The 288,358-nt window shown below is 44.2% G+C and overlaps 3 protein-coding genes across 3 annotated transcripts in view; all 3 read left to right on the top strand.

The window, feature by feature from the left end:
• The window catches only part of LOC136619894 (speedy protein 1-A-like), a 4,273-nt gene extending 1,606 nt beyond the window's left edge, over positions 1 to 2,667 (top strand). The window contains exons 4-7 of the mRNA XM_066594620.1: positions 1,407 to 1,465; positions 1,902 to 1,984; positions 2,093 to 2,261; positions 2,348 to 2,667. Of these exons, the coding sequence (XP_066450717.1) occupies positions 1,407 to 1,465; positions 1,902 to 1,984; positions 2,093 to 2,261; positions 2,348 to 2,548 (512 nt within the window). The 3' untranslated portion in view covers positions 2,549 to 2,667. The remainder of the gene's footprint in view (positions 1 to 1,406; positions 1,466 to 1,901; positions 1,985 to 2,092; positions 2,262 to 2,347) is intronic.
• Positions 2,668 to 23,439: 20,772 nt separating this feature from the next.
• LOC136619893 (speedy protein 1-A-like) lies at positions 23,440 to 27,239 on the top strand. Its single transcript, XM_066594618.1, has 6 exons — positions 23,440 to 23,499; positions 24,167 to 24,315; positions 25,762 to 25,820; positions 26,257 to 26,339; positions 26,448 to 26,616; positions 26,703 to 27,239. Exons 1-6 carry the CDS (start codon positions 23,441 to 23,443, stop codon positions 26,901 to 26,903), a joined length of 720 nt encoding a protein of 239 aa, XP_066450715.1. The 5' UTR covers position 23,440; the 3' UTR covers positions 26,904 to 27,239.
• Positions 27,240 to 67,264: 40,025 nt separating this feature from the next.
• SUCLG2 (succinate-CoA ligase GDP-forming subunit beta) lies at positions 67,265 to 278,015 on the top strand. The gene is made up of 11 exons (XM_066596666.1): positions 67,265 to 67,397; positions 112,431 to 112,572; positions 133,138 to 133,237; positions 135,261 to 135,351; positions 141,189 to 141,341; positions 143,431 to 143,520; positions 150,571 to 150,667; positions 175,084 to 175,245; positions 182,554 to 182,696; positions 248,730 to 248,850; positions 277,560 to 278,015. The coding sequence occupies exons 1-11, from the start codon at positions 67,326 to 67,328 to the stop codon at positions 277,673 to 277,675; spliced, it is 1,287 nt and encodes a 428-aa protein (XP_066452763.1). The 5' UTR covers positions 67,265 to 67,325; the 3' UTR covers positions 277,676 to 278,015.
• Positions 278,016 to 288,358: the final 10,343 nt, after the last annotated feature.

The raw sequence follows: 288,358 nt of genomic DNA, 5'->3' as shown, positions 1-288,358 counted from the left end.
AAGGTCTACAGAACACCATCATATACAGTGGTGCCTTGACATACCAGTTTAATCCGTTCCAGGACGAAGCTCTTAAGCCTAAAAACACGTATGTCAAAGCACTTTTCCCCATTGAAATGATTTGAAGCGCCATTAATGGGTTCCGCATTGATGGCATTCCAATTCATTTCAATGGGGAAACTAACTACAAGTAAAAACAAATCAATACATACCTACCGCCGGCAATCCGCGATGGTCTGCGGCGCTGCTGCAGGCTGACGCGTCCTCTTCCACGCCAACAGAGCATTGCTTTCTGGATGTGGGGCTTCAATCCCCTTTCTCCAGCAAGCTAATGCTTTGATTGGTTAACTCAGCACTGCATCAGCCTATGAAATCTGGCGCTGTGTTAACCAATCACAGCCATTCAATGACATCATTATCTTGTAAATCAAGAACAGGTATTCAAACGAGAGGCATTCGGGATATTAATATTAAATACCAGATTTCCAAAGGGCTTAAATTATGAATCAGATCTCCTGTATACTTATTGAATATAGGGGGAATATAGAGAGAAAGGAAGGGAAACATATATATATACAGTATATATATATATTTTTTTTACTATTAGCTTTTATATATTCTTTTCCATATTGTGATAATTTTATTTTTCAGCTATATCATATAGATATTTTATTATGCTGATTTTTCAATGACATGAGATCATATATTCAATCTTATATCTAACCTTTTTATCCTGATTTAGTTATTAATTGTTGTCATTATGCATTCGTTTCTGATGGTGTTATATAATCATAAATTTATTACAATCTGAGTAACCATTATTACAGCTATTTATGTGTATTTCTGTATTTGATATCCCCTTTGTTCCTACCCCCCAGGTGATTTATACTGCACCATATTGTATAACATCTTAGTCATAATACATCGGCGCAGTGAGAGTTATATGTCAGCTGTTTTTCTATGTTTTTTATTGCACATGATTTTTAATGAAGTGATCCCTATTGTAAAAGTTAGCTGACCAAGGTCCATTTCGGGCCGAAATGCGTCCTTCAGTTTGGCTCTGACACACAGGCACTAAATTAATAAAGGTCTAGATTGTCTCACACAAGCAGCTTTTTTCTATTTTTGAATTTACCTTATGAGTATTAGACATCGTAACCCAAGTTTTCGCTCTTAAATCAGAGCAAAAATTCGGGAGAGAGCCTGCTCGCAAGTCAAAAAACTCGCAAGCTGAGGCACTCGCATCCCGAGGTAACACTGCATAGATATATTCTAGAGACAGACAGAAACTGAACAGACCCCATTATATTCAATGAGGTCCATTTGTTGGTTCTTTCATAAAACGGATCCGTTCAGCCAGTGGATTCCATTTTCCCATAATATTGATATTTGTCCTGTCTTCCTAGACGACCCAAACATCCGGACATTTCTTACCTTAGACAGCTGTATGAGGATTTCCGACAAGGTAATATGAGTTTGAGTACGTTTGTTTTCCGTCAATTCCCATTCCTGTTTTATGGTTTGCCCCTGTCCTTTCTGCATCTGCATGCATGTCTGTCTGCTGCCAGTCACTGCATTCAATACCCCATCGGGGATAGACCTGAGGTTCCAGTGCAGGGCTGCCCTTATAGGGGCGATCGCCTTGCTTGTAGGTAGGGGTCTTCCCATTCCCTTTGCAACCAAGGGTCAGACTCTCATTTCCTGGTAGCAGTCACTCTTACTGCAGGAGTCAGCTGCTAACCACACCAGGACAGGTCTAGGCCAGGCTGGTTGGTTCGTCCAATGGGTCCACAATCTGAATCAGTAACACATTTATGGAGGTAGACAGGATACAGAAAGGCTCTTCAATACGAAAAACAGGTGGCACTAAAAAGTTCTAACTGTCCTTCTCATCCCACTAGTATCTCCTGGCGATGGTCTTCGTTTATTTCATCAGAGCCGGACTGCAGACCGAGGAATATCATAAGAACTTCTTTGCAGCTCTGTGAGTTTCTTTTATAACAGTTTTGTATATACATGCTGATGAAAAGATATAAAATGAATAATGAAATAAGTAGCAGTTCGTCATTTTGTTTAACTTTTTTTTTACTAGATTCTTAGCCAACCAGATGGAAGAGGAAGTCGGCTTTCGTCACGAGATCTACCAGTGGGCCTTCGGATACACCTGGATGGAGAAGAGACAACAAATCCTTCATGATCGCAACCTGTTGCTCCTCCGGATTGGATTCAGAGCTTTGGTGGACCGGGACACTTGTGAGCAGGTTAGTACAAATGATACAAAGCACTTCAGTCTGTGATGAAGGTTCTGCGGTGATAATAATGTTATCCATGTATTGCTTGATTCTAGGTCATGGCAGTAGATCCTCTTCACTGGGCATGGAGAAGAGAGAGGCCCATCCATCACAGCCGCGCCTTTCCCATGTTGAGGAGGAATGTTCAGCAGGTCAACACCTACGGCCCATGGAGCAGCCTTCCACCATGCATGCTTTGTAGGACCATGCATCTCTCACTCCATGCAAGGGGTAAGTTTGAAGATCAAGATGAATGACCACTACGGAGCAGCAAGAAGATCCAGAAGGTGTGTCGGATGAAGACTATCTATATTCTCTTTATAGTCACACAGACCCCGTTTCACGCATTCATGGCACATACTCATATAGGTGCATATGCACACACAATCACTGTTATTGTGTCTTGCACACATCTTATAGTGTTACCTCCCTTAGCATGCCTGGAGGAAGGGCAGTACAGCAGCCATGGTTTCCCTACAGGTTTCCTCCACTGGGGGTTTTTCCTGTCCTGCGTGTTGCTGTACCCTCTCCGTGAGTGATGGGAGGTAACAACCAATACATATTTATAATAAATTTCATATTATTTAACTTACTATACTTGTCCGAGTCATTCTTATTGTGTGTGAAAGTAAAATGTCATTTTCCATGTAATAGAGACCAGTGTTAGCAACATGTGTGACTGCATTCCCATGCTGGGAAGCAGTCTGGGGGCTAGTAGGGACTGGTGAGGGCTAGGAAGATCAGTGCCCAGAGTCAGGTGGGTCCAAGTGAGATATAGAGGCCAGAATAGTTCAAGCTCAAAGGTCGGTGCAGCACCTGCTGCACAGGTGAAGGAGGAAGACCGGCCGTGGAGTCCACACTGTGCTGAGTGAGGGATGGCCGCTGATGGGCAGATGGTGTAAAACACCAGCATATGAGAGTAAGGGCCCCTGCAGACCAGTGTTTTTTCCTGTATGTTTTTTTTCATGTAATATCGCTGCGTTTTTTAAATGTGAATGTCAATGGGACTTTCTAATGTTAAAAACGCATCACAAGTTTGTTTTTGTGATTTTTGTGTGATGCGTTTTTAACATTAGAAGTCCCATTGACATTCGCGTTAAATAAGGCAGCAATATCGCGTGAAAAAAACGTGCAAGAAAAACACAAGTGTGCAGGAGCCCTGAATGTACCTGGAGATACAGTTGGAAGCGTAGTTAACGAATACAGGCTACATTACCGGAACCTGGCAGAAAAAGGAAGCGATTAGCAGCTACACCAGATTCCTGAGGAATATATTAAACACAACCCTAATCACAAATGAAGTCAATGTGTATAAATATAATATTCACCAAACCACTAAGTCCAACACACAAGACGCAGGAGCATAAGAAATAGAATTTTATTAGAACTAAAGATTTAAAAAAAAATAAAACATGTTTTTTAGCAAACATAGTCTGCAGTGTCCATATAAGTAGGTTCACGCGGTCTGGTAATATTACATTTAAACAAGCTAATACAAATATAGAAGTAGTTAGCCCATATATATGTAATAATTCAACCCAATATGCATGAAGAAAATAAGGGCTACAGATATACCAGTAGTGCGTTCCTGAGCCCCGACGCCTGGGGCACCACCTGCTTTCTCAAGGGGTCAATGAACATCAAACACAGGTGGGTTTAAAGGGGTTGTCCCGCGCCGAAACGGGTTTTTTTTTTTTCAATAGCCCCCCCATTCGGCGCGAGACAAACCCGATGCAGGGGTAAAAAAAAACCAAACTGATAGTACTTACCTGAATCCCCGCGCTCCGGCGACTTCTTACTTACCTTGGTAATATGGCCGCCGGGATCTTCACCCACGGTGTACCGCAGGTCTTCTCCCATGGTGCACCGTGGGCTCTGTGCGTTCCATTGCCGATTCCAGCCTCCTGATTGGCTGGAATCGGCACACATGACGGGGCGGAGCTACCTCCGGCACGAGCGGCCCCATTCAGAAGGGAGAAGACCGGACTGCGCAAGCGCGTCTAATCGGGCGATTAGACGCTGAAATTAGACGGCTCCATGGAAACGAGGACGCTAGCAACGGAACAGGTAAGTGAATAACTTCTGTATGGCTCATATTTAATGCACGATGTATATTACAAGGTGCATTAATATGGCCATACAGAAGAGTATACCCCCACTTGCTTTCGCGGGACAACCCCTTTAATGTTCATGGTGCAGTATATGATAAAAGCAATCAAACAATTGCAAATTCAAGTTTCCTATGGGGATTAAAAAAATGTGAAGTGAAAAATAGTCTGCTTATTATTGTAGAAAAAATAAAGAATATTTAAAGTTAAAACAAAACCTTTTCCAATATTTATAAGTAAATAAATGTAAAAAAAATACTATTTGGTATCACTATGTCTGTAAAAGTCTTATCTATAGAAGTAATGCATTATTTATCCGGCACGGTCAACGTCATCAGAAGAAAAAAATACACATTTTTGGTTACCCCCGTCTCCAAGAAATAATGTAACAAAAAGCTTTAAAAAACCAAATGTGTTTATGTGAATAAGCCCTTAGGATTTTTTTTGAAAGTGGAGAGGAGAAACCAAAAATGAAAAGGAAAAAAAAAGGTTGCATCACTAAGGGGTTAATAATCTCTTTTTAGATTCAGTATCTAAAAGTGTTAATAAATCGGTGGCAACAGTCTTCTCGGTTCCACCATCAAGAGATGGGTCTCAGGATAAAAAAACATAAAATTATGGCTGGGGTGAAGACATGGAAGCACAAACGAATGCTTAAGTAGGCATGAACAATGTGTAAACCAAACAGGCTGGGACTTCGCTTTATGTCAGAATAATAGATCAGACAGAATAACAACCAGGGGCGTAACTATAGAGGATGCAGGGGATGCGGTTGCACCCCGGCGCAGGAGCCTAAGGAGGCCCATAAGGCCTCTCTTCTCCATATAGGGAGCCCAGTACTATGAATAAAGCATTAGAGTTGGGGGCCCTATTACAGGTTTTGCATTGGGGCCCAGAAGCTTCAAGTTATGTCTCTATGCAGCATGGTTTAGGTATGGGTATGGCTACAGATACAGATAGAGGGGGGCCCAGCTCATGTTTTGCATCAGGGCCCCTGAGCCTTTAGTTACGCCCAGGATAACAACAATAAGGTCAGCTTCCACAGTCATTACGTCACCTGGTCCATAAGAACACAGTGAAATAATATGTCCTGATACTTAAAAGAAGATGCACTAAGTGTAGTCAATTAGGCCATTATTCTGCTATTTGCAAGCAAAGTAGAAATGTTATCACTCAGCTTTCCTGCAGGACATGTTGCAAATTTCAAAAGCTTGACAATAATGGCTTGAAAGAATAAATCAACATGACTCCATAATCTGGATGTTCCTCGAGGTATGAGGGTCTTTATGTATCATTACTGTGGTGCTCTTTAGGTTTCATAGCACTTGAAAGTTTTTGATTTGACAATACCATTCCACAGTTGTAGAAGTGGGAAGAGTTTTGCAATGTTGCCTGTACCTTGGCACACGTAGCCAGAATGTGGGTCCAGGGTGACGCTGCAGCATCGACTCTGGCCTATGTGACTGCGTTGTGACTTCCATACCTTTCCTCTTGGCTTGACATATCCCGAGATGAGTGACGTGAGAAAACCAGCTTTGATTTTGCGATCCTCTGATGGGTGATGCAAATGCTACTGTCACTTCCAACAAGGATGTTACACCACAGACCACCAGGAAAAGCATGGGACAGGGAAACAGGAAACATACCAGAGTAATTGACAAATAGGAGAATCAATCTATCCCTGATCTAAAAATGACTGCATCTGCCTAACAAGCAGAGCACCCGCCCCAAAAAGAGCAACCCCACAACAGGAACCTGAGGCTTCCCTAAAAGATCCTAGATGGAGTAAGGCAGGAAGACAAACCCCAAGAATAGATCAAGAGGGATATATCCAGGAACACACTGGAAACACCTGCTAGGACACACAAGAAAGGAGCAGACCAGAACAAATGGACAGAGAAACAAAAACTGAGCAGATGTATAACAAGAAGTATAACTGCCACCTTCTGCTCCAATGAGCCATTTTAACTAGCCAAACAGTTACTAACTGGCTGACTGGACTGCCAATTACCCCAGCCAACAAATTAAATAATTAGCAGCAAGAAGCTGTTAACTCCTTATTGTACAGCACCAAATAACATTAAGCATGTGCTGGCTTGGTGAATCACTTGGACCAGGGCTGATGCCATAACACCACCCTGGACCCATGCCCACCCGCCAGGCTCGCTGTGACAGCTACAGTATATGTTCTATGTTAGGTCGCCCAGTATTGTGATGTGAAATGCAGCCTGTCAAGAAGGGTTCTGCTAGCATGTTGGTACTGAGCTGGTTTATGCAAAGGTCAATGCCCATACTATTAGTCCTTCCTCCTATTGAAGGCCTGATAATGGACTTTCCCTATCGATGCGCACACCTAGGATTTTTCTTTCTGAGGCCAGCCTCACTTACGAGTTGTTGCAGATGAACTTTCTGATTTCCTCTCCCAATGTCCCTGATAATGTTGGTTGGCTTTTCTCTGATCAGAGCCAAAGAACCCTCCTCCAACAGTAGCCCAATGCTCAGATCAGCTTTACTCCATTTTGCCTTGCTTGGGTTCATTCTCCATGAACACCCTCATCTCTTAGTGTAAAGCTGTTTACATTGCCACTCTCTGAAATCTCCAGAAACCCTAAGGTTTCTAAGGGCTATCTGCCATTGGCTGAGCGCTCAGCCAATAGCTAAGCAGTAGCTGCTATTGGCTGAGCCCTCAGCCAATCTGCACAGCCCTTTCAGGAGGCGGGGATTTTTAAATCCCCGTCTGCTGAAGGAGCTCAGTAGCAGTGTCGGGGAGTCAGCCGGAGGACGCGGCTGACAGCAGGAGAGGTGAGTAACTTTTTTATTATTTTTTTAACCACTTTTTTATGATTATCTGGGAAGGGCTTATATTTCAAGCCCTTCTCCGATAATCATTCTGCAGGGCTTGTGGGAAACCACTGCTTTCAATGGGATCAGCAGCAGTGCCGATCCCATTGAAAGCAATGGGATAGCATGCCGCTGACTTCTGCCACAGCTGTGACAGAGGGTTCCTTCATCCCCGCGGGAAGGAAACTCCTGCCACAGCTGTGACAGCTGTCGCAGCTGTGGCAGAAGTCAGCGGCATTCTCCATATCTTTTCAATGGGGTTAGCACTGCTACTGCTGGCCCCATTGAAAAGACTGGCGATGTCGCAGCGATATTGCTGCGATTTTGGGATATCTGCCTGCGTTTGTCTCGCTCTGTGATGCGAGACTTTAACTTTAGAATCGCATCGCAGTGGAGAAAAATTAATTTCTTCCTCATTTCAACAAGCTATCAAAATTATATTTATTCGACTTCTAATGTGTTGTGTGAGCCTATCCACAAACCCCATACTTTTTCAAATTTATCAGGGCATTCTCTGTGTTGATAAATCACCTTTTCATAGGGGATTATATTATCAACTAACCTCACCCAGAATGAGACGGAGGGCGGTCTCGTAGCCGTCCATCCCATAGCTACCGTATTTCTAGCCAAAAATAATACCTCCCTGATGAATATCTTATCGTGATGGGTCCACGCCTCCTCATCCATCAGTCCAAATATTGCTATTTTGGGGTCTAGGACCAGAGGGATCGGCAGAAGCACAGATAGAAAAGTAAATACCTCTTCCCAAAAATTATTTACATAGGAACACTCCCACAATAAGTGCCAAAAATCGGCATTCAATTGGTGGCATCTATGGCAGGATGATGTATTAATTCTACCCGTTTTGCTCAGATGGACCTGTGTAAGGTACACTTGGTATATAATGTATAATTGTATCAGTTTGTTATTAGCTGCCTGTAATACTAGCAGGTGTGATCCCATTGCTTCCTGCCAATCCCCTGTTGTCAGAGTAGGAATTTTAATTTTCCATTTGTTATAAACTGATAATGGGTCGTGGTCCATTCTTGCCGACAGCAAATGTGTGTAGAGTATTGATATCAGTCCCCTAGGCCCCTGTGTAGAAATGAGCGAGCATACTCGCTAAGACAAACTACTTGAGTAAGTAGTGCCTTATTCGAGTGTAGATTCGGCTGCCGGCGGGGGGCGGGAAGCGGTGGGGGAGAGCGGGGAGGAACGGAGGGGAGATCTCTCTTCCCTCCCCCCCCCCCCTGCTCACCACGGCAACTCACCTCTCACCCACGCCGGCAGCCGAATCTTTAGAGACGAGCATGCAAGTACTCGAATAAGGCAATACTCGCTCGAGTAGTTTGCCTTAGCGAGTATGCTCGCTCATTTCTACCGCTGTGTTTTAAGGATTCCCACGGGTGCTCGTTGCTCAAGTCGAACTTTTCGTAATGCTCGAGAGCTTGTTTCGAGTAACGAACCCCATTGAAATCAATGGGCGACTCGAGCATTTTTGTATGGGACCGATGCTTCGCATAGGTGATGACTTGTCAAACACCAGAAAACATCAGAAAGTTATGGAAACACCACAGAAACGGATAGGGAAGGGCAGGGGCAGCATGCATGGCTGCATCTGAGGCTCCCAGATCCCACTATTAAGCCAAAATGGGGGCAAGAGTCTGGCGGTCACCCCCCAACAATTTACTTGGGACAAACCCTCATTAGCAAGGCACATGCGCTGGCACATCTTAGCTAAGCAACACACTACCTGCAACTAAGGACAATCACTGCCTATGGGTGACACCGCTGCCTCTTCTCCTGGGTTACATGCTGGCATTGCTGTCCAACCCCCCGCACGATCCTGCGCCCACAACGCACACAAAATTTTCCCTGTGAGCGGTAAGATGCCCTCATGCCACACGCTCGCTTCATAGCCACACCACCCTCATGTTGATTTATAAGTGTGTCTGCGATGAGGAGGAACCGGAGACACACACTGCAGAGGGTTGGCAGGGCCAGGCAGCAACTCTCTTTGAAAGTGTGGGTGATAGCCCACAATGCTGTTGAGAATTGATGATAAATTGACGTACGATCATCATTCCAATCCCGTGCCTCCTCCGTGACAAAATTGTCAGGAGCTGCAAACATGGGCATAAAGGGGACTCAGGTGCCAGCACTTCTACACATCTCCACAATGCAGCAATACTCTGTGTGGGAAACACGTGAGCAGGCCAAAGGTCAGGCTCGGTCCCAGCCTCCACCTTGTGTGACCCAAGGTGCCGTGAGTTACATAGCAATGGGAAATCCATATGTCCCAACACTATTAATTCTGTGTAGGTGTCAGATAGCTCAACACCGCAATGGGAAGTCTTTGAGTTCCTTGGGCTTGCCTATGCTGTCGGTGCACAAAGATGGTATTACACAGGAAGAAATCAGAGTGCCCAAACATGGCAAAGTTTCACCCCGCCAAGGACATCGGCCTGGGCCCACATTTCTGCCCTAGTCAATCAGTGTATTTGTGCCAGACAGGTAAAACACCGCGATGGGAAGTCTTTGTGCACCCACACCATAGGCGAGGCCAAGAAACTGAAAGATGGTATTACACATGAGGTAAACAGAGTGCCCAAACATGGCAGAGATTCACCCTGCCAAGTAGCTCGACCCACATTTCTACCCTAGTCAGTCAGTGTATTTGTGCCAGACAGGTAAAACACCGCGATGGAAAGTCTTTGTGCACCCACAGCATAGGCGAGGCCAAGGAACTCAAAGATGGTATTACACATGAGGAAACAGAGTGCCCAAACATGGCAGAGATTCACCCCGCCAAGTACCTCGGCCCACATTTCTACCCTAGTCAGTCAGTGTATTTGTGCCAGACAGGTAAAACACCGCAATGGAAAGTCTTTGCGCACCCACAGCATAGGTGGACCCCAATAATATTTCTGTAGCAATAGTATAGGCAGACCCTTGTAACACTTCTGTAGCAAAAGTATAGGCGAACTCCAGTAACATTTCTGTAGCAAAAGTATAAGCGGACCCCTGCAACATTTCTGTAGCAAGAGTATAGGCCGACCCCAGTAACATTTCTGCAGCAAAAGTATAGGCGGACCCCAGTAACATTTCTGTAGCAAAAGTATAAGCAGACCCCTGTAACATTTCTGTAGCAAGAGTATAGGCGGACCCCAGTAACATTTGTGCAGCAAAAGTATAGGCGAACACTAGTAACATTTCTGTAGCAAGAGTATAGGCGGACCCCAGTAACATTTCTGTAGCAAAAGTATAGGCGGACCCCAGTAACATTTCTGTAGCAAGAGTATAGGCGAACCCCAGTACCATTTCTGTAGCAAGAGTATAGGCGGATCCCAGTAATATTTCTGTAGCAAAAGTATAGTCGAACACCAGTAACATTTCTGTAGCAAGAGCATAGGCGGACCCCAGTAACATTTCTGTAGCAAAAGTATAGGCGGACCCCAGTAACATTTCTGTAGCAAGAGTATAGGCGAACCCCAGTAACATTTCTGTAGCAAGAGTATAGGCGGATCCCAGTAATATTTCTGTAGCAAAAGTATAGTCGAACACCAGTAACATTTCTGTAGCAAGAGCATAGGCGGACCCCAGTAACATTTCTGTAGCAAGAGTATAGGCGGATCCCAGTAATATTTCTGTAGCAAAAGTATAGTCGAACACCAGTAACATTTCTGTAGCAAGAGCATAGGCGGACCCCAGTAACATTTCTGTAGCAAAAGTATAGGCGGACCCCAGTAACATTTCTGTAGCAACAGTATAGGCGGACCCCTGTAACATTTCTGTAGCAATAGTATTGGCAATGGCCTGAAAAATTAGTGTACCAAGAGTACACATGTACCCGTGAAAAATTGCTGAACACCGAGGGCAGGTGAAACCCACAAACATATTTTGAAGAAGCAGCTCGTTATTGGTTCATTTGTAACAGAGCCGGGAGGCAGACCTCCACAAAAATTGGTTTAAGTTGAACTTTTAAAACTTTAAAAACTGATAAAACTTTTAAACAGAGCATTTTGAGCCGCATAGAAATTGGCAGTTCAGCGTGATGACATGCTGTTTTAGTAGTAGTAGGAGGAGTAATATCCGAGAGGGTTAGACAAAGCTAATTCTCCCCTTTTTTGGGGTAATAGAGGATGGATTTTTCTCCTGTTGCAGCGAAAAGATTCTTTAGGCTCCGCTTCTTTCCAGCGGTGGAGAAGAGAAGTCTGGAGAAATCCAGCCTTTGTTCATCTTTATGAGGGTAAGCATGTCGACGCTGTGAGTTGACAGGCTGGTACGCTTATCCGTCATGATCCCCCAAGCTGCACTAAACACCCTCTCTAACAAGAGGCTAGCGACAGGGCAGGCCAGCACCTCCTGGGCGTACAGCGCAGGTTCATGCTACGTGTGAAGCTTTGACACCCAATAGTTGTATGGAGCAGAGGCATCACGGAGGACGGTGGTACGGTCAGCTATGTACTCCCACACCATTTTTTTACAGTTCTCCCTCTGACTCAGTCTTGACTGTGGAGTGGCGACACAGTCTTGCTGGGGAGTCATAAAACTGGCAAAGGCCTTGGAGAGTATTCCCCTGCCTGCGCTGGACATGCTGCCTGATTCCCACACCTCCCCTGCTAGTTGGCCCTCTGAACTGCATCTTCTACCGCGAGCGCTGTCAGATGGGAACTTTAGCATCACTTTTTCCACCAGGGCCCTGTGGTATTGCATCACTCTCATACTCCTTTCCTCTTCGGGAATGAGAGTGGAAAGGTTCTCCTTATACCGTGGGTCTAGAAGGGTGTACACCCAGTAATCCGTGTTGGCTAGAATGCGTCTAACGCGTGGGTCATGGGAAAGGCAGCCTAACATGAAGTCAGCCATGTGTGCCAGAGTCCCAGTACGCAACACATCGCTGTCCTCACTAGGAGGAGGATGCTCCTCTTCAGCCCATACACGCTGAACAGATGAGACGCAAGCAGCATGGGTACTCTCTGCAGTGTGGCCAGCAGTCTCTTCCACCTCCTCCTCCCCCTCCTTCTCCTCGTCCTCCTCCAAAACCGGCTGAGATATAGACGTGAGGGTGGTCTGTCATCCCCCGTCTCCTCTTCTAACTGCAAAACGTCGGCCTTTATGCTAAGCAGCGAACTTCTCAGTAGGCAAAGCAGCAGGATGGTAACGCTAATGATGGCCGCATCGCTGCTCACCATTTGGGTAGTATCCTCAAAGTTTCTGAGGACCTGGCAGATGTCGGCCATCCATGCCCACTCCTCTGTAAAGAACTGCAGAGGCTGACTACCACTCCGCCGCCCATGTTGCAGCTGGTATTCCACAATTGCTCTACGCTGCTCATATAGCCTGGCCAACATGTGCAGTGTAGAATACCAGCTCATTGGCACATCGCAGAGCAGTCAGTGCTCTGGCAGCTGAAACCGACGTTGCAGTGTCTTGAGGGTGGCAGCATCCGTGGTCGACTTGCGGAAATGTGCGCACATGCAGTGCACCTTGCTGAGCAGGTCAGACAAGTGGGGGTATTTTATAAGAAACCGCTGAACCACCAGATTAAAGACGTGCACCAGGCAGGGCACGTGTGTGAGGCTGCCAAGCTGCAGAGCCACCACCAGGTTACGGCCGTTGTCACACACGACCATGCCCAGTTGGAGGCTCACTGGTGAAAGCCAGAGGTCGGAGGTCGTGTGCCACTTGTCACCTAAGCTGATTAGTTTAAACATGGCTTGCTGACGCTTGCCCACCCCTGTGCTGCCGCGCCACGTGCTACCGACTGCTGGCAACGTGCTCACACTTCGTAATTGAGAGGTGGAGGTGGCGGAGGAGGAGGAGGGGGGGTTTGGAGGAGGAGGCATAATACGCCGCAGATACCAGCACCAAGGTAGGACCCGCTATTCTTGGTGTGGGTAGCATGTGAGCGGTCCCAGGCTCTGACTCGGTCACAGCCTTCACCAAGTTCACCCAATGTGCCGTCATGGAGATATAGTGGTACTTGTCCACGTGTCCGTGGTTAAGTGGACCTTCCCAGTAACTGCATTGTTGAGGGCACGGGTAATGTTGCGGGAGACGTGCTGGTGTAGGGCAGGACGGAACACGGGGAAAAATAGTAGCAACTGGGGACTGAGTAGCATGGGACCGCTGCCGCCATCATGTTTTTGAAAGCCTCTATTTCCACAAGCCTGTACAGCAGCATCTTCAGGCTGATTAATTTGGCAATGTGCACGTTTAAAGCTTGTGCATGCGGGTGGGTGGCGGCATATTTGTGCTTTCGCTCCAATGCTTGTGTTAGCGACAGCTGAACGCTGCGCTGGGAGACATTGCTAGAGGCCGTGGAGGACTGTGGAGGTGAGGGTGTGGGTGCAGGCCGGGAGATGCTTGTGCCTGCGTCCTGGGAGGGGGATTGGATTTGTGGCACAGGTTGTGGCACAGAGGAAGAGGCAGTGGTGTGACCCGGAGGCAGTGAATGGCCTTCGCCCCACCTTGTGGGGTGCTTGGCCATCATATGCCTGCGCATGCTGGTGGTGGTCAGGCTGGTAGTGGTGGCTCCCCGGCTGATCTTGGTGCGGCACAGGTTGCACACCACTGTTCGTCGGTCATCCGCGCTCTCACTAAAAAACAAACACACCTTTGAACATCTAGCCCTCTGCACGGAGGCTTTCCGCAAGGGGGTGCTGTGGGAAACAGTTGAGGGATTCTTTGCTCTGGATCTGCCTCTCCCCCTTGCCACCGCACTGCCTTTTCCAGCCTGTCCTGCTACTGTATTTGCCTCCCCCTCTGAAGCCCTGTCTTCAGTAGGCTTAGCAAGCCAGGTGGGGTCAGTCACCTCATCGTCCAGCAGCTCTTCCTCCAAATCCTCTGTGCGCTCCTCCCTCGGACTTACAGCCCTTACTACTACCTCACTGAAAGACAACTGTGTCTCATCATCCTCATCCACAAAAAGCTCTTGAGACAGTTGCCTCATCACCCGGACTCTGGGAACTTTCCAAAGGTTGGGCATCGGTCACGACAAACTCCTCAGGTGAGAGAGAAACAGTTTTTTCCCACTCTGGGCAGGGACCTGAGAACAGTTTCTGGGCGTCTGACTGCTCAGAATCTGTCATTTTCTTGGAGTGACGAGGCTGGGAGGAAGGAGGAGCAGCCAGAGGATTCAGAGGTGCAACCCCTAGGCCGAGAGTAGTGGACTGTGTAGAAGACTGGGGGTTTGATACATTGCTGGACGCATTATCTGCCATCCATGACAGGACCTGCTTGCACTGTTCTTCTTGTAATAAATGTCTACCATGCGGACCCGCAAATTGTGATAGGAAGCTGGGGAGTGGAGGCACTTGGCGCTCTCCTAATCCCTCAGCAGCCGGCTGTGATGCACCCCGCCCAGGACCTCGGCCTGCGCCCACACCCTCACTTGGATGCCCGTGGCCACGTCCACGTCCTCGGCCCTTACCCCTACTCCTCATCATGTCAGATTAAGGATAGAGCAGGGCCAAAACAAATTACCCCACTGTATAGCACTGAGAACTGTGGCTGATTTACACAGAGACGTGTAGATATTGAAGGCTCTTTACTGTGAATGTCCCAACTCGATTGTTCAATTCTAAGCGCAAAAGAATTAGTGTCCATATTTTACGTACGGAATGTAATTCTCTCACTTTCCCTTGTCATAGAAACGTGAAATTTGGAACGGGTATTGATTATGTCATAACTGGAACAGCTAATGGGTCCCAACTCGATTGTTTAATTCTAAGCACAAAAGAATTAGCGTCCAAATTTTACGTACGGAATCTAATTCTCTCACTTCCCGGTGTCATAGAAACTCGAAATTTGGCACAAGCATTGATTATGTCATAAATAGGAAACGTTAATGGGTCCCAACTCGATTGTTTAATTCTAAGCGCAAAAGAATTAGCATCCAAATTTTACGTACGGAATGTAATTCTCTCACTTTCCCTTGTCATAGAAACGTGAAATTTGGAACGGGCATTGATTATGTCATAAATAGGAAACGTTAATGGGTCCCAACTCGATTGTTTAATTCTAAGCGCAAAAGAATTAGCATCCAAATTTTACGTATGGAATCTAATTCTCTCACTTCCCGATGTCATAGAAACTCGCAATTTGGCGCAAGCATTGATTATGTCATAAATAGAAAAAGTTAATGGGTCCCAACTCGATTATTCAATTCTATGCGCAAAAGAATTAGCGTCCAAATTTTACGTACGTCATCTAATTCTCTCACTTGAAATTTGGCACGAGCATTGATTATTATGTCATAAATAGGAAAATTAATGGGCCCTAACTCGATTATTCTATTCTATGCGCAAAAGAATTAGCGTTTAAATTTTACGTACATAATCTAATTCTCTCACTTCCCGATGTCATAAAAACTTTAAATTTCGCACAAGCAATAATTATATCATGAATAGGAAAAATTAATGTGTCCCAACTCGATTGTTCAATTCTAAGTGCAAAAGAATTAGCGTCCACATTTTACGTACAAAATCTAATTCTCTCACCTCTTGGTGTAATAGAAACTTGAGATTTGGCACGGGCATTGATTGTGTCATAAATATGAAAAGCTAATGGATCCCAACTCGATTGTTCAATTCTAACCGCAAAAGAATTTGCGTCCAAATTTTACGTACGGAATCTAATTCTCTCACTTCCCGGTGTCATAGAAGCGTGAAATTTTGCACAGGCATTGATTATGTCATAAATAGGAGAAGCTAATGGGTCCCAACTCGATTATTCAATTCTAAGTGCAAAACAATTAGCGTCCAAATTTTACGTACGGAATCTAATTCTCTCACTTCTTGGTGTAATAGAAACTTGAGATTTGGCACGGGCATTTATTATGTCATAAATTGGAAAAGTTAATGGGTCCCAATTCGATTATTCAATTCTAAGCGCAAAAAAATTATTGTCCAAATTTTACGTACGAAATCTAATTCTCTCACTTCTTGGTGTAATAGAAACTTGAGATTTGGCACGGGCATTGATTGTGTCATAAATATGAAAAGCTAATGGGTCCCAACTCGATTATTCAATTCTATGCGCAAAACAATTAGCGTCCAAATTTTACGTACGGAATGTAATTCTTTCACTTCCCATTGTCATAGAAACTTGAAATTTGGCGCAGGCATTGATTATGTCATAAATTGGAAAAGTTAATGGGTTCCAACTCAATTATTCAATTCTAAGCACCAAAGAATTAGCGTCCAAATTTTATGTACTTAATCTAATTCTCTCACTTCCTGATGTGATTTTATATAAAGGAAATGTCGCATGGTTACCTCCACATGGTGTTTCCTGGGTAACGCAAAGAACCATGCAAAATGGTGAACATATTTTTTTCCCGGTATCTCTAAAGTAACCACGACTTCATAAGATTTTTTGTGTGAACACCAGATAAACACCAGTACCAAATTAATTCGGGCGAAGCCGGGTATATCAGCTAGTAATAATAAACTTTTATATGTTCATTGCAATGCATGGCATCATTATTTCATTACACGACATGGATAGCCACAGAATTTGCAACTTTCCTGTTTTGGCTGTATCGTGGCAATTACGTTCCCAAGTTACTATACCTGTTCCGAGCCCCCTTATGCACCTTAAGGCTTCCTGTTCTCGTCCTCCTTATGGACCTTAAGGCTTCCTGTTCTGGTCCTCCTTATGGACCTTAAGACCATACAGGCTTCTTTTATCAGATTTATCTGCTCTGGCAAATGGCATAGAATTGTTGGGTCTGTCCGTTTGTCCAGTAAGGAAATGGGTGACTTGCAGTCCCTAATATCACATCCTAATAGGGATGTAAATAGAAAGCTATGGATAGCACCAGCATGTCCCAATTCTCTACTTTGATGGATGGGAATAGCTCACATCTACGTTCTAGTAGGAGTGGGAGCAACAGTTCTCCAAATTTCTTGCATATCTCCCCAGACAAACCAACAACACCTGGAGCGTTATTATTTTGTAGGGTGCCACTGCCTCCTGGAGTTCCTCCAGACTTAGCGGAGCGTCCAGAAATTCACAATGCTCTCGTGACACACAGGGTCCCGTTATAGTTGACAGGTGTTCCCGAGTCTGTTGTAGCGTGGAGGAGTACAGAGAGGCATCGAAGGGGTACAATGTCTCCCTGATTGAGTCCATTTTCAGAACTATAGAGCCCTGGGTATTTTTCAGGCCTGTGATATAAGTAGAGCTCCTCTACGATTGCTAGCATATGGCCAGCCCCCGCCCCCCTTCATAGTACACTTGCGCCATAAAGTTTAGATTATTGACTGCAGTTTCCAAAGTGTAATTATACAATGCCTCCTGGCCTTCCTTCCATTTAACTAATGTTGCGGGCATACTATGATCCATGAACATGGATTCTGTTTCAATTAATTTGTTTAAGCTCTTGGTCTATGTTACTCCAATTCTGTATGACTTGCATGATTTTTTGAATAAGGGTGCCTCTAAGATAGGCTTTCTCTCAGGGTGTGCATGCTGGGACCTGTGGTTCTACGGGTTTCCAGGAATACACCTTCACAGGTGTGGAATAATTGTACTGGCTGGGTGTGGTTTTCTCCAGCCAGCCAATCTCCACTGGTCTGCTGCATATATATATGAGTTCCTCTGCATAAGGAAGCTGGTATCCCTTCACTCAGAACTGGTTGTTATGTATGTTAGTCTGAAACAGGGGTGCCTAGGTGCAAAAGTTCAGCTCGGCTCCCCCTCCTTCCTCCCCCCGTACCCATATCTAGACTCATTTTTTCCTACACTACATGAATATTTGTTTGTAGCCCCTTAGGCCGCTCTCACACACCAGTCTTTACCGCTATTAGCGCAGCATCCCGAGCGCTGTACTAACCGCGGTACATCACTGCCATTGATTTTAATGGGGTTACTCAGACCTGCACTTCAACGTGGTGTCTTTAATGTTGCGTTTTTCGAGAGCTGTCGGTTTTATTTTTGCGTTTTCACATTTTAGTGTACCTCCTTACCCATTACAATGATGGGGTGCATTAAATAGCGCTGTCAAACGCTGTGCCATGTGTGCAAAAACTCAGCTTTAAAATGCGGTAAAAATGCCACAATTTCGAGCTGCGTCTTCTGAACACGTGTGAGAGTATACGTAGGGTGTGTTCATGTTTTAAGAAAAACACATGAAAAAACTGCATGCAGTATTCAAAGACCACGTATGTTTTTAAGAAACTGCATAAACTATTAAAAAAACGCATGTGTTTTTGATGCGTTTCTTAATTGTGCATAAAGTGTGCAATTATATACAGCATACAGGGAGATGTATAATTTATACCAGAGATAGTGTGCGCTGCTGCTTCACTCTCTGTGTGAGGGGAGCAGCAGGGCACGCAGACATGGCCACCATACACTGTGTCAGCAGGATGGTGACATCATCATTCGACTCCAATCCGTGCCATACATCTGCCTCCCTGCTCCTCCCTGTTCTGCTTTGGCTTCCTCTCCGACCGGAGAGGCTTAGTTACAGCGAATGAGGAGTGACATGTTGCAGTATACCATACAGAATCTGTATGCCTCCATGCCCAACCGTATCACTTCTTGTATCCAAGGTAAAGGTGGAACAACAGGGTACTAGAGCCTCCATGCCCTTCGTATCACATCTTGTATCCAAGCTAGAGGTGGTACAACAGGGTACTAGAGCATCCATGCCCCCCATATCACATCTTGTATCCAAGCTAGAAGTGGTACAATAGGGTACTAGAGCCTCCATGCCCACTGTATCACTTCTTGTGTCCAGGATAGAGGCACTACAACAGAGTACTAGAGCCTCCATGCCCCCCCCCCACCCCCGTATCACATCTTGTATCCAAGCTACAGGCGATACAACAGGGTACTAGAGCCTCCATGCCCACTGTATCATATCTTGTATCCAAGCCAGAGGTGGTGCAACAGGATACTAGAGCCTCCATGTGCGCCGTATCACATTTTGCATCCAAGCTACAGGGGGTACAACAGGGTACTTGAGCCTTTATGCCCACTGTATCACATCTTGTATTCAAGCTAGAGGTTATACAACAGGGTACTAGAGCCTTCATGCCCACTGTATCACATCTTATATCAAAGCTAGAGGTGGTACAACAGGGTACTAGAGCCTCCATGCCTGCCTGTATCACATCTTGTATCCAAGCTAGAGGTGGTACAACAGGGTACTTGAGCCTTTATGCCCACTGTATCACATCTTTTATTCAAGCTAGAGGTTATACAACAGGGTACTAGAGCCTTCATGCCCACTGTATCACATCTTGTATCAAAGCTAGAGGTGGTACAACAGGGTACTAGAGCCTCCATGCCTGCCTGTATCACATCTTGTATCCAAGCTAGAGGCGGTACAACAGGGTACTAGAGCCTCCATGCCCTTCGTATCACATCTTGTATCCAAGCTAGAGGTGGTACAGCAGGGTACTAGAGCCTCCATACCTGTCCGTATCGCAACTTGTATTAACCCCTTCCCGCTCCAGGACGTACTGGTACGTCCCGGGAGCCTGGTACTTCCCGCAACAGGACGTACCGTTACGTCCTGGGGATAGCGCGGGATCACATATGATCCCGCGATATCCCGCAGCGGGAGCCGGCTGTCAGTCACAGCCGGCGTCCCGCTCCAACAGCGGGGGGACATCGGAGATGCGCCCGCCGCTGTTAACCCCTTCCCTGCTGCGATCTAAGTAGATCGCGGCAGGGAAAGAGTTCACAGAGGGATCGCGATCCCTCTGTGTCTCCGGCCGGCTCTCGCGATGTCATCGCGAGAGCCCGGCCTGTCACCATGGCAACAGGACGCCAAACACTGGCGTCCTGTATTGCCTGTGCCTATAATTGCTGTACAAGCGATAAGGCGTGGGAGAGCAGTAGCTCTGCCATGCCTTATGACAGCGATCATAGGCACAGTGATGTAAGTCCCTCAGAGGGACTCAAATAGTATAAAAAAAAGAAAAGAAAAGTGTAAAAAAAAAGAAAAATGTTAAAAAAAAATGTAAAAAAAACCCCTTTTTTATGCTTTTTATAATATTAGCATAAAAAAAGGGGAAAAAAACTAAAACCCCACATATTGGATATTGACGCGTCCATAACGACGTGTACAAAAAGTTGAATACGCTTTTTATTTTGTACGACAAAAAGCGTAAAAAAAACGCTAAAAAACAGAGGCAAAATGCTAATTTTTAGCATTTTGCCTTACAAAAAATGCAATAAAAGTGATCAAAAAAGCCGTACATTTCCCAAAATGGTACCAATAAAAACTACAGCTCGTCTCACAAAAAATAAGCCCTTAAAGAGCTCCGTACATAGAAAAATAAAAAAGTTGCAGGACTTTGAATGCAGCTATAGAGAAAAAAAAAGATTTCCAAAAAAAAGGGGGTTTTATTGCAAAAAAGTGTAAAAACTAGAGATGAGCGAACACGTTCGGCTCCGCCCCTTTTTCGCCCGAACACCGAACTTTGCGAACACTTCAGTGTTCGGGCGAAAAAGTTCGGGGGCCGCCGTGGCAGCGCGGGGGGGTGCGGCGGGGAGTGGGGGGGAGAGGGAGAGAGAGAGGGCTCCCCCCTGTTCCCCGCTACTGCCGCCCGCGCCGCCGCGCATCTCCCCGCCCCCCGGCGGCACCCGGACACTTACGCGCGAACACTGCAGTGTTCGGCAAAGCCGGTGTCCGGGTGCGGATGTGTCCGTAACGGACACGTTCGCTCATCCCTAGTAAAAACCTAAAAAAAATATAACAATTTTGGTATCGTTGTAACCGTACCGACCCGCAGAAAAAATTGTGTGTGTCATTTATGCTGCATGATTAACGCTGTAAAAAAAAAAAAAATCTATGGCAGAATTGATGTGTTTTCTCTCCCTGTTATCATTAAAAAAAAAAAAATAAAAATTTTACGATATTGTCTATGTACCCAAAAGTGGCACCGATAAAACCTACAGATCGCCATGCAAAAAACAAGCCCTTATACGGCTGCGTCCACGGAAAAATAAAAAAGTTATGGCTTTTGAAAAATGGAGATGGAAAAATACCAAAAAATCGCTTGGTCCTCAACGCCAAAATAGGCCGTGTCATTAAGGGGTTAATGTACCTAATTGGACTTGTAGAATCCATCAGTCAGCATGTTTGGTACCAATATGTGTACTTTGCTGCATACTATATTGTCACTGTATGATTCATGTTTTTATGTTAGGGCATATATAAAATCAACAGATGGTTCTAAAAAAAAAGTTCAATTCATCCCGCAAAATAAAAACCCTTACTTAGCTTTGTTGCTAGAAAAAATTAAAATGCTAGGGGTCTGCAGCTTAAAAAAAAAACTATTTTTTTAAAGTGTAAAAAAGTAGCAAAAATGAAAAAAACTATTACGATTTGGTATGAGCATAATCCTACTGGCCTGTAGAATTGCTTTGATATATTATTTATACTGCTCAGAGAATGCAGTGAAAATTAAAAAAAACATGCCAGATTTACAGATTTTGTTAATCTTGCCCCTACAAAAAGTGATCAAAATTTTACATGTTCCCAAAAATTAGATAAATGAAGACTAGAGTTCATCCCGCAAAATACAAGGCCTTCTAGTGGTCTGACAATGGGAAAATAAAATTAGTACGGCTGAATGTGGCGACACAACACAAACCTTGAAGAAAAAAAAAGGTTTTAAATGTACAAAAATAGCAAAACATAAAACAACTGTATAAACTTGGTATCACCGGAATCGCTCTGACTCAGAGAATAATGTTATCACACTATTTATTCTGCACGCTGAACGCCTAAAAATGAAATCCAAAAAACAAATGGCAGAATTTCTGAATTTCTTTCTTTTTCCCCCAATCTCTCTACAAATTTTTTTTTAAGTTATGCAATACATGATATATACCCCAAAATGATGCCATTAAAAAAGACAACTTGTCCCGCAAAAAACAAGCCCTCATATGGCTGTGTCAATGGAAAAATGAAAAAGTTATGGCTCTTGGAACGCAACTGGAAAATTAGTTGAAATTAAATGATTGGCCCATTTAAAGAACCTGCCCTGGCGGGTCTGACAGGGTGGTAAGAAACCCGGCACTGAAGGGGTTAAAGCACCCTGACTGTAAGTATCACAAAGCCCCAAGGTACTTAGAAGTAACTGCATGGAGGGAGAGATGTTATATGAGAAAGTGAACCTGCCATGTCAGAGCCATCCCTTTAATACTGCTGGCCTGGCACCATCCATGGACACTTAGTGACAAATATGGACCATCCAAAAAACAAATTTGTGACCATGTAAGGTGAGATGGTAAGAGTGCAGCTTCCCCTTACATCACCTGTGGTCTGAACCATCATGGTACATGCCACCAGCAGCAGCCAATAGAATCGCAGGATTTGGATTCAAACCGCAAAGGAAAACGTCAGTTGGTGCCAGTCAGCGATTGCTCTTTATAGAGAATAGACCGGCTCCCTTTACTCTTATAGCGATTTGCAAAACTTGTGATTTCGATTGAGACGCGGATTATCATCAGCAAGAAGGAGGATTTACCATCAACAAGAAGGAGGATTTATCATCAACAAGAAGGAGGATTTATCACCAACCGACAACCAAGAAAGATAAGAGGTCAAAATGTGACCAATGTGATTATTGCTTTATGTATTTCTAGTAGTGAGAGTTTGTCCACCTGTGTTAGTGGGAAACTGTAAATGATCCATATGGTTAACCAGAAGATGGGGAAACTAAAATGTATAAATATGGGCAGTTTTAGGGGATTATGAATAATAATAGAGATTTGGGGCTGAATGATAAATATGAAGGTATTTAGGTAATAATGAATAAATATGGAGGTTTTTATATAGTTCTGAGTCAATCTGAAGATATTTGGGTGACTGTATGAATATAGCTGTGAAGTTTATTATGGTGGTCAGTTATTATACAGGGAGGGACAGGGCATATACTAATGCAACGACAGGGCCTATAGGGACCCACACTGTAGTTATGGTGGACATGTAGGGGCAGATTTAGGAAACTGTCTAGAAGAAAGACTGTCTTGGTTGCCCCTAGCAACCAATCACAGAGCAGCTTTCATTGTGTATTCTGCTATGGTAAGATGGAAGCTGATCTTTGGTTGGTTGCTAGGGGCAACTAAGACAGTTTTTTTCTCAGACAGTTTCATAAATCTGCCCTTTTATCTCTGAATAGTTGGTGCTAACAGAATAATTTATTTTCATTTCCGCTGTTAAGGATTATGGACGCCATCATCAAGTTTCTGCGATTCTTGTTTGGGAGAGACGACGTGGGATCCAGGTAAGCTAGGAAGTTTATTACAGTGTCAGGGCAGCAGGCGGCAGAGGTCCAGTGCCTATTTTTAATTTTTTAGTTTTTTTTTTGGGGGGGGGGGGGCACTCCAAGAGCAGAAAAATGTATTTCTGTGTTTTTCATTTTTTCCCACTCCCTCCCTTTGAAGTGTTTGTCCTTACAGAATATTCCCTTTCCTCTTCCCCCGGTAAGGATTAGGGACGCCATACAAGAGTCAGCATGATAGAATAGACACTAATTCATCATTATTTCAGTTTTAGCTCCGTAATGATCCCCATGTAGTGAAATGTATAATACATTTAGTGTAAGTTAGGGCGCCTTTCCACTTTCGGTTTTTAGCGCTGCGTTAACGCTGCATTTTTTTATGTGAATCTCAATGGGACTTTATAATGTTAAAAATGCATATAAATCACAAAGTACAAACTTGCGGTTTTTGTGCGATGCGTTTTTAACATAAAAAAATCCCATTGACATTCGTATTAAAAAAACACAGCGATATCGCAGCATTAAAAACACGTGGAAAGGCCCCCTTACCGGGCAGAGGAATGGGGATTCAGTACCATATAGTGTCCGCCTCTAGTATGATAAATGTATATAAATCTACAGGAGGAGCCGCAGCCCTACATCTTCATGATAATATTTCCTCCTCTTTCAGCTTCCCAGGAAGAGGAGAAGACAGCGGCCGGACGAGAAAGAGAGAGCGCAGTCCGTGCGACGAAGAGGTCCAAGAGCGCCCGCAGAAGAGGAGGAAGGAGGACCGTTCCCTACAGCAGGAGGAGATGGCCGTATTCTTCAGAGTGCTTGGTAAAACACATTACTCCTTCCAGTGCTTCTAGTGTTGGACAAGGTCTACAGAACACCGTCATATACAGTAGTGCCTTGACATACCAGTTTAATCCGCTCCAGGACGAAGCTCTTAAGCCTAAAAACACGTATGTCAAAGCACTTTTCCCCATTGAAATGATTTGAAGCGCCATTAATGGGTTCCGCATTGATGGCATTCCAATTCATTTCAATGGGGAAACTAACTACAAGTAAAAACAAATCAATACATACCTACCGCCGGCAATCCGCGATGGTCTGCGGCGCTGCTGCAGGCTGACGCGTCCTCTTCCACGCCAACAGAGCATTGCTTTCTGGATGTGGGGCTTCAATCCCCTTTCTCCAGCAAGCTAATGCTTTGATTGGTTAACTCAGCACTGCATCAGCCTATGAAATCTGGCGCTGTGTTAACCAATCACAGCCATTCAATGACATCATTATCTTGTAAATCAAGAACAGGTATTCAAACGAGAGGCATTCGGGATATTAATATTAAATACCAGATTTCCAAAGGGCTTAAATTATGAATCAGATCTCCTGTATACTTATTGAATATAGGGGGAATATAGAGAGAAAGGAAGGGAAACATATATATATACAGTATATATATATATTTTTTTTACTATTAGCTTTTATATATTCTTTTCCATATTGTGATAATTTTATTTTTCAGCTATATCATATAGATATTTTATTATGCTGATTTTTCAATGACATGAGATCATATATTCAATCTTATATCTAACCTTTTTATCCTGATTTAGTTATTAATTGTTGTCATTATGCATTCGTTTCTGATGGTGTTATATAATCATAAATTTATTACAATTTGAGTAACCATTATTACAGCTATTTATGTGTATTTCTGTATTTGATATCCCCTTTGTTCCTACCCCCCAGGTGATTTATACTGCACCATATTGTATTACATCTTAGTCATAATACATTGGCGCAGTGAGAGTTATATGTCAGCTGTTTTTCTATGTTTTTTATTGCACATGATTTTTAATGAAGTGATCCCTATTGTAAAAGTCAGCTGACCAAGGTCCACTTCGGTCTGAAACGCGTCCTGCAGTTTGGCTCTGACACACAGGCACTAAATTAATAAAGGTCTAGATTGTCTCACACAAGCAGCTTTTTTCTATTTTTGAATTTACCTTATGAGTATTAGACATCGTAACCCAAGTTTTCGCTCTTAAATCAGAGCAAAAATTCGGGAGAGAGCCTGCTCGCAAGTCAAAAAACTCGCAAGCTGAGGCACTCGCATCCCGAGGTAACACTGCATAGATATATTCTAGAGACAGACAGAAACTGAACAGACCCCATTATATTCAATGAGGTCCATTTGTTGGTTCTTTCATAAAACGGATCCGTTCAGCCAGTGGATTCCATTTTCCCATAATATTGATATTTGTCCTGTCTTCCTAGACGACCCAAACATCCGGACATTTCTTACCTTAGACAGCTGTATGAGGATTTCCGACAAGGTAATATGAGTTTGAGTACGTTTGTTTTCCGTCAATTCCCATTCCTGTTTTATGGTTTGCCCCTGTCCTTTCTGCATCTGCGTGCATGTCTGTCTGCTGCCAGTCACTGCATTCAATACCCCATCGGGGATAGACCTGAGGTTCCAGTGCAGGGCTGCCCTTATAGGGGCGATCGCCTTGCTTGTAGGTAGGGGTCTTCCCATTCCCTTTGCAACCAAGGGTCAGACTCTCATTTCCTGGTAGCAGTCACTCTTACTGCAGGAGTCAGCTGCTAACCACACCAGGACAGGTCTAGGCCAGGCTGGTTGGTTCGTCCAATGGGTCCACAATCTGAATCAGTAACACATTTATGGAGGTAGACAGGATACAGAAAGGCTCTTCAATACGAAAAACAGGTGGCACTAAAAAGTTCTAACTGTCCTTCTCATCCCACTAGTATCTCCTGGCGATGGTCTTCGTTTATTTCATCAGAGCCGGACTGCAGACCGAGGAATATCATAAGAACTTCTTTGCAGCTCTGTGAGTTTCTTTTATAACAGTTTTGTATATACATGCTGATGAAAAGATATAAAATGAATAATGAAATAAGTAGCAGTTCGTCATTTTGTTTACCTTTTTTTTTACTAGATTCTTAGCCAACCAGATGGAAGAGGAAGTCGGCTTTCGTCACGAGATCTACCAGTGGGCCTTCGGATACACCTGGATGCAGAAGAGACAACAAATACTCCACGATCGCAACCTGTTGCTCCTCCGGATTGGATTCAGAGCTTTGGTGGACCGGGACACTTGTGAGCAGGTTAGTACAAATGATACAAAGCACTTCAGTCTGTGATGAAGGTTCTGCGGTGATAATAATGTTATCCATGTATTGCTTGATTCTAGGTCATGGCAGTAGATCCTCTTCACTGGGCATGGAGAAGAGAGAGGCCCATCCATCACAGCCGCGCCTTTCCCATGTTGAGGAGGAATGTTCAGCAGGTCAACACCTACGGCCCATGGAGCAGCCTTCCACCATGCATGCTTTGTAGGACCATGCATCTCTCACTCCATGCAAGGGGTAAGTTTGAAGATCAAGATGAATGACCACTACGGAGCAGCAAGAAGATCCAGAAGGTGTGTCGGATGAAGACTATCTATATTCTCTTTATAGTCACACAGACCCCGTTTCACGCATTCATGGCACATACTCATATAGGTGCATATGCACACACAATCACTGTTATTGTGTCTTGCACACATCTTATAGTGTTACCCTCCCTTAGTATGCCCGGAGGAAGGGCAGTACAGCAGCCATGGTTTCCCTACAGGTTTCCTCCACTGGGGGTTTTTCCTGTCCTGCGTGTTGCTGTACCCTCTCCGTGAGTGATGGGAGGTAACAACCAGAATATATTTATAATAAATTTCATATTATTTAACTTACTATACTTGTCCGAGTCATTCTTATTGTGTGTGAAAGTAAAATGTCATTTTCCGTGTAATAGAGACCAGTGTTAGCAACATGTGTGACTGCATTCCCATGCTGGGAAGCAGTCTGGGGGCTAGTAGGGACTGGTGAGGGCTAGGAAGATCAGTGCCCAGAGTCAGGTGGGTCCAAGTGAGATATAGAGGCCAGAATAGTTCAAGCTCAAAGGTCGGTGCAGCACCTGCTGCACAGGTGAAGGAGGAAGACCGGCCGTGGAGTCCACACTGTGCTGAGTGAGGGATGGCCGCTGATGGGCAGATGGTGTAAAACACCAGCATATGAGAGTAAGGGCCCCTGCAGACCAGTGTTTTTTCCTGTATGTTTTTTTTCATGTAATATCGCTGCGTTTTTTTAATGTGAATGTCAATGGGACTTTCTAATGTTAAAAACGCATCACAAGTTTGTTTTTGTGATTTTTGTGTGATGCGTTTTCAACATTAGAAGTCCCACTGACATTCGCGTTAAATAAGGCAGCAATATCGCGTGAAAAAAACGTGCAATAAAAACACAAGTGTGCAGGAGCCCTGAAAGTACCTGGAGATACAGCTGGAAGCATAGTTAACGAATACAGGCTACATTACCCAAACCTGGCAGAAAGAGGAAGCGATTAGCAGCTACACCAGATTCCTGAGGAATATATTAAACACAACCCTAATCACAAATGAAGTCAATGTGTATAAATATAATCTTCACCAAACCACTAAGTCCAACACACAAGACACAGGAGCATAAGGAATAGAATTTTATTAGAGCTCAAGATTGCTAAAAAAAAATAAAACATGTTTTTTAGCAAACATAGTCTGCAGTGTCCATATAAGTAGGTTCACGCGGTCTGGTAATATTACATTTAAACAAGCTAATACAAATATAGAAGTAGTTAGCCCATATATATGTAATAATTCAACCCAATATGCATGAAGAAAATAAGGGCTACAGATATACCAGTAGTGCGTTCCTGAGCCCCGACGCCTGGGGCACCACCTGCTTTCTCAAGGGGTCAATGAACATCAAACACAGGTGGGTTTAAAGGGGTTGTCCCGCGCCGAAACGGGTTTTTTTTTTTTTCAATAGCCCCCCCCCATTCGGCGCGAGACAAACCCGATGCAGGGGTAAAAAAAAACCAAACTGATAGTACTTACCTGAATCCCCGCGCTCCGGCGACTTCTTACTTACCTTGGTAATATGGCCGCCGGGATCTTCACCCACGGTGTACCGCAGGTCTTCTCCCATGGTGCACCGTGGGCTCTGTGCGTTCCATTGCCGATTCCAGCCTCCTGATTGGCTGGAATCGGCACACGTGACGGGGCGGAGCTACCTCCGGCACGAGCGGCCCCATTCAGAAGGGAGAAGACCGGACTGCGCAAGCGCGTCTAATCGGGCGATTAGACGCTGAAATTAGACGGCTCCATGGAAACGAGGACGCTAGCAACGGAACAGGTAAGTGAATAACTTCTGTATGGCTCATATTTAATGCACGATGTATATTACAAGGTGCATTAATATGGCCATACAGAAGTGTATACCCCCACTTGCTTTCGCGGGACAACCCCTTTAATGTTCATGGTGCAGTATATGATATAAGCAATCAAACAATTGCAAATTCAAGTTTCCTATGGGGATTAAAAAAATGTGAAGTGAAAAATAGTCTGCTTATTATTGTAGAAAAAATAAAGAATGTTTAAAGTTAAAACAAAACCTTTTCCAATATTTATAAGTAAGAAAATGTAAAAAAAAATACTATTTGGTATCACTATGTCTGTAAAAGTCTTATCTATAGAAGTAATGCATTATTTATCCGGCACGGTCAACGTCATCAGAAGAAAAAAATACACATTTTTGGTTACCCCCGTCTCCAAGAAATAATGTAACAAAAAGCTTTAAAAAACCAAATGTGTTTATGTGAATAAGCCCTTAGGATTTTTTTTTTTAAATGGAGAGGAGAAACCAAAAATGAAAAGGAAAAAAAAAAGGTTGCATCACTAAGGGGTTAATAATCTCTTTTTAGATTCAGTATCTAAAAGTGTTAATAAATCGGTGGCAACAGTCTTCTCGGTTCCACCATCAAGAGATGGGTCTCAGGATAAAAAAACATAAAATTATGGCTGGGGTGAAGACATGGAAGCACAAACGAATGCTTAAGTAGGCATGAACAATGTGTAAACCAAACAGGCTGGGACTTCGCTTTATGTCAGAATAATAGATCAGACAGAATAACAACCAGGGGCGTAACTATAGAGGATGCAGGGGATGCGGTTGCACCCTGGCGCAGGAGCCTTAGGGGGCCCATAAGGCCTCTCTGCTCCATATAGGGAGCCCAGTACTATGAATAAAGCATAAGAGTTGGGGGCTCTGTTACAGGTTTTGCATTGGGGCCCAGAAGCTTCAAGTTATGTCTCTGTGCAGCATGGTTTAGGTATGGGTATGGCTACAGATACAGATAGAGGGGGGCCCAGCTCATGTTTTGCATCAGGGCCCCTGAGCCTTTAGTTACGCCCAGGATAACAACAATAAGGTCAGCTTCCACAGTCATTACGTCACCTGGTCCATAAGAACACAGTGAAGTAATATCTCCCGATACTTAAAAGAAGATGCACTAAGTGTAGTCAATTAGGCCATTATTCTGCTATTTGCAAGCAAAGTAGAAATGTTATCACTCAGCTTTCCTGCAGGACATGTTGCAAATTTCAAAAGCTTGACAATAATGGCTTCAAAGAATAAATCAACATGACTCCACAATCTGGATGTTCCTCGAGGTATGAGGGTTTTTATGCATCATTACTGTGGTGCTCCTTAGGTTTCATAGCACTTGAAAGTTTTTGATTTGACAATACCATTCCACATTTGTAGAAGTGGGAAGATTTTTACAATGTTGCCTGTACCTTGGTACACGCAGCCAGGATGTGGGTCCAGGGTGATGCTGCAGCATCGGCTCTGGCCTATGTGACTGCGTTGTGACTTCATACCTTTCCTCTTGGCTTGACATATCCCGAGATGAGTGACGTGAGAAAACCAGCTTTGATTTTGCGATCCTCTGATGGGTGATGCAAATGCTACTGTCACTTCCAACAAGGATGTTACACCACAGACCACCAGGATAAGGATGGGACCGGGAAACAGGAAACATACCAGAGTAATTGACAAATAGGAGAATCAATCTATCCCTGATCTAAAAATGACTGCATCTGCCTAACAAGCAGAGCACCCGCCCCAAAAAGAGCAACCCCACAACAGGAACCTGAGGCTTCCCTAAAAGACCCTAGATGGAGTAAGGCAGGAAGACAAACCCCAAGAATAGATCAAGAGGGATATATCCAGGAACACACTGGAAACACCTGCTAGGACACACAAGAAAGGAGCAGACCAGAACAAATGGACAGAGAAACAAAAACTGAGCAGATGTATAACAAGAAGTATAACTGCCACCTTCTGCCAAAATGAGCCATTTTATATAGCCAAACACAGTTACTAACTGGGCTGCCAATTACCCCAGCCAACCAATTAAATAATTAGCAGCAAGAAGCTGTTAACTCCTTATTGTACAGCGCCAAATAACATTAAGCATGTGCTGGCTTGGTGAATCACATGGACCAGGGCTGATGCCATAACACCACCCTGGACCCATGCCCGCCCGCCAGGCTCGCTGTGACAGCTACAGTATATGGTCTATGTTAGGTCGCCCAGTATTGTGAAATGCAGCCTGTCAAGAAGGGTTCTGCTAGCATGTTAGTACTGAGTTGGTTTATGCAAAGGTCAATGCCCATACTATTAGTCCTTCCTCCTATTGAAGGCCTGATAATGGACTTTCCCTATCGATGCGCACACCTAGGATTTTTCTTTCTGAGGCCAGCCTCACTTACGAGTTGTTGCAGATGAACTTTCTGATTTCCTCTCCCAATGTCCCTGATGATGTTGGTTGGCTTTTCTCTGATCAGAGCCAAAGAACCCCCCCCTCCAACAGTAGCCCAATACTCAGATCAGCTTTACTCCATTTTGCCTTGCTTGGGTTCATTCTCCATGAACAGCCTCGTCTCTTAGTGTAAAGCTGTTTACATTGCCACTTTCTGAAATCTCCAGAAACCCTAAGGCAGCACCTCAACTCATTCACTAGACCCCTTCATTTTGCCTTTGGCTCAGCAAAAATGCTCAGTTCCCACTGTGCCAAAATTTTGCGCAAATTTTGGCGCTCATGGTATTTTTGTGCAATTTCTGCACATCTCTGTCCATTGCCATAGCAACCTTTTTAACCCCTTGGGGGAGACCCTTACAAACCTACTATGTGTTCATCAAGCTGTGGAGAAACTGCCTGCCCTGACAGCCACTGAGTGATGTCACTACTCTGCTTAATAAATATACTTATATAGAATGTTCTGGTGTGCAGTAGAGAATATGGTAATCGCTGATTATTTTCTTGCTTACTTTCAGAGTTTGCCATGAGATTTAGATCATTTTTAGCTTCCGACGAGAACATTGAGTAGTTTCCTCACAAAGACAGCTTAAAACCTGACATTTATCATCTGCTAAGGCTACATTTCAGAATGTGAGATCTGTGTATTGCATGCGATCCCAGGTGATTCTTTGTCAGTTGTGTGCAATTTTCTATAGCCTAACAAATCTTTCCATCCATCTCCTGCCCCATCTAATGTCACTGATGGATTTACGCTGATGGATCTACATTTTTAAAAATAAATAATAATGATGGATACAATATAATCTTCCCGTAAAACAATACATTTTCCTCTTAGCTCATAAGCAGGGGTCATCAGAGACTGCTGAACCCCAGATCTAGATAGTCATTGGAGAGTCAATCATAACTTTTGTGTTAGTTGACTTTTAAAGGGAAATACCCTTTTTTTTTACGGAATATGTAGCTGTTTTTCTACACTGTATATATAGTACCCAACCAGGGGCGTAACTATAGGGGATGCAATGGATACGTTTGCACTCGGGCCCAGGAGCCTCGGGGGGCCCATAAGGCCTCTCTTCTCCATATAGAGAGCCCAGTACTATGAATAAAGTATTACAGTTGCGGGCCCTGTTACAGGTTTTGCATTGGGGCCCAGGAGCTTCAAGTTACGCCTTTGTTAACCCAATCACATGGTTTTGTTATCAACTAAACCCATCGATCGTAACAGTCCCAAGCCTGGAAAAATGGGAAGGAGTGGAGAAAGCCATGGTGTCATACTCCACTATATACCACCAAAATACCTCATGGATTCACTTGTAAACACGTTTGAAGATATGGTGCTGAAAGATGGGCCAAACGGGCTAGAAAGAACCTACAATATTACCGGGAAGAGCAACAGCATGTTTTGAGTAACTTCAGGAAGTTGTAATGCTGACAGGGAAAGCCCATCTGGGTGCTGCCTGCTGCTATTGCCTGTTTAATTAAAAAGCATAAAATTGGAACATGGAACTTGCGTAGAATGAACACTGGCAAATTAGATATTATAAAAAATTGAAATGCGACGAATAAATATTGACCATATGGGGATCAGTGAACTTCATTGGACAGGGAACGGATACTTTACCAGCAGCGATTTCACAGTTTACTACTTAGGAAATGGAAACCTCTGAATGCCTTCATGGTTTCTGTGACATAAGCGATAGAAGTATAACCCAATTCCAAAAAAGTTGGAATACTGTGTAAAATTATAAATGCAAAGCAAAATAGAATGCAAGGATTTGGAAAAATCGTATAACCATATTTTATTCACAGTGATACATAGAACATATCAGGAGGTAAAAGAGGAACTTTTTTATTATAAAAAATTAACTCATTAAGAAATTGATGGCAGCAACACATCTCACAAAAGTTGGGACAGGACCATGTCTACCATTGTGTAACATCCCCTCTTATATAATTTGTATACATCTGGGAAGTGAGGAGAGCAATTGCTGAAGTTTTGGGAGAGGAATGTTGTCCCATACCATCAAAGATGCAGGCTTTTGAACTATGCACTGATAACTAGCTCGATGGTCCCTCTGCTCTTGAGTCCACAGGACACATTCGTGGTTTCCAAAAAGAACTTTAATTCAACTGACCACAAAACAGTTTTCCATTTTTCCTCAGTCCATTTTAAGTGAGCTTTGGCCCAGAGAAGATGCTGGCATTCCTGGATTGTGTTGATATACAGCTTCTTCTTTACATGATGCAGCTTTAACTTGCATTTGTGGATTGCACAGTGAACTGTGTTCCCATACAATGATTTCTGGAATATTCCTGAGCCCATGCAGTGATTTGCATTACAGAATCATGCCTGTTTTAATACACTGACACCAAAGGCCACTCTCAAACAGGAGATAGTAAATACTGTGTTTTTACTATGACAGAGCTGCTTTGTACAGCTTTCAGTGTGAGCGTTTTTCTATATTGTTACTGCACTGAAAGCAAGACGATGACGTCACCATTTCACTTTCCCTACCAATGATATAGAACACCGTGTTCAAAAATGTTGTAAAATGCTGTACAAAGCGTTCTACTGTGTTTTTGACAGCATTGAAACTGCACTCCATTAAATTCAATGGGCAATGCATTGCATTTCAAAACGCTCAAGCGACCAAAAAAAGAACAGACAGCACTCAAAAACACACAGAGTTTGAACACTAGTCAGAAAGGCCCCATTGAAATCAAAAGCAGGCTGTGTGAAAGCAACCTAAGGTCTTGTAGATCTCAAGCATCCAATATTGACATCGGCCTTGTCCCTTGTACACATGCATTTCTCCAGATTCTCAGAATTTTTTGATGGTATTATGTACTGTATTGGTGAATATCCAACTTTACAATATGGTTATATGAGATCTCCAAATCATTACTTTCTTTTTTTTCTTTACATCTTACACAGAGTCCCAACTTTTTGGGAATTGGGGTTGTAAGTATGTCAAATAGTTAGCAATGGCAGTAAAAGGTACACTATCCTACCAACAGTTATTGAACACCCAAGCAAGAATTAACACTTTGCAATCCAATTTTGGATTCAGGGTTTCCTACAGGGCTTTCTCTTTCTGCCATTATACAATGGCGCCATCTGCTGGCTAGAGCCAGTACTGTGGTATGGGACATGCTGGAGAGGCCCCCGACAACAGAGCGGCCAGTAATATACAGTAAGAATATCCTGTCGGATGTCTTCCGACATCGGAGCTGTACAGCCTTCAATCAGAATGTCTTCAGATGTCAGACAGTGGATTGGAAAGGGTTAAAAGTAGTATTTATTTCCATGTGTTAATACTTTGTGGGGCTCCTTTGGTCCTAATGACATCTGATATTCTCTGTTGCATACTTTCTACTAACGTCTGATACACATCAGCTGGTATTTCCCTCCATTCATTCTGCAAATGAGTGGCAAGTTCTCCCAAAGGAGATGGATGATGTTCATATTTCCTGACCCGACATTCCTAACAAAGATGCTCAGTAGGGTTCAGGTGGGGATTCTGTGCAGCCAGTCCAATTGTGGAACATCCAAATTCTCAAACCAACATAAGGGTGCGGGCAGACGAGCGTAGGCGTATTTACGTTCGCACAAGCGCAACGTATAATCGCCCGAGCGATCGTTTTTCACCGATCACGACCAGAGCTAGAAAGCGTATTTTCGTTTGTTCCTACTTTGCAAACGGTCTTTTCGGCGATCGAATATGCGTTGGCGCGTATTTCGGTCGCATATGTTCCGTTTTTTTTCGAATTGCCGTTTTTACGCGCCATAAAATCGCCCATGTGAACGAATACATTCGAAACCATTGCCTCAGATGGTCACATATATACGTTTGGTCGCAAAAACGCACCGTTTATGCGCTCGTCTGCCCGCACCCTCAAACTGTCTTAGATTTGTGACAAGGCACATTGTCTTGTTGGAAGTGTAGTGGCCCAGTACATGCTTTCCTGGCCTCCTCCATAATGTCATACATGTAATGTCTTGTGATGATGCACTGTGCAAAGATGTCTTGTCATTCTGTTGTGTGTATTGCACAGCTGCAAGTGATGGGTTAATGTCTGCAAAATATGAGCTGTCTGTCTGTGAATGTATCTTGTCACGTGGTGTGAAAGAAGATATAAATGTGAGTGCTTGAGAGGTCTTTAATCTGTCTTCCACCTTGACCCCTGCTAGAGAGAGAAAGTACAGAGGCACGTGGGGGCACCTTCAGCTCTCCTGTGTTGAAGATGGAAGAAGAGGAGAGGTTTTCCCGGAATGCATGCCTTCAATTCAAATTGTAAGCGAGCCCCAAAGAGAGAGAGTGAGCAGAGGGCAAGAACAGTTAGTCAAGGCCTAGTGCAGAGGTACTGAATTGTGTTACACACTCAAGCATATTGAAATCTAAGTCCCGCTGAGTGCAGGTACTTGTCTGCCGGAAAGTCTGTGGAGTAAACCTACTCCTTTCCTCCTCTGGAGATTTCCCCTTACAGGAGCGGTTCCTGACAGATAACGTGGGCTTCAAGACGGGTATCATCCCGAGTTTCCTCTCTGACCTCCAAGTTCTTGTTTTACCTGCACTAGAGTATCTTGGGAATTTATGCGTTGTAATACTAATGTGAAGTTTCCAGTAAAGTTATTTCAAGGCCCTGACCGTTATCGGGGACCTAAGATACTTAAACTGTCTGTGGCTCACTTATTTTCCCCATCGATGGTCATGCGGGGGGATATCGGAACGGTGGCGTCACACATGACAAATCCTTCAACCTCTGTTCCCCAGTTTATTGGACATCCCCATTCCGTAGGTGTCCGAATGAGGCCCAGCGCTGCTCTGGCCTTGGCTACGTGTGTCCCTCAGTGAGGGAGCCTGGTAAGTGCCGCTGTGACAAGCCAACACTTTACCTTCCCAGCTCCTCAATGTATGTCATGTGTCCGGGTTACCCTACAGGACACTGCAGAAGTATGGCTGACCATTCCCAAAGTATTGTCACATTGTCAGCAGCACATTATCATCTAGAATATCATGGTTCTTGTCACTACAACCAACAGACCAAGACCATGCCAAGTAAAACATCCCCAGACCATAATGGAACCTCTCCCGTTACAATCTATGGCTGACATCTCCAAAGGTCTACATCTGATGTAGCATGGTTTAGGCCCATAATGGCGAACCTATGACACGCGTGTCAGCACTGACACGCGTGGCCATAGTCGATGACACGTGGCCGCTGTCGGACGTTCACCCCGTTGGTGAATACCAGCAGGGGCCGCCGCGGCTCCCCTGCTGGTATTCACTAACCAGCGCTGATCAGGCGTCCTGCAACACACTGACATCACAGTGTGACACCGGAGATCATTGCTGCTGGAAGGCGCGGAGGAGCAGAGCTTTCAGGATGTGGATGGGGTGAGTACGCGGGTCTCGGGGTCCGCTGTCACTGCTGGGGGGCCACTGCTGGGGGGCGCTGTCACCACTGGTGGCTGCTGTGGGGGGGCACTGTCACTGCTGGGGGTCATCATTACTAAGATGAGTGAGGGGGAGGCTGGGAGAGGCAAGGGCCTGTGCTATGGGTGTTTTAGGTTTACTAAATACAGTTATACATTCCAATGATCCTTTTTTGTTATTTAAACTATAAATATGGCGAATTTATGGTTTTTTTCTCGAAGTGACACACTACCTGAGTTATGCTCGGTTTTTTGGTGAATTTTGGCACACCGAGCTCAAAAAGTTGCCCATCACTGGTCTGAAGGAAGCATCTTATAATATGTAGTAAAAAATGTACAAGAAATGCATTAAAACAGAGCAATCTGATATTTCCCTTCAATAATCCATGAAAACTCGTCTATTGGGTCCTTTGTAAATATTTCATTGCATCTTAAAACATCAAGTACACTATTTTGCCAAAGGTATTTGCCCACCCATATCAGTAGAATTGATTGTGTTTTATTAGCATGTCACATAGCCTAAACCAGTGGACCCCCCCAGCAGCGACAGCAGAACCCTCAGCAGTGACAGCGGACCCCCCCAGCAGCGACAGTGGCCCCCCACAATGGACCCCCCAGCAGCGACAGTGGACCCCCCAGCAGCGGCCCCCCCAGCAGCACCCCCCCAGCAGCGACAGCAGACCCCCCAGCAGTGACAGCGGACCCCCCCCAGCAGCGACAGTGGACCCCCCAGCAGCGACAGCAGACCCCTCAGCAGCACCCCCCCCAGCAGCGACAGCAGACCCCCTAGCAGTGACAGCGGACCCCCCCAGCAGCAACACTGGCCCCCCACAGCGGACCCCCCAGTAGTGACAGCGGACCCCGAGACCCGTGTACTCACCCCATCCACGTCCTGAAAGCTCCGCTCCTCCACTGGCCTCTGCGCCCTCCAGCAGCGATGATCTCCAGCGCACACTGTGACGTCAGAGTGTTGCAGGACGCCTTCTCCCCCGGACGCTCCCGCGGACCCAACAGGTAGGAGACGTCGGGGGACAGGGGGAGGAGGATCCTAGCTGCACACTGACCTCACAGTGTGCGGCGGCATCAGCGCTGGTTAGTGAATACCAGCAGGGGAGCCGCGGCGGCCCCTGCTGGTATTCACCAACGGGGTGAACGGCCGACAGCGGCCGCGTGTCAGCGACTATGGCCACGTGTGTCAGTGCTGACACGCGTGTCATAGGTTCGCCATCACGGCTTCAGACACTATTAAAATGTTTCAGTTACTTGTGGTTCTTGCAGTACCACTTTTCACCACTTGTGACAGCAAATAAAATCATTTGACTCTAGTCATTAAAAATCACCTGTTCAAGACCAGATTTTTTTTTTCAACTTTTTATTTACATTTTTTCCATTTCTTCCCCCTTCCAAGAGCCATATGTTTTGTTTTTTTCCGTTAACATAGCTGTATGAGGGCTTAGTTTTTGTGGAACGAGTTATTTTTTTTTTATAAGTACCATTTTTGTGTACTATAAAACCTTTAAAAATCTCTAAGTGCAATTGTGCCTTTTTATGGTGGTTTAGTTTTTATTAGCATTTATGATGCAGTAAAAATAAAATATGATTAGTAAAATTACTGCAATACCAAATTTATATAGATTTGTATCTATATAAAAATTACTAAAAATTACTTTCCGTCACCTTTTTATGAGACCTGTTACTTTATTTTTTGTCGATTGGGCAGTGTGGGGCCCATTTTTTGGTAGATGAGCTCTAGTTTTGATTAGTTCCATTTTGGGGTATATATATCTTTTTTATGACTTTTTATTCAATTCTTTTGGGAGTCGGCATAACCAAAAGAAACACAATTCTGGCCTTCTGTACTTTTTATGGTGTTTGCCGTGCAGAATAAATAGTCTGATATTTTAATAGCTTAGACTTTTACATACACAGCTATTACAAATATCTGGATTTTCATAGTTTAGCCTTTTCTATGGGGAAAATGGTGTTGTTTTTTTTGTTAACTTTTAATAATTTTATTTTTGCTGTGGCTTTAAAATATGTATTGAACTTTTTTCTACATTTTGTTTATTCCGGATAGGGGACTTGAACTTACTATTACTTGACTGTTTTGTACTCTTCAGTGCTGCTTATTAAGCTCTGCCACATCCATGCATGGCATGTTTGGGAACCTTGCAGGATTGTGTCCAGGAGGGGGACAAGCTGGCTGTTTAGATGTCCAGAAATTTTTGGATGTAGCATCTTTATAGTTAACTACTGCGGTTAGAAGTAACTCCGATCACTGCAGTTGCCGGCGACTACTAGCTGTCAAAAACAACTGATAGCCAGTGTGTATTACAAACAAATTACAGAAAAAGGACATATAAATCTAAAAGTCACTGCCAGAGGTCATACTTAGGCCCCCATTACGCTAGGGTATTTGGGTCTGTGTGCTATCCGTGTTAAAGAAAATTCTGTCACCGGGTTTATGAAGTTTGACTCGGAGCTCAGCTCTGAGTCACAGAGGCGGGCCATGCCGGCTTCTCCCCACCTGTATCATGCAGACTGACAGCTCTTTCCCCTTTTGTATATAGTGAGAGAACAGTAGTTCTGCAGGCGGGGAGAGGCCGACATGGCCCGCTTCTGTGACTTGGAGCTCAGCTCCGAGTCAACATCATGAACCTGGTGACAGAATCCCTTTAATTCATGGGCAACGCTTGGACCCATTAGAGCCTACAGGGCTATGCACCCTGCCATTAGAGCCTACAGGGCAACGCTCCCCTCTATGTTGGCTGATGTTTTCATCTCCGGATGCTAGATACGTTATGCGTTCCACATACAATGCACCTGATCTGAGGATGGCGCATGTGTGTGACCTCATTCCTGCCAAGGACAAGTCACCACAATGCATGTGCCTGAAGTGCACGGACTCTGAGCCCTGCATTCTGAAGGAGGTTAGCATGTTGGCACAACCCCATTATAACATGACTTTACTCTTGTATGGAATCTGGATGCAAGCAGAATGGATATATAACTGCAGAGAGCTCCCAAAACTGGTACTTAAGCTGATGGACTGGTGGATATCTGTGAAGAAGAGCCATGTTGTGCTGAATTATATACTTTTACATTATTGTTAACAATTTATTGGAAAATGCAAAAACATCACAACTTCAGGAAATCCTAGCCCAGAGCTGTATTCACTATTCTGCAGGCTTTAATCTATAATGCAGCTGAAATCTAAATTCAGATTTCTGGACTATAATGAAAACCGTTTACTAAAGCCTGGAGTCTGGTACAAAGGATCACACTGAAAATGGGCCACGCTGACATAAGGCTTGTTAGTTGCACATGTTTCTGTGCTTCCGGACCAAGTGATGAACTACCTGAATTTCTGCACTATGGGATGCTGAAGATTTTGGCCCAAAGGACGTAATGATTTATGGGGGGATTTTCATCTCCACTTTTCAAAATAAAGTTAACTTCCATAACTTTTCTGATTTTTCTGTTGACACAGCCATATGAGGGCTTAGTTTGGTGTGGCAAACTGTAGTTTCTATTGGTATAATTTTTGGGTACATGTATTCTATGCAAAAAAGGGGTTTCATTGTTCCATGTTTTTTTTACACTTCTTGTGTTTTTCTTTATGTCCCTGTAGGGGACTTGAACCATAAAAACTATGATCAACTTGATACGTTGCAGAACTTCTGTACTGCAATCCATTATCGCTTACAATAGCAATCATAGGCCACATCAGTCTGGGAAACCGATGTTTGGCATCTGGTTGCCATGGCACCCATGCAATTACGGTGTGGGGGGGAAGTCTTGTGCCCAAGGAGCAGTGCAGCGCATGCTTAGCCATCGCTCCCTTCAGTCTCCTCCTCACTGCAGGCCTAGTGCCCCCCTGCAGTAAGGAGGAGACTGAATGAAGTGATGGCCAAGCATGTGCGGCACTGCTCCTTGGACACATGACTTCCCCCTGTTCCTGGGACCGACGGGGGGTCTTAGTAGTGCGACTCCCACCGAGCATACTTTTATCACTTGTTCCGGGGATAGCTGATAAAAGTTGACTTTGTTACAACTCGTTTAACATACTATTGCCCCTTTTTGCCCTGCCTGTAGTTGCTCCGCCGCTCTACGCTACCCTGCAGCAGTAAAGTGTCACAGTCAGAGCGCTCTGCTGAAAAGTGTGACCGTCCCGGCTTTAAGGAAATATATAAGCTGGTGTTTCCTTCTAACAATCTGCTAAGTAATTCCTCTCAGTAAAACACACCCCTGCGAGGACCCATGTGGAGAGCAATCAAGAGGTTATCAAAATAGCTTTAAGGAGGGAGAGACATGCTTGAATAATGTACGATAAAACATATGGGCTTACTCCTGTTTCCGCACAAGGATGATCTGGAGCAAAATTAAACTGGCAAATTCTCATCAATATTTAAATAATTCATATTGTGAACATAATGCAGAAGACGTTGTTTGTACTAAAATGTTTCGCTCCTATTGTTTGGGTGGAGGAAACAACTATTAACATAAGAAAATGTTCTGGCTCTACCATAAGATACTGAGGCTTATAGGCAGCAATCTGGCATTGTACTGCATGACATTCATCAGTGCTTTGCAACCCGTGGCGAAACTTAAACTCCTAGCATGCCCTGACCCCTCCATGCAGGGTTATTGGAGGAACACCCAGGAACTTCACCACCTGGAATAGGTATCAATGAACATGGTGCATATAGTGATTGCCGTGTTTTTCCAACAATTGCAGGGCTGCACCTGGAAGCACAGGTGCAGCCGGCAATTAGAGCTATTACACACTGTTGATGCAAATGTAATAGAACTAACTGCTAGGCTGCACCTGTGCTTCTAGGTGCATCCCAGCAGTCAGCGGAATGACGTGAGCGCTAGCGGCTGCCACTAACGCTCCTATGATAGCAGCCTGAGGCTGGATTCACATGGGCGTATTTGCGCATATACTATACAGAGAATAGAGTCCATGACACGAGTGAGAATATGTTTCAATAGGAAAAAAAAATTAAAATCGCATCACACTTGCATGAAACTTGTGAGTGCGATACGAATTTTAATTTGCCCATAGCAAATAATGGTCGCATTTTTTGCAATATCGCAGAAAAATAGCACATGCTGCAATTTATCCATCTCGCAACAGAATTAAAACATCACATGCATTCTGAGTGTTGTGCCAAAACACAGAACTTGTTTGATTTTTCTCGCCTGTGTAAATAAGGCTTCCTACACACGGCTGAGCGTGATAACGGGCCATGAAACCTCAGCCCAATATCGCTCACGTGCGATGTATCGGTGGATGCGAGGCCTTAAAAGAAAAGCCTCCCATCACTTCGGTGTGGCTTTCAGCCACATCGGGGGAGCGCCAAGTGTTTCCCATTCTTTTCAATGGGAAACCTCTCATCTGACTCGAGTGCACATTGTATGCTGTGTGATGTGTTTTTCTGTCCCATATAAAACAATAGGCGATGCGTTCCAAGGGAATGCCCAAAAATAGGATGCGATGCAGGAAAATAAATAAATCGCTCATGTATATAACCCCATTTAAAAGAATGGTGTTCATATTCATGCGTTTCACAGCGCACAAATCTCGCATAATTTTCCCAGCCGTGTGAAAACAGCCTAAGTGGTACAACCGCATTATCACACCCAGCTCTGTACACTCCTATGGAGGGACAGGAAAGGACACTGTCATCACCTTTGAGCCTCATAAACTACATTCTTGGGCTCAAAGCTGAGAGAATGGGGAGTCCGGGGAGCCGTGCTTCTTACCCACAGGATGCCCCCTTCCTGTATTCTGTCTCAGTAAAGTTGGCATGCATACACAGCTTGACTTTTCAGACAGCTCTATGCACATACTCTCCTATAGGCGCCTGCACAGAGCCATCTGAAAAGAGTCAAGCTGTGTGCCAACTTCAGGAGACACAGTGCAGGAATGGGGCACCTGGTGTGTATGATGCACAACATCCCAAACTCCCCGTTCCTTCACTTTTGAGGAGCTCAAAGTTGATGACAGGTTCCTTTTAAGTCCCTGGCTGCCATGACAAATTTTGGCACCAATTGATAGTGTCAGAAGGGTAGCAATGAGGTCAAAGACGGAGCTCTCTCTTTATCAACTCAATTTAGTACCGCAGTTGCTATTGACCTCAACATCTAAGGGGTTATATAGCCGGTATCTGCATTATCTCCATCCTTATCCCTTACTGAGGAAAGTGTTATGTCTGCCAGGTGCACTAATGCACCACAGTGCATCACACTCAAACAGGACATGCTGGTTGGAACATCAAAGGGACAGTGAACCACGCACTAGACTCATGGGCAGACATAACATAAGGACTGACAAATGACCAAAACACTCGCCTTCATACCTGCATGCATAACAAGATGGAATAGCGATCACATGTATGAGGTATTGGTTCATGAATTAGCCAAGTCACTTAAGCCCGCGAGCCCCCATCAAGGGTCTTGCTATCTTGCAGGACCCTACTTTAACGAGAAAACATCCACAAGAAACCTGCCTGCGAGCAGGGCAATCGTCCTGATAAGGACAGCCCCGCGCTGGAACCTAAGGACCTAACTCGCCCAGTGATAGCAAACGATCCACAACAGGAGTGGACTCAGTTCACACCAACACACTAGGGATAGCATTCAAGACAGAACAGGACTGCTCATACCTCATGTTTGGCCACCTGCGCAGACCCACAGAACACATCACTGTTGACACACAAATACACTGAACATGCCTGTTAACACCTGATGTCCGGCCACCTGCAGACACTGAACATGACACTGTTCACATCTATACATATGCAACAAATAATAGGAATGCAAGTAAACCAAACCCTAGAGTGAAGGGCTACCAGCCTCCTCTTGCATATATGTATATATATATATATATATATATATATATATATATATATATATATATATATATATATATATGTATATATATATACAACACTAGTGGAGATTGGCTGACTGGAGAACACCACGCCCAGCCAGCACCAACATGCCACACCTGTAGAAACCTGTAGTACTATAGGTCGCAGAAGCACAACCTAACAAGAAGTTTGCTATTAGTTATAGCCGACACACACTGGTGATAGAGAGAAAACAGCGCCTGTGTTGGAGGATGTCAAGACATGTTCGCAGTTATACACTGGACACTTTTTAGAGATCCCCATCTAGTAGCACATTAAACCTCCTTTTACCTTCAGAAAGGCGCAATTCACTGTGGCCTCCATCTGCAGGTATCAGAGGACCCCAAGAAACATTCCCAGAACCATTATTTCTCCTCCACCAGCCTTACATGAAGGGGTCATCGATTCATGCTGCTTGCACCGAATTCTGACCTCCCAACAGCACGGTGCAACAGAAATCTGTATTCATCTGACTGACCAGGTGATGTTTCTCAGCTGCTTAGTGATGCAATTTTTGCACTCTTTTACCCTCTAAAGTCTCTCCTTTCTATTTCTCCTAGAGCTCCTTCACACAAGCACATGCGCAATTGCATGTGATGTAGTGCAACGTATTTGCGTCATGAATTAGGTTTTTTGTGCGCGTCTCGGCATATTTTACTGTACTTTTATGTGCCCATAGGACATGTTCATTTGCATGCGGCAGACAAACACGCCTCGATTTAACTGGCTAGTTAGTCTAATGAGTTCCAGATGTGTTCTTCTTCCATCTAAATTGCACTGTTTTTCACGCATCAGCTCACATTAGCGCACCCTCATAGACTCCTATGGGCACCTTTGATGTGCAAATATGCACAAAAGTTGAGCATGTGCATGAAAAAAGGAAATGAGTACAAACCCACTGAAATCCATGTGTTCTATTGTCTGCACATTGCGCATGCAACTTTTAAAAACACACACGCAAATGTACCTGCAAGAAGAAGTCCTTAGAGAGCAAACGATTTGCAAGTTCGGACATGTTAGTTAAAGCAGCAGCAATATATTCAGCTGCAATTAGTTTCACTGTGCAGCACCTGTTCATTAGAATGATTCTTGACATCCTCCTATGACCCCTTTTGGTTAAGAGTTGTTTCTATCCACGAGATTTCCTTTTGCTGGGTATTTTTCCTCGATTACGCCATTCTTGGGAAAACTTGTCGAGTGATTTTATGCTTCACTCCGGGGTCACAGATCTGATTTCCATAACTGAAGCCAATTGTGAAAGGGCGGGGGCTTTAATAAAGTGTCACTTCACCATAGCTCAAGAGCTGCTGCTGCAGAGATGTGAAAAATGAGGTATCGTGGCTGTGATCGCAGTCCTATTCTGTTGTCACCCAACGTCCCCCGTTCCTTCTGCATAGAACTGTCAGGGACTGGAGCGAGGAGGACAACTTAAGGACTTCTATTTACTAGTGATATTTTGTTTTTGAACTTTCAAAAGAAAAACATAACATCTGCTTTATGCCGTCTTCCTGCTCAATAAAACAGGAGTACTCCCATGATGCACCATTTGGGCATTATTAATTCATCCCGCAGCTCTTCCGTTTTTAATAGGATGCGGTATCTTCTTGTCTGGAGGTACGAGTCTTCCATCTGGGAACTTCACAGAGACAGAAGTGAACAAACAGACAATACGACTTTCCGTGACTCCAGAACTTCTTGGACTGATGTGTTTGGGGAGATTACGTGTGCTGGTATGAAACGTATCGATCCCAAAGAGGACATGATGTCAATAGTCATGAAACGCATGGCTGACTTTCAGGCTAGAGCTCTGCTCCTTACAAGTGCGGCCGCACTACTTATTGTAGACTCTGCTGGCTCGCTTCACGCAACTAACATCCTACTTAAAGGGAATGTGGCATCGGAAAAAGGTTATTTTACACTTTTAATTTCAGCCATTTATAAAATATTACATGTTTACAATAATCTTTCATTATTTGTCATGTGACTTTCCATACAGGATTATTACAAACCGGCTTCCCAAGGTGAAATCGCCATAAGGCTGGCTTCATTCGTGCATGCAATATGCAGAGAATAGAATCCATTGATGGATTCGTTCACATGCGTGCATTCCAGTCGCGCAAAAAAAATGCAGTATGCTCTATTTTCCTTTGTATTTGCATAGCAAAAGTCCCCATAGAAGTCAATGGGATGCAGAAATGCACGCAAAATATGCTAGGAGATGCATGAAGCACTATGGAATTGAAAAAAGAACACTTCTGGAACTCATTGATTAGCAATTTCAATTGGTGCATATCTTTTTGGCCACGTGCAAATTCCCTTATGTGCGCAAAAAGTACAGGAAAATACGTGGAAGTGCACACAGAAAAGCACCAGTCATTCTGCGGAAACGCTGCGCTCATGTGCGTGTAAATACGCTTACGTTTGTGTGAATACAGCCTGGCTCACATTTAATGACACCTAGAAGTTTGATGAAGATCCACCCAGCGGGCGTACAACTCGTAAATGGTACTCGAGCCGTCCACCAGTAAGCGTGGAAACAGCGGAGTGCGACCGTACAAGCTTCACACAAAGTCCTTAGTTCTGCCACTGGCAGAACAAGAAGAGAATTGGGCGTCGACTTTGTGGAAGATTCTGCGCAAATGTTTTCTTTACCAACTGCGATTGTTACCGGCCCTGAAACCGGACGACAAAGCGCGGTGACGTTCTTTCTGTGAGAGGATGCAGAATGTGACAGAAAGCGATGGTGTCATGGAGTCTTTATTATTTAGTGATGAAGCCGCCTTCCACCTTTCGGGCTACAAACATAATGTCAGACTCTGGGGGAGAGAAACCCACCTATCTACACGGAGCGTATGAGCGATTTCCCAGGGTGAGTGTGTTTTGAGCTATAACCTGTACAAAAGTGTACGGCCCCTGCTTCTTCCATGAGGAGACATTCACAGGAATCGTATCCCTGGACACTACAGATATGGCTTCTGCCGCAGTGGGGACAGGATATCCCAGGTTCCATCTTCCAACATGACAGAGCACCCCCACCTCCACATTACCATAAATGAGCTGCGGCTACCAAACAGATGGATTGGTCGTGCAGGCAGTAAACTTCTCGCTTGGCCTTCATGTTCCCCCGACTTTACACTTTGTGATTAGTTTCTTTGGAGGAGTGTTAGAGTCTACATGCCACCCTTACCACCCACCATGTATGATCGGCAAGTATGCATACAGAAGCTATTGAATCAGTCAATCGGGATTCGCTATGTGTATGGCAGGATAGCAACACTATACATGTAGGGATGCAGCTCCCTTGTCTCTGGATGAGGGGCTGCACTCCATCTCTTCTTAAAAACTCTACAATTTTGTTGATGCTTCATTGACTCCAATTCGTGTCAATTGCTATAAAGTGCACACCCCCTGCTGCACCGTCTAAGGCCAATTTAGGAAGAAAATGTTTGCTTACAATATGGCTATCCAAGTCAAGGTATTTTCACTTAAATGCATATGTTTTAGCCTGACAATCCTTTTTGCAAAAAGGTTGAATTGAAAATGTTGCACTGTCTGCTACAGCTTCTACATATCACTGTATATAGACACTGCAGTCTAAGGGCTTATTCGGACAGGCGTATATTGGTCGGGTTTTCACGCCCGGCCAATATACGCTGCCCCTTTATGCAAGGGGAGGAGGCAGGCCGGGAGCTAGTGCACTGAGCTCCTGCCCCCTCTCCACTGTTTGCAATGCGAGGGGGCGGGGTGGAACTTAGCTCCGCCCTCTCGCATTAAAAACAGTGGAGAGGGGGCGGGAGCTGAGTGCACTAGCTCCTGGCCCGGCCCACCTCCTTCCCTTGCTGAGAGGGGCAGCGTATATCAGCCGGGCATGAAAACCTGGCTGATATACGCACATCTGAATAAGCCCTTAGGGTACATTTACATGGCCTGACAGTTGCCTGAGTAATTGCTCAAAAGGACAATTACAGGTGATTGTCATAATGTATAAATACAGGACCCGACAAAGCAAGTGAGTGAGAATAAAGGCTAAACACGAAGGCTAAACACCAAGGGACTGTCAGTCTGTATAAACAGGCAGGTGTTCATCTTTGAACCACTGCCTGTTCATTCTGAGTAGAGATGGGCGGCCAGAAGATATCTCTGGTGCACTCCGCCTCTATTCAATGATTGAGTGAAAGCTCAGCTGCAATAATCACTGGCACAGCACTTAAGAGCCCTACAGTCGTCCAATGTAAAAATACCCTAAGCCTCAGTAGGAGATCTGTTAGTGAGGCAGGACTGAATACTTAAAGCCCTTTTACACGCAACGATCATCGCTCAAAATTCGTCCAAACGGCCGAAAATGAGCGATAAATGTTACATGTAACCGCGGGCATCGTGCACTTTTTGTTTGGATGATGGATTTTAGTTTACTTAAAATTCATTGTTCAGCCGCTGAAATACTGAACAAATACATTCCATTTGAATGTATTTCTCTAATCTTTCAATAGACTGCAGGATGTTTACACAAGCTACGGGGAGAACAATGGAATATGCCTACAACTGTTTGCACAGCCAGGGTAGGAGAGTGTTTGAACACACACTGGGCTCTTCAAACAGCTCCTGGAGGTCTTTTTACATGCAAATGAAGATGATAAAGTGTTAATGGCCATTAACACTTTCTGCAAACACATCACTAAATCTTTCAATCTTTCAGTAGTTTGAAAGATTACTTTGCATGTAAAAGGGCCTTTAGTTTCCCTCTCCTGCTGCACCGTCTTATCAGCATATTTACGACCACAACAAAGTTTATCTTTGTTGTAGTCATAAATTAGCTGATAAAAAGTGCAGGAGAGGAGAGGTGAGGGCTGACAACTATTGATGGATCTACTATTAGACTACAGTGTCTATATACACAGATATGTAGAAACTGCAGAAGCAGAGGATGCAAAATATTTTTCATACTCTAATTCAATGCCCTACTTTTTCAGATTGTGTAGGCAAAAGCAAGCAAAATTCAAGTATTGTGGAACCATAAAATAATGCACGCCTACTGTACTTTGCCTGATTTTTGTCCCATAGCGAGGAAAAGAGGGCACGGTTAGTAGAAAATGGCTGTGTGTCATCTTCTTGAGACAGTGTGGACGGTATTGCAGCAGAGCACTAATAATCTGTGGGTTGACTATGGTTGCCAGTTCTGCAAACAGATTTGTGCATGGGGGAACTGCTGAAGAGTGCTTGGGTGTAAGTATAGAGGGTACTGGTGTTACTGAAACCTGACACAGTTCCATCCCAGTACAAGTGACCTAAATCTAGTTGTTGTGGCTGTTCTGTACAGGGGAGGAGCTACCATTGGTCATTATTCATTGTATCAGCCTTGTATTTCAAAGACTGTTGTGTTACTGCAGTGGCCATATTTTCAAGAATCCGCAACCAGAGTTAAGGGAGATGTCAGAAGAGGTCGTCATGGTGGTCTGGGCTGGATGGAGAAGAAATGGAAAGAGAATGTCTACAGTTACTTGTTATCACTGGATGCAATGGTTGTGTATTTTGCCTGTGATTTAGTGCTGGATGATTCTTTTGGATAGTATGCTAGTGCATCCATCTAGCCCTAGTATGTAAAATTTGCCTTTGGCAAGTGTGCTTGGGGGGTGTTAGTACATGTGCATTGGAGCTTGTGCCCCATATCTTTTAAAAACCCAGCAACGCCGATTATATGCCAAACCTATCCATTTCAAGACTTCCACAAGACCAAAACCAATGCCGCTCGCATGTTGACAGCGAGTAAATAAAGTATTAACTGAGAGAAATGATTTTCTGCTAGACAATACAATAAAATCTCACTAACCTTTCCTGGGAAACACATGCCAGGAGAATTTTAAATCATCTCATAACTGCTTGTTGTCTAAAAACATGTTTCCTCCAACCCAAATTCCTATATTGAAGACATTAAACATTTAGGACACCTGACAGTTATTTCTTTTCTAATTAGAAGTTTTAGTAGAGAGAAATAAGATACGTGGCTCTTGTGTAGCCTAAAGGGGATGCGGAGTACAGAACCTGCACTAATGGCGCTGCTCAAATCCCTTACCGTATAACTGCTTGACACATAAATTGGAGGTGAGTGGAGGAAAATACTTACAGGCATGTTCCTTCATCAGTCAGTAATGATCGCGCTGTTGTATGGGGGATGTAGAAGTGAGCTACTGTGCCGCCTGACAGGAAATTCATCTGGTCTTTTGCATCCCAAACCTGCATTTGGTGGGGGGTGCAGCCCCTCGAAGGACTAATTCTCTTCAGACAGATAAATGTTGTACGATTTCTTTGCAGTGTATAGTCATCCAGGAAACGTGTTAATCTTCAGTGATTATTAGTATTGCCTTAGTTGTTCATGTTGTTGCATTGTAACCTGCACTGTACTCTTTAAAGGCATACATGCCAACTTCTGAAAAGAGATGTCAAGAAGAATGTGAAGACAGGAACAAACCTCAGTCGTTTATATGAGATGCACCCCAACCTATGGCTCTTGAATCACAATACCTATGATTCCCATCAGTATCACGAAGAATACATAGAAAACCACCAACATTCACAGAATTCCAAGAGTCTATTTGGGTAGTCTTCACGCAACTTCTGTTATGGCTGCAGTTTATATGGATACCACTTGTGTGTCTTGAAGTTCCTTCCGACAGTTGGTTGCCTCACATCAATACTTTGGGATCAGAAACACTGCTCAGATGACCAGTTCTTGGTTTGTCTTGGACACTACCAGTTCTGAACTTCTGAATCAGTTAACAGGTAGTTCATGCAATCACTGGCTGTCTTCCTGGGTGATTTTGATTGAAAGCCTCAACCACCTCATGTGAACTTCTGTTATTGACTAGTGCTAAGTGAACTGAACCATTAGAACCCTGTTTTGGGTTGAACTTTGCTAAAAGTTCGGTTTGGCATGAATCCGAGCCAAGCTTTTACCAAAGTTCTATCTAGATAGGATTCTACTGGTTCAGTTCGCTCAATCCTAGTTCTGAAGACTGGTGTATAACACTAAGAGCCTGTAGGAGTGCAGTGTACAGGATGGCCTGCAGAGGGTATTAGACAGAGCTATTCTGCTAGCTGCACAGAGAGGAAACACTTATGGGTGTAGCAGGAACTAAGATAAAAAAAATCCATTCCTGCCACACTCAGGGGGAAGAAAGCCGGCTGTTAGCCAGAGTGAGAGATAGTTAGAGGAGCCGTGTGAGGAACTCAGAGCCTGAGATTTGGTGGGGACCAGTCTGGGCTGTCTCCAGTCTGACAGAGGAGGACGCCACTGAGATGCCCCGGGTGGAGTTGGTGATGTCCCCCTGGGTTGTAAACCCTGGATAATGGACTGTTTGCTATGTACATTTTGAAATTGCTATGCTGTGAAATAAATGCTGGCAGGCGCCAGATATAAAAGAACTACAAGTCTCCTGGAGTCTTTATACACGTGAGCTGCCCGTGTCCGGACCAAGAGGTCTGTGTCCTTAGGCGAGTAACCCCGGTTTGCCACAAAGCCATAAAGGCTCTGTATAATACTCTCAGAGTGTTATATGGGGCTTTTATGGCTCTTAAACAGTGTTATATACCAGATTTAGAGATTTGGTGAACTTATGCTTCAGTTTGAACTAATTCAAGTTTTGCCGAACTGAAATTTTCACAAGTTTGCTTATCGCTACTACTGACCATTATAACAATCTCAATACTGTTCTGGATAGTTAAAGGGGTTGTCTCGCGCCGAAGCGGGTTTTTTTTTTTTTTTGCATAGGCCCCCCGTTCGGCGCAGGACAAACCCAAGGGATGTGTTAAAATAAAATAAAAAATATTACTTACCCAAATCCCCGCTCTGTGACTTCTTCCTTCTTCCTACTTCTTCCTTCTCCAAGATGGCCGCCGGGATCTTCACCCACGATGCACCGCGGGTCTTCTCCCATGGTGCACCGTGGGCTCTGTGCGGTCCATTGCCGATTCCAGCCTTCTGATTGGCTGGAATCGGCACACGTGATGGGGCGGAGCTACGCGATGACGCGTAGAAGGGGGCGGAGCCAGAACGCCGCTCGTGCCCGGGCCGACCAGAAGGGAGAAGACCCTTCTGCGCAAGCGCATCTAAAAAAGCAAGAAGACCCCGAAATTAGACGGAGCCATGGAGACGGGGACGCCAGCCACGGAGCAGGTAAGTGAATAACTTCTGTATGGCTCATATTTAATGCACGATGTATATTACAAAGTGCATTAATATGGCCATACAGAAGTGCTGAACCCCACTTGCTTTCGCGAGACAACCCCTTTAACTGCATCTTCTGATACTTGAAAAGACATGTGATTATTGTTTTCTATTTCACATAATTCATCATCACTTTATTAATAGTCAACATGACATCATAGCTCGAAAATGGTTGCAGGTACTACAAAAATAGCTGCATCTATCAATTTCCAAAGAAATTCTACTCTTACATCATGTATCCGAGGACCCTCTTTGCATTGAAGTTTCTTGGACTGAATCAAAGATGGCCAGCAGGCACTACCATAGTGGCAAAAAGTTTTCTCCCACCCATCTAAGTGTTCTACAAAGTTTCTTATTGGGTGGCCCTGAATTTGAATAACACTGTACTAAATATGTTAATAACCACAATAATAAATGTATACATTGGTACAGGGCTAAACATAGAATACATAGATAGGAGATCTAGAACTAGAGGCATATGAGATACTTTGACGCTTAGAATACTCATAACCGGGCTGGAAATTTCCCTTCGAAAATGCCAGCTCACATCTCTATAAAATTGTGTTTTACAACTATCCTCTGCATAAGTTACCAAGCACTTTGCTTTGTTCCATGTGATGCAAATACTCTGTGAATAGCAGGAAATTGTAGGTTACAAAATCTTACTTTACTGCAAAGATTTCATCTCCCAGACGTGGCTGCAATCCTGATGATTCAATCTAGAAACATTATGGGCTCTGAGCTTAGAGGAAGCAACTGAGCGACAGAACAAGAAAAATGTTCTCATTCCTAGTTCTCTCACAGTCGCACACGCGAGCGCCCATACGCTCACACATACATAGGTAACACACAGACGTATATACCGTATATAGTCGGGTATAAGCCGACCGGAGGCACCTAATTTTACCACAAAAAAATGGGAAAACTAGGTGCCTTGAGTATAAGCCTAGCTAGACTAGGTAAAAAAAAAACGCAATACTCACCTCCCAGACAGCATCTGTGTGTCCCCGTGCGATGGTCTCCCTGGTGGTGCAGCAAGCTGCTCTGTAATCCTCCCCGCTGTCATTTCTCTGCTTGGCTTTGACTTCTCCCGCCGTCAGCAAGTAAGCACTGTGATTGGATGGAGCACCAGCCAATCGCAGCCGGTGCTCCATCCAATCACAGCGCTTACTTGCTGACGGCGGGAGAACTCAAAGCCAAACAGAGAGATAACAGCGGGGAGAATTACAGAGTAGCTTGCCGCACCACCGGGGAGATCATCACGCCGGGGATACAGACATCGGCTGGGAGGTGAGTATTGCGTTTTTTTGTTACCTAGTCCCTTACTCAAGTTTAAGCCAAGGGGGGCTTTTTCAGCATAAAAAATGTGCTGAAAAAGTCAGCTTATAATCGAGTATATACAGTACCTTCAGTGGGAGCTGGTACCCCTGGTTAATGACTTAGATGTTTCCCCGGTGTCTATAGGTGATCATATCCGCTGGTTCTGTTATTTTTGATTCATTTGCGAATGGACTGTGATTGACACTTTATGTCTGTGTACCATCAGCACAATTCTTGGACAAAGTCAAAAGGCTGGTTATAGATATGCAATCAGAAAAACAAGATTGTGACTATGAATGGAACCATTTAGGAGAACGCAGTGCATTATCTGGCAGCGCCGCACTGACGTTACAACATCATTACGGTATGACGCTTCTACATCACTATTTCGCGCCAACCCAGCATCACCACTGTGTGAATTAGTAAATTTATATAAAGACGAAAGCCCTCACTCACTGACTGACTCACTCACTGACTGATTCACTCACTCACTGACTGACTAGCCACTAATTCTCTCACTTCCCGATGTCATAGAAACATGAAATTTGGCATGAGCATTGAATATGTCATAAATAGGAAAAGCTAATGGGTCCCAACTAGAGATGAGCGAACACCAAAATGTTCGGGTGTTCGTTATTCGTAACGAACTTCCCGTGATGCTCGAGGGTTCGTTTCGAACAACGAACCCCATTGAAGTCAATGGGCGACCAGAACATTTTTGTATTTTGCCGATGCTCGCTAAGGTTTTCATGTGTGAAAATCTGGGCAATTCAGGAAAGTGATGGGAATGACACAGTGACGGATAGGGCAGGCGAGGGGCTACATGTTGGGCTGCATCCTAAGTTCACAGGTCCCACTATTAAGCCACAATAGCGGCAAGAGTGGGCCCCCCCCCCCTCCCAACAACTTTTACTTCTGAAAAGCGCTCATTAGCATGGCATACCTTTGCTAAGCACCACACTACCTCCAACAAAGCACAATCACTGCCTGCATGACACTCCACTGCCACTTCTCCTGAGTTACATGCTGCCCAACCGCACCCCCTCCCCCCCACAGCGCACACCAAAGTGTCCCTGCGCAGCCTTCAGCTGCCCTCATGCCACACCACGCTCATGTCTATTTAGAATTGCGTCTGCCATGACGAGGGACCGCAGGCATACACTGCAGAGGTTGGCACGGCTAGGCAGCGACCCTCTTTAAAAGTGGCGGAGCGATAGCCCACAATGCTGTACAGAAGCAATGAGAAATAGAATCCTGTGCCACCGCCATCTGGAGCTGCACACGTGGGCATAGCAATGGGGAACCTATGTGCCACACACTATTCATTCTGTCAAGGTGTCTGCATGCCCCAGTCAGACCGGGCTTTTTAATTCATAGACACAGGCAGGTACAACTCCCTATTGTGAAGTCCCTGTCGACCCACAGCATGGGTGGCTCCCTGGAACCCACCGGCGGTACACAAAAATATCCCATTGCATTGCCCAACACAGCTGAGGTAGTAATGTCGTGCGTAATACAGGTGGGCTTCGGCCCACACTGCATGCCCCAGTCAGACTGGGATTCTTTACAAGTGGACACATGTAGGTTTAACTCCCTGTGGACCCACTGCCTGGGTGGGTGCCAGGAAGCCACCGGCGGTACATAGAAATATCCCATTGCATTGCCCAACACAGCTGAGGTAGTAATGTCGTGCGTAATACAGGTGTGCTTCGGCCCACACTGCATGCCCCAGTCAGACTGGGATTCTTTACAAGTGGACACATGTAGGTTTAACTCCCTGTGGACCCACTGCCTGGGTGGGTGCCAGGAAGCCACCGGCGGTACATAGAAATATCCCATTGCATTGCCCAACACAGCTGAGGTAGTAATGTCGTGCGTAATACAGGTGGGCTTCGGCCCACACTGCATGCCCCGGTCAGACGGGTTCTTTAGAAGTGTACAGATGTATTAAAAACTCAGTGTGCACCTACAGCATGGGTGGCTCCCTGGAACCCACCGGCGGTACACAAAAATATCCCATTGCATTGCCCAACACAGCTGAGGTAACGTCAGCTGTAATGCAGGTGGGCTAAAAATTAATTTGATTACACTGTAGGCGAGGGCCCACACAAATTGCTGTATCAACAGTACTAATGTACATCCCAAAAATTGGCCATGGCCAGCCAAGAGGGCAGGTGAAACCCATTAATCGCTTTGGTTAATGTGGCTTAAGTGGTAACTAGGCCTGGAGGCAGCCCAGTGTAACGAAAAATTGGTTCAAGTTAAAGTTCCAATGCTTTTAAGCGCATTGAAACTTATAAAAATTGTTCTGAAAAATTATTTGAGTGAGCCTTGTGGCCCTAAGAAAAATTGCCCGTTCAGCGTGATTACGTGAGGTTTCAGGAGGTGGAGCAGGAGGAGGAGGAGGAGGAATATTAGACACAGATTGATGAAGCAGAAATGTCCCCGTTTTGGATGGTGAGAGAGAACGTAGCTTCCATCCGCGGGTGCAGCCTACGTATTGCTTACGTATCGCTGCTGTCCGCTGGTGGAGAACAGAAGTCTGGGGAAATCCAGCCTTTGTTCATCTTGATGAGTGTTAGCCTGTCGGCACTGTCGGTTGACAAGCGGCTACGCTTATCTGTGATGATTCCCCCAGCCGCACTAAACACCCTCTCCGACAACACGCTAGCCGCAGGACAAGCAAGCACCTCAAGGGCATACAGGGCTAGTTCAGGCCACGTGTCCAGCTTCGACACCCAGTAGTTGTAGGGGGCAGAGGCGTCACCAAGGATGGTCGTGCGATCCGCTACGTACTCCCTCACCATCCTTTTGCAGTGCTCCCGCCGACTCAGCCGTGACTGGGGAGCGGTGACACAGTCTTGGTGGGGAGCCATAAAGCTGGCCAGGCCCTTAAAGACTGTTGCACTGCCTGGGATGTACATGCTGCTCGATCTACGCACATCCCCTGCAACATGGCCCTCGGAACTGCGCCTTCTGCCACTAGCGCTGTCGGCTGGGAATTTTACCATCAGCTTGTCCGCAAGGGTCCTGTGGTATAGCAACACTCTCGAACCCCTTTCCTCTTCGGGAATCAGAGTGGGCAGGTTCTCCTTATACCGTGGATCGAGCAGTGTGTACACCCAGTAATCCGTCGTGGCCAGAATGCGTGCAACGCGAGGGTCACGAGAAAGGCATCCTAACATGAAGTCAGCCATGTGTGCCAGGGTACCTGTACGCAACACATGGCTGTCTTCACTAGGAAGATCACTTTCAGGATCCTCCTCCTCCTCCTCCTCCTCCTCAGGCCATACACGCTGAAAGGATGACAGGCAATCAGCCGGTGTACCGTCAGCAGCGGGCCAAGCTGTCTCTTCCCCCTCCTCCTCATCCTCCTCATGCTCCTCCTCCTCCTCCTGTACGCGCTGAGAAATAGACAGGAGGGTGCCCTGACTATCCAGCGGCATACTGTCTTCCCCCGCCCCCGTTTCCGAGCGCAAAGCAGCTGCCTTTATGGTTTGCAGGGAATTTCTCAAGATGCATAGCAGAGGAATGGTGACGCTAATGATTGTAGCATCGCCGCTCACCACCTGGGTAGACTCCTCAAAATTACCAAGGACATGGCAGATGTCTGCCAACCAGGCCCACTCTTCTGAAAGGAATTGAGGAGGCTGACTCCCACTGCGCCGCCCATGTTGGAGTTGGTATTCGACTATAGCTCTCCGTTGTTCATAGAGCCTGGCCAACATGTGGAGCGTAGAGTTCCACCGTGTGGGCACGTCGCACAGCAGTCGGTGCACTGGCAGCTTAAAGTGATGTTGCAGGGTGCGCAGGGTGGCAGCGTCCGTGTGGGACTTGCGGAAATGTGCGCAGAGCCGGCGCGCCTTTACGAGCAGGTCTGACAAGCGTGGGTAGCTTTTCAGAAACCGCTGAACCACCAAATTAAAGACGTGGGCCAGGCATGGCACGTGCGTGAGGCTGCCAAGCTGCAGAGCCGCCACCAGGTTACGGCCGTTGTCACACACGACCATGCCCGGTTGGAGGCTCAGCGGCGCAAGCCAGCGGTCGGTCTGCTGTGTCAGACCCTGCAGCAGTTCGTGGGCCGTGTGCCTCTTATCGCCTAAGCTGAGTAGTTTCAGCACGGCCTGCTGACGCTTGCCCACCGCTGTGCTGCCACACCGCGCGACACCGACTGCTGGCGACATGCTGCTGCTAACACATCTTGATTGTGAGACAGAGGAGGAGGAGGAGGAGGAGGGTGCTTTAGTGGAGGAAGCATACACCTCCGCAGATACCAGCACCGAGCTGGGGCCCGCAATTCTGGGGGTGGGTAGGACGTGAGCGGTCCCAGGCTCTGACTCTGTCCCAGCCTCCACTAAATTCACCCAATGTGCCGTCAGGGAGATGTAGTGGCCCTGCCCGCCTGTGCTTGTCCACGTGTCCGTAGTTAAGTGGACCGTGGCAGTAACCGCGTTGGTGAGGGCGCGCACAATGTTGCGGGAGACGTGGTCGTGCAGGGCTGGGACGGCACATCGGGAAAAGTAGTGGCGACTGGGAACTGAGTAGCGCGGGGCCGCCGCCTCCATGATACTTTTGAAGGACTCCGTTTCCACAACCCTATACGGCAGCATCTCAAGGCTGATGAATTTTGCGATGCGGACGGTTAACGTTTGAGCGTGCGGGTGCGTGGCGGCGTACTTGCGCTTGCGCTCGAACACTTGCGCAAGCGACGGCTGAACGGTGCGCTGAACTACACTGCTGGATGGGGCCGAGGACAGCGGAGATGAGGGTGTGGGTGCAGGCCATGAGGCGGTAGTGCCTGTGTCCTGAGAGGGGGGTTGCATCTCAGTGGCAGGTTGGGGCACAGGGGGAGAGGCAGGGGTGCAAACCGGAGACGGTGAACGGCCTTTGTCCCACCTTGCGGGGTGCTTGGCCATCATATGTCTGCGCATGGTGGTGGTGGTGAGGCTGTTGGTGTTGGCTCCCCGGCTGAGCTTTGCGCGACAAAGGTTGCACACCACTGTTCGTCGGTCGTCAGGCGTCTCTGTGAAAAACTGCCAGACCTTAGAGCACCTCGGCCTACGCAGGGTGGCATGGCGCGAGGGGGCGCTTTGGGAAACACTTGGTGGATTATTCGGTCTGGCCCTGCCTCTACCCCTGGCCACCGCACTGCCTCTTGCAACCTGCCCTGCTGATGCCCTTGACTCCCCCTCTGAAGACCTGTCCTCCTGAGTAAGCGTTGCACACCAGGTGGGGTCAGTCACCTCATCGTCCTGCTGCTCTTCCTCCGAATCCTCTGTGCGCTGCTCCCTGGGACTTACTGCCCTTACTACTACCTCACTGCAAGACAACTGTGTCTGATCGTCATCGTCCTCCTCACCCACAGAAAGTTGTTGAGACAGTTGGCGGAAGTCCCCAGCCTCTTCCCCCGGACCCCGGGAACTTTCGAATGGTTGGGCATCAGTGACGATAAACTCCTCTGGTGGGAGAGGAACCGCTGCTGCCCAATCTAAGCAGGGGCCCGAGAACAGTTCCTGGGAGTGTTCCCGCTCCTGAGCAGGTGTCATTGTAGTGGACTGAGGAGGCTGGGAGGAAGGAGGAGCAGCAGACAGAGGATTCGGATTGGCAGCAGTGGACGGCGCAGAACTGCGGGTAGACGATAGGTTGCTCGAAGCACTTTCTGCCATCCAGGACAGGACCTGCTCACACTGCTCATTTTCTAATAACCGTCTCCCGCGTGGACCCATTAATTGGGCGATGAATGTGGGGACGCCAGAAACGTGCCTCTCTCCTAATCGCGCAGCAGACAGCTGCGACACACCTGGATCAGGAGCTTGGCCTGTGCCCACACCCTCACTTGGCCCTCCGCGTCCTCGGCCACGTCCACGTCCACGTCCTCTAGGCTTACCCCTACCCCTCAGCATGCTGTATTACCAGTGATTAGATTTCCCAGGCAGGAAATAAATTGGCGCAAGACTGCAGGCCAAATATAATTTTTGCCCTTTTTGGAAAACGAAAGGCCCCACTGCCTCTAGTGAATGAATTATCTAAGTTTAATAACTGTGCTGTGTCCCTGCTTATGTGTCACAGAACGTGAGGGTAGCAGAGTTATTATAACTCTTGGAGAGCAGGTATTTTTTTTCCCAATTAAGGAAAGCAAATGGCGAACCCAGCAGTAAAGCGTAGCTGGGTGCGTATGATTTAGCAATGTTTTTCACGCAGCTCACACGTCTACACAGGCGTAAGGACGGACACAGGCTGGACAAATAGATTTGTTTTCAGTTTTTTCCCACCAACAGGCAGCACTGCGTATATTCAATGAACCTGCGAAGTTTAATAACTGCGCTGTGTCCCTGCTTATGTGTCACAGAACGTGAGGGTAGCAGAGTTATTATAACTCTTGGAGAGCAGGTATTTTTTTTTCCCAATTAAGGAAAGCAAATGGCGAACCCAGCAGTAAAGCGTAGCTGGCTGCGTATGATTTAGCAATGTTTTTCACGCAGCTCACACGTCTACACAGGCGTAAGGACGGACACAGGCTGGACAAATAGATTTGTTTTCAGTTTTTTCCCACCAACAGGCAGCACTGCGTATATTCAATGAACCTGCGAAGTTTAATAACTGCGCTGTGTCCCTGCTTATGTGTCACAGAACGTGAGGGTAGCAGAGTTATTATAACTCTTGGAGAGCAGGTATTTTTTTTCCCAATTAAGGAAAGCAAATGGCGAACCCAGCAGTAAAGCGTAGCTGGGTGCGTATGATTTAGCAATGTTTTTCACGCAGCTCACACGTCTACACAGGCGTAAGGACGGACACAGGCTGGACAAATAGATTTGTTTTCAGTTTTTTCCCACCAACAGGCAGCACTGCGTATATTCAATGAACCTGCGAAGTTTAATAACTGCGCTGTGTCCCTGCTTATGTGTCACAGAACGTGAGGGTAGCAGAGTTATTATAACTCTTGGAGAGCAGGTATTTTTTTCCCAATTAAGGAAAGCAAATGGCGAACCCAGCAGTAAAGCGTAGCTGGGTGCGTATGATTTAGCAATGTTTTTCACGCAGCTCACACGTCTACACAGGCGTAAGGACGGACACAGGCTGGACAAATAGATTTGTTTTCAGTTTTTTCCCACCAACAGGCAGCACTGCGTATATTCAATGAACCTGCGAAGTTTAATAACTGCGCTGTGTCCCTGCTTATGTGTCACAGAACGTGAGGGTAGCAGAGTTATTATAACTCTTGGAGAGCAGGTATTTTTTTTTCCCAATTAAGGAAAGCAAATGGCGAACCCAGCAGTAAAGCGTAGCTGGCTGCGTATGATTTAGCAATGTTTTTCACGCAGCTCACACGTCTACACAGGCGTAAGGACGGACACAGGCTGGACAAATAGATTTGTTTTCAGTTTTTTCCCACCAACAGGCAGCACTGCGTATATTCAATGAACCTGCGAAGTTTAATAACTGCGCTGTGTCCCTGCTTATGTGTCACAGAACGTGAGGGTAGCAGAGTTATTATAACTCTTGGAGAGCAGGTATTTTTTTTTCCCAATTAAGGAAAGCAAATGGCGAACCCAGCAGTAAAGCGTAGCTGGCTGCGTATGATTTAGCAATGTTTTTCACGCAGCTCACACGTCTACACAGGCGTAAGGACGGACACAGGCTGGACAAATAGATTTGTTTTCAGTTTTTTCCCACCAACAGGCAGCACTGCGTATATTCTATGAATAATAACTGTGTTGTGGCCCTGCCTATACAATTCTTTCCCTGCAGTATCAATGGAGGGTGCAATGCTCTGCAGAGGCGATTTTGAGAAGCCCAAAAAAAATGCAGCACAGCCAACAGCAGCCTGGACAGTACTGCACACGGATAAATATGGCCCTAGAAAGGACCGTTGAGGTTCTTGAAGGCTACACTCACTCCTAACACTCTCCCTGCCTATGCAGCACTTCTGTCCCTAATGCCAGGTGCAACGGTCTGCAGAGGCGATTTTGAGAAAAAAAAAAAAATCCCACTGCTAACAGCAGCCAACACACAGCTATCAGTGGCCCTAATAAGGACCTTTGGGGGGTCTTGAAGCCTACACTAACTACCAATTCTTTCCCTACAGCAGCTCCGGTATAAACAGCACTGTCCCTCATCTAACTCACACCGCATCTGAGGCGAGCCGCGGGAGGGGCCGACTTTTATATTAGGCGAACACCTGATCTCGCCAGCCACTCACAGCAGGGGGGTGGTATAGGGCTTAAACGTTGCAGGGGGAAGTTGTAATGCCTTCCCTGTCTTTCAATTGGCCAGAAAAGCGCGCTAACGTCTCAGGGAAGGAAGTGAAAGTAACCAGAACACCGCATGGTGTTCGTCACGAATAACGAACATCCCGAACACCCTAATATTCGCACGAATATCAAGCTCGGACGAACGCGTTCGCTCATCTCTAGTCCCAACTCGATTATTCTATTCTAGCGCAAAAGAACTAGCGTCCAAATTTTATGTACAGAATCTAATTCTCTCACTTCCCAATGTCATAGAAACTTGAAATTTGGAACGAGCATTGAATATGTCATAAATAGGAAAAGCTAATGGGTCCCAACTCGATTATTAAATTCTATGCGCAAAAGAATTAGCGTCCAAATTTTACGTACGTAATCTAATTCTCTTACTTCCCGACATCATAGAAACTTGAAATTTCGCACGAGCATACATTATGTCTAAAATAGGAAAAGTTAATGGGTCCCAACTCGATTATTCAATTCTAGCGCAAAAGAACTAGCGTCCAAATTTTATGTACGGAATCTAATTCTCTCACTTCCCGATGTCATAGAAACTTGAAATTTGGCACAAGCATTGATTATGTCATAAGTAGGAAAAGCTAATGGGTCCCAACTCGATTATTCTATTCTAGCGCAACAGAACTAGCGTCCAAATTTTATGTACAGAATCTAATTCTCTCACTTCCCGATGTCATAGAAACTTGAAATTTGGAACGAGCATTGAATATGTCATAAATAGGAAAAGCTAATGGGTCCCAACTCGATTATTCTATTCTAGCGCAAAAGAACTAGCGTCCAAATTTTATGTACAGAATCTAATTCTCTCACTTCCCGATGTCATAGAAACTTGAAATTTGGAACGAGCATTGAATATGTCATAAATAGGAAAAGCTAATGGGTCCCAACTCGATTATTAAATTCTATGCGCAAAAGAATTAGCGTCCAAATTTTACGTACGTAATCTAATTCTCTTACTTCCCGACATCATAGAAACTTGAAATTTCGCACGAGCATACATTATGTCTAAAATAGGAAAAGTTAATGGGTCCCAACTCGATTATTCAATTCTAGCGCAAAAGAACTAGCGTCCAAATTTTATGTACGGAATCTAATTCTCTCACTTCCCGATGTCATAGAAACTTGAAATTTGGCACAAGCATTGATTATGTCATAAGTAGGAAAAGCTAATGTGTCCCAACTCGATTATTCAATTCTAAGCGCAAAAGAATTAGCGTCCAAATTTTACGTACGGAATCTAATTCTCTCACTTCCTGATGTCGTTTTATATAAAGGAAACGTCGCATGGTTACCTCCTCATGGTGTTTCCTCGGTAACGCAAAGAACCATGCAAAATGGTGGACATATTTTTTTCCTCGGTATCTCTAAAGTAACCACGACTTCATAAGATTTTCCATGTGAACACCAGATAAGCACCAGTACCAAATTAACTCGGGTGAAGCCGGGTATATCAGCTGGTGTGTATATATATATATATATATATATATATGTATATCTTGTATGTGCAAGTGATTGTAAGCTTGAAAAAGGCCATTCCTACGGTAGGCCAAAACGCGTTGCTGTACACCTGATCTGTGACTATAATTTTATTGGATAAACCGGAACTTTGGACACATCTGTGGCTGATCAAGTTCCATTTCTAATCACTGTGGTACGCTGCAGAGGGGGGTCCATGGAGGAGTCCCCCAAACCAGTAAGTGACCTGTTCACATGTTCTGACATTATACACTGCACCCTCAGAGGATGCTGTGTTGTCAATGTGTACATTTCCATTGCACTTGCTCAGCGCAGCCTGCTTTTCTCTTTTCTTCTTTGCACACAGAAAATCAACTATGCATAGAGACACTGAACAAGACACTGTTCAAATCAACAAACAGACAGAAGGCAATCCACTCAGAAACTCATGCATGCAACTTACACCAAAACAGAAGATGCATGACTCCAAGCACCAGAGCTCTGAGAGCTAAATGACAAAATTACCAGCACCCCTAGTAAGAGGGGCTAGTATTTATGTGCACAAGACTGATGGTTATTGGCTGGCTGGAGAACTCCACACCATCAGCCAGCCAAATCACCCACAGTACTGTGCTGGAAACCCATAAAACTACGGGTCCCAGGAGCACAATGTGGCAGAGGAGGCATATAGCAAGCCTAGCATTCTGCCAGTAGTACACTGTCCTGACTTTATTCCCCTCACTTCCCATGCTGCATTGTACAATCTGCAGTCCAATTAGGAGGGAGGCAGTATCTGAATGCCCACCCCTCTGCTTTCCCAGAAAGATTCAGGCATTTAGAGACATTCTTGCCAAATGGTTAGTAAATTGATTATACACACACATACACCGACACACACAGACAGTATAACAGCAGAAGAGACAGAGATCATTATCACAGTGCCTGCAGATCTGTCAGCCTGTAGCCTCTGAGTGGACAGGAATGCCCCCTGTTAAGATAGTTACTGTCCCATTGATAAGGAAAAGTCCCCGTGTCCTTATTACTATAGAAGCTCTGTACCTAACCACAGACAGTGGATTGCAGAGAAGTTGAAAAGGAGACCCCTAGTAGCAGCCACATTTTAACTCATTTACAGTGGTAAAGCAACACAATTTTTAATTCAAGTTTATTACAGAAATGATACTAACATAAGCTAGTAGATGAGTAGACAGTGTCTCAAACATTAGTGCCCCTTTAAAATGGGCAATGCATATATATGTATATCTATAGCTGTAATTTATTTTACTCAACTATATAGTGCATAAATATCCTGCAGCAAAGTATAGAGACCGGCATCACTTACAGATGTAGCCAAGTTTAACTTGATTTCTGCAATAAGTTATCTTATCTTAACCTATTAAAACTATTGTTCTCTTATCTGTCTGTTGGCGGCGACAGGATCGTAGCACGGTGGTCTCGATAAGTAGACGGACTGGCTGCAATATTCCAGTCTGTCTGACAGATTGATATTTATGATTTTGTAGTTTGTTATTTGTTTAGGTGTTACTTTGCTCATTTGTTTGTATTCCCTTAGTGTTTCCCCTTTCACTGATTTTGTTCTCTTGTTTCATATGTGGATTTTACCCTGGAGTTTGTGGAGCTCTGTCTGTCCAATTGCATTACCTCCGGTCATTATTTAAGTCTGCTTCTAGATCTGGTTGTTGCTGATTATCTTCTCTATCTTTGTGTTCGTGGTGTTAGAGTTCTGCTGTGAATCTGAGTGGTGCTTTTGTTTGTTCATTAGTGTTTCCCTTCTTGTAGTTGCTAGAGTTAGTGGCTGAGGCATGAGATGTGGGTCTGCCTTTATCGAGGCGATAACCTCACTTTTAGACAGGGCAGTTCTTTTCCTAGTAGTCAGGGTGAGGCTGATTAGTTTAGATTATATGATATTTTATTCCCTTTCGCAGTCCGCTCCCTATGTAATCATTACTCGGGCGTGGTGCGTCTAACGCACAGGGCGAACATGACAAAAACCCATATAAAGCAATTAAAAGTGTAAATAAACTATGGCACAAAGGGTTATCATATGTGCCTAAAGTCATATTAGCCTCTGATACATTTGTACATAGGTCATTCATTTTCTGCATGAGAACACACGAGGTTGTCAGTGGCCCCTTCGGCACATACCCAATGACATAGTGCGGTATAAACTTTTAATTGTACTGACACAGACCGGTATAAACATTTTAGCTTCTATATAACTTGTTGTATTGTGGCTGCAAGTGACAATAAAGACCAATGACTATAAACATCCAGGATGTCCCCGGGGCGCTTTGTAGGGCTGCACTGCTGTGAAATATGGGAATAAACTCAACAAGAAGCACCGTACTCTCCAAAAATCAATGTTTTATATAGCTGCACCTCTATTAAGTAAACAGAAAAGCAATGCAAGAAGAACGGCCCGTTAATAAATACCTGCAATTACATCTAATAGACAGAAGAATGGAAACTTCTGCCTTTTTCCTATAACTTCCAGCTGAGCCAACAACCAGAGGACGGAGAGGAAGTCCGAAAATAATATTAAGTCAAAAACTCTAAATTAAAGGGCACCTTACAAAAATCAACATTCCCTCACAATTCTTCCTTAGGCAGCTGTCAATATACACTGAATGGCCACTTTATTAAAGACCCCGGCCCTTTTACGATTGAAGCTTCCCTGTAGGGAGATTACACCCATGACCCCAGAGTGCTGCTCCAACCCCTGTGTAGTAGCCAGCGCTTGTAATTTCATTCTCATTAAAATCAATGGGAGCTGCGCCTGCAATTGCAAACACTGGCCACTACACAGGGGTTGGAGCAGCAGCTTCCGCTCCATAATCCTGTGTGTAATGGTGCTGACAGTGGCCGCCCAATGTGCTGATTAGCCAGCGTCCCAAGTGGAAGCCCCAAGTAGTTTCCTGGAAAACCCCTTTAAAGAGGATCGTTCATCCTATCTATCAATAGAATCCTATAATAACACTATACCAGTACATGCACAGTCGGTGACCGACAGGTTGGATGGCAGCATAACCAACTCAGTGAACATTACCAGAAGCAAGCTCACAACATAAATACAGCACCAGAACCAAACTCATAGCATAAATACAACATGAACCACTCTCAATGCATAGATACAATACTAGAATCAAGCTCAAACATAAATGCAGCACCAGAACTAAGCTCATAGCATGAATGCAGTATCAGAACCAAGCTCATAACATAAATACAGCACCAGAACCAAGCTCATAACTTAAATACAGCACCAGAACGAAGCTCATAGCACAAATACAGCATGAACCACCCTAAATACATAGATACAATACTAGAATAAAGCTCATAACATAAATGCAGTAATAGAACCAAGTTCATAACATAAATACAGCCTAAAAACTAACTCTGGACATAAATATAGCACTAGAACTGAGTTTTGTACATAAATACAGCAGCAGCACCGAACTCATAACATAGATACAGCATAATAACCAAATTCAGCACATAAATGTGGCACCAGGACCCTACTCGGTACATAAATACAGCACCAGAACCAAGCTCAGGACATAAATATAGCATTAGAACGGAGTACATAAGTATGGCACTGGAACCAAGCTCATAACATAAATTCAGCATTAGAACCAAGCTCAGGACATAAATACAGCAGCAGCACCAAACTTGTAACATAAATACAGCACCAGAACCAAGTTCAGGACATAAATATAGCATTAAAACTTAGCTCAGTACATAAATATAGCGCCGTAACCAAACTCATAAGATAAATACAGTAACAGAACCAAGCTTGGTACATAAATACAGCAGCAGCACTAAACTCATAACATAAATACAGCATCAGAAACAAACTCTGCACATAAATGTGGCATCAGGACCCAACTTAGTACATAAATACAGCACCAGAACCAACCTCAACACATAAATACAGCAGCAGAACCAACCTCATAACATAAATACAGCAGCAGCACTAAACTCATAACATAAATACAGCATCAGAACCAAACTCAGCACATAAATGTGGCATCAGGACCCAACTTAGTACATAAATACAGCACCAGAACCATGCTTAGTTCATAAATACAGCACCAGAACCAAGTTCAGTACATAAATACAGAAGCAGCACCACTGCATTATTTTACATTGGCTAGAAGAGATCACCTGACCCGATCACAAGAGACGTTCACCACTATTTGAAAATACTAATGATCATTTGAATGTCATTTTCTAAACTCGGAAGAAATTATTATTTCTTCTAAGTAAATTTTAAAAATATTGAAAACCCCGATAACACCGCCCACGTGACCCGGAGAAGGGGGTAGTAACTAAAAAAAACACAACGGCTGCTCCTGAGTGACCACCGATCGCTGTCAGGAGGAAAGCTCAGTGGGCGCGTCAGACCGGATGGGAGACACCCAATCAGCAGCCAGGGGCGTGTCCCGCGGTGACGTCTCTGTTCGCCGGCTGTCCATGTGGAGCTCCTCTCTGCTTCCGGTCAGACATGGCGGCCTCCATGGCAGTGCGAGTGCTGAGACAGATCACCGCTAAATCCTCCCTCCTCCGCAGAAACCAGGTGAGAAGCGCCGGCGGAGGTTGCGGGGTGAGCGGCCGGTGCCGGGGAGGACGGCTCGGCTGCGAGGGCTGCCGCTGCCAGGATGACATCTGTGTCCCCGCTGCTGTCATGTGACGTGTCCTGCGCTGTAGTCTCAGGGTAGAGCCGGGGACTACAACTCCCAGCATGCCATGCTAGCCTGCAGAGTGCAGCCGTCCTGCAATAACTGATGGCTGTGTTGGTGGTCAACGCTAAGGTGGTGGTGATGATATTTGGGGGTCTCTGGTGCAAATATGGGGGCACCCTGCTGCGTTCTTGGTGTTTGTCCTATTTATGTGCCATTTGATGGCTGAGGAGTGAGAGCAGGAGAAGGGCTGATTGTGGAGCTATGTAGCACAGGAGGTTGGGGGGCTTGCGGTGCGCCTCCTGCCATTGTTTTGGCCGAGGGTGAAGGCCTGGAGTGCGCCCTCTGACGTTTTTGGGGTGAGGGCCTGGAGTGTGACACTTGCCTTCATCTGGGAAGGCCGGTTAGAGGGGCGTAGGGGGCCTGTTGTTGTTTGGGTGGGATGTAGGGGGCCCTCTTATCTTCCAGGGGGTGCGGGCCACAATGTGCCTCCTGCCATTGTTGGGGGTAAGGTTAGGGCCTTAGGGTGACTCCTGTCATCATCTAGCGGGGCTGTAGTGCACCCTTGCCGAAATGGGTTGGGGCCACAGTGTGCCTCCTATCGATTGGGGGGGGGGGGGTTGAAGGCTGTAGTTTGCCTCTCACCATTGTCCGACGGGGGCGTTTGAGGACCATAGAGCACCCGTTTACTTAGTTTAAGGTGGAGCCTGTAGTGCCCATTCTGCCATTTACCTGGGGGGTGGTGCGGGTCACAGTGCGCCTCCTGCCATCGGTTCGGGGGGCCGGTTTGAGGATCATAGTAGGCCTCTTGCTGGGGTTTGGGTGGGACTTAAAGTGCCTCATCAACCAGGGGGTGAGGGCCATATTGTGCCTCCTGCCATTATCAAGGGTGTGTGGGGGCAGTAGTGAGTCGTCGGGGGATGTGGAGGTAGTAGTGGGTCTATTGCCATCATCAGGGGGTTGGGTCTGTAGGGTGCCTCCTACTGTAGTACACTTCTTGTCACCGTTTGGGCAGCTGAGGGCTATATGGCATCTACTGCCATCATTGGAGGAGGGGGTTAATCATCCAAGGGGGCGCTGAATACACTAGCGGGTCTCCTACCATCATTGGGGGCTGTAGTGCATCTCCTGCCATAGTAGGGGGCGCTGTTTAAGAAAAGGGGAAAAAAAAACACAACAGATTTTCTTAAAGCGCTCACCCCGATCTTGGACCGCTCCTTGCACCAGCTTGGATGTCTTCACTGCGTGTGTCAACCCAAGCCAAAGACAGGAGGTGGGGGGGGGGGTTATAAACCCCCAGAACTGGAGAGCCAGTGTGCGCGTGTTGTATGTTATCCGCAGTAAGGGTTAATAGTCCCCGGTGACCTCTGGCGTCACACTTCCTGTATGGCGTGACCTTGGTGTAATCTCCGGTGCTGTGCTGACATATCGCTAATGTGGATGTCATGTGCGGGTTGACGGTGTCGTTGCTCAGCCTGTAAGATCTCGTCAGATGGCGATACGGAGTAATCCTTCGCGGGAAACTGATAACCACGTATGTGAGGGAAATATCAACCCTCGTCCGCCGCTGCTGAGCGCCACTAGCCACTGCCGGTCGCCCAGAAGAGACGGATGTGGTGCAGGAAAATATTAGAATTTCCTCAAATATCTTCCATTTAATAATTTGTATAATCAACTTATTGTTTTAATCGTAACAACTGCGAATAAATAATGCTAAGATCTAATATTCGTAGCGTGCAACTCATCCGGTTCTGAATACGTGATTACAGGGGATGCGTCACGTGTTCATCTGTCCCATAGATGACGCCTCGACATCATCTACATCGGAGGAGGGGGCTGGACGGCGACGGTAATTGCGTGATTTGCATGCGGTGCGCAAAACTCTTAAACTGTAAGGTATTTTCTCTTCTGTGACTTCTGACGTGGATTCGCACGCAGAATTCGCCCCGTCGGTGGACAAAATTCACGGGCCGAATTTTATCATTGTGTGTAGATCCAGTTTAAAGGGGTATTCCCATTTTGGCTTTTCGTGGCCAAGATGGTTAAACCTGGAAGCTCTTGGCACAGCACTGGTTTCCGCAGCTCAGAGTGCTGGGCTCTTGCCTTAGGATCCGGCCTCTTGGAGCTACATGAAATTCCTTTAATCCGGAATCCAGTAATACTCCTCCTCTTTATTAATGAAGAGGCGTCCGCTCTGTGGACCAAGCGCTGGCTTTGCAGGTGGACAGCAAGAAAACGGGAAGGCAGGTGAATATGGAAGTCACATCCGCGAACTTGGTGCCCCCTGTGCTTTAAGCCCCTAACACTAGTCTATGGGACTCGTGACATGTGCCAGGTTCCCTTTAAATGACTCTTCGTGACACACAAGGGAAGCGTTGAGAATGATGGCTTGGATTAGTGAGTCTTCTCCCCAGCGGTAGAGGAGGTAATTATTGGCTTCACATTGTTTATCCCATCAACAAACCAGGGAATTAGGAAGTCCTGAAAGTTTGTAGACTGTAAACAAACAGTGCTGATCCCAAGGGTGACACCTGTACTATAACATGGGGAACATCTCTTGTCCTCGTCTCACTGGTCACTGGTCACGCACTGCTGCTCCATTCACTTTTGATGGGACTGTTGGAGATCAGCAAGCACTTGGGTGTTTTCGTCAGCCCCATTAATGGTGCTTTGGTGTAGTCTTTACCCCATCCAAGCCCCTCCATGTGAACACCCCGAGAATTCCTTCAAAGTTCCCAGTAATGTCCCCCCACACTTTAGGAATATTTGCTAGCACACTTCCATAGGGGGATCGTTCCTCCTGCTTATACCACTTTCAGCAGAGACTTCCTGTACTTTGCTGTTTTTGCCCCGCCACCTTTTATGTGTTGGTTAATGGTTGTAAGAACCGCTGAGCCGGCTCGTTTATCGCTGGTGTCAAAGGGTATCTTATACCTGTAAAGATTAGTCCGGTTAATAATCAGCCCAGAGGTGATTACAACAGGCTTTCATCCCAGACGGACGTGGCACATAATCTCTACTTGGAAACACATTATATCTAAATCACTAGTTCCCATGCTACACCCCAAACTACACTCTACAAAAAGGAAGTGTGCTCCTATAAGAAGTGGTCATTTGGCTGAAAAACTCGGCATGCAGTTACATCTCAGGCAGATATGCTAATGATGAGAGTTGTGATTAGATGAACGGTCTTGTCACCTGAGGTCCTAAAAGTGGTTCCTCCCTTGGCCTATAAGAAGGCTCTGAGGCTCTTTGTTTGTAGTGACCTCTTCTTCCGCTTGTGTAGAGCTTGTTGATCACTAGACGCCTCTACGACGCAGAGAAGAGATGTAACCTGTTACCAAAAGGCTCAGAGGGGCGCATTATTGGGATGTGAGAAGCCGGATGGTCCTATTATCACATTGTCCCCCACCGGGCTGTTCTGACCAGACTGTTAGGAGGTGTTGGGACCAGTGGATGTGTGAGGGCACACAAGGTGACCGAGCTCAGGACGCCCTCAATAGACCACCAGTAGAGAGGATGATCTGATCGTCCGACAAGCATGAGCAGCACCAACTGTTTTGTTGTCCGCCACCCAGAGAAAGGTGGCACCATCATGGCAGGAAATGTGGACTGATATGCCACAAGATACTATACAGAACCTGTATACCTCCATGCCTGTCCATAGCACATCTTGTATCCAAGCTAGAGGCGGTACAACAGGGTACTAAAACCTCCATGCCTACTTGTGTCCAAGCTAGAGGCGCTACAACAGGGTACTAAAACCTCCATGCCTACTTGTGTCCAAGCTAGAGGCGCTACAACAGGGTACTAGAGCCTCCATGCCCATCCGTATCACATCTTCTATCCAAGCTAGAGGCAGTGCAACAGGGTACTAGAGCTTCCATGTCTGACTGTATCACATCTTGTATCCCAACTAGAGGCGGTACAACAGGGTACTAGAGCCTTCCCCGAAGGGAATAGTGTTTCCCAATTCTCCTTTTGCTCTGATGTTGTAAACTCTTACATCAACATTACAATCACAGTCTTATTTGACTCTGACAACTCCTTCTAGGGGAGGGATTTGTGCAATGAGTGCATCTGTTGTAGATTGTTGTCACTAAGACCTAGTTTACATTGGTAAAGTAAATGAAGTAGGCAGGCAAGTTGGTAAAGGCATGACCAGTGTAAACGGGCAAACACTGGGGAGAGTCGAGTGGTAGAGCGGACAGTATAGTTGTTCACCCACTCGCATTCTTCTGTGCACTTGCGCTCTCCCGATGTAAACAGACAGGATAGTGTACTGGACAGTGCAGAGGCGAGTGGATTAGCAGTAGAAAGAGGGGTTGTGCCTTTTTTTTTTTTTTCCTTCTGGTCCCAGTTACTTGGCTAAGGGTGTTTTTCATATGTGCGAGTTCTGTCCGATAGCAATATTAATATGTTAATACAAGTGTTTTATTCACATGAGCACTTTTTCTCTCGCAGCAATTAAAAGGGATTGGGAAATAGATGCCTGTCCTGTTTTTGGCCAATTTTGTGTAAGAAATCGCCCATTGTTTCCTAAAAAAAAAATAATTTAAAAGCGCATTGCATTTTACAAGTACGATGTTGTCCCGAGATTGCACTTGCCCATGTGAATGCACCCTGAAGTAACACCAGCATGAAAATCTGAGGGCAAGTAAAGTGCTGACCCCAGTTATTGGGCCTAGTTACTTGTCTACGGCTGACCATGCATCAACTTTTGGTCACTCCAAAATAGCCCATTGAAATTAATGGGAGCATTCGTGTTTTGTTTTTTTTTGTTTTTTTAATTTTTTAAAAAATTTTATTTATTTTTTAACACGTAAAAAAAGTGCATATTTCAGTTGTGTAAGCATCTTGGGTAGTCGCGCATCTGGAATACATATATACGTCCGTGTGAACAAGCCCTTAAATTGAGGACACTCGTTATATTTCCTATTCTAGCACGTTTTCCTCTTGCCGGTGTTCTGTGAATTAACACTGTATATAAAGAATTTCCGCAGTTTTCGCAGCGCCTTTTGTTTGGCATCACAGAAGTCGTACATGAATCATTATTTTCCTGACAGAGCAGCGTGGGACAGCCAACATCAAACCTTCACATCACACAGACTGTAAAATCAGGGAGGCACTAAATCCATAATTTATCATCTGCCAAGGCGAATAATGAACCGATCCTGAACCCTGCACTGTGATGTAGTAAGCGCCCCAATCACTTGGTGCAGAGGGCAGGGCCGGATGTCCGTGAGACCCTTGAGGAGCCGGAGTGACTGTTTGTACCCAGTTGTTGTTGGGAACTTTCACAAATACAAAAACGTCCGTTAACCAGTTACCGATGGGACTTCCTTGGTACCGACCCAATATCATTTGGTTTTTGTCAAGCAAGGCGCAATTCTTTAGAATATTCAACCGTCTAGCAAATGACCGCAATGGGCGAAATATTCCAGTAATCTTGAGGTGTGCATCAATTCTCAAGTCAACAAAAATGATGCAGATGTTTCAAAACGGGGCTCGTTGCGTGCTGAAACGGACACCCAGTACTGTGGGCCGGCATTGGATTTCTTTGCAAGACCCATTGTAAGGAGCAAAAAGACCGGACAGGCCACCCAGTGACCAGTCCCTTCTCTGTCCTCCCATGCTCCTGTTGTCTGTCCCCAAGCTATGGCCAGAAATAAAAAATGGGGGGGAAAAAAATAAAATTTTGTATTTATTTATTTTTTGCCAATTTCATCATGATTTCTGAACGGGGTGGCAGATCTGTTTCCAAACAGATCATGGCACGATCCATTGCCCTGTTACGGAGTCCATAAGGGTTTCTGTTGGGGTTCTGGTCATACGAGTCCGGCCTAAATGTCAAACTATTAGGCTTAGGCCTCATGTCCACTAGGAAATTCGGGCCCGCGTGGATTCTCCATGCAGAATCCCGAAGCGTGTCCCTCCTTTTCCGCAAACAGGAGGCCTCAAAATAGATTTTACTTACCTGTCCGGACTCTGTGGGTTCCTGTCCGTCGCGGACGGATCTTGTTTGCTTCCGCCCGGCGGATGTGCTCGGCGCGCCGGCAGTGTGCCGCCCGCATGCGCCTTGCACTCCCTTTTTTGAACTCCTGCTCTCCATCAACGGAGAGCAGAAATTCAGCTGCGGATGTGCCACGGATCTGGACAGCTTCAATGGAAGCCTGCGGGAGACCCACAGAAAATGGGGCATGCTGCGGGTTTTTTCCCGCACGTACGATCCCCTGCAGGGAAAATTGACATCTGCAGGTATTTACTTACCTCCGGGTGTCCCATGATTCACTGTGGGTGCGGATTACGTGTGCTGGACACCCGCGCGGATTTGTTAATTCTATTTGTCCAGTGGACATGAGGCCTTAGTGTGAGATCTGCAGGGATTTGTGTAATTTTTGTATTTTTTTTTTTAAAGATTTTAGAGATCCCGTCACCAGTATTTTGCCCATTAAACCGCCAGTGAATCGCTGAATTACAGACAAATCCCTGCAATTTGCTTTAGCCGAAAAGCTTACTTTGAAAATTGTGCGCCCAGTGTGTAAACTTTTACATCTCAAGTCCTCGCTGATCCCCGAGTCTCTGCTCTGTCTGCACCTAGTAGAGCGTGATAGACTCCTCCCACAGCGCCTCATCTCAGGTCTAGCTGCGCTGAAATCCTGCGCACTCCCATGCACCTCGCTCTCTGTGCATCACACTCGCGCATTGGTGAAGTTGAGGTGTATCCATCTCCATTCATTGTTTTACCGTAAAAACCTGATTTATGGAATGGGTCATTTTCCAATGAAACCTCCCCTTTTAAAGGGAACCGGTCACCTCCTTACAGCACTATAAACTAAGGATGCCGGGGGGGGGGGGATTTTTTTTATTTTTTGTTTTGTACCCACCCGCCCCCTGATTTTCATGCTGCTCCCTACTGAATATCGCACACGACACAAAAATGTGGCTCTTTTCAGACTGTTCTGCGTGAGCTCTCCCATAGAAGTCTATGGAAGAGCGCACAACACTCTGTTCGTGCCACGCGGGATCCTGACAGTAGGCGATTATATACAAAAATACCCCCACCGCCATAGGTTAGTTTATGGTGCTGCTGGCAGGTGACAAGTTTCCTTTAATTCAAAAACACTCGCTACTTCATCGGAAAATATATAGAAAAGCCGGCTGGAGAGGAGCGAGATCGTTCTTCCGCGATCCGCTGTGCGTTGCATACATCCGCTCAGAAAAACCATCATATCCACTATCTTCTGCGACCATTTGCAATCGCTCCCCCTAATATATCACATGCGGGATCCGACCCGTTGGTGTGAGCCGGCCTTACTATATCTCCTCCAACAGGCTTTGATTCGAGAACTGAAACTGCCCCATTCCAGTAATACGAATCTGCTATAAGTATATCGCGAAGCCCCTTTAATAAGCCCTAATGGCGTCCTAGCTACGCCAGCCAGCTCATAAGTCTTCCTTTATTTGAAGTGCTAAGTACTTCTATTAGAAGTCATTAAATTAGGATGAGAAAAGGTGCATTTTAATAACGGGCCGCACTTTCATCTCTGTTTTTTCTTCACCTGATAAGGCCGAATACATTGTTCGCTTCTCGCATGAAATACCAGGAAACTCTCTTGTTATTAGCCTTTGCCTAAAAATATCACTTTAATATCACTTAAAATTATGAGGTTAAAGTTTTCATAAATTGAAGGCCGAGGTATTACAACGCTCCCCGCAGATATTACTGCCGCCGAGTCTCTCTCTAAATTGCCTGTTGTATTTCCTCCTCTCTCGCTGTAGGTGCGCTCCTCCGGGGGCCGGGCTGCGATCCGCTGCCTCCTGTAGGGGAGTACCTGCATCTTTACTAGTGGACCTCGTCGGGTCACAGAAAATAAAGTTTTCTTGGGATTTTGACGATTTAAGACATTAATTTGTTTAGAAATATGATGCTTTAGTCCTTATCTACAGATACCTCATTCAATCGGTGTGGAAACCCGTATCTCAGTCATTTTTTGGTCTGTGCTTTTTTTTTTTTTTTTTTTCCCCTCTTCTCTCCTTCCAAGATCTATAACTTTCACTTTTCATTGACATAGCCGTACCTTTTTTGTGGCCATGCTGTATCTTAGATGATACGTTTTTAATTTGCCACATAACGTTCCATCGAACTTAAAAAATTTTTTTTTTTGAAGAGGGTTGTTTAATTTAAAAGAAAACCTTCTTACTCACTGTTGCTTTTTGTTATTTTATCACATGTTTAGTTTATACACTGCTCATGGTGCTGTAAGAACATGACTTCTTAGCCACTTCTGCAGCTCACTATGATTGTGAAGATACCTCCTCTATAGGGTTTGTTTTATTACTTTTAAAGAATGGGGGGAAAAAGCTGGTTTTTAAAATAAAAATATTAAAAATTTCTTTTGCCTATGGCCGGCTGTCCATGGGCAATGGATCCCGCCGCCGAATCTCCGCCGGTCAGCCCTACGTAATAGATAGGCTGACTGTGGAGAATCGGGGCAATTCGCAGCATGCTGCGAATTGCTAGCCACGAGCGGAGAATCGCAATGATTCTCCGCTCGTGGACAGGTGTCGGCGCTTTCCATAGCAATCACTGCCGTGGACAGGGGGCCTAATTCTGAAACCCATAACTTTTTTTTTTTTGTGTGTGTCTGTAGGGTTGTGTGGGTACTTGATTTTTGTCGGGTGAGCTATAGTTTCTATTGGTACCATTATGGGGTACATACAGCTTCTTGATGCATTGTTGTTTCTTTTCTTATGAGAGGCAGCAGAAAGAAAAAAAAAACCTTTTTGTATTCTCATATATTTTTTACCATTTTCACTGTCTGGGTTAAATGAGATGTTTTAACACTTTCCAATCCAGTGTTGGACCTCGTCCGACAGTAAAACTTTCCCTGCTTAGATTCCATATTGGGCGAGGTCCGAAACACATTTCTAACCCAGTGCAGACTATCCAGACTACACAAGGATGAAAAAACCCCCCACTATTTTGCTGGAGGTCCTAAGCAGACTTTACCCCGACGTATGCATAATTACGCACTCCTTAGCACAACACTTCTGCACTATGAACGAGGTGTTTTTGTGAACATATCGGAGTATTCCACTGTAATTTCTGCCCGTGGGGCATGACTTTTGCGTGTAAGACTCATATGGACACCAGTTGGAATGGCCAATTCCAGATGTGCTCTCTTTCCAGCTGAATTCTGCAGTGTTTCACGCATCTCCTTGCATATTGTGCACGCATTTGCGTAGGCCCGTTGACTTCCACGCGGAACTATGGTTAGTACGCAGAAATGGAACGTCAACTTTTTTTGCGTGACCCCAAAGTGCACCAAAATACAAAAAAGTGAGCAAACCCAGTGGGCTCTTTTCTCTGCATATTGCATACCCAAGTGTTGCATGCACAAATGCATCTAAGTGAGGTAGCATGAGGGGCGCAGCAGGTGGGGGCCATCTTACCGGTTCAGAGTAAACGGCCAAGAACTTATACCACACCAGGAATGGTCCACAAACTCTACAAGCATTGCTATGTACATTTACAGAAAATGGGAAGGAAAAGGGTCAGAATGGCCCAGTGGCGGCAATTCATCGATACTTCCATCCAGCTTCTCACATCCCAATAATGCCCCCCTCTCTGACTCTGGTAACGGGGTGACTTCTCTTCTCTGCATCGTAGAGGCGTCTAGTGGTCAACAAGCTCTACACAAGCGGAAGAAGAGGTCACTACACACAAGGACACTGAGAGCCTTCTTATAGGCCAAGGGGGAGGGGGGGGTACCACTTTTAGGGTCTCGGGTGGCAAGACCGTTCATCTAATCACACAACAACTCTAATCATTTGCATATTTGCCTGAGATGTAACCGCATACCGAGTTTTGGAGTAAAACGGCAACTTCTAGGGGTTGGATTATTTTTGACAAAGAGTATATTCCCCTGGATGATATGAAATAAGAAAAATGTTTCTTCTCGTTTTTGGTATGTTTCGACAATAAATACATAAATTTACCCCATTGTTAAGAAAATGTATATCTTTAGCGTTAGTCTTTTACCGCGGGATATAAAGCAGACTTGTAATTAAAGCAACAGGCAGTAAACATTAAATTGGTCATGTAGCGCGAGAGATGCTGGAAGCTATTTTTGATCCAATAATTGTGATTAAATAGACTTAACGTTCACAGGACAGTTTATAGCAAAAAATTGCAGCTTTTATTTAACAATCCCATTACAAGAATTGAATTAAAATCTAAAAAGGCTTGTATGGGCTTTTCGGTAGCAACATAACCAAGAAAGGCGACATTTCTGCTCAGTGGGTACTCTGGTAAGACCTAACATTAAAGGGGTTGTCTCATGAAAGCATGTGGGCTTATGCACTTCTGTATGGCCATATTAATGCAGTTTGTAATATACATCGTGCATTAAATATGAGCCATACAGAAGTTATTCACTTACCTGCTCCGTTGCTAGCGTCCCCGTTGCCATGGCTCCATCTAATTTCGGTGTCTTCTTGCTTTTTTAGACGCGCTTGCGCAGATGGGTCTTCTCCCTTCGGCTTGGCAGCAGCGGCGTTTTGGCTCCGCCCCTTATACACGGCATCGCGTAGTTCCGCCCCATCACATGTGCCGATTCCAGCCTCCTGATTGGCTGGAATCGGCACATGTGACGGGGCAGAGCTACGCGATGACGCGTACAAGGGGCGGAGCCAAAACGCAGCTGCTGCCGAGCCGAAGGGAGAAGACCCATCTGCGCAAGCGCGTCTAAAAAAGCAAGAAGACACCGAAATTAGATGGAGCCATGGAGACGGGGATGCCAGCAACGGAGGGGGTAAGTGAATAACTTCTGTATGGCTCATATTTAATGCACGGTGTATATTACAAAGTGCATTAATATGGCCATACAGAAATACTTAACCCCACTTGCTTTCGCGAGACAACCCCTTTAAAGGGGTTTTCCAGCGCTGCAGATTGCTACGGTCCCGGTGACTGGCTTAACGTATGATGTCATGGGAAATCACGTGACCACTTCAGCCAATGAGAGACTGTAGCATCATGTTCTTGCAGTCCTGACGACATGGCTCTCAGGATGTGAGCATTGAACCAAGGAATGGCTCAAGCAGTCAAGTGAGTTTCCGTGACGTCAGTGATTTACAATAACTATTTAGGACGGGGTTGCAGCGCTAGAGCCCAGCAGCCGCAAGAGGGGTAAATATTTCTGTATGTTAATTAATGCTGGCAGTGCTATTGAAAGAGTTGTCCAGTAACCAGACAACCCTTTTTACAACCACTTGCCTAACTGTGTAAGTCTCCTTGTGCTTCCAAAAGAGCTTATTTATCCCAGTGTAGGCACTTTCATTGGTGGACAGGAGCCCACAAGGGCACTTTAATCGGTACACAGCAAGCCAGGAGTGACTCTTTTTTTTTTTTTTTTTTTTTTTTTTTTTTAGCGATTTCTACTACAGTTGCTCTTCTGTTGGATCAGACCAGTTGGGCTAGTTTTTGGTCCCCATGAATGTTTAACATTGTGCACCCATGACCCTGTTGCTACCTGTAGTTCAGTGGTTGTGCCTCATTAGACGGCATCTTGTATGTACTAACCAATATATACCAGGAACACCCAGAAGAGACTTATTGATTCATAGAACCATTGGTCCCAACCCGCTACTCAATACAAGATTCACTAAATCATCCCGGACAGATGTCTGTCTAGCCTCTGTTTTGAAGACTTCCATTGAAGTAGAACTCACCACCTCCCATGGTAGCCGGTTCCACTCATTGATCACCCTCACTGTCAAAGTTTTTTTTCTAATATCTAATTTGTCTCTGCTCCCTTTCACTTTCATCCCATTGCTTCTAGTCTTTTCTTGTGTAGAGAAGAATAGGGCTTAACCCCCCCCCCCCCCCCCTGCACTGTGACAGCCCTTGAGATATTTGTAGACCACTAAGTCCCCTACAAGACTTTTTTTTGCAGGATAAACCTTCCCAGATAACCGTTCCTCATAGGACATGGTTTACAGACCACTCACCATCCTGGTAACTCTTCTATGAATTTGCTCCAGTTTTGTTGATGGTTTTTGGGGTGCCAAGAACTGGGCACAGTATTCCAGATGAGGTCTGGCCAAGGAAGAGTAGAGGGGGACAATTAAAACATCACAGAATTGTATTTGCCTTTTGGTGCTGAATCACACTATTGACTCGTGTTCAGTCTATAATCGATTACCATACCCAAGTCTTTTTCAAATGTGATTCTGTTTAGCCCAATTGCTCCTGTTCTGTATGTGCTTTGTTCCATTTTTATTGGCCAGATGTAGGACTTTGCATCTCACCCAGTTAAATGCCATTCTACTAGTCACCGTCCACTGTTCATTCTTGTCTAAATCTTTTTTTTTTTTTTTTTTTCTTTTTGAATCCTCCCTCACTTCTCTAATATTCGCTAACCCGCTTAGTTTGGAGTTGTTAGCAAATTTGATCAGTTTCTCCATAAAAGTGTTGAACAACACTGGGCCTAGGACAGCCTTGTGGTACCCTACTTGATACATTCTTCCAATTGGATGTGCCACCATTTCTTACTATTTTTGAGTACAATCAATCAGCCAGTTGTGAATCCACCTTACAGTTGCCTTGTCAAGCCCATATTTGGTCATTTTTTTCAGTTTGGTATGAGATACTTTGTCAAATGCTTAACTAAAGTCAAGTTATACTACACTGCATTTCCCTGAACAACCCAGTCAGTGATTCTGTCATAGAAGGAAGTTAGGTTTGTCTGGCATGACTTATTTGTTGCAAACCCATGCTGGCTCTGGTTAATTACTCCATCCTTATCCAAGTCCTTGCATACATGCTGTTTAATTTATTCAAAGATCTTTCCCGGTATAGAAGTCAGGCTGACAGACCTGTAGTTTCCTGAATCCACCTTCTTCCCTTTTTTAAAGATAGGGGCAACATTTGCCCTTTTCCAATCTTCTGGGACTTCTGTTCTCCAGGAATTTTCAAAGATTATGGCTAGTAGTTCAGCAATTACCTCTGCTGCTTCCTTTTGGTATCCTAGGATGTAATTCATGTGGACCTTGAGACTTGAATTCATGTAAGTAATCTAAGTGTTTCCTCGCCATCTCTCTGCTTATAGATAGCCTGCATTCTTTTATTCCCTCAGTAGCACAGGGAAGATCAGTCGATGTTCCATCTACTTTCTGAGAGAAAACTGATAAAAAAATAAATAAATAGAAATTTAAAAGTTTGGCCTTCTCAACATCATTTTTCACTATTTTCATCCTGTAAACATTCTATAGCATCTTTCGGCTTTTTTCCTTTGCTCCCAAACACAATTTTGGTCGTTGTCAAAATCGCTCACATTTTTTTTTTTCTTTTTCCTTAGAGAACGGACTTCACTTGTGTTGCAGAGCCACAGGGCTAAGCATGGTGTGCTGATATGAAATGTAACGTTTATGCGTTCTTGTTATTTCATTTTAGAAGTCGATGTTCCTGGACGCTTTTGTTCTTCCCGTTACAGATTAATAGTATCAACTTGGGGAGTCGGTGAAATGTTAGATTTAATGTAGCACTGTCTGCAGGATGTGAGATAGATGTTGGTGATATTTGTGGGAATGGATGTATGTTAACGGTGGCGTTGGCTGTTGATATATCTGCACAAGCCTGCAATTTGCAGTGACCTTTAGAATGAGCAACTGGGTAATGATATTAAATGTTACACTGACTCACCTGGGTCATCTAGAACTGAGCGCGTTTCAGAATTCGATGAAGCTCTCCTTTTTACAACTAATATATATTTATGGGGGCGATCACTATAAATTAGAATATTTTGATAGTTTAAGGAATTTTCCAATTTCCCCATGTATCCATTCTTCATCAACTTTTACTTTGGGTTTTCCCGTACCTCAGCCCATTGCGTTGGAGCCAGTTTGGTAATGGAGCAGTGAAGTGAATGCGACTTGGCTGCGTTACCAGAGACAACCCTGGGGGTGGGATTAATTTTTTTTTCCCCCTCCCCGGCAGTCGGCTGAAGCTGCAGCCAACTGGTTTTCCTGCAGAAGATGCTGCAGGAGAAATATAGTATTAAATGGGGACCATTTGAAGTGATTGACCATTTGTGTGTAATGAGGAGGTGCTGGAACCACTAGAACAGGGGCCACTAATAAGTAGCGGTTCTTCTCCTTGGGGGTTCTATGAGGTCACTTAACCCTGATGGGCAATATAGAAAAGGGTTTTCTTGGTGCGTCAACTTTTCTATATAAAGGAACTATTTTTACCTATATATTTTTTTTCTAGATAGTAAAACATTTTCTATTTCTTTAATCTATAGATGGTGATGGTATTTTATCTGTATATGACTATTGGGCGGCCACTTGCCTGAGCAGCATTTAGAGATATACTTTATGGCATGTTCACACAGCGCGCAGAAACTGACCCATTGTCTTCTATAGGATATTGTTATGGACATGCTTTAAGACCTGTGCAGGTAGGGGGAAGAGGTGAGCTGTGACATCACCTATTGTGAATGGTGGATCCTGTGTTATTTATAGACATGGATGTTATCTTTTTATTATGATCCCACCTGTGGTGATAATGAGATGACTGCTGAGAAGTTATCGCTATAGAACAGCATGTGTGAGACTATTATTAGGCTTAGTCGTCAGTGTGAATACTGCAGATACCGTGTGTGTGTGTGTGTGTGTGTGTGTGTGTGTGTGTGTGTTTTTATTAATATAATCATTCTGACATCAAATTTTTTTCCCTAAAGTTTTATGTAATGGGTACATTTTCTGATGCCTCATACCCTTCAGTCTCTAGACTTTAGGATGTGTTCACATGGATGAGTGCTGTGTAGGTCAGTGATAAACTGGCCACTTGATCTGCAATTTCACTGCGATTTCCATGTGTGTAGGATGCATTTTTGCAATAAAAATCTGCTATTTGCATCAGCATTACATTTGTTTTTCACGCACATGAGAAAAAATTACATGTCCCAATAGTAAAAGGCTTTAAAAATGCATCCCACTGACACGCAACTCTCATGGCATGCAAGTGCGGTCTGATTTTAGAACGTTTCCATAGAAAATAAGCTCAAAATTAGGACATGCAACAATTTTTCAAACTCTAAGTATTGATCTGAGTACAAAATTGCTTGTTTGAATGAAACCATTCAAATGATTGGGTTCTTTTTCCGCAGGAGTGCTGCCCATCTCAGAACGGGACAGAATTTGCATGGGAATGTTGGCCGTGTGAATACGGACTTAAGGCCCATTTACACGCAAAGATAATCGTTCAAAAGATAGTTTTTAAGCGATTGTTTTTCGTAAACTGTTAATGGACACTAATGTCCATCAGCAGCTTATCACCTTCATGGACTGTATGCAGAGAACAGCGGGTAATGTGTTCTCTGCATTCAGGTCCTTTGTTCTGCTGGGGGGCTGAAAGCTGAATACGATGTAATCGGCACTCCCATGGAGCATATAGCACCATGGACAGCAAACGCCTTATGCGGTCTGTTATCTACTCTCCGACCAAACAATGGATTTTATGCTCGCCTAAAAATAATTGTTCAGCCGAAGAGTGAAAAATGGGAGCATTTACACACGATTATTGCTCAAATGATGGCTTTCGAGCAAATTTTAAGTGTTAATCGTTGCATGTACGAGGGGCTGCTGATAGTCTTTGGCTTTGTGTTCTTTTTTTTTTTTTTTTGTTTCTATGGTAACGAATGTTACATCACATGAAAGCCTTATGTGTTTAATATGTTTTCAAAATGTTGTGTTTGTAGCTTATGGCAACAGTGATCTAGGCACGCAGGAAAACAAAATGGCAGAGTGTAAGGTGATATTCGCAGCAAATGAGAGCAGAGGAGTGATAAAGGACATTCATGGTGATATGTCGCAGACATTGGGGGATCAATGCCCTTCATATTCTACAGTTAAAGGGGTTGTCCCGCGAAACAAAGTGGGGGTATACACTTCTGTATGGCCATATTAATGCACTTTGTAATGTACATTGTGCATTAATTATGAGCCATGCAGAAGTTATTCACTTACCTGTTCCGTTGCTAGCGTCCCCGTCTCCATGGTGCCGTCTAATTTTCAGCGTCTAATCGCCGGATTAGACGCGCTTGCGCAGTCCGGTCTTCTTCTTTTCTGAATGGGGCCGCTCGTGCCGGAGAGCGGCTCCTCGTAGCTCCGCCCCGTCACGTGCCGATTCCAGCCAATCAGGAGGCTGGAATCGGCAATGGACCGCACAGAAGACCTGCGGTCCACCGAGGGAGAAGATCCCGGCGGCCATCTTCACCAGGTAAGTAAGAAGTCACCGGAGCGCGGGGATTCAGGTAAGCACTATCCGGTTTTCTTTTTTTAACCCCTGCATCGGGTTTGTCTCGCGCCGAACAGGGGGGGCTATTGGGAAAAAAAAAACGTTTCGGCGCGGGACAACCCCTTTAAGAACTAGGTTGCCAAATTTAAAACGGGCCACTTCAGCACCAATGATGAGGAACATCCTGGACGACTGAGAGAGGTGGTTGTTCCGGAGATCGTCGATGCTGGGCACAACCTCATACTGGAGAATCGGCTAAAGGAATAGCAGACTTCATGGGGATTTCTCCTGAACGTGTTTGTCATTATCCAAGAACATTTGAACATGAAGAAGCTATCTGTAAAGTGGGTCCCCAAATGTTTGACAACAGATCAGAAAAGCATGCGAGTGAAAACTTCCCGGTCCATTTGTCAGTGTTTCCAGACTGATAAGAACTTCCTGGATCGACTGGTCACTGGATGAGACCTGGATTTATTTGTATGACCCTGAGACCAAGGAGCAGTCAAGAGTGGAGGCACAGTGGTTCTCCTCGCCCAAAGAAGTTCAGGGTGCAAAAATCAGCCACTAAGGTGATGGCGTCTGTGTTCTGGGATAAGGAGGGCGTGCTGCTAGTGGACTATATTGAAACTGGTTCCATCATCAATGCAAGGTATTACATTGAACTTTTGGACCAATTGAAGGCAGCCCTGAAGGCCAAAAGGCGCGGCAAGCTGTCCAAAGAAATCTTGTTTCTGCAAGACAACGCCTCTGCTCACACTACACAAGAGACCATGGCAAAACTGGTGGAGCTAGGCTTCCAGCTGGTTGACCACCCACCTTATTCACCAGATCTAGCTCCCTCCGACTATCATCTGTTTCCAAACCTGAAGAAACACCTCAAGGGTACCAAATGTCCCACCATTTCTGATGCCATGGCTGCTACAGATGACTGATTTGACGCACAACCGAAACCCTTCTTTTTACAAAGGCTTACAGAACTTGGAATACCGATGTAAGAAGTGTGTTGACATCAGTGAGGCGTATGTGGAATAAATGTAAAGTTTCATCTTCCTATCTTGTTTCTTTCTGGGTAAAGCCAAAGACTTATCAGCAGCCCCTTGTTAATGGGCCTTTAAACGGACTGCACGGCATATGTTGAAAAAACGCACTTTGCAATGGGCACTTGGGCATTTAGGTGCTGTTCAAAGAGGTCTGCCTGATCAGATTGTCCAACCCTCCTTAAATAGTCCTATCTAATGGCACAAACTTCATACCTCACCTGCAAAACACAACAAAAAAAATTCTCTGCTGCATTTTTGTGCTCGGTGCAATTGCAATGTGGGCTGTATCCATTTTTTTCAGAATGGCTACATTTCCAGTTGCATGCTGACTGTTCACTTAAATGGCGGTCTGCTCGGAAAATTGGCCTCTTGAGTTGGACAATTAAATAATGGCTCCGGCTTGTCAATGACGCTCATATAGATAGGAGCAACCCCCTTTAATGGGTGGGGTGGATGGACCTACATAAGTCCTGAATTCTACATTTTTCTTGCGCAACCCACCCATAGAGGCATTTGGCCCATCACGTCCCCGACTGAAAGGGTCTTACTTAGCGAAACTGTACCCGGAAAAGATACAATGATCTGTAAAAGAAGTATTTACAGGATTTTATGTTTACCTTAAGGGGAGTAAGCCATTAGCTGCCAGAGAGGCAAGCGAGGCCATTTAACGGACACATTACATTTCAAGTAACCTTCACAAAGTGATCTCCAGGCTGATTGCTAATGCAGGCAGAAAACTATGCACAAACGTATCATAAAAAGTTAAAGAGGGAAGCGATATAGCCGTCTGCAGATGTTTGTCTGCTTTTCAAGACTCCTGGAACGTTCATTAAGTCATTTCGAGCAATGCTAGGATTTTCTGCCTTCATTCCAGCGAATAAGAAAAAAAGTAAATAAATAGAAAAAAAAATTATTTTATTCTATTTCATGTCATATTGTTTTTCCCTAGCTTTTTAGGCCAATGCATTATACATCTTGGCTCAGAGTGACATAGGATCCAAATTACAAAGCCTGTAAATTAATTACAAATTAATTTGTGCCGGGGAACATCTTGCGGCTGCTTGTAAAGCAGATTTTAATTTAGTGAAAACGGGCAAAATGTGGATTATAAATAAGGCAAGCGCGAGTGCAATGATTTTGCAGCTTGTAAAACATAATGTAACTTGTGGACCTGTAATTAGTGTATTTTACGCCAGCACAACATATGCAAAGAGAATATATAAAAACGGAAGCATGTGTGCAAAGGTTTAAAGGTAATCTGTCAGCCGCTTAATAAAGGGCTTCTGTAATACTGGGCTCATACGGCCGTAAGCATATAACGCTTCCAAGGTCCCGCAGCGGTTTACAGAGCTTTTGCTGCTGCAAAATTGTACTGAGCATGATGGCATACTCGTGCCCAGTACACCCATTCCGACGCGCCAATGTGAGCGGAACTGTGTAAGGCAATGTATTTGCTTGTGAGTTACCGCGTATCACACGGTCCTACTACGCGGTAAACATACGGTCATGTGATCTCGGCCTAAAGGTAGCCATTATTATCCAGCTATTGGCTGAACAGTAATTCGTCTGACAACTATTCGTCCCGAATGGAGGTGGAACACATTGGAGATCTCTTCCAGATGCTACTCACTGCAAACAGGCAGTCAATCAAAGATTAAGGGACTCCTGTTTATGTTGAGCGAGAAGCTATTCTGTTTCGGTGAGCTGAGCCGGAGCGACTACCAAGAGAATGCCCATTAAGTGCCTTGTCCATTGGATGTGTGTATATGGGCTGACGGTCGCTCATAATCGCTCGTTTGAGTGATTATTTGGGCAACTGTCAGCCAATGGAAAGCTACCTATTGTCATGTAGAAATCCAACGTGTTCAGTCCTCCTTTCCTTAAAATCTGCTGTTTGGGGGAGTCAAAACATATCTAAACACCTTAGATGATTTTAGTGGCAGTGGCTGACCAATAGGTTTGGCCAATGTTCGTATGCATCGGCTACTTTATTAGAGACCCCAACCCCATCACGAATGCGTCTTCCTTGTATGGAGAGCCGATTAGAGCTTTGCCCCCAGTTGTATGGAAAAATCCAGCGATCTGAGCGACCTCCAACGTAGTCTGGTCATCGGGGCTAGACTAGCTGGGCCAGGGTTTCACTACCAACCTTGTGGGGTTTTCTCATGCAGCGGTGTGGAGATTATACTGAGAATGGTGTGATTGGGGAAAACATCCAGAGAAGGGGATGTAAACTACTGGACCCGATGACCCTGGAGGTCCCTTACAACTCTACCATTCTGTGTGATTCTAGCAACATGATCATCAAGCCACCTCACTACCTGATTGCACCCAATAGTCCTGGTTTTAGATCCCTTTGGCACAAGTGCTGTGCGGCCTGATTGCCCAAACGATATATGTGATGTGCGTGCTAATATGCCATTTTACACAGCACCCTGGTCTCCGCCATTCAGTTCAGGAATTTAGTTCCTCAAAGAAGGATGATCTAGCAGCACAGGGGTTCCTATGGCCCTATAATCCAGTCCTGTAGGGCCTCTGCGTGCCTCTATGGGCTCTGTGTCTTGTAGCCTAGTTAAATATTTAAACATCTTATATGTTCTTCTCCGCCTTTAATTGGTGCTTAGGAAATTAAATGGTTAAGATGATTGAACGAGCTTACGGTAGGAAATATTATTGCATATATTTGTGGGGGGAAATAAAATTTCTGTTTCTGGAGGGATTGGTGCATTAAATGTTGAAAGGTGCAATCTAGGCAATATTAATTTTTAATCACCGCTCGCTGCATGTCTCCCTTCTCTTATGGTTCATTAAAGGGATTCTCCTCAGAAGTTCAATTAGAGACGTTTCGTACAATAAAGGATTTTACGATTAAAAATTTCAGCTCCGAGCCCTGCGGTAAAAGTTGGCGAATTTCCGTGTAGTGCGCCAGAGGGTGCTTGCTGGAATAACCTCTCCTGCAAAAAGAGAGCAGGCACTGTGTAATAACAGACCTGTTAACCTCTCTTGCCGAACATGTCACATACAAGACTTTATACCAATTACTTGGACTTTCTTCTAGCAGTTTTTATTTGAAGTACTCTCAAAGCAGTGGCTGGCTCCAAGAGCGTGCTTTATAAAGGAAATTGATAGACCTTAGTCTCTTTTATTTTTGCTTTAAGGCAAAGGAACAGAAGAGCAAAAAAAAAGTGAATTGATTTTGTAGTAAATATCACTTAAATGACTAGATTTTCTTCTACTGAAGCTCTTAAAGGGAATGGATCCTTATTGTAACCATGTTTTTATGAAAAATATTTTTCACGTTTTTTTGGTACTGTCCGTAGAGTAATCAAAGATTAGTATTCGCATATCATCCCAAATATACTATTGGCTGACATGTTTTAGCACCGTTTTACACATGCAATCTATACAAATATTATCTGGAGCCCGTCATACACATGGTTTTGGGCTAGCTAAAGTTGCAGTACCTGGGGAACCCTCGTTTTCACGCTTGACCCCTCCGAGTGGGATACAGACTTTGCTATGGGGTCCCCAAGCCATTACCTGGTAATGTGGCGGCTGACGCTGCACTATGCCAAGGTGCGGTACCCGAAATCTTGAATAGGAGCGTAGTAGAAAGACAATCTTGAGTCAGGGCTAGGCAGCACAGGTGTGTAAGTGAGGTCCAGGCAGAAGGTCAGGGCAGGTGGCAGACAAAAAGCCGAGTCCAAAATACAGAGCCGAGGTCGGGGAGCACAGGAGTTAGAATGGTCAGTAATCGCAAAAAGGTCCGAACCACGAATACACAAAAGCCTGAGGCTTCGTCACAATGGCTAATGGGGTGAGGGTGCCTAATATAGCAGAGGATAGCTAGTGATTGGTAGAACTAAGCCTCCATTTAGAGCCAACAGTACAAAATTTCCATCTAAATTGATAAAATGCCAGGCAGTAAGCCGAAAGTGCTACAGACCCCATTGTAGTCTGTGGGGGTCTGTCGTTTCAGTCTTAGGAGATGGATCTGTTCCCAGTGGGGATTCTGTTTTTCATGTTCCTATGACGGAACAAGATAGCAGCCCCTGAGCGTGGGTGTCAACATGGCCTTATTCATAAACTGAGGTCTGGTTCCATTTTACTGCCGCAATGACCACAAAGGTGCAGCAAAATGCCACAGTTGTTGGCAAAATGCTGCATTTTTCTGTAATAGTGGCCATTAAACACAATTTTACCACATGATCAATAGACCCCAAAGCCTCATGCATAGAAAAGTATATCCCATTGAGATCCCAAATTTGCAGTATGTCGGACAGTTTTTTTTGTTTTTTTTTGCACTAAATTTAGTCATCCTAGAGGAGCCCTTGATCCCTGATGCCGCATCCCACATTATGGTGCACAATATAGGACTGTTCTGTCTGCTATGTTATGGTTCAAATACTTCTGCAAGAATGTATGAGGGCTAAGCACACTTTCATGGGGTCCCCTTTTATGACATCCAGTAGTCCATTAGTAGCAAAATTTAGATTATCCCTTATCTGTAGGACAAGTAGCTGATTGTTGGGGGTACAATTGCTGAAATCCCCGCCGATCAGGAGATTGGGGTTCTGAAGTGTCCCTAATGAATGAAGTGATGGTTACACATGCACTACCTCTCCGTTCATTTCAATAGCACCATTGGATGTGACACTGCCATTGAAATGAAGTTATGGTGCACATGTGGGGTCTCTGACCAAATTAACTAGTTATTGCCAATCCTATCTTGTGGGTGGGACATAATTGTACTTGTAATTTTGGTACAAGTACTTTTTAAAGGGATTAAGTTATTTCATATCCAAAGGTGGGCAGAATATGGGTCCTGTGTCCCTAGTCATCCTCACTGTATTCTTACTACAGCCCCCCACCCCCACCACGAGAAGGAGACTGAAAGGAGTGACAGTTGTGCAGGCATGCTGCCGCTCTATTCCCTTTAAATGGGGCTGTGAAGAAAACTGAGCAATTTTTCCCCAGTCGTCTCCACGACAGCACCAATTGAGATTGCCTCCTCCTGATAGGACAGGAACACACTGAGAGGTTAAAAGCTCCCCTTCCCCACTTTCCTCAGTGTCTCTGAGAGGGGCTGGTGGAGAAGCCAGCCAGGATTTACTTACAGGCGGATCGGAGGGCAGTGGGTCAGCTTGTCCTCCCTTCCAAGCCAGACGACTCCCGGGACGCCACATGGGGTGGTAACCCCCGAGCCAGGTTTCTTCGGCGGCCCATGGGGGGTACAAAGCGGGAGCCTCAGTCCCCCTCCTCCCTGTAGAGTTACAGCGCGGCGCTCCAGGAAGCCCTTTGAACGGCGGGGGGCAAGGCACAGCGTCACGTGTCCAGCGCGATGACATCATCGCGCCTGCATCAGGAGCGGAGGGGGCGGGGCTTAGCACGAAAATTTAAAAATAAAGGAACCTGAGAGAAGCCAGAACAGACCAGCACTACAGGTCGCAGGGTGTCTGCAGCACCGGTATAGTAATGAGTGCTCCCGCCCCAGAGACAGCTGAAACTTCAGCCTCAGCGGCCGCAAGCAGCCAGTGCGGCAAAAAATACAATGCAAGTATCCAGTGTATTATGTATGGAAAAATTGCATATTTACCCGCAAAAATGCTTTATTTGTCAGGGGGATAGAAAAGACATCCCCCCCCCCAGAACAAAACTCAGAAAATGCGTGGAGTGCGGGACGAGAGTGACAGCTACGTACCAGAGGCCTCTATGCAAGGCATGCGTAGCTAGGCTAGTCAGAGAGAAATCGGGGGGATTCATGGAGGACGTTAGGAGGTTAGATCCGCCCTAACGTCACAGCTGGCGCCGCCAGCGAAACGCCAGAAAAAGGCGTATGTTCCCGATGAGCCTTCTGACTCAGAGTTCTATCGGGTCGGAGCAAGAGGAACAGGCGGCCGAGGAGTCCTCAGATGATGAGGACCACAAAAGATACTTATTCCATCAAGACGACTTAACGGAATTGATTAAGTCAGTCAGGGCTACACTAAAAATGGAAGATCCCAGAGAACCACATACCTTACAAGATGAGATATTCGGGGGACTAGGGGAGAGGCACAAGCATACCTTCCCTTTCCACAAGAATATCACCAAAATAATCCAGAAAGAGTGGAGGAAACCAGACGCAGGCTCCTTCTCCGCTAGAGGGGTAAAAAGAAGGTACCCATTCGAGGAGGAAGTTTGCGCAAGCTGGGAGGAGGTACCTAAGGTAGACGTCCCAGTGGCCAAGGTAGCTAGGAGGACGAGCCTGCCCTTTTGAGGACGCCGCACAGTTAAAAGATCCCAAGGATCGCAAAGCTGAGGGCCTTCTAAAGAAATCATGGGAGGCAGCGGCAAACATACTTAGGCCAGGGATCGCAGCCACTTGCGTGGCACGCACTCTGGGGGTATGGCTAGAAGAGCTGGAGCTACACCTAACCAATAAGCCGCCGAGGGAACAGATCCTAAATTCCCTTCCGATGCTGCGTATGGCAACAAATTTCCTAGCGGACGCCGCGGCCGAAACTGTCAAACTCTCGGCGAAAGCCACAGCCCGGTCTAACTCAGCCAGAAGAGTGTTATGGCTGAAATCGTGGTCAGGCAACCTAGCCTCAAAAAATAAGCTATGCGCCCTCCCGTTCTACGGCCAGTTTTTGTTCGCATCGGACTTGGACAAGATTCTAGAGAAGGCGGCCGACAAAAAGAAGGGATTCCCGGAAGAAAAGCCACAGAGAGGGAAGACCTTCCGGGCCCCAGTGCAACAGCCCGAGGCCTACCGAGGCAAGGGCAAGACAGACCGCTGGAGTTACCCCAAAGGGGGCAGAGGAAGGAACATCCTCTTTAACCCCCACCAGGGGGAGCCAAAGCAGAGACCCTGACGCCATCCCCATAGGGGCAAGGCTGGGGAGCTTTGTGGATCAATGGGCCGCGATTTGCGAAGGCCCATGGATCCCAAAGATCTTACAGCAGGGATACCGGATAGAGCTGTTGTCCCTCCCAAGGAGGAAATTCGTTATCACGGGAGGCTCCAAGCAAGTTACACCTACTAAGGCAAAGCGTTCGGGACCTGTAACAACTAAACACAATATCCCCCGTACCGCAAAACGAGGAAACCCAGGGCCATTATTCCAGGCTCTTCCTAGTAAGAAAACCCTGCGGGAAACAGCGGATGATAGTGAATCTGAAACCTCTGAACACCTGCGTCAGATACAGAAAATTCAAGATGGAGTCCATCTCCTCAACGATAAGGTTGATTCCCAAAGGAGCCTACATGGCATCCATCGATTTAAAGGATGCTTATTTCCACGTACCGATCCACGAGGGGTCCCAGAAATATCTAAGGTTCGCAGTGGATATGGGCAAAGGAATAGAGCACCATCAATTCAGATGCCTGCCTTTCGGGATCTCCTCAGCACCCAGAATCTTCACCAAAATTATGGCAGAGGTAGCCGCCTACCTGAGGAAGAAGTCGGTCCTAATAGTACCCTACCTGGACGATATTTTAATAATAGCAGAGTCCAGAGAACTCCTAACGAAACACCTGGGGATAGTGCTAGAACTTCTCCAATCCTTAGGATGGATCATAAACTGGGAAAAATCCAGCCTAGATCCCGACAAGAAGACGTTTCTGGGTATAACGCTCAACTCAGAATCGCAATGCTCCTGCCTACCCGAGGAAAAAAATACAAAAAATCCGACGGCTAGTCAAAACCTTCCTACGGAGACGATTATGCACAATTCGGGAAGCCATGTCTCTCCTGAGAAGCTTGACGTCATGCATTCCAGGAGTGGCATGGGCCCAGGCTCACACCAGAGCCCTGCAAGCCTCAGTCCTATCCACGTGGGACAAAAGGCAGTCCTCTCTAGGGACAAGAATGTACATCCCAAGCGCGGTGAAAACATCCCTGCGTTGGTGGACATCCCCAGAGAACCTGCGGAGAGGGGTTCATTGGCTACAAAACCCAGCCACTCGCATCACAACGGACGCAAGCGCCTGGGGATGGGAAGTGCATGTGGGGAACCAGTTCTTTCAGGGCCCATGGCCTCAAAGGACAAAACAGTCCTCAAATTGCAGGGAACTACAGGCCGTATGGCAGGTCCTACAGCAGTTAGGGAACTCGCTACGGAACCAACATATACTGTCAGACAATATCTCCGCGGTCGCCCATATATGACACCAAGGGGGCACAAAATCTCCCGCCCTGCAAAACATCGCACAGAAAATTTTCCACTGGGTGGAGGGCCGGATCCTCTCAATCACGGCAACCCACTTGAAGGGGACGCTAAACCAAAAAGCAGACTTTCTCAGCAGGAGGCAAATAGACCCAGGAGAATGGTCTCTCTCCCTGAAAGCATTCAGAATTCTGACCAACCGGTGGGGGACCCCACAATTGGACCTGTTTGCAACCAGGAAAAATGCCAAAGTAAGCAACTTCTTCTCCCTCCGGCCAGGAGATCGTCAGACAGCAGTAGACGCCCTAGGCCAAGACTGGGGAGAGAGGGGCTGGCGTACGCCTTTCCTCCTATACTGCTGATCCCCAGAGTCTTGCAACATTTCAGAACCCAGGTATGCACACTAATCCTGGTGACCCCCTTCTGGCCCAAGAGTAGCTGGTTCGGTCTTCTAGCAACATTGAGCGTCCAGGACCCAGTCACCTTTCCTACCTGGGCAGATCTATCACAGGGGCCACTGAACCATCCGAGCCTAGACAAGCTCCACTTAACAGCATGGCTCTTGAGGAATCCTCACTAAAAGAGAAGGGATTCTCAGAGAGTAGTAGAAATGTTAATGTCCAGCAGAAAAAAGACGACCCACCTTATCTACCAGAAAGTTTGGAGGAGGTTTTCCTCATGCAGACAGGGAAGGGATCGTGGGGATTCTATCCCGGACATCCCTCTAATCTTAGAGTTCTTGCAGGAGGGCCTAGAGATGGGCCTCTCTCCAAGCACCTTGAAGGTCCAGGTCGCAGCCCTTAGCGCCATATGTGACACAAAGTTCGCAGACAACAGATGGGTCAACAGGTTCCTAGCAGCAGCAACTAGATTACGGCCTAGGCCCATAAATCTTTTCCCAGACTGGAACCTTAATTGGGCTCTAAGAGCCATGACAGCGGTACCATTTGAGCCGCTTGAAGCACTACCCATAAAAATGCTTACTATCAAGGCCATTTTCTTAGTAGCCATCACCTCCGCAAGGCGGGTTAGCGAGCTGCAGGCCTTGTCCATTCGCCACCCGTTCCTGAAAATCTCGGACACCAAATTAGTATTTAAAACGGACCCGGCTTTTATGCCAAAAGTAGTATCACATTTTCATAGGTCCCAAGACCTAATAATCCCCTCATTTTTTAGTAAACCTAAAAACGAGGAAGAAAAAACCCTAAGCTGCCTGGACGTTAGAGCAGTCCTAGGCTACATAGATGCGACAAGCCACTGGAGGCGGGACGACAACTTTTGTTTGTCCAGTTCAGTGGCCCAAATAAAGGGAGCAAAGTAGCGAAAAGCTCCATAGCCAGGTGGATCCGCCTAGCCATCATAAAGTCCTATAAGGCCCTCAGGAAGTCCCTTTAGCTCTTAAAGCCCATTCTACAAGGGCAGTAGCATCCTCATGGGCCGAACATAGCTCAGCTTCGGTCGAGCAGATATGCAAAGCCACAGTCTGGAAGAAACCCCACACGTTCGTTAAACACTATAGGGTAAAAGTGCAGCATGACGAGGACATGGCCTTCAGCCGCAAAGTCCTCTCGGCAGCAATCCCACCCTAGGGAAACTTTAGTTGGTACGTCTCAATTGGTGCTGTCGTGGAGACTGGGGAAAAAATAGATTATACCTACTCGATATTTGGGTTTCCAGGAGTCTCCACGACAGCACCCGTACCTCCCCCCCCCCCCCCCCCTAAATTGATAGAAAAGAAACTATATAATATTAAAAAAAAACTAAGATATATATATATATTATAATTAAAAAAAAAAAAAAACCCGGTTAAGGGAAAAAATTAAAGTTGAGCTCCTACCCCAGCAATTCGTTAGAATCCACTGAGGAAAGTGGGGAAGGGGGGGAGCTTTTAACCTCTGTGTGTTCCTGTCCTATCAGGAGCAGGCAATCTCAATTGGTGCTGTCGTGGAGACTCCTGGAAACCCGATTGTCGGGTAGGTATAATCTATTTTTTCCATCAGTCCCATTGAAGTGAATAGAGCACCAACCGGGCATGGTTGGCCAGCGTCCCAATCACTGATGTCACTGCAGGGGGAGAAGCCTGCCTAATGTCACAAGAACAGGGGAACATGGGAGCCCTGTTCTTGCTATTGGCTGGGGTCTTTGCAGTGAGACTTTCACAGACTAGCAAGTTATCCTGTGGGTAGGGGATTACTTGCAATTCTGGTAAACCCCTTTAAGTAAGGGTGCAGTCACATGGGAAAGTGTGATATCTGTCTGAGAAACTGCGACATATATCGCACTCTGGGATGAAACTGAAAGCAGGGAGACAGATTGGATATTGGAAAAACTTCCTGACAGTGAGGGTGATCAATGAGTGGAACAGGTTACCACGGGAGGGGGGGAGTTCTCCTTCAATGGAAGTGTTCAAACAAAGGCTGGACAAATATCTGTCTGGGATGATTTAGTAAATCCTGCACTGAGCAGGGGGTTGGACCCGATGACCCTGGAGGTCCCTTCCAACTCTACCATACTATGACTCTTAAACCTGCAAATTCTGCTGTGAGTGTGATGCAAGAGCAATACATAGGAAAATTGCGAGTTTCAACAGGAAAAAAAATTGCATCACTCATACGATAAATGCATCTACATATGTGTGTGATACATTGTCTTTAAAAGTGGTTGTGTGTGTGTGTGTGTGTGTGTGTGTGTCGGAAATATTGTTTTTTTTTTTTAGTTTTTTTTAACCATTGTTTGGAAGTAGAAATTACTCATGTGCATAAGCACATTGAATGCAATATTTTCCTTTCATGTGTGATATCTGATCATATTGTAACTTGTCAGATATCGCATGTGAAAATCACCCATGTAAATGCAACCAACCATATGCGCAATTGTGCACAATTCTACGTATTTGCGCAGTGAACAAAGTTGATAAGTTAGATTTGCCAGCGTATCTGCATATATTACTGTACCTTTTGCGTATGCAGGGCCTGCATTTGTGCACATATTGAGTTGCTCACCTCCCATAGACTACTAAGGGGTGCTTGGTGCTCAAAAATAGAGCAGATCATTTTTTTTTTTTAAACACGTGCTAAAAATATGGAAATGAGAATGAATCTATTGAAATCAATGGGTTCAATTTCCTGCGTATTGTGTGGGCAAACTTTGCGCACATACAATCCTCTGCAGGAGCTGTTAGGTTTCGGGTCTAATGAGCTGCGGGAGACTAGATAGGCAAGATCATGCCACTATTCAACTGCGTGCAGAAGAGGGTTTTGTTCTTTTCTACTGGAAATTAGATTTAGTTTTGTGACGAATGACATTAAAATCACTTAGAATACTAGAATGGTAGAGTTGGAAGGGATCTCCAGGGTCATCTGGTCCAACCCCCTGCTCAGTGCAGTCACTGAGTCAAGAAGTTACCTAATAAAAGTAGTCTCCTAGCCCGAGCCTAGGGCTGCTGTGCGGAAATGTGATTCTCTGGTATAAACTGTATTCAGGCCCCTATATCTGCTTGAGCAGAGTCTTCAGAACTTGTTTAAAGACCATCCAGCGGCGTCTCTTGCCATCTGTGATGGGAGTAACCTCCAGGCTAATACCGCCCCGTAATGAAAGCCCTGCAGATGAAGTGCCGCTGCTTAATGGTCAAGTCATTTTTTCCCACTGTTTAACGATCATTCCAGGCTGCAGATCCCTGTACCTTCTAACTGGTCTGTTAACCGGCTGAGCTGCTGGGTCCATTACTGCACAGATTTATCAATTACAGGAAAATACAATAGTAGCTAAAGTAGTCCTGCATGACTTACTGCCTCCTTGTAGAAACTTGCTAGCACTCCATAATTTTTCTTGAAGGGTTATGTACATTATTGCTTGATTTGCAAAAGTTGCTTCACATTTCATTTTAGTTGCAAATAGTCTTAAATACCTAAAACGGCCTTTTACTTTTTTTTGCAAAAACGTTCCTTGACATGTGTGCGTTTCCCTAGGATCGGGAGGGGTATCCTCTCCTTAAGGTTGGTTGCACACTACCGGGTCGGATTTGGCATACAGGAGCTTGCAATGGAATCTGACCCTGTGCCCAGCTGGCATCTGCGCATACCTGACATTCTCTTCTTTTTGTACTGCGGATGGTCCACACGGCGAGTTGTCAGACGTGCAGTGTTTTTTTTTTACTCCCTGCTTTGCCTGTGTCATCGTTAGACGTAGTCATTGCGGAAGGGCCATGGGTTGGACGGCTTCCATTTACTTCAAATAGAAATAAAATTCCAAACCTGCTGCAGTTTTTTGTTTTTCCCCCCCCCCCCTCCGTGAGCAAAAAATCGTAATTGATTTCCGCTCATGAGGAGGAAAAAATGCTTTTCTACAGCATGCGATGGGCGGTAGTTGCTGCAGAATGCCCTTCCGTATTCCACAATGCTAATACGGCCGTGTGCAGTCGCCCTAGGGAGAGCACCTACAAGGTGTGTGGAGACCCCCTCCCAACCAACATCTTAGGCCTATCACTAGCCAAGCCAGGATCCCACTGCACACTGATAAGGGGCGAGAACCCCATGGATGATTACTCTGACTGCCAATATGGAGTCAGGAAGGAATTTTTTTTTTTTTTCCTCCATAGGAGCTAATTGACTTGTTTGTTTTTTGTTTTTGTTGCCTTCCTCTGGACCAACAAGGGGGGGGGGGGGGGGGGATTAAAACAGGCTGAACTAGATGGACATTGTCTTCATTCAGCCTAACATACTATGTTACTATCTATCCACAGAATATCCAAAGTAATAATCAGTAGCAACTGATCATGAGAACTGGGGTCCCATATCCTCCTCTCCTGCTCACTGCTGCAACTCCCCACCCCAGTGAGAAGTAGCTTGAATGGATTGGTGGTCGCGCATGCCTAATGCCATCCTATGGGACTGACAGGGCTATCTCTATCTTCAGCAGCCCTGTTTGAAGTGAATGGAGCCGCCACTGCCATTCAAGCTCTTCGACACTCCAGGGGGTGCAGTGAACAGGAGAGGGGGATTCAGAACCCCAGTTCTCATGATCCTTGATGAGCCTTAGGATAGGTGGTTAAAGGGTTCTCTCACAATCAATTTTTAAGGGGTCGTCAACTTGTAAACTATTGACTTGACAACCTTCTGAAGTAGTACAATATCAATGGGAGTAATGCCTTCTATTACACTTCTGGCTCTGGCACATCCCCCTTCAATGCGGATGTCCGACTCTGTTGCATACTGACTGTTGGGCATCCCAAGTGCCAGATCCATACCTGATCAGCTATTGACCACCTATCCTGAGAATAGGCGATCAATAATAAGTGCTTAGAAAACCCTGTTTAATACGGCCACTTGAACCTTAATTAACAAGATATAACATTACAAGCTATTTCCTTACGCCAAGACTCAAACTTTGGCCAACTGTCTTTTAAATTTTCCTATTGTTCCTTGATCATGAAAGTCATGTGTTTTTCATTACTTGGGAAAATAGACCACTTATAAAGTAACAAAAACCCTCCGGCATGAAATTTCAGCGTTGGAAATTGGACGTCAGTCTGGAGCCAGCATGCGCTACTTAACGTGGGGATGATTTGTAAAGCTGCCCTTGACATCCCGGTATAAAAGGACTCGGAAAGGTGTCGTACACCTACTATTTCCAATGATGAATGTGATCAGTCTTATTGTGAATAGCAGGTGTCAAACAAAGCGGCGCTCTGTCTCCTCCCCCCTCCCTCTCACACACACAGCGTACGAGCGCTCTTGTGAACCTGCTCATTTTAAAGCGGTTACCTGGGGTGTTCGGGAGCTGGGAGCATGCTTCTATAGTAAATGCATCACTGAATCCCTTGCAGAGATGTAATGCAAATTAGGGGCCTGCGATATTTTGCGCGGCAGGTAGTTATTGTAGGTGGTAGCTTCACGCTGAGCCCGTATTTAAGGTCACAAGAGGCGGTTTGTTCTTTAATGACGATCTTTGATTTACAGGCAGTTCACCTTTGTGCTTGAGGAGAAAGACTCAAACATGGGTTTTTTTCTATAAGGCTATAGAAATCCCTTTTTTTTTCCTTTTTGTTTCGGGCCTATGGGGATACATTGTCCAAGTCAGGTACAGGCTGAATGTAATCACCAGTAATCATGTAACAATGCGTGTAGGCAGACTTTGATTCATGCTTCAAGTATGAGAGCCGAACGCGCTTGTTTTATTGATCCACTCTACTCTGATGATTATAGTTCAGAATTATGCTGCTCGAGATTTGACACAATTCACTAATCAAGTGCCGCCGCTCTTAATGGACCCCGAGCCCACAAGAGACTTCTGGATTGCTCGAGGGCTGCTTGGGAATTGTAGCTATTGAATACAAGGATGTGGCTGGAAGTACTGCAAATGCCGTAGATAATTCTGATCTTCAGAACGTCGCCCGTTAGTGAGGTTTTTATTAGTGATGAGCGAGCATACTCACTAAGGGCAATTGCTCGAGCAAGCATTGCCCTTAGCGAGTACCTGCCCGCTCGAGAGAAAAGGTTCGGCGGCGGGCGGGGAGCGGCGGGTCAGAGCAGGGAGGAACGGAGGGGAGATCTCTTTCCCCCCCCACCCCCCCCCCCCTTGCTCACTGCCGCAACTCACCTGTCACCCGCGGCGAACCTTTTCTCTCGAGCGGGCATGTACTCGCTAAGGGCAATGCTCGCTCGAGCAATTGCCCTTAGCGAGTATGCTCGCTCATCTTTAGTTTTTATGTATCACATGTATATTTTTGTTCTGTCAAATGATTTATTTATTTATTTTTTCCTTCTAAAGAAAGAGGACCTCCATTCAACCACTATTAAAGGGGTTGTACTACAATTGCAGAAAGAGCTATACATATGTTTCATTGACTATTGCATTGACTATGACCAGCTCTGGGCCGTTCTGCATGACTTGGTGTCTCAGTTCACTTGATCAAGCTTGTCAGATCACTATATATCAAGAAGCAATAGTGCGAACACTCTGGTGGGATGGACTGGTTCAAGGTTGGCAAGGGTGTGAGACAGGGCTCTGTTTTGTCCCCATTTCTCTTTAACCTTTAGGCTGAGGTGATCATGACCTGGACTGGCCCAACATTGGAGTGAAGATTGGAGGAAGGACCATTAACAACTTGAGATATACAGATGATAACGACTCTGCCGGCTGAAAGAGAGGGGGATCTGTTTAACAGGGTTTTTTGAAACTTGAGGAAGAAAGTGAAAAAAAGGGACTGCCCCTTAACATCAGGAAAACAAAGATCATGACAGCAGCAGGTAATGGAAAACTGAAGCTTTAAATTAACAGCGAAATTGAATCCGTTCAGGATTTCTTCCTTGGATCAAAAATCGACCATGATGGCGAATCCACCCCAGAAGTCAAACGTAGGATCGCCTTGGTCCGCTCTGCAATGGTTGGCATGAATAACATCTGGAAGAGCAAACCCATCACACTACCAAAAGCAGACTAGCTGGAGCCATCATCTTTCCTATAATGTATGGGTCAGAAAGTTGGACACTAAGAAAGGTCGACAGAAAGATAATCTATGCATTCGAAATGTAGTGCTAGTGGAAAGTATTAAGAAGACCATGGTCAGCCGGGGAAACAAACAGAATTGTTGGACTGCATAAAACCAGGGTCTTCGCTAGAAGCTTAAAGGGGTTGTCCCGCGAAAGCAAGTGGGGTTATGCACTTCTGTATGGCCATATTAATGCACTTTGTAATATACATCGTGCATTAAATATTGGCCATACAGAAGTTATGCATTTACCCCCTCCGGTGTTGGCGTCCCCGTCTCCATGGCGCGACCGAAGCCTTCTTCTCCCTCGATTAGATGCGCTTGCGCAGTCTGTTCTTCTTCTGTTCTGTTGAATGGGGCCACTCTGGCGTGCTTGCGCCGCACAGGTCTTCTGTGCATGCTTAACACCGCTTGCTTTCACGGGACAACCGCTTTGTCACTAGACTGTGACTGACTGACTTTGGCCATTTCATGTGTGCAAACTCGCTAGAGAAGCCAATAGTGTTGGGAATAACCAGTGGGACCAGAAGAAAGGGCCGCAAAAGAACTCTCTGGCTCAACACCATCAAAATGGATACCAATATGTGCATCAAGCAGTTAAAAGAAGCCATGCTTAATAGGGAAGCTTGGAGAATGTTCACCTATAATGTCACTGAGTGTCGGATATGACTAAATGGTTAGATTGGTTGATGACAATTGCAAATTATTCTCTAGCCACAAGATAATCTCAAGAACAGTGGTCTTGTGTCCCCTGTTCTCCGTGTAGGGTTACTGCACCCCCTTCAGTGAGGAGGAGACTGAAGTGCTGGTCCTGCAAGTGCATCGGCACTCCATTCACTTTTAATGGGACTGCCAACGTATCTAAGAGGCACCTGCTTGGGTATTTTCACTAGCCCCAGAGAAATGAATAGAGAGCTGATTGCGCATGCTTGACCAGTGTTCCAATTACAGTGGTGTCACAGTAAGAATCTGGACTGGGGTGGGGGAAGCAAACCCCGCAGTAACAGGAGAGTTCGGCATGGAAGTCCCTTTTTTGAGATCGGTGGAGGTCTCAGTGATTGGCAAGTTATTCCCTATCCTATGGATTGTAGTGCAACTCCTCTGACCCCTTTTTTTCGTGAACCCCCAAAAATGGTCAAGTGGTACAGAGGTTATCCCACCAAAACCATCTGTCACCTATCCATATGATAGGTGATGGATATCTGATTGTTGAGGCTCTGACTGATGGGCCTCTATTATTCACCCAGGATGTGCAGTTCTCGTGATCAAAGTGCCGGTGTGCATCCGTGAACACCGCTCCATTCACTTCTATAGGGCTCATGGAGATGGGCAGGAGTATTGCTTGGATATTTTCAGAGACCGTGAATTGAGCTGTGGTCACACATGGTGCATCGCCGCCTTCCATTCCCCAGGGGGATTTGGGAATGCATCACACTCGTGATCCCTGGGGTCCCAGCAGTCAGACCTCCGGCAATCAAACACTTTTCACCTATCCTGTTTTCTAAATGTGTTTGGTGGGATAAAGTGTATTTCAGTAAAATATTGGTATTAAAATAGTGTTCCTATGTTGGACATATATAGCCAGGATGACTGTACCGAATATAGGGTGGCTAGGTTGACAGAAACGGAAATTCTTGTCTGAGCTATGATTTTTCTGTAACTCCCATATGTTATGCAGACAGTGTAGCACAGTGGGCTATACTGTTTCCACAGCTCCTGAGTTACAAAAACCGCATAGATTGCTGTGGTTCTGTTTGCTTAACTCCCAGTGACTTTTATGAGAGTAATGGAAATGGTGTAGCGCAGGGAGTTTGGCAATTTACGTTCTCGCAACCACCCCTGGCCACTGCAATTGGCATGGCTGGGAGTCCTGCTAAGTTGGTGGGACTTTTATGTCAGAGATGGAAATACCCCTATAATAGTTGCTAGAAGCCCATCCCTTTTCTCCAGGTTACTTGGCACTGATGTGATACACTAACAATGTTTTAGGACAGGGTTCCCCAACTCCAGTCCTCAGGGACCGCCAACAGGTCACGTTTTCAGGATTTCCTCAGTGTTGCACAGGTGATGTGATTATCGGTGCCTCAGACATTACCACAGGTGGTGTTAGCATAGGATATCCTGAAAACATGACCTGTTGGTGGTCCCTGAGGACTGGAGTTGGGGACCCCTGTTTTAGGAGACTACTTAAAGGGGCTGTCCAGTTAGAATTTAACTGTTTAAAACCTGAGCCAAAAAGGTTAAAACATTAAGATAAAGGTACTTACCTATGCTCAGCCCTAGCAGTGATCCACTACTGCAGCCTTGTGATTCCTCTGGTCTGTATTGACAGCATTAGTCAGGTGACTGCTGTTTGCCAATCAGAGGCCTCATTGTCACCGCCCATTCTCCTAGCATCAGCCCTCACATCCTGGGTGGCATGATGGCAGGAGTCTTGAACAGTAACGCTGTGGTCTGATTGGCAGATCAGTGATCCCTTGATTTCTGCTGTCAGTAGGGATTGGAAGAATCGCGAGGTTGCAACACTGGATCGCCAGGACTGGTAAGTACACTTTGTTATATTTTAACCATTTTGGCTCTGATTTTAAAATGCTAAATTCTAACTGGACAACCCTTTAAAGTGTTTGCCCCATCAGAAGCCTCTCTCGATCAGCTGTTTGCAACTGGGTGGCTGCTAGTGGACTCGTTTCCACTACAGTGGCCACTACAGGAGAAATTTGGTATCGCACACCACCAACATAAATGAATGGGTGACCTTGTAGGAAGCAGTGATTGTGTCGTCCACAGTCACATCTAGTCCTTGCAATGGTTCTCTACTCAAACTATTAACATCGCATATGATCAGGGATTTACATACTGGTATTACCCTGTGTATAATTGGATCAGATAACCGCCTTCTAGGTGAGTGCCCCCGTTAATGTGCGTAGAAGGATTGAAAGTACACTCTTATGTATTTGTGATGAGATTCTCAATAGCTGAATGCAGGAAACTTTTTTTCAAAGAGCAACTAGTTACAGAAGCCTATATATTTATATATGTAAAATCCGCCCGGGTTTATTACCTGCCGCGCCGTTGTGGAACAGGGGAGAAAGTTCACATTGCCTTGTTTTATAAGTGGGAAAACACTATTACAGCTTGCACATTCCTCCTTATACTCCTTACAAAGGCCAGAGATGGTGCAAATATAAAATGCCAGGACGAGAGGGAAAATATAACCATTACTGTGGGGGGAAAGGCAAACAAGGAATTGAATTTAAAAGGTTATGTAGGATTTCACGAATCTGTAGCTTCAGGGGACAGGAAAGCAGAAAATTGTGCCTGGTTCGGAAAGCAAGGCAAAGATTCTCCCCCCTATTGATCAACAGGATCTGTAATGAGAGGCCGCTCTGCTCTTCTTGGGGCCGCTTTCTCAATAGAAAAAGAGGTCCTTAGAAGTGTTTTTTTTGTTTGTTTGTTTTTTTAAATCATTGTCCTCTTTGTAACTCTACAAAAGAAAAAAATCTACCATTTAGTGTCTTGGCTCCTATGCGTCTCTAAGGTTGCCGAATACCGACAGGCCTGTGTGTAGGGAACATCTTCCAGTCCTACTACCCTCTATATGTTGCCTGTACTTCTTGCTAACAAGCTGAATGTTCATTGGGAAGAATTGGTGGAAGTGAGTAGGATTACAAGAGCAGACTACACTAGATTTATTTGTAGTCTGTAACCATGGAGACACACAGCTCTTCACAGGAACTGTGAACCTAAAACAGTAGAAGGTCTTTAGGCCGCCTGCAGACGGCCGGGTCAGATCCAGCTGCGAGAATTCTCGCAGCAGGACCTGACCCGAGCCCCTGCAGAGAGCAGCGCAGAACTCACTCTCTCTGGCTCTTTCAGACAAACCGCAGCCGTCCGCATAGGATTGCGTATTGTAATGCAATCCTATGCAGGTGTGTACGGGCGGAAATTCTGCAGGGAATCCCACGGTGGAATTTCTGCCCGTCTGTAGGAGGCCTTAATCAAACCTTTGCAATAAGTGTTTTTCTTAATTCTAGATGCATTGGAAAACCAAGTAAAATGTGTTCATGCCCTTTAAATGCCAGGTCCAATCCATAGCATAGCATAGAACTTTGGAAGTTCATCTAGTAGAAGACGCTGCAGAGGACTATGCTAGTACTGATCTCCCTGTAATGTAAAATTCGATGAACAGTTAGCGAACTTGTTGTAGAACGTCGGCTACAGAATGCAAACCAACCCCAGATTCTCATACATTACAATGCAGTAAGCAAAATCTGCATGAAGGCCACAAAGAACTCATGGAGATTTTGATGCCGATTTACTCTGTGATCATACCCTTTGGCACAGGAGAGGCTTCATGCTGCATCTAGCACAGCAGCATGCATCTCGGGGGCAGTGTGCAATTTTAGAAAAGTTTTTTTTTCTTTTTTTTTTTTTTTTTAAACACAAGTGATTTGGATTGCTATGCAAACCTATGATTGCGCCTGCAAAATCCATCTGCTGTGGAAATAAATCCTTGTGTGTGTTGACCTGCAGTGCAGATTTCAGATCTTCAGCACGTCCACTTACATTGTAGATCTTCACACAGGATGAAATCCACATCCAATCCTGCAGTTTGCTGTAGATTTTATACCTAGAGCTGCAGAAAACAGCGTCTGGAGTGTTGTGTGTTTGCTTAGTACTAGCTTTATTTGCTGTGCTAAGCCCCACGGTGCGGCGCCGCTGCATACGTTGATGTATGGACCTCCAGTAATAGAGTTGGACATCATGGTATTTATAATGATGGGAGACTATATGCTTTTTCGGAACAAATGAAATGTTGTCCAGATGAGAGCTGTAAGCCTGCAGAGCTGTGGGATCTGTGTGCTGCTGTACATATGGTGCAGCAGACGTGTGGAGCTCAGGACTTCCCACACGCATCTCTGCCTCCCCCAGAAGCAATCTGCACTTATTATCTTGTTACCGACTGCACAAACTAGTTCCTGCAGGAAAGTACTCAACTTTATTACATTATTTTGTTACCTTTTACCCTCTTCTTTAACTTTTAGGTTTATATAGCAGCTGGCACGTAACACGCCACTCATTTGTTGCAATGTGCGCCTCCTGATCGATCTGCAAATATACAGTTATGTACACACATGATAACTCTGTTGGTCTGTCCCCGCTAGCAAACTGTGTTCCCACGTAATTGGTAAGCACAATCTTGTCAATAAGATCAGCAAGATCTTGCGGCTATTGGCAGCTGCAGTCCACAACATTGCAAGCAACTCAATGGGAGGGAAATGTATCAGATGGAAGCTGGTATCTGTTACATTGGTACACACCCTCAAAGGGTTGTAAACTGTTAATGGCCTATCTGGAGGATAGATCATCAATAGTAGATAGGCAGGTGTCTATCAGCTGTTCCCTGGGTAAGTGTGCTTGTAAACTGAGAGGAGTTCTGCAGGAAGCAGACAGCTCTGTTCTCACTGCAGTGGTGAGGATCGGTATTGCCGGCAAAGTTCCCATTGAAGTGAATGGAATCTTTGCCTGTAATACCAAAGCTGGCGACTACAGTGAGAACAGAGCTGTCTGCTTCCTGCAGAAATCAGCTAGGTGCATGAACCAGGGCTGTGGAGTTGGTAACTTCTTAATTTTGCCTTCATATAGGAATCATGTTTAAGTGATAAATTTACTGAATTTAAAAAAATGGTACAATAGCGCTTTTCATCACCATTATGATAAAACAAGCTATTTAGATGGGTTGTGCATTGTCTTGTCAGGAGTAGAGATGAGCGAACGTGCTCGGCCCCGCCCCTTTTTCGCCCGAGTACCGCGATTTTCGAGTACTTCCGTACTCGGGCGAAAAAATTCGGGGGGCGCCGTGGCGGCGCGGGGGGTTGCAGCGGGGAGTGGGGGGGGAGAGGGAGAGAGGGCTCCCCGCTGCTACCCCCCGCACTGCCGCGCCTCTCCCCGCCCCCCGAATCTTTACGCGCGAGTACTGAAGTACTCGAAAATGGCGGTACTCGGGTGCGTAAGTACTCATTACGAGTACGTTCGCTCATCTCTAGTCAGGAGGTTAGATACATAATTGTATTTTTAAAGGGGTTGTCCAGGACTTTTACTATTAGTGACCTATACTCAGAATGGGTCAACAGTAGCCTGATGGCAGCATGACACTGGATCCCTGCCGGTCAACTAATCACCAAGCCAGCTGTCAGTGTAGATATCCCTAGAAGCGAATGGCATTTTGTGTTGCAATGACTCAGGTTAGTACTGCAGGCACAGCTCTCATTGAATTCAGTGGGAGGTGTGCCTTCAGTACCGAACCGGGCCACTGCAATGTTGACAGTACCGTTTGCTTCCAGTGATGTCTGAAATCATGACGATCAATTAGCAGCTGATCGGTGGGGATACTAAGCTGATAACTATTGGTGACCTATCCTGAGGTCATCTATAGTAAAAGTCCTGGACAACCCCATTTTAGTAATTTGCATTGTGCTTCATTCTAGGAGCTGGACAACCGTAAAAATGCTGGACCTGAACAGAGAGACAAACCTATTGACTTAAATGGACTCTGTCCAGCTTTGTATATGCTCTCCGGCATTTTTCTGGATGAAATAGAGCTGCATGTAGCGCCATTTTGTCTGGGATTTTAATGGAAATTTGCAACGGAGGCTCAGAAAGGAACCTCCAATATAGGTGTGAACGAGCCCTAAGGCATACTCCCCGGTCAGCTGTACCCTGGGTCCATTGCCACCTCTCCAGAACAGGTATATGCTGTTCATTGTGACCGCTCTGCCAATCGCTGGCTTCAGCGGGGATTCTTTTATGAATGGCATATAACCCACTGAAGCTTTTGATTGGCTGAGCAATCACGTGCACAATGAACGGCGCGTTACCGCTTTAATGGAGCAAGTTCCTACATACAGGGTAAGTGTATTCAAAGTTACAGCCACGGTAGAGATAGTCGCAATCATCAGCAATACTTTACAGCTGCAAGTTGTAGGTCGCTTGGCCGACCACTTTGCGTCCCACTCGGAGCCTTAGCATCCAGTTAACGCTGACAGAACCGTACTGAAGGAACGCCATCCTATTGGCCAAAAGAATGGTAACACCCAGTAGTTTATGCCTCGATTATTCCCCATGGCAATGTAATGGTGGAAGTCAGAGGCATGTCTAGTCCCTATCCTCAGCAAACTCTTAAGACGCTCTCCAATTTCTATTAATAACCATCAACAGAAGTGTGAATGCTGCTCTGAAGGCTATGACTCAGGAAATGTACAATATGAATAATGCAGCATATTTACAAGTTTCCTCAACCTTTCTTGTGAAATATAGTGACCGGTTTGTAATTTGCAAATGGTTTTACTATGTTTATTTTTTCCAATCCCCTCCCCAGCCGTAATACCTCTTCCTTGGTGACTTATGTTGGAGTTGGCCGGTAATATTTGGATGTTCTTCTGTGTTTGAATGTTCTTATTTCTGTAGAACATCCCAAGCTTTTGGAAGCCCCAGAGCCCCCTTTCTATCTTCCAATTACTGTGGGTGTTTGCTGAGTACATTACTGTTATTGCCAGTATCTGCTGGGTAGCGTCAGTAGTTGGTTGTGTTACTCTAGTTCTCTGTGGTCAGGCTTGATTATGTTTTCACAGTTTTGTGTATGTTCCATGATGGCACATGCTTTTTTTTTTCTGTTATGTTTTTCAAAGCGCAAACAACTTGTACAGCCTAGACTGAAACTTAAAGGGGTTATCTGGGGAGAAGAAAACTGCTCCGAGTACTGTGCAAACAAAAAAGCTCTACTCTCCTCATCAGATTTCCCGCTGCTACTGTTCTGTCAGTGCCCGCTCACCCGCTGGTCTTCATTTCCTGTTGTCCTAGCATTGGCATCCCGACACCTAGACATGTGATCACTGCAGTTAAGCCGGTGGTTGATTGGCTGCGGCGGCAACATTCCTACTGTTCGAGTGGCAAGACATCGGCACTCCGAGCTGTTTACATAAATTTTTATTTTTCTCCCCATACAACAATTTAAAGGTGTTTTCCAGGCCGATAAAAAAATAAATAAATAAATAAATGGTTAAAATAAAGAGAAACTAAGTACTTGCCTATCTGGGGGGCTTCTCATCTAGTGCTGCACAGAACCTGGAAGAAGTGTGCATGTGACCACCCAACAATGAGTTGCACTTGACAGTCCGCCAGGGAACCACCATGATGGGTGCGTGTTCAATTTTCTTCATTTTACCCCTTTATAGTTTTTATTTTTTAAATGTCCCAGGAAACCCCTTTTATAAGGGTTGCATATGTTACAGGAATTTCCGCTTTACAGAAAGTGATGACCCTCTGATCTGTGAGGCCCGACTGCTGAAAGTGAAGAATTCCGTATGGTCTCCTTGTTCAAGTGCTAACCAGTGCTGTTTGTTCCTTCAGACTTCTCCCTACATAGCACCTTTATTCACAGGATCTGCATTTTTCGCCACTTATCATAAAGTGATCTACCAAATCACTGTGATATGCTATTGGATTTTGGGATTGGGGGCAAGGGATCCTTTTTAAGGGGTTTTCTTGGGACTATTGATGACCTATCCTCAAACTAAGTCATCCATAGTTGATCAGCAAAGGTCCCCGCTTGGAATCCCCACCGATCAGACTGTGGTGCTCAGGTGAACGGTGTGGCCTTTTCTCAGGCATGTTCGTCGGTCACATGGCCGAAGAGCAACTCTTTCCAACTCAAATGAATAAGGCAGAGCTGCAGTACGAGGTACTGCCACTATACCATGTATTGTTCTGTACCAGGTATGGACAGAAGTGATAGCAGCGCTCACCGGAATGCCACTGTCTCTTTAATCTATTGATCTAATAGTTAAATGTTGAAAAATCCCTTTAAGCATATATAATATGCGTGTTTTCCACCTGTGGGACCTTCACCTATTGGGTGAACAGGTATCTTGAGCACCACCATCCCTATTGGGCTCTGTAGAGAACTGGCCGCCTTGAAGTCTATTGAAGATATGGAAAGGGCTAAACAAGTGTCGCTCTACTTTCTTCGGCTGCCATGCACCTTATTAGGGAGAATCGGGCGAGCAAAGCCACCTCTTCATTGTAAACTATCAAGACTGTGACACCACTAATTGGAAAATAGGACCTTTCTCTAGGGCAGGGGTCCCAAACTCTAGTCCTCGGGGACCACCAACAGCTCATGTTTTCAGGATATCCTATAGTAACAACACCTGTGGTAATGTATGAGGCATTGACAATAATTACATCACCTGTGCAAGACTGAGGAAATCCTGAAAATATGACCTGTTGGCGGTCCCTGAGGACTGGAGTTGGGGAACACTGCTCTAGGGAGCATATCCTATAATTCTCGACTGCAGTTCGCGGGTGTACTCAACAGACCGTGCTTTCAGGATTTCCTTGTTGATGGATTGATGTCATTTCGGGCTTCATTTACGCCTCTGTAATATGGATGAGTGTCCCAGCCCGACGGCTGGCATCCTCTGCGGGTCAGGAGACCCGTGGTTAGGCCAAGACAAAAGGATGGAATACACTGGTATATTACCAACCTTTTAGGATATCATGGCTTGTTTGGGGGTACTTGAGGACTAAAGTTGAGAAACTGGAAACTTAAGTTTTCCTGGAAGTTGTCAGTTTCTATAGATATGTTCTATGACGGATTTACGTCTACAATGTACAGTGAGAAGAACATTCTTTTGTCCTGGGTAAGAAATGTCATCTTTTGTTTTTTAGCCGTCTTTTAAGTGCTGTGGAATGGAAAATCGGAATAGATCAGAGGGTTGCCAGGGATTGACAGCTGCTCTGTTCGAGCCTCTACCCTTCCTTACCTGTCCTTTTTCCCGCAGGCTAAGAGTTAACGGTACTCGTTGGCAGCTGGGAGAGACCACGGCCGTCCATGTCTTCACAGATGTTCTGCTTTGCGCTCCAGGCTTTTGTGACAAGGAAGAGATGTACTTTTCAGATTTAACGTGTTCTAGCTGTGGAATTGCTTAAAGCGAGGTTTTATGATCAACCTTTCCTTACAAATAGAGTTGAAATGCTGAACATTTGCAATCATAAAACTTTAAGGCTCTTTTTTTTTATTTTTTTTTCCCCAGTTACTTTTTTTATTGTTTTGACGATGAAAGGGGTGCTTTATGGTTCGGTAGTAAAGAATTCCCCCCACCCCTCCATTCTTTTTGTTGTCTTCTTTTTGCAATTTGTTCTTTTTTTTTTAGGTTTCCCGCGACTGTTCTATTGAACTGAATCCCGGCTGGAATATCCGTTGCTGCAATTAATATAATGCAGTCTGTATCAATAAGGGAAGAATGGAATCGTCCTTTATTACAGTAGTTTCTCAAAAGAATTTCCTCGCTTCTACAGTCTTCAGTTAAGATGCGGCAAACGGATGAGAAAAATCTATTTCGCGGTTTGCTTAAAATTACTTAAAATCTATATTTGTAATAAAACTATATGCCCGCGGCTTTTATATATATTTTTGTTAAATCGTCTTGCTGGAATTACTATCGTTTGGTTTGGAAATCTAAGCAAACTGGGCGGTGCCGAGGCGAATTAAAAGACGTTTACTTGCGGAAAGGCGTTAAGATGTCGGTTCCACATGTACACTTTGCTGTGTTCATACCAGATGGTGCCCGCCATTAAATGCACACAGACATGCCCAGTTCTTCTTCTTAGTCAGCATCTATAGAAAGTTTGCATAGCAACTTTTTCTTTTAGTACTTAGTCCGACGGCCGTGTGCGTGCTGCGCCCGAGATATATGGACGCAACATGCATCGGACAACTCGCGGATACCGTTCGTGTGTGCGATCTGATTTGGACGGAAGATGCGCATTTCATGTCCTATTCTAGTTCTAAGACCTGTGGGAAAATGTGGCTTTCAGCTGTGTTTTTGCCCTAGATCTGCGCTCTGGTTTAGCCCTGTCGATGGGGGAAAAATTGTATATGGAATTCTACGGTGTGCTTGCTCTTCAGTTCTGTTGTGTGATAATACCTTTTAGGCTATGTTTACGCTTGTGCAGATTTTTGGCTTAATCCCCAACGTTTCTAACTTTTTTTTCCCATTAATTGGGTTCTCCAGAAGGAAAAAACATTTCTTTGTTAGGCCACTTTCGCCCATGTGCGTCTTACCACTATTACCATGGTATAACTCTTGATTTCAATGGGGCCTTGCAGACATGCCCTCGAACTCCGTAATGTTCAAGTGTGGTCTGCTCTATCTTTACCGGAATAAGTAGTTCTGCATGCTGTGCTATCTGTTGTGTTCAAGAAATGGAACCAGAAGCAAACGAAAACGTTTTCTATTTTCTTGACAACCCATTGAAATCATTGGGGGGGAGGGGGGGGGGGGCACAACTTTTTTTATTTACTTTTTGCTGTTCCAGAAATGGAGCAGAAAGATGGAAAGTCGTAACGCTGTAGTGTGAACAGAGCTTTAGTAAGAAGAAAACCGACAAGTGAAATAACCACAGTATCTGACTACACTCTTGTTTGTTTGTAGTCTGTAACCGTGGAGACGCACAGGTCTGCAGAATGCTTAAGTTTAACTGGCATCTAATGATCCAATACTTGTTTTGTGAACCACAGTGTAGTTTGTAATTTCACAAAATCAGAAACCTCTTTCTCTCTGTGCGACTGATGAAGATGGCAGAGTACAGTGTAATCTCCAGCAGTCCCTCAGAGATGAATGGAGAAGCGGCAGCGCACGCTCGACCTCCGCTGTAGTCATCCAACATTACGTGATCGATTTAATGATCCCAGCGGTCAGTCCCCACCAATCAGGCACTTATCCAGTATCCGGTGCAAACTAGAAAATCAAAATGACCATTACTCAGTCCAGCAATGACATGCCTGCAATGGCCATAAGTGTGCTGACATCATCAGATCGGTGACTGATTATCAAGGATTGGTAAAGGTGTGATTGTTAATTTCCTAATCTTGTTTTTCTAGGGTGCCCAAGTGACTTCACGAAGATGGCTCAATCTGCAGGAATACCAGAGCAAAAAACTGATGGCAGATAATGGCGTCACAGTACAGAGGTTCTTTGTCGCGGACAGCGCTAAAGAAGCCCTGGAGGCCGCGAAGAAACTAAGTAAGTGTGTGTGTATATAATGTGTATATGTATGTATATTTATAGACTATGCATTATATATAAAGTATATAACCTTTGCCTATTTAAGCAATGATGCGCAGCCAGGGATGTCTAATTTTCGTGCTGGCTGGGTGACAATCCTTGTGAAAGCCAAAATTGTAGCCATACAAGTTATCGCCCAACTTTCGATGAAACTTGAGTATGGGGAGAGAGCTGTCACTCTACCGGTATATGCCACGAGAGCGTCGCTGCCCCTGTGACTCGCAATGTTTCAGAATAAGGCTAAACCTCACACAAGTGAGAGCGATATCTGATTGAGAAACTTGACCCAATATCGTCCTCGCCAAGGTGCGTTGTTCTTTATTCACCGCTATGCAAAAGCATTTCTGATTACAATTGCATCACTCATGCACGTAAAGATTGCAAATGTTTCCTCTTGACTTCAATAGGAAACCTTGTATCACACGGCATGCGAATGCCATGTGATGTCTTTTAAAGTCCATTGGAAAACAATGGAGAGGCGCTTTGAGGGAACACCCAAAAACAGAACATGCTGATATATATATATATATATATATATATATATATATATATATATATATATATATATATATATATAATGGAGTACTGCAAGGACAAAAATCCTTTGTGTGAATGAATCCATTCAAAAGAATGGATTGCCTATTCATGCGAGTTTTGAGTGGATCACACACGACTCGGGCAAATATAATTTCTTGTGAATGCATCCTAAGGCTGGATTCACACGACCGTATATTGGCTGGGTTTTCACGCCAGCCGATATACGGTGTCCTCATCTGCAGGGGGGGGGAGGATGGAAGAGCCAGGAGCAGGAACTGAGCTCCCACCCCCTCTCTGCCTTCTATCCGCCCCTCTGCACTATTTGCAATGAGAGGCGGGACAGGGGCGGGGCTAATTCTCAGAACTTAGCCCCCCCCTGCCCCGCCTCCTTTCATTGCAAATGGTGCAGGGGGCGGAGAGGAGGCAGAGGGGGCGGGAGCTCAGTTCCTGCTCCTGGCTCTCCCCCCCCCCCCCCCCCCCCCCCTCCCTCCCCCCCCCCCCTTTCCTTCCTGCAGATGAGGACACCGTATATCGGCTCAGCGTGAAAGCCCAGTGGGAAGTCTAGTGGGGCCATATTGGTTTGTCACATTAAAACTCGGAGGAAAAAAATGGCAAAATTTGAAAATTTTCCAATTTTCATCAAAACCTGCTTTTCTAAGGTTTAATCACTGCCTCGTGTGGAAGCAAGTCAGGATGGCTGTCCCGCTTCCTGTTCAATGAGGTGACCTATTGCTTTCTCGCGCACTTCAGATGCAGATGGTATTGGATGTGAGTAGTGGGCACAGTAGGTATTCTAGGGAGTAAATCTGTCATTCGGGCCTCTGCGAGACTTGTACTGACTACTATCTTGGTTAGTTCCAAGCTCCTCCACTTACTCCATGGAGTAAAGTTATGGGACTGCTGGAGAGTTCAGGCATTCTCTTCTCCTGCCGTCCTATTAAAGAGACTGCCTGTAACTATCTTCACCAAATCTGCCACATAGATCCGGTGCTACCGAACGTTTTAGACCCTACATCAGGTCTTTAGGACTTAACATTCTGGACATATTTGCAGAATAATTAGTGAAACTCCCATCAGACTGAGGCACAGACAGGATCCTTCATTTGTAACCATGCACTCAGTGACATGACATAGACCCATACGAAGCAGGGTAATTCATTTGGGGAGCCTCAAGGTCGCCGGTCTCCTGATCGTGGGGAGAGGGTCCTGCTCTCAGACCCCACCTATTAGCTAGGGGATCTGTTCTTTTGATGGGAACCCTTTTGAAGTGGATCTAGATGTTATCCTGACAAGTAAATGCTTGTATTCTTCATGGAATAACAATTCTCTTAACTCTTCATTTGTGCTGTTCCTCTGTTGTTCTTCCTTGACATTTTTATTAATTGGCGGTTGGATGGTACTAGTTGTGTGCATCTCTTACACAGTTCAACGGTCTCCAATCAGTGCTTACCGTGTAGGAGCAAGGGGTAACACTTTGTTGTCAATTTAGACATCTATTTCCAGGAGGAATGACAGAGGAACAGCACAGAGTTCTAACAAAAGTTGCTCCAAAATTATTTCATTAGGAATGCAATTAGTTAATAAAATGGGCATGACAGAAAAAAATTTTTAAAAAAATCTCTGATCTAATTAAGAGTGGTCTCGACGAAGGCAGCCCCTTATATATAGGCACCAGCTGATAGTATTACATGACGGCCATCCAGGCAAACAGCTGTCTATGTAATATGTGAACGGCTCAAGTCCCCATAGCGAATAGAAGGGTGTTGTAGTAGGGGACCCTCCCTCTATGGTGGTCATGCACCCTATGAGGCATAAGCTTTATTAGGCTGGGTTCACACAGGGCGGAATTTTCGTGTGGACCTTCTGCACGGAAATTCCATATTCATTTTTAAACCTGACCCTAAACAGCAAAGTATATAATAATCTCATTCACTCGCTGCCAACAGTCCAATGCGGACATGCGGCATGGCATCCAAATCTGCGGTATGTCAGTTTAGGCGCAGTTTCCGCTGCGGACTCTATGGGGAGAGATTTCCGCAGCAGAATACAGGCTGAAAAGCCGCTTTGAAGCAGCCCTTCCACTGCGGAAATCTCACAGAATTTCTGTGCAATCCTGCTGCTGACCACCTTCCAGATTTCTGCTTCGTGTGAACCCAGCCTTAGTGGTTTTCCCTTGCGCTATTATTGACTTCCACCATTGGTGTCCCGTGACTTTATTTTTGTTCACTATAGAACATGCATGTACTGGTCAAATGGAGCCTGATGGGTTAACGGTTAAAGCTGTGGTGTTCTCGGCACTATAGAAGTTTACGTCTCCATTTTTTGTGTTATTGCTCACAGCGGTATCCTAGAGTTTTTTGTTTTTTTTTGGCCTAAACCCGTGTAATTTAATGATCACTATTTGTTTTTGGTTTTGCTACGTTTTTGTTTTAATCGAACACATTTTTATTACTATCGCTGTTGTGCGTTACAAGAACGATTCGCGCTAAGGCCGTGTTCACATGGATTCTGTTTGCTTTTCCGTCATGGGAGCTGGAAAACTAATCCCTGGCCGCAATGGTTGCATCCCATGAGGGACGTGAACGGCACCAAGTGGATTCCATTGGTTCAGAGTATATGAGGAGGCGAACAGACATCAGCGCATATGTGTCAGAAGCTAGAAGTGCACACCTGGAGACGTCAATCGGCAACTTGGAGGACATGTTGGGGAGTGGGAAGAGGAGCCGGGCGGGTGGAAGTGCCCTAAGAGGTTTTGTGGTAATTTACATACCACGCATGAAGCACGCAAAAGCAGATTTTGGGCAATTGAAACCAGTGACGATAATAAAACCATACCTATTTTACGCATTTAGAGGGAAATTCAGCGGAGGCTCAAAAGAGCATGTGAAGTTTCCAGATCTCTTGAAAAGCATTGTGGGAATGATTCTCCTAGGCCAACGGGTATGGTCTACTGTATGTAGCCATTGAGGAAGTAGGAGAGGAAGTTTGATTCCATTTAAAGGGCCTATCTGGGGATTTATTTAAATTTCTTACCGGCACCTCAGTCAGACCAGCCGTTTCCGGGCCGCATTCCAACAAGGCGTCGCTTGGTGTTACGGCCATCTGCTGCTGGTAAAATCATAGGGGAGGGTCGGATTGTCAGCTTGTTTAAGGCCTTTTTTACAGGGGCGACAGCTATATTGCAGCTGTATTCTGTGCAATATCGCTACTTCTTTTTCTCACAACGATATCGCGATTTTGGGATACTAAGTCATGCGATAAAATATAAGCCACACTCTGAAAATAAGCCCTAACTACATTTAAAAAAACAAACAAAAAAAAATACATTACCTAACAGGCGCAGTTTGCTCCGCCGTACTTCTCCTCCAGCAGTACTTTTATTTGTAGTCTTCAGCCAGTGCGTTCTGTTCAGGAGCTTCATAAATCCCGCCTTCAGGAAGCCGTGGCTCTGATTGGCTGAGCCGCAGTGCTCGAGAACCAATCACAGCCATTCAATGCCAATACTAAAGACTACAAGTACAGATTGACTGCTGGAGGAGAAGTGAGGTGGAGCGAACAGCGCCTGTTAGGTAATGTGTGTTTTTAATTTTAGCGACAAACAGTAGGACCTCCTACTGTAAAAGTTGCATCGCGATGCAACACACAAGCAAGGTTCCATAGGGAACATGGGCTGCAAATCATGGCTGTATGGAGCATGCTGTGTATTTTACATACTTTTTTTTTTTCTTGCAGTGTAGCCGCTTCACATACATTCGATCATGTAGCGCTGTCGCATCGCACATTTTATTTATTTTTTGCCCATGTAGAAGCGGCCTCTTTATTATCACTGCATAGGCTGATTATCGCTAATAAATTCTGCAAAGCTAGTTTGATTGAAAATTGGATTGTACTCCCATGGGAAAAAAACCCCTCTGCCAGCAGAACCGATGTATTGCTGCGAGTCAACTGTGCATGCTGACATATCACACGGACATGCGGAGTGTGACTGCTTGTTTTAAAAACTTTCCCGCTCTATTTCAGAACAGGGATGCATATAAAAGCTCTGTCCATATGCAATGTGTTGCGTACGGACAGCGTATCATACACAGCCTATACAAGCGTATAGGGCTCACACTGCATATCAACGCAGAGAAATATAGCATGGTGCAGTTTATTTTTTTTGCGTATCGATGCACATGTGCGTGTGGACACTGCGTAAGGATCAGTGAAAGTCCACCGACTGTCATTGACTCCATTCACCGCGTATCACACGTCCGTGTAACATGCTTAATACATGATGAAAACACGGCCGTGGACATGAGCCCTTAACGCCCTTCTACATGATCCAGTGATCAGCTTAACATCAAGCAGGTGATATACACATCGGGTTGGTGGAGGATCCCACCGGTTTTCAGCAGGGTCTTCCCACCATAATCTTTAGGCGAACCCCCTTCAGTCAGCCGGTCTCCTGCATGAGGATTGGTGACATTCGCTGTCCTTAGGGAGGCAACAATGGAGTATAGCTGCTTCTGTATATTAGACACAAGCTTGCTTAAAAGGGTATTCCTATCTCCTAAAGTGATTTGTATATTGATAGGGATATGCCCCTTTAGACCCCACCCATCTTGACAATGAAGAGGCTGCCATGCTGATTCAGCGCTGCAGTCTCTTTATGGGTCTTTAGCTGTGCATTGGCCACCCCGCAGTACAGGGAACTGCACCCAATCCCATCCACTTGAATAAGCCGTGCTGCAGTACCCATGCACTGCCGGTGGTCACTGAATCGGCGCTGTGGCGCCATCATTCTCAGGTTACGTAACCACCCCAACATTTGGTTTCTGAACTATCATAAAGTGATGACCTATCCTAGCAACGTGCTGTCACTTTGAGATGGGAATACCTCTGAAGCCTCCAATACTTGGCCGTCATTTCTGTAGGATTTGCGACACACTGTTTGTGCAGCAGCCTCTGCATGAGCAACTGTACACTATCCTAGCAAAAGTAATTGGACACCTGAGTAAGAATCAAAAGTAGTATTTATTTCCATTTGATAATACTCTGTGACATCAGATACTCTCCGTGGCACATTTTCTACTAACGTCTGATACATTTTAGCTGGTATTTCCCTCCATTCATCCTGCAAATGTCTGGCAAGCTCTCTCAAAGAAGTTGGACGCTGTTCATGTTTCCTGACCAAACTTTCTAGTTCGTCCCAAAGATGTTCAGTAGGGTTCAGACCGGGACTCTGTGCAGGCGAGTAGAGTTGTGGAACATCCATCTCCTCAAAACAACATAAAACAGTGGTGAATGTGTGACAAGCCGCGTTGTCTTGATGGAAGTATGGCTGACCATTCCCAGAGTATTGCCACATTGTCGGCAGCACATTATTGTCTAGAATGTCAGGGTACACCTCCGTGTCCATGGCTCTTGTCGCTACAACCAATGGGCCAAGACCATGCCACGTAAAACATCCCCAGACCATAATGTGGCACAACACACTCGGGCAGGTGGTGTTCCCCCGGCATCCTTCAAACCCAGGTACCTCTATCTTCACATTAGATGGAGTCGTGGGATTAATCACTCCATAGAATGTTCTCCCACTGCTTAGCTGTTCAATGACTGTGCTCCTTGCACCATTTCAGACAGGCCATTATATTTGCAAGAACTTGCCAGATATTTGCAGAATGAATGAAGTGAAATACCAGCTGAGTATCAGATGTTAGTAGAAAGTGTGCCATGGAGAGTATCCAATGTCATTATGGCCAAATGAGCCCCAGTAAGTAAGTATTAATATGAAAATAAATACTTTTTGTTATTGCTCAGGCATTGCTTTTGGTTGGATAGTGTATAATAGATGGTTGTAACGAGTCGGATAGATGGTTGTAACGAGTCCTTCGGAGCAGGAGCTGCTTTCTGTCCCAACAAGTGGGGAATTCTGTATGGCGCCAATATCCTCTAAGACGGTGTATGGATACAGGCTGGCCTAATGGACTTTACCCCTCGGTCCTTTTGGTGTGCTACAGAAAGTAGTCAGAGCGGACTATTACATCGGTGCATTGTGTCTCTTCTCTGTTTTTCGTTCCCCTTCCCATTTAGTGATTATATTGAATCATTAGCGTTTCGGCAGTCAACAGGCACGTCACCATTAAATGTGACAGAATGAGATCTGTATTGCCGTTATCCCGCGCACAGCGTTCGCTTTTTATGCAGCTACTTCATAACTGTTGGTACTTTTTTTCCAAAATGACCCCATACTGCCTAGATTTACAGTAATGAGTGTAATAGGCGGGAGAACCACAAATCAAAATCTCATTTCAGATGTGAGACACTAATGTTTCGCTGACTTATTGTTCTGCATCTTCCATTCCTTATAAAATTATAAACATACCTACCGGAGAGCGAAACAAGAAAAAAATAACATTGAGAACCCCGCAGCCGACATAATGTTTTCACAGTTTAGGAGATTAATAGATTTTGGTCTAAAGTAAAGAATTGATACTGGAGAAAGAGAAGTTTTGCATAATGGCTGAGATTAAACACTCTTCTCTCCGTAATTGGTATTTCGGTATAGAAATGGAGGCTTTTGTGAGAGTCGTTTTGAGGAATGGGCTCATTTTATTGCCGTCGGCTTCTCCATCTCAGATTTATTTTTTTTTCCTACCTTCAGTTATTTTAATTAATATTTTAAAGGGGGTTATCTGAGATTACGTTTATTGCAGCCTCGTGTCTTGTCCGTTGCATCTGTGTGTTGTAGCTCAGCTTCATTCAGGTGAAATGCCGTAGCGCCACTCTTGTCTTGTGGGTGGTATGTTGTGGGTCCACCTTGATCACCATGCTTGCTCTATGGGTCCTGCCCTAACTGTGGGCTGTACAGTAGTCGGCATGGCCCCAGATCCTTGAGATGACCTACCAGTCACTCCCAGCCCTTCTGGTTGCTGTCTGTGCGGTGCATGGTGTGACTCAACTTTGTATATTAAGTACAACACAAGCATGGGGTCGCAGCTCGGTAGTCCGTCTTCATAACCCATCGGGAGCCAGCTAGGATCCTAGTTAGTTATGTATGGGCGTAAATGTTCAGTACCCAACAGTGGGGCTTTTTGTAACCGACAGATGTTTATCTTGTTGGGTGAGTTGTTTCAAGGGCTGGTCAAGGTCTTTAACCATGGCACTCAGTGTGCCGATTTTTACCACTGCCGGTAAAATTGGCCCAGAGAACCTGCATTTTGACTATCATGTCTTTAGTATTTGGACATTTTCTGTCAGTTCATCGCCCCTGCCATCACCAATGTCAATGAGCTTAGAACCTTTTCTTTTCAATGATGGTCAAATCGGTTTCGTTATGGGCCAAGATTTTGTCTATATACGGAAATCCCGTAGTATTTTTATAGCTTCATTTTGAGCCACTTTTTGGGGCTTATGTTCCCACCTCTATAGTGGGCAGATGATGGGTTTTACAGAGGTTCCAAAGAATCCTCTTCGCCATGGAATTGTCTTCGTATCAATCTGTGCAATTGTTTGCAGCCTCTGAGGACCCGGTGGATTTGTTTCATCTATTATAGATTTTTTTTTTTTTTCCCCACCTTGCTTTTATCATACTACCAGCCCTGATTTGCTCCTTTTGTGGCTAAAATCAGTCCTTCTGTTCCTCCTTTTTAGAGTTCCGGATGTTAACCATAGCCGGGTCTTTTCCTTATCTACTTCACCAGAAACTGGCCATGTAATGCTCTGCTCTGCCAGTTGGGATGGTTTCACATCTGCATTGGGGATTCTGCTTTCCTGCTCCATGTGGGGGAGCAGGAAAGGGTATCCCCATGGCTTGTCAGAACTGAACGCTGGTCAAACCCCATTGACTATAATGGGGTCCATCCACTTTCTGCCCGACGGAATAAAAAACATTGCATGCAGCACTTTTTCTTGCAGTATTTTGAGGCGGATCAGCGACAGAACCTCCGACCGAAGGCTCCAACGCAGGTGTGAAAGCGGCATTAGCAATACAAGTTTTCACATTTTTATTATTGAAGAAAACCCCACATTTTTCTCTTTAAAGCTTGATTTAAGTACTAGGTCTTTTTTCTGCTTTCATATTTTCTTAATAGTTCCAGGTTTTTACATCAGCCAAATTATCTTGGTAGTTGAATTTCTTTTCATTAGCTATAGAAGCCCTAAAAAACAATACGTGTTTTGAGCACCCTTAATCCTCACATATTGCTTAGCAGACTAATGCAACAAAAGGCGCAATTATATAGAATACAATTTATAGCAGCAGGAAAGCAAAAGGCATTTTGCAAAACACATTATAGCAGGCACACATCGTTACACGGGAGCTTTTTGTCTTAATGGACTGGATTTCCATCAAAAACATTTCTCACAGCCGCGCAATGAATGTAGCAGGAAATGGGCAGACATCAGTAGGATATGTATGTATGTATATTTTTTTCTTTCTAGACCATATTAAGATTTGTGTGAGGGGAGGGGGGGAAGCTAGCAGGCGGTATGATAAGAATTGACGACTCAAAGGGGTTCAAATTGTGCCAAAGGGTCTTCTGAAGTAATTAATAATTAGAACATGTGATATTGTATCTCCTAAGAGAGGAGTCCAGGCCCCTCTAGTGCTCTTTAATGAGTTCTCCATCACCAAGTCCTGAGGTGGAGCGTTCCATAGTCTCACTGCTCTTACAGTAAAGAACCCCCTTCTATGTTGGTGTAGAATCCTTCTTTCCTCTAGACGTAGAGGGTGCCCCCTTGTTACAGTCCTGTGTATAAGTAGATTATGGGAGAGATCTCTGTATTGTCCCCTGATATATCTATACATAGTCATTAGGCCGCCCATCAGCCGTCTTTTTTTCTAAACGAAATAATCCCAATTTTGATAACCTCTCTGGGTATTGTAGTCCGCACATTTCATTTATTACTTTAGTTGCCCGTCTTTGTACCCGCTCAAGCTCTGTGTCCTTGAGTAACGGTGCCCAAAACTGTACACTATTCCATATGTGGTTTGACCAGTGACTTGTAAAGAGGAAGAACAATGTTCTCATCATGTGCCCCTAGACCTCTTTTGATGCATCCCATGATCCCATTTGCCTTGGCAGCAGCTGCCTGACACTGGTTGCTACAGTTAAGCTTACAGTTAATTAAAACCCCCAAGTCCTTCATGTCAGTGTTTCTCAGTGGTTTCCCATTTAGTGTGTAATGGTGACATGTATTTCCTCTGCCCATGTGCAGAACCTTACATTTATCAGTGTTAAAGGGGTTGTCCCGCGAAAGCAAGTGGGGTTATACACTTCTGAATGGCCATATTAATGCACTTTGTAATGTACATTGTGCATTAATTATGAGCCATACAGAAGTTATTCACTTACCTGTTCCGTTGCTAGCGTCCTCGTCTCCATGGTGCCGTCTAATTTTCAGCGTCTAATCGCCGGATTAGACGCGCTTGCGCAGTCCGGTCGTCGTCTTTTCTCAATGGGGCCGCTCATGCCGGAGAGCGGCTCCGTGTAGCTCCGCCCCGTCACGTGCCGATTCCAGCCAATCAGGAGGCTGGAATCGGCAATGGACCGCACAGAAGCCCTGCGGTCCACCGAGGGAGAAAATCCCGGCGGCCATCTTCACCGGGTAAGTAAGAAGTCACCGGAGCGTGGGGATTCAGGTAAGCGCTGTGCGTTTTTTTTTTTTTAAAGTCCCTGCATCGGGTTTGTCTCGCGCCGAACGGGGGGGGGGGGGCTGTTGAAAAAAAACAAAAAACGTTTCGGCGCGGGACAACCCCTTTAAACCTCATCTGCCACTTTTCTGCCCCCATCTTATGCAGATCCACTTGCAATCTTCTTGCATCCTCTTGTGTTAATTACTATTGTTTTGTATTGATATATTACTGCACAATCCTTCTAGCAGGTCATTGATATATTAAAAAGAATAGGGCCCATTACTGCCCCCTGTGGTACCCAGTAGTAATGGAGACCCAATCAGAGTATGTACCATTTATAACCACCCTCTGCTTTTGATCACTGACCAGTTACACACATTCTTACCCAGACCAAACATTCTCATTTTATATACCAACCTTTTATGTGGCACAGTATCAGACTCTTCTGCCATTTTTTACTTTTTCAGTTGTGGCCTTTCAACAACCGTTGCGAGAGCAATTAGCAGCCCTCTCTCCCAGACATCTTAGAACACAGAAGAGGTTTAAGTCATTAAGGCAATAAGTTGCCTTAAATTTCCCAAGGGACCTTCTTCCGCCACTCTCGGTACACTTGACTGTATCATGGAGACATTTTTTTTTTTTTTCTGGCCATTTCCATTAAACATGTAAAGATAGTTGTAACTATTGTATTTATATCTTGGTCATCGATCTGTCTCTATATCAGTTTTCTGTCGTCATATGCCACAATGGACTTAAATGGATAAATGTCGACTTTGTTAGAGCTGGCTTATTTTTGGCCAAAGGCTTATTCACATCTGCGATGCAACTTTTACAATAGGAAATCCTACTGTGAAAAGCCCTAAAATCAGTCATAGCTGCATTAAAAAAAAGAATTACCCAAGAGGCGCTGTCCAGCTTCGGCGCACTTCTCCTGAAGCTCCCTGGCATTTGTTTGAAGTTCTTCAGCATAGCTTCCTGGTTAGGAGTTTGAAAAACCCCGCCTCCAGTAACCGATACCCCTGATTTGGCTGAGCCACTGCGCTTGAGAACCAATCACAGCCATTCATTGAGGGGCTGTCCGGGGAGACTATATACTTGGACCTGCGATGTCAGAAACTCCACTTTCAACCCACTGTCAGAACTGTGGTATGGTTCCTTTCTCTGTGCTCATAATGTCATCACAGGGGGCTGACTGTACTAACTATCTTGGAAATTAAGCCAACACCTTTCTTTGTAATGGCCAATGCAGCGATACAGAAGGGAGCTGGCTAATTATTGAAATGAGTCAAACAGTCGGCCTGCTGCAGGGCACAGAAAGATATGGGTCATACCTAGTGACCAGTGTCGAAATTGGGCCAGGAGTACAAGTTCCAACACTTTAGGTCTTTGTAATCATCTAGCCTCCCTGGGCCATGGCTTTAAAAAAAAAAAAAAAGGTTGGAGAACTGGACGTGCCCTTTTAAGAAGGGGGGGGGGGGGGTGGAGAAGTCCACAAATTATAATTTTGTGATGCCAATGCAAAGACCTTTTTCCAGGAATGCTCTTTAAAACCTTGTGCACATGGCCTCTACATCGCTTTGAACAAGTTCAAAATCGCGAACCAAAAATGCAGAACCCAGAGGTGTCTGTGCATCCAAACTGGACCTCCAGTCTAATACAGAGGTTTACTTCTCTTGGACCCATATGGATTTGAAAAGAAAAGTTCTTCCATGTTCCTTGTGGATGTATGTTATGGAGCTATACCCTGGGTCTCACGGGAACACCATGTGGTGGCTCATGAAGCTCCTATATCAGTGGTGGCGAACCTATGGCACGCGTACCAGAGGCAACACTCGGAGCCTTCCCTGCTGGCACGTGCCGCTGTCGGCCGCTCACCACATTAGTGAAAACTGGCAGGGGTGCTGCAGCTCCCCTGCCGGTATTCACTCAGTAGCACTGCTAGAGGAGCTGATCCCAGAGCACACTGTGATGTCACTGTGCAGCCGGGATCCTCCTCCCCTGAATCTCCTACCTGGTTCCGCGAGAGCAGGGGAGGGAAGAGGCTGGGGAGTCACTGTAGGATGTCACTATTACCACTGGGACCACTGTACGGTGTCACTATTACTACTGGGGGGCCACTGTGGGATGTCACTATTACCGCTGGAGCAGCTGTGGGGGGGCACTATAACCGCTAAAGCCGCTCTGGGAGGGGGTCACTATTACTGCTGGGCCTCTCTGGGGGTCAATATTACTGCTGGGCCCCTCTGGGGGTCAATATTACTGCTGGGGCCGCTTTGGGGAGGTTACTATCACTGCTGGGATATGTTTACATGAGGGGGAAATGCTGCAGAATGTCCTCAGTGGAAATGTCTGTGGCAAATTCCACAGCATTTCCGCATCCAAAAGCAGTCAAAATCTGCACCCTGGTCTATTTTGAAACAGCCTTGTCCTTTTTAGAACGACGGAGGTAAAAATCATACATTGTGATAAGCCCCGCCCCCTTGCGTGTTGGCACTTTGCGATAAATAAGTGGGTTTTAGGTTGCAGTTTGGGCACTCAGTCTCTAAAAGGTTCGCCATCACTCTCCTATATACAGGCTTTGTGCAAACGGCTCTTTGCAGTAAAGTGCCTTGTAAATTTACTTCTCACATAAAAAAGAACAATTAGGTAAAATTTTAGCAGAAGAGTAACTTTTGTCTCTTTAAAATTTAGTGACCCTGAAAAGAGAACTTTTCCCATCTTTGTACAGTTTTTGTAAAAGTTGCCTGACATTCATGTTCTGTCTTTAGTTCAAAGCGCTTCTTTGAAATGCACTAGGTTTAGTTGCACACAAGGCAAATATGAGAGGTCCTTTAGGAGGTCAGTTCTCCGCCCCTTTCTGTGCAAACTCCAGTCCCCTAGTCATATTGTATGAAAATGTAATAGTTCTATATCTTCTACTCTATAGAGAAGTATTAAAAATGTGCTTTTTTTTTAAGGTATTAAGGCAAGAGGAAGGCAGAGCATGATAAATGTCTTGTGGTGGTTCAGCTTTAATTTGTATAAAATTACGAATTCTATTAAAAGTTGCAAGCCCCCAATTAAACTACTTGCCTCAAGACCAACTTCTTGATCTGGGGAACGTTTTTAAGGTACAAGTCAATAGCCATATAACAATAGCTCAACATTCATGACTATCACTATAGAAGGTGGGCTGAACCTGCCAGCAGTTGTCATCGGTGACACTTTTATCTTAAGGGGAACTAAAAACTTGGGCATGTTTAAAAAGCTAATTCCCCAGATGATCCAGTAGGACTGACTCCTGTACACATTGTGTTGGCATCAGGATTGCGTGATATAGGCTCCGTTCACACTTGCAAGTCAAATGTTCCTGTACTTTTGATAAGAATAGCACTGTGGTCTGTTCTGTTTTGCCATAAAAAAAAACCTACAACCCTTATGGAATTCATTAAATTGCTACTCCAGCAAAAACACATTTTTCTATCCCTGCACCCTTCATATTTGTTTGTCACGCTCTGGAGGTCAGCTAATATATATCTATATCTATCTATATATCAGTCACTTCCATGCAGTGCAGCCTTCTGTCTGAGATCCATCAAGCACCATCTTCATTAGATTTCTCTGCTTTATCTTGCTTTGTGTTCACATTTCCGTGATACATCAGCACGGCATCACATTACCAGCTAGAGCTAGTACCATCCCTGCCTGCTGGGGGGACACAGAGTTTTGGAATCTGAGAGTGACTTCTTGACAGAACATAAAGCCAAGTAATTCTCAGGTGGTGGTCACAATGAGATCACATAATCCACCTGAGGAGGAGAACTCCAGGAAGTTTCAGATAGAAGGAATACTTAAGGTAATACTGGCTGATTTATTTATACTAGGGGGCTGGTTACATAATTACAAAAAAAACCTCGCCTGAGTGACTCTTAAGATTCATTAGAATCCATTTTGAAACCAGAAGTCCAAAAGTGTTAGTTCTGTTATAAAACTGAGCCATGAGGCTTTTGTACCCAGAGCCCTAAAGCCCCATTTACATGCAAAGATGATTTCTCAAAATTCGTTCAAAAGATAGGATGATTGACAGTTTGAGCGATCATTTTACATAAGCTGCTAATGGGCACTAATGCCTATTAGCAGCGTATTGGCTTCATTTGCATGTAAATGAGCCTGCCTGCACTGTATGCAGATAACAGTAGGTAGTCTGTTATCTGCATACAGCCCCTTTGTTCTGCCTTGGGACTGCAGCTGAATACAATGTTATAAGCGCTCCCGTGGAGAAACGCAGCATGTGGTCCCTGTTATCAGCTCTCCGGTCAAACAATGGATTTTAAGCTGAACTAAAAATCATTGTTCGGCCAAAAAGCAAACAATAGTATTTACACGCAACGATTATCGCTCCATAGACATAGTTTAAGCGGCAATCGTTGGGTGTAAATGGGGCTTTAGGTTTATGGACAGTTTCAGACAAGTATAATACGGGAAAATCCTGACCCGTCCATCTGTCCAACTACACGCACAAACAGCATTTATAACTGCTCCAGTTTATGGGCCACGTGGTGACTCGCACTAATCTAATAGATTCCTTTGATGCTATTAGTTCTGTATTTGGATCCACTGTTGGGATTTGCGGCATCAAGTGTCCGTATTTTGCTCATTTGGTGAGGGGGAGGTTGAGGGTTCTGGATGCACATATCCGGTCTGGTATTATCTGCTTTTAAGCTGCAGTAAAAAGAATCAGTGTGTTTATGTCCAACGTGAGGAACTGTGAGGTTGTGTTAAATGAAGATATCCGTGTCTGGGAGCCGCTGTGCATTAATCAAGTGCTCTTAGGTTCTTGTGACTCTGGGGAATCTGTGTCTTTTTAATTCAAGACATGGAGGGTTTGGGAATCTTCTTCAAAGTAGACTTAATCCCTCGAGTTTCCTGAGAAACAAATGTTCCTTTTCAGACCTGTAACATTCTGGCTAAAAGCTCAACCAGTCAAAGTGCACAGAAAATGGCTCTCAAGTCTTCAAAATAACATATTCCAGGACGCCATGTCTAGATACTTTGATTTTAAGGCAGATTGATCAGTTCCTAATTTTTGCAAGTATTTGCATAAAACACAATAGGGGATTTCTTAAGTAGCACAAAGAAAAAGTGGACCAGTTACCAACAGAAGCCTGGTTACTTCTTTTCATAATGCAAAAAGGTATCTGGGTGATGGGCTGGAATGTAGTTGCAACTGATATACTTTTTTACTTTGCACCAGTTTTGACAAATCTCCACCATTGGGCCCCTTCTAGGGACATTGCATCAAGTTTATGGAAAGTGGAGCAAGAAAAAGTTGCTAAACCCTCACTACTCAACAAGTTGTCAACTATTCTGTGAAGGATACTTTATTTTGGTGGGATTGTTAAGACCCCCCAATGATCATGAAAACGAGGTTCCCAAAAGTTCCTAAATGGAGTGGCTGTCAAGCATGAACACCACAGTTCCATTAATTTCATTGGGACTACTGGAGGAGCTGAGTGCTTGACCTTCGTTATCTCCAGCAGTCCCACTGAAGTGAATGGAGGAAGCTTGACCGCTGCTACATTCGTATGGGGACCCTTGTTCTCTTGTACCAGGAAGTCAGACCCCCACCAACTAGCTAGTTATCCCTTGTTCTGTGGATAGGGGATAATTTTTCTTTGTGGAACGCCATCTTTAACACTTTCCAATTTCAATTTTGGATTCAGGGTTTCCTAAAAGACTTTCTCTTTTTGCTGTTCTACAATGGTGCCATCTGCTGGCTAAAGCCAGTGTGTGTGAGCGCGCCAGAGGGGCTCCTACAGTGGAGGGGCTGGCAATAGACTGTAAGAATACCCTGTCGGACGTCTTCTGACACTGGAGCTGTACAAGCTTCAATCAGAATGTAGGAAGACTTCAGTGGATTGAAAAGGGTTAACTGTTGCTCACGAAGCCAGTGACAATATGATTGATTGTGATAGGCACTCTCCATTGTGTTCACTTCCATTGTGATCTAATAGAATCTAATCCCACAGTGCCAGATCCGTCATACCACGGCTATCAGACTCGAGAGGCATATAATGGGGTGCATCAGTTTTCGCCAATTGAAAATTGCATTGTACCAGCTATTTTTTTTTCTGTCAAATATAAAGGTTTCTGGGTCCAAGTCTTGGTGTGTATGGAGATATTCTTCCCTAGAAGGTCAAACTTCTGTCCAACTTGTACAGAAAAAATCATTCCTGGAGGTACAGTGGAGGGTTCATCCCTTTCTATTGGAGCCCTATGACGGCTCTGAGCAAAATTTAACATTTTTAAAACAACTGGGTGCCTCAATCCTTAAACGCATGTACACATTTTTTACAATAGAAATCCATGTCTAAAGTCCGTTGACTTCTAGGGCACGTTCATATGGGCAGATGCAATGTCAGACAATTAAAAATAGCAATTTTCAATGTGTGCATGTGTGTGATGCATGTGTTTTTTTTTTTTTTTTTTTTGTTTGTTTTTTTGCCGTGTGTTTTACTTTTATACCGCAAGAAGGACAATGTGATGTCCGTTTTTTTCCTAACCCACAAAAAAAGTAGCGAACACGGAAGTTAATGCGCATTTGCTGCATTTTTTTACACACCCATAGACTCTAAAGGGTGATTTTTCTTTTATTTATTTTCTGTGGATACAGACCAAAATAGGACATGCTGCGATTCTACGTGCAACATCGGTCTGTGTATATAAAGAAAAAAAAAAAATAGCCCTGTCCTTTTTAAAACGATGGAGGTAAAAATCATGTTGTAATAAGCCAGGCCCCTGACCACACCATATCCACACCCCCTTTTGGTAGGGGCGTCGCGCGGTACATTTTTTTTTCTTTCCCAAGGGTTCCCCAAGGCTGAAAATGTTGGGAAACACTGACCTATGATGTCAATTACAGGCGCCTCTCCTCTTTTTAAGTGGGAGGACTTGTACAATTGGTATCTGACTAAATCCTTATTTTCCCCACTGTATGTGTTTGAATGAAGCAGATGCCAGAGCAGTTAAAGTAAACCTTTTGCATTCTTCACACAATGTAGATTTTATCTTTTTTTTAAAGGGCCACTCCAGCGAAAACTCATCTTTCCATTCCTACCTTCACCTGATTTGCCTGTCACTCTCTCTGGAGGTCTCCTCTGTCTATTCCAATAACTTTCTTGCAGTGGTGCCGCTTGTCTGATGCTTAGCAGGCACCATCCTGAGAGTGAAATTTTTTATTTCTTTCCCCCCTATCCCATGATGCATCAGCACAGCATTAGTTGAGGCTATACCATTCTTCCTGCTCAGTTTAATTATCATTACCTTCTTTCTTCACCTAAATACGCTATAGACCATAAGTATACAGTCAGGAGGATGAGCTGTGACCTGCTCTACTATAACTGTGTGACAGGAGCTGTGTGATCTTCAGTAACTAATAGAAGTGCCCCCTTACTGGGGTAGGGATCATGCTAGTTTCAGATAGCATAACCCCAAGTAAATCTTAGCTGGTCAGAATTTAGATCACACAATCATCTGAGGAGGAAGAAGCCAGATGCTGCACAAAGAAAGTAATAACTAACCAAAGTAACACTAGATCACTTATGTATATACTGGGGGCGCTGGCTACATAGTGAATGAATTTAAAAAAAATGTAAAAAAAAGTTAGGGGCATAATGCACCCACTCCAATAAGTCACATTTTGGATATGCTACCGTACAAGCTGTTCTATTTCCTAAAGCCTCTTTTTTTTCGTCTTTCCCCCCCGATTTGTATTCGAAGTGTTTATACTTGATGATGATATTCATGTTTTTGCTTTCTTCAACTCCTCTGTGTTGATAGATTTGACCAGAACACATGACTGTTGCTTTGTAAAATCTATAGGGACTGTGACAAGTATGGAATAGCTGTCGTGGCTTTGTTCATTTTTTTTTTTCCTTTTGAGCTACCGTCTGATTAGCGGTGCAATCTGTTCATATAATGTATAGTCAGCTGTGATTCTTGTGCCCGATTTTCTGTCTTCCATTGAACTGAAAAGCTTTGACGAGAATAAATTATCCAGTACACGTCTTTAGGCTTTTAATGGCTCAATGAACCAGTGTCTAATTTCTTTGTATGAAGAATTTGCTTCCAGTGAACGGGCCAAGGAATGTGTGATTGGAACATAATTTTATCCTGTGTTTTAAAGCAGTCGGATAGCTAACATTTGTCTGTAGTAACTCAATTTGTACCGTGGCTGGGAGATTTCCATAAAAAATCCATTATGCCCTTTGCAATTTTTGTAGACGGTACCTAAGAGAGTAGAGCCATATCATTGCAACTAAAATTACATTTTCTACTAAAGAACATTTTCTCCTAATCCCGTTAGGGAATTTGAACTGTGAAGGAATAAATAGAAGGAAAAAAATAAAATAACAAAAATGAAAATAATTTGTTCTCTTAAAATCAGATATTTAAGTAAATAAGAATTAGTGACAGAAGGGAGGAAAAACGGACCAATGCGAAAATCAAATTTAAGTTCCCACTTGCCCAAAAAGGTAAGAAGTGTTAGTTGGCGGTATGGATGTATCGATCGTGCCGGCAGGTCTAACGGCGATCTAATAAGGGTTTGGGCTTATTGGTAGAGTTTGTTTTATGCATGTCTTGGAATGCTACATCATGTTGTTCTCTGCTCTTCATTATCTTTATGTTGTACTAGACTGGGTATGATTTCTGCAATTGCAAGGTCGAAAAATGAACTGGGAATTGGATTAGTTTTTGGCAAAAACATTCAGAATATAAAATGCTTGGTGTATTTTTTTTCTTATGAATGGAGACTTCAGGACTTCAAATAAAACACAGCGGGTAAAGGTTTTTACAGAAAACAAATGGCTCTCTAGATGTTTTAAGAACTGGGAGTTTTTGGATTTTTTTTTTTTAAGGTGTGAATGCTGTGAATAATAATGCTGCTTATTATTCCTGTTCATTCCTGCTCGGCTCTTTTTGCTTGTTTATGGGTGAGGAGTAGAGATGAGCAAGTATACTCGCTAAGGCACATTACTCGAGCGAGTAGTGCCTTAGCCAAGTATCTCCCCGCTCGTCTCTAAAGATTCGGGGTCGGCGCCGGTGACAGGTGAGTTGCGGGGGGGAGGGGGGGGGGGGGGAGAGAGAGAGAGAGATCCTCCCCGCCCTGCGCCGCCCCCCCGAGTCTTCAGAGACGAGCTGGGAGATACTCGCTAAGGCACATTACTTGAGCGAGTAGTGACTTAGCCGAGTATACTCGCTCATCTCTAGTGAGGAACGAAGATTGTGTTTGATGGTAAAGGAAACTTGTCGGACAGTAAACTAAGTTAAAGGAGACCTGTCATCAGGTTCATACTGCCCGAACCATGGCCAGCATGGACCCAGCACAGGCATGCACAGTGCACTTTGTAGAAGATGTTCTTCAGAATATTACTTCAGAATAAACACATTTTGAAGGTTGACTCAGAACTTGGCCCCAAGTCACGGGGTTGATGCTTTGTCACGAGAGTTGTCGCTCTACGCCTGTGACTCCGAGCTGAGCTCCAAGTCAAACCTCAAAGTATGTTCTGGAACACTGCAGTGTTGCAGATTAAAACGTAAACCAGTGCGCTATGCATGCCAGTCCCGAGTTCATGCTGCCCTGAATCTAATGGTGGGTTCCCTTTTAATGGGCTCGTAGGACAAGGTAATTTGTTTTTGTAATACTTACTAGCCTCCCCGACCCTTCACTGTTGCTTGGTCAATGCATCGGACTTTTCTCTGCAGTCGGTCTGCGAACACACCCATTGAGAACATTGTGTGTGCATGTGCAGAAATGCAACTGATGTAAGGACCTTAGCGCCAGTGTACAGGGCTGACAGCAAGGGAATGGGGAGGCTGGTAAGTATAGGAGAAAATAACCCATACACCTGAACTTCACGTTCCCTGTCCAAGGAGCCCATAAGCTTAGTCTATGGTACTCGTATGACAAAGCCAGTCTTCAGGATATTGGTCATCAATAGTAGATCAGCAGGAAGCTCTTCTGATCAGGTGTTTTCCGGGCTGGTACACTAATGCGCTGAGCTGATTTCTCCAGAAATCTGACAGTTCCATTCCCACTGAAGTAGCCTGGCATCATGGTATTGCAGGACCAATTTCCATTCAATGATTCAGTCCATACCAACACCAATCGACTTAGTGCACAAGCACACTGGCCTAATGAACAATTGATTGGGTTCTGGACGATGGACCCCATATCTACTATTGATAACCAGTAGCTTACAAAATGGACAACCCCTTTAACTTTGATTTTATTATGATTGTATTTTGGAACCCTACACCAGTAAAAATCAGTGTGGGGTAGGGTTGTATTCATCATTAATGGGGGAATGTGGTTTATCTTTTCGCAGAGGCACGAGAAATAGTTTTAAAAGCCCAGATCTTGGCCGGAGGGAGAGGTAAAGGTGTTTTTGACAGTGGGCTTAAAGGTGGAGTCCATTTAACTACCGAGTAAGTCTTCTGTTTACATACATCCAACGTTATTCTGTCATTACCAGTACATAAATACATAAGTACCTCTTTATTCTAATTCCTTCTAAAAGATTTATATACAGATTACAAGTTATAAAAAGTATGTTGACAGATGGATGCCGATATTGTAACTTAACTAAGGATCCTAGGATAAAACCCGCTATCTGTTCACGCCACATTTTAGCCCTACATTTGAGATATACGCTAATGTATCCATAAGCCCTCATTCACCCAGCAGAGGCAAATAGTTTCCTTTCGGCATCCTTCAAGTTAGTATACGTACGCCTATACAGTGACTGATATCGGAGCCTTCAATCAAAGGGTACAAGTTGGGAAATTCTCCCGACATATAGCTCAAATGTTATGTGCATAGAGCATACTGATAGCCAGATCTATTCCCCCCCCCCCCCCCCCCCCCCCCCCGAATTGGGGTCAGTCTCCTACGTGGAAAAATCCTATGGTTTCTGTGATTCAAAAACATCAAGTTTTCTCTTCTGCATTATCTGAACCATACAACATAAGGGGCCACACAAAGTGGTATCATGGTCCATTAGGGATAGTCTGTATCGCCACATATGAGGTGCAATCCAGTGCTAAGGTCTTTTACCTTTTTTTTTTTTTTTTGGAATAGGAGCAGTTATAAAAAATGAATAGATTCGGGGATGAGTGTTTTTTTTTTGTTTTTTTTTTAACCGACGAGAGTCTTCTTTCATACCCCAGTCATAAAGCCCAGATTGGTGGAGGTCTGCAGTGATGGCTGACCTTCTGTAGGTTTCATCCATCTGCACACAGGATCTTTGGAGCTCATCCACAGTGACCATTGGGTCCTTGGTCACCTCTCTTACCAAGGCTCTTCTTCCCGATTTACTTATTTTGGTGGGTCAGCAGCTCTAGGAGGAGTCCTGGTTGTTCCAAACTTCTTTCATGTAAGAATTATGGAGGCCGCTGGGCTCTTAACAACTCTCATTGCAACAGAAATGTTTTTGTATTTTTTTAAGCCTTCAGATCTCTGCCTCCACACATTCCTACCTCTGAGCTCTACAGGCATCTTTCCTCCTCCTTGGCTTGGTTTTGTTATAGAAATGCATTGCGAGCTGCAAGACCTTATATCCTTATATATAGACGGGATGTCCAATCAACTGAATTTACCACAGATTGATTCTAATCAAGGTGCAAAAACATCTAAAACATGATCAAGAGAAATGAGAGGCCCCAGTGCTAAATTTCAAATGTCATTTCAAAGGGTGTGAATACTTATGTTAATGCAAAATGTTTTCTTTCATTTAAAAAAAAAAAAAAATTTACAAAGATTTCTAACATTCTGTTCTCACTTTGGTATTGAGTGCAGAATGATGGGGAAACCTGATAGACCCACCCCGATAATGAGCCTTACCCTGATTTTTGGAGCGGGGTGGGGGGTCTTGAAATAAGCCCTACCCTGAAAATGAGCCCTAGCTACACTACATAAAAAAAGAAAAAAAAAAAACTCGCCTGGAAGGGACCTGGATGGTGCCTGCTGCCGGCCTCCGGCGGGCTTCCATGTAGTCCTCGGTGTTGACAGAGCATCTCTTGCTGATAACTGGGCTTGAATACACACTTCCAGCAAGAGGTTGCTCTGATTGGTTCAGGCGGCGCTTATGTTTTGTGGTGGTCCTTGGGAGGGGTTCAGTCTGTGGCCCTCAAACCTGTAAAAGCTTTTGTACTCCTTGTTTAAACAGTCTTATACCCTTTGTAAAAATAAAAATCTCCTGTTCTCTACTAGAAAATTGTCTGCTATGCCCCCTATGTTGTCCCTACCTTTTTGACCTTAATCCCGCTGCATCTTTCTGCCTAGTACCTAGCGTCCTATAAGAGTCTGCACCTTGTCGCAGCTTATTCTCATGGGAATGTATAAATGTTGGCATGCGTAAATAAAATGAAGGGAGATCTGATGTTACCACAGCTTGCACTGAACCTATGGGCATCTGGAAGACTTCTCATATTAACTATTTTTGTGTTCCAGCCCTAACAAAGTAGAAGTTCTTACAAAGCAGATGATTGGATACAACCTTTCCACAAAACAAACTCCCCAGGGGGGTGTCAAAGTTCACAAGGTAAGTTATGGTAAAGTTTTTGTTAGGTATGCCAAGTGTCTGATTAGGGCTCATGCCCATAGCAAAGATATATTGTAGAGCTGCGGGCACTCTGACTTATCATACGGTGCTTTGATATACTGTGTCACAGAGAATATCTCCATAATACAGAATCCATTGCTCCAGGGCCAAATAGTTTGAACAGCGGTACAGTATGGCCCCATAGGCATGTATGCATGCTCCTGTACAACTTGGTGCTTGTATGGAGCTATAATACGGTTATGTGCTTGAGCGGTGAAAGAGCGTTTGCACTGAAATTAGTGTAACAAACGAAGTTCCAGTGTTCAGCCTGTGGCTCTCTAGCTCCTGCAGAATTACAACACTGAGTTTGCCCACACTGTTTTTTGCTTGGGGGTGTAGTTTTGCAATAGTAGAACTACTATAGGTTGGACGTCACCACTCCCACCCCACCCCTCCTTCACCCAAAACACCCCCATTTCCTAAAAGGGGTTGTCCGTAACTCATAAGTAGTATGTAGTCAACCAGTACTGTTACCGCCAAGTCCTGGTCTGCTGGATTATCATATGCCTGAGCTATCAAATTTCCCGAACGTCTGCTGTCGCCTTCACAACCCAGGCTCCTTTGAGGCTCAGTGTGTGTCAATATGTCAGCCGCTGCATCACTGGCAGTGAACGGCACAGGTGCCTGTTAAACCGTCCCTGCATGCAACTGCTGGCATATACATACGCACCAAGCCACAAAGGCTCCCAGGTTGTGCACATAGCGTCAGCGGACGTTTAAGAAGCTTGACCGCTCGGGCATGTGACCATCCAAAAGATTATGAAATGGGATTTTTTTTTTTAAATAGTAGTATGCAGATTACAGAAATAATGGAGGTAATGTTACTTGTTGAATAAATACCACTTATGGGTTTTGGACGCCAGCTTTTGTATCACTAGATTGACCCGAATGTTTGGAAAAATGGTTGTAACTATTTTAAGAACTCTTTATTTGGCAAGGACTTCAGGATAAACTACATTTTCAGTGTACCAACTTCCATCTGAGAGTACTCCTTAACTGTCTGCCAATGGCTTGGTCTTCCACATTTCAGAGACATGGCAATAGTCAAACTGGTAAGCACTGGATATGAATGCCGCTTAGCAATGCTTGACTCTCCCTAGTGGTGCTGTTGGCTGAAGCACTACAGCGCCGCCAGACTTAAAGGGGTTGTCCCGCGAAAGCAAGTGGGGTGATACACTTCTGTATGGCCATATTAATGCACTTTGTAATGTACATCGTGCATTAAATATGAGCCAAACAGAAGTTATTCACTTACCTGTTCCGTTGCTAGCGTCCTCGTCTCCATGGTGCCGTCTAATTTTCAGCGTCTAATCGCCCGATTAGACGCGCTTGCGGTCCACCGAGGGAGAAGATCCCGGCGGCCATCTTCACCAGGTAAGTAAGAAGTCACCGGAGCGCGGGGATTCAGGTAAGCACTGTCCGGTTTTTATTTTTAACCCCTGCATCGGGTTTGTCTCGCGCCGAACGGGGGGGCTATTGAAAAAAAAAAAAACCCGTTTCGGCGCGGGACAACCCCTTTAACATGGGAACTTTGACCTGGCCTGACAGGTCACTCAATGTATCAAACTCCAATTTTCAAATTTTTACAGCGGTGGTGAGGATGTCCCGAATCTAATGACACCAAAATCATCCACCAAAGATTACCCAATGGGGTCAAAGTGTGGTGCAAGAAAAAGCCTGCAGGCCTTTTTTATATTGGATGTGGGAAGTGAGTAACACATTACCGAATAGGGGGCAGAGTTTTTGCTGCCATGTTTGGGTCATGAGGCAGTTGGCAACAGCACAAATCATTCCGGATGTAGGCCCTATGAGATACTGGGATATGTGTAACTTTTTGATTTGCATTTATTTATTTATTTATTTTAATTGGAGCTGGTGTGACCAACCACAATTCTGGCGCTGCGTTTTTTTTTTTTTTCCCTGACACTGTTTGCCATGCAGAATTAATGTGATATTTTAGCACGTTTCACTATTTTCACATGCAACAACATCCATTTTTATATTTTAATGCATTGATGGGGAAAGTTTGTTTACTTTTTTTCGTTTTTTTTTGTAATAACCGAAAAGTGTTTTTTATTTTATTATTTTTTTGCTTTGTTTGCAGTCCCTATAGGGGACATAAGCTTGCGATCATTTGATCTTTCATGCAATATAATGTAATATGTATTGGCAACTTATTGAGATGTCTTAATAGGCAAACGTTCACAGCTGCCCTGGTGGCCTCGTGCCACCATGACACCTGGAGCATTCCTGCGATCTCATTGGGGTGGGGGTTTGGTATAGACTTTGGTATAGCCTATGACATGCTGTGTATGGAGTGGGATCGGTTACATAGCATGCTCCATACACAGTGTATAAAGCATGGGACATAGGCAGCTGGGACGTATATAGCCAGATGTGTGTTGGGAAGGGGTTAAATTGGAGGGGGTCAGGTGAGTGCAGTTCCTTAAATGTCTACTACCAGTCTTTTCTTTCTAGTCCAAACCTGCCACCCCCTGAGCTCTACTTACATTTAAATTCTGTGCTTTTTAGCTAGCAGACAAATTAAGAATATGTCTGCAATAGATGTATCATAATCCCAACAGAAAGAAATGGTCCTTTCCAGTGCAAGACTTCCTCTTAAGTTATCTCCTGTTGTTCTCATGTTTGATCTCAAATAATTAAGTTTTTTTTTTTGGAAGAAATGTAAAATACAGTGCGATGACTGGCGAACAGTTCACTGTTGCCCCCTTTGCTGTGCTTCAGTGAAAAAATACACCTCAGCGAATTGCAAGACCCGAGTAATTAATGAGCCGCTCTCTCGGCTTTTGGCAGGCGTCCACGTTCCTGCTACTGTAGGAAACACTTTTCTTTAAATGTGGAAAACAAAAGCCGTCAAGTGATGGTAAAACCGGCCTCATTATGCTCAGTGTTTAACTGCACCTCTGCGCCTTTATATAGAAGGCAGAGAAACTTGCTTCATTAGTCTAAAATTAGCATGTTTCATTGGCGAGGGATTTAACGCCTCAGTACTTGTGGCACAGCTATGGCGGGACAGTGGCTTACCGCTCAGTCCATCCAGAATGCAGGAATTATGTCTTATAAGGGGAATTAAATCTCAAACCCCTTAAGAGGAAATGGGTCTTCTCACTTGTAGGTTCCGCTGTCGCCCATCTTTCACAGCTTCCTGAATGATAGGAACTTTTTTGAAAAACAGCAGTCTGTGAACGATGAATGGAAAAGCGTATAAAAGAGCTGTAATGACAAGTGTTCTAGGAGAAGAGGAAAAAAAATGTCGGACGACCTATCGGGCCTTACAGTATGCTTGCTGGTGATTTGGGTGGAAATATTCTATTTCCGTGCATCATGTTATAGAGCAGGAAGAGCTGAGCAGATTGATTTATACGTTTGTGGGAAAAGACTCAGTATAACTTGTAATTTTTTGGTTTAAATCCCCCTGATTCTGGGCTGAGGAGTCCAGTGGGCAGAGTTACTCATGACTGAATCACTGATAGGACCGCCCACTGGACTCCTAAGCTTAGAAAAGGCAGGTATTAGTGTATCTTGACGCCACCGGAAGCTAGGGGTTTGACAAGAACGCCCCTCCCACACCCCCAGCTCCTGATAGGGTCAAGCCTCGAAGGTCCTAACAGCACAGTGTGCGCATTGCTTGTAGCCAGCAGAGGTGGATTAGGGTGAGGGTAATGTTTCTTTATAGCCTTACATTATGATCTATAATAAGAAAACCAACCCTCACCCTAACTCAGCAGGAACGGCAACAAGCAATGCACAGGCTTCCCCTCTGACTGGCTCGTCGCCGCCCAGCTGGTGTGGGGGTTTCCGCCCGGCCAGACGGAGGACGAGGGCTCCATGACCACTGCCGGGGTGTGGGGGGTGGCATCGTGTCACTCGGTAAGCCCCTTGCACCAGGGGCTGCAGTAGGGGACGCTGTAAGGCTTTTACCACATGTACACTGATCTTCCAAGACCTACAGCCTTGGCAGCTAGGCAGCCAATCAGATACAGGGGGCATCGCCACCCTGTCAATCTCGACTCAGTCTTGAATACTGGTGGCGTCAAGATACACTAATACTGAAAGGGCAGTAATATAAATCAATAAATTAAGTTATACTGAATCTTTTACCACAAAGTTTTATATAACAATGTACTCGGCTCCTCCTGCTCTATAACATGTAGCCGGTGGGTGGAACGGTGTACTTAACATGACAGTCACTTTGTGTCGAACCCTAATTAACCATTGACTAAAAGTAAATAATACTGGGTGAATAGAAAAGAATGGTGCAAAAGTAAAACTTGTTTTTTTCATCGATTAACTGACATACAACATCCGGAATGGCATGAAGTGATGGAACTCTTCACGTTTTAAATGCACCTTACAGATGTATGATGTGTGCGCCGGGGGCACCCAACGCCAAAAAACAACGCATCTCTGTTGTAATGGAATCAATAAGTGGATATGATGGTTTGCGTTTGTGTGGACCAAGTCATCTGCCGTATCACTAACTGTGCCCACACCGCACATTTGTAAACTTGAAGAGTTCTATCTCTTCATTTTATCAAAATAGCGCATTATTTATCCCTCACGATGAATGTCGTCAGAAAAAAATACACAATGCCAGAATTGTACTTTTTTGGTCACTCTGTCTCCAATTAAAAAAAAAAGTTGTATTTACCCCAACATGGTACCAATAGAACCACAGGTCATCCTGCAAAAAACGACCCTTCACACAAACCCATTTGCAGAAAGATAAAGTTATGGTGATGACAAACATAAACGTGTATATATAATATATAGTTTTAAGATTTTATTAATTTTTTTAAGTAGAAAGGGTAAAAAAAAAACATGGTATCTTCATAATCTTACTGCCTCATAGAATAACATTATGCCATTGTTTGCCGCAGTGCGTACACTGTAAACCCTCCCCCTCCTCCCAACCAAAGATGGCAAACTTGTTTTTTTTTTTCCCATTTCACTCCACTTGAAAACTTTTGAAAGCTTGTCAGTACATTTATATTGTACCATTGAAAATACAAAAATACACAAACTAGAAGCCCGCAGACAATTGCATGGATATAAAAATAAGTGTTCTGATTTTTTGAAAGTCGGGAAGAGAAACCAAAAATTGAGAGCGGAAAAAAAGCTGCGTTTTTCAGAGATTAAATATAATCAATCTGAAATCGGTGGCTTATTTTTCTTGTAATAGCTCAGATCACGCTGCTCCTCTGTGCAACACTAGTAGGGGTATACACCTGTATATAGGTAGCTGACACGTAGAGCTCCACCCCAGATTTGTATCGTCTGACTTCTCGAGAGAGACCCAGAATATACGACCTCTCCCGATATCGCGAGTTCTTCATCCATAACGGCCGCACCTCCATCACCGTCCTTATAGTTGTTATTGTAAGTCAATGAGGCGTTCTCCACCCGTGGGACTTCAGTCTAAATTATGTTTTGGCGTTATCCAACCCTTGGAACCACCTGGGATATATGTGCATTACCATCCCCTCAGCTGCCAAGACATTGAAGGAGATCATGATAAAGGCATCATTTTTTTTTTTTTTTTTTGAAGCTGCTTGGACAGGGAGAAATAAGAAATAAAGTCCAAAGGAATTGTCAAAAAGTTCATCTGCATCTTCTTTTTTTTTTTTTTTTTTTTTTTTTTGCGATGAGCTGCTGACATCAGCAAAGCTCTATGTCATTATAGTAATTACTGCTGAAGTAGTGATTATTGCTGACTCATGACTGCTGGGTTTTAATTGACACAATTAATATTTTAGGTGATGGTGGCAGAGGCCTTGGACATCTCCAGAGAAACTTATTTAGCAATTTTAATGGACCGTGCGTGCAATGGCCCCGTGCTCGTCGGCAGCCCTCAAGGTGGTGTTGACATTGAAGAAGTAGCTGAGAAAACGCCAGAACTTATTTTTAAGGTGAGCATCATTTATATTGTACTCCTGTCCATATCTTCTCACGTTCCCATAGGAAATAATGGGCAATTCTTGTAGCAGAAATGCTCAAAAATAATAGGACATGCTGTAATTTTTTGGATCTTGCATGATCGGTGCGAATAAAAAAAAATAATCGTTTATGTAAATGAACCCATTGAAATTGATGGGTTCTTTTCATGCATAATGTCTGTGTCTCACAATTGCACAGAGCCTGTATGTGAATATCACCCATGTAGATACTTTACTTTTTCTTACAGCGCAGAACAGATTTCCAATTAATTGTTTTTCTCCAGACTACCCATATAAGGAATAATTAATTATAAGGAATAGGATCCATTATAAGCTGGAGTAATTAGATATTTGGGTGGAGGTGTTATTCCCTACAGTTGCCTGTCATTTAATAGAGATTAGGTCAACCTGTACCTACTGCTACATAGGCATACTGTATAAAATTTAATATAGGGTTTGATTTCACCCTCAAGAAGCCATTCTGGTTACTTGTTAAATCGTCTCACACCAGTCTATGCTTTTAAAGGGGATATCCAGGTGTAAAAAAAAGGTTAAAAAAAAGTTTGAAACCTGCCCAGGAGGGGGGCAAAAACAATACAAAAAAGTCATACTCTCCTCACCTGATTCCCCCCCCCCCCCCCACTGGTCTGCCAGCCCCCAGTTCTGCATTACGCCAGACATGTGGTCACTGCAGCGAATCATTGGCTCACTTCGCCTAGTGATTAGTTGCAGTGCTCACATGTCCTCTGTAATGAGATGTTGCTGATGCAGAAAGTGAAGACCAAGGAGGAACTGAGCTGGATGGGAGGATGGGGGTGGGGGAGGGAGAGGTAAGTTGAGCAGGTTTCAAAACTTTTATTTTTTTTTGGCTTTTTTGGGTAACCTCTTTAAAGATTATGTCCACTGCTACGTATCTAATTAAAAAAATACAACGTTGCATATAGTTTTCTGATTAAAAAAAAAACAAAAACACCTAACGTTTAGTGTCAGGAACTTCTATGCAGTGCTATGTGTCTCCATGGTAACAGACTACAAGTAAACCCAGTGTCGTCTGCACCTGTGGTCATATTCCCTTCTAGCTGCCTCCTATTTCTTTACCTAATGAATAAATATTTAGTAGGATTGGACTACACAGTCTTTTTTTGTGTTTACGTAACCATGAAGACATTTTTCTGCATAGGAGCTGAAAACAAAAGTAGTTGCTTGATTTGGTTGTCCAGGTTAGAAAGATTCATGACCTGCCTCATAAGTAGTTTATCTGTGGGGGTTTGGTAACTGGCCAATCAGCAGTTCATTAAGCCTCTGTTTCTGTATAAGGTACAGGAAGTGGACAGCTCCATACATTGTGTAGTGGCTCGATGTGGTATTGCAGGCACAGCGCCCATTTACTTTAATAGGAGCAGTGCTTGCAAAACCTTCCTAGGCCACTGAAAAGTGTATGGAGCTATCTGCTTCCTGAACTATACACTGAATCAGAGGCCTGACAAACAGCAGATTGATGGGGACCCTGTGTGGCATACCTCCAGTGATCAGGTATTGATGACCTACCCTGAGAATAAGCCATCGTCTTTTAAAGCGACCCCTTTAGGTTTTTCATTTGAGATGCGGTTTCATAGCTGTTCATTCATAGTTTGATCCTTATTTTACATTTCCTTGAAGCTGAGTGTAAGAATGATGATCAGCACCCAAACGAGACCCCCCCCCCCTCCACCCCCACCTTGCCTAAAACATATTTTGTAATAACGTTGTTGGGTCATGGCATGAACACTGATAAGAATCCGCAGCCTGTCATAAAAATTAGATGCATAATGTTTGTCAAAGCCATCTGCCCAGTAATTAGATGTGAGAAGTAGTGTCAGATTGTCTTGTCACCATGCCACCGTCTTGTTGTAGAAGGACTTCATTCAAAAGCATGGTGACATAATTAAAATGTACCCTTTGGGCACCTGTTTCAACTCGGAGTTTCCTGGTGCTGAGACGCATATTAATTTTCGTTTACATCTGATATTAATATTTGGATTTCTTTGCGTTACACTCTATCTATTCTGTGTTGCTTTAAAAGGAGGAAATCGATATATTTGAAGGTATACAAGACAGTCAAGCATTGCGGATGGCCGACAACTTGGGATTCAAAGGTCCTCTAAGGCAACAGGTGAGGGGAGCGATTATTTTACCCTTGCTGCTCTATATCTTCATCTACAATGTAATCTGAAATAGATGTTTAAGTTGTGCCCAAATACTATGTGCAACTGGTCTGGTGATGACCTTAAAGGGAACCTGTCAGATCCTATGAGAACCATAAACTAAGATGATGAGATCATAGGACAGGAGCCGCTGAGTTTGGGAATATGATATTCATACTCGCCTGCCTTCCTGTTCTCTGAAATAAAGGATATGAAAAGTTTTACATCCACTCCTTCCATTTCCTGTATGGATAATAATAATAAAAAAAAAAACATTCAATATCTCCAGGTATGTAAAAGTCCAATCTATCAAAGTAATTAATTAGTTACACTGCATGGTGACCGTCATCAGAAAAAAAATGCACAATGCCATCTGGCCTCTGGGTCTGGAGTTTATGGTGGCCTATGAAGCCCAGCCTGACCTTCATAGCTAATATAATACATTGCTGTACTGGAATATAACAGTGTGTTATAAGACCCATCAAATGTAGAGATTTTCAAGCCCCCTAGTGGGAGAAAAATAAAGTTTCGCGTAAAAACTGTTTAGGAAGCGATTTAAAAAAAAAAAAAAAAAAAAAAAAACACATGGATCGCCAAATGGTAACAAAAAGTAGAATTAGTTTCTTAAAAAAAAACTCACATGGCGCAATTCATGGGAAAGAATTTTGGGGGTCTTTGAATGTGATGATACAAAAAAAAATCTTTAAAAGTAGCAAGATATTAAAGGGGTTGTCCCGCGGCAGCAAGTGGGGTTATACATTTCTGTATGGCCATATTAATGCACTTTGTAATGTACATTGTGCATTAATTATGAGCCATACAGAAGTTATAAGAAGTTTTTCACTTACCTGCTCCGTTGCTAGCGTCCTCGTCTCCATGGTTGCCGTCTAATTTTCGCCGTCTAATGGCCAAATTAGCCGCGCTTGCGCAGTCCGGGTCTTATCTTCTCAATGGGGCTCCGTGTAGCTCCATGTAGCTCCGCCCCGTCACGTGCCGATTCCAGCCAATCAGGAGGCTGGAATCGGCAATGGACCGCACAGAAGAGCTGCGGTCCACGGAGGGAGAAGATGCCGGCGGCCATCTTCAGCCGGTAAGTAAGAAGTCACCGGAGCGCGGGGATTTAGGTAAGCGCTGTGCGGATTTTTCTTTAGGTCCCTGCATCGGGGTTGTCTCGCGCCGAACCGGGGGGGGGGGGGGTGTTGGAAAAAAAAAAAAAAACGTTTCGGCGCGGGACAACCCCTTTAAGACTATATACTAATATAACAATATCGTTGATGTAATTGTACTGACCTGCAGAATTAATTTTACATATTTGTTGGGCCCTGTGAACACTGTTAAAAAGGAAAGAGAAAGGACAATATTCAGATTGTTTATCTTGCCTCTAGTAAGAATGGAATGAAAAGTGACCAAAATGTTATATGTTCCTAAAAATTGGATAAATGTAGACTACAGCTCATCCCTCAAAAAGCAAGCCCTCATAGAGCTCCTTTGATTGAAAAATGAAAGTGTTATGGCTCTTGGAATGCACCGACACAAAAACCAATCTTGAAAACAAAACAAAAAATGGTTTTTGTGTACAAAAATAGCAAAACCTAAAAAAAAGTATGAACTTGGTGTCACCGGATCGTGCTGACCTAGAGGAGAATATTATCACATGCTGTAAAAATGAAATAAAATAAAAAACAAAACTGAATTTGTATTTTTTCTGCACAATCTCCCCTCAAAAAAAAATAAAAAAAATTAATAAGCTATACTTTATATGTATACCACAAAATGATGTCATTACAAAATATAACTTGTCCCACAAGCCCTCATACCACTATGTTGATGGAAAAATTGAAAAAGTTATGGCTCCTGGAATACGACAATGAAGAAAACTGAAGCATTAGGTGATTATTAACCCCTTGAGTGGCGGGTTTCTTTCCCCCCTGTTGTGCCCATCAGGGCAGGTTTTTTAAATGGGCCAATCATTTAATTTCAACTAATTTTGCAGTCGCGTTCCAAGAGCCATAACTTTTTTTTCATTTTTCCATTGACACGGCCATGTGAGGGCTTGTTTTTTGCTGGAGAAGTTGTACTTTTTGATGGCATCATTTTTGGGTATATATAATGTATTACATAACTGTTGTGAAAAGATTTGTAGGGAGATTACGGAAAAAAAGTAATACAAGTTAAATCACCCTCCTTTTGCCATATCTATATAATAAAAAAATCTAAATCATAAAAGAAAAATACATATTTGGTATCGCTGCATCCGTAAATGTCTGATCTATCAAAATAGTGCATTATTTACCCCCCACGGTGAACGTAATCCGAAAAAAAAATAAAGAACGCCAGAAATGCACTTTCAATCACCCTGTCTCCCAGAAAAAATGCAATAAAAAGCGATCAAAAAGACGTATGTATTCCAAAATGGTACCAACGTTAACTACAGGACGTCCCGCAAAAAATGAGCCCTTGCTCAAGTACGGCGATGGAAAAATAAAGGAGTTATGATTTTTTAAACGGGGGGAGGAAAAAAAGAAAGAAGAAAAAAAGGGACCGTTTCATTAAGGGGTTAAATAATGTACTAACTTCCTTCTCTGGGTCATTACGATGCAGAGATACCACAAGTGTAATTTTATTTTTCATTTTTCACAAAGTAAAGGTAGACAAGTGTGTTTAATTGTATTTATTTTATTTTTTAAATTTTTACCTTTTTTTTTTTTGTTTTTGTTTTTACTTTTTTTTTTTTTGTCCCTTTAGTGGACTTCCACAGAGACCCATCAGGACCCCCTGATCACATTCTGGGGCGGGGAAGCGATGGTGACAGCCCTTTACATGCTGCAGTGACAGCCCTTTACATGCTGCAGTCACATAGACTGCAGCATGTAAAGGGTTAACACAGCAGAGATCGGAGGTTTTCTCTGATCTCTGCTGTAAGAGCTAGTACCTAGCTGTCCTCTGGCAGCCAAGCACTAGGTCTCCCTGCCACAGAGACCATCGGCTTGCTTCTGACAAGCCGATGGTCTCTATGGCAACCTATAAACAAAGCAGGAGACTTAGAAGCAGAAGGTTGCCGACATATCGGCAATATCTTCTGCTTCTGTCATAGCCCTTGCTTTGTTCTCTGTGGGACTGTGCAGGCTGAGCACAATGTCACAGCTTGTGGCATTGTGCTCTGCAGGTCCCATAGTGATACATAGAGCCCGGAAGATTTCCGGGCTATCACTATCGGCAGTGGAGCTCGTCCCGGAAAATTTCCGGGCGTGCCACTCAAGGGGTTAAGGTGCAAAAAGACCTTGTCACTAAGGGGTTAATAATGTCATTCACTCTAATTTTATGCATTCCTCCTACACCTTTTGAGTGTTTGGATATAGGTAGTGTTTGGTTCCGCGGTTTGTGCTCCTCTCCGACTCCCAAACTAGCCGAGCTCTTGCAGCTTGATGAGCGTGGCCAGGTTGGATCCCCACTCTCCTGGCGTTTGCTGTGGACAGTTAGAAGTTAACTAGACCCCCCCGCTGTTCAAGTAGCACTTGGCCGTATGAGTATTATCCACCTGAGTTACCGCCGTCTACACAATTTTATAATGAGTGGCAGCCTTGCTGGGAGACCGGTCTCCAACTGAGGGCTGTTATCTCATGTCACGAGTCTACTCAAACCCCAGCACGCCAATAACCTAAGTGTTATTACACCCAACAAGTCGACCTTAAACAATTGAAATCATGGAGCAGTTGGATGACAAATTTCAGGGGATGGATACATCTGCCGCTGCGTTTCTGCCTCCCCAGACCCGGACTGACACATCTTCCTTCTGTGTGTGTTTTTGTTTTATGTGTGCGTTTTCCGCTTTGGGAATACGAATAGGAATCTCATTGTTGATATCAGTGGAGTATCAGGATCCTGACAACGTGCATTGTTCATCCTAAACGTGATTTAATATATATACCGCGCACTGCCTATAACTAAGCCGCACCAGGTTTATTTCATCTTGTCTGCTGTAGATCCATCATTATTTATGTTTTAAAGACCTGCAGTACTTGTATTACGGATTATTACAGATTTTCTGCTTCTTCGGGCACAGTATTCTGAAATATTACCGTACTTATTTCAGGAACAGATCTTTTCCCCGCTGAATATAACAAGACCCGTCTGTCTTTGTAAATCTTTAAAGCAATTATTCTTGACTGTAAATACTAACAATTACTCTCTAATTGCCATTATACACCGATCAATGGTATCTGAGGTGAATAACATTGATTATATCGCTACAGCGGAGCCTGTCGGGGTGGGATATATTAGTAACGGTATAGTGAGTCAACAGTCACTTATTGAACCTGATGTGTTGGAAGCAGGAGAAATAGATCAGTGGAAGGGGCTGAGACAAATTGTGATAGTTCAATGGGTTGGGGGGTGTTTTCCTGGTATGTAGTGGTTAGTACCCACCAAAAATTGGCCAAGGAAGCACAGCTGGGGATCCAGAAACAGGCTTATGGGCGCCCAAGGCACATTGACATGTCGGGTAAGTGAAGACTAGTTGATTTCGTGGAACAGCTACTATAGCACAAATAGCTGAAAGAGTTAAAGGGGTTGTCCCGTGCCTAAAGACAAAAAATTTTTTTTTGCCCAGTACCTGCAAAGGAATACCGCTGCCATGGTCTTCTCCCATGGTGCACCGTGGATGTTCTTCTGCAGTCTGCGCCCCACTGCCGATTCCAGCCACACCATTGGCTGATCGGCACCACGTGACTGAGGCGGAGCTACGCGATGACGCGAAGGGGGAGGAGCCAGGACACAGCTCGTGAGCCCGGACCATCCAGAAGAGGAATCGGCTCTGCGCAAGCGCGACTGTTCCGGCGACCAGAGGAGAAGTTTGGTCGTCGCCATGGAGACGGGGACGCCAGCACCGGGAGGGGGTAAGTATATAACTTCTGTATGGCCAATATTTAATGCACGATGTATATTACAAAGTGCATTAATATGGCCATACAGAAGTGCTTAACCCCACTTGCTTCTGCGGGACAACCCGTTTAAGAGGGTTATACCAGAATTGCTAGTTATCCCCTATCCGTATGATGGGGCATAACTTGATGATCCGTGGTAGTCTTACCGCTGAGACCCCCACCAATACATAGAACGGGAGTCCCAGGTCATCAGTCATCCTCATTGTGGGCTTGCTTTTCCACAGTGAGATTGGATGGAGCGATGTTCTATTTGTTTTCAATTGGACTCTTGAGATACCCAAGCGCTAACTGCGCAGCTATTTCCTTCGGCCCCATTGAAATGAATAGAGCGCTGACCACGCATGCTAGACCAGCGCTCCATTCATTGTGAGGTCGCTGCCGGTGGGAGAAGCACTCCCACTGTAATGAGAAGAGGGGGACATTGGACCCCCGTTCTCATGATTTCTATGGGATCCGCACCAATTAACAAGTTCTTCAATATCCCGTATACTTACAATTCTGGTACAACTCTTTAGCTTTGATAAAACAGAAAGGCGTCAGATCACACATGGCATACTCTGGGCATGGAAGCATTAGAATTGGACTATGGAAGAAGGCGGTCTGGTCCGATGAATCACATTGTCTTTTACATCACGTGGTTGACCGGGCACATTGCTTACTTGGGGAAGAGATGGCACCACGAAGCACTATGAGAAGAAGCCAAGCCGACGGAGGCAGTGCAATTCTTTAGGCAATATCTTGCTGGGGTACTGACATCATGTTGATGTGGCATGTACCACCACTCTACACATTTATGGCAGCGGCTTTCCCTAATGGCAGAGCCCTCTTCAATCAAAATAATATGTCCTGTCACACTGCAGAAAGTGATTAGGAATGGAGCCTTTTGCTCTCTACCCACTAAGGAAAGTCTAACCACCTCCTTCATGGCCCCCAAACACTGGAAAAGCCAGAAACAGTAGACATCTTAAAACTAAAATTACTTCTCTACTCAGTCGGGAAGTCAATTTTGATTGTGTAGGGGCTGAGCTTTGTAGGCGTTTTATAGGGCTGCAAATCTGAACTTTCTGGACTACTGACAGCTTGATGCACCAGGACCTATTTTATTACTGTTTACGACCCCTTTAACATAAGCTCTATACCAAACTCCTTGTAACGATTGGCAGCTTCCTTAGAAGCCAATGTACAACTTCTAACAAGCCTTGTAACAATGACTGGGAGTATAAGCCATAGCCAGAGTCTTTTCCAGAACATGTACACACAGATATATTTTGAGTTTTTTTTTGTTTTGTTTCCCCCTCGTTAGTGTACAGTAGAGTTCTGGCTGGATGAGAGGCCTGTGAATTGGGTCACTACCTTCCAATAAGTGGCGCTGCAGAGGCATTGTACCATCTCCAATGTGCATGGCAAATTTCTCAGGAGGATTGCATGGGCCTACAAGTCTTCCCAAGACTACTTGGTGGTTTTCACAAGGTGAAATGGTACCCCCCTTCCCAACCCACATCACAGGCCTCTCGCCCAGCCAGACAACTACTATACATTGATGAAGGGCAAAAACCTTGAAACGGTCTGTCCATGGACATTAGGGAAGTGGCCTTCCAATAGTGGATGCTGCAGAGGCATTGTGCCGACCTTCGTTTGCATGGGGAATAGGTTGGATCTGGATAAGCAATGGAACAGAACTGTATTTAGTTGTGTTTGTGGGGCAATATAATGGCATTTTCCTACTAGAAGAACTTGTTACATTTGCTAAAACTTTGCGCAGTAAGATAAATGAGTAAACTCGGCTGTCATGTTCTCCATATAAACGTATTTGTGTGTTGATTAAGTAGTGCATCAAATCCCTTCTTACTATAACATTAAAGCGTAATTAATACTACCGACGAACATTCACCTCGGCGCGACGGCTCGGTGGTATAATATATCCTCCGCTAAAGACGTCATTTGTCTTTCTTCTTGAATCCTCATTTGTAAAGCTTCCAAGTGTGTAATAGAACAATTTTAATATTTTATATGTTGCTCGTCCTTTTCCGCGACGACCTCAGCATTGTAATTTGTGTTGTGTTTAATGAAACGCAGGCCGCGGATCAGATTAAGAGACTGTACGAGCTTTTCCTGAAAGTCGATGCTACTCAGGTTGAAGTGAATCCCTTCGGCGAAACGCCACAAGGACAAGGTAAGAAGAAATGATCGTGTTCTTAACAATCATAGTCCTCCTCATTACTTGGTGTTTTGGGGAGTTGAACGTTAAGCCGGCTTGGCAGGGGTGTATTTGCGCGTGTGATAGACAAATAAAAGGATCCATTGATTTCAATAGGTTCATTCACATTTCCACATTTTGTGTGCGCATTTCAGTTGTGTGCAAAAAAAAATAAAATAAAATAAAAATTAAAACCTTGTGCATATTTGCGCACAAAAAGTCCCCATAGAAGTCGATGAGGGGTGCGCAATACACAAGGAGATGCATGATATTGCAGAATTGCAACTGGAACTAATTACCGTATATACTCTAGTATTAGCCGACTCAAGTATAAGCCGAGTCAATAAGTTTTACCACAAAAAAACTGGTAAAATTTATTGACTCGAGTATAAGCCGAGCTATACTCGGGTATAAGGTAAAGAAAAAAACGCAATCCTCACCTTCCAGCCGGCGTCTGTGTCCCCCGCGTGATGGTCTTCCCCGCGGTGCGGCAAGCTGCTTAAGAATTCTCCCCACTGTCATCTCCCTGCTCTGCTTTGAATTCCCCTACCGTCAGCGCTGTGATTGGATCGAGCGCCAGCCATTCACAGCTGGTGCTCGATAAACCAATCAGCCATTCAGTGATGTCATTTACTGAATGGCTGTGAATAAACGAGCGCTGGCTGTGATTGGCTGTCGCTCGATCCAATCACAGCGCTTATTTACATAGAGCTGAAGGCGCGGGAATTCAAAACCAAGCCAGGGAGTGGGGAGAATTCTCAAGCAGTTTGCTGCACCACTGGGGAAACCATTGCGTCGGAGACAGACGCTGGCTGGGAGGTGAGTATTGCGTTTGTTTTTTTTTTGTTGGTCTTTTATATCACTCGCGTATAAGCAAATGAGGGCTTTTCAGCATAAAGTGCTAAAAAAAACTCTGTTTATACTAGAGTATATACAGTAGTCATGTCAATCAGTGTATTTGTTTCCTGCGTGCGAATGTACATGCCCTGTGGGGGTAAAAACTGCAGTAAAATACGCCGATACCTGTGCAAAAAACTTTGTTCATTTCCCCCCAAAAACGCAGTGCAGAGGCGTGCACAACTGCGCTTTCGCCCGTGTGAAGCTGGTCTTACTGCCAGTTTTTAGTTTTTGTTCTTGCTTGAAGAAAGTTCAAGTTGGTTTGGGAAGTGGTACCGGCACTTAGCTTGGCTTTGTGTTGTCTGACACAAGTGCTCTTCCAGCTCGGCCGTAATCGCTTTACCCCTTAGTGACGAGCCTATTTTGTGTCCCAAGGACCCAGCAATCTTCATTGTACTGCAAGAGCCGTAACTTGTTGACATAGTCGTTTAAGAACTTGTTTTTGGGGGGACAAGTTGTATTTTTTTAATGACCCCATTCTGGGGTGCATATAATATGTTGTAGAAGTATTTTTGGGGGGTAGGGTGGATTAAAAATGTCCTGATATTCCGCTACTGTTTTTTGGGTTTTGTTTTTACAGTTCTCATCCTTCGGTAAATATAAGTTAGGCCTCCTGTCCATGGGCGATATTTCACTGCGTTACCCGCGGCGATGATCTGCACGTGGGTAACTCAATGAACGCTTTCCAGTGTACACGAATGGAAAATCGTGGTGGTTTTCCGCCCGCTTATAAAATCGTGGCATGCCGTAATTTTCTGCAATGAGCCTATCTTAAGTTCATCACGGAAAATCGTGGTGAACATCACAGTGACAGTGTTCTCCCGTGGCAGAAATCCGCCGCTGTATATCACAATGCCCGTGAACAGGAGCCTTACCTGGATCAGCACGATGCAGGAAGAGTTGTAATTTTTATTTGTACAGTTTTGAGACAAATTGTGACTTTTCGACTGCTTTTTTTTTAATATATATATTTTTTTCGAATACTACAGAAAAATGGCATCTGAGCGTACTCACCCCTGTCCTCAGTAATGTCCCGCGGCAATCTAGTCCAGAAAGGACCTGACACGCAGAAGGCCAGGAGCCTCGGCAAATTTCAAATCTCCCGGCTACTGACGGTAGCCGGGAGGCAGGAGATATCACCGGGGACCGTGGTGAGTGCTCCCCGGGCCCGTGGTGAGTGCTCCCCGGGCCCATGATTGCCGTTATCCAATGAATCACAGCGATCACGGAAAAGTGGAAAAAAAGTTAGTTTAAGCTGCCCCCATGGATGAAATTCATGAGGGCAGCTGAAAATCCTTCCCCCCCACCCCCGCTTCCCCCCCCCCCCCGTCTTCTGTGATGTTCTGCATCTGCACCTGCTGCCGGCTTCTGCAAATTTTAAAATCTCCCTGCACCCAGCTGTCAAAGATAGCAGAGTTCAGAGAGATGTGACCAGGGACCGCTGTATATGGTTCCCGGTCACATGATCACTGTTGTCCATCAGATAACGGTGATCATAGAAAGTAAAGAGAAAAAAAAAAGTTTAAAAAGTTTCATCTGTGAGGGGAGATAAAATGACATAATCCACTTGCAGAAAAGAGAACGCAGCAGGTTCTATTTTACGGTGGATATCCGCAACATAGAGCCCATTGTGCTCCATGGTCGCAGACATACCCGCAGCCCATACACAACTACATTGTATACGGGCTGCTGGCCCCCATGTGATCGCTAAGCAACATTGCGGGAAATATAAACAAAAAACAGTGAACTGCGCATGACCGCCTCTGTGAGCACGCGTTATGCACAGTACATTACGCGGCCGTACGCAGGGTCACAGCCGGGCTCACAGCTGGGATCTGCTGCGGGCCTCTGCAAGCAGATTCCACATAGGGCTGCGTGAGCCCAGCTTTATTCAGACCGCTAACCTGTAATACGTAATTTACAAGAAGCCCCGGGAACGCTCGCCTTCCTGCAGTTCCAGGAGCAGCTTGTTGAACGCCTTCTGTGCGAGACCGTCGCACCTCCGCAAGCTTATGAAGACTCACAGGGTCGCAATTTTCCCCCCTCTTCCCTGCTACTTAGGTCAAGAAATGCCCCCCAAAAAAATATTCTAGGAGGAGGAATGCTAGCTTTTATTGCCCCATGTGCCCATCCCAACCAGCCTCCGTAATTACCCCTGTCTACGGAAAAACCACACAGTTCACATTATTACTTTTATCTAAGATTTAGGGAACGCCGAAAAGGGCGCGGAGGGGGGCTGGGGGATGATTTTTTTTTTTTTTGAGAGTCAATTTTTTTTTTCCTGCACAAGTGAGCAATGTGGCCTGGAATGGATCCAGTTGTGCCCTGAAATCCAACGGGTTTTCCCTCTATTATAGGCCTAACCATATGTGCAGTAAGCAGATCGGGGCTACAATGGGTATCTTTCTGAACACAGAACAAGCAGGGGGATCCATTTTGGGGTGAAAGTCTTCATTCGTATATTTGCTGTAGAAAAAAAAAAACATTTTTAAATTGGCACAATTGCCTTCTGCTTTGCTTAGATTCATTCAAAAAACTGTGGGGTCAAAATACGCAGTACACCCCTAAAGGAATTCGTTAAGGGGTCTAGTTTTTAAAATGGGGTCATTTGTGGGGGTTCTTTATCGTTTTGGCTGCTCAATGGCTCTACAAGTGAGCAATGGGGCCTAAATCACCTTCAAGCTAAATTGGTCTGAAAGCCACAGGCTGCTTCTTTCATTTTGGGCCCTGTTGTGCATACGGACATAATATTAGGGCCACAATGGGTATGTTTCTGAACACAGGACAAACAGGGGTATACCTTTTGGGGGTATAAACTCTCATTTTTCATATGTACTATAGATTACATTAACTCCTGAAAAAAAAACCTGTGGGGTCAAAATACTAATGACCCCCCTCAGTGAATACATTAGGGGTGTAGTTTTTAAAATGGGGTCATTTGTGGGGGTATCATTCTTACACCTATGAATTGCAAATGTGAAAAATGACAGAATTTGTGTATATTTATATTATCGGTCTATCTTTACCAGATAAATGAAGTACAATATGTGGCGAAAAAACCTTGTAAGAATCACTTGGATATGCAAAACCTTTACGGAGTTATTCTATGTTAAAGGGACAAGTGTCAGATTTCCAAAATTTAGCTTGGTAATTAAGTCACAAAGAGGCTTGGTCACTAAGGGGTTAAAGAACTTTTGTGAAGTTTAAAGTTGTCCCCTAGTCATAGGATAAAGGAGGTGCAAGTCTGACCATGGAAACCCTCATGTTCATTAGAAGGAGGAAGGTGTCACTGAATGAGTGAAGCAGGGGTTGCCACTACATTCATTTTAAAAGGACTGCCAGAGATGGCTGAAGGCTTGTCATTGGCTGTTCCTGGCACACATGCTAGACCCCTGTTCTGTTAATTTGGGAACCTTTGGGATCCCTGTTCTCCATCAAGGTGGGACAACCTCTTGCACAACCTTTCTGTCTATCTAGATTGCTTTTCAATGAGTGAAATACAAAGGGAAAGAAGTTACTGTTAACTCCGCAATGCTAAGATCCAACATTTTTCCTTCACCATTCCACGTCTTATTTTTGGCGACTTTGACTTTAAACATCCGAGCTGTTTATTGTCAAAAAGCAATTTATTTATGTGAATTGGTAATGAGATACATGAGGCTCATTCAGCTGCGATTTATACTGTAGATGATGTCAGGTTAACGCTTCTCAATGTTCGGCTCGGCGTTGATGCATCATGTGTAGTTTTTAATGTACAGAAGATCCATATTTTCAACTCCCCAGATCAATCTGAAACACTTGACAATACCTTTTTTTTTATTTTTCTTTTTTCTTTGCAAAGTTTTTAAATCAATTTTTGTGCAAACGGTAGTAATCATTCTGTCTGCATGGGCCGGTGCCACTTAATCAATGCCAGGTGAATTGGCAGCATGCTAAGGAGAAAATGGCCTTGTTGTGGAGATTAAAATCCTTACGGTATTACACTTTCATAACTAAAGGCACATTGCACAATGCAGGAGTCTCTGGCCTCGGCCACTGTAAAATTACCTTGTTAGACTTGGAAAATACCACGTCATGTCACAAATGAAATTATATTGTTCCCTTTTTGTCTTGGTGCCACATGCTGCTTTGGCTTGGCATGTCACTGTCGTCTTTTATGTGTATATGTAGGGCCTCTTTACTCAGGTAAATCTACACTAATATAAGAAGCTGCTGCAGATTATGGAAGAAACCTCATGTACCCCATCCCTGTCCTGAACCCACTAATTGGGATCGACCATATGTGTATGGTGGCCTCCCGACTTTCCTTCCACAAATGATGGTGGGGAAGAGATCACGCATGCTCGGGGCTCCAGACTAAAAAAATTAACGAGGAACTATTGGCCCCTAAAACTTTTGGTCTCCAAATTTAAATACCCTAATAATGAATGTTGCAATAAATAACACCAGCTGTGTGCAGTGTTCACATGTCTTGTCTTTCTAATTCCTAATTTTCTGTATCTTACAGGTAATATTAGTTATAAAATATAATTAAGACTAGAATACTGTCTGCAGCATTCTAGAATGTGACTACTAGAGTACTGTCCTTTATGCACAAGAATATAACTACTATAATATTGTTCCGAAGTACAAAAATGCAACTACTGTAATACTGCCCCCTATGTGCAAGAATGTAACTACTATAATATCGCCCCTACATGCAAACATATAACTAGTATAATACTGCCACCTATATACAAGAATATAACTAGTATAATACTGCCTCCTATGTACAAGAATATAACTACTATAATACTGCTCCTATGTACAAGAATATAACTACTATAATACTGCTCCTATGTACAAGAATATAACTACTATAATACTGCTCCTATGTACAAGAATATAACTACTATAATACTGCTCCTATGTACAAGAATATAACTACTATAATACTGCTCCTATGTACAAGAATGTAACTCCTATAATACTGTTTCCTATGTACCAGAATAGAACTACTATAATACTGCCCTCCTATGTACAAGAACAGAACTACTATAATACTGCCCTCTATGTATAGGAATAGAACTACTATAATACTGTCTCCTATGTACCAGTATAGAACTGCTATAATACTGCTCTCTATGTACAAGAATAGAACTACTATAATACTGTTCCGAAGTACAAAAATGCAACTACTGTAATACTGCCCCCTATGTGCAAGAGTGTAACTACTATAATATCGCCCCTACATGCAAACATATAACTAGTATAATACTACCACCTATATACAAGAATATAACTAGTATACTGCCTCCTATGTACAAGAATAGAACTACTATAATACTGCCCTCCTATGTACAAGAATAGAACTACTATAATACTGCCCTCCTATGTACAAGAATATAACTACTATAATACTGCCCTCCTATGTACAAGAATAGAACTACTATAATACTGCCCTCCTATGTACAAGAATAGAACTACTATAATACTGCCCTCTATGTACAAGAATAGAACTACTATAATACTGCCCTCCTATGTACATGGATAGAACTACTATAATACTGCCCTCCTATGTACATGGATAGAACTACTATAATACTGCCCTCCTATGTACAAGGATAGAAGTACTATAATACTGCCCTCCTATGTACAAGAATAGAACTACTATAATGCTGCCCTCTATGTACAAGAATAGAACTACTATAATGCTGCCCTCATATGTACAAGAATAGAAGTACTATAATACTGCCCTCCTATGTACAAGAATAGAACTACTATAATACTGCCCTCCTATGTACAAGAATAGAACTACTATAATACTGCCCTCCTATGTACAAGAATAGAACTACTATAATACTGCCCTCCTATGTACAAGAATAGAACTACTATAATACTGCCCTCCTATGTACAAGAATAGAACTACTATAACACTGCCCTCCTATGTACAAGAATAGAAGTATTATAATACTGCCCTCCTATGTACAAGAATAGAAGTATTATAATATTGCCCCCTAAGGACAAGAATATAACTACTAGAACACTTCCCCCTACATACAAAAATAATCACGGCGAGAGGTTTTTCCCCGACCCCCACGATATAATCATTTTCAGGGGTCTTCCTAGTATTCACAGGAGCTAACCAGTGTGCAGATGTCCACTTCCTCCCCCGGCCCCCTCACAAGCAATTACATACAGGAGCGCTTCGTATGATTTGCCTTGCATACCAGTGCTCACAGGAGGAAGAAGCCCAGTGGCCGCTGCACTGATTCCCCAGGAGGAGTGTATGTACTCGGAGGTGAGGGGATTGGCTCTGGATCTAGAAGACATCCCTATGTTAATGCATTGTAACCCAGCAGCGTGTTGCGGTGGCAGGGCTGGTTGCAAAATATAAGCATGTTGAAAAATCTTGGCCACATTGGCAACTAAAATGGTCACCACTTTGTTCTCCCTGGACATAAGCTACCACCAGTGGTGTCGGGCATTGGCTTTCTCCACTCGGCCCATGGAAAACTCATGAATGCCTGAATGAACCGAGCATTCATGTGTATGGTGGGGTCGGGAGGAATAGTTGTCGGCTGACTGAGCGTTCAGCCTACAGCTATTGAAGGTGTGTGAGCACCTAACAGGGTTGTCCCGCGGCAGCAAGTGGGGTTATACACTTCTGTATGGCCATATTAATGCACTTTGTAATATACATCGTGCATTAATTATGAGCCATACAGAAGTTATACACTTACCCCTCCGGTGCTGGCGTCCCCGTCTCCATGGCGCAGACTAAAGCTGCCTTCTCCCTCGATTAGACGCGCTTGCGCTGTCTGCTCTTCTGTTCTGTTGAATGGGGCCGCATACGCAGAAGACCTGTGCGGCCCGAGCATGCCGTAGCGGCCCCATTCAACAGAACAGAAGAGCAGACAGCGCAAGCGCGTCTAATGGAAGGAGAAGGCAGCTTTAGTCGGCGCCATGGAGACGGGGACGCCAGCACCGGAGGGGGTAAGTGTATAACTTCTGTATGGCCAATATTTAATGCAAGATGTATATTACAAAGTGCATTAATATTGCCATACAGAAGTGCTTAACCCCACTTGCTGCCGCGGGACAACCCCTTTTGGCAGTGGTTATCAATCCCTGTCTCTGTCTATTGGCTCCATGTGATTTTCTTTCCACTAAAGACAGTGGCCAATCATGTAGCCCTCTGGAGAGGGCCGAGCAAACCTAAAGGGTCGAAGCATTTCCTTTTCTTAGAACAAAGTTCTCCAGTGGGTTCTGCTTGGCTCTTCCTGAAGGCCACATGGTTGTCCATATGCCCTTGTTAAAGCCAAGTGGAGTCAGTGGGGAGGACAACATTTCCAGTAATCAGACCCTGGTCACTGGTTGTATCTTAAGGAATGCCATCAATTTTGGTCTTCGGACAACCCATTTTAAGCTGAAGTCACTAATTTCCTAAAACACCTTGTGTTGCCTTGCGGTAAATATCTAGATGGAGACAAGTAATCCCCAGGTATTTCTCTGACAATACACCATTGTGGAAGTGTCATGGATGCTCTGCCAAACAAAGCTTAAGCTTGTAGGAGAATCTTCTTGTTATAGCGGTGATTTTCAGCAGAACACAAAACAATTGAGGGTTTTCGTTCTTTGCAGATGCCTCCGGGGATTGCTACAGAGCCCTCGTTTTGGCATCAAGATTCTTAGATCCACAATTCAGACCTTAAAACCACCTAATTAAACACTATTAAATGAAATGTGCAGTATACGGCTTTCATTAGTGGCATCTAGTTGGCTGAAATGTAGTCCATTGAGTTTTCCGCAATTGAAAGTCTGTTTTTTAGTGCCAGCTTGTAATAGGGGCCCCATAAAGCATCCGTGATCGCAAACGGAAAAGAAATAAGAATGTTGCAAAGCAAGGTCCATAAATGTCTTGTAAGTAGCTGTTAGCTCTCTCTGTTATACCTTGGCATACTTGGGTAATTAGGATTTCTTCTTTTTTTATTCCCTGAAAAAAAAACCCATTCTAATATACTTCGACCTTGGTCATCTTCTATCAAGGTGTTAATACAAGGTGTCGTCAAAATAACTTATCCAGCGCTATATCTCAGTACTGGTGTCCTATATTGAAATAACAATAGTGTACTTGAATATGAAGACATGGATGTGTTACACAATGGTATGATGCATGGGCCCCTAAGGGCCCCCAGAACATGGATTTCAGTTGTTTTGTGGTCCCTGTGAGAGTAAAACCTAATTGTAAAGTTGAAGAGTAGCATGTGGGAAGCAGAAATCCACTCTCCGCGCCTCTCTAAGGGCTGTGGCACCACTGCTATGACTAAAGTATGGGAATGGAAGTTTAGTTAGTACGGCCTGTCCGAAGGATTACTTGAAGGACGCCCAACATGAATCAGTACCTAAATCTTATGTGGATGGTAGAAGATGACATCCTGGATGATCTGCCCCAATTAAAAGTGGAGGCTATTAGAGTACGTTTTCGCACAGGCCGTACTATCATTGCTCATGTTTCCTTACTTTAGTCATAGCAGTGGTCCCAAGGGACGCGGTAATTGGATTTCTGCTTCTCACATGCTACTCTTCAACTTTGCAATTGGGTTTTACTCTCTACCTTACAGGGGCCACAACACAAAATTAAAATCCATGTTCTGTGCACCATATCATTGTGTAGCCCATCAATACCTTAATATTCAAGTACACTATTGTTTGAATATAGGACACCAATACGCAGATATAGCGCTGGATCGGTCTTTTTAACTACATCCTGTATATATGCGGGAATTTGGATGTCAACTTTAAAGGACTATTCCTTTGGCAAAACCTAGAAATAATGCACTATTTACACCCCCGGCATTCTCTAAAATGGGAGACTCAAGCTGTGCCAACCCCCAAATAACCGTGTACACGCTGTACCAACCCCCTAATAACCATGTACAGAGTGTCACTCTATATTATGTGGAAACGGACAGAAGACCTGTTCGTACTATTTTTCCCCTTCCGCCCATTATGGTTTACCTCTATAATCACAAAAATCGGATGGGAACACAATCTACCTCGGCCGTTATAGGAATCTGCTACCATGGCACTTCGTTGGGTTTCCATTTGTTTCCATAATTCTTTGCCACATGGACCGCATTGTTCTTTCCAGCACAGACTGAAATGTAGACTTATTGGTCTCCATTTCTACAGATTTCGACATTGACAGTGGTTGGCTTCTCTCCTGGTTTCATCTAGGAACTTCCATTTATTTTTTTTGGCCATTAAACATGTAACATGCTTTACACGGAGCGATTAACGGTCGGATTACTGCGATCCAGCTAGAATCTGAACTTTATCTTTCAGTGTAAATGCATCCCCCGACTCAATGACAATCGAAGTCGTTCACTTCTCGTTTGCCATTCGGTCTCAGCACTGAATGACGGATTGTTCCGTGTAAACTAGCGGTCGTTCATTTATGAATGACTGCCTGCTTACTGTGAATGGAGGCGGATGGGCAGGAACCATCCCCACCTTGCTTTGCCTCCATTCAGTCATGTGTAAAAGCACAGGAACGATTATTGCTAGGATGTGCTGTCGGCATCTGTTGCTGGACAAGTCGTCCCGTGTAAAAGCACCATTGGAGGTTTATGACTAGACAGATGGGTGGCAACACCTTTCAGAGACAATGGCAGCCATATTGTTGGTGTGGTTTTTTTTTTTTTCTCTTCCAGAAACTCAACACAGACTTGTGTGGTGTTGATTTCCCCCTCCTCAGTAGAGGGGGATGCTGTTTTAAAATATTTTATTAACATTGTGGGAAGGACATTTCTATCCCGTGCAATTTAGAATTGCGTAAGCTATGAGCAACACAGTTGCATGATGGCTTCAGTCCATGTCCAAGCAAACACGATGGATCGTATATTAAAATGGCCCTGTAAATAATTTAGACGTAAAAGGCCCCATTTACCAAACCTTTCGTTTTGTTCATAGCAACCAATCAGAGCTTGGCTTTTGTTTCTGAAACTCTTGAGGTAGAATGAAAGCTGTGCTGTGATTGGTTGCTGTGGGGCAACAAAGACTGTTTCTATTTTAGACCGTTTTGAGGCCCATCGTCTTAATGCAAAAATAACATGTACACCGATCAGCCATGATGTTAAAGGCATTGTCTGCTTACCGGATAACATCCCTTTAATAGTAAAATAACAATCCGAGCTGTACTTAGCCCTATGCCACTGCCGGGATCTAGCGCTGCAGTCCCAATCTGGTCCCAGCGATTGTAGTGGCAGCCCCCCTCAGCGTCACCGATCGTTCTCCCAGCATCAGCACTGTATAAGCGAATGAGAGGAACTGAACGGCGGCGAGAATTCTCGCCGCGGGACCCGACCCCAGCGCCTGCAGGGAGGAGCGCGTACTCGCCCGCGCCTGGCGGCCCCAGCACTTTCATGCGCGGGCCGGAGCCGGCGGCCGGGTGAGTGACGTTTCTGTGCGAGGCTCTGCGAGCCCCGCACAGAAATGGGACATGCCGCGGTTTGTTTGCCGTGCGACATTTCGCGCGGCCAAACCGCGGCCGTCTGCATATGAGTGCGTATTATAATGCACTCCTATGCAAGCTTTCAGTGGCGGAAATCTCGCGGATAATCCCGCCGTGGGATTTCCGCCCGTGTGCAGGTGGCCTAAGTCATTGCCCAGTCGGCACAGAAAAGGTTAACTATACACGACATGAAATGGTCACCTCACGACTATTACAGTGAGGCGAATTTAATTACGGCGCCGATAATGAATGATGCGCAGAAACTCGTGATAACAAGCTTGTCTAATGGTAATTAAAAGCATATTAAGACGCTTAATTTTAACCATCATTGGAAGAATCTGTTACGTTTATTAATTAATCTTTAATTCGGCCGCAAAGGAGTTAGAGATTATTCAAATCCATCACTGATAAATGCGTATGCCCCCAAACTGAGCGTTTTTTTTCAGCGACACATGGAAGCAATTCCTGACACTGAACCAGAAGGATGTAAGATTCTGAATTACCACGAGGGTCCTGCGAGATGATCAGATGAAGGCATTTTTGTCGTATGTTGGAAAATAAAAACTTCATCCCCCTATCACTCAGTCCTTCATACCCGATGTGTCTAGGTTGTACAAATTTGTTCTGGGCCCAAATGGTACCTCAGTGACCCCAGTACTAGCCAGAGCAGTGATGTCATGTCTACCGTGATGTCATCACAGAGGCTACTGATTGTCCATGGTCATTATGGAGGACATATTGGGGCCCAAAGCCAGTCTTGTACCGCAGAGTAGCCGTCTATTGGGCCAAACGGCTGCAATTTCATGCAGAGCTATACAGAGGCGTGTTTTAAAAACAGCGCTCGTTTAGTCCCTCTCATTCACTTATACAGAGACTCTGAATGATTCTCGTTTGAACGCGTCATTGATGCATCTGCTGTCTCAACAGGCTGCACGAGCGAACGAGCTAACAAGGACCTGATGCGCTCGTTCAAACGAGAATCTTAAGACCTCGCACGTCACGTGTATGCGGGTTCGGTTCGATGCGATGCTTCTTATTGACGTCTATGGGAACCGCTTACAAACCTCTGGCCCTGCGGATCGCAATTAAAAAAAAAAAAAAAAACACGCTTCGCATCGGTGTAAAGCGTTTTGGCTTTTCGGTGCGCTTGCCCGTGTGCATGTAGCTTTAGGATGAATTTACACGGGCAGATTTGTCGCAAAAACTTCAGCAACTGAACATCTTTTGCGTTCCTGTGAATAAGTTAGTTCCGGCAAGAGACTCTTGGTTTTCTGCAAGCCACGCTCAGATGAAAGGGGCAGTGACAAAGTTTTGCAACAAATCTGCCGCTTGTGAATTCATCATTAGGCCGGGCTCACGGGCGCAAGGGGCAATTTATTAAATTGGTTACGTCTGTTTTCTGGTGTGCAACAAGTCACGAGTTTTGGAGCACATTGGGGCAGATTTATGAAACTTTCTAAAAGAGAAACTGTCATAGTTGCCCAATGCAACCAATCACAGCGCAGCTTTCAGTTTGCATTTTGATTAGTTGCTATGGGCAACTAAAATATTTTTTTTTCTTTTTCAGAAACCTGCCCCATTATTCTTTCTATAAAATTTGTGACTTTCGCTTTTGTATTGTCACTTTTAAATGTGCTGAGAAATAGGGTGGGGGTTCGTAGGTTTACTATAATTTCCACCAAAAACAGCTTACAGCAGGCGTAGATTTGAAAGTCTGGTGCACAGTCAAAAGGATACGCCCAATTTGTTAAGAGTCCTGCCCCTCTTCATAAATTTGTTGCATCTTACTAGCTTACTCCTGCACACTTGGGGGTTAATCTGACGTACGAAACACCACTTTTATTTAAGGCAAATTAACTTTCAACATTTTTCACAGCTTTTTTGGTGATGGTTCCCATTTTTTAAATGTGCTGCGTTTGCAAAATTATGTACTTTTTTTTTTTTTGGTAACTTCAAAAGCACCAGAAAACGCACACCCACCCCCCCAAAAAATGGTAAGCAAGAAAACAATTCTACTACCTTGAACAAAAATGTTGTGCAAACTCCAATAATTAGCTATAGACTTCATAGTAGCATTTTTTTTTCTCTTTGCACTGGTATCCTAAAAAAAGCTGTAAAAACACCAACACAAATCACAGTATATGCTGTGTATGAATCCAGCCTTGGGTCAAAATCACGGCATCCCCATCCATAATACACTGGCGTAAGGAGACGTCTACAGAGTGCCTGCTGCTCTGTCGGCGGGTGGCCTTCTACCGGGTAGGAACCAAATAATTCACTTTAGACAGAGTTTACACGTCCGTATGCGAGCTGTGGCCCAATGTTTCAGGTGTAGCTCAGAGATGGCGCACGGACACCCCGACCATGGAATTTTTGTTTTCTTCCATGAAAACGGCCAAGTATAATACACTGTTTTAGTTCTGTGGTGAGAATAAAAGGGTTCACATACACACAAGCCAAATATTAATCGCGTTTACCTAGTGGGAAGAAAAAGTCGTTCTACTTGAAAGGTATAAAAAGACATCAGAGATATGAAAGAAAGATCAAATGAGATGTAAGATCAAAAGCTACAAACTGGGTATACAAATAACGCACAAGAAGATACGGAAATGCTAAATATTATTTTACTTGGCATCCGTAGCAAATCGGTCTGGGGGTGGAATTCGATGTACATCAGAGAGGTTGAGAGTAGAATTCGCCAACACCATATCATGGTGGTCTCCTCCTGCCTTTGTCTGCAATGAACTTGTAAACCATGGATGACGCTACATGATTCATCTACTAAATTATCCAATGATGCATTTAGTCATTTTGTCAAGTGTTGTAAGACAGTTTTCCTTTTATCTATCAGAGGCGCACTATGTAGGTCAGAATATCGTGAGTAAGGAATGTTTTTAAGTGGCAGCCTGTACTAGGTGTATGATGGGGGTTTTCCAAGGTACGAGTATATACTATGTTGACAAAAGCATTGAGACGCAAATTGAAAAATGTGAATAAAATTAAATTCCATTACCTTCTATGTGATGTTGTGCCTCCTTTGGCATCCATGATTGCAGTAACCCTCCTAGGCCGCTTTCCACCAATTGACAGTGAACATGTTGAGGGATTTGCCTCCATTTGTCGAGGAGAGTTTTAGATGGTGATGCGGGTGGAGTTGTGGGTGCATGAATACGGTGTTCTAGTTCGTTTAAAAAGATGCTCTATGCGATTTTGAGATCCGGACTTTGGGTTGGCCAATGAAGTTTGCAGATGTTCTGCTCCTCAAACCAAACCTCAACACTGTGTGCTGTATGACATGGAGCTGTACCAAAGTATTGCCACAGAGTAGGTAATGCCACATTGTCCAGAATGTCTTATGTACCCATGAGTGTTGAGTCTGGACTTCACTATAACCAGTGGCCCTAGTCCTTACCAACAGAAACACCCCCACACCATAATAGGACCTCCTCCAAACGTGTCTGTTGGGATGATGCAGTCTCGTAGAAATCGTTCTCTGGGCGATCGCCACACCCAAGTGCGACCATCTGATCTGATTCAGCCATCCAAACACTTGCTTCCCCGTATTTACCGTCCAAGAATGACGCTCCAAACGCAATTGCATGCGACTGTGTGCATTCACTGCTGTGGTGTCGGTCTTTTTTTTTTTTTTTTTTTTTTTTTCCCCCCCCTACGAATGGTTCTGGCGCTATTGGATGTTACTATGGTCTTGAAAGACCCCTTGAGCAAGTTTCTGCAGAAGATGAGTGTAATGCCTTCACAGCTGGTACAAGGCTCCGTTGTCCACATTCTGTCAGTCTATAAGGTCTCCTTGAACATGGCTGCACCGCACACACCAGATGGTTTCTGTCTCCCAACAGTGGACTTTAGAAAGTCCAGAAGTGCTGCTATGTTCCTAACGGACTGGTTGCTCAAGTGACATCCCATCACCATACACCATTGTCTGCTCCTACACCTGGTGGCATATGATGGTTTCTGTACTGGTATATGTCTGTGTGATACTCTCCTTTTATACCTAATGCTCACACATTCCATTTGCATATCTACTTCGCCGGACGGCACAGGACTGGTGGGGGTCCTAATACTTAGGTCAACTTAGTGCTTGTTGAATACTACTTAATATCATCTTCTCCTAGATTAAAGGTAAAGAGTCAAAAAGTACTCCTTCCATACACAAGAGCAATTTTTTTTTCTTGTGTAAACTTGGGCATGTGAACATCCTCAAAGACTATAATAAGGCTGATGTCCGTGGAGTACATGGATAGCACATGGCCCAAATAAACGGCCTTGTGAATGGACTCTAAATATTTTATCTTCCACCTACAGAATCAAGTTCTGACCAAATATTAATAAAACCTATGAGCACAGTTGTGGTGCTCTCATTGATCTCAAAGCTTGGCGCCTACGCAGGTACTTGATCGCATGCAGTAAAGTCAACTCATCTGTGAGCTGACATGGCAAACTGCTCTTTGTTCCCCCATTGAGTCTTCTGAATATTTAATTTTTTTCAGTGCCATCCCGAAGCAAACAACCCAAAAAATCAATAAGGTGCACTGCATGATGGAAGAATTCACCGCGACCCACTACAAGGCCGAGGATGCTCCGTCTTCCTTCCGAGCCCGTAAAAAATCCTTTTGTAAATCTGAACGTTTCAAATTGGACACAAGTGTTTTCCGAGCCAAATGGCTTCATAACGACTTCTGTATTAGATTTAAATTCTAAAGTAAAAACCAATAGGTTTTTATCCTCCTCCGATTCGAGGATTACCGCTTATCTGTGTCTGCTATAAACCTGCCAAAAACAGCCCGGCACTCGCTCTATTTTTCAATTTAGGAATTGTAAGTCAATTTTTGCTGTAGTCTAACTTAATAGGAATTTGTACCCGCAGCGTACTGTGCATTAGATCAGATATTTGCACAGTAAGCAGAACACACAGTAAAATAGAACTTTGAAGTTCTTTTGGAAAATAGTATCATCTCATCTCCGAGAGGGCAGGCATATAATCTAATTCCGAGAGCTGTATTAGAAAATAACAGAGGCAGATCACTAATGGCGAGTAAATGGGGGGTGGGGTGGGGGGAGGTACGACGAATATTGTCAGCACCTCTCGGTTATTAGAGAGGGCTGAGTCGGATGAGATCTCATTTGTAATTTGGCCTCTATGTATAAAATAGAGGGGAAAAAATGGCTTTGGCTCGCTCATCGGAAGTAGATGTTAGTTGCTTATGACTAAGCTATGGAGGACAAAAGGCCTTCCAGCTTGCGTAAATCATGACAAGACTCTGGCGCCTTCACATCACTCTGTCAAGCAGAGTTATCATTATGCCTGTATCTCCTTCTTCCTATAGTTGACCGCGTCTGCAATCCCGGTGATACGTAGGCGTTCTTTCATTTCTCAGATGACATCAGAGACGCTCGTGATTCCAGAATCACATGTGGGACGCGACTTCTAACAGGCCCTGTCGACAATTTAATTGAAAGGCTGCTTCTGCACCCAAAGCGGTAGATGCGATGAATCAACTGTAATTCTTACAGGGAAATGAATTGCTGCTTCGGGGCGGAGAGGTGAATCTGGTAATTTGATTTGAATGTTTCCTCGTGAAATCAAAAAATGTCTCGAAAGCCTATTGAGTTTCATCAAGATCTGGTCCGGATTTTTCTTAGTTGTGTTGGTTTGCTGGGTGATGGCAAATATGGTGTCCAGTACAATTCCCGCATGGATTGTCACCTAGTGTTTCCTAGAACCGCTAAGCGGTCTCTTTATGGGGATCCTGGGAACATAAACAACCCGTTAATGATAGAGGAGGATGTCAAGAATCATTCGGATTAACAAGCAAATCGCAGCTGACTACACTTCTGGTACTTCAACTAATCTGTCCAAACACGCAACTCATCGTACGTTGGTATGGATGGGCTGTAACGGCAGGCGACCAGTTCCAGTGTTATTGTCTAAGAGAAACCGAAAGGCGAGCCTAAAAAAATTATATCGCCTAAGCTGTGGAAAAGCATGGCCTGGTTGGACGAATCCAGATAGTTCAGAATTTGGCGCAAGCAGCATAAATTGATAAACCCTTCCTGTTGGCTGGTCAGAACATGCCAGTACCGCTTTTTAATTTGCGGCAACTACAAGAGGTTTCCTGTCCACGTGGGCCAATATTCCTGCAGAATGATTTAATCACCTAGGGGAATGTACGCCATAACGGATTGCTGCAGCTCTGAAGGCCAGAGGAGATACAATTTACTACTTTGAGTCAAAAATTAGAATTTAATCAACTTTCAGAAAGGACAAATACATTATTTGTCATCAAGCTTTCGTATTCCTTAATTAAAAAATGTTTACGGCTGAGCTGTGAGCCATGAATGCACCTCTTCATCCGATGTGAATCTTCGTACTCCAAGGGCTTCTTTCAGGGGACCAAACAGGTGATAGACTAATGCAGCAAGATAGGACATGGTCTTCTGTGAGTTGCTCCGATGCGCATCTCCTCGCACAAACTTTTTGAAACCAAAGTCTGTCGTCTTTCATGCAATTGCAAGTGGGGAAGTCCCCCTTTTTTTTTTTTTTTTGCATTCTGGTCACAAGTGAACAGACATAACGCTTTCAAAGCAGCACAACAGTGACTGGGGAGATGGTGACCTACAACGCAAAGCATTGATAAGACAATGCAGCCTACAGAAATTTTAATATAGCTGAATTGTGGATAATTTTTGACTCTCTCCTTTTGTAGTTGGAGGGATTGTAATAAATGGGTATTCCGTGTATATTCAAATGTTGCCTTCAAGTCCTTCTTTTTTTTTTCTTTTTTTTCTTTTGCCATGATTTTCATGGAATCGCCATAAAATTCCACAGTTTTGTTCAAATCTCGGGAAAACAAGATCCATTAGCAATACTGTACAGGAGAAAAATTGTGATATTTAGTGGGGCCAAGGCGGCAAAGCTATGAATCTGACCTAAGGACATGGCTGTTCCTCTCTAAGTCCAAACCTCCTCATGTGGACTTTCATGAAGAACGGAAGGATCTCTTAGACTCTGCACCTCCGAAGTCAGCGACCAACTGATTCCAGTGCATGACTCCACTTTTTGAGGGTCGTCTAGTTGACCAAGCATTTGCTGTGGGTGCATAGAGGGAGGCAAACTATGAAATAATTGCTTTAAATGTGCTGGGATCGTACAATTTCGGACATTACAAGAGTAGTTTGAAACTAGTTAAAATATCTAATAGTGAATGGTCAAATGAAAATTTCCTGTAATAGAGTAATGCTCTTGTCTGTACAAGAGTCTCGCCATCTGCTCTCAGTTAATGATATTCAGCAATTAGTATTCACTTCTATAATAACTTTAATTGGCATTTTTTTTATTATTAATTAGCTTTTTGCACTCGTGAAGCAGTTGTTTACTTGGGATTAAATAATGGGTTAATCTTGAGCCGTCAGTCGCCGTTTGGAAAGAAACAGATTATTAGCTTGAAATATTGGTGTATTAGACTACCATATTGTATGTTGTGTACAGGAGGCATCTACTTAATCCTTTCTGTATACTGCAGACGTTTGCCAATCAATCAAGAGGAACATAGTAGTGGTGGTACCCTTCCCATCACCCTCTTGGCAAAGAAATTAAGACCTGTTCAAGGTTGTTTTCCAGGATTAGACCAAGGGGGCCGTATTTCCCTGTGAAATTATGTAACTCTTGTGAGTGAACTGCGGTAGCAAAGATGGGGCTGTTTGGGGGAAAAAAGTAGACCCTTTTTATAGTAGATCTCCTCTAATATCAATATGCGATAATGGCTCATAGAGACATGGACTCTCTGAGTAAGATTAAACCCATCAAAGAAGTTATGCCAAGAGCACAACCCCTGTTCATATGCTCTATTAGGGCATATGAACCTCATGGAGCAGAGTCCTTCTGCTTGGGACTTCTCTCGATGATCCAGAACAGAAAGCCGCTTAGTAAGGGTGGCCCTACTTCTGGTGGACCTTGTGCCACCCTGGTTTTACAGGACAGACTTTCATGTGAATGGTCGTTCTATAATATTACATTTTCCAAGCAGCAGTTACTGCAAGGAAAATCCTTTGGTTAACCACTGCTGTTTTTTTTGCCAGGGGTGCCGAGAGCAGAACCTGGGGAGATCTGTCGCCCCACCCTCCCACCCCCCTGGCCTCGCATTCTGTAAGGACTTTGTGCATGTTGGCACAACCCCTTTTAAAGTGACAGTGTCCTTACCTTTGAGCCCTATCAACTGGTATGGAGTTGAAAGGTGAGGGAAGAGGGAGTCTGGGGAGCAGTGTTTCATTCTCGCTAGGTGCACAGTTCCTGTGCTGTTGCCACAAACTTCACGTGCGCACAAAGTGTGACCCTTTTTTTCAGATGGCTCTGTTCACTTGCTTTCCTTTTTAGGAGCGCGTGCACACAGACTTCTGAAAAGTTAAGCTATGTGCACACACCAGCTTCATGGGGGCATAGTGCTGGAACGGAGCACTTGGTGAGTATGAAACGCCGCTTCCCAGACTCCCTGTTCCCTCACGATTGGAGTCCCATAATGTGTTTAATGGGGCTCAAAGATGACCGGTTTCCTTTTAATGAGGCATTGTATATAGATCATAATGGAAAGCAGTCTGTTTGATCCCTTGATTCTTGGTAGCCATAGATGCAAATGAGGCTACTTATTCCAAAGTGACCGACGCCACAGTAGAACCCAACGAACTCAATTATAAGTCATTGGGGTTTGCCTATTTCCTTTTTGGCATGTGTTGTGCGACGGATCCGTCATTATGCTGTGGTTTCCATTATAAACTGAAGCTACAACGCAAATGTGAAGGAGACACTTTGATTTTCCCCAAAATATATTAAAGATTTAGAGATATTGTATTATATATTTTCTGTCAGGTACTCTAAGTCCTGACAATCATTGTATAGGACTGTAGGGTCGTCTGGGGAATCCTTCCATCTACATCTGAGCTTCTTGGTAGTGCTATTTCAGTTTTGTTGTTGGATTCCTTCCCTCTGTATAGACAGCTCGTCTGACAATAGCAATGTTCTTAGTTCAGACAAGCAGCATCTGATTCAGACACAGTAATATCTCCATGTAGGCTCCTGTCATTCTCCTTTCCTCGAGGAGTCCTACAGGAAAAAAAAAATCTCTTCCCGTCGCCGCCGTCAGATGACTGTATTCAAAAATGATTGAAATCCAGTGATAATTATAGACATTAACGGAGGAAGCATTTCATTTGTATTTATGACAGTATTTGTCATTCTCCGACCGTAGACAAACTCTGTGGCTTCATGGTCTTTCATTGACTGCCATTGGGAAAACTAATCTTGGCAAAAATAGATGCAGAAAGTACAGCTACGTTGACTAAAATGGATTTTATATTAAAGGGGTTTTCCAGGACTACGCTATTATACTGCCCCCGGATCGCTGATCGGCAGGGATTCTGAGCAAAAGATAATGCGGCTCGGGTCAGCCCCGCCGTCACACCAATCCATACCAAGCATGGCAATGTATATTTGTAGATGGCTGTACCCATTGTTGCAGCTTTGTTCCATTCACTTAAATGGGACGGGGCTGGTCTCAGGCCACATGACTAATGAACATGCCGTTACACGTCTGAGAAGAGGCCACAGAGCTCACTTGAGCACCACGGCATCTTCAATCAGCTGATCGGTGGGGATCCTGAACAGCAAATCTCCTACCAGTCAGTCGACTGGTAGGAGATTTGCTGTTCAGGATCCCCACCGATCCCCACCGATTAATGACCTATCCTGTGGCTAGGTCCTCGATTAGTGTAGTCCAAAAACCCGCCTCTAGGCCCCCGTCCATGGGCGTGATTTCACAGACTGTGAATCACGCCGTCTGAAGCTTTCCATAGCATTGTTATGGAAAGCGCCGGCCCCGTGTCCACGAGCAGAGAATCATTGCGATTCTCCGCTCGCGGCCGACAATTCGCAGCATGCTGCGAATTGCCGCGATTCTCCGCGGTCAACCGATCTGTCAGATAGGCTGACCGTCGGAGATTCGTCTGCCGGCTACTGCTTCCAGGCAACTTTGCGATGCCTGTGGACAGGGGGCCTTAAGGACCCACGGAGAAAATACAGTTATGTTTTGACCATTTTTTTAAGGCTTTCGCAACTCGTTAAATGGCAGATTCCCTTTTTGATTTACAGCATCTGTCTTACAGAAACTGACTTAGAGGGAGCAATGGCCTCCACATGATGACAGCTCAGTGCCAGTCAGGACCGGCAGAAGCCCTTCTCGCACAAGTGTTCTTCCTATTTTTTAGGGATTGTTAGAAAGTGGCATGCAATCTCTTCTGACAATCGACAATTTTGTAGCCGCCTGATCTGCATTCAGTTTAATAAAAATGATCATATATAGAGCAAGTTTGACAGCTCTTGGACAACCGGACAGTGGTGTTACACCTATAAGAATGCATAAGACTTTATCACGGGGCCTCGTGTGGTGCAGAGTGTTAAGGCAGCAGTATGCTGTCCTAAGCTCTCCCTCACAACCTGAAGGTTGCGAGTTCAATTCCCTCTTGGTTCGGGTAGCCAACTTAAGGTTTACTTAGCCTTCTATCCTTCTGGGGTTGGTAAAATGAGTACCCAGCTTGCTAGGGGTAATAAATGAATTTTATGCGGAATAGGTTGGTGCAAATAACTAGTCTCTTTTCCCCCTTATCATCCATGATCTGGTCTTTGGCTGCATTTATGGGTTCTTCAGAATATTCTGAGACCATCTTATGACCATCTATTGCTATCTTAAGACCAGGGGCTTCATCCATTGTAGGCAATAAATGTAAATCGTTTCCCCTCATGATTCATGCCATGACCAATTAGGTCTGTGTTTGGAACAGACCAAATGTGACTAGTCTTAATCTCCCCTAGGCCACATACAGACTTCTAATTGCAAATGGTGCCTGAGATTCTCAGATGCAGCTCATGTTGGACTGCACATGGATGCCCTGTCCAATGTGCGCGACAGTGGAATTAAATGTCCTTTCCTCTTCTATGATACAGACCAAAGTAGAACATGCTGCGACTATATTATATGGGCCATTGCTCTGTGAAAAAGAATTACTTATTAATTTTATTCGGTCCAAGTTCTGTCTGTTTACTTGACTACGAACTCAAAAAAAAACTTCTGTGTGAATTGCGTATTCGGATCCTCCTTTCCTTTTTTTATTCGATTTTGTCTCAAATTACAATTAAAACAAACGTGAACAAAAATTCTTCTATATGTCTCACAGGCGATCAGCTGTGTTCCCTCCTATTGATCGGTGTCTGGCTGTAAAACAACTGGCTGCAGCAGGAGCCTCCCCTCTTTTACTCTTTCTGCAATACGACGTAAAACTGTGTCCTGCCCTATTGATTTAATCCGGCTGTTTCACATCCGAAAATGGAGCAGTTCAGCAGTAAACTATCCTCCTATGTAGAAATTCTACAAGATTATCTTCCATTTACCTCTATGTATTTCTAGTTCTGGTGTTCCTTGAAGAAACCCGACCAGGACACTTGGTTTGTAAGCTGAAGGCACAGGAGCTTCCAACACTTGACTCTGACTATCCTAAACATTGATGGTCAGAAATGAGTGTGTAGATAATAATGGTAGACATACGCATTAGATGTAGATAGTGATGAGCAAGCATACTCGCTAAGGGCAATTGCTCGAGCGAGCATTGCCCTTAGCGAGTACCTGCCCACACGAGAGAAAAGGTTCGGCTGCCGGCGCGGGTGACAGGTGAGTTGCGACAGTGAGCAGGGGGAGTGAGGGAGAGAGAGATCCTCCCCGCTCTCCTCCGCAGCTCCCTGCCCGCCGCCGGCAGCCAAACCTTTTTGCTCGAGCGGGCAGGTACTCGCTAAGGGCAATGCTCGGTCGAGCAATTGCCCTTAGCGAGTATGCTCGCTCATCACTAGATGTAGATTAGTCAAGTCCTAAAGATTTGTTTAATGTGTATATAGGTGTACCGACTCGCCCCATCTGGCAGATATTTGGGATGAGGAAAAAGGGTAGGACATGTTGGATTTCAACATATCTGATCCTTTGGACCATTTTATACTGAAGGATGACTGCTCAGATTCTCGCTGGATGGCAGGAATCAGAAGGATAATCGTTCAGTGTAAATGCCGGCAGCTGTTGACCCAAGGAGTATTCAGTAACCTGTTTTCTTAGGTGTATGCCCACATTAGGGGGTTGGGCCATAATTGAAAGTTTATCCCCTCTCCACGACACAGGGTATAACTTTCAGATCAGTGGGTGTTCGACCCCATGAAAGGAGCTCTGGCTTGTACTGTAGTGAGGGCTACACCACTACTCCATTCACTTTAAAGGGTAACGTCGAAGACAGTTGAAAATCTATCACTGGCAGTCCCATTGAAATGAATGCAGCGACATTGCACATGTAGGACCACAACTGCCCTCATTTTGGGGCATGCTAAAGCCGCTCATAATTGGTGGGAGTCCCAGTGGTCAGACCCCCACCGAACTGAAACGTATCCCTCATTCTATAAACAGGGGGTAACTTTCAATCATGGCACAACCCCTTTAATTGCTGGATATGTAGAGCTTAAGAAAAAAATTGCAAAGATAACTTCTTTAACTTTCTTCTTTTTCTTCTACTGTTATGCTACTCTTTCTATTGTCCCGCTGTCACCTCCTTACTGTCTTAATTTTGGGAAATTTGGAACAAAACGTCTTCCAGTATAATTGATCAAACGGCTTGTACTCAATAAACCTAATTAGCGGCACCAAATAATAAAGCATTAAAACAATAGGAAGTAATGGCTCCGTCCTAATTATTTTCTTTCTCTAGATTTGCTCATCCATCTACCCGTCGGCTTTTGATAGATAATAGATGTTTGTGTCATTGCTGTGTAGAAAAATCTGTTTTATATCTTTTTGCATTGTCGTTTCTAATCTAAGCTCGACGAAGAATTGCATTGGCACCGGGTAACTTTTACATTCTTTATGAACACATTCTTCTCCTCTCCCATTCTTTATCACCACAGTCGTGTGCTTTGATGCAAAAATTAACTTTGACGACAATGCGGAGTTCAGACAAAAGGATATTTTTGCAATGGATGACACGTCAGAAACCGATCCCATTGAGAGCGAGGCTGCAAAGTATGACTTGAAGTATATCGGGATGGATGGGAACATTGCTTGTTTCGGTAAGAACAGAAGTATTGTAACAGATCTTTTGTATCAGCTAACTGTTCTATTAACACCGCTTTTATTTAACCGGTTTGGTGTGATTGTGTTTCGGTAGCAGCGGAAACAATGGAGTCCTTGTGTTTGCATTGTTCTGATGTCTAGTTTTGACTAACAATATTGTGCATGTCGACTTGGATGCTGATGAGTTGGTATTTCAATTCAAGACATGAGTTTGCAACATGCCAAGTATTTAAAGGCCCACTGATCCTGCTCTATTACACGTCTCATTTTACAGTTTACATGTAAATATAATTTGCACATTTTGGATAGCTTTGTAAATGCATAGCATTATTTGCCTTTGTTTTATAGCCTGTATTATACTCCAGAGCTGTACTCACTATTTTACTAATGCATTCGCTATACAAATATTACATTACTTATCCTGTGCTCATCCAGTTATTTCCTGTATTAGACTCCCAGAGCTGCACTCATTCTGTTGATAGTCACTGTGTACATTGCTTATCCTGTAGTAATCCTGAGTTACATCCTGCATTATACTTCAGAGCTGCACTCACTGTTCTGCAGGTGGAGTCACTGTGTATATGTGTGTATGTATGTATGGGATATATAATATAATTATATAATATATTACTTACCCTGCACTGATCCCAGGTTACATCCCATATAATGATCCAGAGCTGCACTCACTATTCTGCTGGTGGAGTCACTGTGTACATACATTACTTATCCTGTACTGATCCTGAGTTACATCCTATATTATGCTCCAGAGCTGCACTCACTATTCTGCTGGTGGAGTCACTGTGTACATACTGGTGGAGTCACTGTGCACATACATTACTTCTCCTGTATTAATCCTGAGTTACATCCTGTATTCTACTCCAGAGCTGCACTCACTATTGTAAGCTCTATATAGACCCTGAACAAGCAGGGAATGTAGCAGATTTTAGCTCCGTGAATACAGTTCCAAGCTGTAATGCAGGTTGTAGTAAAGCTAAGAATATTGCATTACATCCCATATTTTATAGACTAGTTTTCCATCCAGAATTCTACACTCTGCAGAGCTGAAGTCTCCCAGCATTCTCTCTGCTCTTTAGTGTCTGAACCAACCTTACTCTGCTTATGGTCGACTTGATTATAGAAGCCAACCTGATGTGTTTGTCGGCAGGCCCATGTCTGCTGACTGCTTTCAACCCAACCAGCAGAATTGTGAGTGCAGGTCTGGTCTGTTTTAGACCGTAGCTCGGGATCAGTGCATCATAAATAATGTCATGTATACAAAGTTATGCAATGTTTTATGTCAATTATAAATAAATTTTAAACTTTATATTTCCAGACTTTGCTTTCTTCAGGTTTCAGGGGTGTGTGGCTCATCTTGTACTCTGGATATCAGCATGATTGTATCAAGCAGATATTTATGGACACATAATACTGAGTTATACATTTTAATAACCTATCTGCTTCCACTGATTACAGTAATGGGAATTTTGGTGCATAAAGGGCTTGTCTCACCATAGCAACTTATCACCTATCCATAGGGTAGGTAATATGTGTCTGAGCACTGCGGGTTACACCTCTGGGACCCCAAACCATCATGACAAGTGGGGTTATGTTTGAATGTAGCGACCGTCGCATGTGTGCACTAATGTGCTATTTATGGTCTATAGGACTAACGGAGATAGTCAAATGCTGTACTAAGATATTTCCAACAGTCCCATTCAGATGAATGTATCGGTAATGTACACACACGATCAATACTTTACAAAAATGGGAATCCCAGGTTCCCTATTTAAATAATCTAGGGATGTCCCAGAAATGTGAGTCCAGCGATCAGGTAGTTATCGCCTCTCCTGTTGGTTGGTAATAAGTTGCTGATGTTTGAGAACTCCTTTAAATTGTGTAATGGTTAAAGTGAACCTATCCATATGATTTCAGTATGTAAACAGACTCAAGTGTCTATTAGGGACAAACCACCCGCTGTCCAGCACTAGATTGCAAAACTTGCCCCACTATTCTTATAATCTGCCGCATGTGTTTCCCCGCGGCGTTTTTCAATTGAGGCGAAAAGAGGCAGATCTCATGTGAAAAGTTAAACCCGTCTGGATCCACCACATCAAGCATGCCCTTCTGTTTACTTGACGGGCATACTCTGTTCCTTCATTGCATGATATCTCCCGCGCTGGCGCATGTGCGCTTGCATCAACCGCTACTTACTACTTCAGGATCATAGTGTGCATGCGCTGTTACATCAAAGTCCCTGCAAGATGACCAGCTGGTTCTGCGCTTGCGCGATATGCATAAAGCTACGCGCAGGTGGGGGACTTCTGCTGGGAGTAGAGAGCTGAACAAGTAAAATCTATCAATCCAGTGTGGGCAGGTTGGAATTAAACGAGCTGGTTCAGCGTGACGACTGTAAAAGTATTATAGTACAGGGCCAGGACACACACAACATCTTATTTTGGTGGGATGCTGCATGGTTCTGCTGTGAAAGTGACCCTTTAAACTTATCGGAGCAGCTACAAGATATAGCAAATATAGCTTTCATGGTAACAGTGTCACAGGTTCCCTTTAAAAGGGTTGTACCAAGGTTACAAGTTATCCTCTCTCCCAGGATAGGGGGCCACTTGCTGATCAGTGAGGGTCTCATTGTGCGACACCTGCTGATCTAGAGAACGGAGGTCCCATATACCCCATCCTCCTGACTGTGGACTTACTGCACTCCCTGCAGGGTGGAAGAGACTGAATGGAGTGCAGGTCATGCACACGCGCTGAAGCTCCATTCACGTTCAGTGGGACTGCCAAGATACCAGAGCGATAAGTGCTTGGGTTTGTCAGCCAAGCACGCGGTCAGCACCCCATTCATTTCAATAGGGCTAACACTGCATTCACTCTGATGTCACAGCAGGGGCAGAAGCGACCCCTTCAGTGACAGACAGAGGGACGTGGAACCCCAGTTTTTGAGATTGGACTCAGCTTTGAGTCCCCCCCCCCCCCCCTCTCCCCTTCCTCGCTTCCCCCTCAAGATCAGCAAGTTATTCCTTATCCTGTGGATAGAAGATAACTTGTAATCTTGGTACAACCCCTTTTTAAAGAGTATTTCCCAACTTATAAAGTGATGACCTATTGGTAGGATATGCCATCACTTTATGATAGGTGGGGATTAATCTCTTGGATCCCTGCAAGCATGAAGAGGCCGCAGCACTAGTTTAGCACTGCACCCCTTCCTAAAACTCCCTGCACAGTGAGGTGACTGCACCGCCATTGTGCAGGGAAAACCAGCTGAATGGATACAGTACTGTGGTCCTTTCATTCTCAGGATCACTGGGGGTCTCAGACGTCAAATTCCCACCGATCATAAACTAATGGCATATATTAGCAAATTGGGATCACTTTTTATGATGGGAATACCCCTTTAAAAACTGTTCCGCCATGCTCCTCCATTCCCTACTAGAACTGTAATCGGCACTGTCGGAGGACTCGCTAATAGTTGTGGTAGAAGCCGCTTGTAGACCTGCAAATTACTATCATAAGTTTGAATCATAAACAGGGCTTTTGGCTCACCAGGCAGTCGTAAAAATAGTGCGACTAGAGCAGGTTGTTGTGCAGCATACCCGGAGAGTCATCTGCACATCAATTTATACTGGAGCAATTTCATATACATCAAACGCCAAAGGAGATGACAGTCGCTGCGAGGGAGGATGGATGCACTTGTCAATAAACGCTGGATAAGTCAATTATAATGGAAGCCAGCAATGTTAAACCTAATTACTATTTACATGGCTGCTGCGGAGGACGGCCGGTGGGTAAACATGCCCGTTTTCTGTTTCTTCTCGTCTTTGTACAGTTTGAAACAGTCTGTCATCAATGTATCCCTGATGCCACATGATGATTTAGAATGCGTTATCCAGCATTTATATAGAGTATCCTGCAGTGTTCTATAGAAAATGTGCTCCAGTTGGGCTTGGTTTGTTTTCCTTTTACAGTATCTTTTTGTTTGTGTTCCAACAAAAGTTAGTTGATGAACGGGCTACCCTGTTGCTTAATCCCCAGCAATCAACTGTAATTTCAAAGTGTTCAATTTTCCTGCAGCACCTCCACAGGGATAATAAAGTATTACACCAGTTCTGCTGAAAACAATAGGACAGATTTACTAATTCGTTTTCGTCTAGTTCATAATTGCTCCAAAATTCTGCCTGATATCTAGTCGACTGATAGATGGGATAAACTTAGACAAAAGTATCTAAATACTGTGGGCGCCTAATTTATCAAGCAAGAGCTATTGTGGTAAATTTGGCACTTTTTTAGACTTCTTGGTCTAAGTTTACACTAACTATTAGACAGGTTTAGTAAATCTGCCCCAATGGTTCAGATTTATGGGGTTATCTGAAAACAAAACAAACGTGTCTTTGTTGCCCATAGCAACTAAACACGACATAACTTTCATTCTGTGATTGGTTGCTGTGGGGAACAAGGACTGCTTTTTTGTGGGTTTTTTGGACACTTTCATAAATCTGCCTCTTGTGTGTAATGAATGGATGTTCTGCTTTATATGATGGTTAATCGATGCTGGATCTACAGCAAGGACCCTCCTTAATTAAAGGGATTTTCACCATCACCTCAGTTGATTAGCGGAAGGGAGTTTGCCCAACTCGGGATTCCCACCAATCAGCAGATTGCTATGCACATTGTCCGTATAGATTGCACTGGAAGCAGGTGACGTAGTTCATATTGCAGCTGGCAGTTTGATACTACAGGCTTGGCACCCATTGAATTCAAGCGGAGCTATGTTTGAAGTACTGAACCGAGCTGCCGCAATACGGACAGCATTGTCTGCTTCCAGCGCCATTTGTTCTAACAGGCCTGCTAATCCCAAGCTGCATCTCCTAATCAACTACTGATGACCTATCCTGTGTGCATATGAACATCTTCATCAACAATTCTGCCCTAATCACCAATGAGGTTGCTGGAATTGTGAATCAGCCAACCCAAACAACCAATCAGGTTGCTGGATAGGGCAGAAGTGTTGATGAAGATGTCAATATGCATCCTGTGCATAGGCCATGAATTAATAGGTTCTGGATGGCTCCTTTTGCCTAAGAATGACTTAATAAGGTATTTGAAAGTTATTTTTTTTTCCAGTAGGCTAATCAGCCAATTAGTAGCTAACTAGCTTCATTTGCATGTATTTAGAGAATAGCGGGTGGTCTGTTCTCTAAATACAATCACTATTGTAAAGAATGTTATCAGCGCTGCCCATGGAGAACTCTGCATGCGGTCCCTCTTATCAGGGACTATGGATTTCATGCTGACCTGAAGTCATCGATGAACCAAAAGTGCACGTTAAGTGCACGATGGGCGCGCATTTACACACAATGATTATCACTCAGATAATCGTTGTGTGTAAAAGGGCCTTTAGACTTGTTACATTTGGGCATCTTTTAACAGATGCAGTTGCACCTACTTAACCCCTGAGTCTTGATTGAAAGGAAATGGGGTAAGCATTCTTTGCATATAAAGCAGAGATTCCTTGACCAATAGCATCTCCTGACACGTTTCATGACCCTTTGCAGGTGCTTATTCCTTGTACAAGTCACCCAGCCAAAAAGCATGGATATTCTTGACTCTGCAGGATAATAGCACCATGGTATAAAGCATCTGTGATGGAAGACTCCTTTGCTGGTTCTGGCATGGTGGATGCATTTATAGAGGTCCATCTTCATTACAGATGTAGCTATACTATAGGGAAGTGGTCAGTAATGTGTGCCGCCTCCTCCCCCCGCTGACTTTAAAGTACAACACCTAGCAAGTGTGACTGGGAATTAAAATTTCACATGGGATCTTACGCTTTATTAAAACCTTACCAAACTCTTATAAATAACCGACACAGACACCAACATTGGATAAAGAAGGCCGCGGTGTTTATTAACGAGGTTACAAACATTTGGGGAAAAATATAACCAATAATAACCATAACACTTGCTGTAAACTCTGTTTTACAGGCCCAAGTTTATTAACCAATCAATAACCATAACAGTTCATGTAGACTCTGCCTCACAGACACGAGTTTACCACCACCAAACTCTCCCCAAGTTTGCCTGCCCATCCGCCTAATGCGGGCGACAATCCCCCATTAACTACACCGCAACAAACCTAAGGGAGGGAGAGCGAACGGGATGCCGCTTCCTTTCCAGATGATGATGGCCCACATCTCTGCACCTCCATATCTCACTGCTGCTCCTCCCAGCTTGTTCCTCTGGGCCAATCACCAGCCATTGTTGGGCCACCAGATTCTGCCTGATAACCACAGGCATTTCTCTCCATTTTTCTTCAGCCAATCATTTGCTGCTGCCAACCAGTCCATCACTGGGCAGAACTCACTCTCTACCATCCCATCTGACCCGTAATGACCTTTTGTAACATATCTTGGCTAACCAGAAAACCTCCTCCATAGAAGGTGACATATCATCCATCCATCCATCATGTATATAAAGCGCCCATAGGCCTGTGTGGGCGAGAAGCTAGAGTATGATGATGCAGTGCGGTCTAACTAGGTGGACTCCTAACTAGAAGTGGGCATGGAGCACCACAATGATGGAACTGAGATAAACCATTTTATTCTTGAAAGGTTGAACCAGTTAACAAAGACAAGAAAATTAACCAGACTTAAACAAAAACATTTTTCGAGGCATATGATCCCTTTCTTAGTAAGGCTAGGGATCAAGCACAAAATAAACATGAGAAACAATGAAAAGATAAATTCTGAAACCACTTCTATTTTCACAGTACACATCCCAGCAGTACTGAGGAAGAGTCCCTGTGCCTCGAAACACATCTTGTTGCTGGCATACCTCACAATAAAAGAGAGATCTGGTTACGTTTCTCATCTTTGTGTTTTGTTCTCAGTAGGTTGTGCTGGTCACTAGATACGTGGAACACATGCAGACTCATGACCCCAGGGCTCTACTCCAACACAGTGGTGTTCTACATCATGCCATACTTGTAACATTGGATGTTCTGAAGTGAAAATCTACAAATTGGCAACTGAACAGATACCTTGCCTAACATACCTACCTTACTGCCACAGTACATTATCAGACATTCGGTAATGTTATGCGCTCTATGTGGGACTTCTGCATTATTAGACAGTATTACAGTAGTTTTTGGCTTGTAGTATTTGGCTCGCGACTACAGACAAATGTCGTATTTGACTGGAGTATATTCTACTAGTAAATATCTCCCTGCTAAATTATTAGCATATTCTTTGTGTTATATAGAATATAATTTTATATTTTTCTTTTTCTCTTCAGTCAACGGGGCCGGTCTTGCCATGGCTACATGTGACATCATCGATCTTCACGGTGGAAAACCTGCAAACTTCCTTGATCTCGGAGGTGGTGTAAAGGAGTCTCAGGTCTATCAGGCCTTCAAGTTGCTCACAGCGGATCCCAGGGTAATCTCATGAATTATACTGAATTCATACTGCAGCATCTGACGTTGTGCCAGGAAAGCTCCTACTGCTTCATGAAACGTAGCCGTAGGCCCCCTTATTCTTAGCTATATGGGATGTTAGTCTGCTGTGCTATGGGACTCTATGGGTCATGTGTGCCCCTGTATGCCTATCCAGTCGTGTGTGTGTGTGTGTTAGTGTTAGTGTTAGTGTTAGTGTTATTACCTGGAAATCTTCCCAATGTATACCTCCAACATACACTGAGAAATTTCCCCAACTGTGTCAACTTTATTCAGATTATCTCTTTAAAGGGGTATTCACATTTTGGCCAATCACGGCTAAGATGGGAATACTCCTCTATATGCCATGGCTGGGGTACCCAGGAGTACAGAAATATCCAAGTGGGCTGTCTTACATTTTTTTCCCTATCTCTTATAGAAGTTACGGAAATGGCATAGTACAGCAAGCTGCATTCTCTTCTGTAACTTTAGATCTGTGGAAGCGGTGTAGCTATACTGTACTATACTGTTAGCATAAATTTAATCCACTTCTATGAGAGTTACGGAAACCACATAAGACAGCTCGCTCGTCTGTTTCCCTAATTCCTATGCGTTCACACATAGTGGATTTGGTGTGGATTTTCCACAGTGGAAAAATCCACACCAAATTCACTTTCAATTACAACGGTAATGTCTACTTCAGATCTGCGTCGAAATACTTAGCAATGGTGCCGAATTTGATGCAGAATTTTGGTATGGAATTTTCCACTACGGAAAATTTGCGCCAAATCTGCTACTCATGAACGCAACCTTAAAGAACATTCAGGAACTTATATTTGCTTTCCAAGCCTTTCCCTTGAATTCTTATTCACATGGGTGATATTCACGATCAAGTTACGTCCAATTGTGATATGGACAGAACACGCACTGGAAATGATCCCTGAATGGGTTCACGTACACAAGAGACTTATCCCTCTGACCGATGGTCCTAGTTTGAAATATTGCAATATTCCCTATTCTTGTGCAGAGTCTGTTTTCCGATGCAAGTTGCGAATCTCGGGTACAACTTGCTCTCAGCGTGTGACGCCTGCCTGCCTGTAACCGGTAGACTTAATTGCGAACCATTCTAGTAGTATTCTGCTTGATAAGTTCAGTCTTTGGAATTTTTTTTTCTGCAAAGTGCAAGGGTAAAAATAACCGTGATGTTTAGACTGGTGACACCGGAGAATCCCAACCCTACATACTGATCTGCCTTCCGTTCTTGTGTAAAACGGTGCCTAGGAGTCTAGATCATACTTGTAATTGGTCCCAGTGTGCGGTGTAATTGATTATGAGTAGTGTACAGATAAATCATCTTACCGAGTTACAGAAGAAATAAAACGTTAATCTAATTAGTGGCCCATCTATGCAGAAAACTAGAATTTACAGCGCGTTCTGTGACTTGCCGTTGTCTTGTGATAAATTGTGTGCGGTGCAGAAGGTCCGGACTTTATGGCGGTGAATTCCGATCGGTGTGAGATACAATGTTATGATGTATCACAACCTAACTTATCATATAGGACCGTTATTGCATCCTGACACATTGAATTTCTTTTTATTGTCTTAAAGGGGTATTCCCACTATAGACACTTACACATACCACAAATGTCTGATAGAAGCAGGTCCTACCTCTAGGATGAGTACCCCACTAATTCACAATTCATTCTTCCCTTGGAGGCGACTGTGAAAGGAGGATTCTTGTTCTGGAGATACTGTGTTTCCCTGAAAATAAGACCGTCTTATATATATTTTTACCCCAAAAGAGGCACTAGGTCTTATTTTCAGGCAATGTCTTATTATACTTGCTTAGCAGGCTTGGTCCAAGTCTCTCCCGCTGCTCTCCACAGCTCTGACGCGCTTCCCACAGTCCTCAGCTGCTCATACATCATCACTTCCTGGTTATGGGATTCATAAATCCCACCTGCAGGAAGCAACGGCTGTGATTGGCTGAGCAGCAGTCGAAGAACCAATCAGCACTGGATGCACCAATGTGATGGCAGTGGTTGGTTCTTCCACAGCTTCTCAGCCAATCAATGCAGCTCTGGATAAACCAATCAACAGACATCGCATTGACGTGAGATTTATGAATTGGCTTAGCTGTGGCCAATGACAGCCATCGCATTGGTTCATCCAGCGTTGCACTGATTGAGCAGTAGTCGAAGAACCAATCACAGCTATCGCTTCCTGGAGGTGAGGACTTTGCAGAACATCTAGAGAGCAGGCATGGTCCAGTTTCCTCCTACTGCTATGCAATGTTTTGTTTTTTTTCTTATGTAGTGTAACTAGGGCTTATTTTCAGTTGTTTTTTTTTTAAAGCCTCCATGAAAATTAGGCTAGTTCTTATGTTCGGGGAAACTGGGTAGTTATGGTTCTCAGATGCGAGATCTGCATCTAACAAACATCTTTGACGTATGCTGCGGATATGCTATAAAGCAGTGTTCCCCAACTCTAGTCCTCAAGGACCACCAACAGGTCATGTTTTCAGGATTTCCTCAGTGTTGCACAGGTGATATAATTATTGTTGGTGCCTCAGACATTGCCACAGGTGTTCTTACCATAGGATATCCTGAAAACATGACCTGTTGGTGGTCCCTGAGGACTGGAGTTGGGGACCTCTGCTATAAAGTGTAAAATGGGAATGCCCCTTTTTTTAATGGGTTTTCAGGACAATATCTGATGACCTGTACTCGGGATAGGCCATCAACAGTTAATTTCCAAGGACCCACTGCTCAGGATGTCAGGTGATCACCTAATTACACGGCCTGCCGTCAGTGCAACGGCCTGGACATGTGTCATACGGGACGGCAGCAGATGTGCCCTAGCTGCTGACAGTGGGCCAGGCAATCAGGGGATCCCAATCAGCAGGTTCCTGGCGATTTAACTGTTAATGACCTATAATGAGGATACGTCATCGATAGTTTTTTTACTGGAAAATGCCTTTCAAGAGAAACGGTCATCAGGTTCATGCTGCCCAAACTACAAGCTGCAAACTCTGGGACAAACACGCACTTATGCTGCAGCAGTTCGGAAAAAACGTACTCCGAAAAGCCACTGGGAATAAAGTTTGAAGTCATTGCGGCGGATCCTCAGGTACTCTGCCTCACCCACATTGGCTGGACTGCCAGCTCCTGTTTGTGTATTGGCAGAGAAGGGTCAGTCAAGGGTGAAGAGCAGATGGTAGGGTCTTGCCCTCTTGGCGCAAACCTGGTGGCAGTTTCTCTTTTAAAGGGAGGCCTGTAAGATACTTTGTTGCTCTCACTGCTACTTTGTTGCTTCCAGCTGAATGTAGTTATGAACCGTTGGCTTCCTGCATGGGCATCCGAGACGCTTTGGCCAGACAGCGGCCCAGCATATTCATGAGGCTGCCCCACCTACCATGGCATTTCTCTGTTTAATAGGCCATATTTACACAGGTGATTCCCTTGCGCGAGTTCCGTCTGATTGCCATATGGACAGAACTCGCATAAGAACATTAGCCATTACTTTCTATGTGTTTATACACACAGGCAATTTTTCTCTCGCCCATTGTTTTCAATGGGACCTTTTAACACACTTGCCGATCCCCTGCCGCTCATGAAACAAGCGCCGGAGGATTGCAAATTCACAGAAGTGATGTGAGGCAGTTTTAAATGAAAAGCGCCTCGCATCGTTGTGCAAAACGCGCGTTATCACTTTGGGATGTGCAAATGCACGCTTACTTAGACACTTACATTGAACAAGCCTGATATAGTGAAGTACTATAAGGCCAATTAAGATGGAGATCTACGCTGCTGCTGTAAGCTTTTATAGGACAGGAAGAAAAGACAGTTAACCCCCTTGAGAAATGTTGTTCCTTGTAGTCACGTAGGGTAAGTCTTGTGGTCTAAATCCCAAGAACTCCCAAGTCCCCGCTATCTTAGGCTAATAGAATTACATTTCCCGAACCCCTGCCCGGCCGCAGTGTTCTCACCAGACTCCCGCCCATGTATCGGAGTTCTCTGCATTATCTACAGCTAGCATGGGTGAGATCCGGCGAGAGGCGAGGGTCTGCCTGGCGGTCTCCATCCTCCCTACGGCTTCCTGCACTCTCCTAGGTTAATTATTTTATTTTCAGCTTATCAGGGAGTTATTTTCTCTTCCTCCCTATTAATCGCTATCACAGGCGATGCACCTTTCCTCGGCTTCGCTCCTCAATTAAAACAAAAGCTGAAATTGTTTCTGAGCAAACATCTGTGGCTGCGCCGGAATAATTGGAGACCTTAACATACTTCTGTAAACAGCCTGTAATTAACACATTTAAAAGTTGAACTCGTTATACAGAAGGTTAAACGCACTTATTGAATTTTTCCGGCTTGCAGCGAGCTGCTAAATAACGCTCGTGGGTTTCATCAACAACACAGCAACAATAAAGATACTACAATGTCCTAATCGCTGGTGGAGTCTTTGGCTGGGGTCGATTCTCACTCGGTTAGATCATTACTGAGACACCGAGCTGACATTAACTTTACTCAATTATCTAGCACATACGTATTCCACAGCGCTGTACAGAGATCGCCATTTACCACACCGCCGTAAAGTGAGGCCCTCAACGGGACGACTTAATCGCCTGATGATCCTCCCATGGGCTGCCGCCAGCCTGTTGCTCCTGGGGCTCACACAGCAGCAATAGTCGCTCAAGTGAATGGAGGCGGAGCGGGACAGGATTGTTCCAGCTGCCTTCATTCACAGTAACCACTGCCCGACAGTCGCTTGATATTTAGTTCCACTTAAAACCAAATGTCTCCGACAACCTTGCGATTTCTCAATTGGTGAAGCTCTGTTTGTTCAGATTGGCTGCAGCCAAACAGAACCTCTTTAAACTTTACAAAGTTTAAAGGGGTCTTCCGGACTTTTACTATTGATGACCGACCTAGCATTGGGAAATGTTATCAATAGTAGTTCGGCAGAGGTCCGCCACTTGGGATCCCACTGATTGCCAGGCGGTGCTATCAACATTGCATTCAATTGGAGATGTGCCTGTCCTACCCAACCAGGACAATGCAATACAGACAGCGCTCCCTGCTTCCAGGATTGTCTGCACAGATAGTGCGCCGCAGGGATCCCAAGTGGCGGACCCCTACCAGTCTAATACTGATGACTTAGCCTGAGGATGGGTTATCAATAGTAACTCCCTAAACCCTTTTAATCACGTGGAGAACTGGTTTAGAGTAATCCTCATATGATTATAAACCGCATTCAGGTATTTGCCTGTTACTTATTTTCTCTTGTTTATATAGCACAAACATATTCCGCAGCGCTGTACACATAATTGTCGTCATTCACATCAGTCTCTTCCATTATGGGGTTTGAAATGTAAAATCCTGATCTCTCACACGTGTGCCCCCGCTGATTTTTATTATGTAAGTCTCCTGTCACTGTGGGGGGTCACTTTGGTATCTCGGCAGTCTCACTGAAAGTGAATGGAGTGCTTGTGCGATCAGCGATCCATTCAGTCTCCTCCTCCCTGCCGGGGTGCTGTTACCCTGCAACAAGGACATCGGGGAACATGGGACCTCCATTTTTGAGATTGGCGGGGGTTTGAGTGGGGAGACTCCTTCTGATCAAGTTATCCCCTATCCTGTAGATAAGTGGGTTACTTGCAATTGTGCTTTGTGCTACAACCCCTTTAAGAAAAAGTGATTTGCGTTGCGGTCTCCCTGGCAGATTGACAACTTTTTGTCGTTGCGACTTTACTACTTCGGTTTTATCCAACAAAGTATCCTGTGCAAATCTAGCCTTAAAGGGAACCTGTCAGTAAGATTTGGGTCCCCTACCTGTTATCCAGAACACTAATAACGTAGGTTGGCGATTGTATATTGGCTGATGCGGCATACTGTAGAGGAAGACCTTTGCACCGCCATGAGATAGATATTAGTCATTCTCTGGCATGAACTTTCCAACGATCCTAACTGGTTCCCCTGTAGCTATAATCACATATTGGTAATTTCTTTGGTGGCGTCATTTTAATGTAGCTTTTTAAGGTATTTACTTAAATCATTTGAGCCGCCATACAAGCTGCAATAATCCAAGCCCCCCCCCCCCCCCCCACCGCCTGCATTCGCTTGGTTTTTAGTTCACCTTCCATTAAGTCTTAGCGGTCTGTAATCAGTACCATGTGCTGTAATTTCTCCAGCATGTTTGGGCGCTGTACTACAATCATGCCTGCAGATCACATCGGTTGCCTAATTCATTCCTCCCTTTGTACGATAACCAGGAGTTTGGTTTCCGCCTCAGGATTGCAACGTATTGTTCTCGGAGCATTTAAACCTTTCTAAAGTGTTTTTTTTTTTTGTGCCCCTCCGCCTCCATTTTCTTCTGTCGTTTGAGCATTCGGCTCCGATTAATTTACTCTCCTCACTTGTTACAAAATACAACCTTTTAGACGGTGCGTGGGCACTTTGAAATACCGTTCATTAATCCGTCTTTTATTTTACATCAAGCAAAATAATGACATTTATCAAAGCCGTAATGCGAATTAAGCTTGAAATCGGGTCAAGAGGCTCCACGCGAGCGGTTGGCTTTTTCACTTTTCCTTCTTGCTCTTACGGCACTTCTCGCTATTCAAGGGATCGCTCGGCATAACCTACGTTAATCTTGCTACCGCGCTCGTATATCGTGGATTAGTAGGGTATTGGCTCACTGGGGCTGGTGAAAGTTTAGACTTTACCGGTTTTAAAACTTTTCTGACTTCATGATGTCTTGACTTGAGTGGATGGATTGAATTAAAGGGGGCGGCCACTTTGGAAAAGTTTTTTTTTTGGAAAGGCAAGCTGCTCCTCTGGGAAATGTGCAAATGAAAAGGGGGCACAATGCCTCTAGGGCGACCTCTATTGGAAGCACAGAACAAATTTTATTCGGATTCTCGCTGGATCGCAGGAATTGGAACAATAATCGTCCAGTGTAAACGCTGCCGGCAGCTGAGCGACAAATGATAATTCATTTGCTTATCACTTATTCTGTTTCAGCAGGCCATTGTTCACCTATGAATGACTGCCTGTTTACTGTGAATCGAGGCCGGTGGTCAGAAGCGATCCCCATCCCGCTCCACCTTCATTATGCGTGTAAGACACTGTGCTGAATCCCCATTGATTTGCCTTGGTGTAGTCAGACAAGTGTGAAAAAAAAAAAAGCAGCGTTTCCTATTTTGACGCTGCTTAGGCCGCTCTCACACCAGCTTTTTTTACTGCATGTCACACTCATGGGTTTTTCGCATGTAATATGCTGTAACTAACTTTAGATCTCAATGGTGCCTCTCACACACAGTTTGCGTAATGCGCCCGCAAAGAAAAAATCATGACATGCTCTACCTCAGCGCATATTACGCACCAAGATGGTGTTTTCAAATTCGTCGGCACGCAATGTATTGCTTCATGCTAGCGTGAGAGTGGCCTTGGGCACCAAAATAGCCCATTGACGTTAAGGGGAATGGGCAAATACCCAGTGGATACGCATGATACATAAAGCTAAATAGTCCAGGACCTGTTGGACTGGTTGGGGACTGGAAAGCTTGGTGTGAACGCTGGCCCTTTAAGAGTGGACAAGAGATTTGGGGTTTGCCACAGACTATATGGGGATACAGCGTTTACCTCTCCCGACAGCTAACGGAAGTTGTGGATGCCACCGGCCAGAACAGTAGCAGAACAGAAATTTCCACCAAAGTTTTGTATCTGTACAGTGGGAAACAAAAGCGGGTCATCAGACCTATGTAAGGGGGGCCAACATTGGGCGACCACTTCACAATGGAATTCCAGCCACAGGTGATGGTAACATCAATCACATGGCAGCATCTATGACAGAAATGAGAAATCCGTTTTACAAGATGGGTTTTTGTAAATGAGAAGATGGGTTTTCCACCACACCTGAAACTGGCGATCGGATGATCTTTAGATCAGGAGTCAGACTAGACCTCCTTTCCTCCTCCCTGAGGTCATGGCAAATTTTTGATAAATACAATAAAAGTAACAGACTGTATAAAGGATTTCTTTTTCCCGTCGGCGCACCCTTAATATAAAACCCGCTGCTGGATTTAGGATCGCTTCGCTTTTTTTAATTAGCTGAATGTTATATTATATTATCATAAATCTGTACAACATATTTGTTTTTATTGGGTATAAGACGTGTCTAGCCGCAACCAGACGAATATTTTTATCTCTCAGTTCTGCAAAGCTAGAAAGTTATTATGAAAAGGATTTTTGGCTTTCAGTGACGCAAGTCTCCGGGGGACGTATACTCTCGTTTTTAATCAAGAACTTTCTACAAAACGCATTTATTCCAAACTTTGTAAGTTCTGCTTTACATAGGAGGGCCTTTTAGCATTATTGTAATGCGATAACACTTGTAATAGAGCACTGCTCTGCTTGTGTCCTCATGACAACACTTCCTGTCTGCGATTTTGACCTTTATTATGCATTCGGTGTCTACCTTTTTTTTTTGACAGGGATAATGATCTACACTCATATGATGCCGTACGGATATATAAACAGCTTGGGGTCCATTCACAACAGCATTAGCCTTGCCTGCACAATTCTTTCTTTTTGTTTTATTTTGGGAGCAGAAAACGGAATTTAACACTTTCGTTTTTTTTCCCCATTGCTTTCAATGACTTTTCAAAATCGTGATTTGAACATCCGGTTGTTTCTGTCCAATTTTGGTTTCCATTATTTTAGCTTAGCGAATAAAGCAGCCTGCAGTGCGGTTTGTCCGTCCGAAATAATGGAAACCTAACATAGAAAGGTGGTGGCGGCACTTGTGGCGGTAGTGTTATTGCTTTGTAGTCAATGAGAGACAAAAGTGAACAGAGGCTACCATTAAGCCTTCCTTTCAACTGATCTATTAAGTTCAACAGGCGATATTGAGAAGAGGAAGCCGTGTGATAAATTAACTAAAAAGTATAAATGGATGCTGAATGGAAGAAACGGACAGTAAATTTTTCAGTTTTATTATGGAATCGCTCAGCGGATCCTCAGAGAAGATAAAAACGTCACTATCCATTCAACTTCCATTAGTGTATTCCGTTACTTTAAGCGGATCCGTTAATAGCAGACCGTAATTGCACATGTGAATGGTACTTGACGCGTTTCAAGCCAGTTAGGCCATGCACATGGATGTGATTTGAATCCACACAATAGAGAAGATTTATCAAGGCAACAGTAGTGTAAAGGAAAGTCACAAGGGGCAAAAAATGTGGCTATTTCTTCAATTTATGCCGCTCATACCAGTTTTATGAAAAACGGGGTGTTGCCCGGGCACAACAGATTTATGTAGCGTTTATGCCAGACACTGGGGTGATTTATACTAGAACCCTACTCCAGCTCGTAGTTGATGTACATTTCTTTTTGGGCGCACAGACACCCCAAAATGCGCCTAATGTATGAAGAGGCGACGCCTCTACATATATCGGCTCCTATTAAGACTCATGTTTGAAACGGTGCTCTTACTTTCTTCCCAATAGTCCTATGACACTGCTGAACCGAGCCAAACTACAAGCAAGTGGTGCCATGTGGACATTGCCATACAGCAGCTGCAGGCATTGGACCAGTGACTAAGAGGGTTGACCAACAGTACAGTTCTGGCCGCCTCCCTTTGGCCACTCTAGTAGAAGAGTGTGGTCGTCCTCCACAGTAACCCCTAAAAAGGATTTTTCCGGGCATTCACTATTGATGAGCCAACCTCAGGATAGGTCCTCAGTTGCTGATCAGCGGAGGCATTAGGCTTGGGATCTTCACTGATCAGCTGATTCTCCGGCCTGTTGTCAATGCAGCTGAGCCAGATGAGCGCATTGGGGTCTGAGTCTGAAGTGTAATATAAGAGTATAACCTTCCTAAACCCAACGGGAGCAAAGCCTTTCTTTTACACTTTTGGCTCTGACCCCAATGCGGATGTCAAGGTCTATGGTACTAACAGCAGGCCGGAGGATGAGCTGGTCGGAGGGGATCCCGAACAGCTTATCCCCGCCAGTCAACTATTGAGGACCTATCCTGAGGATAACTCATCAATAGTAAATGTCTGGTAAACCTTTTAATCACAGGAGGAAAAATGGAAAATTCCTCAACGGGTCCTGCAGCAGTCGGGGCTACTTTTTATATGCCAAGCACTAATGCAATTGTACATTTCCTTAAAGGAATGGAGACTTGGATATGAGTTGTGTAACTTTTTTCCCATCCTATCTAGCAAAATTTGTGTGATGACTACAGCGGGCGATGAATATGTTGTTCATGTGGGAGAAGTGACCTGTCCAATTGGGGTTAGCATTATAGTATCCTTTATTAAGAACTCTTTATTATGACTACTGATACTGAGTATGCGAGATGGTATTCTACCTCTGAAGTGCCACTTTTGACAACATAGTTTTCCTACAAGTTAACGTCTGGCATAGCCTATAAAGCTCACATCTACTTTGGCGCTCCCCACAAGGAGAAACCATAAACATTCCAACTATTTATATAGAGAACACAATACAAGATCATTATAGATATTAGTTTATATTAGTCAGATGCTTGTTTGCTATAGGCTTAAAGAGTCTTGCCCAAGGAAGTCTGCAAGCTATTGCATGGGGTTATTAAATGGGTTGTTCACTTTCTATACTCTCCTCCTTTTGTTAGGCAAGTCCTCCAACAATAAGCATATCACAGAACCTCTAGTGAATAGCTGTAATATGTGGACAAACCTGGCTTCAAGTGTTCAATTTCTCTACAGCACCCCCACAGGAGAAATCGAGCATTGCATAGTTCCTATTAAAATTAATGAGATGTCTGTATAATGCTTGGGGGTTCTGGGTCCTCGAGTGAAACACATTCTTTGTAGCACTAACATATCTGAACAGGAATGAGTAGAAATTCAATTTCATATATGCACATTAATATCCTGCAAATTAGCAATTCAATGAAGTTTATAGGGCGTCTGAAATGAAATTCTTGATTATTTGCCTCAATTTTTAGCTGGATGCCACCTCAAGTGACATACATGCATTTGTGAATCTGTCGAATTGCGTTATCTGCTAGGTCAAAATTCGATCACCTCCTTGCATTCCTTGACTGAGGCTACAGATTTTTCACGGTTCAGGAAAGGGGGGGGGGGGGGCGGGGGGGCTTAGGAAATCAATAATTTGATCTTTTTAAAAAAAAAATGGTTGAGTAAAGTCAATTTCTCACGTTAAAGTTAAATAACAGATGCGTGGCGAAAATAAGGTGGAAATAAAAATGTGATTTTAAGGTTTTGAAATCACAACGTGTGACTTCTCATTGACGGTACATAAAAGAACAAATTACCGTTTAGTTGGAAAGTCATAGGAACCTTATCAGAACTGTTTAGTTCATGCCGCTCCCTGGAGCTTTTCTTCTCTGACTGCTGATTGAGTATATGCTCTCTGGATTGTGAAGGATTTTTCTTTAATCAGGACTTGCATGGAAGCACACACTGTTCTGTCTGAAGAAAAGCAAATAATTCTCCTTCCTCCGCCCCTCCATCACCCAAATTCAGGTACAGTAGGTCTTGTATTGGTTTCTTTTCTTTGCGTGTGCATATTTTGTTTTCATACATTATAAACCCAGCTTAAAAGCAAAAACTCTGGTTAAGGGGCCATCAGCGGAACTTGGTCTCCTTGTCAAAGACTCTGATGGCTCCCCACAGTAGAAGAGATGGGACCCTTCTTTATAGTGTCCGTTTAGTGCCCTATTTGGGCGAAGTTCTGCATATGGTCATGCTGTCCAGTAGAAAAAAGGATGATGCAGTCACATCTTGGGGCCCCCTCTCTCCAAGGTCCTGTACAAGTTCCATGGTCTGCCTCTATGGTACGTATGCCATTGGCCCCCCCACCGGTGTCATTCAGTAGCACCTACTCCATGTTAACCCCCAGTTCCAGCAGAATGGCGGTATTCTCCTCCCTAGGTGAGCCTCTTAATTATGCATATTTGCCTAAAGTCCTAGTCTCTTGGTAGGACTCTTCTGCGAAGCAGACCACAAACCTGGTTCAGTTACATTAGTTTGTATTAAAAAGGGGGGTCTTATGCAATTTTTGAGACATTCCTAGTTGGAATGGGGGCGGTATAAATGGGCCGATACTAGCCGGATAATGATGGTTTACATGTCACAGTGCTGCTACCTCCATGTCTAGTCGCTCAAAATCATTGAGGGGACTGGGTGGTATGGGCAATTGTATGGAGTAGGGACCATGTGTGCCGCTGTATAGCTGCCTCGCAGTGTGCAAAAGGCCTTACTCCACTTACTCTGCCACCTCTTCTTGCTAAGTTATGGACAGACTACTAGGCTGTAGAGGTGGCCATATGCCTTTGATCTAAATCAAGGAGGAGCACTTCAGATGATCTTATTGAGGTGTTCTTTACATGAAGTGGATCTGTTGATGGCACAACACACTAAAATGCAGAAAACTGCTGCTGCCACTTCTGTCCAGAATGGCGAAGAACACCTCCATTTAAACTCACAAGTGTGGGGAAAAAAGGGAGGAAGCGGCGCTGCTGAAGATATAGGGGTCCAGGAAAGGATGTAACAAATAAGGATTTATTGCAATAGACTGGTAACATGTTTTGATGCTAGAGTGGCACCTTCCACGGGCTAGTCACTGGCCTAAGGACAGTGCCACTTGGCATCAAAGCGAGTTGTCTGTTGTAACACTAAAGTATTGTTGCATCCCTTTCTGTACATCTTGGATCGCTGTTAGCAGAACGCTTGTTCGGCAGCCATTTATTCCTCCCATCGACCCTGTCCCGTAGATGGCTACACATACACATCTCTCCTGTGAGGATAAAGGATTGGACATATTGAAATTTAATATGCCCAATCCCTCTTTGTCCCTACATCTGCTGCTGACAAGAGTCAGGACAACTCCATGCACATTAGGTAGTTGGCCAGTCCTGTCAAATTTAGTGTTTATCAAATGTCTCCTTGAGGAGAGTGACAAGCTGGCCTAGGGAGACTTATATAGGCTATACAATACTCCCTGGGAAAAAAGTATGCAAATTGGAGATGGAAAACTACTTTCACAGCACGATTAATTGGAAGGTGACTTCTCTGTAAGTCACTTTTATAAAGCTCACTACACCTTGGTCACAACTTGGTGCTCTCCGCAAGGAGAAACTTGATCCCAACAGACCCACGGTATAGGCCTTTCACCCAATCCAACCAGTGCCCTGCACTGCATTGACAAGGGACAAATGCCCACAAACTGCCTGCTTTGCAAATGGGTGTCTTTTCTTTCTGGTGAAGATTGTGGTTTGGCTTTATATCCGTTGTGAAGGCCAGTTTGAAAGGTGGAATATTGACTTATAGGCAAGTTGCTTTTTACAATAGGTGGCGCTGTGGAGGGACTTTTCCACATCCTACCCTGTTTCCCTGAAAATAAGACATACCCTGATAATAGGACATAGCATGATTTTCCTGAATTTTTGAGGATGCAAAATGATTTTTCAGGCTTTTTGAGGATGCTTGAAATATAAGCCCTACTCCAAAATTAAGCCCTGCTAACAGTTAATTAAAAAAAGTCAATTTAAATAGTGTCCAGGCAGCTATACATGTAAAAAAGTTAAACCTTTTTGAACAAAAATTAACATAAGACACTCTTATTTTGGGGGAAACACGGTATGCACACTGAACATTGGTAAAGAGGGACTATACATTTTGACACTGCACTCTTACTTGTCTTTCTACTTTATTAATGGATATACAGTATTTGTACTGTAGTATGTCCCGATAAGTCTGCCTTTTCCACTGCACCTGATGTCGTCCAGTTCTTTACCGTTTCAGCCTTCATCACTTCCACCCGTGGATCTCCTATGATGGCAATAAAGCCTAGGGCTGCCATCTTGGCCAGTGCTTGTCTCGCCCACCGACTACCATGATCTCCTTATCCTATATCCACTAGTGCCATATTTGCCCACCGTGCATGTTCTAGCTTCACACAGCTATATCCCATCACTACCCTCCATGTCTTTAATTTCCACCTCTGCTGACATTGCTCACTCATGGATGAGAGTCGGAAAAAGATGAGCGGTCGTGATGTCAGTGGAACTTGCGAAAACGTGGCACTAGCAAACCAGGTTCACTGCAATAGACCTATATTATAAAGTTCTTGATTCTAAGATTTTTTAATCAGTTGAGAAGAGTGAAAATTGCCCAAGAAAATCCCTTAAAGGGGTTGTCTCACGCCGAAACGGGGTTTTTTTTTTTATTCAATAAGCCCCCCGTTCGGCGCGAGACAAACCCAATGCATGTGTTAAAAAAAAAAAAAGTTTAGTACTTACCCGAATCCCCGCGCTGCGGCGACTTCTTCCTTACCTTACTAAGATGGCCGCCGGGATCTTCACCCACGATGCACCGCGGGTCTTCTCCCATGGTGCACCGTGGGCTCTGTGCGGTCCATTGCCGATTCCAGCCTCCTGATTGGCTGGAATCGGCACACGTGACGGGGCGGAGCTACGAGGACCAGCTCTCCGGCACGAGCGGCCCCATTCACCGCACAGAAGACCGCACAGCGCAAGCGCGTCTAAAATCGCCAGAAGACGGCGATTTTAGACGGATCCATGGCGACGGGGACGCTAGCAACGGAACAGGTAAGTGAATAACTTCTGTATGGCTCATAATTAATGCACGATGTACATTACAAAGTGCATTAATATGGCCATACAGAAGTATATAACCCCACTTGATTTCATGAGACAACCCCTTTAAGATTATGTTTACACGTAACGGAAATGCTGCAAATTTTCTGCCTTGTAAAATTTTGCTGTGAAATCCGTAGTATTCAAAAACAGAGTCAAAATCCAAACCATTGGTGCAAATTCGGACTTGAAATCACCTGCTGTTCCACAGCTGATTTTGGTTTGCTGCTCCTCACAATCAGCAGCCCCTAACTGCGGCGCACAAGACAGACCTCACCCGGCAACTGCTATGTAAGTGACACAGCCTCCAATCAGATGAGGTGCCCACTTTCATATCGACCAACTGGCAACCACGGCACTTAGTAGCGGTTGCTGGATGAGGGCTGCTGATTGTGAGGCGAGGGGCGTGGCAGGCTAAAATTGGCGGTAGAACCGCTGGTGAGTTAAGTTCGAAATCCACCAATTTTTCCTAAATCTGCAGCGTTTGTTATATTTGGACATACCCTTTATCAGATTTTTGTAAAATTGTAGCTAGCGAACCACTTAAATAGTAATTCACTGCAAGCCTATACGGCATGGGATTTCAGAAATTGTTCTCGTTGTGGTAATGGTTTATGGGACAGTTTGTTCTGAAGTATTTTTTTGCTGATTGATGAAACAACGCGATCATTCAACATACTTTGTTACATCTGCGGCAGATTGGGGATGCCGACCCTGATTGGCGGTGGCGTACGATGCATATGTTCCTCACTACGGTGAATCTAGAGGACGGCTTTTCGGCTATCAGGCGGTTTGATGTTGTGAAGCTGCTCAGATGGCATCGGTTACAGAGAGTTGTGCTCAGTATTCATAGCGCAGCCCAATTTAATGCGGATTATGTTTGTCACAATAATTTGTATGCCTTGCCAGTCTCCTGGAGGTAGTGATACAAACTGTTAATTATGTTTTATTGTACTAATCACGTTTTTAACAAGCTGCTACAGTCACGTGCTGCTGGTTTTGCATGTGAAAATGTAATAGTTATTCAGGGAAGATAAAGCCACCTTTTTCCAGATATTAGGTTCCTCTTAGGAAGTGACTTTGAATAATTGAGTGTGTTGGTTTTTTTTTTTGGTTTTTTTTTTTCGCTTTGCTTTCAAATGAGGATGTTTTTCAAAAATGTGAAGTATTTCGTGTGCTACGCCAGTTCCCATAATTGAGAAACCTCAGACTGGCCATAAGTCAAGCAGTCGAGCAAATGTTCATCAATACCATGGAAGTCATGTGCCATACGAGGGAACATTGAATTTTATTTTTTACATTTTTTTTTTTAGTTAGGTTGAAAAACCCTCTTTGATCAAAACTATATACAAACATAGGAGCGTGTGCAGGGTTAGTAATAATAGTGCAAACCAGACCCGAAGAGCCTTCTATAAATACCGGAGGGCACTGACCTCATGCTGGTTTAGCCAAGGTATATTAAACGGGAATGTACAAGGCGGGCTACAGAAAAGTAGGTCAGCACCACACTCTTAGGGTGGTTTCATATCTGCGCTCGGGGTTCAGTTTTCCTGCTCCGTTCGGGGAGCAGGAAAGGGGAATCCCGGCGATGGAACCAAACAGCAGCATCGGGTGGATCCCATTGACTAGAATAGGATCTGTCCACTTTCCATTTAGCTGCCCGGCTTTTGGGTGGAGGATAAAGCGCTTTTTCTTCTGGCATTTTGAGCCGGACCGGCGACTGAATCAATGACCGGAGGTTCCAACGCAGGTGTGAAACCAGCCTTAGAAAAATGTCTTAAAAGAAAATCTGCCCGGGTTGTTGTGGGTAATTGAAGTCCGTCTATTCTATTTATTGCCTTAGTTGCCCACCTTTAAACCCACTCAAGATCTGCTATGTCTGTCTTGAACATCAATGCCCAAAACTGTACGCAGTATTCCATGTACAGTCTGATCTGTGGTTCGTAAAGAGGGAACACTGAGGCTTATTTACGAATGCTGTCTAAAAGTTGGTGCTATCTTAGACTAGACGGTCTTAGAATGCACCAGATTTATCACAGTGGCTCTGCTGAATGACAAATCTGTGGAATTTTAAGGCTGGGTTCACACGGGATGGATTTGCCACGGAAACTCGGTGTGGAATTTGTGCGGCAAATCTGCCCACAGCTCTGAATCCTGGGATTAGTCGGCCATGTGGACGAGATTTTGCAAACCGGCGATGCGGCACCGAATTCACAGCCGCAGCATGTCAATTTTACTTTTTTTCCCCTTTGTGGCCTTACTCCTCTCTATGGGGAGAGAAAGCCACAACAGAATGGCGAAACGGCCCGGGTTTTGAAGCTGCAGATCTTTTGCGTTTTTTTTCCTTATGGCTTTTTGGTGCGGCCAAGCCACAAGATTTCCGTCACATGGGAAGTCAGCCTAAGACTGCCTATTCCAAGTTCAGGCCAACCATTGGCTCAGTTTATTCCAGAAATGGTGTCAATGTTTTAATGTAACTTGTCGCAGTTTAGATCACTCCAGAAAAGTCAGAAAAAACTGTTTAAAAGTATCTGAAAACACATCGAAAAATGTTCCCCAATGTTCTTTACATGTGTCCCAACACCTCTTTTTTAATGCACTCAATGATCTTATTTGCCTGAGCAGCAGCTGCCTGACACTGGTCGCTCCAGTTAAAGTGGCATTCATCCTATTCAGTCTTTTTTTTTTTTTTCTTCAAGTTTTCACCCATTTGTGAGACTGTCATCCTCACTTCCGGGTCACACATGCACAGCCGCCGCTCCATTCATTTCAATGGGGCTGACGGAAATATCCGAGCACTTTGTAATTGGATGGAGAGCCACTGTGTAAGCAGGACCACCTCTACATTCTATCTCCTCCTCGCGGTAGGGGCTACAGCAACAGGGGAATTCTCTTGTTTGTTCTTATTTCTGAGATATTTTGAGACGTCTTGATATCCTCAGCAGATCCTTCATTGGTTTATTTAAAGTGGTCAATTTGAATTTCCGTCCCTTTCACTCCCAATAAGTGATAAAATAAATGCCATTAGTGAACGTGCGGCGGCGGATATTCTCATGAAATGAATATTTAAATTGCAGGTTGCAGCCATTTTGGCAGATAATTGTGATTGTATGCCTTGGAGGTCTGTGGCGTGCCAATGTGTTGTAAGTAATCAATTCTGTTGAAAGCGCAGTGCTAATGCTTTAAAAGCTCTAAATTGTGAACGCGATGATGAATTTGTTCTCTGGTGGAAACGCGAGCGTATCTCTTGTTGCAGGTTAATTCTTCTGGCAAAGCAGCCGGTGTCCTAAATTAAGTTGCATCCCTAAATCCTCCTGTAGATAGGAGTGACTCGGCCCCTGGATAATTATTATTTCCATATTCTGTGAGTAAATATCCACTCCACAAACACGTCTGCTCCCACCCCCCATGTTGTTTCTAGTATTAATGATTAGGATTACTGCAGATCCTCGGGGCCCCCTCCTATTTAACTATTAAGTAAGATGTGAGCTTTGCCTCACAATTCCCAGTCATTGGTATTAGGCTTGTTTAAAAAAGTCTGACGTTGACTTGCAGCTCATACTGCCTTCCAGTACATGGCGCTTCAGGGGTATTATTCCATCCGCCCATTTCCCTAAGGAGCATGGATGGCCTTATAAGTCTCCTTACATACCACCTAGGTGTTCCCCCTTAAGGAGAAATGATACCCTTCCTGACTCGCATCTATAGGCCTCTCTTTAGCCAAGCCAGGGACCTGCTGCACACTGATCAAGGGAACGCCCAAAACGGCTGTCTGTGTATGGTCATTACGGCTTTGGCTCACAATTCCCAGTCATTGTTATAAGGCTTGTTTTAAAAGCCTCATATTGACTTGCAGGAAAGCTGCCTTCCAACAGGTGGCACTGCAGTAGTATTCCATATTGCCATTTCCAGGGCATAATACATGAACTGTATGTTATTGCCCCTCCTACCCCACCCCATTTGTATGTGCCCTGATTGCCACTTTTTGGGAAGAGGAAAATGATGGGGTGAAAAAAATGAGCACTTGCACACCTAATTGTTCCTTAAAGGGCGGCGGGGGGGGGGTCGTTCAGATTTGCTGTCCCTTTTAGTTCTGATTATTCGATAAGTTGTGTGCATGTTGATATAGGTGGTATGTATGAACTCTGCACATCCTGAACTTTTTATTAAGGGCTGATCTTGGTCTGATCAAGTCAGACTTGAAGTTACAAATAAGAATTTGTATGTGTTTTTTATTTTTATTTTTTACAATTCATTGATTTAATGTAAAATTGCATGAAGGCACCCATGGTTATAAAGTAGAGTGTGGTGTTTTGTCAAAATTGACCTGGTAGAGAGAGGATTAGCATTTTATATATCACATAGTTACGTAGGTTGAAAATGACATAACATCCATGAGGTTCTTCCTCCTGGAGGCCAATTATCCATCATCCAATCATGAGCAGATTTATAGCCTATACAGCCTTTTCAAATGCCCAGGGCTCCAATGGAAGTCGAGGGCTCTCTTTGGCAATGGATGGTTTTAAAACAAGTGTTACTTTTCTCTTGCCCCTCTCACAACATCCACTGGTCTTATAGATTACATTGCATCATTCAAGTCAGACAATTTTATTATGCCCTAGACCACCAGGGATGTTAATCCTTTCACTGCCCTGGACCACCAGGGATAATCTGTTGCTGTAGACCAGTGTTCCCAAACTCCTGTCCTCAGGGACCGGCAACAGGTCATGTTTTCAGGATTTCCTCAGTGTTGCACAGGTGATGTAATTATTGTCTGTGCCTCAGACATTGCCACAGGTGTTTTTATTATAGGATATCGTGAAAACATGACCTGTCGGTGGTCCTTGAGGACTGGAGTTGGGGACCCCTGCTGTAGACCACCAAGGAAAAAACCATTGACTCATTCAGTATCCTAAATCACAAGGGATTAACCCTTTTACTGCTTTAGAACACCAGGGATGTTATCCCTTCATTGCCCCCCCACCCCCTTCCTAAAACAGGGGTGTTAATTCTTTCACTCCCCCCCCCCCCCCCCCTCCCCTTTCCCTAGACTAGAATACCAGGGAGTTTAATCCTTTCACTGCCATAGAAGCCCCAGTTACAGGGAAACATCCTTGTATAGTGACCTCAGTCACTGGCAAAACTGAAATGGTGTCTGCTAGAGCCCCGCAGCTCTGTCATGCTGAGGTTTGCTGGTGATCACGTGATCGCTGGGTCTGAAAGAAGAAATTGGAGCGCCGCTTCCTGCTCATTTAGCATTTTGCAGGCTGGAAAAAGGTATGAAGCTGTTATAAACCACTTCTCTCCTCTCCTCTGGGTCCTCGGCTGTCATTGAAATATAAGCCCTACCCTGAAAATATACCCTAACTGCAGAAAAAAAAAAAAATACATCACCTAGATGCGCCGTCCGTGGCTCTGCTGCAGCCTGTCCCCGCTCCACTTGTCTTTGTCTACTGGCTGAGGACTGAAAATCCCTGCCTCCTGGAAGCGCTAGTTGGGATTGGCTGATGCTTAGCCAATCAGACCAGCACTCAAATGGCTGTGATTGGTTCATCGAGCACTGGCTGACACTCAGCCGATCACAGCCAGTCACAGCTAGTGCTTCCAGGAGGCGAGGATTTTCAATCCCCAGCCAGAAGATTATGGAGAAGACGCAATCAGGCTGACAGCGCCGGAGAGGTGATGTATCACGTTTTCATGCGATGCAACAGAGGAAGGCTCCATAGGAAAACATCAGCTACAAAACCTTGCGTGTCGCGGGCAGATCACCGGACCCATGAGATTTTTGTGTTGTGTTGTCGCATGCTACAAAACATTGCATATGTGAAGTAACCCATAGGAAAACATGGGCTTCTCATACATGCTATTTGTAGCATTGTAGCAACGTGTGAAGGAGGCCTTAAACCCATGCCTTATATTTTCAATAGAGCAGTATTAAAGCCCAGAATCACCTGCCATATATTTACAGTGCTTGTTCCTAAGTGGGTTAACTTTTTTTTTTTTTTCCAAGCTTTTTACAAAATTCTTTGACCATTTACACTACTTTAGAAGAGGCAAAAAACAATCGTCCCCTCTAACCTTTTATAACAGGGTGGACATACAGTTTAGCAGTCCCTTCTCTAGGGACCATTTAACCCTATTTTCTTACAAGAAACAAGCTATTAAGCCAATTCGTGGAGTTCACCTTTAAATCAATAATGGCAGTCTATAAAGCCAGTGTTATCGACAATATCTTGATTAATATACTTTATATTAAATACTGGTCTAATATACCGATTATTCCCCCCCCCCCCCCCTCTTTTATCATGCGTTGTGCGTCTCCTCTCTATACACAGCATCCATATATAGAGGTAAAATAAAAGCCTTATTTCTGATGTAGATATATAGTTTTTCTACCGCTCAGCCAAACATTCGTTGATACTTGGGCTTTAAGTAAGGAGCTGATTGCCTTGTCAGTCATGACTCGAGCAGTCCGGGAGCTTCATAGATTGATGCTTGACAGATTAATTAGAAAACTGTCACTAGGAGTAACCACTCTTGTGTTGCCTTAAGAAATGTGCCCATACTAAAAGTATGGTGTCCAGATCTGGAGGTTAAATGTTCGCTAAGACGTAACGCAGAGTGTCACTGGGGGAAATTACTTGAGCAGAGTAGCAAGAGTGATACCACTCCAGTTTCTAATCTATTACCTTTCAATTCTTCGAACTATATAATCTGTGCCGCACTAAGAGCACTTGGTAGTTCACCTACAATAAGAGTAGAAAGAACTGTGGAAAAATGCACGTAAAACCTAATAGGAGAATAAGAATATGGAACCTGAAGTGCAAAAAATGCTGAAAAATGCACGGCTTTGAAAGAAATGTACTTTAAAGGAGACTTGTCACCGTTCCTGGCATGTTTCTTCTAGTACTTGTATTTCCTGTAAAACAAGAATTCTGGAGCATCTTTTCTTTGTAACTGTATAACTTTTGTATTGCGCCATTCCTCTGTTATGCAAATTCAGGAATACATTGACAAATGGGTGTTACTATTCATCTTAGTCAAATGGGTGTGTCCTTATGCAGTCAGTACTGATTGCACACTGTCAGTGTCAGAAATACATAGTCTTCTGGTAACGTTACAGCTGTCAATTTATTCAGAAATTTTCAGGAAGAATAACAGAGGGCATAACACAGTTATAAGAAAAGATGGTCCAGACATTAGTATGGGGAATATAAGTATTTACTAAAACAGCCAAGTCAAGTGAGCTGACCTGTATTTTGTTTTTTATAGAGGGTCTGGCTTCATAGCTTGCTGCCTCTATTGCAGCTTGTCTTTTGTCTTTCGCCTTGTCCCAACCCTTCTCCCGCACCAACCTCCATTAGATTTGGTTCCCACTACTTGTATTCCGTCAAGTGGGCAGTCTTCATTTTCAAAGATATCCTTCAATAAAAATCTATCAGTTTTTGTCGACAACAGACCTATGTATCTTTACAGGAATAGAGTACAACCAAACGCTGTGTAGTTTGCAGTCATACTCCTTTAAATTCATACCGAAACTATGGAAGCAATTATTAATGCAGGACCAGACTACACAGTATGTAGTCTGTTGCCATGGAGATTTATAAGTCTGCATTGAAAGCTCCAAAATAGGTTGTTGTATTGAGGCACCATATACTGTGGCACAAGGACTGCCTATGTCCACCGGTATCTTGTATGGCAATTGATGAGACATACATCATATATTTAACTTCATTGCAAATCCCTTCTTTCAGTTTATGTATAGGTAGCAGGACAGCTGCAGGCATGCTTAGCCTTCGCTACGTGTGACCCGTGATGTTGCACAGGATGCTGAAACCAGCTTGTAGGGGGAGAATCAGAGGAAAGACTGGGGCCCATCGTTCCTCTTAGGTTCACTCAGCCCGATAATAATTTTCTGTAGTGTCTTGTGAAGCTACATGAATCTTCCTCCTGGCTCGGTTTCTTCCCCTCCTAATTGAAAAGTACTGAATTCAACCATCGGCACTCCGCAAGTCAAGCCCTTAGTTCTTGTACTGCATTTATGTGATTGGTTCTTGACTGTATTGGTTATGAGCTTTCTTCTGCTTTTATAAATAGACCTGCTGAGTTTAGTTCTGGTAATGTATTTATGAGCTTAGTTCTGGTGCTATATCCATGTTCTGAGCTTTGTTCTGGTGCTGTATCAATGTACTGAGGTCATTTAAGGCAGTGCCTCAGACATTGCCACAGGGGTTCTTGCTATAGGAGATCCTGAAAACATGACCTGTTGGTGGTCCCTGAAGACTAGAGTTGGGGACCCCTGCTATAAGGGACTGTGTACTGAGCTTGGCTCTGGCGCTGTATCAATGTACGGAGGTCATTTAAGGGACTGTGTACTGAGCTTGGCTCTGACGCTGTATGTTATTTAGGAGTTTGGGTCTCTGGTATTCAAGGAGGAGGTCTGATGTTAATATGTTGCTATCTTGCTGATTTCTGCACAAGCAGAATATAGGTGGACTGCCTATCAGTGCAATATACTGTATGTATGTGTGCATGTGTATATAGAGTATATTAGTGCAATAATGTGTTTTTTTTTGTTTGTTTTCCTCTTATGATGGGAAGAACCCCAAAAAAGTTCTGCACATGGTGCCAATTAACCTAAGGCTGGCACTGGCTGCAGAATTACAAATCTGAACACGTGCCTTTTCTATAAATGGCATATTGGATTTATTCTGCAGATAACAATGACATTCTTGCTGCCGAGTTTCCTGGAGAGTGTGTGCGACATTTCACACTGGCTGCGGTCATCCAGCTATTTGCAAATTACGGCTTCCAGCTTCCCCGGCCAGCCTGGTGCAATTTAAAAACAGCCGGAGGAGCCACAAGTCTCTCGGGATAGTAATTAGTAGTTTTTTAAAATCGCTACTTAATTGACGCAAAACCTGTAAACCGCGTCAGCCAGTCCTCCCGTCCAGCTTCTCCATTATTTAACGTGTTCTCCTCCCCCAGCGCCGTCCCCCAGTAACTGTAATTTTACACACGTCTTGGCTGCAGTCGTTAGTCAAGAGTTTTTGGCAGCGGCTTAGTGACTGCAGCTCCAGGCCTGTCCCCAGTGGCCGAGCAAATTTGGCTGAGCAGTTTTTGAGATGCACAAAGCTTGTATAAAGGGAAAAATGCTTTATGTACAAAAATATAGTGGGAGAAACCTGGCTGACAGAGTACAGCAAAGTAGTGCTGCAGTTATATCCATCAGTAGTATACATGGGTTCACAAACTAAAAATGTGTCTTAATCAAGTCAGCAAACTTAAAGGGAAGATTCACCTTAAAATATCTTCTAATGGCTTCTTAGAAGATCCGTCAGAAATTCTGTTTGGAGCCTTCATTACAGATTTCCTTTAAAGGTAAGGTAAAGTCCCCTGGTGCAAGCACTGAGTCTTGACTGATATCGTGACATTTTCTTGGCAGACTGTTTTTGCAGGGTGGTTTGTCATTGCCTTCCCCAGTCATCTTTTATTCCCCCCCCCACCCCAGCATGCTGGATACTCATGTTATCGATCTCTGAAGGATAGGAGGCTGACTCAACCATGAGCATCTACCTGAACCACGCAGGGCTTGAACCTGCAACTTTGTAAAAGGTGATCTACAGGTTATTAAATTCAAGGACTCACCTACTTTTTCTCCCTGCACTGTGGATGGTTACTCAATGTGCTCGATAAGGCATAAACAGTGCAACAGTTTGTGTGTTAGATTGTGTGTGTGTCTACAATTCTGACTTGGATAACAACAAAACCACATTTTATTAGCAATCAATGCAGAAATCCAGGTAATCACAAATGGTTCACTTCTTACAACTGTAAAAGGAATGGGCCCTGTAAATGTGAATTGTGCCCCCACGCCACCATCCTTATGATTACTTTGTTTTGCCCCCAGAACAGAAGAGCCTGCTGTTTTTTCTTATCCTCGTGTGTTCAGGAACCTTTAACCAGCATCAATCCTACACATGTCATGTTAACTGTCAGCTTACTGTTGCGCCCCCCCCCCCACATGATGTGATTGGGTATTATTGTATCTTGATGCCACCGGAAGCTAGGAGTTTGACAGGAGGAATACCTCCACCACACCTCTAGCTCCCGATAGGGTCAAGCCTTGAAGGTCCTAGCAGCATCTCCTTTGTTTGTTGCTCAGCTTAGGCTGACGGTTCGTTTTCTTCTTAGGCTTGCATTATGAGCTGTAAATGCTGGCAGGTTACAACTGGAACATACCAGCCTTTACAGTGTTTAATCTAAGCCTAAGAAGAAAACTAACCCTCACCCTAAGCCTGCAGGGCCGGCAACAAGCAATGCACACGCTGCACCTCTGACTCACTGCTTGGTCCTGCGCCGCTTCTCTGGGATGGCTCCCAGCTGTCCGGAGGATGAGACCTCAGTCCCGGCCGCCGGCTGTGTGATGCTCCCTGTAGACTGGCACCTCTCTGTTCCGTCATGCCCGGTCCCCCACTCGGTTACTGCCCATGTGCCACTGCCGCAGACACTCCTCTTACATTCCCGTAGAGCAGTGGGATCCCTGCTCTGTTGCTGCAGTCTGCGGGCGACGGCTGTCACAATGTCTACCCTCCGGCGCTGTGGCCTCCCTGCTGCCGGCCGTGAGGTGAACATCACATCGAGGGGAGGGAGGCCTCTTTGGCTCTGCTGCCGAACGGAATTTGAAAATTACTTTGGAGGGAAGGGGGGCATGCTTGTGTCATACTGCCGGGGAAGGGCCTTGCAGCTGAACTCTGAATTCTGCTCCTAAAAATCCTTCATTTGTGGGCTGCCAGAACCTGCAGGCCAGCCAGCCGTGCAGCCAATCATGTACAGGGGGTGTCATTCCCCTGTCAATCTTGGCTCTACCAGCACTTACTAGTGGCGTCAAGATACAATAATACAATGTGATTGTGTGGTGCTAATCCTTACCATGGCAGTCCTAGGCCTAATAAAGAGTGCTAGGATTGGCATTTATTTACCATATTAAGCCCTGCCTATCACAGGGCTTAATATGTAAATGTGAAAATACAATATCCTGCAATACTAAAGTATTGCAGTATATTGCAGAAGTGATCAAACAATCACAAGTTTAAAAAAGGCTATATATAATATATATAAAAGTGTGTGTGTGTGTATATATTAAAAATAGATAAATTGCTTTTTTATGCTTACCCAGTATAAAAATTAACAAAGTCGTGTGTAAACAAAAACGGTAGCAATAAAAACTATAGCTTACCCTGCAATAAACATGCCCTCATATAGCCCATTGATCGATAATGTTTTTTTTTAAAAAAAAAGTGATGTGGCTTTGAATGTGACAGCAAAGTTTTTTTTTTTTTGTTTTTTTTTGGGGGGGGGGGTTAATTTTAAATTTTTTTTGTTATCTTTAAACCTATAATGCTGTTGAGCCATAGAATGGATTTGCCAGTCATTGTTACCACACCACGAATGCCGCAAAAGCAAACTCCACCGCCTCACCCCCGAAAAATGACACTTTTACTTTTTTGCCCATTTCACCGCACTTAAAAATTCTTGTGTTTTTGCAACACACATGGCACATTAAATACAACTTGTCACGCAAAAAAGCCCTCTATTGGCTATGTCGATGGAAAATCAAAAAGTTATATCTTTTGGGATGTGGGAAAGAAAATAATGTAAGTTAAAAGTTTTTTAAAAAGTCTGGCCGTTAAAGGGGTTGTGCCACTTCTAGCTGTTCTGCTGCAGGAAGTAGACAGCGTCATACGTTGTCTAGTGCCAGGAGTTGGTACTGCAGGTTGAGTCACGTTCAGTAGGACTCTGCCTACAGGACCAACCTCGACCACAGTGCAACGTACGGAGCTGTCTGCTTCCTGCAGCAGAACAGCTAGAAGTGGGGCAACCTTTTAAATATCGATTGTACCTTCGAAGATGTAAAACCTCATAATCTATTTAACACAAACTTGATTTATACAAGAGGTCATTTCCTGATGACACATTCCCTTTTAATAGGCTTCGTAGACTATAATGGGGTTATAGGCAATTTGGCAAAAGTAGAACGAGAAAGTTCCTGTATGCTACGTATATGTTGTATATGGCAGAGGTTAATCAAGTCGGGGCGTTTAATGCAAACCTCACCTGACTACGGCTACCAATTAGCCGCTGAAAGGACATCCGGGCCATTGTGCTCGGTATCATATCTGTATGCCGAGAGCTTTTCATCTATTCAGTGGAAGAAAAACCTTCACTTTACAAAGCACATTCAGAGGGAAAGAAATACATTCCATTTTCTGTAATCCAGGAGAAAGATTATTCTCTGTGGGGAACGCAGCGGTGCCTGCATCTGACAAATTACCTGCTTTCATTATTTCAAAAGACATTTACTTTGAAGGCAACTGTGCAACAGATTTAGGACAATTCTGACAATGCATTTAGATGAGGGGTGCATAAACTACCGGGCCATTATTACCCGCATTTATATTGACACTTTACTAGCATGAGCAGGCAGCATGACAAGGGCTACCTGTCACAGCATCCAGTGCCGCGACTGACAGGCCATCCGCTCGACAAATAGATACGTTCAATTAGCAGACGCCAAACACAATCCCAACACTAAGTGGATGCGGCTGTAAATGAGCATTGGATTGGACACTAAGAGGAAATAACGTGGCAGCCGCTGATTTTCCGTACATGAATAATGGGCAAATAGAAACCTACAACACAATAGGAGAAATACACCCGGCCAACATTTCTAACACTTTTGTTTCATACTACCTGTCAGTGGATTCCCTCTGGTATAGACTGCTGGCTTGCTTTAATGGCCGACCTGTATGGCAAGGATACAATGATTAAAAAGTTTGTCTATTTGTCAACGATTGATGGCCTTTCTACACGATAGGCCATCAATTGTAGATTAGCGGGGGTCTGCTGCTAGAGACCCCGCTTTTCTCTGTCTCGGTACACTAATATGATTTCTGCAGACAGCTCCTTTCCTGCTGCAGTGGCCAGGCTTGGTATTACAGACAAAGTTCCTATTGAAGTGAATGGCCTGCAATACCAAGACTGGCCACTACAGTAGGGACAGAGCTGTCTGCTTCCTGCAGAAATTGGCTCACTACACTTATCTGGTAAACAGCTGGTTTAGTGAGGGTCCCAGGAGGCTGACCTCTACCGATCTACTATCGATGACCTGTCCTAAGGACAGGCCATCAAAAGCATAGGATAGGATATATACACTGGTCCCTTTATTAATGATCCCATTTAGCAGCAGGTTCGACTTCCTTTGGCCTTTTAGAATTGCAGCAATTTGGCATGGCATTCATCTGTAAGTATCGGAGGACACAGGGTGTTCCAAGAAGACATTCCTCACACACTTACTCTAATGTGAACCGTTGATAGGAAGGGTTTATTGATTCATGTTTGTGCCAAATTCTGACCTCCCATCAGCATGGTGCAACAATAATACAGATTCATCTGACCAGGGGATGTTTTTCTATTGCATAATCATGCAATTTTGAATTCTCTTAGACAGCAATGGCACTGGAATGGGTCGTCTGCTGTTCTAGCCCATCCATGCTAAGGAAAGGCAACTTGTGCGATCAGACAAGTTAGTTGGAGCACCAGCGTTTGTGTTCAGCAGCAATTTACTTAGACTATGCAGTGCCTGTTTGAACAATTCTTGACATCCTCCTCTGACCCCTTTTGTGAACAAGTTGTCCCGTCCACAGGAACCCCTTGTTTTTTCTCGATCGCACCATTCTCTGTATACTCTCCCAACCGTTACACGAAAAAAAAAACAGCAAGGATTGCAGTGAGATCCTGACACCCCCCCCCCCCCCCCACCACCACCACCACCACTAGTCTAACACGATGATCTCAATGACAGTCACTCAGATCGCTGGATTTTTCCATTTTAATGTGAATTTACATGGAAACTGATCGACAGAAAACTTGTCACATAATTTGATGTGTTACTCCAGGGTCACGGTTCTAATTCCATACAGGGAAGTGCCAATTGTGGAAGGGCCAGTGGCCCCTAATGAAGTGGCCAATCAATGTAAATTGAGTGCAGAAACAAAACTTAGAAATGGCCTATATTGGGTTAAATGCCAGTTGCTCTGCTAGAGATTTATTCTGCCACCCCACCCTCCACTGGAGACCCCCGTGCGGCTCATACATTGGAATAGTTTTGAGTGGCTCACAGAGAATGACAAACTGTAACTTGCCACGAATCAACACTTGCTGGGAGCTGCTTTAGAAACATGGAATTCATTGTGTTCATCTCGTAGTCTGACAAATTTCCCAGAGCAAATTTATATTCCCTTTGTCTCTGAGTCCTCGGAGATGATGTATGCCCCATATGGAAGAGTCATGAGCCGGAGATCCATTTCTTTCCTGTGTAATATAGAGCCTTCAATGACAGAGCCGACGTGTTCATCATCCCTCACACCCTGCCTTCTCCTTGCGCCTCCTGTCTGTCCCGCTTTACGAAGGCCCAATCTGAGAACAAACTTCTTTTACATCCACTACCAGCTTGATTAATGGGAGAGGGATCTTCTAATATAGTCCTATGGTATACAATGTATCCTTAGTGGCCCTCTTGAATCACTCTGAAAGTTTTGCCTGGAAGATTCACTACGTATTTGGGCGCGGTAAGTAATTTTGATTCAGGTTGCTTAGGTCCCTATATACAACATCTGCCTCCTGCTCCTCACCACTCTGAACTTTTTTTGCTTTTCTAATGAGATGATGTTCTTTTTGGCCTACCAGACATATTTACTTTATTCTAAAATTATACACCCATCATGTGACCTGCAGAGTTCACCTGAGGATTAAAGAGGTTATCCAGTTGTAAACTACTCCTATCCTGCAAATAGATTATCAGTAGGTGTCTACCGCCTAGGATCCCTACCGATCAGCTGTTCGCCAGACCACTGCGCTTATACACCGACCTGATTTCTGCTGGAAGCAGCAGCTCCGTTGGCGCTGTAGTGTCCAGCCTTGGTATTACAGGCAAAGTTACCATTGAAGTGAATGCCTTGCAATACCAAGTATGGCCACTGCTTGAGGACAGAGCTGTCTGCTTCCTACAAGAATCAGCGTACCAGCCCAGAAAACAGCTGATTTGCAGGGATCCCAGGCAGCAGACCCTCGCCAATCTTGTATTGATAGCTTCTGCTAAAACTAGGCCATCAATAGTTTACAACTGGACAATCTCTTTAACACAGAATTTAGGCTCTAGCTGCATTTCTGTAACTTTGCAGCATTTTGTTTCAAGAGAGCTCTCTCAAGACAAGCAATTACGGTGTCATGTTAGGATTCTGAGTATTGACTTTCTGCTAAGAGGGATACGTCTCAGTCTTAAATAGCATCTTGACAGTATCTTGTACATGAGTTGAGAAAATCCAGCATTACTGTTTAGAACAAGCAGCAGAATTTATATGAACATAGTGTTTGGCATACAGAAAATATTGGCTACCTGCCTCCTTAGTTGAATTGCCTATTGGGTACATATACAGATTTGGTGCCTACTGTATATTTCTGGTTTTCTGCTTTAGTGAACCAGTTTTTAAATATCCTGTTAGGGAATTCTGGGTTAATAAAGTTAAATCTCTCATTAAGTAAAGACGGCGATTACAAGGAGGATTACTTAAAGGGGTTGTCCCGCGAAAGCAAGTGGGGTTCAGCACTTCTGTATGGCCATATTAATGCACTTTGTAATATACATCGTGCATTAAATATGAGCCAAACAGAAGTTATTCACTTACCTGTTCCGTTGCTAGCGTCCTCGTCTCCATGGTGCCGTCTAATTTCAGCGTCTAATCGCCCGATTAGACGCGCTTGCGCAGTCCGGTCTTCTCCCTTTTGAATGGGGCCGCTCGTGCCGGAGAGCTGCTCCTCGTAGCTCCGCCCGTCACGTGTGCCGATTCCAGCCAATCAGGAGGCTGGAATCGGCAATGGAACGCACAGGGCCCACGGTGCACCATGGGAGAAGACCTGCGGTCCACCGTGGGTGAAGATCCCGGCGGCCATCTTCGCAAGGTAAGTAAGAAGTCACCGGAGCGCGGGGATTCGGGTAAGTACTATCCGTTTTTGTTTTTTTTTTAAAACCCCTGCATCGGGTTTGTCTCGCACCGAACGGGGGGGTTATTGGAAAAAAAAACAAAAAAAAACGTTTCGGCGCGGGACAACCCCTTTAACTCTGGAGGATGTGGTAGAATGAAAAAAAGCATATCTCCATCTAGTTCAGCATATTACCCCTCAATGTTGATCCAGAGGAAGGCAAAAAAAGAGGTAGAAGCCAATTTTCCCAATTTTAGGTGAAAAAAAAATTCCTTCCCGACTCAATTAGGCAATCAAAATAATCCCCGGATCACCGACCCTTCTGAAGTAATTGGTGATCTAACATATAATATTGAAAAGTAGCTAAAGAAAGACATACAGAGCCCTCAAATTCTTTTAGAGCATTCGCCATCACTGCGTTCTCAGGCAGAGCGTTCCATAGTCTCACTGCTCTTACAGTAAAGAACCCCCTTCTATGTCTGTGTAGAAGCCTTTTTTTCCTCTAGATGTAGAGGGCACCCACTTGTTACAGTCCTGGGTATAAATAGACTAGTACCAGTGTTTCTGTGGCGCAATGTGCCACTTACTAATATATAGTGAAAGGAATTGGAGTTAGTCACAGGTCCTAAATCAACAGAGCCAGACAGCAGCCGTGTGCTTACAGGACCTGTGGTGATGTCAGTCATGTGATCAGTCACTAAGGCTGAGCTCTGCCTCTGATCACATGACTGACATCATGACAGGTCTTGTAAGCGGTCAGCGTATATCTATAAGACTCCCCAAATCTGCACCATTCGCAACCTGATTGGTTGTTTGGATTTACTCATTCCCAGTGATTGGTTGTTTAGGTTGTCTTCTGTAGAAGGGGGGAGTAAAAGGCTAATATGCCTACTGTCAGACTCTGCATGTTTTAGGACCTGTGATGACGTCACCATGTGATCGGGGTGAGCTCAGAACCCCAGTGACTGATCACAAGACAGTGATATCATCACATGTAACGCAGAGTTAGGCCGCCTACAGATGGGCGGAAATTCCGCGGCGGGATTTCTCGCGGAATTTCCGCCCCTGGAAGCTGCCATAGGATTGCGTTAACAAACTCAATCCTATGCAGACGGCCACGCGTAATCTCGCGCGGCCAACAAATCGCAGCATGCTCTATTTCTGTGCGGGGCGGCCTTACTCAGACAGGCGGTCGTTAGTATTTTGATGATCGGAATGATTGGTTTCTGTTCTGCTATATAACGAGCTGAGATGCATGATACAGAATATAAGCAGTAAATCCGCTCAGTCTGCCATTATAGAGAGCCCTAAATGTAATTGCTATTTTGCGTATTTTTTATATTCGTAATATGAAAGCAGAACTTTACGTCTGTTTTGTTGTGTAATTACACAAATACAAAATTAAACTGAAGCTGTTCTGTTTTTAAAACTTTTAAATCCCATCGAGCTGCAGATAACTTTTATTTTGGCCATTACAGCAACGTCTTATGGATTACAGCTGCATGGCCCCCCCCTGCAGCTGCTGATGTATATGGCGGCTGCTGGCTCTTGAGCTTTTTAGCATGCAGAACATTTTTATCTTTTTTGTCATCCTAAGTGATTATATGCAGAGATGTTGACCTTAATAGCTATGGACACCTCTGGGGGCAATTTTTTTTTTACTTGATTGTATTTTGGGCTGAAAAATCATTGTTGCAATTAGGGTTTTATAAAAAAATAAAACGTGACATCACCCTAGGAGTCCGTCATGACTTGCACCAGGGGACTTTACTTTTACCTTTCATAAAAAAGTTTGCAGAGTTTACCTTCTGCAGCTTGAACTTATTACTGTATGTATAAACTGCAGAAAGCATCTCTCTTCGGATCAGTGAGTGTGCTAGAGTGATGAAAATCAATGATTGGCCAGCTGCTTACTGGCCATTTTATACCGCCTTATTGTAGGAAGAACATACTTTTGTGCCCTGTTATCAGGGCATGTAAAACTTAAACTGTCAGACTGACCCCAAGGGAGATGCTTTCTGCAGCTTGTTACATACAGTGATATGTAGAGGTGGAAGTAGGCCAATGGTGCAAAAAATTTTAATGAAACCATATTGCAAAAGTGATTTTCAGTTTCAAGCATTTAAGTGACATAATAAATTGCGTCCATAACACCAATGGACACAAAGACAAGCAAACCCTGGTGATGATTGTTAGATGGTTGGTATATGTAAGACAAAATATCTTATGTTTTGTCCCGTCCCGGAATAGGCTTAATCTCCCCCTCGAGATCATCTATGCAGTAGGGTTACCGCTTCCTATGCTATTTGAGTCAATTTTTTGTTCTCCAACTTTCTTGGTTGTCCGTGGATTTTGGATAAATTCAGAAAACAAGAGGTTGCAGCCCTGCTTGGCAGATCTTCATATCGGTTGCCTCCTTGCAGTAAGTAGCGCACCAACTACTGCAGCTTCTCATTCCCCATATAGTGAAATACTCCTTTTGTTGGGCCATATGATATATATAGCTGAGGGAGGGGTTTTTTTTCATATAGACGAACTAGGAGGTTCATGACATCACAGTGATGATGCGAAGCATGTGATGTTACAGGAGCAACAGGAGAACGTTGTTATAGGAGTCTTTGGGAGCTTGGAAACAATATTTGGCCTAGCAATACATTTTGACACGTGTCAGTCACTAGCAGGCTGATTGAATTTGCAGTGGTCCATGGATCAGTTAAAAAGAAAAAAAAAACGCATGTTCCAATCTCCGCCACCAATTTGGGCAGAGCTTCAATACCATACAGAACCAATGTACAGGTGTGATGCTTTCTGGAAGAGCTTGTTCTTTTAACCCTTTCCAATCCAATTTTGGATTCAGGCTTTCCTAAAAGGCTTCCTCTTTTTGCTGTTATACAACAGTGCCATCTGCTGGCTAAAGCCAGTGTGTGCGCGCCAGAGAAGCTCCGACAGCGGAGTGGCTGGCAATAGATGGTAAGAATACCCTGTCGGATGTCTTCTGACATTGGAGCTGTACAAGCTTCAATCAGAATGTAGGAAGACGTCAGACAGTGGATTGGAAAGGGTTAAAGGAAGTTAACTGTTAGGTTATACCGGGATCACAAATTGTCCCCTATCCTCAGGATAAGGTATAACTTGCTGATCGGTTGGGGTCTCACCATTGATCCCGAGAACAGTGGTCCTGTGTCCGCCGCCATCCTCACTGTGGATTTACTGCACTCCCACAGTGAGGGGGAGACTGACAGAAGCGACAGTCGCGTACTGCCGCTCCATTCACTTTCATTGGGACTGCAGTGATAGCAGAGCAGCAAACACTCAGGTATTTCCGTAGGCCCCACTAAAATGGAGCACCGGCCACGCATGCTCAGCAAGTGCTCCATTAATTCTGACATCAATGGGTGGGGGGAACTTGTAGTGCCATGCAGAAGGGGACAGAGGACCCTTGTTCTCAGAATTCGTGGGGCTCTAGGCAGTGAGACAACCCCCCCACTGATTAGCAAGTTATTCCCTATGCTGTAGATGGGGGATAACTTATGATCCTTGTACAACCCCTTTAAAGGGTTGTGCTAGATGAATGGAACACGCGGAGCAAACACTGGGTCCAGCTCTCAGCACCCCAGATAGTTTTGTGAGGGGAAGCTGTGGCCTTCTAAGCATTTTGCCTGCAGCGATTAGCACATGAGAAATATACTGTTACAGCACAGCCGCTGGCATGACTGGCCATCCTGTATTATGTAGGATACCTCTTGACCTTGAGAGAGCCACCAGTGGTTGCCATACACGTTGGGCCATAGGTATCTTGATGTAACCCCTTTACTTCTTACATATGTCTAGTCAACTGTGTACCCGCACTTTGTTTTTGCCTTATTATTGGAAATAGTTTTTGTTTTGCTGACTAATCTTTCTAGGCTTTTTATGTATACTGGTACTTGTATAATACATGGGGAATTGGTCCTGTTTACCCCATTGGTACTGAGCGCAAGGTATAAAGACTTCAGTATCTAATTGGTGCTGTTTGTATTAGTTAAAGGGGTTGTCCCGCGCCGAAACAGGTTTTTGGTTTTTTTTTCAATAGCCCCCCCCCCCGTTCGGTGCGAGACAAACCCGATGCATGTGTTGAAAAAAAAAAACCCGGATAGTACTTACCCGAATCCCCGCGCTCCGGTGACTTCTTACTTACCTTGCGAAGATGGCCGCCGGGATCTTCACCCTCGGTGGACCGCAGGTCTTCTGTGCGGTCCATTGCCGATTCCAGCCTCCTGATTGGCTGAAATCGGCACACGTGACGGGGCGGAGCTACGAGGAGCAGCTCTCCAGCACGAGCGGCCCCATTCACCAGGGAGAAGACCGGACTGCGCAAGCGCGTCTAATCGGGCGATTAGACGCTGAAAATTAGACGGCACCATGGAGACGAGGACGCTAGCAACGGAACAGGTAAGTGAATAACTTCTGTATGGCTCATAATTAATGCACAATGTACATTACAAAGTGCATTAATATGGCCATACAGAAGTGTATACCCCAACTTGGTTTCGCGGGACAACCCCTTTAAATATTCTGTAATCTGAGTTGCACGTGGCCTATACTTATTTTGTATATAGCCTTTGTTCATTAATATTGTCCCAACCATTGGGCCTTTAGGTGTTTTTAGATTGTTAGCTAGTGTGTTTCAGTAAACTTTAGTAATATTTATTTCATCTTTTTTATTGTGATTTATTTTGGAGTGCCATGTGTATTTAATGTATAGACACTTTCTGCAGTAATATGTAGGGCAATGCACGGTTCGCTCTTTATGGGTAGCTCTTCTTTCTGGGTCATAGGGTGGGATCCCGCTCTGTGACCTTAATATGCCCTAATAGGGGGCATGTGAACCTGGGGATGTCTTGGCATAACCCCTTTTAATCCCAAGAAGCCTGACTTGGCCAATCATCAATGCCTCCTTCTCCTGTTGCCTCTTCTTTTACGCCGGTCATGCCTAGATTATCCATTTTTTTCCCATGGCTATTTTTGTGGTGGAAACCTCCTTTTTAAAGACAGTCTGAAGCAAACAGATAAAATGAACCCATTGTTTTAGCAGATTAGGACATAAACTGCTTAATATTTAGCCATTTTGTTTGCTGGGACAATGGATTCTAGAATGCCTTGGTGATAAGAGACTTGTCAACGGCCCGGCATTGTTGGTCCCGGAATAGATGCCCATGTGGAGATAGCTGATTATTTGTGGAAATGACTTGGCATTATCACATGCTGTTCAGTAATAAATGAATGGAAGAAAAATAAACCTTCTCCTCCGCTTTTCCCGGGACTTAGCTCTTGACATTCATCAAAAGGCTGATGGAGTAGTAATCTCTTTAAGTATTTACGCTACACGTTAATTTGATTATTTAATAATTAGAGCACTTTTGGCTCTTGTCTTTCAATCACAGTAGACGAGACATAAAATGCCTCTAATTTCTACTTTTTCTTCTTTAAGTTGTTTTTTGAAATTTCAAGTAGTAGAAATTCTTTAGGGTTCTTTTTCCTCTTCTCCCCATTCTTCTTCTGACCTTCCAGTTGACGTCACCGGCGGAGAGATTTTGTTTTCAGGCACCGCACGGAGCCCATTCTATGTAATTTGCAAGGGCAAAGTCAACTTGTTTAGCAAAATTCTAAATCATTTTATCATCAATTGTTCAAAAAAATTCTTTTGTTGTTTTTTGTTGTAACATTTACAATTACTCTGGTGGATTAAACATTGGCCACGTGGGGGAATGGGGGGTTCATTGGAAATACAATGTGCGTATTCTGGGTGGTGGTGCATGAAGAGCATGTTGGAGCAACGTGCTGTATTCAGAGGAGTTTAATGCCGATTAGCAAATCCCACTATGCCTTGCAGTACTTTCAATGGCAAAAGTCTTTTGAACCAGTCATTCAATGTCGGAACATTATGAAGCAAGTGTTTAACTCGGCGCATTAAAGGGAATTTTCTGTTACATTTTTCCCCACCTATCAGTAGTAACCGTAAGTAAAGGAACTGTAGACAGACGCAATAAAACCTTTTTGTTTTATGGTTCTTGCCTCCAATGGGTGAAACCCTGCTTAAGAATCATCTGGGCTCTCTCTCCTGCTTCAGATTCTTTTGTCTGAAGACACTGATGTCACGTGTATGTGCCAATCTTAAAGGTACAGCACAGTTGGGTCTTGAACATGCTATACCGTCGTCTTAAAGAGGTTGTCCCACTTTAAAAAAATTTTTAAAAAAGGCTGTGGTTGCAGCAATCACTTTACTTCCGCTTTAAACGCACATTGGAGAGTTGCGGGAGCCATTGATCTGCTTTCCGGGAGGGGAGGAGAACAGAGGTGAGTATTGCTGCTTTTGTTATTTTAGGTCATGACCAGCTGTTTTAAATTAAAATGGGACAACCTCTTTAAGAAACAGCGTGTGTTCAGGCTTGGCGTTGACCCTACACCCTATAGTCCGAAACTATAAGAGGGGCTCCTGGTCTGGAACGAGTGATGTCACCACTCACACAATGTAATGAAGAGGAGACTAATAAGGCTGCCAGCACACGGCCGCGTTGGATTCCGGATGCGGGATCCCGCAGGGGAAGCTGACCCTGTGCCCGGTCAGTGACCCTGCGTACCTAAGCTGTCTTATTTCTTCTGCACTGCGGATGGTCCGGACGGCTCGCCGTCGGACATGTGGAGTACATAATTTCCCGTGCTGTCGCTAGACGATGACATGGCTCCCGCGACCTTTCTGCAATGTTAATTGCGGAAGGGCTTCTGGTCGGAAGACTTCTATTGACTTCGATGGATCCAAATACAGTAGTGTGGCTTTAAAATGAGATAAGAAGCAAACAGGCTATCTCAGTTTTAGCAGCTGTCATGTTATGCCATCTGCATAAGCAGAAGGGGGGGGGGGGGTGTTGGCCACTCTGTTACCAGACCCCAGACTCTTTCTGGTTGCTTAATCATGCAGTTCTCCCTTGTCTTACCCTATAATTTAGAATATTACTTGCATGTAAAGTTTCCCACTTATACAAGAATGTAGAGAAATGTTCCCTTGCAGCATTAATCCGTGCGCTCTGTATCCTTTCTGCAGTAATTCTAGTACTCGTCATTGTTTGGGCTTCTCCAATAACCCTTTAGTTTAAAGACAATTGTACTTGTGACCCAGGTCAGCTCAGGTTTTCTTGAGATTTTTCTCTATTCTCCAAGCCCCTAAGGCCTCCTAAGAACAGGAAGTATGTATGTCAGGAGGAACACCAATGTTAATGACCACCTACTCACTAAAATCAATAGGACTTCTCACCGATTGAATTATTTAACCATCTACAGTGGTCAATAAAGCAATTTACTTTCAAGGAGAAGCAATCTATTGAAAAGGAAAAAAAAATTATATATATATTCCCTTAACCATCACCTGGGGAGGGGGGCGTTCATGTGCCAGGTCATAAACTTCCTTTTCTTTGCCTCTTCACTGGGTACACCAGCAGATATTAAATACAAAATGTATACATTGTTTTAATATGCTAATAATTAGGGGTTATCCAGAGATTGAAAAATTTACCACCATCAGCTCTACTTCTGGCCCGATTCAGACACCGGGGTGCGTGGCATGAAGCTCACTCCACTTTCCTGGTGTTATCGCAGGAGGCTGGATGTTTGCTTTTTTTCAATAACCAAGCCATCCCCTTTATCTGTCATGGTCAATACAGAGATGGAGAAAGGGTCTGGCTTTAGTTATTAAAATGAGCTGAACAGCCAGCCCACTGCGATGACCTCACCAATGCTGGGAAGGTGGAGGGAGCTTCATATCATGTGATCTGGTGATGAATTGGGCCGGAAGTAGAGGTGCCAACAATGCTGGACCAGACGGGTAACCCCTTATTATAATAACCAGTACATCACTGATGCTGGGATGGTGGAGGGAGCTCAATACTAAGTGAACCCTGTTGGAATCAGGCCAGAAGTGGAGGTTTTGTCACTATAACCCCTTTAAACTGGTATTCACAAGATATCTGGGACTCGCACTTAACGAGGAGAATGGAAGTCCCCCAACACATTTGGTAAGACAGCTGCCAGGTTCAGGTAGGAAGTGAGTCGGAGCTGGCCAAATGGCATTTGCACAACTCTTTTCCTTCACTTCGATGTGACTTACAGAAACCACCAAGTATGACTGCTGTCCATTCTCCTCCTGAATGTGCTAATTTCTATTAATCAGAAGACCCCTGTTGTCCACATAGATGCGGGTCCCACCTCTGAGACTGACATCTATCAGACATTGACTTTATATCCTGTAGCTTTGCTACAAATGTCTAAAGTTGGAATACCCCCTTGAGCAGATAGTACTGACCCTTAAAACTTTTCGAGGGTTTTACTTTTTGGTTTGGCCCAACTTGACCTTGACTTGTCTCTAACTTTGTCTTTCTGCCCTTGGCTTTGCCGCTGGATTATTTGCTTCCGGCTGAACATCTTCGATTTGTTTCCGTCCCTTTTTTATACATCTCCCTGAGAGAGATTTTCAAAGGCTGCGACCAGCAAGTCCTGTGTAGTAGAAAGCATACCTGCAAAGAATGTGTAAAGGGTGAAAACGAGGAGCTTGTTAGACTCCACGCCTTGGCCATTTCTAGTGCCAGGCTTTGAAGACACAATGGATTTGCACCCCAGGGGTTACATATACTTGTCTCAAATCTTTTCTTCAAAAGCAGTTACATAAAAGTTAGGACGTGATGACCGGTAAAAAAAAAGAGTGGACAATGCCTTAAATGTCACTAATTGCTCCTAGATCTCCTCCTAAAGTACAAGTCTTCAATTACCGACGTTCACTGTTTTTTGATTTTCGTGTCGCTCACCAACTGTAGAGAAAAGGCCACTCAGGAGTATTTTACTGTGCGCACATTTTTCTCACAGAGAGCCAGTAATGAGCCTCTGGAGCTCACAGCTTTGTCACTTGAGAAGAGGCTGTGACAAGTATTCCCAGGGTGATCGGGAATACACAAGCGCAGAGCTTTAGATTTAGGTCAACCTGGCCTCAGTGGAGAGGCAGCGGGAAAAAAAATTAGAAGTCGTGAAAATTATTAAAACGAAAAAATATACATCAATTAGGTGTGTGAAGCGTGGTGTAGAACGCCATTGTGTTTGTGCTCTAGATGCACTGTCCTGCTTCGTTGGATGTGGCAAGTGTGGGATCTCTCAAATTTGGTCAAAACCGTCTATAGGTGAATGCGGGAGGTATGGAAACACTCAGAATTGGCTCCAAATTTTGTTTGTGTTCAGAAGGATGGACTTTAGCTGCATGATCTTGAGCCTCCCTTTAGAAGTTGAACGTCCTTCTAGAGAAGATGGCATTCTTCACGGTATCATTTTGTCCTTTTTTAAATACCTGGTTCACGTTTGCATTTGACTGGCATGCTCTTTCTTAATCCTACATATTAAAGTTTACATTACACCTGCAACATTGGAACCCACCAAGTTCTACTTAACTTAGTTCCCCATGGAATATCCTAATCTGCTCCAGACTACATGTGTGTGCATACATTTTCACATGGAAGCAGTTCTTTTGGAGAAGAATGGATGCTAAAAGGCAAAGCACCCCAGAGGGTTCTCTGCAAATAGCGCAGTGGTAGTCATCCTAACGAATGGCTTCACCAGTAATAGCTCAAAATAGCGCTGCCGACCTGGGTAATTCTCCACTATAGGTGAGTGAGTGTGGGTAGATAAAAGCAAGAAAACCAGGATGTGGCACGCATATTTAATAGCATGGAATGAATCCACGTGTCAAGATGTGGCCTAACTTCTTTTATTTAAAGGGCCAATCCAGTTATTCCCCCCCCCCCTTCCATTCATTACATAGCTTTATCCCTAGTATGTGTCTGTGTCTCTGTGTCTCTGTGTCTCTGTGTCTCTGTGTCTCTGTGTCTCTGTGTCTCTGTGTGTCTGTGTGTCTGTGTGTCTGTGTGTCTGTGTGTCTGTGTGTCTGTGTGTCTGTGTGGCTGTGTGGCTGTGTGTCTGTGTGGCTGTGTGGCTGTGTGGCTGTGTGGCTGTGTGGCTGTGTGGCTGTGTGGCTGTGTGGCTGTGTGGCTGTGTGGCTGTGTGGCTGTGTGGCTGTGTGGCTGTGTGGCTGTGTGGCTGTGTGTCTCTGTGTCTCTGTGTCTCTGTGTCTCTGTGTCTCTGTGTCTCTGTGTCTCTGTGTCTCTGTGTCTCTGTGTCTCTGTGTCTCTGTGTCTCTGTGTCTCTGTGTCTCTGTGTCTCTGTGTCTCTGTGTCTCTGTGTCTCTGTGTCTCTGTGTCTGTGTGTCTGTGTGTCTGTGTGTATATATATTTGGCTAGTGTTATCTTGGTTAGCTATTGATTGCTTTCTGAATCTCCCAGCCTTCTTTTTTCTTTTCTTCAGATGATCATGTGATCTCAATTCTGACAAGTTCTCAGTTTTAATTGGGTTTATGTGCTCTGAAACTAGTCAGTTTCTCACTCTGTGATGCTATTACATGATCACTATCACAGAAGCTGCCTAGAGGGGGACAAAGACACTCCTGTCACAGTTACTAATGATGATCACACAACTCTTTTCACACAGCTATAATAAAGGAGATCACAGCTCATCCTCCTGACTGTATATGTATGGTCTGTAGCTTATTTAGGTGAATACAGAAGGTAATAATTAAACTTTGCCCTAGCAGGCAGAGATGGTACAACCTGTAGCTAATGTATCATAGGACAGATGTGAAAGGGAAGCTAAAAACATTTACTCTCAAGATGGTGCCTGATAAGTATCAGAGGGGGCACTGCATGGAAGTGGCTGCAATACACAGAGATCATCTCTAGAGTGAGACAGGCAATCCTTTGAGAAGGGCAATGATGAAAAAAGTGTTTTCACTATAGTGGGCCTTTAAATCAGTGCATATAACTCATTTCAGGGCAATACAAACACTTTATCAGATAAAGCTGGTCTGTGCGCAGTTGTAACTGTACTAGATGCCTAACTGTGCCCAGTGGGGGGGAGAGAAGTTATGGGATTGAACACCTTGACTCTGATTCATTCCAAGCTATTGAATATGTGCGCCACGTCCTGGTTTTCTTGCTTTTATCTACTCTGGAGGAGAATATCTCTGTACATACAGAGTCTAATGGAGCATGCCACAATTTGTAAGGTATCCAACAGAAAAAGTTCTTCATAAAGTTGGATGCATGCGGATACCAGTAGCGAAGTCATGCACCTCTACGGCAGCCCTATTACAGAACTGTTTTGTAATATGACCACTTAAAGTCTCCAGTTGGTTGTGGATTGAAGTAGTTTTTGATCTGATAGTTGGGATGCAAAATCATCAGACCAAAACAATGTTTTCGTCAAACGTAGCTTACCACTCAGCGCTGTGTGGCAGGAGCGTAGTCATGGTGAAAGCACAGTCACCTGCTTGCCCGCACAGCGCTGAGTGTTGAGCACTTTTTGACGAAAAACGGCAGGACACGCTTGTCTCACCTTCCGTATTCGCTTGATCTCGCTCCATGCAACTTTTTTACGAGTTCTTTGAGCAGTGGAAAAGGAACTAAATTTCCCAGCAACACATTGTTGGTATGAATAAGCCAGCACAAAATAAGGGGAAAAAACTAGACAACTTGTTGGAAATCAAAAATCACTGGAGCCGAACGCAACCTTCCCCAACAAGAGTTCTGCAGACATTTACCCAGCAACAGAAGCTGGTGCTAGTAACACTCGCCCATCAGAATATGATTCCTGTTGCTTCCCTCCTTGTAGATTCCTATAATGCTCAAAATTCAGGTCAGTAGATCGTGGTCACTCGTCTGTATTATGGATGTGGCCTGTTTGTAACTGGGCTTAGGCTAGTTTCACGCAAGCATTTATATGCTCATAATACAGACAAGTGTCTCAGCAGGTCTACTCACCAAAAGTCATAACTTCAAGAATTTGAGTTAGTAGACCAGCGCCCAGCGGTACGTTCCCTGTAGTACCAGAGCATAGATACACCCGTGATAGACCCATGTGAAATTGGGCTTATATATTTTGAGCTTTCTTCCAAAGACACTCAACCTCTGCTCCATTCCATATGACATTATGAATGACTGATGATCTTGAATTTCTGATAATTTGAGATCCATTGATGCTGGATGAAAACATTTAGTGTATTGTGTCTTTACAATTTATATACCTGTTATACACTATCCTATGCAAAAATAATTGGCCACCTGAGCAGAAATCAAAAGTAGTATTTATGTACATATGCTAATATTTGAGGCTCCTCTGGCCCTAATGACATCAGATACTCTCTGTGACCTACTTTCTACTAATGTCAGATAGAATTCAACTGGCATTTCCCTTCTTTCATCCTGCGAATGAGTTCTTACAAAGAAGATGCATCCACCCGTCTACAGTGGATCAAGTAGTGTCCTCACTGGGCAATTGTGCAATGGAGGAATGGTCTATGGAGTGATGAATCCCACTACTCCATCTTCACATCACAGGACATACCTGGGTGTGGAAGATGCTGGGGAATGCCTTCTGGCTGAGTGTGTTGTGCCAACAGGTAGGTACGGCATTATGGTCTAGCAATGTTTTACGTGGCATGCTCTCGGTGTGTTGGTTGTAGTGTCAAGAATCATGAACATGGAGGAGTACGTTGACCTTCTAGACCAGTGCTTCCCAACTCCAGTCCTCAAGGAGCCCCATAAGGTCATGTTTTCAGGATATCCTCTAGTAGGAACACCTTTGGTAATGAGGCACCGACAATTATATCACCTGTGCAATAGTGAGGAAATCCTGATCTGTTGGGAGTCCCTGAGGACTGAAGATGGGGGAAACGCTGGTCTAGACAACAATGTGCTGCTGACAATGTGGCAATACTCTGGGAAGGGTCAGCCATCAGACGTTAGTAGACAGTATGCCACGGAGATGTCCAATTAGGTCATTAGGGCCCTCAGTATGGAAATAAATACTACTTTTGATTCTTTCTCAGGTGTCCAATTACTTTTTGTAGGATTGTGTATGTACAGAGTCTTTACAATGTTCTGAATATGTTAATTGATATGAATTTCCATAATTTTTACATCTTTGCATCCTGAGCCAATTATTTTGTTCCCATTTTTACTTTTTTTTCATTACATTTTTCAGCATCCCTTCTTATCCCCTATAATTTTGGCAATGATTATCAGACAGAGAGAACATTGTAAGGCACATGCTGTTTTCTGCTAATTGACCATTCTTTCCCAATCACAGGCGCTAGCGTTCTACCTGGCCCATGATTCACAAATCACGGGTTCAGCCTAAACTAAAGTGCGAACACTGAACCCAACCGTTCCCATACAGCATAAATTGCATGTTATCATTTACTTCTGACATTCCGGTCGGCGTCGTTGTTCCAAGTGCTGGAGCATGCAAATGAGATGCTAATGAGGTATGCGCCGCCTGCACTGCCTGTAGCACTCTGTTTTGTAATGAAGGCGATGTTTAGAACTGGTGTGTAATGTGTAATTCCCATTCACGCTACATGAGGCGGCGGTTGTTACAATTGTATTTATGCAATAATATGCCCATTAGCAGCTGACACCCCGTGAAACGGTGCTCAATAACATGGGCATCTAATAGGTGACCAGAAAGGGTTAAATCAGGAGCAAGTATTGGGGTATTTTCACACGGCCGACTCTTCCTTGTTGATTCCATCCCTAAAACAGCGGCAGAAATCCGCGGCTGAGCTGTGTGTTTTGCATGTGGATGTAGCCCTGTCAATGCGCAAAATCCAGTTTGCAACACAATTCTGCGCAGATCCACATGAAAAAATGATTTATCACCACTTCACACGGAAACGGCGCAGAAATTACGCATCCGTGGCGCAATTGATTTTGCTTTACTCCTTTACATAGCTCATACATATTCTGCAGCGTTGTAGACAGACGGTCCTCCCCTAGTATTGGGTTCTGTCCCCATTGGGGCTCACCTTCTAAAATCGCCTATTAACGTGTCGGAGTGTGAGGAAACCTACACAAACTCCATGCAGATGTTGTCCATGGTCAGATTTGAGTCCAGATCCCCAGCACTGTAAGTGGGCAGTGCTAACCACTGAGCCACCATGCTGCCCACATAGCCACATTGGATTCCTACTGCAATTCAAGAGCCAGAATCCACATTGAAAATTCCGCATCAGATACTGCAGTGTGAACAGACCCTAAGGCTAACCTCAGACAGGCGAGCGTGATATGGGGCGGGATTCACGGCTGATGTCGCTGATATTTTTTTTTTTAATTGCAGCATGTTCTATTTGTATGCATATTCACGGACTGAAATCTCAAATGAAAGTCTATGGCCTCATGCCCACGGCCGGGGTCAGATTCCGACACTGAAATGGCGCAGTTGAATCAGACCCAACACCCCCCAGAGACCCTATACTCACATGTCTGTATCTACGGCGAACCAGCGCGCATGCAGTGACTCGAATTCCCACGATACCTCCGCCCACTGCATTGAATATCGCAGGACAGACGGCTTCCATTGACTGCAATGGAAGCTGTCCATGCGATTTTTCCGCACAAAATAGAACATGCCGTGATTCTCCCCCGCAAGCGGAAAATCGCGGTTGATTTCTGCGCGTGGGCAGGGAAGAATCTCTTAACACAGCATGTGTGTGGATGGACATTGCCGCAGAATTTGCGGCGGGAGTCTGGCCGTAAATTCTGCAGCGATAGTCCATCCGTGGGCATTGGCCCTATGGGAGCATAAAAAAATGCAGCGAACATGGATGTTGCATACGTATGCACTACATTTTACACGTGCGTTGCACAGACGCAGGATACGCAGTGAATGGAGATTTTCATTGATCCTTATACACCAGCTTGTAAGCACTGCGTATCGAAACGCAAGAGAAATAAAACAGACCTGTTAGGAGAGTTGTTTAAAATGGCCACTGACATGAGGACGAAAGGAAAGGTCCACATTTGCAACTAAACTTTTTTTTAGTATTCGGAGAAGCCGGAGTGTGCCAAGAAAACCTTCCCCCACCATTACTTCACCTCCACCAGCCAGATAGGAAGGGTCAGCGATTCATGCTGCCTGTACCAAATTCTGACCTCCCAGCAGCACGGTGCAACAGAAATCTGGATTCATCTGACCAGGTGATTTTCTACTGCTCAGTGATACCATTTTTGCTCTCGTTTGCAAACTAGAGTCTCACCTTTCTGTTTCTCTTATACAACAATGGCGCTGGAACTAGTAGTGTGCTGTTATAGCGCATCGAACAACAAGTTGTGCATTTGGGCATGTTAGTTGGAGCATCAGTGTTTTCGACTGCAGTTTGCTTGACACTACACTGTGTTCATCAGAACGATTCCTGACATCCGCCTCGGACTCCTTTCAGCAATGGCTTCTTTACATCCACTGGATCCCCTTTCCTTGCATGTTTTCCTTGCCCTATTTCTGATTATTCTCTCCGCACCGCTGCATGAGGAAACCCCACACGGTTGGCAGTGAAGAGCCGGCAAGTCCAGCACTGATGACCAGGCCTTGCTGGAAGTCACTCCGATCGCTGGATTTTCCCATCGAATGTGGATTCACGCTGAAACTGATCCGCAGAAAACGTGTCATGGGATTTTCTGCTGCAGTCTGGGTGTGATCTCCATACAGGGGAACTCCAGTAGTGAAAGAGTCGGGCGCTCTAATATTCAGTGCATGTAAATAAAATTAAAATCAAGGGGGCCTGATGGCTGTGCCTGATCCACTTTCCTTCTTGGTCCCTGTTTCCAAGTGAACTGGGCCCCGGCACCTGCCCAGATTTGCTGGGTGCTGATGGCGGCCCTAAAATACGCCATCTTTGGTACTTTAATGCCCAATGGTTTTTACCTGCCATCAGCTCAGTCATACCGATTCCTTACAGCTCCTGTTTTTCTCCCTATCATTCATAGTAAATATTGTAAAGTACACAAACAAAGTTGAAAGCAAAAATGAAATTTGTCGGCCATTGTGTTTCTGTAATTGAACAGCTTCCGTAAAAGGAAGATGATATTGAAGGTTCCTGGAACATGTAGAACTGGCACCCAGTAGCTATATGGTGCAGCTGGCAGCGGTACAAAGAGAACGGAGCAGGAGGGAGCCGCCAATACATCTGCCGGTAGTTGGAAGTCTCTGCTCCGTACACAATATGCGTATGTTCCCTGCACAGGATGCTGAGAGGCTGTCTCTTCCCATTTTGTTCATACTTTTGCCAGAGAGTTTTGTGGGTAAAGTCTTCCACGGCAGCAGCATATGGCCGCGTACGTTCATTAATTTGAGAAGTGATATGATTGCTTGATAAGCTCCAGTACTTTTCAGGCTGTGGAGAATGATCAGAAGCTCCAATAAAGGCTTCACACAGATCAGACACATACTGGATTTCCAGGAATGTAACTATATAGCTATACTATCCTACCATATGTAATTGGAAGCCTGAGCAAGAACCAGAAGTAGTATATATTTCCATATGTTAGTACTTAGTGGGGCTTCTTTGGCCCTCATGACACCAGATACTCTCCGTGACATACTTTCTACTAACGTCTGATACACTTCAGCTGGTATTTCCCACCATTCATCCTGCAAACGTCTGGCAAGTTCTCTCAGAGAAGATGGACGCTGTTCAGATTTCCTGACCCGACGTTCCAGTTCATCCCAAAGATATTCAGTAGGGTTTAGGTCGGGACTCTGTGCAGCCAGTCCAATCGTGGGATGTCCATATCCTCAAACCAATGTAAAACGGTGATGGATTTGTGATGAGGCGCATTGTCTTGTTGGAGGTATGGCTGACTGTTCCCAGAGTATTGCTGCATTGTTGGCAGCACATTAGTGTGTAGAATGTCAGGGTACTCCTCCATGTTCATGGTTCTTGTCACTGCATCCAACGGACCGAGACCATGCCACGTAAACCATCCCCAGACCATAATGGAACCCCCACCGTATGTACCTGTTGGCACAACACACTCAGGCAGAAGGTGTTCCCCAGCATCCTCCACACCAGGTACCTCCATCTGATGTGAACCCATGCCACTGCAATGTTGACGGCACTATCTGCTTCCAGCCTGATTGCACTGACAGCGGGCCCAGCAGTCAGCTATCGATGGCTTAAACTGAGGATAGGTCAACGATTGTAAAAGTTCTGAAAACCCCTTTAACCCCTTGAGTGGCAGGTTTCCTACCACCCTGTCGTGCCCACCAGGGCAGGTTTTTTAAAATGGTCTAATCATTGAATTTCAACTAGTTTTGCAGTTGCGTCTCAAGAGCCATAACTTTTTCATTTTTCCATTGACATGGCCATATAAGGGCTTGTTTTTTGCGGGGCAAGTTGTGATTTTTTAAACAGGGGGGAGGAAAAAAAGAAATGGGGAAAAAAGAAAAAAAGGGGCCATGTCATTAAGGGGTTAAATAATGTATTCACTTCCTTCTCTGTGTCATTATGACGCACGGATACCACATGTGTGATTGTATTTTTGATTTTTTACAAAGTAAAGGGAGACAAGTGTTTTTTTTATTTTTTTAATAATTTTTTTACTTTTTTTTTTTTTTTATTTTTTTTTTTATTTTTTATTTTTTTGTCCCTTTAGGGGACTTCCACAGGGACCCATCAGGACCCCTGATCACATTCCAGGGGTCCGATGGTGACAGCCCTTTACATGCTGCAGTGACAGCCCTTTACATGCTGCAGTCACATAGACTGCAGCATGTAAAGGGTTAACACAGCAGAGATCGGAGGTTTTCTCTGATCTCTGCTGTAAGAGCAGGTACCTAGCTGTCCTCTGACAGCCAAGCACCAAGCTCTCCCTGCCACAGAGACCATCGGCTTGCTTCTGACAAGCCGATGGTCTCTATGGCAACCTGTAAACAAAGCAGGACATTGCCGACATGTCGGCAATATCTTCTGCTGGTTTTTCAAAGCCCTTGCTTTGTTCTTTGTGGGTCTGTGCAGGCAGAGCACACTGCCACAGCTTGTGGCATTGTGCTCTGCAGCTCCCATAGTGATACATAGCCCGGAAATCTTCCGGGGTATATCACTATGGGCAGTGGAGCTCGTCCCGGAACTTTTCCGGGCGTGCCACTCAAGGGGTTAAAGGACTTGGATATTGATGACCAATAGTTGACACAGGTCATCAATGTCCGCTTTGGTTGTGGTGCAGCTTTCTGCACCCTTAATGATCAGCTGTTTGAAGAGGCCACAGTACTTGCTGGAGCTCTCCGGCCTCTTCATTGTATTCCAGGTCCACTGCCATGCATTTTGTAGCAGTGATGCCTGGTATTGCATCTTAAGTACCACAATGGCCATCTGACTGATCAGCAGGGGTACCAAGATTTGGCCCCCACCGGCCTGATATTGTTGACCTATCTTGAGGCTAGGGTTACTTTTACACGGGAAGGGTGGGAAACGTATTTGTATAGCACCAATTTCAGATTTTGGTATGGCTCCACATCAAAATCCGCACTATTTCGTGCTGCAGATTTCGGTGTGGATCCGCAGCGGATTTCACCCTTTCTATTAAAGGGGTGATTTCTGCTACGGAGCCACACCATAATCCGCACCACTGTCACCCCTCCAGATCTACTCTTCATAGCATGTGTATCCCCAATAGGAAAACTCCTTTAACCCTTTCCAATCCACTGTCTGACGTCTAAAGATATTATGATTTAAGGCTGTACAGCTCCGATGTTGGAAGACATCCGTCGGGGTTCTCTTACTGTATATTGCCAGCCTCTCTGCTGTCGGAGCCTATCCAACGTGTCACCTCATGCAGTACTGGCTTTAGCCAGCAGATAGCACCGTTGTATAACAGCAGAAAAAGAGTAAGCCCCCTAGGAAAACCAGGATACAAATTGGATTGGAAAGGGTTAAGACCTTTAAGACTACAAAGCAGACTCGTGAGTGGTTTATATAGTGGAGGTATGATACATGCAAATCACTATGGAAAAATAGAAAAATGGGAAAAATCTTACTTTCACAGTGGTTTTTGTTTTTAACCACTTTCACTCAATCCAGTTTTAGCATAACCTATGTGACCAGGCCCAATTTTTCGAACATGATGTGGTTCACTTTGATAATACTTATTCACGTGATTCTGAGATTTGTTTATTCGTGACCCATATTACTTTATATCCAAGGTAAACTTTGGTTAGTATGTTTTGCGTTCATTTAGAAAAAAAAATGAAGACAAAATTGGGGAAAATTAGCATTTTTCCAAGATTGCCATTTTTTGATTGTAATACAGATGGTCATACCACACACCGGTTAATAAATAACATTTACCATACGCCCACATTATGTCTGCATCCTTGTTTTTAACTTTCCGTCTATATGAGATGAGCTGCCTGACTTCCGAGATGTAGAGGGACGACACAGCAGTGCTTTGTCACTATGACTGGCTGTCACGGCCATCACATGCCTGGAGACCACCTTGATTGGTCTCCAGGCAAAGCTCTATGATCTGAGCTGTCATTAGACTCTCAGATCACGGAGATCCTGCACAGCAGGATAGGGGGAGTCTTTAAGGGGATTCTTCGCGAGGATGTTCTAAAATATCCCTGCAGAGAGAGATAAGGACTGTCTAAACTTTTATAGTCTCTGGGCAGGCCTGAAGTGGTTAAAAAAAAAATCTCTATTGAATCTATGAAACGATCACACCGTTTCAGAAGTGTCCAAAGGGACGATTATTTTTGCGCTGCTTGTCATAATATCACAAGTAACGTGGCAGCTGATAACTACAGGAACGGAACTGTGCGATGGAAACCTCTCCGGCACCCCCTCATTGTAGAACAGGATTACCAATGGATAACTGCGCTCCACACTGGGAAGTCCAAAATGTGCCTGCCAACAGGGATCTACCGTCAGGATTTGGGTTACAATGCAGAGTCCTTTACCCAATGGTCACTTTATTGGAGACCCCCATTTATTAGAGACCTCCTTTGACCTTTACATCCTCAGGGATCCCCTTTCATTGGGTGTTTTTTATCTTGATCACGCCATTCTCTGTATACTCTTCACACGTATGCAAGAAAACCCCACGCGGTGGGCAGTGAAATCCTGACCCCGGTTAGTCCAGCACCGATGACCAGGCCTCGTTAGAAATCTCTCTCAGCGGGATTTTCTCATCTAAGGCCGGCTGCACGCGGCAGAGACAGATTCCGCATTCGGAATCCGGCTCTGGGAGCGGCGCCGTCCACGGGTACCTGGTTACTTTCATCTTCATTCGTGCTGTGGATGCCCTGTACGGCTCGCCGTCGGACATGCGCAGTATAGAGTTTGTTTTTTCTAAACTCCTGCTTTTCCTGCGTCATCACTTAGCGATGACGTGGAATCCACTAACTCTCCACAATGTCAAGTGTGGAAGGGCTACAGATCAAATGGCTTCCATTGATTTCAATGGAAGCCGTCCACGCGGAATACGCGAAAAAAATGAGGCATGCTGTGATTTCTCCTCCACTTGCTGTTGCAATACTGGTTTTTTTTCTTTTTTTTTGTCTGTTCTCTTAAAAAAAAAAAAAAAAAAAATTGCGCACATGTACGGTTGTACATAGCATTATAGATAAGCCCTGCGATTTACGACTCTCAGGGTGCAGGTGTCGGGAAATAATGGCTGCTTTATATGTGCATGCAGGTGTTTGTCGCTCGCTTGCTGCATCGCCCCGTCGGATCCCTGCGCAGCACATCACTTAGCAGATTACATTTGCACCTGGTAATCCCCTACCTCTCACATGGCTAATGATGATGATGATGATGAGGGGCATATTAACGACTAACCTTCCGCACAAGGAATGCTGCCCTCCCCAGTCCTGTCATTGATCCTATAGGATCTGATGTATTTGGGCTTTTTCTTTTACTTTCACCATATTTGTTTTTCATAGTTTTGGGGCTCCTTATTATAACATTTTTTTCAATAATTGTTAAAAAAAAGATAAAGCAAAACAAACAAAAAAAAACAATTCACTGTGTTTTTAATTCTGAATGCATCTTGCCAGCAAATGTACTTTAAAAGGTAAAAAAGAAAGGGGGAAAAAAACCACAAAGGTTGTATATTTTGGTATTTTTGGATAGAAAAGAAACATTAAAAAAACAACAAATAACAGCCTTTCCTGACTGGCTCCTACTGCCCCCTAGTGGTGGTTTGTATATTGCCGTCTTGTTAAATACAACAAATGCTCAGCCACCCAAAAAAAGGCAGAATGCTTTCTATTCTTGGCTGCAATCTGTCCAGCAGTTATTTATCACGTTGTTTTAGTTTCGGGTATTTTCGGTTCACATATTTTAAGCCATTTTCGACTAGTTTGGACTGTAAGTAATAGTTTGACGCATCAGTAACCATTATTCACTTAAGTTACGACTGTTTAACCCTGTGTTAGGGACTCCTGCTGAGAGACGTGCTGCTAATGATGGTTAAGGCTGCATTCACACGAAGGATTTTCACGCGCGACTTCTGTCCGATGGCGAGATCTCACACGTGAAAGGAAACCATTCATTTGAATGGATTAATTCACCTGCGCGATTATTAATTCGGACTGGCGGTCCAAGTTTGAAAAAAAACCGCTGCTTGGCCTATTTTTGGATGATTGTTCAAGAATCGCGGGGAAGGGGGGGGTTCGCTGGCGTAGAAAATAATCGCACACCTCACACTCTCATGCCATCTATTTCACATGTGAGGGTCAGGCTTTTTTTTACCATTCTAAGTATTGGACCCGAATCCTTAGGGAATCCCTCCATCCCTGAAGTGATGCGAGGCTGTTCTGACATAAAAACGTTTTGCATACGCGAGGAATTCACATGGTGGGTAGCGCGATATGGGGCCATGATTCACAACCTGATATCACGCTGTGACGTTAGCCTTAGGATCTATTTACACAGGAGATTTTTCACCTGAGTTCCATTAGATCCTCTTAACATGAAAATGACCCTTTTTTCTGTTTTTATACACACGGGCGATTTTTCGCGAGGAACAAGAGTCCAAAATAGAAAAATCGCATCATGTCCCATTTTTGTGCCATATCGTCAGTATAGTGAGTTCCCACCATAACCATTTGTGAGTCTTCCAGCTCTGCCTTGTCAGCTGAATAACTCTGTGAATGGGGGCCTGAAAGTGATCCTCCAGTTTTGGGACAGTTTTATCCCTGGACATGAAGGATGGGGGCTGGTGTTTATATTCCCTGCCCTTGTTCTTCCCCGCTGTCCCTCTGATCCATCTGTTCTTGCTTGTGTTTTTAGGCATCCAAGATGACCAATGCAATTTTCAGACTACCTAATCTCCACAGTGCGTTGGTACCGTTAGACTACCAATGCATTATACATGTTCTTTGATTGGTCAGAGCTTCTCATGTGATCAGCACCGGCCAATCAGAGCAGCGCACAGTGAAAGCACGGCCTGAAATAGCAGATGAGAGAGGCGGCAGAGAAAGTCCTGGCAAGTCCTGTGAAACCAGAGGGTGGCTGTAAAGGGGATTTCTGCCCTTTTTTTCAACGGTGGTCTATCCTGAGGATAGATCATCAGTAGTTGATGGATGGGGGTCTGCCACTCCGTCCATCAGCTGATCACCCAGCCAGTGCAGGGAGCAGGCAGTGGAATGGCAGCGTGGTGCTGTAATTGATATCAGTAGCAGTAAAGCCACAGCTCCCACTTCCCTTTCTGGCCACTGTTGATTTGTCTGCCCGCTGTACCGGATAATCAGCTGATCGACAGGGGTCCCAAGTGGAGGACCCCACCGTCCATCAACTACTGATAGCCTATCCTAAGGATGGGTCATCAGTTGAAAAAAGGGAAAGAAACCCCTTAACCCCACAGGACCTCCTGGGTGTGCAGGGTCTATATGTAGCGGGTTCGACTATCTGTGATAAGACACTCACCTGCAACAGCTGTTATCGGTGCTAATGCTGGTCATGGCTGTTAACCCTATAAATGTTGCTGTCAATCCTGACAGCAGGATTTAAATGCCCCAATCAGAGTTTGGAGGTCTTGAATTGCCCCCAGGCAATGAGGTTCCGCTCAATTGCCATGGCAGCCAGGGCTTTCTGAAGCCCCCGTGCCTGCTATGAATAAAAGACCTGTGGCCAGTCTTCATAGACTGCCTGCCAAAAAGTGGTATAATGTAATAGGGTGGTAAAAGAGAAACCATCATGGTGTAAATAGGAGCATGTCAGCCGGGAGGGTATAGTTTGAAGTTGCTACTCATGCACTTCTCTTTCACTATGGCGCGGTCCGGTAATTCATCATACAGCTCCGTGCCGGCTGCTGCTCTCTGAGGGAATGGCTGAGATCATAAGGTGTTGAGGATTCTTCCGAGCTCCTTCAGACTTGCGCTCAGAGACATCTGCTGGCCGCAAAATGAAAAAAAAGCTCCCGAGGACAATACGTGGCTGGCTGCTGAAGATATGACTAGCTGTAAAATATACGTGACAGCCAGACGGTCCTTTTTTAACTTTTTTTTTTTCCTCCCACCTTTTAATCAGAAAATCTGATGCTGACAGTGGAAAAAGTCCATTAATCCTGCGGCCCAATCTCAGCGGCTGTCACCGAGCGCGATGGCGCTTATCTCTCTGACCTGGACAGTATTTTAAGTATTAGGCCAGTCCTGCGAAGATGTAGACGTAAGCACTCCTTTAATGAATAGGATTAGGGTAATGTATTGCTGCAGCTATAACATTTGGCAGATCGCATACAGCTACTCCCATCCCGAACCGCCGGGGATCGTATTCATGGAGTCTGTCAGGCTTGAGGGGTCGGGTGGTTTTACATTGCATGGCATCAGATCATGCAGCCAGTCTGCGCTTTTTATTAGGTTTTTTTTTTACTTTCATCTGCATCCTTCGCAATCTCCTACACTGCAGAATCCTTCTGTCTTGTGGATCTCTCATCATCCAGATCTTCCTGGTTCATGATGGTGTCCGCTAGAATAGAACTATCTATTGCATATCAGGGTTGGAGGTGTTGGCGTCCTAGAGGGCTTTACTCCCACTTAAAGGGGTTGTACCATAATTTCAAGGGATCCTGTATCCACAGCATAGGGGATAACTTTATTATCAAACTTGAAAAAAGGCAATCTCGAAAATAAAGACGGGGTCCCGTTTCTCCTGCCCTCCTCACTGGGGAGAAGCATTCCCTTCAGTGACAGGAGAGCTGTACACAGAAGTCATGTTCTCGAGAGCGGCAGGGACCCCCACAGATCTGTAAGTTATTCCATATCCTGTGGATCGTGGATAACCTGAAATTCTTTGAATCCATGAGAGCGGAAGCCTTCTGTTACACTTCAGGTACTTCCGTCTTGGACACCGGCGTGTAATAGGAAAGGCAGCACTCCCATTGACTTCAGTGGTACTGAAGGCCTCTGACATCCGGCCTCGCGGCACTGACAGCAGATCGGGCAATCAGGTGATCACAAGGCATCCTAAGTGGTCGGTTGCCCGGCGATCAACTATGAACGACCTATCCTGAGGATAAAGCCATCGATTAGTATTTTAACCCTTTCCAATCCACTGATGTCTGAAGACATTATGATTTAAGGCTGTACAGCTCCGATGTTGAAAGACGTCCGTCAGGGTTCTCTTACTGTATACTGCCAGCCTCTCTACTGTCGGAGCCTATCCAACAAGTCACCTCATGCAGTACTTTCTGTAGCCAGCAGATGGCGAAATTGTATAATGGCAAAAAAAGAGTAAGCCCCCTAGGAAAACTAGGATACAAAATGGATTGGAAAGGGTTAAAACCCCTTTAATGTGTAAGGTGCTGCTGGCTTATTCCCCTCTCCCTACTGCAACCACATGCGCACAAACACAAGCCACGTGTACAGGGGAGTCCAAGGGAAGAGCTGTTCTCCAGCTAAGGGTTATGGACCGCTTTGAAAGATTTCGGCTTTAGTCATTGCATTTGCAAAAAACAGTGAATTCTAGACAAAGCCAGCAAACAAAGAAAGCCTGCTATAGATAAGAAGCAAATCCCACGGACCGCTCATCCCTCATCAAATGTATTTACTTATTTAGTCTGTATGCAATTCGTTCACCAAAAAACGTAATAATGATACATTGATTTTATGCAGCGCTGGTGGAGTGCGTGGAATTGTGCAATGAAATGTAAAACTGATGGATTCAGTCTCCAACGGCTCCTCGCAATATTCCGCTTCATACCTCGCTCCGGCCGCAGTCCTTTAACTGTTTAATGCTCGGTGGTGGGATCTTGTGTCTTGATGTGGGGGGATTGCAAAATGGTATCAGTAGTACATATGTTACACTAGTAACCTCCTCAGTATGTGGCCTTGTATTTAAAGTGACCTGCTACTCTTTCCCTGGCAGTATCATGGAGTAAAAGTTACCTGCAGCTTCATATCCCTCCTCTCCCTATCTCAATAATCATGAGCGAGAAGTTGGTGATTCTCAGCGATGATCTGCCCATCTAAACATTCTGCACAAGTGCGGACAAGCAGCAGTGACGTCACCCGTTCGTGTGCTTGTTTAAAGGAGTCGTCCCATGTAAATAGGGCATAAGTAATTGCCAATAAAATCAATAATGGCTGCGCCTGCAATTACTAGCGTCTGTCACTACACAGGGCTGCTTCCGCTCTGATGCCTGGGTGCCTGCTGTCAGCTCCACAAAACACAATCCGCTGATCGGCGGGGGTCCCGAGTGGCACACTCAGTCGATCTACTATTGAGCTATCCTGTGGATTGGCCATCAGTAGTATTTACATGGAAAACTTGTGGATTTCTGTGCCGATGCTCCGCATGAAAAGTCTAAAGCATTTTCAGTAGTGGCAAATCTCATCCACACATCGTGGAAAATGACATGCGGTGTGAAATTTAAACCCGCGGTATGGCCTATTGTAGCACAGGATGTGCAAATTCCAGTGCGCCAATTCCACATCAAAAGCTGCATCAAATGGGTGCGGCTTTTAATCCAGATTTTGTCATGTGGATCTGCTGTGAAATGCCCAATGTGGACACTCTGCAACCATTCTGCCCCATGTGAATGTACCCGAAGACCATTTTGGTCAACAAGGTCCAACTATCATGCGCTAAGGATTTATAAACGCTCCTACTGATCTGCACCTTTTGTTGCACTCTGGATTTCCAGTCGCCGGATTAGTGGAAGTTTCCTCCTCTGTTTCATTGTAAACCCTGCTGTTGACCATTTGCACTTACATTTTTAATATCATCCCATTTCTGGCCAGTCCTGCTCCAATGCAGTACAAGAACGCGGCTCGCTTGTTTGGCTGCCCGGAGGCGACTGTATTCTGCTACCCAGCGCTTGACACGGTGCAGTTTTCTGGATTCATCTGGTCCCAGCCGCTGTGTTTAACCTTTGTGTGGATGGGCCGGATGCAGAGGATACCCAGCAGACTCGCAGACAGTTAGACGTCCTCTTTATAGATTTATAAATGTGCTGCAAGGGAAGAAGACATTGACGGTTCCCCTCGTTTTAATTCTCCAGCTAATGATGATAGAACGCTGCAATCCATCTCCAGGGCTGCCGAGACAAAGCTTCAAATGGAGCGGCAATGCGTTACCACTTATTACGGGGCTGAGCGATCGCCGCTGCGGATGCGCTTTTATTACACACTTCCTCACTTTGAAGCTGGCAGCCATTGTTGGCCCAGCAACGGGAAGGAAAGCGAGGAGAACATAGATTCACAGTGTCCTGCAGCCGTAGAATCCGATCCTTCTCACCTCTGGCTCCTAAATAGATAATGCTAGAGGTCTGCCAGCACCTTCTCCCCTGCCGTTACATCTCATGACCTTTTTAGTGGATTCCGAATCCGCAGTATACGTCTTAAGGAGGAAACGGCGGGCTAATGTTACGCTTCTATTAAATCGAGCTGCTGCTCTGGTTCCCTGGATACATAATATGAATGTTAGGAAGAGTCTAAATAATCTAGAAAGTGACACTAAAGTTAAAGCACAAACTGTACGAGGGGACTCTGAAATGACCATTTCCAAAAAACTAGACAAATATTTGTCCGGAGATTAATGAGGCGCATTGTGAGTTTTCTTGGCTTCCTATAGTACATGGTGTCTGTATTCTGGGTCTTGAAACTTGCTGGCTCAGCCAGGTACATTTAATACAGGGTGGGCCATGGGAAAAGTAGCCCAGCATGACACTCTTAGGCACAATGTCCACGGGTGGATTGGATTTGCGGAATCTACACGGATCAACCCCGCGGAAGGTCCGCAATCCAAAGTGCCCATAGTGATTCATTGCCAACTGAATTTAGGCATGCTAATTTGATTTGCCCCTTTCTTGGAGTATATTTTCACATAGCGGACGTGCTGTGGATTTTCCGCAGCAGAAACTTCCACAGCATTTTTTCGCAAAAGACACTGAGGCCTCATGTCCACGGGGAAATTCGGGCCCCACAGATTTCCCGTCCAGAATCCCGCAGTGGGTCCCTCCTGCGCTGCAGACATGAGGCTAAGAAAAGAGATTATACTTACCTGTCCGAACGCTGCGGGTCTCCCCTCCATTGCGGCTGGTCCTTCTTTCTTTCTTTTTTTTAAACTGCTGCTTTCCCGAGGTCCCGTGGCACAGATGCGGGACCTGACAGCTTCCATAGGCTTCAATGGAATCCCTGGGAGACGTCTGTACGGGAAAACCGCACGAAATGGAGCATGCTGCAGGTGCTTTCCTGTACCTGTGATCCGCGCACCAGGGAAAAATGACATCCGCAAGTACTTAATTACCTGCAGGTCTCCAATGATTCTCTATGGGCGCGGATCACGCGTACAGAAGACCCACGCCGTTTTCTTAATTCCATTTTGGACCTTGAGCCTTAGTCAAAATCTGTACTCTCGGTGCGGGAATCAAGTAGAAATCTGCTGCGTTTCCGCAGCGGATTCCAGCAGCCACAGCGCTCCCCTCACTTCCAAATACTTCACACTGTCAGCGCTTCCTTTGCTTTTTTCAGTTGGTGACCTCTAGTGAGTGCAGCGCCGCTGGTCAGGTGATGTGGAAGTGCAATCGCCTGACTCTGGAGGTGGAGGAGAGGCCCTGTACCGGATACACAATTGATTTTGAGTCTAAATCCTGCACAAATAGTGAGGATTTTGAATGTTTTGCATGCAGAAAGGCTGAGGAATTTGGCGCTGAATTTTCCGGAAGGTCCGCAGCATTTCTGCATGTTCATCATTGCATTCAGAGCATGCTCGGAGCGTGGAAAACCAATCCCAGAGCTGAGGAGAGGTGGCATACAGAGTCCAGGCTGGTGGAGGTGGAGTAATGGTGTGAGGTTGTTTTCTTGGCACATCATGGCTCCTCTGATCTGTTAGTTAAAAGAGGTCCAACGTGCTACTAGATGGATGTCTCTAATATAAAGTAGCGATTCAATATATACTGTATGCCTGAGCTATGTCCAGTTTTTAAACTATTGATGGCCTATCCTCAGGATAGGCCATTAGTATTAGATTGGCAGGGTCTGTCACCCAGGACCAGCACTGATCAGACATTCTATGGGCTGGTGCTCTCATGCACAGAGCTGATTTTTGCAGGAAGCAAACAACTCTGTTCTTACTGCAGTGGCCAGACTTGGTATTACAGGCAAAGTTCCCATTCACTTCAATGTGAAGTTTGTGTGTAATACCAAGCTTGACCACTGCAGTGGGAACAGAGCTGTCTGCTTGCAACTGAAATGAGCTCAGTGCAGGAGAGCACCACCCCATAGAATGGCTGATCAGTGGGCTTCCCGGAGCAACTGCCAATCTAATACTGATAACCTATCCTGAGGATAGGCCAGCAATAATTTACAACTGGACAACCCTTTTAAATCTACCCTGATGTAGGAGCTGAGCTTTTTTTTTATACAATTAACGCCCCCTTATATAACCCAAACCTTTTTTTGTATACATTTAAAACTATATAATCTGACCGATCTGTGAAACAATGTCTCTTTTCCCCTCCTGCATTCTTCATTTAATTTCATTTGCAATAATACTGATTACAAGAATGTTAACTACGCAAGCAATTATTGCAGGCTTGCCCTGGAGTTTTTTTTTTACTGTTGAAATTAATGGGATTCTATTAAATAATGAATATCGCAGCATTTTAATAGCACGTGAAATTCTAGCGAAAAAACGAAACCCCTTACGCTGCAAGATGTGATGGAATAGTAGAGTTATCTAAATGGACTTCCTGGATGTTGTGCCATTCATCAATATTCTCTTGTAAAAGACTTCGCATTCATACATCTGCCCGCAGAGTGCGGTGGTCATGAATCTGACAAACCCAATACATATAGAGGACTTAATTAGTGGCCTGATGATTAAACGTATGGGACCTGCACCATAGAGCGCAGCTGTGCATCAATATTCAGCATTTATAGCCCAACATATCCGCCACCTGTTGCTGCCAGAAGTCCTCGACGTGCTCCTGCCCCTTCTCTGCTTGCACCCTGGTGTCTGCCCGTAGGTCTCACATACGCTCCCACCCTCGCTCTTAAAGGGTCAGTGCACACCCTAAACCATTTTCCCTCCATTCCCATTCCTGCGCTCTCTATATTGGGCAATTGACCTCATAGCCATTGTGATAAACCCACCGGTATTCCTTGTTTTTACCCATGCCTATTCTGACTTTGCTCTGTACTTTGGACCCTGCTTCTGCTTGCTGCCTTGGGCTTGGAGACCCAGTAGGCGGTTAAGCATTAAAAACAGGGTTCCCCAGGTGCAGCCGCCTCAGCCCACAGCCAAGTCGGTACGTGTCAAAGTGGATCCACATCCTCTTGCCTTACACATGAAGTCTACCCAAAGCATTCTGGTCTGTTCAGCCTATGTCTATCCTTTCAAGGACTATATGGACAAAGTTCAGTGTAGGAGGGTCACTTCCCACCAATGTCTACACACAGGGCTGTTCTTATATTGCATAGTGCCCTGAGTGATGCCTTCTCTTGTTGCCTCCCATACGCAGTCATGGGGCACTGTCATACATTGTATGAATAACCATATTACATACTATCACATAGTACCTAACTAACTGCCATACCGCTACCATCATGTACATTGCAGAATAATATACTGCACAGTGACTAAGTATCAGCGCCACACAATTAAGGAAATGCCGCCAAGCAATGTACATATATAACCAACCTACAACGACCAAATAATAGTACCGTTACTAGACAGCTTTAGATATGGAGCGAAATCGGAACCTCTTTAAAGGGGTTATTCAGTTACCGGACAACATTGCCCCTAGACCACCAACTGTGCTAAAATAACAGTATCCGCTCTACTGACCTGTCCTCTGCTGCCTTGATCCAGCGCTGTAGCCTTACCATACTCCTGGTCTTTGTTGAAGATGTTGTCGCCGCATATAACATGACCACTGCAGCCATTCAGAGGCCGCAGTGTCCCTATTCTGAACTCCTGCGCCCACCCGCAGTGACATCAGATTAAATAAGGGCGTGGTTGACTAAATTAGCTGAGCGCTTGTAGTTGTCTATTTTTGTCAGTCCCATTGAAATGAACGGTGCAGAACCGTGCATACATGATTGCCACTCCGTTCAATCTCCCCACATCAGGTGTGTGGGGGCTGAGGGGGCACTGGCCCCTATACTTGGGATCAGTGGTAGTCTAAATGGTGTAACCCCCACTGATCAGACTTTAGACTTCTCACCTATTCATAGGACTGTTGATATTCTGCTATGACCCCTTTAAATCCCGCCATATGCATTAGTGTTTAGTCATTCGATCCCACTAATTTCAACCGGGCAGATGAGGCTATAATGTGTATGGTGGTGGCTCAACTTTTCCCTAACAGATGATATTGGGGAGGGGGAAAAGATCGGGGACATCGAATTGTAACACCCATTTTTTTTGTTCCCCTGGGAGATAAGCTGGCGGTGGAGCTGTCTGGCTGCGACTTACCTCTGTAAATAAACAAAAACTCGGGAGAGCTGAACATCCCTGTGAATGGGGCGGGCTGTGGAAAACTGCTTTTGGTAGCTGCTGAAGGTGCATGGGCATGCTTAATTTGTTGCAAGCATTTTATTTCTCAACCAAGAGTCTAAAGGGCAATTTTGATAGATGAGCCCACTTAGTGTTTCTGAGAAGACTGCTCACCAGGAAACTGTATTAGGATGTTTTGGGTTTTTTTCCACTTCCGGGGCTGTTTTGGGGTCAAGCTGTATCCCACCGACTTATTGCTTTATGTCTAGAGCATTATGGTCATTTGTATTAGCACATATTGGGGGTTCCGTTCCATAATAATAGTGTGTAACGCTAGTATTGGCAATAGTGATAGCATTTTAGTGTTGAACACAGTAGTGCGGATTGGACCAAACTTTGCTAGTGATTTACATCACACTCGCCTACTTTTGAAAAAATGTCTGACTGAAACTATTCTGGCATATCCTCCGCCTTTTACTGCATAGACCACTCCCCCAAATCATCCTTGATCATGAGTGGTGCACATGAGTTATTCTTAGAGACATGGACAGTTATATAATTGGATGGCACAAAGCGAAGATACAAGACATTAGACTATTCATCAGACTCTAGCTCTTAGATAGTGACCCCTGGTCCTAGCAGCACGGCCTACTCTGCTTGCCCTACGGCTTCTTGCCAGCCTAGTCTGTAATATATAAAGATAGATGGATATACACTGACATGCCAAAACTCATGGGACAGGAACAAATATTGTGTGGGATCCCATCTTGCCCAGCAAGATGCCATTGATTCCTCAAGTGGGTGGAAGATGTCTGGAGGATGTTGAGCCACTCCGTCTGAATAGCCACCTATAGCTCTTTGATATTTGTAGGTGCAGGAGGATCTCTGGTGTGAATGGACCTCTCCACAACATCCCATAAATGCTTGATTGGACGTATATCAGGCAAATATGCTAGCCACACCATCCATAGGAACTCTTCAGAATGTTCCATGAACCAGTTCTGGTCAACGTGGGCCTGTTGATGCAGTACATTATCCTGCTGGACTATCCAGTCATTGTTTGGGTACATGAAGTCCAAAAAGGTTTGCAAGTAGTCAACAAGCGGTGAAATGTAGTAGGCATGGGTCAATGACCATTTACACAGGAGTAGGCGTTCCCCTTTTAGCACATTAGTGTATGTGTATACAACATATAGAGAGAGGCATGAGAAGAGCCTACTTGTGCGGTGGCCATTCACGGCCATTAGGCCCCTCCAGGCCACCTTCCTTGTGTTGGGTTAGCACCAACACCATAATGCCCCCACTGTAAACATCCCATAGTTAATTAGCTTAAAGAACTCCATTCCGCCAACTTATTTACAGCACAGATAAAATGTCTGCCTCTTCAATTGACCCTGACTAACAGCATTCACAGCGATGCAGGGCCATAAATGCAAACAGCCCGTAGTTTACATAAAGATGGCGTGGTTTATGTGTCTATTACACGAGGTTACGTTCAGAGCTTTGGAGTTTTTAGTATTTTGGAATGAACTTTTAATAAAATCAGCTTTTATGCTGCGCTCTTGAAAATCTTACCGCCTGTGAAATGCTGCGTACGCTTATTTTCTTATATCTATATACTTATTTTTTCCCCCCCCCCAACTACAAATTTGCTCCTGCCAAAAATAAAGGAATAAAACTTGTGTTTTCTGAACATCAGAAGATTGTGTCAATCCGGGGTGATTTATGAGCATCGAGCGAGACAAGTAGATAAAGAATAGACGTGTCCAAACGTCTACCAGCCGTACTGCAGCGAGGGTTAACTGACTGGCCGGCTTTGGTCTGTAAGCTTAGGATAAAACCCTGGATTGAATTCTCCACCTGACTCTCACTTAGATATTGATTGAGTCCTCTAATTACATGGATTTATTTATTTATTTTTAATTAGGATTGAACATAACGACAGCAAATATGAAAACTGCATCTGATTTCACTCGGTGGTTTCTGTGCCGCTCGTTACGGTTTCATGAAGGGTTACCTTAAATCGCATTCAGACATACATGTTATAGGGGTCACCTCGGTCTTCTGTGATTCCAGGCCACACTCCAGCATCAATGGCTGCATTCGGAGCAAATGCTGATCTCGGCGGTTTTACTGCTTCGGTGCCAGAATCAATGATGATCGTGGTGCTGTCAAAAAAAGGACAATCTGCCGTTATAAAAATAAATGCTAATGGGAAGATGGCTCTAAAGCGCCACCTGTTAGAAGACCGCATTCTTGCAAGTCCATGTCAGACCATTTAAAGGGGCTTTATCACAACCCTCAAAAAAAAAAATTTTTCTAGCAACTGGTCCCAGGGTTAAAAAAAAGAACTCCTCCAAAAACCTGTTTATACTCGCCTCTCTGCTGGCCCCCGCGATGTAGCTAAGTAGCTCCCCACTGCTCCATCTTCCAGGTGGAACTCAGATGCGTGCTCCATGATGCCAGGAGTTTGGGACAGTAACACTGTGCCCTTTGATTGGCTGCAAAGTATAGCCTGTTTGTTTTTTGTTTTTTTATTATTTTACCACGGGCCTAGCTGCGTGAAAATATTTTTGAGATAGTGATAAAACCCCTTTAACCGTCCCTGTAACAATAATTGGGAATATAAGCCAAAGAGTTTTTTCAAGAAGGAAACGATAACCATGTACAGACTGACTGTTTCGGGGGCTTTGCCCCTATCAGTGTAGGTAGGTAGATTGTTGGCTTGACTGGGTGAGAGGCCTATGATGCGGGTCTGGAGGGGCAACGTTTCTCCTTAGGGAGAGCACCAATAGGTGTGAGATGACTTATAAAGCCATGCATGCTCCTCTGGGTAATTTATGCAAATGTATAGATGGAAGAATGCTTTTGCAGGAGAGTTCCCACCCCCAGCTACTTCTGTTGGAAGATACAATGGGCAACATCATAGGAGGTACCCTTGATTCATCCAGGCACTGTTGAGAGATTCTAACCTCGACTCCGTTCTAGTGACTGTATCTATAAGGTATAATTTGGGAATTCCTTATTTGATGTAGACTTTCATAAACTTGACCAGCTACCGGTAAATTCTCATGCTCTACTAGTATCGGCAGTGTGTGTCTACAGTCCGTACACCATATAAATCCTCTACACTTAAAGTCAGGCACGCTCACTCATACAAAAAAAGTATCGTTCTCTCAAATCCCTTGATGAGCACACAGAACAGATTAGGGAGGAGGTGACAACTTTCATGTTCGCTAAGACAAAACACGGCCCGTCTCAGATGGTGATTAAATGCTTTTGTTCCGATTATGTTTTCCTGGCATCACACGTAAACACAAAGAAGCCGTATTAATCACAGTTTGATCAGTGTGAGATCTCAGGCGTCTTCTTACACAGGTAGCGAATGCTTTGTTGGGGGGGGGGGGAGGATTTCATTGTGGTGTTTTTGTTTTTGTTTTTTCAATTTTTAACAATTTTCTGTACAAACTGCAGCTGGAAGAATGTGATGTTTTATCTGGTAGTTTGCAGATTGCAACCTACTGCCCTAATTTTAAACCGTGGTGCTAGAACATTAGTGGGCAACTGGAAGACCTTGACTACTTCCCCTGTCCGCTCTTTCATCTTTATTCTTTACAATAGTTGGAGTGAACATAACAGTTTCTGTGGGATTCTGACTCTAATAGGTACTAAAGGGGTCCTTTGCCCACCGTTTGTACAGAATGGCGCAGCATGGAAGCTCAGTGGTTAACGATATTGCCTTGCAATGCTTGGGGTCCTCAGGTAAAATCTGACCAGGGTCAACATCTGCACGGAGTTTGTATGTTCTCCCATGTTTGTGTGGGTTTCCTTCAGGTATTCCGGTTTCTTCCCACATTCCAAAAACATACTAGTAGGCAAATATAGATTGTGAGCCCCAATGGGGGCAGGGCCCAGCGTAAGTGATGACTATCTCTATACAACTCTGTGGAATATATGCGTGATATAAATGAGTAAAATGAATGAATGGTACATTGTATTAAACAGGAGATAGGAAGACAGCTGAGCATGTTCACTCAGACGGCTTTATTCAATAGACTATGATGGAAGGTGACCACCACCACTGTCACATGAAAGGGGGAGCAGAGGGCATTGAACGGAAGTTAATAGCTTCATCCAAAGCACTCATAACGTGCTACAAAGACCACCACTCAGTGCGATAACCATTATTAAGACTCCTCTCAACATTTCTCTTATGTTTTGCTTTTTCACCATGGAACCCAAGAGAAATTATTTCACAAGTTCTCCAGATAGGAGTGTAGCGTGAAGCTCAATAGTGGTTGTGTGAAACATAAGCCAATGGTACGGTTGACCTAGGGCCACCACCATTTGTGGGGCCTCCACAGGCCTGTCTCCAGAAGTTTTTGTATGATGGTATTACTATTTGTAAGCTTTTGCCATATCACTGGCTGAGGTTTCTTTGTCGGACCAAGAATGGTAAAATTTATAATTCTGTTCTGTTTTTCAGGTTGAAGCGATTCTTATAAACATTTTTGGAGGAATAGTAAATTGTGCCATCGTTGCCAACGGGATAACAAAAGCTTGCCGAGAGCTGGAACTCAAAGTGCCTCTGGTGGTCAGACTCGAAGGTAATTTAGGTTTTGGGGTTTTTTTCATCCGCTTGAGATGGGTAGCTTCACATCTCTTGTATGGATGTAGATGATATGAGGCATGAAGCTTGTTGTAGATACTATGGTGATGAGTGTGAGGGATAGCCTATAGTAGTACATCCTATGTATATACATCTTAGCCTGATATTGTGTAGTTTATCAAAACCGCTCTGCCCTCATGTGTATGTATTATGGAACTATACAGTATGTCTCATACTTGGTTGTCCTCATCACCATAGCATCTATGGGATGGGTAAGTAGGCCAAAACCACTTTTTTTTTTTTTTTTTTGAACATTCAATTTTTTTCAATAAAGAAAAGCTTAAAAGTTACAAAACCACATTCTTATGAAGGTTGTCTCAAAGAAAATCTGCCATTGTTATATAAAATGAACAAAATTGTGCCTCTCCAGTATACACAATGTGGTCATCTTGTCACTTGGGGCAGATGATTTTGATGCCTAAAGCTTTGGCCGACAATGTAATTTTAACGCCACAGTCCCCCAGGACCTATATGTACGTCCTGGGTGTGTGGAGTTTGTATGCAATGGGATCAGAAGCCGATCCCGCTCTATACACGGCCATTATAAGCTGTCTTTCACAAATACCAATAATACCAAGAATTTCTCATGTGAACTGTTCAAAGTGTATCCTTCATCTAAGTAGTTGAGGAGGTTTTACCAGTAAGATTATAGGTAGATGTGACCCCATTTAGGGTGCCCTAAATACAAAGTCTTTATTCTTCCATAAACACCAGCAACATTTCCTCAAACAGCCTGATAAAGACTTGTCGAAACATTGCTGCTGTTTACGGATGACTAAAGACTTTCTTTTTACTACTTCCTGGATGGGGTCACATCTACTTTAAGGTTTGCATATTGGATCCATAGATTGTGGTCCTGTGTGACTTTGCATGGTTGTCCCACCATCGGGGTGTTTGGATTGTGTTGTTGACAACCTGTGATCTATCCAAGGGTAGGATCCTGAGATGTGACTATAAGCTGTAGCTCATTCTGGTTGACTGAAGGGAACCTGTCAGGTCCTACAAGCCTCATAAACTAAGCTTATGGCCTGATAGGACAGGGGCCGCATGAGTCCGGGGATGTGACATTCATACTTACCTGACTCCTCTTTTCTTTGCTATCCATCCACAAATCCAGTGCTTGGTCTATTTAGCAGACTCCTTGTCTTCCTTCCATGCACACACACCAGCCATAATAAGAGGGACGGTGTGCACGCACATGCAATGAAGACAGGGAGTTCACTCAACAAACCAAGCGTTGGGTTTGCGTGCAGGCAGCGAGGAAACGGGGAAGCAGGGGAGTATACAAACCAGTGCACTCGGTGCCCCCTGTCCTATTAGCCCATTGCCTGCCTTAGTTAAGACTTATCAGACCTCATAGATTTAAAGCAAACCTCTCATGACCTTTGAGCCTCATTAACTATGTTATGGGGCTCAAAGGTGAGGGAACAGTGAGACTGGGGTGCTGATTCATACTTACCGGGTGTCCTTGCAAAACTGCCAAGTGCACATAGCGTGATTTTTTTTCAGCCGGTCTTGTGCATGCACTCTATGGGAGAGCGAGCTCACATAGCCGGCGGAAATGAGACGCACAGTGTGTTCGCAGGAACGAGTGTCAAACACCAGCCCCTGAACTCCTAGTTCCCTGGTATGGGGTTCAAAGATCATGACAGTAAATGCCCATTTAGACACAACAATTATCGCTCAAAACTCACTCAAAAGCCAACATTGTGCAGTTTTCGTTAAGCAGTCGCTGATCGTTGTCTTTCAGCTCGCTGAAAGACAACGATGAGCCTTATCAGGAGTTCACAGCGGATTACAGCTCATACTATTGTTTCAGCTGTATCCTGCTCCCTGAACACAGGCAGGGTATGAAGAACACAGCAGTCCAGCTGTGTTCTTTATACTTCGCATGGAGCGCACAGCTGTATACCAGCTGATCGCTCTGTGAACAGCCGGGCTATGAAGAACACAGCGGCCCCGCTTGTCTTCTGCATACCCTGCTCGGAGCACTCAGCTGCATAACAGCCAGACGCTCCGAGCAGAGAACAGCTGTATGCAGAAGACAAGCGACCCCCTTTTCTTCTGCATCCCCCGCTCAGAGTGCAAAGTGATCGCTCAACATTTGAGCAATCACTTTGCGCTGTAAAGGCACACAAGGATTATCACTCAAAAGGCATCTTTTGAGCTATAATCATGGTGTCTAAACCACTTAAAGGGAATCTGACTATTGTTAATGACCATGCAATTAGGCAAACTATGTTTATTGTTAATGGCCACAATCGGCAATCAATTATATAATTAGTGAGCTGCATTGAGTTAGAGCTTTGCAGACGTATCTGGGAAGTGTGGTACGCTCTCGGCATAGACCATATCCTTGGGCAAAGGGTTGTTGTCCGTTATTCACTCCATACAGCTACTCTGTTATCAGACTTGTTTATCAAGTTACCTTTACCTTTTTTTTTTTTTGCTTTAAGTTTTTGTTTTATGTTTTTTGTTTTTTTCCCTTTCCACCCACTGCCATTTGCACCTCAAAGTCTAGCACACGTAGGTTTGGTTCTCGCAGTAATGTCAGTTCGATTTGTCCCCGTCACAGCAAAGACAATCATGTCCTTCTTTTTCAACATCCCAAAGGCAAATGTGCATCTGTATTTCATGCTGTATGCGTCTCTCTTTTTGTACTACGATATAAAAGGGAAAGCGAGCGAGAGAGCGAGGTGAACTGTGCCGCCTTTCAAGGCTCTTCTAAACATTAGTAGTGTTCATCTGTAATCACCTTGTTTTAAAAGAACATTAATTTGCCATCGCTGAGCTATCAAAACATGTCAGAAAAGCAGAGCACAAAATTATTCCTCGAAGCTTTCTTGTAAAATTCTCCAAGTGTATGTTTCCGTGAGATCAAAGAGAAGTTCTGTCGCGTCTTCCCAGTAATCACTACAGGAGTCTTCGTAAATATACTGTTACGACGACGTTCATCTATCCATCATTTGCAGACACCATAGCAATGATAAAACATTACCCCCTTTCTAGAGCTGCTTGACACACACTCTACCAATGTGGCAGACGGTCCTAGTGCCCGGATCCCATTTTCATGACTTGAGTACATTCTCCACACCACTGCAAACCTTATAGCACCTGCTGAGATAATCTCCTCCTTGTATAGGTTATCGCCAACCACTAATACACCATCCTAGCAAAAGTTTTTGGACACCCGTATCAGTAGAATGGATCGTGTCTTATTAGCATGTCCTGTGTCCTATACCATGCTACATAAGATGCAGACCCTTGGAGGTGTCAGCCATAGTAACGGGAACTGCATGCTATTGGATATGTGAGTTATGCCGCTGCACACAAGCTGTCCATCACGAGACGCAATGCCCGTCTACAAGGAGGAGCTTCATCATTGGACAGTTGAGCAGTAGAAGAACGTTCTATGAAGTGATGAATCGCACTACTTCATCTTCATATCAGATGGACATACCTGGGTGTGGAGGACGCTGGGGAATGCCTTCTGCCTGAGTGTGTTGTGCCAATAGGCAAGTATGGTGGAGGCGCCGTTATGGTCTGGGGATGTTTTTGTGGCATGGTCTCTGGCCATTGGTTGTAGTGACAAGAGCCATGAACATGAAGGTTTACCCTGACATTCTAGACAATAATGTGCTGCCGACAATGTGGTAATACTCTAAGAATGGTCAGCCATACTTCCAACAAGACAACACTCCTTGTCACCCATTCTCTCAAACCAATGTAAAACAGTGTTGGATGTATGTCATACGATTGGACTGGCCGCACAGAGTCCCCACCTGAACCCTACTGAACATCTTTTCGATGAACTGAAACGTTGGGTCAGGAATTATGAACAGCGGCCATCATCTTTGGGAGAACTCGCTAGATGTTTACTGGATGAATGGAGGGAAATACCAGCTGAAGTGTATCAGATGTTAGTAGAAAGTATGCCATGGAGATTATGCAATGTCATTAAGGCCAAATGAGCCCCAGTAAGTATTAGCATATGTGATTTTCTTGCTCAGATGTCCAATTACTTTTGGTAAGATAGTATCTGAGACCAATTTGGACTGGCTCCCCTCTCTCCAGACACCCCTTAGCAGCTGCATGGACGGCCTTATTGGTACATGTTCCCTTGGACTAGATTTGGATCTGCTTGTTGGAGAATTCCCTGTATAACTTGCATTCAGACACATTTATTGACATAAGCCTGCCTCACGAGGATAGTGCTTACTCTGTCAACAGAGATCAAGTAGGCTGAGGCCATCCTTAAGACAAAGGGAGAGGCTGCAAATGGCGGCTGCTGCTATTCACCCTCTTGTAATGATGATTATAGGGGTTTTACCACCAAAAACGTTCATCACCTTTACACAAGTTAAAGGATTAATGGCTGGTTGTTGGGACTCCCAATGATCCCAAGAATGACACCATCCAATGCCCCATGTAAATGGAACAATGCTGTACAAGCGTGACCAACGCTCTACTCACATCTATGGGACAGAGGAAGTTTGCCGAGTGCATCAATCTCCACCTTTTCTAAGGAGATGGTTATGAATGGGCATCGTCCTCAGTATTGCTGGAGGTTCCAGTGGTTGGACCCCCAACAACCAGCCATTTACCCCCTATCCTGCGTACAGCACACACCAGATGCCTGTGTATAGAGTCGGCTCAGGAGCGGAGTCCGCTATGTACATGACTGGTGTCGGCTATCTTTGACAACAGCTGTTAACTCTTTAAACTATGCTGTCAGTTCTGACAGTGACATTTAGACGCCCTGATCAGCGTTTGGCAGTCTCTAGAGGCCCCTCCGCATTGCAATAAGTGGTGGCTTTCAGTTTTCATGGCAGCCTTGGGCCTTCTGAAGGTCTCCAGGTCTGCCATGAATGATAGACTGCCTGCCGAAGCGTGATATAATGTATTGTATTGCATTATACTGTATGATCGATCAATTGATTGCAAATTCAAACTTCCTATGGGGGCTGAAATAGAAATAACGAAAAATGTAGAAAAAAGTTATATTAAAAATAAAAGCTAGAAATCTTTTCCTAGGCCTCTCATATATGAAAAAAATAAATAAAAATTTGGTATTGCTGCTTCTGCAATGCCCAAATTATTAAAAGATCACAACATCATTAACCCCTTCACGCTCCATGGCCTAAGTTTATGTCCTGGCAGCGGGGTACTTCCTCAACAGGGCGTAAACTTGCGTTCTGGGAAAAGCGCGAGATCATAAGCGATCCTGCGCTATCCAGGAGCGGGAGCCAGCTGTCACTGATAGCCGGCCTCCCGCTTTAACAGCGGGGGTGCATCGGAGATGCGCCCCCCTCCCCCCCCCCCCCCCCCCCCCGCTGTTAACCCCTTCCCTGCTCCCTCTATGACGTTCTCGGGCTCAAGCTATATAATCGCAGAGAGCCCAGCTGGTTGCCATGGCAACAGGGCGCCACATACCGGCGTCCTGTATTGCCAGTGCCTGTGATCACTGTAACAAGCGATAAGGCATTGCAGGAGAGAAGACCTGCAATGCCTTACCACAGCGATAATCAGTGCTATGGTGTCCCCCAGAGGTACACAAATGTTGTAAAAAATAAAAATAAAAAATAATGAACGAAAAATAAAACTCCTTTTTTTATGTGCTTTTTCTCATATTAATATAAAAAAAGGTTAAAAAAATAAAAATCCCACATATTTGTTATCGTTGCGTCCGTAACGACGTGTACAAGAAGTTGCACATGCTTTTTATCCAGCACAGCAAAAAACCCTAAGAAAATGAGGCAAAATGCTCATTTTTAGCATTTTGCTCCCAGAAAACACAATAAAGTGGTCAAAAAAGCTGTATGTACCCCAAAATAGTACCAATTAAAACTACAGCTTACTTACAAAAATAAGCCCTCACAGAGCTTCGTACATAGAAAAATTAAAAAGTTATGGGACTTTGAATGCAGCGATTTAGAAAAAAAGGGGATTTATGCAGAAAAGTGGAAAAACCTAAAAAATAAGAACTTGCAGTAAAAATATACTGTCATTTATGCTGCATGATTAACGCTGTAAAAAAAAAAATCTATTACAGAATTGATGCGTTTTCTCTCCCAGTTATAAAAATAATAGTTTTACAATATAGTCTATGTAACCAAAAATGGTACCATCAAAAAACGACAGTTCGCCACGCAAAAAAAAAGCCCTTATAGACCGTGTCGACAGAAAAATAAAGTCATGGCTTTTGAAAAATGGAGATGAAAATCCGCCAAAAATCCTTGCGTCTTTAAACCCAAAATAGGCCATGTCCATAAGGGGTTAACCCTGCACAGTGAAAACCATCAGAAAAAATATATACACAGTATCTGAACTGTGGGGTTTTTTTGGTCACCCTGTATCCAGGAAAAAAAAATTGAATCAAAAGTTGTATGTATCCCAAAATGGTATTACTAAAAAAAACTAAATAGCTCACTTTGCAAAAATTGAGCCTTCATACAACACGATCAATAGAAAAATAAGGTATGGGGGTCAAAAGATAGCAACAGAAAGCAACTTTTTTTGTTTTAAAAAAGTATTTTATTTAAGTCAGACTACATTAAAAAACGATATAATCTGGCATCGCCATACTCATACTAACCCATAGAATAAAAGCTAGCACTGCAATCTTGAAGGTCCTAAAAGCAAACTCTTACCAAAAACTGTGCAGTTGTATTTTTTTTTTTAATTGCTTCCCACTTAGAAATTAAAAAAAAAAAAATTCCAATCCATTACATGGTTCATTATTTGTTACCATTAAAAAAAATACTACTCATCCGGCAAAAAAACCCTCATGTAGCTACAACACTGGAAAAATAAGGGTTATGTTTTTTTTTTTAAAAGTGGGGAGGAAAAAAAATAAAGAGCTGCAGCAGGAAGGGTTCATGAACATATAAAAACCTTCCTTCTCCCATTTGTGTCAGTCTGTACTTTTAGTTCTTGCATTCTATTTGGATGAATGGAGCACTAGATCGGAGCCCAATAAGTAGCAGTCTACACGCTCTCCAGTCTGCCCCGTCTGTCTCGTCGCTCCCGAGATGTTGCTGCATTAGATAAAGAAGGTAACAGATAATATGAGTTGGTATCTGTGAGATGAACCGCAGCCACGGCGTATAGGTAATTGTTGATGTGCACAGTCTGCATCAGGAAATGCTAATTCGCAATGACAAGTGCGGTGGAAGCAATGCTGATGGCAGGCACAAAGTTGAACCAAATATTCCAAAAGTACACAGACAACTCGGATTGTGCCGACGATGCAAAACGTATTCAGTAAATACAGGTATTGATATTATGAATGTCTTCGCAGACCTCTCCAGCCCCAGTCATTAGGATGCTGAGCTACTACACATGGGCTTGTGTGCGGTACACCATAATGATATGGCGCCATCATATCCTGTGATTGTAAAGAGAATGCTAATGATATCGAAGTTAACGAATTCTAAAATACGAGGTGCACTCAATTTGTAAGGTCTGCTACATTTGCCCCAGAAAACTGAAAGTATTATTATCCTGTTTCCCTGAAAATAAGGCATCCCCTGAAAATAAGACATAGCATGATTTTTCAGGCTTTTTGAGGATGCAAAATGATTTTTCAGGCTTTTTGAGGATGCTTGATATATAAGCCCTACTCCAAAATTAAGCCCTGCTAAGTTAATTAAAAAAGGCAATTTAAATAGTGTCCAGGCAGCTATACATGTAAAAAAAAGTTAAACCTTTTTGAACAAAAATTAATATAAGACACTGTCTTATTTTCGGGCACTATACGTAATCTCTGTTGTGACATACGCATTTTTCACAATGTCAACTTCATGATGGCATGGCCTCTGCTTAGGGGTCTGTTTTGCCCACTGGAAAATCCCCAATGCAAGAGCTGCACGACTGGAAGATGTACTACCGTACCGTGAACAGGTGAGAAGGGAGCTTGAGAACCCCTACAGAGTTATCATGAAGAAAACTCTAAATAAGGGCCACCCGTTAGGCACGATGTTGTCTTGGTGGATTTACGGCACCCAATCAGAGTAAACTTTTTGCATCTTCATGTCTTCACGCATAATGGTGTGCACAGATCCTATGGAAATGACTGCTTTGCAAGCCATCCGTTCCACAGTCAATCGCCAGTCCTCCATAGCCACTTGTTCGCACAGTCATGTTGTTGTCGGACCGGCTGGTGTGTGGCCAAAGCTCATTCTTGGTTCGCCATCACACAAATTTGGTCGCCATAAAGCTGTCATACCCATAATCTACATTTTTCACGTCCATGACTCCTTAACCGCATGTCTCACTCAACCGGCGAAGAATGTTGATGAGTGTCATTCGACGTAAGTGAACGACGCTGTTCTTGGAGCAGGAACGTCACCATATTAAGTCTAGAAAATGCTTCCAACTCCAGCCGCTGTGACATGGGTTCTGTAGACTGAGCCATGCTGCCATCTCTCTATCAGTCCCTAAGAATGCCAATGTCTTCTAAAATGTGTCCCAGGTTTCTACCTGCTCTTATTTCCAAGAAAAAAAAATATTGCAGACTTCTTTTTAGAAGTTGAATGTATCTCTTACAAATATCCTTAAAGGAGTTCTCCACTTTAGACAATCCCTTTTTGATACAAGGGTCTGCAGACCAAATTGATCATATGATGTGTTTCTGCTGGGGACTCTTCATATTCAGATGTACCCTATGGTGAACTCAGCAGTAAATGTTCAATTTCACCACCAAGCTGTAGAAAAATCTGTAATATACAGTACACTGGCCACTTTATTAAAGACCCCCGTCTAATAGTTGGACCTCCTTTTGCCTTTAGAACTGCAGCAGTTTGTCGTGATGTAGAGTCCACTAGGTGTTGAAATCATTTGACTGGAATATCGGCCCCTGTGGACAGGAAGCTTCTTGTAGTTGCTGCAGGTGCAGATATTTTCTGACCAGCTGACAGGAAGGGGTCATTGCTTAATTCTGCTTGTGCCAAGTTCTGACCTCCCATCAGCATGATGTAACAGAAACCTGGATTCATCTGAGTAGGTGATGTTTTTCTGCTGCTCAGTGATACAATTTTTGCATTATTTTGCCCGCCAAAATGTCTCTTCTTTTTCTTAGACAGCAATGGCGCTGGACCTGGTCATCTGCTATTATGCCCCATAGCCCAGATTTGTATGGACACATTTGTAGGAGCATCAGTATTGTATTTGGTTGTAGTGTGCTTCACTGTGCAGTACCTGTGCATTAGAACAATTTCGGACATCCTCTTCTGACCCCTTCGGCAATGAATTCTTTCAGTGGTTGCTCGTTTGCACCCTGGAATTTCATCTTTGTGTTTCTCTTACACAGCAATGGCACTCAAACTGGTCATCTGCTGCTATAGCCAATTCAGGCTAAGAAACGAGTTTGGTGCTCCAACTAAAATGTCTGAACCCACGAGTTGCGTTCAAGTGCACTTTGCCGGACTGCATTCTACCAGTTTGTCAGAATTGATCGACATCTTCCCATGACCCCTTTCAGTGGAAAGTTGTTCATGTTCTCTTTTGCTGGATGGTTTTTCCTTGATTACTCCATTCAAAATACTAACTACCACCTGTCCGTCCGTGAGTGAGTTACATGCTCCACCCCTGATCACATGACACTGACGTCATCACAGTTCATTCATCACCTGTATGGGAGGAGTCCGGGGGTCTCGTGACTAGAAGGTGATCAGTGTGTGCAGGACTCTGCTGTTTGGCATGCGATCCCTGTTGTATGGGATGAAGAATGTATGTAGCAGAGCTGCATGTGATGTACATGTACTAGAGCTGTGTGTGACATGCATGTGCGAGAGCTGTATACTAGAATTTCCTAATAATTACTAGTCTCTGTATATTCTCCACACTGCAACACGAGAAAATCACACATGGTTGTTGGTAAGAGTCTGCCCCTGGCTAGTCCTAGCGACGATGATCAGGCTCTGTTGAAAGTCTCCATTCACTGGATTTTCTCATCTAATGTGGATTCACACTAAAACTGATCCATGGAAAACTTGTGATGTAATTTTTTTTTTTTAATGCTGCACTCCGGGGTCACAAGGATAATTTCCATACAGGGAAGCTCCAATCATGAAAGGTCCGGGGCCTCTAATAAAGTGGCCATTCTTGGTACATACTACATAACGTTTTGACCTGTTAACACAATTGCACTATTAGATAGATATACTGTGGGTGCCAAATTAGGTGTGGTTGGTACGGCTCAGAAAAATCGAGACATAACACATCATGAAAGGTGTTCCATGAGCTGAGTCTGCTATATTATTTTGTTCAACAGTTTAAATATTTTGAGAAAAAACAACACCCTACAGAGGGCCAATCATAAGAATATCATAACATACAACCAGTTGCAACTTGTTAAATAAATTTATAGGAATACATTTAACCTATGTACATGTTTGTTTTCAGCAAATATTTCAGCTCAAGGCTCCCATGTTATCTGGCATCTGTTTATGGCGTGTTAATTTACAGTGTTTTGCATTATCACTATACAGCTGGTTTGAACTGATTCTTCTGTAGAGTAGAGAAGTGACATGCTGAAGATAAGTCATCCATCTATGGCTAAAACTATTATCCAAGATCCAGTATCTCTATCTTTTTGTTAATTTCTTTCTGCTCTCATTAAATAAGGAACCGAGAGAAACTGTGTGTGTGTGTGTGTGTGATGTTTTCTGCAAAGCATTCCAACTGCTTTCTCTTAAGAGTTTTTATGTAGCTGAACTAAAATACTTTAAGGCATAAATAATAAAGTAGCTTAAGATAAGTGTCATTTTCCTAACAGCCCATAAGAACCTAACATCCCATGGCAACTATTGGATGAGACTGGCATGTATGATGACTTCACTCAAGATTCTCACATCAGTGCATAGGGGACCGCAGAATTTTTAATAGGTTTTTAAATGTTTTATTTTATTTTTTCCAGATTAGCAGTTTTAAAGTCCAGAGAAACCCCTTTAAAGGGGTTGTCCAGAGTTTGAGAAACATGGCTACTTTCTTTCAAACACAGCACCACCCTTCTCCATAGAGTTGTGCATGGTAGTGCTGCTCAGCTCCATTGAAGTGAATGGAATACCAGCAACAACCCACAGACAAGCGCAATGCTGCTCTTGGAAGAAAGCAGCCATGTTTTTCTAACCCTGGACAACCCCTTTAAGTGGCTGCCATTATTTTTATAAATGTTTGCATTGCATTAGATGCCATGTTACTCCAGTATTTGCTCCTTTTTTTAGGTTGTAAGAACTGGTATTGACATCTTTAACCTGAATGTGTGCTGCCTAGTAGTGCCTGGTCTTTTTAGTTGCCTGGTCAGGATCCATAAAAGGCCACAAGCTGTTGAGTCTCCGGTGAGGGGGATTTCAGACAAACCGGTCTACATAGAGGCATTTTCCAGTCCTCTTACAATTCTATTGCATAGCCCTAAGCGTCCTCCTTCAAACAGCCGCAGCACAACAAAGGAGTAGCTGGCAACCTCCCTACTATGTTATCTGAGCTCTGCAGTGCTGATGTATACTGTGCATGGCGTCCTACAGAGACCTGAGGAGTCCAGCTGCATTTGTAGTGCGAGGAATAGAGCTATAAGAGCTATTGTTCCATGTTTGCTGGTACAGAAGAGGACCATGCAGCAGGTGGAAACCTGAGGCAATGTGTAGAGCTTACAGTAAAGGGTATAGGCAGGTGGGATGTGTCTATGTATTATCCATACAGACAAGCCTTGTCTTTTTCCGGAGTCTGTTGTGGCAACAGGTAAGTATGGCGGAGGTTCTGTTATAGTCTGAGGATGTGTTATGTGACATGGTCTCTGGCCATTGGTTGTAGTAGCAAGAACCATGAACACGGAGGTGTTCCCTAAACACTCAAGACAATGTGCTGCCAACAATTTGACCATACTCTGAGAATGGTCAGTCATACTTCCAACAAGGCAAGGCGCCTTGTCACAAATCCACACTATTTTACATTGGTTTGAGGATATGAATGCCCCACGATTGGACCAGCTGCATAGAATCCCCACTTGAACACTACAGATGAATTGGAATGTCAGGTCAGGAAATATGAACAGTGTCCATCGTCTTCGAGGAAACTGGCCAGATGTTTGCAGGATGAATGGAGGGAATTACTTTGAACATTAATAGAAAGTAGGCTATGGAGAGTATTCAATGTCAATAGGACCAAAGGAGCACCACTAAGTATTAGCATATGGAAATAAATCCCACCTTGCTCGGGTGTACTTAGTGTAGTTGGATCGTGCAACCAGGGAGCTAACAGGAAGGCAGCAAAATTCTGCAAACCATTCTGCATGTGACGTTCTACAGTAGAAGACACACGGAGGATCAGTGCAAGTGTACCGTATATACTACATATTGCTGTAGGTTACTGCAGTATTAGTCTTGGATGGAAGTACATCGGCTCCTTTCCCCTTTAAGAAGCAATTTCTTCCCACTCATGGCGTTCTTAACTAGGAAGAGCTCTGAGAATACAGCTCTACAGCCGCCTGAATAATCTTTGTCCTCATTCAGTGAATTACAAATCGTCTTGATGAAAGTTTTAATCAGTCAAATCTGCCTTGATTTAGAGGGATTTTATGAGCAAATCTTTGTTACCAACTGTATAATAATTACAGGCTGTTTGATCAGGGGATGAGGAAGGGATTACCGGTCCCTTTGAACATGGTAACTTTCTAATTGCATATATTTACTCGACTAATCAAGAGGATGCCCACCTGCCGAGAGAGCGGATTATCATGTTTTGTTATGGGACACATGAAGTAAAAACCAGCGATAACACTATTTCGTATAAGGTGCACAGAATAGCCTCCTGCGGTACTATTATGTCTTAGATTACACAGGCTTTTCCTTGTCTAGTTGACAGTATATTATCTCATACACTGGCCACTTTATTAGAGCCCCCAGCCCTTTCACGATTGGAGATTACCTGTATGTAGATTAGAGCCGTGACCCTGGAGAGCATCAGAATATCATGCAATAAATTGTGCGTGAATCCACATTAGATGAAAAAAAACAGTCATCTGAGGGACTTCCAGCTAGAACTGGTCATCGATTCTAGACTAGCTGAGCCAGGATTTCACTGCCAACCTTTTGGGGATTTCCTCGTGGAATGGTATGATTGACAGAAAACATACAGTGTAAGGGGATCCTGTTGGTGTGAACAATTCGTCCCCAAAAGGGGTCAGAGAAGGATGTCTGGAATTGGTCTGATGAACAGGCACTGCAGTCAGTCGGCTTGCAGCAGAATACAAAGCTGCTGCTACTCCAACTAATGTGCCCAAATCCACAACTTGTCATTCCTCAGCACAGATTGGCTAGAACAACATTTAACAGCAGAGACAACCAGTGTCAGCCCCATAGCTGTCTAAGGTGAGACTCCAATGGAGAAAAGAGCACACAAATTGTATCCCTGAGTAATGGACCAGGAGATGTTGTTCCGATAGCACCATGCTGATGGCCAGTTAGATCAGCATGTAGGATCTTAGACTACCAATTTCATACTAATGCACAGTGTGCATCGTGATATTGAAGTGGTTCAGCCATCTTTGTCCAGGACCAGAGGGTCGCTTTAATAGACATATCGCTAAATGATGATTCTGCCTACCTGCGGGCACCACTAGGGGAGGTTACAGTATACGGTTATGTAGTTCGATATATAAATCCTTTGCAGAAATCTTAGCTCCCTCTAGTGGTGGCTGCAGGCAGACAGAATTTTAGCATTTAAGACCAGATCTATACAGGGGATTTAGAGCTCTATATAAATACCAAAAAAATTACTCTGATTGCTATAAGATTTACTAAGAAATTTAATTAGATGGCAAGTCATTGAATGCCAAGGAGGTGATTTCCTATTGGCAGCCAGTTGGCCGTCGCCTCTGAAATGGGGAACAGTGGGATTGGTCATTGTGTTGTACCAGTGCACAGTGTGTTGATATTGGGAGTTGTAGTGCAGTTTATTGGATGTGTATAACAGAGAGACTGTAATGGAATTTTCTTCTGATGTGGATCAGGTTTATTGGGACAGGGATATAGTCTGTGAGGAGAAGAAAGCTCTGATAGGAGAGCAATAAAGTCTCCTAATCCAGGCAAATGAAAGTGTCAGTCTCCGGAGATAAGCAATGCCGGAGACTATCCACTGCCTTATAGTACATGAGTCTGTATGATACACCCAGATAAAGATCTCACCGCGGTACAATCCCTGATAGTTGCATAATCTGTGATAGACAACAAATGTCAGGTACATGGCGATACCTAGTGCAGTGCTGCCAATACAGAATACAGTATTCCACTTACACAACTGGTCAAAAGTTTTAGAAGACTTCCATTTTCCAGTTTTTACTGATATTTACAGTTTAATGTCCCAAATGTACTGTGAAATGAAAGCATAGAACAAACAAGTTAAGCTGAATAAAAATAATGGATTAACTTTGTTTCACCCAATTAAATCTATATTTTTGACTCTTCAAACTAGCCCCCTCTAGCTGATATAACAGTTTCACACAACCATGGCATTATTTCTAGAATTGTATTCCGATATTGTTCAGAAATGTCTTCCCAACATTGTTGCAGAAGTTCCCACAAATGTGCTGCACTTGTAGGTTGCTTTGCTTTCACTCGTCTGTCCAGTTCATCCCAAACAAGCTCAATGGGGTTTAAGTCTGGAATCTGTGTAGTCCTAGAACCTAGAAGTATTTTTGGATCATTGTCTTGCTGCAGTATAAACACCCGACCAACTAGGCGTACACCAGAGGGTATTGTATGGCGTATTAAATTGCTGTGGTAGCCCTTTTTGTCCAGTGTACCAGTCACCCTGTGTAAGTTGCGAACTCTGGATCCAGCAAAAGAACCCCAGACCATCATGCTTTCTCCAATAATTTTTAAGTGCATAAGACCTTCTGCCACCTTTTTTTTTTACACAATCTTGGTAGTGGCTTTCTTACTGATACTCTACCTGTCAGACCTGCAGATAAAGTCTTCTCTTCACAGTTGAAATGGAAGCTTGTTTAATTTTTGCTGCATTAAGTTGGACTTGATGATTTTGTGCTTTCAGGCGTCGATCACGCAAACGGCTGACTCTCAGAAACTTGTCATCTGATTTTGTAGTAGCCCTTGGTCTGCCAGAGCTCTTCTTGACAGTTTCCAAGTGCCTTTTGATGGTATAGGAGATGTGTTGTATGCCACTGGCTTTCTTGCCAGTTTGTCTGAAGGACATATCTACACTTCTACACTATAATTATTTTACTGTCTTTTTGGGGTAATTGCCTTTTCTAGCCACAATGATAGCAATGTGTTCTTTCCTGAAAAGCAAAACTATTCAAATCCTGCCCTAGAGGGTGTTGTAATGCAGTGTGTTCCAACACTGGTTATATAGAATCAGAGGGTTTGAAAGTAATCTACAAAAGTTGGTACACCTGTAGGAATAGTTTGCATCCAATTTCAAACCATAATTTGTTTACTGAGCTACAGAGCAGCTGTCCTTGATGTGTTCCCTGAAAAAGTCCTTCGGTTAAAATCATTAATTCAGACTATTGTTGGCTTTCAGATTAAAATTTCATATTTTTAGGGCTCATGTCCACGGGCAAAATATGATTTAAGATCCGCAGCGGATATCCCGCATGCGGATCCGCATCCCATAGGGATGCATTGACCACCCGCGGGTAGATAAATACCCGCGGATCGTCAATAAAAGGGATTTAAAAAAAAATGGAGCATGGAAAAATCCGGACCATGCTCCATTTTCGTGCGGGTCTCCCGCGGGGACGGCTCCCGCGGGCTTCTATTGAAGCCTATGGAAGCCGTCCGGATCCGCGGGAGACCTAAAATAGGAATTTAAAGTATTTACCATCCGGCGCGGGCGGGGAAGGTCAGCTGTTCCTCACGGCCGCATCTTCCTTGCTTCGGCTCGGCGGATGTGCCCGGCGCATGCGCGCGGCACGTCGGCGACGTGCCGGCGACGTGCCGCCGGCGTCAGGAATTCATCCGCCGGCCGAAAATGAAGATCCGGCCGTGAGGAACAGCTGATCTTCTCCACCCGCGCCGGATGGTAAATACTTTTAAATTCTTATTTTCGGCGCTCATGTCCGCGGGGCAGGAGGGACCCGCTGCAGATTCTACATGTAGAATCTGCAGCGGATGTGATTTTCCCCGTGGACATGAGGCCTTATGGTTTTAACTTTCTTTTGAACCTTTGAACCATTTCAGCTTATTTGCTGGACTTAAACTGTGTAAATGTCAAAAATAACTGGAAAAATTGAAGAGTTCTAAAACTTTTGACCGGTAGTGTATCTCAATAACCCTTCAGCCTTAACCCTTTCCCATATATTCATACTGTTATTTGCATTGACACTGTTAATATGTCCCAGCCACCACTGGGGGGCAGTGCAGCTGTAATACATTGCCACATCTGCTGGATTGGCAAGAACTCAGATCCGATTGTGGCCTTAATCTGATCAGAATCACTGAAGCTAGCATTAAGGGGGCATTATGAGCATTTAACCCATTGGAGTATCGATGACGTATCCTCAGTAGCTTCAATTAACATGGCTGAAGAGGAGCGACTTCTGCACAAGACATTTGTTAGCACACGGAAGAGGGATGGGGTATTTTATATTGATTACTTTTATACAAAGGTACATTTACAGCGATACACTGATGCCTACCCCTGCACACCGGGCGTCATCCTTCCATTATATCCACTGTTGCTGTGGCAGACGTGGAAATCATTTGAGTCTATACACAATTATTCTTATTACTTACTGTCAGCTGTGCAGGACTTGGCGGATATTTAGAGAAAGGTCTTGAGTTTTATGGTTCCTCTAATATCAGTCCATCTATTCCTTGTTATCAGCCATTCCAGGGCCTGATTGTAGTAGGGAACTGACTAGAACATGGATTCTGTATGGATTCTGGCTTGGCTTTCAATTCCCAGTCCTTGTTACAAGGCTTGTATACAGAGTCTAACATTGACTTGTAGGAATCCTGCCTTCCAATAGTTGGCCTTGCAGAGGTATTATTCCATCTCCCTTATTTGTATATTACACAGAGGAGCATGAATGGCCTTATAAGTCTCCTCACTCACTCACCTTCTAGGTGCTCTCCCTAAGGCTGGGTTCACACAGGGCGGATCCGCCCGCGGCCGCTAATCTCGGGATTAGCCAGCCATGTGGACGAGATTTCACAGAAATCTCGTCCACACGGGACGGGCAATCCGCTGCGGTAAGTCCGGCTGAAACGCAGCCGCGGTTTCAAAAGATGCAGCATGTCTATTTACTTTTCTTTTTTTGTTTATTTTCGTCGCGGCCGCGCTCTCCTCTATGGAACGCCGGCCACAACAGAAAAGCGAGTGGCCGGGCCACTTCAAAGCCGCAGCGGCTTAAACCGCGGTGGTTCTCCCGGCGGAAATCTCACGGTTTTTGCTGCGGCCAAACCGCGATATTTCTGACGGGAATGCGCCCAGTGTGAACCCAGCCTAAGGAGAAAAGACTGCGTTCCTGACCTGCGTCGCAGACCTCTCGCTAGCCAAGCCAGAAACCTACTACACACTGAGGGGCAAACACCCTGAAACAGCTGTCTGTGTATGGATTCTGGCTTGGCTTTCAATTCCCAGTCATTGTTACAAGGCTTGTATAAAGAGGCTAACATTGCCTTGCAGGAATGCTGCCTTCTAATAGGTGGCGCTGCAGAGGTATTGTTCCATCTCCCTTATTTGGCTAGAACACTGTTTGATACACATGGCCAATTTTCCTGTGCAACAATCCACGCAGAAATAGAACCCATTGTTTGGAATGGGTCTGTCTACGGCCACCTGCAGACGGGCGGGATTTCCGCCGCTAGAAGCCTGCATAGGATTGCGTTAAACGCAATCCTATGCAGACGGCCACTGTTTGCCCAGCATGCCGGCACATCAAACAGCCGGAGCCACGGGTCAGTACGCACTCTCTACAGGCGCTCGGGTCGGGTCCCACGGCAAGAATCCTCGCAGCCGGATCCGACCCGGCCGTCTGCAGGCGGCCTAAATGTGCTTTTTTCCTCTCGCAGCACGGAAAAAGTGCAACTCTTTTTATGAGCTCACAGAATACTTGCCCATTGTTTGCTATGGGCAAGTTAAAGGGGTTTTCCAGGCAACGCCCGCTGTCAGCGCCAGGACACACCTGGTCAAAGCAAAAGCCGCTGCTCCAACCAACCCCTAGGTAATGGCTGGTGCTTACTAATTGCAGACTTGGGGTCTCGTTTTAATCAATGAGAGCTGCACTTGCAATTACAAGCACTGGCCACTACACGGGTCAGAGCAGCGGTTTCTGCTCCAGCCCTGGTGTATCGCTGCACTGACAGCAGGCGCTGCCTGGAAAAACCCCTTTAAAAATAGCATCACGCTTGCATGTACATATGAGTTTCATGTGAGTGTGATGCAATTTTTTTTTACTTTCCTATTGAAAAAAACATTACATTTTCATGCACCTGAAAATCGCATGTTCAGTGAAGCAATGCATTTTTCTCTCGCAAATGGCACTTGCAGCAAAACTCTAATTTTTTTGCAAGCACAATACTATTTGCGCATGAGAATCCAGCCTATGCCTACGTCCACATGGGCATTGTCCTGTAAAATCTTCATGCAGACCATCGCACAAAATCTGCATCTTTTGGTGCGGAATTCACCTTTTATTTCACAAGGTGCGATCCGTACCACCAAGTATGTGAACAAGATTCTGAAAATCTGCTTGTAAAATCTACATCTAATCTGCCCCACGAGGACGTACCCTTATAGTATCTCGAGTCTCTCCAGTTCTAAGAGCCTCCAGGAATAATTGTATACACAGGGTTAACCTTAGACACCCTTTTTATAAGTTGTGGAGTTTGGGTTTAGCGGTCTCTTTAATTGTGCGCACCTTTATCTGCAGTACGTTTGAGCAGACGTATCCTGGCAGCGCTAGTTCTTTGCTGTAGGGGTTAAATGAATTATTCTCCCGCTTTCATCTAACATCTATTGTATTGGAGATGTAACCTGCGTTCTGAACTTTGTACAGCTCTCTGACACCACCCAGTGGCCAAAGGCGGTGGCTGTTTAAAAAACAGAATCCTTTCTCCTTTTGTTCGCTTTCGAAATACCGTAGCACCAACATATTGTGTAGTGCTGTAAATAGAATACATTCACTTCTACTTGTGTGCCCATCGGGTTCACAATTGGATTTCTGTACTTCAGACGCCAGCATGTGATCAAAGGACGATGCAGGTTTCTCGGTAGAAAGGCCACTGAAATCGCCGTAAATGGTGAGCTAATATACGGGGTGGGATGTGATGTGCCATTGGTAGCAGATTGTTGTCCTGTAGATATGGGTACTTTTAACAGGCGTCCGAGAAATCACTCAAAAGAGCGATTATCAGTGCCAGTCTTCCCGTAGAAACACAGGACCCTACAGGGCAAGTGAGTGAGAATCACCCACTTGTTGGAGTTGCTTTGTTTTCAACTCTCCTAAAAACTGAGCAACTGTCGGGCCGCGTAAGCAGGCGGTTCATCTATGGATGACTGGCTGTTTGCTCTCGATGGAGGCTGGCGGTCGGAAGAGATCTCCAGTGCGCTCCACCTCCATGCACTGAGTGAAGGCACAGTAGCAAAGATTGTTGGAAGGCTGGCGGACGCTGAAGTGTCCAGTGGTATCCTGCAGAAAAGTACCTTTAAATCCAATGAGGCTTAAAGGCTCTACATGGTGCAAAAGCTTGTGTACACAATCAGCAATTGGGAATCACAGGAGTAACGGCACCCTAGATGGTTGTGCTGACGGCACAATGATTGCAGCCTGTCAGCAGTGCCTCCGTGAAGAAGTGCAGACCTCAGGATGAAAGCAACAAGTGGTACTTTGTTGTTTGACAGGAGAGCCACAGCAACGATGAGGAGAACCAGCGGATGGTTCTAAGGCGTTATTGGTGATAGCGCTGGAATAGCACCTTTCTTGAGCTGAATAAGGTGCTTCCGGTGCCGAAACGCAACACATTCACAAATAGAGCTTCAAAAGAGTCTGCTGGGTCTCCTTCTTGCTGTGGCTCTCCTGTCAAACAACGAAATTACACTGGTTATTCTCATTCTGACTTCTGTGGCTATAGTAGACGCAGTCCAAAAGACTGATCTAGAGCGCTATCTTAAAGGGGTTGTCCCGCGCCGAAACGGGTTTGTTTTTTTTTCAATAGCCCCCCCGTTCGGCGCGAGACAAACCCGATGCAGGCATAAAAAAAACAAACCAGATAGTACTTACCCGAATCCCCGCGGTCCGGCGTCTTCATACTTACCTTGTGAAGATGGCCGCCGGGACCTTCACCCTCGGTGGACCGCAGGGCTTCTGTGCGGTCCATTGCCGATTCCAGCCTCCTGATTGGCTGGAATCGGCACACGTGACGGGGCGGAGCTACGAGGAGCCGCTCTCCGGCACGAGCGGCCCCATTCAGAAAAGAAGACGACCGGACTGCGCAAGCGCGTCTAATCGGGCGATTAGACGCTGAAGATTAGACGGGGACGCCAGCAACGGAACAGGTAAGTGAATAACTTCTGTATGGCTCATAATTAATGCACGATGTACATTACAAAGTGCATTAATATGGCCATACAGAAGTGCTTACCCCCACTTTGTTTTGCGGGACAACCCCTTTAATGCTGGTGTCCTATATTGAAATAAGAGCATAATTTAATCAGAAGGCGTGGATGCCCTACATGATAGTATGCTGTACGGGCCCTAGGGGCTCTGGGACATGGATTAGTTTTGTGTTGTGACCCCTGTAAGAAAGCAGAACACCCAACTGCAAAGTTGAAGAGTTCTGCATGTGAGAAGCAGAAATTTGCTCTCTATGTCCCGTGGGACCGCTGCTATGACTAAAGTAAGGAAAGTGTACTGGAAGTGGCCTCCTTCCACTACGATACACGCATGACACAGTCACTGGACCGGTGTTTATTCCAAGGACTCAACGCTGATTGCAGACGACGGTGAATGACTTCCTGGATCATCTGCCCATATCACTGCAGAAATATAACCAGCGCCCTCCAAAAGGAGGAGCCAGAATAATTCTGTAGAGACAGGCGCTGATTGGTCAGCTAGGAAACATACCTCCCAGACGACCAATCACTCCACACACCTGCAGAGAAGTACTCATGTCTATGCCCATAGTGACACTGAGCATGCGCCGGCGTGTGACTCTCAGGACCAGGGCCAACGCTGTGACATATCTCCAATCTGTCAGCAAGCTGTGATACTTGGCCTCCAAACCCCACAGATCTCAATCTGATTGAGCATCTATGGGACGTGTTGGAAAAACAAGTCCGATTCACTGAGGCCACACCTGACATCTTACTGGACTTAAAGAATCTGCTGCGAATGTTGGGTGCCTGATACCACAGGACCCCTCCAGACATCTTCTGGAGTCCATACCTCAATAGGTCAGAGCACGAGGAAGCCTACTCCATATCAGGTAGGTAGTCTTACTGTTTCGGCTGATCAGTGTAGAGGTAGCCGAGGAGTCGGAGCTCTGCAGGAAGTAATGTAGGCAATGAATCTTTTTACCATGAGGGACTAATCCCAAGTAGGATTGTTCTCATGTTGTACTATATGGACAAAAGGAGGAAAGAAAAAGCTCAGACCTCAGGTCTTTGCCTCCTCCGTGTAATGCTGCTCTTCAGCACACATAACACTTCTAAAGAAGCTATTCATTTTATTGAGCGCTTTCTGCTTCGTAGTAATGAGATGTTATCTCAGCCTCTTAGAAAATCTGCAGATAACACTTGAGCGGATTGCACCCCATACACAGCTGCTTTCCCATTACTAGCTCCCCAGAATGACATTTTGACTTTTTTCAGGCTCCATTATAAGAGAACATCCTTCTGCTCCCTCCTCCAGCAGCGAGAAGAGGAATCAAAGTTATAAAATATTAAATTGGCATTAATTGCAGACTCCATACAGGCTAACAGCAGACGAGGGAGAGCGGGAAAGAGCAGCCGCTACATTCTTCTTCCTCCCAGACTCTTCTGTCTTTTAATAAATGCTGTAGAGGGGAATCAGAAAGCGGACTGGTATGATGAGTGGCTTATCTCAGCTCGGAGCTCTTGGGGGGGGGGGGGGGGTACGGGGTGCTGATTGACTTGAGTAATAATGTTAGAAAACCTATAAGACCCCTTTACGCTGGCCGATGATCGGGCACGGGTATTCACATATAGCTAATCAGCAGACGAACAAGCAAATACTTAATCATTGGTTGATTGACTCTTCTATGTGGGCATAAAAATGCTCTCTTTTCGGCAGCACATTACTCCTCCTCCCAATTCCCCTTGTCAAAAGGCCTACAAAACAGTTTTTGTTGCCAAGTTTAAAAGGAGGTTCCGTTACCGATCTGGCTAAACATACCATCCAAAAGCTGGGTGGTATGTGGACGGATCTCATTCTAGTCAATGGGGTCCATCCGGCACGGTTCTGTTCTGTGCAGAGATGTAACCATTCAGTCGCAGGGATTCCTTCCTTCCTTCCTCAGTAAAGCGGACTCCCCAACATAGGTGTGAAACCACCCTAACTTTATGACCATTGGGGATTTGACGGCTAGGACCCCCACCGATTCCAAGAACGGGAGTCTGGTCAGTCCCCAAGTCAATAGAGTTGAGGTTGCATCCATACGCCGCTGCTTCATTCACTGCAATGTCAGTGCCAGAGATTGCTGAAGTAGTTAGACTTGGTAATCTCCAGCACTGTCATTGAAATGAATGGAACAGCAGTGCACCTGTGCAACTTCTACTCCATGCACTCTGGGACTGACTGAACCCTCGTTCTAGGGATTGGTGGGTGCCCCAATACTTTGCATCTGGAGTGGCAGGAGCTTGAGCAGCTCAGCAGGTATGAAATCAATTTCAAGGGGCTTTCCGATTTTGTAGCTGATTCAGTGCCCATTCAACTTCATCCTCCAGGATATCAGGTTTTGACTTGTTCAGGATTGTGTAATTTGTTGCCATTCTAATCCAAATGGGCATTTAGCCACTGGAAATCATCCCGGTTTCCAGTAGTTTTTGCTTCTCTTTGCATGTTGGTGATTTGGATGGTGTCTGCTGATTCAATTATGTTTTTAATGTCCTCCCATACTTCATCTTTTTCAAAGGTATTAAGCAATTCAAAAAGATTCTTTACTTCTACTGCATAAGCGAGAGGCCCTGAGTCTGTATTGAACATCAATGCTGCTGCTGCAGAAACAGTTTGATTTTGGCAACATGCAGTTGGCGATCAGAACCACAATCTGCACCTCTGAATGTTTTTGTTTGAATTGAACTTTTTCATTTTTGTGGGCACAAGAAGTAATCGATTTGCTGACCGTGAACTGCATTAGGAGACATCCAGGTATACAAGCAGTGTTTTGGTTGAGCAAACAATGTATTCAGCGGAAAATGAAATGTCAGATGAGATGCAAAGTGATAAAGTAAACTCTCCACTAACAGTCACCAGTTTAATCCAGTAAGAAGTGCAGAGCCATCTTAAAAAGATTAAAATAGGCAAGTCACTGGGTCCCGATGGCATACACCCCCGGGTTTTAAGGGAATTAAGTAATGTAACAGACCCTTGTTTCTAATATTTAAGGACTCTATAGTGATGGGGTATGCTCCACTGGATTGGCGTGTAGCTAATGTGGTGCCGATATTCAAAAAAAGGGCCAAAGACCTGAAAATTACAGGCTGGTAAGTCTTACTTCTATTGTGGGTAAAATGTTTGAAGGGTTTCTAGGAGATACTGTCCTGGAGTACCTCAAGGAACATAGGTGTATCAGCATGGGTTTGAGAGATCACTCTTGCCAAACTAATCTGATCTGCTTCTACGAGGAGGTAAGTTCTAAACTGGACTGGGGACAGTCATTGGATCTCGTGTATCTAGACCTTTTCCAAAGTGTTTGATACTGTGCCGTATAAAAGGTTTATAAAAAAAATTCGGTTCAACTGGTTCAATGAACTTTTTGCAAAAAGTTTGATTCAGTATGAATTCAACCAAATCGAAGTTCACCAGGACAAAAATACCAGTATGTAATACTGACTAAGAGCCATAAAAGCCCTGTATAGTACTCTGAGAGTGTTATACGGGCTTTTAGCGCTCTTAGACAGTGTTGTAGACCAGTGTTCAGGACTATTGTTGAGCGAACCGAACCAGTAGAACCTTATTTTGGGTAAAACTTTTCTTAAAGCTCAGTTCAGGTTCATGCTGAACTGAACTTTTAGCAAAGTTCAACCCCAAATCGGTTTCTACTGGTTTAGTTCGCTCCACATTAGCCATGATTATAGCTTGGTTTTATATAAAATTATCCTTTGTGAAACATGTTTAGACGACTGCGTGTCAAACACAAACGTCCTCTTAGAGCTGAGTTGGTCAAGCATTCTACTCAAGATTTCTTATGAAATGGTCACCATACAATCAGTCCATTGATGGAATATTCTGTTTAGTTTGGCATACGAAATGAAATATATTTTTGGACAGCACAAGACAGTGGGAAGCATCCTATGAGAATTCATAGAGCAGGAGGGTCTAAGTGAAGAGCAAGAGATAGCAGAGGTGATACCAGTAGAAGTTAAATTCTAAATTTGCCGACCAATCTCAAATCACCAGTTAACGCCATAGTGTTTGAAAAGCTAGTGCATCCATTTGGAATTCCTTTACACTTGTCCTGCTCTGTACTCACTAAACATCTGTAGGGTCCTTACAGCACAGAATGCCAAGATGCCTCCATCTAGCAAACGGGAGAATGTACGATTTACAGTAGAAACATGTAGGATGCCGAAATTTATTTTTTAAAGAAACTGCACCCGGGCCGATCCAGCAATACAAGCCTGTAGATGAGATTCCACCTCTTGACTCTAATGGAGATGCTGTTTTTTTGCTTGATCCATGGATTTCGAGTGCTACGTAGGAATGTTAATGTGCTGTGTGGACGTTGCCTCATATCATGCGCTCCTATTTTCTGTTTCTGCTCTCTGCTCGTGTCCTTTTTTATCAGTGAACTTTCACAATCCGGTAATGGCAAGTTAATGGTTTCCTTTTGTTATTGGGTTTTGTGTTTCGGGTTTTTCAGCTGTAAGAACCTTGTACATCAGTAGGGGCTCGTTATTCTCTTTTACTGCAACTCTCCTTTAACTTTGTGACAGACATTTGGAACTAAAGAAGCGGCGCCGTCACAGTTTAGTTGTTGTTTTGCTGCTCACCGAGAAATCATTGAAGGAAAACGTTAAGAGATAACAAGTTAAGTTTTCAGTAAATTTTTTAGGCTCTTCACAATATCAGATCGGCAACAACAAGGACGTGGAACAAGGAGCTTGGCTGGTTGATAGTTATTGTTCATAGAGCTTAAAGCGGTATTCCAGTTATAAAAATGCTTTTTTTACCCATCTATTGGAGGATACGACTGCTGGGACCCCCACTGATCCTGAGAATCTAGTATAGTGAAGGAATGGAGCCGCTGAACGCGCATGCACAGTAGTGACTCCATTCCTCTCAATGGTGCAGACATATAGCCGAGACTGGCTGTAAAAAAAATTGCAATACATGTCTTATTTTGGTCCTATTTCTTGGGCAACAGTTGCCCATTCAAGTCAATAGAAGCACAAAAAACATAGCATATATGAAGGACTGCTATATGTACCTGTTTTTTTTTTACTAATTGTTGATTGGACCGCCTCCATTTTTTTCTCAAGCCCCCCCCCCCCCCCAAAAAAAAGCACACTGATCACCCGCAGACCAAATAAAATGGACAAACACATCACATACGGATGTCACACACATTGATTTTGGTGTGTGAAAAACGGACCGATTTTAGACAAGCGGATTTGAATCAGCCATAAGTATTTAGTTTCTCCACAGTCAACACAGGGGAAATTTAGGATTATAGAGTTCACATTCACATCAATTGTGCTTTGTGTAATAGAGGACAAGACAGGTCGTGCAGAGCGAGAAATGCTCTTTGTAAGCACAGGAGAACCTTATCTCTATTACATGGGTTTTCTAGGCTCTTTTTTATTAATGACCTATCCTCAACATAGGTCATTGATATCATATTGGTAGGGGACCAGGCACCCCACCCGCCAATCAACTGTTTCCTGGAGCCCCTGGGAAGTGAACAGGAAAGAGCCTGCAGTAGCATGCCAGGCCACTATACACTCCATAGAGCTGTGTCCGTTCCAGCCACAGCAGCTTGGAAAAATAGCTGATCGCCTGGCGTGCGGTATGTTTGATCTGCACCAATTTGATATTGATGACCTCTTCGGTGGGACAGGTATTACATTTTTAAAAAGCCCGGAAAACACCTTTAAAACTCAGTATTCCTTGATATAGGGCTTTCTAAGTAGGCAACCCCTTTCAGTCCCAACAGTGATCCATGACCCTCATCTTGAAAGGCTATGTAGACGTTTGGACTTTTTTTCTTTAAATAAATGTTTTTAAAAATAAAGACTTTTTGTAATTGGTTTGCATTAAAAAATTGGTTATGATTTCTGTGTTTGTATTGTTTTCCAAGATACTGCAGACTGAGCGACTGAAATTTTGGCAAATCTGACTTCTGAGTAAACTGACTGACTTCTCCCCTAGTCTGCTCCACCATTGGGAATATGTATTCACTGCCTTTCCACTAAACTATTACAGAAGGTTGCATGACTGTCCCAAGAGATGGTAGAGGAGGCCAGAGAGTAGAGCAGTGAAAGCTACTATTACAGAGGGCTGTAATTTACTCCTGGTGAATCTTCTGCTCTCATCATAGCAGCCATAGCTGTGTAGTATTAAGTGGACGTTGTTCTGCTACACAGCCTCTGGAAGTAGAGATAAAATGGGGGACCTTAGCTTGTGCACTTTCATGAAAGAGAGCAGTTGATCCGCACCATGTAGTCATACTTGCCTGTCTTCACCCCACCTGGGTCACAACTATCTGGCTTCACTGCCTTTTCCCCATCCACTGCCACTGGAAGTCAAGTGACTGCTGTGGTCATTCCGAAGCTGCATTGTCACCTTCCTCACATTCTGAGCACCATGCCAGGAGTTTGGGATGGTGTTGCTACAATCACTGATTCGCTGCAACAGTCACCTTTCAGTGGCGGATGATGGGGATGGGGCAGTGGAACTAGTAAAAGTGCCCTGGAGGTGGGGAGGGGGTGCGACAAACTTCCTTCAGCCAAGTGTCTGTTGTTGGTTCAGACAGACACACGAGCCTGAAATTATGGTGCCACCTGTCTCTGGATGGAGGACAACGAAACAGTTGGAGCTGCTCGTGCTTCGTAGAACAATCAGATGAATTTCTCTACTCGTGGTCTGTTGAGGGTATCCTGAGCCCGGTCGCCTTGTATGCGTGCCGTCACTTATTCAATGGTCCCAATATCTCCAAACAGTCTGGTCAGAATAGCATAGGTGGGGCAATTTGTCAATATGACCATCCAGCTTCTGACATTCCAATAATGCGCCCCTCTCAAACTCCGGTAAGGGGGTAACATCTCTTCTCTGCATCGTAGAGGCGTTTAGTGTTGAACAAGCTCTACACAAGCAGAAGAAGAGGTCACTGCACACAAAGTGCCTCTAAGAGGCTTTTTATAGGACAAGGGGGGAACCACTTTTAGGGCCTCAGGTGACAAGACCCGCATCACTATTTTAATATACATTGGGGTGGTTTTTCTACCTTGTAGTTGAACCTAGTAATGATGCATATTACCATTTGATAATGTAGTTTTAGGCTGGTTCCGATTCATTTCCCATTTTTTGGGGTACAGTACAAAACTGACATCAGTTGATGGATGTGGTATTGGTAGATCTCTTTGACTGAGTAATAGCATACCTTTTTGGGATTATACTTGTGTGATAGTATTCCCAGTATTACTTTATAATTATCTCTCTATGGGTCTCTAAATTGGGTTTTCGCATTAGCTGACCAGTGATGTTTTGTAGTTGGTGCTGCACTTAGCAGGGCATTGGTGCCTGCGCAGTGTCTGCCGTTTAGACGCTGTGAAGTATTGCCAGGGAGACATCTGGTGTGAGACTGCCGACCTTCATCCATGCTCATTTGTGTAGTGTGATGTAATGGGAATCACCTGGGATCTTTGTTTATGGAGCGCTGGGCTCGGGTTGATGCGGAAATCTCGCATTGATCCTTATTCTTGTGCGTGCGCAAGTATATGACTAAGACGCTAGCCGGACCTATAAGAGTCTCTGACGGATACCCGTATTGCAGGGATGGCTACATATGAAGTTAGTGGTGATCGAGATGATCGTCCTGTACACCTGGAGGTTGCTTTTTAATTACACCTTTGTATGTTTTATAAATTGTACATACATCATGTGTTTTGTAGCCTGATAAAGACCACTTGATGTGGTCGAAACGTTGCTGTCTTTTGTGTCGAAAATAAAGATGCATCTATGTTGATTTGAAGCACTTTTTGTGCCATATATGCTGCTCAGTGACTCTTTTTTTCATAGACCGTTTATCTAATCACACCACAACTCTAATCCTTTGCATATCTGCCTGAAATGGAACTGCATGCCGAGTTTTGCAGCAAAACGACAACTTCTTCTGGGAGCGGGATTTTTTTTAACAATGTATTTTTGAACTTGAGTAAAAAAAATAATAAAATGCAGCCATTTTTCGGGAAACTAATAATTAAATTCTCTTTGTATTTAAGGTACAAATGTCAATGAGGCCAAACGAATCCTAAGTGAGAGCGGGCTGCCCATCATGTCTGCCAACGACTTGGATGATGCTGCCAGAAAGGCCGTCGGTAGCATCCGGAAGAATTAAAGACTCCACCCCCGACACACAGAGAAGCCTCTAACAATGAATGTATCAAATTGGGAAAACCGATGGAAAGGAATATCAGGGAGTCGCACAAGTCAGAACGACCTGTAATTAGGTTAACGTGTCAGAAGTAACGAAGCTATTAGTAATCTGCACACTTCCTAATCCCTCACTGATTTTATACCAGTATTTTTAAACTTTAACGAAAGTTCTTATAGCCGTCGTGGCGGTAATACTGTACGTGGACTGTGTATTTTATATGGATCACTATTGATATACTGTACTGTACTAGAACTCTATTTTTCTTCCAGAACACAAATCAATAAAGATTTGTTGATCTTCCGCGGCGGATTATGAAGCACGGAGCGATTATTTGTGTCCTGCAGACAGATTGTAATATGGAAGTTGTCCCAATTTTGGCTTGCAAGGCAGGTTCCGTCCTGACAACCAACAGATGCCCAACAGGCCGTCCCAACAATAATCGTTCCTGTACTTTTACATAGGAATGATCATTGCTAGTTAATGGAGGCGGAGCAGGTTGGGGATCATTCTGGCCTATAGAAGTTGTCCCACCATATGAGGTTATCTCTTATCCACAGGATAGGGGATAACTAGCTGATCGATGACTGTTAAACTGCAATTCCAGTAGCAGGGGTACAAAGGTCCTTGCATGATGGATTGACGATTCCATAAGCACACCCTCAATGCATTTATTTCAATTGGATTGTCAGCATTAGCAAAGCACTTCTCATGCAGAGACCTTTCGGGACACCTTTTCGCTGGATCGCTGGGGGTCCCAATGGTTGGGCCACCACCAATCAGTTGCTTATCCCCTATTCTGTGGATAGGGGATAACTTTATTTAACATAATGTAGTAAGTTTTCCTGCAGTCCTGGATGAAACCCAAAATAACATACCCTAGCATCACTACATGGGCTCTGCAAATGACCTGTTTGACTCTAATACAACTGCCCTACTCCGCCCTGGTATTCGTTAATGTCTCCTTACTAAGATGAAAAATGGTATATAGCGCAACTTTCCAGTGAAAGTGAGAGGATTAAACCCGACTTCTCATTTATTCAAATAGAATCCAGCAGTAAGATGCGTTTTGGGGGGTAAGTCCCTTCCTCCGTAATGATGGTGGGTACACCACCAAGGTAAGTGGCATTGCTTAGCTTTGTCCCAGTTGTGATAGACCTACTTACCTGCTATTGTCTTCAGTGTTGGCTGTATTTTTCTTTCTGCAGCTCTGCTACATGAAGTCATAGTTATCAGTGGTTGCAGTTTAGGGTGTCGTTACATCGGACAACTATTGTCCAAATTGTCGCTGGATAGAGTGAATGTAAGTGACAGATATCGGCATTGCACTTCCTACTTCTCTGCTGGTCGGGACGTAGCATCCAATCCTGACCAGGGGAAGAGCAGGACATGCCGTAGCAGCGCGGCTCTCCCATTGTTTTCAATGATAGTGAAGCCGGCACACACAATTCTTCCCATCTGCTTATGGCAACATCTGGCCCGTTGCACTGGGCTGGATGACTTAGTGATGGATGGGGGTCCCGAATGGTACACCCCTGTCCAGCATCTAGGACCTATCCAGAGGAGAGGTCATCAGTGGGGAAAAAAGAGGGCGGAAAACCAATTTAATGCTCATTGGCTATCAAAAACACAAATATCTGCAAATGATGCTTGACGGAACAGACTCATAACTAGTCAACAAACAATATTTAGGCCCATATAAATGCCTTCAACAAGTGATTCAGCGATCACGAAATTGCGCAACAAGTGAACAACAATCGCTCCGTGTTGAAGCGCAGTCGTTCATACTCTTTAAGCGACTATTTTGAGTGTGTACTCAGATGATAGATCGCCAAGCAGCTAAGTGTTGCTTTACCCGAGACAACTGTACTTCTAAAAAAAAACAAAAAAAAACTTCTAGGTAGTTTGAAACACACCTCATGTTTCATCATTAACCCTAGCAACTGCTTTGTCCACCTTGCTTTACACTTCAGCTGTGTGCGTTTGATAATTTGAAAATATCAGCTAGCTTAGGGCTCTGATTTAAGTAGCATTTGCGAGCTATGTTCAACATACACGCAGGTAAAGCTCCAGGTCTTTACACCAAACACATTCATAAGATCCCACTTACCTAGCGTAAGAAATTTTTTTTAAAAAGTGTACTTTTGGCATGTCGAGCGAATGTGAGGTGTATATGTAACTGGCAATGTGGGAGATGGGTCAATACTAGAGAATGCCAAAAAATGATCATTTCACGTTTCTAAGGAATCCTATGCAGTACCAAAATTTCACACATTGCCTGTAACAGAATATTTAGGAATTAATACAGAACGGCTAGTACTAGTTAGGCAAAGTATGAAGAGTCATGAAAATGCCTTATGGGAAAAAAGTGTGTGAGAATATAACAAGAAATACAGAACTAAAGTACAGGACTTTCTAAAATACAAACTATTGACCTAGTGGCATGCAGGTGGAAGGTGAGGAGTTGCATGGTTCCTGACTGCTGTCCTAAGTAGACCTGGCAGTAGTTGTGGCACCACTCTAGACACAGGGCAGACGGGCGGCAGCGCATAGGGCACTGAGTGAGGGGAGCTGAAGAGGACCCACATTCCAACACACTGATAGTTGGAGAGCCAGACTTTCATGCAGGATCTGTGGTTTCTGTAGTCTGGATTGTCTGCCAATGTGAGTGCAATGGAGGATCAACCGCACAAGTCATGAGGGGGTCTGACCAGAGGTGACTGACTGCAGGCCTCTAGTAGTGCATTTTGGAGGAAGATGAGGGTTGGATTGTGGGACATTGGAAGACAACAGGTGGTCTTTGTGGGATATTGGAAGATGGTGCAAAGGGTGGAATTTTTTTATTTATTATTTTTTAAGTGTAGGGAAAAGATGGGGTCCTGAGAGTGCCCAATCCACTTTTGGTGGGAGTATTTTATACTTTAACGGTTTGCCTTGTGACATTGCTTAGGAAATGTGAAATACTCATAATTTCATACTTTGACCTCCCATTGTCGCGTTCTTTAGATTGCCTAGGCATACTATAAAGTGACTCATTTCGCACATTGCCTGTAACATATATAATGTGAAAATTAAATTATTCCACATTTTGCCTAAAACATGTTAGGAATTCTCTAAAATCTGGTATTTCGGCAATGACGTGCCACAGTGGACTAAGTGACCCAACGCTACAACAGTAGGGAAGTTAGACAAATTTCCACAAGGACCATACAGTGTAACATGTGTAAAATGAGGTTTGAGAACCAGGCAGCATTCATTAAAAATCCTCTTCTTTATTAGAACATGAGGAAGCAAGCAGCTACGTATCGACCCTGTGCTCGGGTCTTTATCAAGCTTGATAAAGACCCGAGCACAGGGTCGATATGTAGCTGCTTGCTTCCTCATGTTCTAATAAAGAGGATTTTTAATGAATGCTGCCTGGTTCTCCTCCTTTTCTGCATTGATGACCAACGGTGGACCCGGGGAGTCGGGACTCTAACTGGGCTACTGCATAGTAGCTTGCACCAGCGGTGTGACTGAACTTTTGGAGTGCTGCTGTAACTCTTTTTCTTGTAAAATGAGGTTGAGTCATTGCCAACAATGCCTCGCATTTGCCCAGTAAAGATATCAATGGACCTTGAACGCCTTGCAGAAGGTCGTCTGGAGAGAGGAGTTCCTTTTTGCTCCCGAACTTTATGGATGGTCAGGATTTTCATTTGGTGTAAACAATATAAAGTTGTTTTCCATGGCTGCAATGTTGGGGTTTAACAGTGCAGTGCTAGCAGTGTCATGGTTTGGGGAACATCCTACCACAATCCTTGAATGGTGAATCCTACAGAAACCTGTTAACTGACCATAGTGACCTCTTTTAACAGGGCAACACTCCATGTCATCAAGCTCGGATCACTCAGGAGTGGTTGGAGAAACAGGACAATTAATTCTGGCCCCCAAACTCACTAGATTGTAACCCCATTGAACATTTAGGATGTGTTGGTAGGGGCTATGAGATCTTCTCCCATTTATCTACACAATGTGCACCAATGACGGCACTGCTGGATCGGGCATGGGTTGAGTTGAGTATGGAGGGTATTCGCCACCTTGTGGAATCTGTTCTCCGGTGTCTTAATCTGTAATCGCTCCGAAAAATGGACGACCAACCTGCTATTGCGAAGGTGTTCTTAATGCAGTGATCATTCAGTGTATAATAATGTAATAGACTACACTATACTATATAGCAAAAAAAATTTCACACGGGGACCCCATATATACAGTTGCAAATGTCAGTGGTGTACATCGGGAAATGGTATGTAAAGAGAACCTAATGCTGGAATTGCGTTTTAACCCTTATAGCCATTTTTTTTGTTCATGCATTAATAATTCTGTTTACGCCATTTAACCTATAATATCTGTGTACAATCTACAGTAGTTTAAGGGGAAAACAACTAGGAGATGTGAAAATTTGCTCTTGTGTTGACATTTTACTGCTGTTCTGAGCAACATTAAAACTTGCTGTAACACAGAAGATGTGGTAGGGGGGAGGGAGCAGCTCCGAGATGCTTGGCCTCTCAATCATAAACTGATAATTGAGCCTCGGGCGTAAGAAATCTGTCATACTTAATAGAGTCCTATACAAGGTATTTGTATTTTATGCCAAGAAAGGTCAGCATGTGCGCTATAAGGGAAATAAAAGCATATGCCGCCTGCATCGGCGTTGTCATTTGTTACTCTTTCCTACGAGGACATGCTCTGAAAGCAGAACTAGGTCGATTGTAAAATGAAAAGCCTGGTTTACTGTGAAGAGAAGCAAGGTTATTTTCTGCTTTATAATTGTGTAAGCGAGCAGCAGTTTTTGTGGGCAAAAATAGAAGGTTAGCAGGTAGATGACAAGATGATTAATTGCCTGTAAGTTATACCGGGAAAGGGGCTTAGGAGGATCAAGCGCACAAGTCTTTATATCATGAGCGTTAGAGAACCAGATAATACCACAACACAATCTTGTACTAATTGTCAGGGAGGGATGCTAGCGGCATGCCATCATATGAAATGCAAGACTTAAAATGTGTTAAAGGGACATTACAAGGATACATGCGATTTGTCCTGTGTACAAAATTGGGATATAACAACAATGATAGGCTAAATACATCCTTGGGATAGGCTGTTAATGTGCATAATGTTGTGTGTACTAATGCAGCTAAGGGTACATTAACATGAACCATCAGTCACCCGAGTAATTGATCAGAAGAGCAATTATGGGTGACTGTCAACTTCTGTAAACACAGGACCCGACAGGGCAAGTCAGCAAGAATCGCATACTTATAGAAGTCACTTTCAGCTCGCCTAAAAACTTCAAGGACTGTTAGTCCATGTGAACAGGCAGTCATTCATCTTTGACCAACTGCCTGTTTACTGTGAATGGAGGCATCGGTTGGAACATATCTCTACTGCTCTCCAACTCCGTTCAATGAGTAATCATCACTCGTGTGAAAGCATAGCAGTAATGATCACTGGGATGATTGGTGGGCACTTAAGCACCCGAAAGCTATTCCGTGTAAAAGTACTCTAAGCCCTCTTCAGGTTAACACAGCTGAGCAGTAGTACCAGACCTCTAGAGGGAAATGGCACTCCAACAAGCACGCTTGCTGTTTTTATATGCTGATTTTGTGGTTTTAGGTATTGGCAATTATTGATATAACTTGCACATTCCTTTTAAAGGAAGCGGTCTAGGGACCAGGGAGGAGAGTTATATTACTTGCCACCTTCTTTTCTCCCAGTTTGGCTACTAATCCCATTCTTCCTGGTGACCTTCATTCTTCCAATATGACCATGGCTGTTCTTAGACTATCCAATGCAACACTGAGCATTGTCTGTATACCGAAGCATAGTATCATTGAGTAATGACACAAGAGAGTTCCAAGGAAGAAGCACATTCGGGGCGGGTACTTTCTGGTCTCCACTTCCTTGTCCCTCTTGACAAGGATATGTAACGACTGCAGCAGTGACCTGCTATAGCAGTCAAATGTCCGTGTAAAGACAGACCAAAAGATAAAGACCGAAGGGAGACCTAGGAAACAATGAAATAAATCATACTCACCATAGCGTACTCCCATTGCCACCCTTTCAATATTTTAGAACATTCTGAGCCATTTTTAACGTTAAATGGGTGGACAACACCTTTAAGACATGAGATGTGGGAATAGTTGTGTCATGGATGTGATACTCAGTAAGGGTTTCATCTATACATCTCTCTTTGATTAGGGCACTGAAGGCTAGACCACCACATCACTGGAGGTCTATGGCAGTGATGGGATTAATGAACTTGATCATACAGATAAGTGAGGATAAAAGAAAAGATGACTATGCAGGCTCCCCAAGTGGGGCTTTTGGTCACAAAGACAAAGAGCAAACCACCAATGAATGGAGGTCAGAGAGGATGGGAGTATTATACTATTTACCATGTAATTGGACCTGGCTATCCATGATTCGTGGATTACCAAGTGAAGAAGTTAGAACTTGGAAAAGCCCAGTGAGTTGGTATACAATGAAACCACATAGGATAACCATGTAGAATTGCTGAAAAAAGTGATCTTTTAAGGGGTAATCATCTCAAAAAGGTGGCCTTCTAAGAAGCTGTCACTGCAGATAGTTTACCAAAAGCCAAGCAATTCAGCGGTTCACACGGGATGATTGAAAGGGGGAATGGGACAAGATTAAGAAAAGACGCATTTGACTATACCAAATGGTCCTGTTACATGGGCCAAATTCTTAGCCCTATGTAACAAGCGCCAATCGGCATGCATGTCAATTGTCTCTAGTTTAATTTATATGGTCTGAGAGTCAGCTTATGGGGACAAATGATCACTACTATGAACCTATTCACGCTGAGGGATGTGCTGCCAGTCAGCGACTATTTACTTGGAGGAATGTTTACCCTGTGTAAAAGGACCTATAGTGCATGTTTTTGAATTCTGCCATAAAAAAATTACAGACTTGTCTAGCAGCACATATGATCCAATATTTGAGGTAAGTGATGACCAAACTTATAAAAAGTTAGGTTCATCCAGTTAGCCAAATTTTGGTAAAAAGTTTGTTTCTGTCCAAATTTGCTTGAATTGAACCGAAACTTCACCAATACCCCTAAAACTGGTGTATAACACTATCTGAGAGACATAAAATCCAGGTTACCTAGTAGTGTATCTAGTACCAAGTTTTAAGGCAAAGTAAATAAAGAGAAACAAGATGTAGAAGGAATTTTTTTTTCCTTTTTCTATTTTTGCTTCCTCTTTTTCCTTCTTTCTCCCTCATCTTTTCCTTTTTTTTCTCTTTTCATCCTTTTCCTTTTTTCTCTTTTCATCCTTTTCCTTTTTTTCTCTTTTCATCCTTTTTCTTTTTCTTCTTTTTAAAAAAAAAGGAAGAAGAAGAATAATAAAAAAGAAGAATTTTAGTGAGTTTGGCCAAGACGAACTGCCCAAGGTCCAGGTTCATGCTGAACCAAACCTTTCATAGAGTTCTACCCGAAATGGGATTTTACTTTTTTGGTTCGTTCAACACCGTTTGAGGCTAATTGAATCCTAAAAGAAAGGAAGATTTTTTTTTTTGCTTTGGATCCATTCACAAAACTTTATCATGTAACAAGTCATTGACTTCACAGAGATCTGCAAATACTATGCATGAGAAGCTGTGCATTCGTGACTTGATTCAACAAATAAGTTTGCTTCTCCACTGCACTGTAGTGCCTCCTGTGCTATGAATAAATCTTGCATTCTTTGTAATACCCCTATCACGAAAACTACGCTATGATTATCAGACATGAAATACGTATAATTGGTCATCACAGACCGCACATCTGTATTCTCTTGCGATACATCTCACTTGTTGTTCTGCATTGGACCACAGATAAATATTTCAATATTTTTTTCTGAAAATCATGAAAAATGCAGCCTTCCTCATTCATTTTCTGGTCTTATTGAAGCTTGTAGATATTCTCTTGGCACCTTCAGTTCTGGGAATGTAATGTGCATGCTTAAAATATGTATACCTGTTTTGCTTTATAGGGAGAAACATAACAGGGCATCAGGGATGGTGCGATCGTCTGATCGTTCTAGCATAGAGATGGTTGGAAGTACTCAGGCGAGGGATGCATTAGATAATACTGCAAAATCCTGGGTTTTATTTTATTGTCAAATTTTTTACACAGAGACTTCAAAGAAATTACTGTTCTGTTTGGAACCACTGATTAGATAATGGTATTGTTTTGTGCATATGTTTGATTGACTACACAAAGGTCTTTGGTTGTATTGAACATGCAAAACTGTGGATCTAGGAACACCTGCTCAGCATGTCCTGATCTTCAGATTACTTTATGTTGATGAAGAAGCCATAGTGAGAACTGCATATGGTGGTATAGAGTGGCTCATGATCAGGAAGGAAATCAAGCAAGGCTGCCTTCTTTCACCACCACTTTTTAGCCTGTATACAGATGCAATCATGAAAAAAAACCAATACCCAAAGACATAGAAATCGGAGTTAAGATTGGCCAGAGAAATATTAACAATCTTAGATATGGTAATGACACTACCTTATTGGCTGAAAGCAGAAAGATCTGGAACAACTCATCCTGAAAGTTCAAGAAGAAAGAGGGAAGATGGGGTTGCGATTGAACATCAAGTAAACAAAGGTGATGACGACTTCCAAAAATAGAATTATGGAGCATAAGGATCACAATGTAGAAATCGACACAGTCCAGGACTTTATTTTTCTTGGGTCCAAGATTGACAGAAATGGAGGCACAACTCCTGAAATAAAGGTGTTTGGGACAGAAAGTAATGGCGAGCATGAATGCCATCTGGAAAAGTGGGCTGAGCTATCCAAGTTGGGTGTATAAAGTCTTGATGACGAAACCAAATATACAAGGGGATCACGGAAGTGTTGCCAATCCAAAGGGTGCACCACCTTGATAGTAAATAGAAAAATGAAAACAGTCGAGTGACATTTCTCTTAGAAGGGAACACTGTTAGATCATTCATCCTCCCTAAGAACAGTGGGCCTCCCAGCTAAGCTGAGGAAGGGTTTTTTTGCCCCCAAATATGTTTTAATTCTTGGATAGTAATTAATAAAAGAAAAGTTGGACTCCATTTGCCTCAAATTGTATGATTTGGAAGTTTGTGCCGTAACTAGATTTTGTCTTCACTTTTCCATCTGGTAAGAATATCAGCACTCAACTAAAGTCAGGCTAGTCAATGTGATTGTCTTCACCATAGCTACCCTATGGCTGTGAGACTTGGATAACCACGAGGATAAACAGACAGAAGAAAGATTGATACCTTCGAGTTGTGGTGTTGAAGGAGACTATTGCACATCCCGTGAACAATGAGAATCGCCAACAAAAAAGTCCTAGATCGCATCAAGCCAAAGACCTCGCTAGAAGTCAAGCGAAAACTATTCTCTACTTCGGCCATGTCATGCACAGCAATTCACTTGAGAAGGCACTCATGCTGGGAATGGTCAGTGGAAGGAGGAGAGGCCGCCCAAGAACTCGTTGGCTTGATACCGTCAAATCTGACACCAACATGGGCCTGAGTAAACGCAAGGAAGCGGTAATCAATAGATCTGTATGGAGGGGACAATCCAAAGACTAAACTAAAACCGATCCCAATTGAATGGAGAATTGACTTTGAACTGATTGTGTTGTAAGCATTCCCTAATCTACACTACCCTACCAATTTATCCCATTTAATTTTGGAGCCCTCTCCATAGGGATGACTAGAACGGCACAGATAAGAGTCTTTATTAAATATTAACAATGGTCATGTGATGATGTCCTTCTACTTAGAACGGGTGTCTGGTGTGTACTAAAAGCTCCATACAACTTCAGTAGTTTACAGGCCTTCTACATAAGCATCTTCCTCTCCCAACGACTCTTCTCAATATGACTTCAGTAGTGCAGCATTAAATATGGATGATTGAGATTATTAATAATAGATTGCCGTTAATAAATGTACTATACTGGTTTCAGCATTTCTGGCTTGGGTTCGATGCGTTTTATTGTGGATACCTCCAGGCCTTCAATATTATTTTGTGTAGTTAATTCATTTTATGAGCTGAGATATAAGCTGCTGCAGAAACTCTTGGGATGTAAGTCCATAACATTAGGTAATAGAACTTGGTTTGTGTGGATTTTAGGATTTTATTAAGTCAATACGAAGTTATGAAATGGGTATCAGTATAGCCTTTTAATAGAGGCACGAACACATAGGTCAACCTCTCTGCTTTATTATGATCCATTATAAATAGACGTGTTTCAGGGATAGGGTGCCGTTTCCTCCGTATTTGCTGCAGAAATACATTGCTGGTCAGACTCTGAATGTATGTCCCCAGCAAATACTGAGGAAGGGGCGCCCTTTATGATAATTTATTCGCAGTAAACAGGCAGTAGTTCATAGATGAATGGCTTTGTCAGATATGCGGATGTGTAACTGCCTTGCCACACACCAATTTGGCTGTGGGCTAATTGAGGTGGCAGCACATGGGAAACCCAATATTTCACAGTTAACCCCTGCATAGGGAATGCCAGCTTAGTTCCAGGTTTTTTTACACACACGGGGCTTTACACACACAAATAGTCCCGGATGTGTGGCTACTGACTCAGACGAAGGCATGGTACCTGAAGGT

Source organism: Eleutherodactylus coqui, chromosome 3, assembly GCF_035609145.1.
Source record: "Eleutherodactylus coqui strain aEleCoq1 chromosome 3, aEleCoq1.hap1, whole genome shotgun sequence".
In the NCBI taxonomy this organism is placed as follows: Eukaryota; Metazoa; Chordata; class Amphibia; order Anura; family Eleutherodactylidae; genus Eleutherodactylus; species Eleutherodactylus coqui.
The sequence above is the reverse complement of the archived record's forward strand: the minus strand, read 5'-3'. Positions and strand labels throughout refer to the sequence as shown.

Coding starts and splice junctions, on each gene's coding strand:
- LOC136619893 (XM_066594618.1), top strand. CDS start 23,441: ATGGACGCCATCATCAAGTTTCTGCGATTCTTGTTTGGGAGAGACGAC. Junction 23,500..24,166: donor AGAGACGACGTGGGATCCAG/GTAAGCTAGGAA, acceptor CTCCTCTTTCAG/CTTCCCAGGAAGAGGAGAAG. Junction 25,821..26,256: donor GTATGAGGATTTCCGACAAG/GTAATATGAGTT, acceptor TCATCCCACTAG/TATCTCCTGGCGATGGTCTT.
- SUCLG2 (XM_066596666.1), top strand. CDS start 67,326: ATGGCGGCCTCCATGGCAGTGCGAGTGCTGAGACAGATCACCGCTAAA. Junction 112,573..133,137: donor GGAGGCCGCGAAGAAACTAA/GTAAGTGTGTGT, acceptor ATCTTTTCGCAG/AGGCACGAGAAATAGTTTTA. Junction 133,238..135,260: donor GGAGTCCATTTAACTACCGA/GTAAGTCTTCTG, acceptor TTTGTGTTCCAG/CCCTAACAAAGTAGAAGTTC.